The sequence below is a fragment of the Hemibagrus wyckioides genome, linkage group LG02 (assembly GCF_019097595.1).
Source record: "Hemibagrus wyckioides isolate EC202008001 linkage group LG02, SWU_Hwy_1.0, whole genome shotgun sequence".
Taxonomy (NCBI): domain Eukaryota; kingdom Metazoa; phylum Chordata; class Actinopteri; order Siluriformes; family Bagridae; genus Hemibagrus; species Hemibagrus wyckioides.
Genome location: NC_080711.1, coordinates 7,071,428 through 7,338,927, shown reverse-complemented (window position 1 = coordinate 7,338,927; position 267,500 = coordinate 7,071,428). Strand labels below are relative to the sequence as shown.

The 267,500-nt window shown below is 40.4% G+C and overlaps 14 protein-coding genes across 21 annotated transcripts in view; 9 read left to right on the top strand and 5 right to left on the bottom strand.

The window, feature by feature from the left end:
• kcnj12b (potassium inwardly rectifying channel subfamily J member 12b) overlaps positions 1 to 12,167 on the top strand; it is a 12,450-nt gene extending 283 nt beyond the window's left edge. Inside the window, exons 1-2 of the mRNA XM_058404195.1 lie at positions 1 to 102; positions 6,088 to 12,167. The exon at positions 1 to 102 is cut by the window's left edge and continues 283 nt beyond it. Coding sequence (XP_058260178.1) covers positions 6,165 to 7,430 — 1,266 coding nt within the window. The 5' untranslated portion in view covers positions 1 to 102; positions 6,088 to 6,164 and the 3' untranslated portion in view covers positions 7,431 to 12,167. The remainder of the gene's footprint in view (positions 103 to 6,087) is intronic.
• A 6,725-nt stretch (positions 12,168 to 18,892) lies between these two features.
• LOC131370003 (protein outspread) lies at positions 18,893 to 26,997 on the bottom strand (the record flags this gene model as incomplete). Its single annotated transcript, XM_058416992.1, has 15 exons — positions 18,893 to 19,192; positions 19,283 to 19,356; positions 19,439 to 19,544; positions 19,674 to 19,760; positions 20,081 to 20,188; positions 20,476 to 20,635; positions 20,787 to 20,892; positions 21,189 to 21,336; positions 21,587 to 23,998; positions 24,783 to 25,239; positions 25,417 to 25,526; positions 26,450 to 26,539; positions 26,614 to 26,682; positions 26,762 to 26,818; positions 26,908 to 26,997. Coding segments are annotated over 15 exons (4,137 nt in total), but the record flags the coding sequence as incomplete, so codon positions are not given.
• A 3,463-nt stretch (positions 26,998 to 30,460) lies between these two features.
• Positions 30,461 to 34,175, bottom strand: LOC131343578 (myosin phosphatase Rho-interacting protein-like). The gene is made up of 5 exons (XM_058375377.1): positions 33,890 to 34,175; positions 32,873 to 32,950; positions 32,715 to 32,780; positions 31,465 to 31,613; positions 30,461 to 30,642 (listed from the first exon to the last, which is right to left on the bottom strand). The coding sequence occupies exons 1-5, from the start codon at positions 34,010 to 34,012 to the stop codon at positions 30,522 to 30,524; spliced, it is 537 nt and encodes a 178-aa protein (XP_058231360.1). The 5' UTR covers positions 34,013 to 34,175; the 3' UTR covers positions 30,461 to 30,521.
• Positions 34,176 to 42,381: 8,206 nt separating this feature from the next.
• Positions 42,382 to 53,767, bottom strand: eps8l1a (eps8 like 1a). 2 transcript variants are annotated; one of them, XM_058376269.1, is made up of 16 exons: positions 53,396 to 53,767; positions 53,076 to 53,230; positions 50,283 to 50,364; positions 50,108 to 50,148; positions 49,463 to 49,592; positions 49,267 to 49,355; positions 49,066 to 49,140; positions 48,293 to 48,441; positions 45,953 to 46,097; positions 45,803 to 45,849; positions 44,831 to 44,930; positions 44,534 to 44,668; positions 44,145 to 44,277; positions 43,010 to 43,175; positions 42,745 to 42,877; positions 42,382 to 42,635 (listed from the first exon to the last, which is right to left on the bottom strand). In XM_058376269.1, the coding sequence occupies exons 2-16, from the start codon at positions 53,178 to 53,180 to the stop codon at positions 42,549 to 42,551; spliced, it is 1,617 nt and encodes a 538-aa protein (XP_058232252.1). In that variant the 5' UTR covers positions 53,181 to 53,230; positions 53,396 to 53,767; the 3' UTR covers positions 42,382 to 42,548. The 2 variants fall into 2 exon arrangements, with proteins under 2 accessions (XP_058232252.1, XP_058232260.1); XM_058376277.1 differs by lacking the exon at positions 53,076 to 53,230 and having other exon boundaries at positions 42,383 to 42,635; positions 53,396 to 53,765.
• Positions 53,768 to 58,871: 5,104 nt separating this feature from the next.
• Positions 58,872 to 74,388, top strand: slc6a16a (solute carrier family 6 member 16a). Of its 2 annotated transcripts, none has more exons than XM_058404259.1 (12): positions 58,872 to 59,137; positions 65,558 to 65,789; positions 65,874 to 66,031; positions 66,800 to 66,926; positions 67,508 to 67,683; positions 67,988 to 68,098; positions 69,994 to 70,235; positions 70,330 to 70,510; positions 71,272 to 71,473; positions 71,553 to 71,712; positions 72,377 to 72,539; positions 73,114 to 74,388. In XM_058404259.1, the coding sequence occupies exons 2-12, from the start codon at positions 65,558 to 65,560 to the stop codon at positions 73,435 to 73,437; spliced, it is 2,076 nt and encodes a 691-aa protein (XP_058260242.1). In that variant the 5' UTR covers positions 58,872 to 59,137; the 3' UTR covers positions 73,438 to 74,388. The 2 variants fall into 2 exon arrangements, with proteins under 2 accessions (XP_058260242.1, XP_058260243.1); XM_058404260.1 differs by lacking the exon at positions 58,872 to 59,137 and adding an exon at positions 59,202 to 59,508.
• A 1,850-nt stretch (positions 74,389 to 76,238) lies between these two features.
• Positions 76,239 to 99,229, top strand: slc17a7a (solute carrier family 17 member 7a). Its single transcript, XM_058405394.1, has 13 exons — positions 76,239 to 76,391; positions 84,917 to 85,169; positions 89,719 to 89,837; positions 89,917 to 90,031; positions 90,837 to 90,924; positions 91,412 to 91,498; positions 91,741 to 91,883; positions 92,334 to 92,483; positions 92,807 to 92,939; positions 93,986 to 94,096; positions 94,270 to 94,397; positions 94,659 to 94,728; positions 95,697 to 99,229. Exons 1-13 carry the CDS (start codon positions 76,330 to 76,332, stop codon positions 95,984 to 95,986), a joined length of 1,749 nt encoding a protein of 582 aa, XP_058261377.1. The 5' UTR covers positions 76,239 to 76,329; the 3' UTR covers positions 95,987 to 99,229.
• Positions 99,230 to 101,709: 2,480 nt separating this feature from the next.
• zgc:55558 (GTPase KRas) lies at positions 101,710 to 108,108 on the top strand. Its single transcript, XM_058416056.1, has 5 exons — positions 101,710 to 102,045; positions 102,635 to 102,746; positions 104,970 to 105,148; positions 105,488 to 105,647; positions 107,113 to 108,108. Exons 2-5 carry the CDS (start codon positions 102,636 to 102,638, stop codon positions 107,224 to 107,226), a joined length of 564 nt encoding a protein of 187 aa, XP_058272039.1. The 5' UTR covers positions 101,710 to 102,045; position 102,635; the 3' UTR covers positions 107,227 to 108,108.
• Positions 108,109 to 110,301: 2,193 nt separating this feature from the next.
• pold1 (polymerase (DNA directed), delta 1, catalytic subunit) lies at positions 110,302 to 126,504 on the bottom strand. Of its 3 annotated transcripts, none has more exons than XM_058416036.1 (27): positions 126,351 to 126,504; positions 125,059 to 125,247; positions 124,852 to 124,965; positions 124,224 to 124,364; positions 123,982 to 124,107; positions 123,727 to 123,895; positions 123,489 to 123,603; positions 122,489 to 122,618; positions 122,206 to 122,372; positions 121,232 to 121,336; positions 120,989 to 121,129; positions 120,753 to 120,863; positions 120,404 to 120,595; positions 120,211 to 120,299; positions 119,193 to 119,309; positions 118,883 to 118,996; positions 118,522 to 118,669; positions 118,349 to 118,444; positions 118,110 to 118,247; positions 116,977 to 117,152; positions 116,735 to 116,887; positions 115,456 to 115,558; positions 115,221 to 115,353; positions 112,872 to 112,985; positions 112,573 to 112,625; positions 112,340 to 112,437; positions 110,302 to 110,556 (listed from the first exon to the last, which is right to left on the bottom strand). In XM_058416036.1, exons 2-27 carry the CDS (start codon positions 125,243 to 125,245, stop codon positions 110,469 to 110,471), a joined length of 3,318 nt encoding a protein of 1,105 aa, XP_058272019.1. In that variant the 5' UTR covers positions 125,246 to 125,247; positions 126,351 to 126,504; the 3' UTR covers positions 110,302 to 110,468. The 3 variants fall into 3 exon arrangements, with proteins under 3 accessions (XP_058272019.1, XP_058272013.1, XP_058272028.1); XM_058416030.1 differs by having other exon boundaries at positions 126,312 to 126,430; XM_058416045.1 differs by lacking the exon at positions 126,351 to 126,504 and adding an exon at positions 125,974 to 126,102.
• Positions 126,505 to 127,895: 1,391 nt separating this feature from the next.
• gys1 (glycogen synthase 1 (muscle)) lies at positions 127,896 to 146,577 on the top strand. Of its 2 annotated transcripts, none has more exons than XM_058373027.1 (16): positions 127,896 to 128,036; positions 133,129 to 133,247; positions 135,423 to 135,604; positions 136,171 to 136,362; positions 136,468 to 136,653; positions 137,084 to 137,228; positions 137,942 to 138,059; positions 138,604 to 138,724; positions 139,250 to 139,356; positions 140,473 to 140,532; positions 140,607 to 140,799; positions 141,179 to 141,305; positions 142,239 to 142,334; positions 142,493 to 142,656; positions 144,205 to 144,285; positions 145,620 to 146,577. In XM_058373027.1, the coding sequence occupies exons 2-16, from the start codon at positions 133,130 to 133,132 to the stop codon at positions 145,830 to 145,832; spliced, it is 2,103 nt and encodes a 700-aa protein (XP_058229010.1). In that variant the 5' UTR covers positions 127,896 to 128,036; position 133,129; the 3' UTR covers positions 145,833 to 146,577. The 2 variants fall into 2 exon arrangements, with proteins under 2 accessions (XP_058229010.1, XP_058229019.1); XM_058373036.1 differs by having other exon boundaries at positions 127,904 to 128,036; positions 133,126 to 133,247.
• An 889-nt stretch (positions 146,578 to 147,466) lies between these two features.
• On the bottom strand, positions 147,467 to 152,904 carry aspdh (aspartate dehydrogenase domain containing). Its single transcript, XM_058373049.1, has 8 exons — positions 152,796 to 152,904; positions 150,354 to 150,410; positions 149,873 to 150,017; positions 149,691 to 149,775; positions 149,462 to 149,611; positions 148,440 to 148,663; positions 147,967 to 148,106; positions 147,467 to 147,880 (listed from the first exon to the last, which is right to left on the bottom strand). Exons 2-8 carry the CDS (start codon positions 150,406 to 150,408, stop codon positions 147,843 to 147,845), a joined length of 837 nt encoding a protein of 278 aa, XP_058229032.1. The 5' UTR covers positions 150,409 to 150,410; positions 152,796 to 152,904; the 3' UTR covers positions 147,467 to 147,842.
• Positions 152,905 to 154,852: 1,948 nt separating this feature from the next.
• Positions 154,853 to 157,249, top strand: tmem86b (transmembrane protein 86B). The gene is made up of 3 exons (XM_058417858.1): positions 154,853 to 155,019; positions 155,264 to 155,507; positions 156,454 to 157,249. Exons 1-3 carry the CDS (start codon positions 154,969 to 154,971, stop codon positions 156,912 to 156,914), a joined length of 756 nt encoding a protein of 251 aa, XP_058273841.1. The 5' UTR covers positions 154,853 to 154,968; the 3' UTR covers positions 156,915 to 157,249.
• A 29,711-nt stretch (positions 157,250 to 186,960) lies between these two features.
• On the top strand, positions 186,961 to 198,814 carry stk17al (serine/threonine kinase 17a like). The gene is made up of 7 exons (XM_058418800.1): positions 186,961 to 187,369; positions 191,097 to 191,309; positions 194,866 to 195,013; positions 195,846 to 195,972; positions 196,573 to 196,621; positions 196,838 to 197,017; positions 197,961 to 198,814. Exons 1-7 carry the CDS (start codon positions 187,248 to 187,250, stop codon positions 198,259 to 198,261), a joined length of 1,140 nt encoding a protein of 379 aa, XP_058274783.1. The 5' UTR covers positions 186,961 to 187,247; the 3' UTR covers positions 198,262 to 198,814.
• A 28,153-nt stretch (positions 198,815 to 226,967) lies between these two features.
• Positions 226,968 to 251,634, top strand: atp6v0a1a (ATPase H+ transporting V0 subunit a1a). Of its 3 annotated transcripts, none has more exons than XM_058414090.1 (22): positions 226,968 to 227,116; positions 234,045 to 234,199; positions 234,870 to 234,948; positions 235,090 to 235,187; positions 235,719 to 235,847; positions 237,371 to 237,450; positions 237,972 to 238,098; positions 238,218 to 238,300; positions 238,394 to 238,487; positions 242,949 to 243,161; positions 244,404 to 244,554; positions 244,648 to 244,787; positions 245,151 to 245,317; positions 245,929 to 246,019; positions 246,106 to 246,224; positions 246,635 to 246,851; positions 247,036 to 247,143; positions 247,258 to 247,365; positions 248,891 to 248,905; positions 249,610 to 249,727; positions 249,963 to 250,134; positions 250,410 to 251,634. In XM_058414090.1, exons 2-22 carry the CDS (start codon positions 234,083 to 234,085, stop codon positions 250,501 to 250,503), a joined length of 2,520 nt encoding a protein of 839 aa, XP_058270073.1. In that variant the 5' UTR covers positions 226,968 to 227,116; positions 234,045 to 234,082; the 3' UTR covers positions 250,504 to 251,634. The 3 variants fall into 3 exon arrangements, with proteins under 3 accessions (XP_058270073.1, XP_058270062.1, XP_058270081.1); XM_058414079.1 differs by having other exon boundaries at positions 248,888 to 248,905; XM_058414098.1 differs by lacking the exon at positions 248,891 to 248,905.
• A 105-nt stretch (positions 251,635 to 251,739) lies between these two features.
• The window catches only part of cavin1a (caveolae associated protein 1a), a 23,355-nt gene continuing 7,594 nt past the window's right edge, over positions 251,740 to 267,500 (top strand). Inside the window, exon 1 of the mRNA XM_058414109.1 lies at positions 251,740 to 253,292. Coding sequence (XP_058270092.1) covers positions 252,726 to 253,292 — 567 coding nt within the window. The 5' untranslated portion in view covers positions 251,740 to 252,725. The remainder of the gene's footprint in view (positions 253,293 to 267,500) is intronic.

Here is a 267,500-nt window from a genome sequence, read left to right as displayed (position 1 = left end):
TAACCCTTAATGAACCCCAGGGGGGCAGTTAAACCATGCTTTGACTTTGACTTCTGACTGGAGAGTGAGGCAGAAAACGTCATAACCTATACTGAAGAAAAGGTAAGCAAAATATTATTATTATTATTATTATTATTATTATTATTATTATTATTATTATTATCTTCCTTGAGATCTGGCTTACAAACAGAATGAGCAGGATTTTTATTTATTTATTTATTTTTTTGCAACCTGTAGCCATGTACAGTGTGTGTCCTGTTTGCGTGATCACACTGGGCTACAAGTATGATGAGTGAAGAAGATGACATGCTTGGTACACGCTGTATCTGTGTGTGTGTGTGTGCGTCTGCGAGCGCGCGCGCTCATTAACCTGCCAAAAGCCCCAGAGAGTCGTCCCTCTCGTAACTACACACCTGTCCTATTAGCTTCACTATAGTTACTGAATGATGCGTCATCAGTTACGACATGTTTTGGAGATCAACAGATAATATAAATATTAAACCAGGAGTTTAAGGAGATCAAGATCAAGTCCAGCTGGACATATCATGCGGAGTTATCATCTGTCGAAACAAGTCGTGTTTATTCCGTCTCTAATAAAAAAAAAAAAAAAAAACTCTAATGCTGATTATACATTAAAATGTACGAAGTAAGGAATCAAAGCGCAAAAATTCAGTATTAACAATGCACAACAAAAGCAAGTTAATCGAGGATCATACTCTTTTTTTTATCTTTAAATCAGATTAGTTAGAATCAGATCACTCTCTGCAGCTATTCTTCTAAATCGCCCCATGCAGCCTGTGATCCTGTTATAGCGCAGCGCATACGGTGAAAATGTTATTAGTCGTCGCTCATGAAGTTTATTAAACCAGACTAATGGAGCAAGATGTGCTTATCCCCGTGTTCTAGCTTGCGCTTGGCCCCTAATGAGATTTAGTTTTCGCTCGACCAAGCGGAGAGTCATTTCTTTTAGTTACCTGTCCCGATTTACATTTCTATCCATCATTTCCGCGCATATCTCTGAGACGCATGGGGAGCAGCCCAGCTACACGGGAGGAGAATATTAAAATGACAGCTGTCGCTTTGGGTCAGGACTTTTCATCAGACAAATTGACAAAGTGAGATGGGATGTCGGGGATGAACAGGCAGCTCGGCTGGAGCGATTCGTTTCTTCTTCACGTCAGCGTCTAAAAATTGCGCTGACTTCAGACAATTCCATTTGTACCGATTCTCACCGATTAAGCGGCCGCTCGGAATTACAGATAATGGGATTTTCAGATGCATCTCGGAGTTGGGTTCGGATCTGAGTGCCGAGGCTCAGAGTTCGACTCGATTCTCAGAATGGAGTCAGAGTTAAGCCTGCCTCCTCCTCCTCCTCCTCCACCACCTCCTCCTCCTCCTCCTCTTCACTGATCAAATCTCCACCTGACCGGAGATCTCAAATGCTTCGTTTCCAGGAGCCTGATTAGGATGATGGGAAGTCTATGTTTTCTAAGATCTTTAATTAAAACGAGCTCTTTCCCTTTCATGTTTCTAATCATTCCAAGTCCTACTATTAAACCTGAGGGAATTGAAGTACAGGCCCTTAAAAGGGAAGCACCGTTTGAGCTTTATAAGTTCATAAAGCTATATTGAATCTCTTTCCTGCATCTGTCTGTCTGTCTGTAGTGTTTGCACAACACGCAGAGACAATGAACTGAAAGCAACTACCTGTACTGACAAAAAGAACAAAACACATGAAAATACTCTATTTAATATTCCCTCAACATAGCCATCAAGTTTGCTGGGGCTGGATGACATTAATAACGCCGTAGCTTTAATCTAAATTAAGTTGAGAAGCTATGGCACTTGACATGACAGGCTGTGATCTTGTGAATTTATAGAGTAAGAAAGTTAACATCATCCGGTCATCCTCCGTACAGTCTTGCAGCTCGTTACAGCTCTATCTTCGTTCAACTGGCTTTAAGACAGCGGGTATGTTTGCCAGGTTTCAGCAAGATGTCCAGCCCGACTAAAAGACGTGAAACTAGCCCGAAAATATAAAAAGGGAAGATAAATTATTCATTTTTTAATTCTCAGACAGTGTTAGAAACAAGGTCACCCTTGTGGTGCTCACACTCCTCTGCTGTATAGACATTATTCCCGCTCCATAATCCCGATTTCCCTCAGAGAGTATTTTAAGACTTAGCTCAGTTTGGTGTAAAAACCACTGTGACCTCTGTCAACCTTGTCAATCTGCTCCTATTTTCTACTCTTCTCCTGAGCCTCGAACAGCATGATTCCTGTCCCAGTGGGCCTCTCTTAGTACTTGTTTCCCATTATTTCACATTTGTGACTGAAAGGCACCTAATTGAATGAAATATTGACTTAAGCAACGTTTAATCAAGTCACCAGTCGCTGTAGTGTAAAGGTGCTCCTTCTACTGGTTACTGAAAAAGAAACCTGGAGGGAGATTTGGCATTTTTTTGTGTAAAAAAAATATCATGCATATCATGCATGAAGAAGGAGAAGCAGTGGGCGCTCATCTGTCTTCACTCCCATTGGAAGTTGTTGAAACAAGTTGCTCCATGTTTGCATGAACTTTTGCCACCTTTCACTGGACACATCCACATCATGTCCCCAGACATCATGAGCTCTTAGCAACATTTTTAATGTCATTGGTCACTCAAAAGAGTACTGAGCAGTTTCTATAGGCTCATATCAAACGTATCAAAATCTATTGTGTGGTCTGCTTTCATGAATCAGTCAAAGACATTAAGGTCAATGAAGTTTGAAATATGTACATCAACCCATGATGATGATGATGATGATGATGATGAAGAAGAAGAAGCGACAGTTTCCACTTGATCAGAAGTGGCTCAGTTATAGCCTGAACTACAAAACCAACCTCCGAACTCAATTTTCGAAATTTCACAATCCATCAAGAGAAAAGCAAACTTAATTTTCAAAAACTCAAGAAAGACGTCTGACTGAATTTCATTCATTTCGATATAAGTTCAGAGAAATATAGCCAAGTTTTAAACCTCATTTCGTTTCATAAGACTTGTGTGAAGTTATGTCAACAATAAAAAATTTGAGAAACCTGTCAAGATAGGAACCGCAGATGGATACAGGTGCAGACTTTTATTGAGCATGCTGAAAAAAGACTTGAACAGAAACAAACTAGCTAAAGCATACAGACTAGAAGACTAAAGCAAACACCACAACAGTTAAACACGACACATCAACAAAAAACTTTACAATCAGGCCCTGAAACACAGGACTTTATACATGGGTGCTCTTCAGTTGATTGTAATTGGGACCTGTGATGTGTAGAGCTGGCGATGATAATGCGAATTGTGGTCAAGTGCTAATTGCACAGTAGCTATTTACATATACATACCATTTACATACTGTATAAATCAAATACAGTGCCTGTGCTAAAGTCTATTAAAAACATATTAAATATAGAAACGTATAAAACAAATGAATTGACTAAAGACATGGGGTTTCATTTGACATATTTTATCATACTTAATCACATATGTGATCATCATAAATCTAATTATTCACATGGTAAGTCTATGTGACTTTTCTTGGATAAAATGTTGGATGTTTCGTAATTAAAACACACATTTGGTAGGATTTTCTCTCCTGTCTGAAGGAAATTCACAGTTGTCATTAGAATTTATTAGATTGTTTCATTTTTATTCTTTTCTCAGGATAAGGCAACATCTCAATAGATACATAATATAGCTACATAGCCTGAGATTATGTTAGAAAAACACGGGCGTATTCCTGATATACTATGTAGCAGCGGGTGCAGTGCAGTACAGCATGTTTATGCTGAATCCTGGACTGTGGAGAGAGCGAGCTGTTCTTTCAGGCCACACGGAGCATTCAGCCACGCTACCTGGCATCGCTGCAGGAAGCAGTGACCACGCCAGCTTCAGTGCAGTAACAGGTGTTTCTCCCTCCGGCACCAAAAACTCAACTCTGCCTCTCGCTTCTCCTTCTCATTGACCCATATCACATCAAATCTCTCTCTCTCTCTCCCTCTCTCTTCCTCTCTTTCTGTCTCTCTCCCACTCTCTCTGAGTGATTGGCCACCTGGAGGATGACTAAAATACCACTGCATGAAGCCGGCAGTCACCCCTCAAACACTCACACGCACACACAACCTCTACCAGACCGGTTTCCATGGTAACCTCTATATCCCTTCATTTCTTCATCTGATTCTTTTATTCCTGTGCACTGTAAGGATGAAGCAGTATGTATTCTTGTATGTGTGTGTGTGTGTGAGAAAGAGAGAGAGAGAGAAAGAGGGCAAATGATATGGCTCGGTTTTCTCATTATCGCTTTTATCCGATCTAAGGCTCCGCAGATATTCACACTCACTGATATAGCAGCACCTCAAGTGTGTGTGTACCTAAGCCTCTGGCATGAGTACAGTGTCACCCAGACCCTTGGAATTGGATGTGTGTGTGTGTGCGAGTCTGGGGATATGTGTGTATGTCTCTAGCCTCTGTGAGATAGGCGTCTATTATTAGAAAGGCAGATCAGTTGAGTCAGGCAGGGACCAGGCGCCTAAATCCGGACCCCATGGGCAGCTTCCAAAAGAGGACACTCAGAGAAATGACACGGCACCAGGAACAGGCAAATAATGACAATCATTAACAAAAAAATAGTATTAAGGGTTATGATGAAGATCAGAAGATGAGTAGTGTAGTTTAATCCTCACCCCCACAGAAGATGACAGTTGTATGTGCCGCTGCACTGAAGTGAGGTGTGGATTCGAGTTTCGCAGGAAAAGTGTGAAAATTGGCTAATTTTAATTTGTTACATCTGCTGCGGTGCAGACCCGCGCATTTATAGAGGCGCAGGGAAACACTCGGGCTGCACACACAATCCCAGAGTAACACATCATTAACACTTGACTTGAAATCTGCTTTCATCACTTCCATTTTTGTCTCAGTTTAGTTTTATATGAGGTGATGAAAGTAAGCTTGTGTGTGTGTGTGTGTGTGTGAACTTAGTTTTTAAAATAGCAAAACTATTCAAATCAAAGTGATTAGTGTGAATTTATTTCAAGCACGATACTAGACTTTGATCTTTTTATAAAAATCACACTGTAGGATTTCTACCGCACTAAAAATGCTGGGGTTTTAATCATTTAATAAATGAAATGCATTAAAAATTGCGCTGTTTTAATTTTTTTAATTTTTATTTTTTTGTATCATTTTTTATTTATTTATTATTTCTTTCATTTGTTTTTCTTTTTTTAATATTTTTGATGCTATTTTAGTCTGAATTAATATTAAATCAGTTCATATTAATATGTGATGTTTAATAAAAAACTGCCATTAAGCTCTTATGCAGCACGTGAGCTTTTAATCTATACTCACAGTTCTGTCAAAAACTCAGCAATCCTACCATGAACCCATCTGTAGCAGGATATCGACTCTAGTTGAGCATCAAATGCATTTATTATTGTGTTTATATCTGCAAATCTTGGTAAAGATCTAAAATGCATTGTTCAGCACATTTCCAGCATTATAAGGCTTTTCCAGTGTAATGCAGATCAAACATTTACACATATAACATGGTTTTGCCATAAATAAAAAATATATATAAACAAACTAACTGGAAGCACTGAATAATGTTAGTATTGCATTCTGCTAGTAGCTCATTTTACACTCGTAATGTTTGTTAGCTTGTGGTTTACTGCTTAGTTTTGGTGCTCTCATGCCTTTATTATTAAAGCTATTAAAAGATATCAGCATCCAGATGTTAAGTTTCTTATAAAGTGCTTATAGCAAATCTGGAATTAAATCATTGTGTTTCTGATTTATGTCCAGTGCTACGTTTTGTGCAACCTGCTAACATTATCATTAACTCCATTAAGAGACATTTCGGACATTGTAGCCACACAGACAAGCTGAAATTCTAAAATTAGCAAAGTGTTATGAAGTGCTGTTTAGCTTGGATAATTGCAGTAATCACAAATTAAGCATTTTTGGTATACTATGCATACATAAGTTTAGAAATTATCCAAGCTTGTGTAGAAAACGTTTGATTGATTACTGACCTCACCTGGTGCTTTTTCGGCAGGTCCTTGGGATTAGTGGAGAGACAGCAGAGAGGCCTGGTATCCCAACCACTGGTTTGTCTTGACTGGGCCAAGTGGCATGAGTGTGGGAAAGACCCCTCGCTACAACGTCGTGTCATCGTCGGAGGAGGACGTCCATCACCACGGCAACATGCCTGCCCTCGGCAATGGCTTTGGAAATGGTAAGATCCAGACGCGGCGAAAGCCACGCAGCCGCTTCGTTAACAAAACCGGACAGTGTAACGTCAGCTTTACACATATGGAAGAGCAATCACAGCGCTACTTGGCCGACATCTTCACGACCTGCGTGGACATCCGTTGGCGCTGGATGTTTTTTCTCTTCTCTCTCGCTTTCATTCTGTCCTGGCTGGTGTTCGGTTTCATTTTCTGGCTCATTGCTCTCGTACATGGCGACTTTGACAGAACCTCCAGTGAAGAGTTCACACCCTGTATCATGCAGGTCAACAGTTTTGTGGCAGCCTTTCTGTTCTCGGTCGAGACTCAGACCACGATTGGTTACGGCTTCCGCTGCGTGACTGAAGAGTGTCCGCTGGCTGTATTTATGGTTGTTGTACAGTCTATTTTGGGTTGCATCATAGACGCTTTCATGATAGGTGCCATCATGGCCAAAATGGCCCGACCCAAAAAGCGTGCACAGACGTTGCTATTTTCGCACAACGCCGTCATCGCGATGCGTGACGGAAAGCTGTCCTTGATGTGGCGCGTTGGAAACCTGCGAAAAAGTCACATCGTGGAGGCTCACGTCCGAGCACAGCTGATCAAGCCCAGAGTGACGGAAGAGGGCGAGTACATCCCGCTTGACCAGATTGACATCAATGTTGGCTACGACAAAGGAATCGATCGTATCTTCCTTGTCTCTCCTCTGACCATCATCCATGAGATAAACGAGGAGAGCCCACTGTTTGGAATCAGCAAACAGGATCTGATCAGTGAAGACTTTGAGATCGTGGTGATCCTCGAGGGGATGGTTGAAGCCACAGCGATGACCGCTCAGGTGCGCAGCTCTTACCTGTCCAGCGAAATCTTATGGGGGCATCGCTTCGAGCCAGTAGTGTTTGAGGAGAAGAACCACTACAAGGTAGACTTTACGCACTTCCACAAGACTTATGAGGTGCCCTCTACACCATCCTGCAGCGCCAAAGACATTGAGGACAGCAAGTCCTTGCACTCTAGCTCTAATTTCTGTTACGAGAACGAGTTGGCGTTCAGCAGGGAGGAAGACGAGGAGGATGGTATAAGGGGAATTTTGGGGACTGAGATGGAAACCCTATCAGCCAGCCTGAACTCTGACCAGAGATCGCACCATAAAGAGTCTGAGATATGATCTCGGACACGGCTGCCCCCTTTGACGTTCATCTCTAGAGAGTTTTATTTTAACGTAGATCTGGTCCGTCCCTTTAGTTTTGGCTTGAACTGACAGATACAAAGCAAAGCAAGTGCCAATATGAACCACTGACCCCCGCTGACTTAGTGCCATGGTGTAGCCAAGGGCAGGCGTCGGTATGACTGTTGCTGGATGGCCTTCCTGTAGGAAAACTTGAATTAGGATTCCTTGTTTCATGCTGTAGTTTGCAGTGATAGCTTTAATTGATATCGTAATGCAATACCGAGCTATCCTGGGTGCCAAAATCTGGTCAGACACACCTACTGCTAGGTACTTTTGGTACCTTCTCTTAATTTTGTAGAATTTCCCCCCTGAAATAGAACCTTCTTACACCATCATACACTCATCAGCACAACAATTAACATAATCTAGAATCACAATCCCTTTCGTTCGGTAGAACTCAAAGCAATAAAATGAACCCTAATAATAACAATAATAAAAGATTTGTTGTATGTTGTAGCACTCACCAACATTTTGGTTAAACAAAAAGTGATTTGAAATCTTTTTTTTTGTTTCCCCAACATCAACACTAGAAAACATTGAATTGACATTCATTTAAAGAAAATGAGATGGCACCCAGGCTAGCAGATAGCTAGAAATCTTAGTGTCTTATATCTTCAGAAGTGTGTAAATTAACCTGTGTGTGTGTGCGTGTGTGTGTGTGTTTTAAAAATCAGCATTTTTCTAGAAACCGTTTACCCTCCACACACACACGACTCCATCCAGCTCCGAACACACACTCGTTCATGCTCAGGATGCACTCTCTTGCACAGCATGCGAAGCTCAGAAAGGACGAATGTCGGTTGCGTCAAAATCAGGACTGTTTAATTGCACCAAAATTACATGGCAGTGCAAATGATTGAGCAGGATATCTCTCATATTATATATATATCACTTCTGAACACTATATCGGATGCGTTTGAGCTTCGAGCTTTGATTGGAGGCTGCTTGCACAATAACGAAAGGTAACACTATAATGATGACAATTGAAAACAAAAAAAAACCTGAAATTGAAACCAAATAGAAAGAAATATCCATATCATGACTACCAGGCCTTGAAGACAATGAGCAGGACTCATGGTTTAAAGGCTTATTAATGTACAAGGGCACAGTGCAATACGGAGCATTACTCTTCCGCTAAGTGATGATGATGATGATGATGATGCAGTGCTTAAAGATAGCTCTACATCTGGTCAATGAGGAAGTGTCTAACAGTCAGACTGAAGGACTGTGGAATATCAGAAATCTCTATAACATGTTACAAAGTATTCCGATAAGCTTACAAGCATATATTTTTACCCACACATGATCATATTTTACCCTCACCTGTGACTTTAATCCTCTATAACATCTGATCACATGAGAAACAATGGGAAGTGCATTTTTGTTCATAAACTAATAGAAATCCTCTAAAAATTGCACATGTAAAATTGCCCATGTTTTTTTAATAGCGGATGTGCAAATGAATGAACCTTGTGTAGAAAATCACACAAGAATCATTGAAAAACTCACACGAAAAAAAAAAAATCATGTGAATATTTTGAATCACATGTGGAAATAAATCATCCATGTGAACCATTTCTTTAAAATCACATGCAGAAATCAATGAAGAATAATAAAAAAAAAAAATCACATATTTTTCTAAATCACATGTCAAAATAAATGACTAATAGAAATCACACGTGAATTATTTTTTATAATATATATCACGTGGAAATATATAAATCATTAAAAAAAAAACACGTGAAAATAATTGACGAACAAATCACATGTGAATTGTTTTCTTTTTTTAATTAGGTGTAAAAAAATAAATTATTCTTGAAAAAATGTCATGTGAAAGGAAATAATTGATATGAAAAATGAAAATGAAAAATATGAAAGAAAAATCACATACGAAAATACAAGAATAATAATTTTACACGTGGAAATAAATGACTCATGTAACAAATCACATGTGAATTGTTTGGTTTTTTTTAATTGTGTGTGAAAATAAATGAATCTTGCAAAAAAAAAAAATCTCATCTGAAAGGAAATGAATCACTAATGAAAATACAGGAATCATAAAAAAAAAAAAAATCACATGTGGAAATAAATGAATAACAAAAATCACGTGTGAATTGTTTTGGAAAATTATCGTGTGAAAATTAATGAATCATAAAAAAAATAAAAAAAATCCAATGTGAAAAGAAATGAATCATTATTCCTTAGTCTTTTTTTTTAAATGACATTTTAGAAATCACATGTGAAAATAAATCATCGACTAAAAAAAATAAATAAAAAAAATCAACTGAGAATTATTTCTAAAATTACGTGTGAAAATAAACGAATAAAAATCCCATGTGAAAGGAAATGAATCAATGACAAAAAAAAAAAATCACATGGAAATACACGTGTGAATTGTTTTGGAAAATAAATGAATCGTTAACAGAATCACGCGAGTCCTTAAAATCATATAAAATCACTTTTAGAGATCACATAAATAAATCATCGAGCAAAAAAATCACCTGAGAATCATTTGACAATAAATGAATCACAGATAAAGAAAAATTTAAAAAATCCATATGTAAAAAAAGCTTTCACACGTGTGTATTTTTTCACACGTGACTCATGAGTTCATTTTCCGTAAGGCTTATCAGCAACATCCCAGTTTAGGTAATACACAACATCCCCACACACTCTAAACTCCTGCTGCTATTACTGCCGAGCGTGATGATGATCTCCCAGATACCTCGCTCTCTTTTAAAAATTACACAAAGGTCGGGGCGGGGCTGGCGGCACACGGAGACGTGCGAAACAAAGGAGAAATAAATGAGCAGAGAGTTCACCCACTCACCCCATCCATCACTTCTCTCTGTGGGAGAAAACGAGTGTGCCTGATTAAATAAAGAAGGCATTATGTAAGATAATTTTAATAAATTAAACGGCTCGCAGAGACAGATCACAAGCAGGCTCGTTCTCTAAAAGAGAGGGAGAAGAGAGAAAAAGAAGGTAGTGAAGCACCAGGCCTTCCTCGTGTTCATCCGTACAAACCTGGATATCAGTCTGCTATTTATGAAAACTTCTCACAGTCTGGGAAACTGGTTCATGGTAATTCAGAAACTTGCTGGCTGGAGGATGACAAAAATTCATTCCTTACAGTGTCTTCCTTTCATTTTTTTAAACCAATCAATTATAGTACACAATGATCTCTAATATTATGACCCTCTTAGTGATAGATATTCAGATAAAGAGACCAATTTATTCATTCCTTCATCTTCCAGTAAGCACATCTTGTTTTTTTGTCCCTAGTCAGGGTTGTAGTGGAATCCGGAGCTTATCCCAGGAATAGAGCCGAGATAGAACATCGGTTTAGCTTTTCCACCTAGCGCCATGTTTCTGGGAAGTCCGAGAAAGCTGGAGAACTTACTAGAAACTTGCACAGACATGAGAAGTAACCCGAGCTCAGGATCGAGCCAGGAACCTTGGAGCTGGCGGCCAAGCTGTCCGCTGTAAAAATAAATCAAACCGTAAATATGCTTATAGGCAGAAATATAAATTAGATTTATTTATTTAATTAATTAATTAGAAATCCAACTTCCCTGATCCGACTTTCACTGATGAAATGTTGATTTCTCCACAATCGTTATGGACGGTAGCAATGAAAATAAACCTGAGACGAGGATAAATCCTCGTCAAGGTCAGCTCTCGTCCCAATCTGATCTACTCTAGTCAGCAACGTCTTCTTAATCAAACCACAACAGATGAAGGCTGCATATGGTTCTTAGGAGGCTATGTGGATTTGCGCAGAGATCTTGCCGTTCGGGTTTTATTAGTGACTCTCACCCACATGACATATCCTGCCCGTGTTGGGCAACCATCTGCGAAACCATCCTTTAAATAACATAATCAGAATCAGAGACAGACGAATCGGCTGAATGTAAAGCCCATGGCAGTAGCAACATAGTCACAGCGCAAAAGCTGCTACAGAGACAATCAGTCAGACACAAAGCCTGTATCTCTGCAAACATTAACAAAGGTTTAAGAGGGATTTACAGTCACACGGTATAAGGGATTAGACGTCTATGCATATTCATTCTAATATTTATGCTATAGATAAAAATAGCCTTTTAAGCTCTCTGGAGGAGGAGGACGATAAGTAAATATTAATGAATACAGTGTGAGATTTAATCATAATCTATCCGTCTCATACCAAGACTCGTTTAGACTCATATGTACACGTGCCAAATCTAAACGCTCACTTCCTATTTCTATACTCTTCTATTTCTTCTATGTTCTATTAGAAATTCTAATGAAAAACAAAAGCCACAATCGAATATGCAACGTGTAAGGAAAGATTTCGAGTTGCGAGTGGAAGAAGTCTCATTCTGTGTTTCAGATTAGTTTGTAAAACGTAACAGATATATTGTTATTTAGAACCAAAATTGTTCAGAAATCATTTTTCAAAAATGAATCCAAAGCTCGTATGATTCACGGACTATAATGCATGAACAGTAGTTCATCTCTCTTTTTGTTTTGTTTTGTTTTGTTTTTCTTTCTTTTTTTTAATAAAAAATCAGTCATAGATGTCTTCCTTCAGATTTCAAGATCTACATATTTACCTTTGTATTTTAAGAGCCATCTGAAAATACACTGGATGCAAAATGAGGTCTGAAATTAAACAGGATGTGATCAACTTGAGGTGCATTGGTGGGGTTTGGTTTTTTTTTTGTGTGACTGTTAATGTCTGGAAATGTGTGTGTTGTGTGTGTGTTGTGTGTGTGTAACATTGTTACATAAGATGTTTACCCTAAGAGTCTGAGTCCCCTTCCCAACTTTGGTGCTGTTGATTACTCAGCACATATACTCAGCACATACATATATATTTATACACACATACACACACACACACACACATATACACACACACACGTTCAGAGACACTTGAGCTTCACATGGTAGCATTACTTCTATCATGTCCTGCTATGTTCAACCCAAACCAAGCCTTCACAAGACTCCACAAGTTCCCTCTAAATTACAATGAAATATACCATTTCTATTTTTTCACACCAATAAAAAAGCGTGGCGCTGATGTTTAACCTGCGTTTTTTCCTATTGGTCATTTCATTTTGGTTGTTATTACTTATGTATGATGTACCAACTGCTGATACTAAGTACAGGAAGCATAAATACTCACCATCCACACTGCACATTCATTGATTTATCTAGCGTGACAGTACAATACATAAAATCGTACAGATACAAGTCAAGAGCTTCAGTTCACATCAAACATCAAAATGGGGGAAAAAGGCAGATCTCTGTGACCTTGATCATTGCATGCTTCTTGGTATCAGATGAGCTGGTTTTGAGTTATTTCAGAAACTGATCTTGGGATTTTCACACACAAGAGTCTCGAGAATTTACACAGAATGGTGTGAAAAACAGAAAACATCCTGCGAGTCTGAGCTGCAGACTTGTTGATGAAAGATTTTCTATAGTCTATAGTCACTCAAACAGAACAACATTTCAGAATAACTCAATCTATAAACCTATAGGTGGATGAGTTACAACAAAAGAAGACCACATCAGGTTCCACTCCTGTCAGCCAAAAAAAAAAAAAAAAAATCTGAGACACAGACTCAGCTGAAGACTGGAAAAAACCAGGTTATTTGGTGATTAGTCTGTGCTAATGATATCCTCAGATTTTTTGTTTAGATCATATATATATATATATATATATATATATATATATATATATATATATAGCTTTGGGGAAAAATTGACCACTGCCCAATCTCCAGATTTGAACCCTATTGAAAACCTCTGGAATGTCATCAAGAGGAAGATGGATGATCTTCCTATTGATGACATTCCAGGGGTTTTCAATAGGGTTCAAATTTTTTCCAGAGCTATATATATATATGATCTAAACAAAAATTACCCTATATATATATATATATATATATATATATATATATATATATATATATATATAAATATAAAGAGAGAGAGAGAGAGAGAGAGAGATACTACTTATAATAGTGCTGCCAAGAGTCACAGTTAACAACGCACATGTAAATATAGGCCTAAATAAAGTTAAAGTAAAGGAAAAACCACTATCAGAAAAAAAGGACCTTGTCTAGTCTATTATTTCACACAAAAAACTAAAAGCTCTCCTTTAATGCTGCAAGAGAGCGTATGAGCCTCAGAGTCCTCGACAGAGAAATGAGCCTCTGGCTAGACTAAATTGAGGTGAGAGGTACAGCAGCACAACGCAGGTAGAGACCACTTACATAAAAGACTGACATCCAGAAACCCGAAAGCTTAGCTCACTTTATCCGACCGTCTCAGTAGACCTGGAGACAATCACGGAGCTAATCACGGATCTCTGCTTTCGCTCTAACCATGATTGTATTTACTGCTGTTTTTTTTCCCCGGCCAGATGATGTTAGACAGAGTCGTGTTCATTTGTTAACTGTCATTCAGAAAGACACTGGCATCATGAACAGACATAGCTATCACACAACATCAGCCTCGTTATTATCGCAGATCTACCCATAATATACTGAAACTGGCAGTAGCCAGGGTAATAGGACAAAGATGTAAAGTCAAGCCAGGCGAAAAAATAAAAAGGCCTGATGGAGAGATAGCCAGTGAGTGACATGTACAGATATTTAAACTTGTTTCCATGGGAACACAAATGCCCTGAAAGAAGAACTGAAGAGGGTGGACGGTGTAGCATGGGCACACACACACATGCAGTGAGAGAGAGAGAGAGGGAGAGAGAGAGAGAGAGAGAGAGAGAGAGGGGAAGAGACTTTTGGATTGTCATCTCCAAAATTAATCAATGTTGTCTAAACTCCCTGTAATGAAAAGATCAGTGCTTCAAAGCAACATGAATAATTCATCACTAATTACACACACACAAAGCAGCCTTCAGAAATATCATCAAGAAGCACACACACCTGCTGTTCACTCGTTTTCTCTCTCTCTCTCTCTCTCTCTCTCTCTCTCTCACACCTACACAGACCTAAAACGCAACATAAACCGCCATCAGCAAAACTAAAAGTGTACACAAAATGCTACAGATTTAGATCCAGGTCTCATCAGTATAAGCTAGCTGATCTGGGAGTTACAGCGGGAAATAACGCGTCCTCGTTCTTTCATCAATTTCCGAAAAGCGGTACACAACAAAATCCCCTGTGTTAAATCAACACCTACTGTGCTCAGATAAGACCAGCTGGACGCAGATGGAGCAAATTGTTCATTTAGCACTCTAGGTGTTAGGATTTGGCTGTGCACACCTACATAAAGTATCACCGTGTTCTCCAAGATGGGAAACATAGCGACAGATTGGCACGGTCGTCATGCAGATGGAAAGTTGTGTAGGACATCTTAACTTCCAAGCTGCAGTCATAACTTATGTTGTCAGGATCGTTTCGTCGAATGCCTAAAATTATAGTTCATTCATTTCATTTCCTGAAATGGCAGAGAAAGAAACACGTTTGCAAACCTAACCAAGCTAGCCGATTGAACTAGCTAAATTACAAACCTGAACTAGCTGGCTTACCAAACTCAAGGTTATTTTAGGTTTATAGATTTCTTTTAGTTTGATGGTGAATTTTAATGACAGGGCTTGAAAAGTGAAAGGGAGATTAAAAGGAAAAATATCATGGCATGGGAAAAATACTTGAACCCTCTTCGATTCGATTGACACGCGTATTGGCTAAAGCTAAGGTAGAAATGAAATACATTCGTGTCTTCACAGGAGTTTAAAAGGAGGCTCCTGTACTTGCAATTTTGCAATTCAACAAAAATAAAAACCAAGGTGGTATGCACATTATGAAAATGTGCTCTAAATAAAGCAGCAGCAATACAAAAGCAAGCATTTTTAGCTGCAACAATCTGAGTGTAATGTGCTATATTCGCTAACACAGGATTATTCACAGCGACTCTATGACCGTATTCAATGATATTAAGCTTGTGTTTAGGCGATGGGACACTTCGCTTGATAGCCCTGCATGTAGACCATATTGCCAATTTATAAACTCATTGGCTCTGATTCTGCTCACTCCTCATGCTAGCCGTGAAACATTCTGGTCAACAACTCACACTCTCTCCATCAACTCTACACTGATTAGTAGCTTATCAACCATCCATTTCATCCTCTATTTTTTGTATTTATATATTTGTGAGCACGTTTAGTTATTTATAAATGAGAAAAGAATACGTTTATCTGGTTCATTTGGGTTTAAGACTTTATGATTCAATAATTAGCAGAGTCTCGCTCATGTAGTTGTGTGTTAATTATAGATATAGAGCGACATCTACTGGTGGAAAAGTAGAAATGACAGCCTGAGCCAAAAGACAAGAGATCGTATTTATACAGGCGAAATAATGGATTTAGAAATGGAAAGTAAACAACAAATATACAACAAATGTGTCAGCAAAGCATTGCTGAAGATCTAGCTGCTTATACGTTTATTATAGCTACTTACACTTCAATTCTCGTATCTGATTGGTCAGAATGGTTTAAGTTTATATAACAGCAGCTGTAGCAATAGTTGTAATTCAAAACCAGAGGTCTATGTTAATGCGGTTGTTCTAATACCTTATTGTTTCTATATCAGCAATTTCTATAGATAACTGACAGGGACCATATCCATCCAGCCATCCATTTTCTTTACTGTTTTTCCTACATAGAGTCGCAAAGGACCTGGGGACTATCTCGGGGGACATGGGGCACCCTGGACAGGGTGCAAATCCGTCACATGGCATGATCACACACATTCACTTATCCATTTAAAGATGCCATTAAGCCTACAATGCATGTCTTTGGACTGGAGGAGGAAACTGGAGTACACGGACGAAACCCCCAAAGCATGAGGAGAACATGTAAACTCACAAGCAAAGGGCAGAAGTGGAAATCGAACCCCCAAACTAGGAGGTGCAAGGCAAGCAGGCTATATAAAAAAAGGAAATCAATTCAAATTAGACAAGAAGATATAAAATACTTTTGAAAGTAATTAATCTATCAAACAAATCAAGTAAGTATAAAATAAGTATTTTTAGACTCAAAGAATGCATTTGAATGCATAGTTTTTTCTTACTGTTCAGCTTCAGGGCATTATATAATACTGCATAACTACATAAAATGAGGGCAAAAGTAAAGATGATTCTAAGGACCCAAGGGAATAAGCATAAGGGATACAAGGAGACCCTGGGGAATGAAAATGTTCAGGTTCAGTGAGCCAAAATTCCCATTGGAGGCCTAGGATGGATCCATCTGTCATCACTGTGACACATTTGTGATGCCATAAACACCATTTTGATCTACATATTCCCATAATATTTAGTCTTTTTCAAATACTCATATGTTTGAATTAGAGGTCTGATGAGAAAGTGCTTCTGGCTCTGTAAATAAGGAGAAGATGTAGAGAAGGGTCCTCTGCATTACAGGGGTTGTTAAAGAGGATCGTTTGCTAGTTGTTCACATTAATTTTTTTTATTTTATTTACCCTTTATTTATCCAGGAAAGTCCCACGGAGATGCAATATCACTTCTTCCAGGAAGTGGTTGTCAAGATGGCACCAGAAAACAAATTAAAACATATTCAATACATAAAACCAACACAGAAGAAATAGCAAAAAGGGGTAAGACATGTCCAGTTACGTCCATAACACTTTATAGGTGTATCATGACGGTTTTCCACGTCACTATGCACCCATTCATTGGATAGGACCGAGGTTCGAGAGTCACTGGTACAGAAGCTTTTTCCTTTTCTTTCATATTTTTGTAAGACTGTGTTTTTACGTAATCAATAATCACATCTAATGTGTTTACTACTGAGAAGTGCACTTTCAGCTCTACTAAATAAAATATCTAAAGACTGAAGATTCCTCCATGATTTTAAGCTTGGAGATGAAAACTGGATCATGTTCAGCAACTTCTCTAGACATCAATACAGTATAAGCAGATTAAATATCCTTTTCCTAACAGAGAGAAAGAGAATATGGCTTTAAATTCTACTAGAGGCATTACAAGAGATATATTCAGACAGTATTCTAGGAAGTTCCATTAAATATTGAAATGATTATCCTTTATCCCCACAGGGGCAAAAGACAAAGTAGAGAAGATTAATTGTGGGTGCAGTGGCCCTGAGGGAGCAAACAGGGGAAGAGGGATGAGAATTTTACCCAATAAGGTTTTGAAGAAGAAAGGCCATAGGGGGCAACAAAATGTCCCATCACATAAAAATCATGTCTATTGACTAACTCGATTTCCGTTTCAATGCAAACGAAAGATACAATCAGTCTGGGTTTACAGTGACTGAGCAGACAGTAATATCAGTATTCAGTATACGTGTGCTAAAGATGCAGAATCTCGAAACGGGGACGCAGTTTTCGAGACAAGTTGGTATCGCCCAATTACTGCCTTGCAACTTAGTGCCTGATTACTGTCGTTTGACTGGCAGATAATTTTGCATAAATAAGAAAATAAAATAATACTCAGAAGGAGATAGGATAATATGGTGTAATCTAGCTAAACACACCAGATATAACTGTAGCTAGCTGTAAAATCACTGCAATTTAGCCATAACAATATAAACAAATCATAAATAGTCTTGTGTTATGGGGAGCTACATTGTATTTGAATAGGTCTCATTATTACCAATGTCCATTTGCAAGTTTTTACAGAAAAAATATTGTCTTCTAATATAAATAAATGCACCAAAAGTGAGCTAAGGTTTAAAAGCTCATTTTCAATAAAGTAGTTTTTATTAATACAACTGTTAGAAATTACAATAATATATAAAGACTCTCTCAGTCAGATCCTCTTTTATATAGATAGATATAGCGATAGATAGATAGATATAGCGATAGATAGATAGATAGATAGATAGATAGATAGATAGATAGATAGATAGATAGATAGATAGATAGATAGATAGATAGATAGATAGATAGATAGATAGATAGATAGATAGATAGATAGAGACAGAAGACACTGGTCTTTACACTAAACACTAAATGTAACTATAAAGGGATAGAAATGTCACTAGTTAATCCTTTGCTAAAGAGTAAAATGTAAAAAATAAACAAATAAATACAAATAAGCTGTATTTAACCTGATTTATTAGATCAGGTTTCATTAAAAATGAATTTTTAAAAAAGAACAATAAAATAACCAGTGTATATGTACAGAATTGTATGATTATCATGAATTAATGCAGATTTGTTAAACTTGAGATATGATCGGTCAGGAAGTTAAAAACACACACACACACACACACACACACAATCCTTTACAGGATGAGAGAGAACATTATCAAAGACCAACAGCACATCCTTCTGAACAGACAAAGTGTACAAATGACTTGCACTATTTTCAGTTTGATTTTATTAATAAAAATACAGTCAGGTCAAGCAGTGGTTACATTTTAAATGAACTAAAATGGCTAGAAAAATAAATATAGCAAAATGTACGACAACACAGATTAGGGACGGACCAAAGAAAGATCTTAGCATCAGAATATATCGAATAAAAATAAATTAATAAACCCATTACCTTTATGTATAAATATTAAAGATTATTTTAAGCCCATATACGACACACAAAAATAGTGAAAAAGTGCACAGATACAGGGACGCAATCAGATCTTTCTATTTGCTGCCCGATTCGAAAAGCTTCATCCTCTCCTGAAAAGAGAGGGGTTCTCTCATACTCTGAGAAGGGAAACGAAAAAGTGTCGAATCAGCTCGTTCTCCTTTTACAGACGTACTGCATTTTGCTCAAATAATGATCAGAGTTCAAACCTTGGACCGGGTTGGCTGCTTTGGTTTAGTTCGGTTCTTCAGGAAGTCAGGATTACTTCTTGACTTCATCACATCTACAGTGTAAAACACACACAACATTAAGGTTTGCGTGTGCCCCTTCAAGAAAAAACAAACAAAATGACGGTGTTTACTCACCATAACTTTGGCTTCGCTGCCTGCAAGTCTCAGCACTGCGCTTAACAAAGGCAGCTGGACATCTGACCTCTGAAACGCTCAACTCATTAAGCAGCTTCTTACAATGCTGAAAAAGCACATAATAAAAATGTAAACATCTATGGAAAATTCTAGACATTTTATTTGGTGAAAATATGCGCATACAGTGCCTGTTTATTAACATCAGCATGGCTACAGAATTCAGAAGAAATCTTACTCTGTTTGCAGCCTGTAGCTCTTCCTTTAGTGAGCTGATCTCTTGCTTCAGACACTGAATTTCTGACTCCTTCACTCTTAATGCCACCTAAAACATACATGAATCCCATCATTTCCCATCTGCAACCTTGTGTCTAATCTATGAACTCCGATCAGGGGCTAAAATGTTAGTCCAAAACTCAAACCATGTACTAAAAATCACCAAAATCATGACTGCTATTGGCTAAAATATCAGAATATTAACTAAAATCAGATTTTTAATAAACTAGTACAAACACACAGAAAAGACTGAACCCTTAACGTGTGAAGGAAGCGATCATGCCAACAACTAAGCCACTATGCCCCTGGTTCAATTACTATTAGATACAAACAGCAAGTGTGTGTAGTAATTAATGAAATCATTTTTACCTCCAGCTGAATCACATCTTTGCTCCGAGAGGGCTCTGCTTGGTCCACTCCTCCATTCACACAAGACTGGATTAGGGAGAGTTCAGCCACCAAGTGCTTATTCAGCTCCTATGGTACGGAATCATACAGACACACCAAATTTACCCCAATGTAGTAAATAATAAATAAATAAATAAATAAAAAAAATAGCTGTTTTTTCTGATGTTGCTCTAACGAATCAGCAAACCTTTTAATACAACGAAAACTATTACATAACCAGACATATAAATCTACTAAAGTACAGTATATAAATAAGGTTAATATTTCTTTTAAATTTCACATTCCAATTTGCCTTTGACAATATTATCTTATAGCAACACTGAATTTAAATGTTTTCTATTTGATTTGCAATGTACTTGATTGCGTGTGTGGAGTTCCTGGTTTTCTCTCTCTACAGAGCTCAGGGCTTGTCTCTCGGCCTCTATGGCTCGATTCAGGTGTGCATTCTCCAGGCATTTCTGCGAGTACTGCTCAGACAACACTTCCAGCTCCCTGTGTAGCGAATCCAACTCGTCTCTGAACAGCAGAGACACAAAAGATTGTCAGGATTCCCAAATTTGATGACCAAGCATTGTTCCTATTCCTTTGAGCCTTCAGTATATAGATTTTTAAATATCCTTCTTCATCGTTTTCCAGAAAAAGGGAATGTAAATGCAGACACACTTACTTCAGTTGGACACGCAACTTGTTGATGTCTGTGCTGGCTCCATTCTGTTGAGCTTTTTGACTTTTCTCCAGTTCCTCTTTATGGGCTTTATGCATGGCCTCAATGGCTACACATGCACACAATAAATCAATATCAATGATTCAACAATGGAATTATGAACCAGTAAAGCAGGGCTGTTAAGGGCACCATTAGGGGAGAAGTAGTGCCTGACAATGTGGTGTTTACAATGGTAAGTAGCCTCATCGAAGCGCATTAATCAACCCAGCAGCAAACAGTGCTTTCTGGGTAGACAGTCTGACAACTACAAAGGTAGTAATACTGACGAACCTTGTCCTGAACTGAGCCTGTGCTTGATCGTATCTACCCTACTCATCAATAGGTATTATAAAATTGGTCTTGTACCTGCGATTGTGGCATTGGTTTCTTCCTGGAGTACCCTCTCTTTCTCTTCCAGCAGCTGTTCCACCTCTATCTGGTGTTGCCGCTGCATCTCCTCGATCACCCTCTGATGACTCTGCTCCATGCTGCTGAAGCCAAGTTCACAGGTGACCTAACACACAAGCATGGAAAATACACAGAAATACACACAATAATGCAATTCCAAACAAATTCAAAAGAATGTCTTCTGGACTGCAAATCAGTTGATCTACACTGGAATTGGATTGCTTAATGTACCAGTAAACGTCATTATCACTCAATTAGTGAAATTCATCACACTGAAAATTGCTCTGAGCCAAGATGCAGCCCAAATCTAGTCTTCATGTCAGAAAAATGTAGTGAGAACCACCACAGAGGAGTACCTTCAGTGTCTCCAATTCCTGTTCATAGGCCTGTCGCAAGGTTTTTGCATCTCCTCTGTGAAGCTCATCTTTCAAGCATTTAACCTGCAGCTCCAGTTCGCCGATTCTTTCTTTCATAGTGGTCACAGAAAGTATTGCATCTCCGTTATTGGATTCTGTCGGGGTCACAGTCTGTGACTGGTTCTCGGTGTAGTATCCATGGAGACTGGTCATCTCAGCTTCATGCATTTGCTGAAGATCCTGGAGCTTTTTCTCAAACTCTTCCTCTAGTTGCTGCACTTCTTGTCCCTTTATCTGGGCATCAGTCTCTGCTGAGATGCGTGCCAGCTCGGCCACCTCTATGACCACCCGGTCCTCACGCAGCCTTTCCTCATAGCGCTCAGTCTGTTCTTGCAACATGGACTCCAGGTTGTGGCACTGGGATGCAGCCTGCTCCTGCTGGTCTTGCAAGAGACGTACTTTCTGCTGCAGAGCCACATGTAGTTTGCATGTAACATAAGCTAAAATGGCCTGGAACAACACAGTCCGTAGAAGGACTGGAGAAATCTCAGAGAGTGCAACAGTATCTTCATCCAAAGGATGCAGCTGCTTGGAGAGGGCCTGGAGGGAACGGGCCTGTGCCTGCAGCTCTACTACTAGACTGTCTTTGTCTATGTCTCCAGGGGGGCATCCTGCCTTTTCACTTTGCGTCTGTGGCTTACATGGTACCAGTTCAGGCAGGCTGACATCAGACAGCCAGAGTCCTCTTTTAGAAATGGTCTTGCCTTTGGCATCAAGAGGTTTAACCCCAGACCCAAGACAGAATGGGACACTATAGGCCTGTGACCCATGCGCTTCCTCTGTATTGTGTAGGTGGTTTGTGTATGTGAGATATGCTAGTTCTGCTTTCATACACATGCTGTAGATCTCACATTCATCCAGTGAGCACCCTACTTCACCCATCTCTTGATAGTATGAAAACAACTGTGAGTAGTTCCTTGTGACTGGCCCTTCATGCCTCCCATTAAAGGCCCCTCTAAGGGCCTTGGTCTGGGATTGCAACTCTGAAATACCTTCTAGGAGGTGTTTGGTGGGATGCTCTAGTGCAGAAGCCATCCTCTGGATGACCAGTGCTTCTAGGGACAGCATCCTGCTAGTCATCCCTTGAGATAAAATCTTCTCTGGACTTGTACCTTTGTCTTGCAATGCTTCCTGGAGATCAAAGTGAAGCATCTCACTAGTAATCAAGCCAACCTTACCGTTAGTAGCAATCTTTTCCTGTATGATCCCACAATTTTTTCCATTTGGGTTGTTGTCTCTAGTACCTGGTCCATATGACTTATTGGGTACCAGCACACTCCATTGATCATCAATTTTATGAGCATTAACCTCATCACCAAGTCTTTGCTGCTGGTGTTGGAGATGCACAGTGATCTCCTGAAGCCTCTCCTCTGTGTCACACAACTTGCTCTCCAATGCTTGTATCACAGAGATTACTTGATCTGATTCATCCCCTTGTATAACTGGCTGTTTCTCCAAATCATCAAATCCCAAATTCTCAACCTTCTCCCCATTGCTTGGGCCCTCCTGAAGATGCTGGTTGAACACATGTGGCTGAAAAATGCCAGTCATTTCCAGAGTCACACCTGAACAACCCATTTTGAGAAATACTTCTTGCAATTCGTGCTCTTTCCTATTAAGCTTTTCTTGTTGCTGCTCTAACTGGATTCTAAAGCGCTCTTCGCATACCCTCTCGCAGTTTTGCAATTTACCACGCATAAACTCCAACTCCTCACATACTTGCTCGTAGTTATGCTCCAGATCATAGTACAGCGTCTCTTCGTTCTGAAGCCGTGCCTGTAACCTACCCAGTTCGCTGTCTGATTCATCTAGCTGGTTCTGCAGCTCTTGGCACTTTCTCTCCAACTGCTCCACAATGCCCCCTGTTGGCATATTTTGCAGCAATGCTTCTGTTTGCAAAAGCCGCTCCTCCAGTTCCTTTCCACGCTTCTCTGCATGCTCAAGACTATCACCGAGACTCCTCCTCTCTCTTTCCTGACTCTCCTCAAGGAGGCGCAAGTGTCTCTGTAGACGAGCATCTTTCAGAGCCTGTGCCTCTTCTGTAGCCTTCAGAAGTTCTGAAACTTTTTCCAGAGAACTTCGCAATTCCTCCAGTGCATTCTCTCGTTCCTTTAAGGTGGCTTCAGTTTTCTGTAGTTTTGATTCAGTTTCATGTAGGCGGTCTAGGCTGCCACTCAACTCAGCCTGCAGACGGGCCTCAGAGAGTATATACTCCCTTGCCTCTCTCTCACTTCTCTCATACATGGCCTTCAGTTCTGAATGGAATGTTTGAAGCTCAAGGTCCCACTGCCACTCTGTTTGCACTGATATTGAGCAAAATGTGGCTGGTGATGGCATAGTGTAAAGATCAATCTAAAACAGCAAAAAAATTAAGTATTAGCATACAATATAATAGCTATGCATAGAAATATGGGAGATACTTGAAACAATACATCCAATTAGTTTTTTGGTTTGTTCCATGCAAAAACCTAAACTGAACAATTTCCATCTCAGAAAAGGTCCTAGATTCAGGTAGAGCCCCTTCAGAAAGATCCATTAACCAGCAAAAGAACCAAAGAGATACAATAAATGTGTATAAAAATTAAAATAAGGTTCCAGTTAGCATTCTTAAGTTTCCTGGGACACTTAAAGGCTTTGAGGTAGAACCTATTTAGACAGGTAGAGCGATTAATCAGCAAAATAACCTTTAAATATCAGAAAAACTAAAATCTAATCAGCTCATTGTTACTATGAGGTACAGATTTGTAAAATATTACACTGAGGTTTCAGCTAGCATCCTTGAGTGTTCTTATGGTTGTCCCTTTGCTGGGGCACTTTCCTTTGTAAATATTCTACACAGAAACTTTAACAAAATGTGTTTGGAATAGAACCTCTTTAAGAACCCTGAACAATCCTTCAAAACCCCTTGAGGTCTTTTTTTTTTTTTTTTTTTTTTTTACAGTGTTTTGCTAATTCCAGTCTTATTCCTCAGCTCTACATAGACACCTATTCTGTTCAATTATCAGAATTTATTTATATTATTAGTTTACAGCTTATTTATTAAATTTAGAATATCAATTTAGATCTTTTTAGCTAGAAAAAACCCCCCCACATGATTTAATGTTTTTGTCGTCACAGTAACTCAGGATGCAGGTACCTCTTTTCTCTCTTCCATCTGTGCATTAGCTAGGTCATTAGAGACATCCACACCATCAACCTCTGCACTCTTCTGATCGGCCGGCTTACCGGCGATAATACTGGATCTCACCATGAGCGGTGAGGAGCCTCCAGGCTTCGGAAAGTGTGGATCCCGTGCCGTCTCTGTATGTTTCACTGTGATGGAGCTTGTGACAGGTTCTTCAGGAGATGGTGCAGGTGCTGGGGGCACAGAGTCCTCACAGACAAACTCTGATTCTATTCCCGACTGCCTGCTGAGCGTCTCCCTTTTCTTCCTCATGTGATTAAACTCAGCCCAGTCGAAGGTTTTGTAACGCCCCTCTCTGCGTCGTTCACCGACACTACTCCTCTTCTCCTCCTCTGAACACGGAGAGTTTGAAGCAAGGGCAGATTTACATTTAGAAACCATGTCCATTGGCACTTTTTGAGGAAGAGAGCTGAGAAGGAATGAAAAATTCATAACTTTGCGTGCAAATATGAGGAAAGGAAATGGTGCAAAAATAATCAATGTATATCGATGTCAATAAGTGACATCAGTTATGAGTTAATCATGAGAACCAAACATTGTCTTCTTCAATTAACCAACATGGAGGACTTTAATTACTAGTTTTTACCATGTGACATCTGGGGCAACAGATGTCTGAATATTCTTCATAACTGCCTGAATCCAGTTCCGGCGAATCCCAGAAGTCATTGCACAGAGTGTAAAAACTCCATCTTTGGTCTGCAAGAGGTTTATAGACATGATCAAACCTAATACTTTTGTAGCACACTAGCCACTCTGAGTGCAAATATGTGAAATTCAGGGTTGTATTGCACTATTTATAATGCATTGCACTACCCATTTATTTTTAAATAACGATCCCTTCACTGTTGAGCTACTGCACAAAATGTCAGCACAATGAAAGGGAGAGGTCAGCCAGCCTATAAGGAACCATGTAAGGAACAGGCACAGGTAGAGTAAAGTTTTGATGGACTCCGTTAAGAGTCCAGATTTTTTTATTTGTCACCTAGTTATCGAGTGAAATCAAAACTCCACCTTAAGACTGTGTATATAAATAAACTAAGCTGAAAAGACTCCATTAAAAATAAGAATGAATATAAATAATTAAAATAAATAAGTTGATGTGCAATTTCCTTGCATATCAGTAAAACTGCAGCATGCAGAATGTCAGTGGTGCGACAGAGAATTTATGGTCTTTTAAGGGAACAGGGAAGTGGACGTGTCCATAATGAGGAGTCTGAAGGCCAGAGGGAAGAAACTCTTGTCTAATGCTAGCAAGGTTAAGCCAGCTGATAAATTTTAGTTCACGTGAAATTTACTCAAAACAATTTTCACTGACAGGACCATGACAGAACGTGAGGGCACTCAACAAGTGGATCTTTCAAGTACTGGCAAGAGCATTAGTGATAGGCTGATCTGTCAAAAAAGCTCTTTTGGTCCATTTTTGAGAGATAACTACCTAGTGGCTATTAGTTCCAATAGTAATATAGGGTTTGTGGTTCATCCTGCAGAGGGAATTGATGTGATGTAATTTGGTGTGGTTCAGTAATTTGTCTTTTGTGACTGCGATGGTATTACTTCTCGAGACGGTATTACAAAAAAAAGAATGCATTCACACAGAAACGTGTATGATGAATATATACGTGAATCTGAAAGCCGTAGTTCCTCTCCACAGGAAAGTCTGTGATGTTATAACATGTAGACAGGCTGATCTCACCATCCAGATCTGCAGCCTGCAATAAATAAAAGTCAGATCACTAAGCACTAGTGGACCAGTAATATTTTTTTTAATTGAACGCAACCGTACCTCTTCAGCAACAGAATCCCGGTAGAATCTTAAACTCTGGTTAGTAAGAACAAACCAATGCTTCCTCCACTAAAATAAGAGAAAAAATAATAATAAAACACATTTAAACAGACGTTTCTCTCTACCATCTTCATTGCACTCTGTTTACCTTTCCATCTTCTCCTAATCTCATCATCCATCCCTTCTTAAAATTTAACAGGTCAGGCTGAGAAGAAGGAGAGAGAAAAAAAAATCACCACATGGATAAGACTTGCTTGTTGAACTTCAGTGCAGTGTTTTGTTGGCTGTACCCACCGTGTGAGTGTGTTCTGCCAGACTGCGCTCCAGTGATTTGGAGCGACGGCAGTTGGAGGCACAGACACCAGACGCACCATGACCACGAGTGAATGCCTGCAAAAGAAAACAAAAACAAAAACAAAACAAAAAAAACAAGCCTAATTCCAAATGAACATCCTCTGAAGCAACCTGCCCAGCATCTCAGCTCAAGCAAGATGCACGTGAGATACCCGTGTCGTGCTACGGTTCGCTCTCTCGTCTTGATCGCATTCTGCAGCGAAGCAAGTTGATATTGATGAAGGGGAACACAGCTCTCTGGAAGGCATATGTATCCCATTTTCCTGCTCAAACTGATCGATCACCAGCGAGCGCCTGAAAACACATAAAAGGGTTTTCCGTCATGTATAACAAAAGGGACATGCTCAGATTTAGGAGAAAATCCTCTATAAAAAGGTGTCACACACATTAGGGATGTGCCTATTTTCTTCAATCCAAATGACTTGAATTGATTCAAGACTCGGTTTACATGTAGGCGAAATATTTATGTTATTTGGTTGCCTACTGATTGTTGGTTGTTCAGAAGGTATTTTATTTTTCGACAACGCCACAGCTTCCATAATATATTAGTGTGTCTATAGTAACACCTTACTTTGCTACTAAACAAGGTTCAACAAAAGGACTTTTATGGTAAACCTGCCACAAATATATTTACAAAAAGCTTTAGTTGTTGATATGGTGAGATTTCATTTATTTAGCGCATTTAGAAAGCATCTCAAAACAGACAGACAGAACGTCAGTTACATAAAAAGGCTCTTACTAAGGCATCAACTATTGCTTAGAAGTATTTTTAAAAAACCTTTGAGGAATAGCAGCTACTTCTCTTACCTGCGCTGTTTTCCGAACAGACGGTACACCTCCTCTCTTCCTGGGCTGTGTGTTCTGTGCGTTTCCCCTCTTCCACGCCTGAGCAAGTGTGATCCTGACGCATGTACCTGCTGCTGTCCCTTCTCTTCCATTACACTAATTACCTGCCCCACCCTAAAGCCCGATCACACCTTCAAACCCACCGTTAACACGTCCCAGAGACATGAGCCTGGGTAACAGAGGAAGTCGGAAAGTGGAGCCCACCATGTAAAGCAGTGGTATGGGTGAGACATTCACACCTGTAGTCCTGGTCAGGGCCTGTCTGCGAGTCCTCTGCATCGGATCTCGTTTTCTCCAGCGAGGAATAGCCGCTCTCTATGCCTTCATGGCTCTTGGGTGCTGAGAAAGTGAAAAAGGCAAAAAAAAAAAAAAAAAAGGAAATTAGCTCAGGCATTCCAGCCTACGTGCACAATTTCCTGGCAAATCAGCAGGCAGGGCTGGCCGAACATCCTGCAATACGAAGACAAATAGCTGGCAACGACATACTTATAATGAGCATCAGCATCTTTACAACAAGTCATTTGGATTGAACAGATGATGTGCTGTAAATAGATTGAAGAGGTATAATTTGTTTTGTTTTATTTAAAAGCTTTTCAGAAACGTTACAGGACATGGATCAAGTGCTACGGATCATTTGTACTCTACTGCCTTTACTACCATCGGCGCCGCCAAGTCACTCCACATTTGCTCCATGATAGTTCAACTTTGTCATGTTTCTGGACACACCCCCATCTAATCACCAATGATTGCGGTTTCTCATGTTGCTGGAAGTCTTCTGCTGTCATAAAAATTTCACTGTCACTGCGACTCACAAGTGTCTGAAATAAATTAGGCTACTAGATTGATTACAATTTGCGGAATTAAGACCAATTAAATGCATTAGAAAACTCCTGTGGATATATGATTGGGGATGTGGTATTCGTTTTCTCCCCTCTTGTTTTAGGCCATGCCCACTTCAGGTATAAATCCAAAACAAACAAATACAGATACATACCTACATAGTGGCTTTGCATTACATAAATAACATTCCCTAAAAACATAACAAAAAGACAGAAAAGAAACCCACATGGCCATAACATTCCTGTTTCTGCTCTTACCGTTAGTGTTGAAGTGACTGGGCAGCTGACTAAGCGTTGAGCAAAGGTAGGAACTGATGGAGGAGGTACTAGGAGAGCTGGCATGGCTCATTCTGCTGCTCGAGTCGACTCGTCCTTTCTCAGTGAGCTCCTCGGGTTCGTCTCGAAGCCCCGCCCCTGGAGAAGAAGGGCTTGGACAACCCACTTCCACCCCACCCATATTACTGGCACTTGTGTCTTTACTATCACATTGACCGACATTGGTACCTTCAGCACCAATCCTGGTGTTAAGATCTCCAGGATTGAGATTTTCCTTGCTGTAAACACAAACAATGCTGTTTCCATGGCTTCTCTTCTTGGTGGAACTCTATATAGTGAAGAAGAAGGCTATAGTGACCATTACTGCTCTCAGACAACTGGTTTCTTTCAGTTAGTGTGTGTTTCTTTGGGTTATGCTGAGAAAGGAATAAAAAGAGAGCAAGGAAGAGAAGATAAAGGTAAAAGATACAAGTTGATTGTTGCAGTTACACCACAATGCAACATAGTCCTAGGCTTCTCCATACTCCTGGTGAGATCATTAAAATTAATTCCACTAATGTTCCACTAACCAGCACATCACCATACACACACACACATGAGCTACCGAGAATAATTAATTGCACTTCAGCCAGACAAACTGCATCCTTACACACTAACCCTCACACACACACACACAAAATGGACTGTTGTCAGCAGGCAGAGGCAGAAGACTGAGAAAGAGATGTAAATCAAGTGGACAGAGATATGTGCGCAGCAGTTAGAGGCATAATTAAACTGAAGTGAGGTCTTGGAGGTGAATATTTAAAGGGGCAACAAGCAAAAACCACTACAATTAAAAAAAGAAAAGAACATATTTTAATCCTAATATGAACTCACAGCAGCTTTTTTTCCTGCTACTACGAAACTTTCATCCAGATTCAAATCAGGCCATTAATCCATTTTTCATTCTCTTTAAACAATTTTATTATTAAACAAAGTTGGCCAAAAGGATGTTTAAAAAGACATTAAAAAAAAAAAAAAAGTCATTGGACCTTGACTGTTTAAAGATATACTACACACACACACACACACACACACACACACACTTAAACCCCAAAGATTTAAGGGACAAATGAAAATAAAAATCAATAAAGGCAGGTCAAGACTGATTTCCATGGCCCTACAGAACTCAAATCAATCTGTTACAGTCTAGGTCTGCAAATATTGCTTAATTTGACCAAAGGTACATTACTGTACCTACATGTGTGTAATTCTGACTTTAGATTTTAATCTTGTCCTCAAGAATATAATATGATAATGAGGCAGCTGACCAAATGCAGAGGTAAAAAACCACCAGTTTCGACCTCACACAAGTCAAGAGTCAGATTTTGTTGAAATATCAGATTTTGATGTAGATGTTAGAAAAGCTACCTGCTAGTATGAAACAGTCATAAACCTAAATTGTAAACAGCCATCATCTGTCAAAATGCCCCACGCTCCTGGAATGTACTTTTTCTCTCTTTTCAACACATTTTAAAATGCTGGAACTCCACTTGTGAAACCTTTCCAGGAATGATTTTTTTTTTCCTACTATACAGAAATAGCTCTGAAATGTTAACGCATATACTGTGTATACCGGTGAAAAGCACATACCAGTGGGAGAGCTGACTCTCTCCTTCTCTTCTTGTGGTTTGTTTTTGCAGCATTCGAGTGAACGAGCAGGTTTTCTTGCCACCTAGGTGAGAACACGTTTATATTCCAATGCAAAATAATGAAGGCATGTTAATAAGGTCAACCACAAGTAGTTAGTGTTCATCATTATTAGTCATTTCAACACAATTTCCAGTAAACAATGAATTCTTGCAAATTGACAGCTCGAACAGAAACCTTCAGTGACATTCATTAGTGCTCTAGCGCCACAGAGATGTAGACCATGTGCAGGACTTCTGCTTGTGCAACAGGTCTTACATGACAAGTTAAGGAAGGATCCTAGTCTCAAGAATGTTTAGAGAAATTGTGATAAAGTGATAATTTTCAATCATTATCATGCAGAGAAAGCTGCAGCTCTTGAGCTCTTGTAAACAGGAAAACAAAGAATCCAAGAGAAAGGAAGTGAAAGGGTCCTGGTTGTGTAATTGCACTTTTTGACCGTATAATACAAAGTTATAGAAGGGAAATTATTTATAAATCGCCACTATCTAGTGTCACCCAGATAAGGATGGGTTCTCTTTTGCATCAGGTTCCTCTCAAGGTTTCTTCCTCAAATCGTTTCAGGACGTTTTTCCCTTTCTTTCCTAGCTTTTATATCCTGAATGTAAATGTCTGTAAAGCTGCTTTGTTACCATGTCCATGGTTAAAAGCGCTACACAAGTAACACTGAATTTTAAAAAGGGATGATTAAGGAAAACAATAAGAGCAAAAGAACTAGGTCTGTCCTTACTGTAGCAAATCACGCTAAGTATATGCTAAAACCACAGGATAGCTTTAGTTCTCTTTGCACAAGGAAACAAAAGAAAATCCAAATGATAAAAGGTTTTAGGGAAACTGCAGTGTTTACCCAGTGATGTCTGTATTCTCTGCTCTTATATAATAATCTCGGTCACTGAAGCAAAGGCGTAGACTGTTGAAGAAACTGGTCTGGGATGAGGCGTCATGAACAGCACTGCAATGGCTCATGTTCAAACTGCCCTGGGGCACAGTTCCAGGCTAACACACACACACACAGAGAAATAAAGATGAACTTCCATCAACCTAAAAAATGAAAATCACAAGACATTCACAACTCATTGTACTCTGAAGTCAATAGCAAATAGAGTAGCAAGGCGAAGAGACCCTCACTGTCCAGTTTATTAGGAATGTTCATGATGTTATCTAAACAGCAAGACAATGCAATAGATTTATACAGATACAGGTCAAAAGCTTCAGGTAATGCTCACATCAACCATCAGAATGAAGAAATGAGTCTATAAGTCTGATCTCTGCGACTTTAACTGTGGCATAGGTGTTAGTGTCAAGTGGGCTGGTTTGAACATTTCAGAAACGGTTTTCTAATCATTCTGTATAAACTAGAGTTAATAAAGAATGATGCGAAAACCAAAAACATTCTGTGAACAGAGGGTCTGCATTTTGAAACATCTTGTTGAAAGGAGAGAGCAGAGGAGAATGAGCAGACTGGTCTGAGCTGAAAGGAAGTCTATAGTACCTCAAATAATCTTTACAACTGCAGTGAGCAGAAAAACATCTTACAACACACAACGCCATCAAACCTACAACACCAGATCACACCAGGTTCCACTCCATGAACAAAGACTCACCCAAACAGACTAGAAGATTAGAAAAAGACCATTTTTGACTGAAAGGAGTGGAACCTGATGTGGTCTTCCACTGTTGTAGCCCACCTACTTTAGGGTGAATGTTTTGTGCATGCCGAGATGCTTTTCTGCTCATCACGGTTGTAAAGAGTGCCGATTTGACTTACTACAAATTTCCTAACAACTCAAATCAATCTGTTCAGTCTACTCTGATTATGAACAAGGTCTTTCCACCCACAAAACTGTTGCTCACTCAACGTACTTTGTGTAAACTCTAGAGTTGTATGTGAAAATTCCAAGAGATCAGCGAGTTTCTGAAATACTCAAACCAGCCAACAACCTTGCCACACCAAAGTAATAACTTTTTCTTCATTCTAATGTCTGGACATTAACCGAAGCTCTGAAGGACGTTCTTCATTGTGCTGCTTCTACATGACTGGTTGATTAGAGAACTGCATAAACATGCATGAAGTGGAAAGTAAGTGTTCAATAGTACCATTTCATCCAGAGCGTATTGCAGAAGCCCATGTTCATACAGCGTGAAATATCGTCGCTGCCATTTCTGGGGTGCAGAAGGTAAACACACACATCTGGTGAGGTAAACATTGTAAGTAAGTGGAAACATTTACCAAAATGTACCATGAAGTTTCTTACCCTGTTCTTATGGGCAGGATTCAGAAAGTCAATACACTGTGGGGCTAGAAGAAGCCAACCAGCTTTCACAGGTTTAGGCTTCAGGAAAAAAAGAGAGAGAGAAAGACAAGAGATTAGTCATCAGTCAGACCCCCACCCCACATAAAAACCTGATATACTTTATTGGTAAATAAATCAACACAGGACCACTATTTTGGGTGAAGAATACTTCTCTCCACCACATAACCACTCTAATGACAGCGTGTGTGCTCGGTTACAATTTGATCAGGTGCAGCAGGGGCATTTAATCACTTGCATAACACTAGTGGGTCATGTCAGCATCACTGCTGTTCTGAGATGAGAATGAGTCCATCACACAAATATCTGCTCAGTGGTGTTCCCCTTCTAATGATAGAAGTAATAGCAGGGAGTGGGAAAAGTGAGCACAGCAACAGATGGCTGAAGTCCAAGATTTCCAAGTCCAAGATTTAAACATTGGATTCGCATTACATATAACCTGAACAAAAACATTACATATAACCTGAACAAAAACATTACATATAACCTGAACAAACATCTTGTTCACACCTGCACTGCGCATGCACGCAAGGTATTTTTTTCTTTTTTTTGAAGGAAAATAGTCGGATTCGAGCATTTTCCCCATTCACCAGGTTTATTTCAGATCAACACCACCCCTTTCAGCCAGATCGGGATTTTAATTCGGATCGGGCTCAAATAGACTGATGTTTACATGAAGGTTCTTCAATCCGACTACTAACGGATTATTTGGTTACATGTAAACGTACAGATTGCGTTTTATTGCTTACATAATGACCTGAGCACTGGGTATGGTATAAAGTCCATCAGCAATCGAGGCAAAATATATACACACACACACACACACACACACACATACATATATATATATATATATATATATATATATATATATATATATATATATATATATATATATATATATATATATATAAATGAGAGAGAGAGAGAGAGAGAGAGAGAGAGAAACCGTGTTCTTACTGCGTGTAAATCGGATTCACTGAGTGTGTGTGAATCCAAGGTTCTGAAGCAGTTCTGGCATTTCCTCTTGTTGAAGATGTTGGCCTGAAAGCGACGACAGCGGTTTTCTCTCGGGGTAAACATCTTGAGCACCTTCAGTGGGTTTTGTTTGGTTTCTTACCCTCAGCTAATTCCATTCAAACGCTGAAAAATGTCGGTCATTATTAAAATAAATGATATCAAATCACCGCCTGTTTGTGCATGTTAAAAACGCAAGATTTCAGGCACTAACTTGCAAGTGTTCAGGAGGCTGTTAAAACCGACTTGTATCGAAACTCGAGCCAAATCCGTTTTAAAGAAGCCGTAAGGAGCAGGATTAATAATAGCCGCAGGTGAAAACGACGCGTCACGTGACTTGCACCATCTGTTACCTGGGCACGTGCTCCCAGCCCTGGTGCTGCAGTAGCCTCGGTCCTGCATCAGTGCCTGTCTTCCCCTTCCTCTAATGTGTGAGTTAATGGCAGAACTGCTGTGTGTTGCTGAATGTGGTGACTACCACCAGAAGGAGCTGGAAAAAAGGCTCTTTACGAATGATTTCTCTGCAAAGAGACAGGGGTGGAAAGAAAAGCAGTCTCCAGGATTGTGTAGAAAGTTTTTTTTTGTGTCCAAATTGTGTTGTTTTTGAGTCCAGATATATTGTAAGTTTGTTGTGACAATGTGGTTCATTTGGAGGAGCTCGTTTCTTAAAGGGTTAGTTCTTAAAAAGTTCGGAAACTTTCCCTTTTAACTACTAACTGTTAATACTTTATACATGTTACACATACATGTTTTATTTCACCTCCTATATATAACCCTGTGCTGTTTCTCACCTAGACTGGGTTGTAACACCACACATTAGCCCTAGTTGGATTAGATTTGATATTCATATGGGCTAATTCAGATAGGGCCTACATGGAACTCATGGACAAACTTGAAGCTCAAATGATGTCCACAATGGCCCCACCATGGAATGTATGCAAACTGAAAGAATATACATTTATTTCCAAATCAGGTCTTCAATAATGAGTGGGACATTCTCTCTCTCTCTCTCTCTCTCTCTCTCTCTCTCTCTCTCTCTCTCTCTCTTTCTCAATGAGTAGACCATATGACCATTTATTTGTAGTTCAGTTGTGTAGCAGCGTGTTTATTGCTCTCAGATGAATTATTTTTAGCTAACCTACACTGTAAAAAAAAACAATTGTAAAAAAAAAAAAAAAGGAAATATTCCGGCAGCTAATAAAATTTTGTAAAATAACAGGAAAAAAATTAACTTGTAAAATTACAGTAATCTTCCACTATTTGAATACAGTTTTTTTTGCTTTAATTTTACGAGACTTTGTGTATTTTTGTTTGGCTTTTATTTTGTTTAAAGAACAAAATTTCCTCGTGTAAAAACAATGAGGTTAGCTATAAATATGGTCAAACACTGCTATAATACAAATAATGAGCCTTAAAAGTGCTGTAAATAGGTGTTTTTTTTTTCACATTTCATTGTCTGTACCACTTATCTGATCTATTCTAGCCTGTGCATCATCAGGTATCAAGGCAGGATACACCCTGGACAGAGTGCCAACTCATCACGGCACACACACAATAGGCAATTTAGAGACTCCAATCAGCCTAGAAGCATGTCTTTGGACTGTGGGAGTAATCCAGGGAATAACATGCAAACAACACAGAGAGCAGGCATGAGACTCAAACCGAGGATGTTGGAGGTGTGAGACAAACATGCTAACCACTAAACCACTGTAGTTGTTCTATTTCCACCCACTAAGTTAGCCACTGCTATTTTTCAAACAACAATTTCAATTCAATTTGCCTCCACTGCTGGTTATTCAATCCCCATGTTCTCTTCCAAAATATCAAAACTTTTAGAATGGCACCTCTGTAAGTAATGTCTTGTTACCACTTTCCCACGTGCCATGTAGTTATTCCCATCGCCCACGCTTTCCATCGAAAACTCCACCCCCCGAGTGCTGCCGTTATCGTTCAAACCTGAGTATAGGACGGCAGAAAAATTATAGAACCATTATTTTTTATTTGTTAATTGTCACTAATTGTATCTTATTTTAAAATGTATTTCAAGTATACAACTAGAATTTAAAAAATTTACAAGAAACAAAAATTAATTTAAAAAAATGAAAAGTTTATGGTTATTCACAGTTACAAACTTTCCGTGGTATTTTACCTTAGACATGCAAATTCACAGTATATTTTGGTAAAATTAGTAATATTCTGTGTATTTCAAAAATACAGGAAAAAACTGTAAAAAATTTACAGTAAAAACTCTGTAAAAACCTTTAGCAATTTAGTGAATGTCAAAAAAGTGTAGATGCTGAACTCACGTTCCGGGCTGATTATAAGTTTATAAAGCACTATTATAGTAATATTTACTTTTTTAGGTAATTGACAAACTGAGGTCAACAGCAATTTGTCATATTTGCCTGTATTGAATAAATGAACACAGAATATTAAAGGAAAACCATCACAATTCTGGCTTTAACAGCATTAATTAGCCAGTAGGTGGCACAGTGATGTGATGAATTTGACATAGACCCTGTAGTGCAGGATGCAGTAGTGCAGCTGTGTCCAGTCTTTTTGTCCAGTCTTATCTGCAAACGGCAGGAGTGGGTGCAGGTTTTCATTACAATCAATGAGTCACGGCTAATTCCACCTGTTTATTCGGTTGATCTTACCTTTAAACACAAATATAAGGCAATCTATCCAGCAGCTTAAGCTGGAGTGAAAGTAGAACATGCAACAGGACAGTGATCCCAAGCACACTAGCAAATAGACATCCAAATGGCTAAAGAAGAAGTGCTGCAAAGCAAGTCATTTATGTATACAATAACTTATTTGTTGTATATACATTTATATACATTTGTTCTTCCTGTCACTCAGATCCACCAGATGTAAACCATTCATGGCCGAGGATTTCTTCAAAACTGGGCCGACTTTCAGGTTTCAGGTCCAGACACCAATTAATCAGATTGCAGCAAGCTGTGTGTGCAGTGATGAGATATTTTAGATAGTGCTTTGACATTTAGATAGATATTGATATTATTTTACAAAATCTATTAATCTTGTAATGTTTAACAACTTCAGCAGTTCTAAATGATGTTTCTACATTTTCTCACCTTCAGACAGGCCGGGAGAGAAGTACATCTTCTTGTAAACAATGTTGTCCTCATTAAAGAAGGGCAAGCGTCCGCAGACCAGGTTAAACAGCAGAACTCCCAGACTCCACACGGTGGCAGGAAGACACAAATACTCTCCATCACACACCCACTCAGGTGGGGGGAAACTCCAAGTGCCTGGGCAAAAAAGAGAGAAGAAGCACCATTAGCACCGTTGCAAAAAAACAAAAAAAACAAAACATTGCATTCTATTTGATTCTGTCTTGTACCTATTATGCACTTACCTTCATATTCTGTGTAGAGTGTGGGAGTGAGTACATCTCCACAGCCGAAGTCTGGTTTGATCAGAAGGTTCTCCACCTTGATGTCACGATGAAGAACACCAGCATCACAGCAGTGGCGAGTGGCTTTAACCACCTGCCTCATGATTTTTTTGAGCCAGCGCTTCTGACAGTCGGCCGTGAAGTTCGAGGAAGTTAGAGACGTCCATGCAGGGGCTGGGTCGCTCCAAGACCAACATGCATCTCAAACCATTCAATCAACTCCAGCACATTCTCACACCGAAGTGGCTTGGAAACCATTTCCATTAGTGCAACCTCCACAGGAAGGCTCTCTCCAGGTTGAAATACAAACAGATACAGTTAGCCCTGGGTTAGAGTGAATTCTTATAAACTACTGAGACAAAGATAATACGAAGGTTTGAACTGGTAATGATTCAGATAACAATTATGGACGACAGGGAATAAAATCTGAAACTGAAATCTAATTTGAAGGTAAATTGTTTGGGATTATTTTTAGCAGGACTAAGTAAATGGACACATCATTCGGTCCATCAGGTGGTTGTTATTTGGACCATAAGTCATCTTTGTAGAATCTTAGAAGTAGAAGTATATTTACAATGGTGATGAATTTATTGCCAGGACTTTTCCCCACACGCTTAACTGCAACCTGTTCACATATTTAAAAAAACCCATGCACATTCTTATTGTAAAACGTGAACATATACAATTCATAATTGTAAATATAAGGAAACTATTCCATTGGGGAATACGTTTTTAGACTTGTTTAGCCTTATACTCCCATTTTGCTGCAAAGAAGTCTTACTTTGTTTATGTTGACTGAACACAAATGAATTAGACCAATTTTCAGCATTTTCTTAAGATTAAACATACAAATGAATTGCAGCGTTCAGTTCATTGTTCAATTCTGCTGACATAGCATTTTCCTTGCCCCCAAATGATGTTCTCCTGAGGTTCCTCAAACCACTCGTGGCTGAGGATTTCCTCGAACATTGGGCGGGAGGAAGGATGTTGCGCCAGACCCCATAAGATGAGGTCACAGCAACCTGTGTGTAGTGATGAGAGAGACATTTAGGCAGAAATTGTAGATCAATTATTTTTTGATAATCAATTAATATGATTCATTTATTGTGTAACGAAGTCTAAATACACGTCTAAACTTGATAGGTTTGGACTTTCTCACATTCAGACAGGCCCTCAGGGAAGTGAATGTTGCAGGTAATGACGCCGTCCTCGCACTGGAAGGGCAGGTCTCCACACACCATGTTGGACAAAAGAGCTCCCAGACTCCAGATGGTAGTAGGAACACCGAAATACTGTCCCTCACTAAACCACTCAGGTGGGAAGTAAGCTCTAGTTCCTGAGTGAAAAAGAGAGAAGGTAGAGAATGGTTCTCCACTGCATTTGTTTATTCTGTCCAGTGGTGAGCCATCAGGGCCAGCAAGGCCTTCTCTGCTGGCCTAAACAGCAGTGATCTGAATCACTGACTGGCATTTTAATATATTTGATATATTTTTCCATGAATGTGTATTAAATTATTTCCAATAGTCTATTCTCTACATAGCTTTTTTCTTGGCTGTGCTGCTTCCAGTAGTGTATATTTATGATAAGAGTATTTATCCAATCATATTTCAGCCAGTGGCTGACATCATGTGTTGCCAGGGTGAAAGAAATCTGCCTTAAGGCCTTCAGAATCAATAGTGTAGGCACAGAACTTTTATTATTTTTCAGAAAATCTTTACTGCACATGTCTTTATGATAATTTCGTGATAATTCCTTAATATTACACAACATTTGATTAGTGTTTTCGACTGTAAGATAGCCAGGAGATGGTCACATGATGAACAACTCCGCATAGCCCAATGTCACGTGATGTACAAACAACTCAGGACAGGATAAGTTTTTATAATCATGTTATCTTTTCCCGAGTCATATTAAGGAATAGTTCCAAATTATATGGATCAATAAAATACGAAATGATAAGGAATTGTTCACAATGAACGACACATCACCTGTGTCCATAATAAATACATATGAGGTGGAACGAAAACGGGGAAACGAGCCAGACTGTTTGCTTAGTGGATTTTTGCTCAAGAGTAAACCATTATTTATCATAAGAAAAACATGTAGGGTGTACTTTAACATCATTTTTTAAGTCATTTTCCTGAAGGTTTCCTGAGACAAGCCAAATCAGTACAGACAGTCGCAGTCACACAATATATTTCCAGATGCTCATAGATAGTTTTCATACCTCAACGGACGTACCTTCCATTTATCACTAATGAGCGAGCCTGAGGTGATGGTGGTGAGGAAAAACTCCCTGAGATGATATGAGGAAGAAACCTTGAGAGGAACCAGACTCAGAAGGGAACCTCATCCTCATTTGGGTGACACTGGACATTGCTTCATAGTAGAAGAGTCCGGGTGCTGAACTGGCCTGGCAGTAGTGCAGACCTTTCATCATCTGAAAACATTTTATGCATCATGAAATAACAAATACGACAAATAAGACTACAGCTAGAATCCTGTATCAGCCATGAATCCTGTATCAGTTTCTCACATGGGACCTACACGCTCAATATGAACGCTTGACAAAGTGGTCCTGCTGCGTTCAATGATTCGTTTCAAGTTTCTTCACACAATATCATATCATAATATTGTATGTCATTTGAACTTTGTTGGAAATAAGCAGTAATTATTTTATCATTATTATAAGTATAAAGATTTTAAATGTTCAAACAAGAGGAATTTCATCCTTGAGGATACAATTTCTTTCAAGCACAGAGGATCGGCAGCATAACCTCTCTCTTCCGTTTCTCGCCTTCAAATGGTCCAAAATGCAGCTGCCCGTCTACTCGAGGGTAGCCACAAACGAGACCATATCACGCCAATTTTACGCTCCCTGCACTGGCTGCCAGTCCGATATCGAATTGATTACAAAATTCTGTTGTTTGTCTATAAAGCTCTTAACAACTTAGCTCCAAGTTATCTCTCCGATTTACTCACCACTTACAATCCGGCTAGGTCACTTAGATCCCAAGATGGTCATCTTTTGCGAATACCACGGTCTCGCCTGCAACGCAGTACCTGTTCCTAAGCTGTGGAACAGTCTGCCATCACCCATTAGAACTGCTTCCACGTTAGCTGAATTCAAATCTATGTTAAAAATGCATCTCTTTTCTGGTGTTTTTAATTGTTTGTAATGTGTTTGTGTTCTCCTGCTCTTATCTTTATTTGTTTTAATTTTTTTTCCTTATCTTTGTACAGCACTTTAGCAAACTAAGGTTGAATTAAAATGTGCTTTAGAAATTGAATTGAATTGAATAAAGGGAGTCACTATTTTCAATGTGGATTCAGCCAGAAATATGCAGGTAAAATGCATATTTTCAAAACATCTGTATTATCTGTGGTTTCTAGCATTGGGAACTTTGAAAGATGAAATGACCTTTAAAATAATGTGGCCATTAATATAATTTAGTATTTCTTTTTGTTGGGGTTTTGTAACAGCTGTAACAGTAGTAATCACTGGAAATGTCTGTGAGCCTTAAAACTGAGTTTATCCTTATGTTAATAGTAAGGTGTAGTTATGCTTTTACCTCGTATTTACAATTTGTAAGTCGTATTTACAATTTGTTTTATTTTATGCATTCCTGTTGCATTTTCTGGCCATTTTCTGGACACCATTTTCTCACCTGAGGAAAAACTGAAACAGTTTACTCAAGGTTTCTGACATAACCTGTGTCTAAAAGTGGACTAATAACAGTGAGGGAGGGTGAATTTCAGTTCTGAGACCATGTATTAAGAGGCCTACGTACAGAAAAAAGGTTAGAGCCGTAAACTGCAGGAAGGTAGCAGGTCAGGTTCACGGTTCCTGATCCACCACCAGGTGTGATTAAAAGTTTTATGATCCAGTGTAGGGACCTGAAATGACAGGCACAGAAAAAGGTTCCCACAAAAAAGTGTTGGTATATTGTAAAACAAGCAAGTACATAAACAACTGTACAACTACAGAACCTCAGGGTGAGCCAAGGCCACAGGTCTCTACGCTTACTGTAGCAAGTTGTACTGCCTGTATATTATGAGTGACAGATGTCTTGTCCAATCAGTGGTAAGAATTCCACTCGCAAACCATACCTACCTTTTCTAGTTTGTCTGAATTGTCCTTGTGTTTTCGGATTTGTTATTTTGTTTTCGGATTTGTTATTTTATTTTTGGATTTATTTTATTTTCGGATTTGTTATTTTGTTTTCGGATTTGTTATTTTATTTTCGGATTTGTTATTTTGTTTTTGGATTTGTTATTTTATTTTCGGATTTGTTATTTTGTTTTCGGATTTGTTATTTTGTTTTCGGATTTGTTATTTTATTTTCGGATTTGTTATTTTGTTTTCGGATTTGTTATTTTATTTTCGGATTTGTTATTTTGTTTTTGGATTTGTTTTTGGGTTTGTTGTTTTGTTTTCTGATTTGCTATTTTGTTTTGCACTTCTCGGCCACCATAAAAAAAAAAAATCCCTTACACACACACTTCTGGTCAAAATAAATAAATAAATTAATTAATTAATTAATTAAAAAACACTGCCACTATATCCCCCAAAAACTTAGTACATTCACCACAATTTCTCATATAAAGAGCACAACTTCAACCAGCTTTTTAAATCAGTTAAATAAAGCAATAAAGTTATTTTTAGAGAATATGTGTATGTTTATTGGATTTGTCATGGGCAGAAGGTGGCTGTGTCTTATTTAATAAAAGGACAGTTGATGTGAGTAGATTACTGTTAATGAGTGTATACTTCTATTAATATGAACAAACAAGAGAAAGCGACAGTTCTAGCATAAGCTCCTGATGCCTGGCCTAGTGTGTGTGTGTGTGTGTGTGTGTTTGTTTGCTGATTCATAATTCGTTCATGAGCTGCAGATTTTTAACAGCCGGAACAAATCTCCAGCCTATAGACAGAAAGTACTGGATGTGCTCAAGATATTTTATTATTTACACTTTATTGTTTACACAAGATTATTGTTTACCTGTTGTAAAAAACCCCACATGAGAAAGGTTTCGAGGTACACAACAAGACATCTAAAAAGCTTCTCTTCATGCAACCCTTACCCAGTGTTGTGACACAGATATATGCAAATACATCTTGATGTATAAGTAAAATCCAGGCCTCTGTGTGTGTGTGTGTGTGTGTGTGTGTGTATTGAATTAAAATTCTCCCCCCTCTGTGCTGGGATCCACTTTCATCTTTTGTTTTCTCATCACCGCTTCCAGCTCAGTAGCTTTTCTTTCAGTCTGAGAGACAGAAAAGAGCAAATATTATATTCCATGTATTACAGAAAGGACAGATTGATGTGCTTAAAAAGATATTTCTAGCAAATATGTGTTTGTGTAAGCAGACCACCTCCAGCTGGGCTTTTTGCACCATGATCTGGCTGTAAACTCTGGCCCCCTCTAGAGGAGAAACCTTGCAGAGCTCCTCTTTACTCAGAGAGAACAGCTGAGCTCCGTCAAGAACCCCCAAACTGTTCACTGTCCTGAGAGAAAGACAAAGACATTTTTTTAAATGGCTGGTAAATTTACCTTAAGAATAAAGAGAGACACCATATTGCCATATTTGGCTAGCTTTTGTATGAAGTGCATGTGTGTATTTTTAGAGAAAGTCTCACTCATCACTGAAGCCTTTGCCTCTGAGCCAGTCCTGTACCTCAGCCGGAGGCGAGTGGTAGTTGAGAGGTACCGTAGTGTCACTGGCCTTGTTAATAACCAGGGGCCTCACCGATCCCGGTCTCCCATTAGCCAGCCGCTGTGCAAGCTCATTATTCATGAGCATGACTGAGCACAGAAACATATTTGAAGAATGTGACACAGATTATTCAGAGCTTATGAGTCATAACACTAAATAGACTAACTAGACCTGACCAAGAAATGGCTTGAAGGAAAACTACCATTGAACATTTTGTGCAGTCCATCTAAGATATGCTGCCATTTTGAACCTTTATCTCATTTCTACAACCAAGCAGGGTCTTGCTCAAGGGCCCAGGAGAAGCAGATCATCAGTAGCCCAATATCTTAACCACTGTGCATTTAACCCACATCAGGGTCAAGATTGAGTCAAATTCCTAATATTTAAGCAAATTAATTTCCCATTTAAAAATCAGTTCCAGTTTCCAAAAATGGAGCATCAATAAAGTGGACTCTAACACCAGAATTAAATAATGGTTGAAATGCCATCCTGACTATTTTAAAATACTGATTCAAATTAATGTGGAAATGAATTAATAGATTATTTTTATTTATTTATTATTATTTCATTCAGATATAGTTTCATCTAAAATGGTGACCCTTGGTCTTCACTCAACATTCAAACTGCAATATTACATGCCAAATATTACATGTAGACAAAAAACCCTTCCATTTAATCCGGGCTTGGGACCGGCACTCAGAGTTAACCCTTCAGTGGTTGGGTTAGTTCCCTGCCCAGGAATCAAACCCAGGACCACCAGGAGGAGGACAAAAAAGCTAATGTAATTTCATTAAGCTAGGTTTTTTAGCGAAATGTAGTTGTTTAATAATTCACCTAGTACCTTTGCTTATGAAAAATAAACTTGGAGGAAATTAACTACTACATTGTATTGTGGTTGCACTAAAAGGATTGTTTTGTTTTTTTTCGTACAAAAGGTGAGCTTTATTTTAATTCTACTGTGTGAAGAAATCTGTATTGGTATTGAAACATAATTCTAGACTCCAAAACTAAAGGTATTAAACATGCACTACTGGAAAAACTGGAAAGGAAAACATTACCTTTCTCGCCTGGTGGCATGTTGACAGGGTGGGTCTCAGTGTGAACATGGTCTCCCCCTGACGGAGATCCTCCTGAAGGATTGGGTGCCATATATGAAAAGCGTCCAACTCCCATGGGAGACAAAGGAACATTCTGTAAAAACGGAAGTGTTGATTTGAAAATACATAAATAAATGGTTTATTTAGTTAATAAAATAACAGAGGCAAAATATATCCTTCTGGTTAATGGGTTAGAGTCATTTCTGGTCAGCTAGAATCATTATTATGTCACAAGCTGGAGAGATAATAATGGGATAAGCAGACTTTTAGGTTCCCAAACCACAAGGGGGCCATGTAAGAATGCAAGATTTAGTGTGAGTGTATTTCTGAAGACAGTTGTGTAGCCTCACCATTGAAGGCTTGCGCATTACTACACTGTAGTCTTGGTCTGTCTCGTTGACAGGCTCCAGGATATTAGACGGAACAAAGCCGATCTGGTCATAACTGTTCCTACATTTCCACCACCGCTTAGACGAATCCAACACCTAGAAGAAAGCGAAAATTCAGGAGACTTTATATTGCAGTCATTTGGAGATGACTTTGCAGATGATTATGATGAAGTCATCAGCTGCTTTGTTAACATCTTGGCAAACAGATGTTCCTGTCTTTAAGGTCGTCAGTAAGCTGAATAGGGTTAGCGCGTGTACCTGAAGAGTTTCTCCATGCAGCACTGAAAGCTCACTGCTGTTCCGAGCCACAAAGTCATAACTGCAGCGGTACATCTGGTCAGGAAGTGGAATTTCCATACTGTGTAAAAAAAAAATACACAAACATACACGCAATTATCCGCCAGTCCGTGAACAATTATAAGTTTACAGCTCATACAATGGAGCTGTTCGTGACAAAAAAAAAGTCACTATAATTCATGCTAACCTCAACAGACCAAAAAAGAAGTAAACAAGAAGTGAACAACATTTACTTAGTAAGTGTTTACTGATGAGACCATGATTACACATTAAGAAATGATATCTCATATAATAATCCATATACCTAGATAAGCTAATGTCTGCTAACAATTATTAGCAACAGTAAACTAGCTTGTTTATCTGTTTTTTCTTCTTCTTGTGGTTCAGTTAGTTAACAAATAAATACGCTGTTTTATTTTTTAAAACACTGATTTTGTGCTAGTTAATCATGCTAATTTTGTCATTATCACACCCCAGCTCAAACCCAAAGTCTATCTCTGGTGCTTTAGCATAGCATTTTGACTTTAACCAATAAAAGTTAAAAATTTTTTAGGTTCAGAGAAAATGTAGAAAAAGCCTTCTAATAGTATTTAACATGATCAGGTGTTTCCCAAATGATAAATGTCACATACTGTCCACTATTATGAGGAATATTATGTAGTCTACAGTATACTGGTGGAATTTTGTATGTACTTTTTAAGCATCTGTATGTATATATGGAGCTTGACCATCCTACAGGCAGTGGATTTTATTATTGCTATTTATGTAAATTGGGATTTCTGTATAGCTTATCTATTCTCATCTTGTGAGAAATCATTGAAAAAAATGGCTAAAATGGGATCAAACAGATGGGTCAAAAGAATCCAAACAAGTTGAGGGATGTGTTCATTATGCTTCCATAATCGTAACATAACTATCATGATCAGCTTTTACCTCTCATCTGTGAGCTGGGGAGGGGACGAGGGTGGGCTAAATTCTGACTGAAATGACAGGCAGAGAATAATGAAGTCAGAAATTGCTGTAGAAAATGTGTGAAAAGTTTAGGTGTGAGTGTGAATGAGTGTGAGAGTGTGTGTGTGAAACCTGTTGACGTTGCAGCAGGGCTTCTTTTTTGTTCTGTGATTCAACCGGATCTTCAAAAGCCCGACTGTTTCCATCAAAGGCATCAGGCTTCCAACCGTCCAGAAACACTGGAGTATACGGGGATGCTGATTTATCATGCTGGGAGCTGATACACACACACACACAGGCACACATGTTTTTACTTTACGTTAGCTTGAGATCTGTGATTGTTTGCGTTGCATAGCACAGTCAGAGACTCGAGATTTAATGTAGAACAGTCCTAGTTTTAGTCAGGTTCAGAAGGCTTACTGAGGTTCCCTGGGTGTCATGTGTATTATATTTGACAAACTTATCGTTGTTTATTTTGCTTCAGGGATCAGAATCTGTTGCAGAGTCTTACAGAGACACACAAGTGGACATTAGACACTTGTTAAGCAAACTATGCGGTATATACATAGCCATGCAGCAGCCTATTAACTGATTTGTAACAACAAAACATGATTCAGGAAAGTCAGCATGAACTAATCGATGGAACCATTAACAGGGTAATATTAATAGTCTAAAGATAAGCTAATAAAAATCTAGAGCTAAAAACCAAACCATCTATCCATTTTCTATACCTGCTTTATTCCTAATTAGGGTCACGGGGATCTGCTGGAGCCTATCCCAGCACACATCGGGCAAAAGTAGGGGTACACCCTGGACAGGTCACCAGTCCATCGCAGGGCCACACATATAGACAGACAAGCTCACACACTCACACTCACACCTATGGGCAATTAAGAATTCCAAACCATACAAATTTAAAGGAGACACATCGATAGTGTATAGGTTACAGGTTTTGAACTGGCAGAACTTCAAAAATACTCGAAGGACCTTTTATTTGTATTTTCCAGTACAGTGAAATTCTTTTCTTTCCATATCCTAGATTAGGAAGTTGGGGTCAGAGAACAGGGTCAGCCATGTTACAGCACCCTAGAGCAAAGGGGGTTAAGAGCCTTGCTCAAGGGCCTAAAAGTGGCAGCTTAGCAGTGCTGCGGCTCGAACCCCCAACCTTCCAATTAGTGGCCTTAAACATTTAAACTACCACTTCTCATAAATGTTAACTGTAAATACTGTAACAGAAGAGATCACAGTTCAGTGTTTTGAACATAACCAATCTTAGAGCTTCTGAGTATCACAACAGAAATACGTCCGCGGTATCATCGTGAGTCAGCGAGCTTAAATCCTGGTGGTGAAGCAAAATTAGCCATTTTGTCTGAGAGGGAAGGATGGAAAACTTGTCTTTGTAAATACGTTAATGCTTGCTAACAATAATTATCAATGATTACCTAGCCTGTTCATTTGGGTTGTTATTTTCTCGTGGTTCATTTAGTTATCAAATTAATACATTTCATTTTTCCTCCAACGTTCAACAGAACATTGATTTTGTGGTTAATGAGACAGAAAATTATTTATGCTAGTTAGCTAATTTTGCCATTATCACACACCTTCGCTGAAACAAACACAAAAGTCTTTCTCTTGTGCTTTAATGTATCACTTTGGATTTAACCAATAATAACTTTTTTGGAGTTTAGAGAAAATGTGAAGAGCAATCAAACTGCATTCTGGTGTAACTTTTCACACAAGCGAGTTCGAAACCTGGTGGGGAAGGAGCAAAATTGGCCACGCTGTCTAAGAGAGAGTGATGACATACTCAATCACAGCATCTCTAGCCAATTGTAGGAGTCTGTACGCTTGTGTATATGGAAGATGGCAGACCGTGCTCTCAGCCGAGTGTGCTACGCTTCCCCGTGATGCACCATGAGTCAATTCAAGAGATGTGGATGGCTGGCTTAGCTGTTTTTTGTCTTAGCTGTTTACACTCTCTGGCTGGTAGATAGTGTTGGATAAGAAAGAGCTGGCTGATGGGTGGGAATTGGCAGGTGACCAAATTGGGGAGGAAATGGAGAGTGTTTATTCTCAAGGTTCAAGTTCAAAACATCTCATCTGCTCTAAAGTGCCAAACAAAACATTAAGGCTAGTTGATGACAGTCACATCACATGTTTTAGATCAGTCTATAGATGTTTCTTTAATGTTTGCAGTGTCTAAATAAAGTGTTACCCAAAAAAGCCAAGCGTGTCATTACACACACTTAGAAAAACATACAGAAACGTGGTTCTATTTACGCACTCTGATGCCATGTATTTTTGTTGAATGTGTATCTTTAAAAAGTTATATCTGTTATGTGGTTTGAAACAGACTGACAAGAGTGATTTGTGCTGTCCGTTTTAATTATAGTTTTTGTGGCCGTGCTTAAGATTTCTGAAAATGAAGCATGGTTTTTGGGGCTGAAATGAGCCAAAACCTGTAATACTGACTTTGCCTGGGTCCAGTTAGGCCCGAGAGAGCCCCACAATTCTCGTTCCCCCTGCGTGAGATTTTGCTGCAGTAAAGAAATGGCTCCATTGGTCAGTGCAGGACTGGACACGCCGGCTGCCAAGTCAGGACCACCTGTAGTTTTGACCATCTGGCAACACACACACACACAGAGTACTGGATTTGTTCATAAATTCATTCAGTATACATTCATAAGATTATCAGCTTTATACAAAGTCATATTATTCTTTCTGAAGTATATTATTTTACTAACGACTATTCGTTGTTTAACATTTTTCAATGTTTGATTCTTTTTTATTTATAATTCCATTCCTGGTCTATATTTATTCTATTTGATTGTAATTTTATTATTTATAATTCTATTCCTGGCCTATTTTTTATTCTATTTGATTCTATTTTTTGTAAAAAAAAAAAAAAAAAAAAAAAAATTCCTCCTTTATTTTTATTATATTTGATTTTGTTGTTGTTGTTGTAATTCTATTGCTAGTCTATTTTTATTCTATTTACTGTTTTAATCTGTCTAAAACCTTGCTAGTAAGTGTGATTCCCTCACAGTAAGTGTTCCGGGATAGCTATGTATGTTCATTGTGCTGCTGCCGCATGATTGGCTGATTGGATAATTGCAAGAAAAAGGACAGTGGGTGTCTAATTTCATCACAGGAAGGGTTTTCCAGGTCAGTGGAGGGAAGGTAAAGTACATGAACAAAGACATGTTTGCTGAAGATATTTCGGTGTGTATCTCATGTACACTAACCAGAGCCAGAGGAACGAACAGGTGATGCAGAAGTTCCTCTGAGTTTGGATCTGCTATGTCTGTTTTCAAACAATCCTGGAATAGGGAGAAACATAGTGTAGCTGGGCATAAAAACTAAAATAGACATGGATGTAAATAATAATAAGAAGAAGAAGAAGAAGAAGAAGAAGAATTGTCGGTATGTTTCAAGAGCTTAGTTACCAGCAAACTGAATGAGTATTTAATCTTCTGGAAAATGTCCACAAACTCATGTTCAGATAGAGGGATAACTTCTGTCATCATGACATCATCTATAGCACACACACACACACACACCAAAGTCATTATATCAAAATGTTGACTGTCATTTTGACTCATTTGTAAATGACCCAATCCCTTTGTCTCACTCCTCTCTTACAGCCCTGCTTCTTCTTCTTGCTGCTCTTTTTCTTTTTCATTTCCTGCTGCAAAATGAGTTGAGCATCAGCTGCCTGCTGCAGGTGGGCCATAAAGCGCTCCACGTCAGAAATGCAGTGGTTTAACAGCTCCTGAGAGACACACAGTATGCTCTTTACTGTGCAATTTAATACACATCCAACTACCTGGCCATTTCATCAAATGCACCTGGCTCATAAATGCACTTTGTATGTGTACAATTAATGATTGAAAGCCCTACATACACCTCCACCCTGTCCATCAATGGAATCATTCTCAGCAGCTGGGTTGAAAACCAAAAACCAAAGCTAACATTTGTGCTGCGGTGGAACATGGACACTGCAGAAGGCTAGAGGATGATTAATGCACTATGTGCACGGATAAAATGATCCAGGTCCATCGATAAGATATGTGTGTGAAGCCTAAGCCTGGATCCAGCAATGGCCCATTAAAGGTTCCTTTCCACTGATGGATGGGTTAAAGGAGGTTGAAAACCTGTACATAGGAACTAATTGCCTGTAAACAGTAACTGCACACAAGAATTTACAGAACGGTGAAATAAATCCATATGCTAGCTATACTCTCTAGATCTGTACTATATATGCATGGACAACTTGTTCATACACACCACGTCATGTTCTGGATGTCTAACTCGTCCCTTCGGCTTCACTGCAACACAAAAGCACATTTTCTATTCATTTATATTATTCAAAGATGGTTGAAAAAAGAACTAAATATGAACAAGATAATAAAATGTCCCCTATCTTTTTTCCATAGACAGCAATTAAACAGAGCACACACACCTTGTGTGTAAATGGGCTGGCCGTCTGGAGGTAAAGGTCTGAGTAAAGAATGTTTCCTGGGAACAACCGGTGGGGGATTCATCTGTGAGAGGAACAGAGAGATATTATTCATTCAGATCATTCAAACAATTTTATCTGGAGTGAGTATTATACCAGTCATCTGTCTCATCCTGTCACACACAATGTTCCAGAAATAGCAGAAGATGTGATATTTATTAGATTGCAGTAATGATTTGTATGCTTTTGAGCTCTGAGTTTAATGGAGGAGTGGAATGGTGCACGATACAGTGGTGACTCAATGGTTAAGGTTCTGGGTTGTTGATCGGAAGATCGGAATCGGAAGATTAGGGCGCCATATCATGACTGACCCTACGCTCTTACCCTGACCCACAAAGTTGGGATATGCAAAGAAAGAATTTCACTGTGCTATAATAAAATGCTTCTTTTAATGTTACTATATTAAGAGTTTAGTAGTAGTAAAATAATCAGAGTAGTAGTAGTAGTTCATCCCCAGCCCAGGATCTTATTATATCCCTGATCAACTCTCTGATCTCCTCTTCAGGTCACAACCTTGGGGAAACAATAGACAATCACCTACCCTTTTCCTCCCATGTCACACGCTCATGTCGGTTCCTTCTGTAGGTCAGAAATGTTTTGTCCATTTCTATCCACACAGTCTCTTTTCGAGACTGGACTACTGCAACTCTCTACTGGCAGGTCTAACTCTGAATGCAATTTGTCCTCTGCAAATGATCCAAAATGCAGCTGCATGACTTGTTTTCAACCTGCCTAAATTCTCCCACACCACCCCACTGCTGCATTCCTCCACTGGCTCCCGGTAGCTGAACACATCAGATTCAAAACACTGATACTTGCCTACAAAACAAAGAATGGACCAGCTCCCTCTTATCACAAAGCTCTTATTACTTCTCACACTGCATTGCGCTCCCTCAGATCTTCTAACACTGCTCCACTGGTCCCACCATCTCTCAGGGTAAGAGGTAGGCATACATCTAGACTCTTCTGTGTTCTGGCACCGAGGTGGTGGAATGAACTTCTTCTAGATGTCCAAACAGCTGAGTCACTGGCCGTCTTCAAACAACAGATGACCTACCACTTCCTGAAACACCCTTGTTCTAGCTCTTATTTTCCCTGTTTGTTTTTATTGTTGCATGTTGAAAAAAACCTGCCAACAGTTTTTAGGCTAATGGCACTGGTGTTGTATGTTGTATGTTTTTGGACAACCAATACAGTTTTTAGGCTGATGGTAAGTCTGTGACTTATTGACTTGTAAGCACTCTTGTATGTCACTCTGGAAAGAATGTCTGCCAAATGGCAGAAATGTAAATGTAAATCTAAATGTAAATCTAAATGTAAATGTAAATGGTGTAGTAAGAGGAGGAGGTGGAGGAGCTGCAGAAGTAGTTAAAGAAGAAGAAAAAGAAGAAGAAGAAGAAGTAATATTAAGACTAATAGGAGGAGGAGGAGGAGGGGCTGCAGTAGTAGGAATAGCATTAGTTGAAGCAGAAGTAGTAGTAAGAGTAGAAGTAGGAGAAGAAGGATGAGAGGCGGCAGTATTAGAAGAAGAAGTAGTCATATTACGAGAAGGAGCAAAAGGAGGAGGAGGAGGAGGAGGAGGAGGAGATGCTGTAGTAGTAGTAGTAGTAGAGGAAGAAGTAGTATTTAGAGTAGTAGGGGGGAGAAGGAGGAGCTGCAGTAGTAGAAGAAGCAAAAGTAGTAATAGTAGTAGTAATAAGAGGAGGCAGAAGAGTATTAATTAGTAGTAGTAGGAGTACTAGGAGGAAGAGGAGGAGGAGTAGTGCTAGCAGTAGTGGTGTGAGTAGTAGTATGAGGAAGAAGAGGGGGAGGAGGAGTGGTAAGAGTAGTATTGTCACCACATACAAATAATTACTGCAAAAATGAACCTCTACATTGTCCTCTTCCTCCATCCTTCTCCACTATACAGCAGCCAGGACTTTTCAGTGGCTGCTTTTATTTCATGCGTTTGATTGGTGTTCAGAGTCTACAATGTTTTTGGCTAAACATTTCAGAACATGCTGTTATAGCAAAATACTAAACATAAGCATTTTAACAGCATCACACCAACCCCGTGTTGATTATTTTCCTCTAAAAGCATGCTGTGACGCATCACACCAGCCCCCTGTTGATTCTTTTACCATTACATCGTAATATATGCATTATGAATTATATACTCATGCAGTCTTCGTCTATTTGCATTATTGTCTGTGTGGGGCTGCCCACTAAGTCTAACATTTTAGCTATTTAGTTGTTTTATAAATCCTTTGTGAATCAAGGTGCATGTGCTGGATCACAGTCAAAATTAAAACCTGCTTTTCTGTCATTCCCCTGCTGCAGAACATCCTAAGCGATGTTATCTCAGCTTATCTTGCATTTTATTTTTTCCTCAAATAAAGAAACTCGATCTACACAAGACGCGGAACAGAAAATCACAGGACAGAATCGGCTGTATTTAGGCTACGGAACACAAACCGGTTCAGGGTTCGCAGAATTTCACCTGGTGTAAAGTGTCTGGTTTGGATTTACTGAGGAATGTATATTAATTATGGTGTAAACATCAGATGAAAGTCTACGAAAATATAAGGTCAAGGTTATAATGAAAGTTTCTTAGGCTTGTCCATTGGTGTGGTGTGGTATAGAGAACCTTTAAAGACATAAGGTGTAGCAGTAAACGTGTGAGAACGTGGCATTAGACACATTCCACATACGATAAAACAGTTCTAGTTTACACATAATTTGATGTTTAGCACTGACATTTAAAGACTTTTTCTTCATAGAAGTTGTACTTGTAAAAGTTCTTTTCTTAAAACATTGCGAAGCAAACTTAGCTCCATTATCCTCACGGTGGGAACATTCCATTCTGTACCATGCATCCTATACACGTCCATATGCAGTATTTCCAGACATATCTATCAAACATAAGGTAGTACTTTTCGGAAACTGCAAAATCTGGTGGTCATTCATCAACCTGAAATATATTTTACATACTTTTTCCAGTATTTTAAATTACAATTCAGACATACTGCATTATAAACATGTGAATGAAATGAAATGAATATGTTGAAAATCTTTACCTTACGAGCAGATATGTGTCAGTCTCACATCTTCTGTTTACGCCTCATAGAGAAATGCAAAAACAAGAAAAACAAGAACACCTGTCAGGTCTCGACCAACCTTCTCTTCTCTCTCTCTCTCTCTCTCTCTCTCTCTCTCTCTTTCTCTCTCTCTATCTTTCTATCTACCTAAGTCTCTCACCCTTATTTAGACTCTCTGATCAGAATTACAGACACATGACAGGTCATAGTTTCATTCAGAAAATGTCCTCTCTCTCTCTCTCTCTCTCTCTCTCTCTTTCTCTCTCTCCGTCAAATAAATGAAGTACTCAAATTCCAGGAAGCAACTCTATCTGACCATATGCATATACACACACACGCGCGCCTACACCTAAATGCGTCTGTCAAGGACACTCTGTAGCTGTCTCAGGTCAGTCTTTCAGCAAAGCCAGTCTAACCAGCCCTCGCTCTCATTTTCTCTATGAGGTATTAGAAGAATGTTATTACCTCAATGCCTGCAGGTGTACTTAGTACCAAGTGCTTTTCTCAGCCATTCTCATCTCCTATGTGACCAGTTCACTACAGACCGAAACTCTAATAACATCTCCCAGAATTGCCCAACTGTCTTCTCAACAATCAATGAACTCCTTAATCTTTTGGCCTAGTGTTGTAGTGCTGTTTATTTTTAGTAACACCAGCAAAACTCATAGAACAGGTATGCAGATACATGAGTGTGGAATGTTGACACGGTCTTTAACTCCTCTAACCCAGAATTTAACTCATCAGACACGATTAAACAGTGAGGAATGAAAATGTGGAGTTCAGCCTTTGAATTCCTAGAATCTGATTCGTCGCATGCCCTAGACATAATGTGGATTTCTGACAGCCGGTAACATGCATGTGTGCAAAATGCAAAAATGAAATTCCAAAAGAATGCAATAGAACGCCTTTAATTACAAACCTTTTCTTTGAGCATGACCTTACTGACATAGCTATAGGCAGAAATTTTTATTGCAAAGCCTCAATAAACCAAAACTGCAACAGTTATGCATGGCCGTGGTGATATTATTTTGCACAAGCAACACAGGGCAAAAGGACACATTCGGGGTCTTATGAAGGATGCAGAAAGAAAACATTTGCAGCTTTAATACAACATGCATTTCCTTTAAAATCGGGCAGTATCTGGATGTGTGGTGTTTAGGGCTTAATATGAATCTGGAAGATCAGCTCGTCCATACTGACACGTTTTTGGTTTTTGCTCATTGTGTAAAACATTTTTGAAATGCCTACAGATTGTAGGACATTTCAAACCTAATTAAACCTAATTAGAAAATGCCACTTCTCATTGTATTAAATCTGTAGAGCCCAGTGTGTGTGTGTGTGTGTGTGTGTGTAAGGGAAGGAGGCAGAGAAAGAGGAAGACAGAGAGAAGGGGATTCAGGAGACAGGTGATTTTAATGGAGCTTTATATAAAGATTTTCTTTTTCTTTTCATTATTTCACCTGCAAGCTAAACTACAGTACAAGTTGAAGGCAAGTGTGTCGGTTCTGTCAGCTCTGTGTGTGTGTGTGTGTGTGTGTGTGTGTGTGTGTGTGAGAGAGAGAGAGTGAGAGAGAGAGAGAGAGAGAGAGAGAGAACATTTTCTAAAAAGGCCAAAAGACCCGTATAAGTAAGCTGCCGGTAATAAACACACAGGTGAGAATCTTCACGTGTTTCCTGCTAGTGCAACCTGACACACAGCCACGCCCCCACTGCCAAAATTTATTTAGCGCGTTTGTCCAAAGGTCCTTTATTCACTGCCCAGTGTCCAGGATACATTCCAGCGGTTATGGCAGCGCTCTCTCCATCTTGATCTTTAGTTTCCAGGAGTGAAAACTTTAGGATTGTTGACATTTTCTTACCTATTGTGTGCCCCTGTGACGTCAGTGCGGCCCACAACTACTTGATTTTGCACCCACAACTTAACAACACGGTTGCCAAGCACATCAGAAATAAACGTGTTTAACGTCTCTCACTTCTCCTCTCGGAGCACAATGAATGAACAAAACTTTATTTATGTATTTATTTATTTATTTATTTATTTATTTATTTATTTATGCAGGTTCAATAGCGCCCTCGTGCGGTCCACGCGCGGCATCTGCAGCTCTTAGTGACGTCATTCTCTGAGTGGCAGAAGTTTAAAGCGTATCACGTGGTGCAACAGCTGCACGAGAGGCTTTTTCAGCTGCACGTGAACGTGGAGAGTGGGACTACATGCTGGAAGGGAAGCGCATGCTGTGTTACTACATGTGAAAGCGACACTCACACATTCACAAAGCTCCATAAATGGGCATCTTTTACATTATAAACAAAATGACCCCACGTTTTGAGGGAACGCTGCACATTCCGGGTGATGTCCCATACCGTTAAGTTCCCTCTGTAGACCTCTGTAAGCCTTCAGCCAGGGTTGCCAGATCTTTGCAAATGTGACATGTACCCAGAAAAATGTTTTCCCCCTCATACCACAACAATTTATAATTTGTTCATTTGTTTTTTATTTTCTGTATTATGCCATATTTGTAACTATTTAGAGTCAACTTTAATGTCGTTGAATGTCTTCTAGACAAATTAATACCAGTTTTCACTCATGTTATAACAGATATACATGTTCATTCCATCACCAGTATCATTTTATCTCTTATTATTTAATAGTTAATTAGATAAAAGTTAATAAGACAAAAAACCCACACAACTTGTCATGTTACCACAAAAACTTCCTGATGGTTATACTGGAGACTCCTTCCAAAGATAAATGTCTCTTACAGAAAGCTTACAGAAACCATAAAAAAAAAACATTTATCCATGCGTTATTAAATAGGTTTTTATTAACTATTATTATTATCCTTTGATTATGTGAAGCATCCATAATACAAGTGCAGAAATTGATAATGTATTTGAAATATACATATAATCATGTTGTAAATATTAGTAGTGTCAAATTCAAGCCAGTGGAGTCTGAGCCAAGACCGAGAACGACAAGAGCTGATGCTCAGATGTGGTCATATGATGGCAGTAGTATTTTTTCTTATCTGATATGAAATTTCTCATTAAATTTTTTTTTTTCTTAAATTAACTAAAATAATCCATTTACTTTGGTGTCATAATTTTGTATCAATAAGTACATGTACATAACCATAGCCATTTATTCTAACAAAGTGCTGCAGTGTTATACTATTTTATTTCATTACGTTTAGAGGTTAAGGAGAATTTGTGAGGTAAATAAAATGACCCAGAGTTTGTTATATTATACTTTTCCTCTTTTTTTTTAAGGAAATGCAATAGCACATGCACTGTCAGGAAAAAAAGGGTACCACGAAGGTACAGTTTTGTTCCTAGGGGAACAAAAAAATATAATGGTACCTTTAAAGGTACACAATAGGTCCTTAGGGTACAATAATGTTCCCAAAATAAGTTATAAAGATACAACTAGAGGTACAAAATTGTACCCCACCCCAGCTTCTTTCTGAGAGTGTGTGCAGATTTGTACACATTCAATGCACACATTTGCTTTCATTTAAGTGCATATCAGGTACTAAAACTGAAATTTGTTTGGCCTTATACGCCTTTCAAAGACAAAAGCTGTGGATTTCAAGTACCTCTTGAATTTCAGAAGATGATATATGATGAAACATATTCACTGTAAATACACTATATTGCCAAAAGTATTCGCTCACCCATCCAAATAATCAGAATCAGGTGTTCCAATCACTTCCATGGCCACAGGTGTATAAAATCAAGCACCTAGGCATGCAGACTGTTTTTACAAACATTTGTGAAAGAATGGGTCGCTCTCAGGAGCTCAGTGAATTCCAGCGTGGAACTGTGATAGGATGCCACCTGTGCAACAAATCCAGTCGTGAAATTTCCTCGCTCCTAAATATTCCACAGTCAACTGTCAGCTGTATTATAAGAACGTGGAAGTGTTTGGGAACGACAGCAACTCAGCCACGAAGTGGTAGGTCACGTAAACTGACGGAGCGGGGTCAGCGGATGCTGAGGCGCATAGTGCAAAGAGGTCGCCAACTTTCTGCAGAGTCCATCGCTACAGACCTCCAAACTTCATGTGGCCTTCAGATTAGCTCAAGAACAGTGCGCAGAGAGCTTCATGGAATGGGTTTCCATGGCCGAGCAGCTGCATCCAAGCCATACATCACCAAGTGCAATGCAAAGCGTCGGATGCAGTGGTGTAAAGCACGCCGCCACTGGACTCTAGAGCAGTGGAGACGCGTTCTCTGGAGTGACGAATCACGCTTCTCCATCTGGCAATCTGATGGATGAGTCTGGGTTTGGCGGTTGCCAGGAGAACGGTACTTGTCTGACTGCATTGTGCCAAGTGTAAAGTTTGGTGGAGGGGGGATTATGGTGTGGGGTTGTTTTTCAGGAGCTGGGCTTGGCCCCTTAGTTCCAGTGAAAGGAACTCTGAATGCTTCAGCATACCAAGACAGTTTGGACAATTCCATGCTCCCAACTTTGTGGGAACAGTTTGGAGCTGGCCCCTTCCTCTTCCAACATGACTGTACACCAGTGACCAAAGCAAGGTCCATAAAGACATGGATGACAGAGTCTGGTGTGGATGAACTTGACTGGCCTGCACAGAGTCCTGACCTCAACCCCATAGAACACCTTTGGGAATTAGAGCGGAGACTGAGAGCCAGGCCTTCTCGTCCAACATCAGTGTGTGACCTCACAAATGCGCTTCTGGAAGAATGGTCAAAAATTCCCATAAACACACTCCTAAACCTTGTGGACAGCCTTCCCAGAAGAGTTGAAGCTGTTATAGCTGCAAAGGGTGGACCGACATCATATTGAACCCTATGGATTAGGAATGGGATGTCACTTAAGTTCATATGCGAGTCAAGGCAGGTGAGCGAATACTTTTGGCAATATAGTGTATGTGGCTCATATACAGAGACTTAAAAAAGGGCTCGAGACTTTATTCCTGTGTAATAGATAGATAGATAGATAGATAGATAGATAGATAGATAGATAGATAGATAGATAGATAGATAGATAGGTAGATAGATAGATAGATATCGATAAGAGAGAGACAGAGTGATAAAGATAGATAGATAGATAGATAGATAGATAGATAGATAGATAGATAGATAGATAGATAGATAGATAGATAGATAGATAGATAGATAGATAAAAAGAGAGATAGAGACAGATATCGATGAGAGAGACAGAGTGATAAAGACAGATAGATAGATAGATAGATAGATAGATAGATAGATAGATAGATAGATAGATAGATAGATAGATAGATACTTTATTCACAACATGAAATACTACATGTGTATAAATACCTTCTGCATTTAATAGCTTGCATGTTTGCATGCTCAGACGTCGTTAAAGCCTATAAATCGTTGAATGTAGACTAAGACTGGTTAAATTCGTAGACCAGGCAACTCTGTACTGGTGCTTATACCGGAGGCGGGACTGTGGACAGGACACACGCGCACGCGGTCGCGTTATTGGAGCTCCAATGAGCGGCCAGTATGTAAAGCGCACAAGGTCTTGGGTTTCACTACAATGCAGTTATTACTTAGTTTAGATAGAAAACCCGACAGAAACGTGGCGGTGAGGCTTGAACGGTGACTTCTGCGTGTTCAGGCAACACAGAGAGAGAACCTGAGAAAGAAAGCGCGAAGAAAATAAACCAAGTGAGAAGAACACCTCCACTCCCCCCCCCGTCCTAAACACACACAAAGATCTTCTCAAGAGGTAATTCTACAATTTTACACATTTCCATTTCTTCTGTCCATGCACCGGTGTCAGAAGTTTACGTGTAGAGGGTTAGACGTGTACAGCATGTAAGGATACTATGCAGTTAGTGGTATATTTCTGTAAGCTTGAAGTTGAACCCGAGTAGTTTTCCGCTTTTTCCTGTCCAGAGTTGAACACGTTTCCACGTTTCGGTTTGCAGCTCCAGGCGCCAGATGAAGCGTAAACTCCAGTTTATTAAAAAATCCCCAGTATGTTTCCAACATTACCGATCTGCCAACACTGACTAGTTTCCACTATTTATTCATTTAGTTTGAAGAAGAGACTCTTTTAGATCCAGGAAGAGGTTCTTTTTGGTTTGTTCTCCAAGGGTAAGCTTTTATATTACTTCAGAAATGTCTGGTCATAAAGGCAGAATTTTACATTGTTTTTGTCGTTGAATAAGTTCGTGGAGGGAAAATGCTCAATTTTACAGAATTTTTTCAATTCTAAATTGCTCTTTGGTTAGTTCCCTAACCCCAGGGGCAGACTTAGCACTTGGCAAAGAAAGACAGAAGCCTTGGGGCCCCTAATAGCCAAGGGCCCCCTAAAAAAATGTGTAGGGACCCTTGGCTTATTGGAGGCCCATGGCTATTGTCTACCTTTGCCTAGTTCACCCTTGGTATATATATATATATATATATATATATATATATATATATATATATATAATTTTATGCAATTATTAATGTAATTTGCTTTACCAAAATATGCCTCTTACCATTTAGAGGCAGGTTCTTCAGTTCAATCACATTATTATTATTATTATTATTATTATTATTATTTGATTTTGATATTTAAAAAAAATAGTTGACATGTAAATTTATTTTGCAATTTAACAAATTTCATTTATGTGGGATAAAAAGGCACCTTTTCTTCCTAAAACGTTTCCACACACCTCCAAATTGTTTGTTCTATATGGAAAGTTTTTTATAGCCTCTTTGTTGAACCTATACACCAGCAGGGTTCCCATTCAGACCAGGTTCCTCAGGAACTCCTTTTTATATTGTTTTATTGTTTCATAGGAACTTGAGGATAATTGTAGAAGTCTTATTTGTGATTGAAGTCATTCAGAGGTGTCCGTCTTTAAATAAGAATTATTTTATATATGTTTTTCTTTACAGATTACTTAAGTTAAAGGCATTATTCTTGAGAAACGTTACAACCATTACACAAACTTTTGTTAGCATTAATAAGAACAAGGGTCATCAATAACTCCTGTATGCTCTTTCTTTAGGCTATTCTACTATTTCCATGTCTATAAATTGTCCCTATTCATGGTCACTGCAAGAGTTCAGTTTCTTTCTAAGATTATTAGAATATTGTTTGAAAAGTGAATGATTGACGTGTTATCAAATCGCATATGCAGACGGAAAATCTGCAGCATCCCAAAGCCATCAAGCTGCGTTACATTTAATGATTTGCATTGAATGATTCCAGCCTTTTCTTTGTTGACTTTTTAAATATTGCATCCATAAAACACACGTGTCAATAATTTTAAATGGCCTTCTCCAAGGTTTCTGTTACCTGGATGACAAAATATTAATATCACACACCGGAGTGAACATTGATAAAAGCTTGTTGATGAAGTTAGATACTAAGACAGATGGAAATAGTGACGTTAAAGTCCATGGATGAGTTTCATCATCAGTTTTAATAGTTTTGACAAGCATGTATTTTTTTTCTTCGAAACAAGTGTTTCTTATTGAGAATCTAAGAGACGCATTTAGGAATTTTAGGAAAAGATTTTCGGTCGATATTCCACATGAAGCTTGTTGAGAGTATGTAAAGCTTCATCAGGAATGCTGTTTAAAATGTCATACAACTTGTCAAACTGGAAAAAGTAAAGAAAATCCCCTTCAAAAGGTGGTGTGATATTGTCATGATATTGTGTTTAAAGATAAATGTTATTGTTCTTAACAGCACAGAAAACAATGCCACAATTTGATCATTTGACATTTCTGAGATCGTAGATCTAAAAGCATAGCTTACATAAATTCACAAATCAAAATTTGGGAGTCGGCACACACAGGTCTCAAGACTTTTGACAGACAATTCCTTCAGGATTTCGTGATTTTGTGCCGGCAGAAATGAATACAAAATCAAGCGCCACAATTTTCACAGCAGCTTTGCAGCTGTTCAAAATTACAGCAGAGTTTTCGCAGATCTTGGGTTAAGACATGTCATGTGACATCAGTACATGTAAAAACATTTAAAACAAATGACATATGTGTCTTTACTAGTTGTGTTTTAAAAGAATAATGATGTGCAATTTCTCCAAGTTAAGTAGTTTTTCTAAAAAATAAAGCACAATACGGTGACAACAATACTCTGAATACCAAAAATACAATTCTGGACAGACTCTTTAGAAATTAACTGTAAATAATTCTATATACGGAGTCATCTTGTATGCTATTTTTGAAGGTGGCCACAGTAACTATATACGTTTAAGTCTACTATGTATGCTGATGAATAGCTCTTTGTTTTCTGCACTTTAGAACGTCTTTAGAATCAGGATTTCTGAGCTGGCTTAAATCCCAATCATATGTCTAGGTATTAACTATAGTATTGGAGTTCAACCGCTTTAAATTACAATTCCTGTTCGAGGTTGACAGAAGGAATTGGAAAATTCAGTGTCTTGTGAATTCTATAGATGCTTTTCAACTCTGCACGGTTGTAAAGAGTAGTTATTTGAGTAAAATGGTTCCTTTCAAACCGGTTCAAAACAGTCTGGATGTTCTCCTCTGGTTTCTTTTAGATACCATTTTTGTCCTATTTTGATGTTTAAAGTGAATATTAACTGAAGCTCATATGCTGCTGCCACATGATTGGCTGATTAGGTAATTGTTCAGGTTCATAACTCAAACTAGATATTTGTTTAAATGAAATTTATTGTAAGCAGTGAAATGACATTTTCTTTTTAACAAAATATTTTTTCACTTAAATCTGACTGAACACATATCCCATTGTTTCCTGTGAAACGGATTTAGTTATCCTCTATTCTTATTGTCCTCTTTATTTTTAATTGATTGACGTCACGTACAGATTTTGAGGGTTTTTTTGTCTATGCAGACAAGCAACGGATATAATCAATATGTTTAAATGTTAAATGAAGTGTCACTTCCCCTAGATGAGAACAATACCTCGGAGTTCAGACAAACTCCATTTGGCAGTGTGAGTCTTTAGCCCCAGGGCCAATTCCACGTAATAAAACATCTAGCACTGATGATGATTTTAATCTGACCTGACAGCCAAGTTAGAAAAATGAAAAAGTTGTTTTATGGACATCAGCTTCTACGTATAACAAGTGAAAGTTGTTAGAGATTGGTTTTTGTTTGCTTTTATTCAGTATGCAGCTGCTTAGATTAATTTTTTTGATAGAATTAATGGAGTTAATTGTAGCTTCTTGTGGAATGGCGGTACAGCAGTGAGCATTACCACCTCACAGGATCACCACTTTGACCCTGAGCTCAGTAAATGCCTGTATGAAGTTCACTCTGTGACACGGGTTTCCTCTGAGTTTCCCATAAACGTGTCAGCTGATGGACTGTTAATGTGTGTGCACTGTGCTTTACAATGAACTGGTGTCCCATCAAGGGTGTATCCCCATCTCATACCCAGTACTCCTTCCTAAGGTCCACAACAATGTCCAGAAGAAGAAGCTTTTATTTTTGTAACATATATGTCACAGCACGGTGAAATTCTTTCTTCACATATTCCAACTTTAGAGGTTGGGGTCAGCGCATAGGGTCAGTCATGATGCAGTGCCCCTGGAGCAGAGAGGGTTAAGGGCCTTGCTCAGGGGACCAAAAGTGATGTCTTGAATCCTGACCTTTGAACAACCGTTAACAACTTGGACCACCACTGCCCACAATTTAGTTAATTGCAATTTCCAGTAATTTTTTTATTTCCAGTTAAATTGTTCCTTCACAGGGCTATTGAGGTTGGTCGCATCTTACTTCAATGGTAGTCAACATGAATTTATTTTTGTCATTACAACAAAATGATGCTATCCCCTATTGCCTGATGTGACCAGTTCTTGAGGCTACAATTACAGGTCCAATTTACTTACTCCAATATCCTTACTTGCAAAAAAAATAATCTGGAAAAATAATGGATTAAATCATGTTCTTTAGCAAAAGTCACTGAGAAAACACTTTGGGGAAACTAATTTGTAGTCTGGAATGCTTGTTTGTAATTGGATGCACTTTGTGTCAGTCATTTTATTGGCACTACTCACATGAGTCACTGAAAGTCCTGGAGATGGAACTTCACGACATGGACAGATGTCATTCAGACATCTAAAGCAAGGTTGTCCAATCTGATCCCAAAATGGACGGTGTGGGTGTTCATTCCAACCAATCAGAAAGCATGCTTCATAGAAAACCAAGGTTAACTCATTTAACAGGTGGTATCAGGTGTTGGTTCTTTCTTGATTAGATTGGACACCCTGGTCCTTTGACTATAGACTGTTCTTACCTATGCACGTTTAATACTTGGAGAGATGGTGTGAAAGTTGAGGGGGGAAAAAAGGAAAGAGGAAAGATTGCCAGTGAGATTTAGGACATTGCATGCTCGGGTTCCAGAAAAAGAGGTTAGCACTGTCAGGATGGAATGTCAGCTGAGTCATATAAGGAACATTAGACTGAGCGTCATGATGTTCTTTAATAACTACTGCATATGCTCCTGAACAATTTCTGTACACGTTCCTTGCTGACCTTTCTGAACCGGTCAGTTGACAGGAGTAGAGCTGTTTAGGAAATTGTGGGATCAGGACAAGAGGGCGGCAACTGACTTGGTGTTTAGTTACAAGAGACATGACCTTGTCCACTCTTACGGCATTCACGTGAAGGTAAAAAAAAAAATTCCTACCGACATACCTCACACCAGCGTCTCTCTTCTCCCTCCTTTCCTTTATTTCAGTTCTTTCCATTATTAGCTTACCGTCAGTCAGCCAAGTTAGCGTGCCGTAACCCTCACTCAAACCCCCATCCCCCAGCGCCTCGGCGTGACGCGGCGACACACCCCCCACCTCGCTGCCAGGTTTTTTTCCACTCTGACACATTGCAGTGTGTAGGAAATGTCAATCTCTTCAGTCCCATTTGATTCAGTTTGATTTCAACTTTCTGATTCTAAGTGGTTTCTTTATGGATCTGAACTGTTGAAAAGAGCCTTTGTTATGATATTTTAAAGCAAGCTTTTTAGAAATATTACTTTACATTACATTACGCTAAACCTAGGGCTGGATGATATTATATACTCACTAACAAGATGTCACCTTTTAAATATAAAACCTTCATAAATTATGATGTTTATTAAATTAAGACCATGCGTGCTTGTTTTATTTTCTGTTGAACTTTCTTTCTTTCTTTCTTTCTTTCTTTCTTTCTTTCTTTCTTTCTTTCTTTCTTTCTTTCTTTCTTGTTTTTAAACAGTTTAGCCTTCTTTGATGACTCTCCCTATTCAAATGTCCCTAGCATTCTAGCTAGTCTCGGTCCGACAAGCTGCTTTGAGCTAAATAATTTACATAAATGCATGTGTTTGGAGAACGAGCAGCAGAAGATCTACTACAGAAGCCATGCTGTTTTGTGTTTAGAAAACGTAGAGTCACTGAACTAGAACCAGGTATTTAGTTTGGTCTGCTTCCTACTAGTTGACAATCCCTAACGCTTTTAAACCTTTTTTTTGGTCTTTTCAGCGTAAACATGCTATGATTTGCTAACAGGCAGCAGACTGTTGCTGTGTTTCCCCAGTGAACATGTGTCAGCTACACATCAGTGCTGAGCTTCAACTTTTGGTCCAGTTCACAGTGACCCTTTAAATGTTCTAAGGGACTGTGAAAACTAAACACGAATTCTGTGCTGGCCATGACTGTGACCATTGTACACTAAATATATTATTGAATGGTTTTGTATTTTGAGCAGTTCTTGGGATGGAGGTGATGGAGGAAGGCAATGAGGGATTCTGCGTTATTTAAAAAGCAATCAAAGCAATGTTCTCCATATGAACCATCTTTGGGAGGGAAAGCAGAGATCAGAAACATCAGGGACTGAAAGTATGAGCCTTGCCTTACTTAATGCTCCCATATGCAGCATATAAGGGACCTTCAGCAGAGGAGATGTTTGCACAAGGAGGCACCTTGAGGGCATATCAGACCATTTGGGAATTTGAACACACTCTCGTATACAATTTCACACTACATAATCCATAATCAGTGAGTCAAAACGTCATGCTGTTCCTTACAGATAATCTAATATTATCTTTTCCACACCCGTTTAGCCCTCCTTTTCCACACCCTTATATCGGTGACATTTAACTAGACTTACATTTAACATTTGCACTCGAGAGAACTTTAATACTCATGGTGCCACTCTCATTTAGATGGAAAAGCCCCCGTTGCCTAGGGATGAAGATGTTCCTGGGATGGCCGACAATCAATCAGCGATGACTCTGGTGTCAGATGAAGGAGCGGGGCCTGACGAAGAGGTAGGGCAGGGGGAGGATCGTCCTGCATGGGACAGTAAGCTACAGTACGTCCTCGCCCAGGTGGGCTTCAGCGTCGGGCTGGGCAACGTGTGGCGCTTCCCGTATCTCTGTCACCAGAACGGAGGAGGTGCATATGGTTTCAGACCAATCCGTAGTTACTTTAATAACTTGTTCCGAAAAATCTGACTTGCTCTTGGCTCTCTGTTTGCAGGATCGTTCTTGTTGCTGTATGTGATGCTGCTGCTGTTGATTGGAGTTCCTCTGTTTTTCATGGAGCTGGCTGCGGGACAGAATATCCGACAGGGCAGCATCGGTGTCTGGAAACACATCTCACCACGGCTCGCCGGCATCGGATACTCCAGCTGTGTGGTAATACATACGCAGGATACAGGTCTACATGGGCGCACAGATACTACAGAAAGAAAATAGATGAACTGAGCTTTCTGAAATGAAGGAATTGACATTGTTGGTATTTGTGATTTGTCTGAGATTACAAGTTTAAAACATTTTTAGAACACCTTATTGAGGTTTGAAACAAAATATACCAGAACAAAAATGTTCAAAAAAAGTGTTTTGATCATTTTTGTGAGCCGCTACTGCACTGTGCCATAACCTATTAGCCTTACTTATTAAAATATATAATATTTAAAATCACTAACTGTACCTTTAATGTCATAGCAGAAGACATATAGGTTAAATAAGCACATTTCCAATATCAGGTTACAAACTGATTTACAGTTATATCAGTTATATCATGGTTTTGCAATTGTGCAATATTGAAATGTTTTTGAGTATTGATGGTTTTTATTATGGCACATTAGTCCTAGCTAATGAGCTTGCTAAAATGAGGTGTGTGTGTGTGTCTGTGTGTGTGTGTGTGTGTGTGTATGTGTGTGTGTGTGTGTTTGTGTGTCTCATAGGTAACTTGAGAGCAGCATTTCTAAAGTTGCCAGTCATATTTGTTGCTGTGTGTGTGTGTGTGTGTGTGTGTGTGAAAGAGAGAGAGAGAGAAAGTGATAGTGTACTTACTGGTGCATAGTGGATCTCTTTTATAGAAAAAAACACCCAAATAACACTTTCTCATACTATTATGCAATCTCCTGCTGTTCTCTCTCTCTCTCTCTCTCTCTCTCTCAGGTTTGTTTCTTCATGGCTCTGTACTACAACGTGATCATTGCCTGGGCTCTGTTTTACTTGGGAAGTTCTTTCCAGTACCCATTACCATGGCAGCAGTGTCCCATAGAACATGGCACTAACCAGACAGGTACAATTTAGCACAAGCTAAAACTAAACTTCAGTCACACACATACACACACACACACACACACACACACACTTGTTCTTCTTCTATATTTTGTTCCCATGCTGCCTTTACATATTGGTGTTGAAACAGCCATCACTCTGTGCCTGACTGCATGCTATATTACATGACCAGTGATGGCATGCAGACATGCAAACGTTTTTTTAGTCTCTTGAAAATGCTTGGTGTTGAAAGGAGAGCTCTGTCTGTTATATGTTGCACTTATAGCGCATAGCTTGCCTTGTTTCCCATCGCTGGTGTCTTTTTGTTAATAAAGAGGTGACCAAAAAATACAAAAGTCTACTCCCATTTATTCCATTGCATGGCATGGTGGAAAAAGCTGTGTAACCTCAAATCTTGCTGGAACATTCTAGTCGGGTTTGCACACACAAGGAACGTCTAATCTAACATTATAAAAATGCAAAATCAATAAAATAAAACACTGAGTGTGTTTAACCCTTAAGTCAGGTTATATATAACCTCTGGTCAAATAAGCTATTTTGTTAGTGACACACTCTCTCTCTCTCTCTCTCTCTCTCTCTCAGTGAAGGAGTGTGCTCTCAGCTCTCCCACCTCATATTTCTGGTTCCGTAAGGCTCTTGATATCTCCGACTCAATTGATCAATCTGGAGAGTTTAATCCTGTCATAACCGGTTGCCTGCTTGCAGCGTGGGTTATAGTCTGTCTCGCCATGATCAAGGGCATCAAGTCGTCAGCCAAGGTACATACCGTTAACACGGCAACCCAAGCGCAAACACAAACATACTCATTTGTTTGAAGTTGTCACATGTAAATCGTCACACCTGTGCCCTTGGGATATCTAGTGTCAATATTTTTAATGTGCTAGCGTTCTAGTACAGATGTACACACTCACACTGATTAATCACTGGCAGCGAGAGATTACTAAACCCTTAAACCACTGCCCTCAGGTTATACATATTTCCACCTCAACATAGGACCAATGAAATATTTAGATCTAAAAAGTTCCTCGGTATTAATCCCGCTCTCGTCTTTTCCACTTCCAGGTGATGTACTTCTCCTCTATTTTTCCGTATGCGGTGCTATTCTGCTTTCTCATCAGAGGGCTGATGCTGGATGGAGCCATCGAAGGACTCACCTACATGTTCTTTCCGAAAGTGAGTAAAGATTAAACAACCAAGAGACAATTAACACTCTGGTTTAGCCTCGATTATTAATAGTAGGGCTATCAATTTACAGACAACGTAGGATCCCACGCTCCCAGGCAGGGAACCACCCCAGCCATTGAGGGGTTAACTCTCATTGTTGGTCCCAAGCCCAGATAAAATGGGAGGGTTGCGTCAGGAAGGGCATCCGGCGTAAAACTTGTGCCAGAATCAAATATGCAGATCAGGTGATCCATTGTGGTGACGAGGAGCAGCTAACCAACAACAACATCATTGCAGTTGTATACAGCTGTATATTAGAGGTGAAATCAAATGCCATATATGGACTTTCATTAAAGGCTCCTGGTGGCACAGTGGCAGAATCCTGCGCTCTCATTGACGTGGCCCGGGTTTGATTCCTGGGCAGGGAGCTAACCCAGCCACTGAAGAGTTAACTCTCAGTGCCGGTCCCAAGTCTGGATAAAATGGGAGGGTTGCGTCAGGAAGGGCAGCGTAAAACCTGTGCCAAATCGAAGCATGTGGACCGAAAGAACAACAACAACAGGATATGGACTTTCATTAACCATATAATATAAGCTTTAACTAGGGTGTATTTACATCTGAATCAAGGTAAACAGTGTAGGAATTACTGAACTTTTTCTAATGGGGTCCCTCATATTTAAGGGACCAAATGTAACTGGACAATCAGCTGCTCCATGGCCATGTGTGTGTCCTTCACTCATAATTACACCAGTTTCAAGCTCTGAATGTGAAATAAGAAACACTCCATTCTCTTTAATATAGCAGATAGAACGTTTTGAGTCGAATTCAAGTGTGACATTTGTATTTGTAATCTGTTTCTCTTAACTCTCAATATCAAGAGCTGTCACTGCCAGAGATGCAAGCCATCATTAAGGTGAAAAATCCGAGAGAGATGTGTGGCCTAATCAACTGTTTGCTACATTCTTAAAAAAATCTTTCTCGTATTAGTCAGCAAAGTACACTTTTACTTTTAGGCTAATATTATCATCTCCTGGTTTGGCAGTCATGTGTACTTTTCCACTCAGGTATATTTACGTCCAGTCTGACCACTCCTGGCTTGAAATAGCCTAAACGAATACTTTAAGTGCAGCAATTGAGAATAATTAGGTTTTTCCTTGGGTTTGTAAACATGAAAACTTTGCTTGCAGTGTTTATCGACTCCTTTATTCGTATGTTAATGGAGATTTATTGAAAAGCATAATTGTAGGAGAGGACAGGCATGGGATTAAAAACAAGCAGATTTTGAAACATAATAAAAGCGTTTCTGTAAACTGAATCCTGGGTTATCTTGTTTCATGTTTCACACCGCTCGTTCTTTACCCCAGTTTAACAATTAATCCTTGCTGTTCATCATCTGATGTTTGACACTGTATATTTATAAATTCTGGGCTTACCTTCTTTTTTGCATATTTGACGTGTCAACAACATGACTGGATAAATACAGCGTGAACCAATTTTAAATAACGGCTCGTCTCACACTTTTGCATCAGTGAGAGAAAAATTGTCACAACGTAAATACTCCTTGGTTAGTTTTAAGCCTCCTGAGATGCACTAATGCAAGAAAATTAAACATTATTTTTCCCCTCATACGCTGCGACCACTGTTTACGCAAAACTAGCTGCGTTTCTGTGACTGTATAAAGTATGTGAAATGAGGCATGTGTTTAGTTTAGAACCTTTGGAACCACAGTGTAGGGTTAACACAGGGATTAGAACAGAAGGGTTAAGTGCAATGTGAAAAGGAATAACGTTGTATGTTTGTACCATTCGAAGCGTTCTAAGATTCAGGAAATTCTCAGATCCCCAGACTTTGTATTTCTTGTATCATATTTAACCACCACAGCTAATTCTCTGTGTTTGTCTCAGTTAGAGATCTGGGGTGAGGTGCAGGTCTGGCGGCAGGCTGCCACTCAGGTTTTCTTTGCCCTCGGTTTGGGCTACGGATCCGTGATTGCGTACTCCTCCTACAACCCGATCAACAACAACTGCCACCGGGACGCCCTCATGGTTTCCTGTATCAACTTCATGACCTCAGTGCTGGCCTCGCTGGTCGTCTTTGCGGTGCTTGGCTTCCGAGCCAAGAACATTGCCCTGGAGTGTGTCGTGGAGTAAGTGCGCAAGCAGTGTGTATTTATTTATACAGTTGATTACGTCAATCTTGATTCAGCCTAAATTTGTGTCCCGGTTTTCTTATCTTTCCAGGAATGTGAGTAAGTTGTCAGAGATGGCAGCTTCAGGCACAGCTCAGCACTGGTGGCCGTGGTTCAATATGTCCGACCCAAGATCTGTTGAACTGAAGGATTACCAGGAGTGGTTCAAGCATTATGGGAGCGTGCCAGGCTCAAATATCACCGATTGTAACCTGGAGAGAGAAATGAACAAGGTTTGTGTCTGCAGTCAGATTTTTAAGATCCTACAGAACGCTGTTAATGACCGAGTCCTCGCTGACTTCAACTCATCACTCACTTAACATCATCGTGTCCTGTTCTTTACTTAGTGTCGCCTAACACAAAGCTTTCAGGAAGTCCACGTTTCAGCTTTGAACCAAACATAAATCCTGCCATAATTGATCTCTATATGATTTATTATATGTTTTTTAGATAGTTAGTTACTTAGTTATAATATGTCTAGAGTTATGGAGAAACAAGATGTTATATGTTGTGGTTACATTACAGCATGTCCCATATCCCTTTTATATCCCAGCAATAATAGGATTGTTCATTTGTTGAGATAACATTAAATTGTATTTATTATATTCAGCTGTAGATATAGCACTTTCTTTAACGTAATATAATGTTATAGGAAATTGCTCAATATCTTCTGACAAGGCTTAGTGGTTAGCATGTTAGCCTTGTACTTCTAGGGATAGGGGTTTGAGTTCCACCTCCACCATGATTTCATGTTCTCCACCATGCCTCAGGGGTTTCCACTAGGCACTCTTGGTTTCCTCCCCCAGTCCAAAGACATGTTCTAGGCTTACTGGCTTCATCCAGAATGTTCCTGAGATATTCTCTAGGCTGCCTGTGAAGTGGTACAAAAGATGGATAGATGGATTTTCTGACAATTCAACAAAAGCTGTGCTATAATAGCATATAATAGCTGGCTTTCACCTTTGCACTAAACACTAAATTTTGTCTTGCTCAGGGAGTGGAAGGGACTGGTTTGGCATTTATAGCCTTCACCGAGGCCATGGCACTCTTTCCGGCGAGCCCGTTCTGGTCAGCGTTGTTCTTCCTCATGCTCCTGAACCTGGGTCTGTCCACCATGTTCGGCACCATGCAGGGCATCCTCACACCACTCATGGACAACTTTAAACTGCTGGGCCGCCACAGGACACTGCTCACCGGTACACACACACACCATATAGGCATACAAAGATTTCTGTGTTGCACAGACATGATATTGATGACCTTTCTGGATTTCAGTGATCAGCTGTATCCTGGGCTTCCTGATTGGTCTGCTCTTCACTCAGCGCAGCGGGAATTACTTTGTCACCATGTTCGATGATTATTCTGCTACTTTACCACTCATGATCGTTGTCATCTTTGAGACGATCAGCGTGGCTTGGGTCTATGGTGCTGATCGGTGAGACTAGTTCTAAACCGCATGCTTTCAACCTCATTTTAATCCAATATGTCAGTAGCATATGCCTTATTTCAGACAGACATGAACATCAGTATTACCTATGCAGTTATTCTAAACACTTATACTATTCCGGTTTTATTTCGTTTCATTTAACCACATTAAATTTTTCACTTAACCACATTTTATTTAAATAAATTTCATTCATTTAACCAAATTTCATTCATTTATCTAAATTTAATTTAACCAAATTTCATTCATTTAACCAAATTTTATTTAATTTTATTTAACCAAATTTCATTTAATTCAAAACAGATTTAATTTACCGAAATTTCAGTTCATTTTATTTAACCAGATTTCATTTAATTTACATACTTTCCCGTTCATTTTATCCAACCAAATTTTATTTCATTTCATTTAACCAGGTTTAATTTAATTTACAATATTTCAGGTCATTTTATTTAACCAAATTTCATTTATTATACATATCACTTTAAGGAATCTGGATACGTGTGTAAATAATTTACGCATGAAAGGGTTCAGTGAGTTCCATGTGTGTCTGAATTCTTGCCATAGTAATCTCATATACACTCGAGATGCGTATTAATTCTGGCACAGGTCACATGTTTCTTCGTATCGTTCATTACTTTGTTCTGTCTGGTGTCAGGTTTCTGGACGACGTGGAGGTGATGTTGAAATGGCGTCCTCCAGCCATCTATAAGTACATGTGGAAGTATGTGTGTCTGCTGGCTATGGTGGGTCTGCTGGCTGCTAGTCTGCTGCGGATGTTCTTCAAGTGGCCCACTTACACAGCGTGGAACCACAACACGGTAAAAGCACACCGCAAGCTTCATGTAATGACCGTCACTCTACAGAATGACCAGGGCTGAAGAGATCAATAAACAGAAGTGACGATTCATGCCTATGTTTTTCATAACTGAGAACCACTTTTGACAAAATAGATATACAGGTTTATATCTACGAGTTTATAAACTTAACAACTGAGACACAGAGCCCCTCTTTGGTCTTGTTTGTGACTTATATTTGGAAAGATTGTCTACATGAAATTACATTTATAAACACACCTGATATATTTAGATTCTTTAAATCTGATTGGTCAATCCACTTCAGGATATTTAAGATATTTTATAGTCACATACAACATGCAAGCTAGATGAAAAGCACTCTGTAGTCTATAACTACTAAAGTTAGTGGCTTGAAGCATCCTGTAACCTCCCAGAAACTGTCAGTGGGATATTTTGGGATATTCTAACTGAATATTTGGTCTAAATTATCCATTAAGGATTTATGTCTTGTTCAAAATTGGGACTTTGTTTAAATTTTCATCTTAAAATGCTGTGCTTGAATATCAAGTGATTTAGTTTCTCACTTACTTTCTCAAAGGGCTCTGAGAGCAGTCTGGGATACCCGGGTTGGGCCTTGGTGATGCTCGCGTTGCTCATCATCACCGCCTCTTTACCAGTGCCTGCCGTCTACATCCATTCCCTCCTCACCCATAAACAAGAACAATCACAGGCAGAAGGAGGAGCTGAGCATCACAGAGAGCAATACTCCAAATGTAGTACCAACGAACCTGAACTCAACAACCATCACAGTGCTCCGGATGAAGACGGCAGCCGACCCCGAAGTGTCTTCCTGCCCGGGGCTTCAGAGCATTACAGGCTTCTCTCACAACAGGAAGAAGAGGAGGATGACACAGAACTATAATAAAGACAGACAAGGAAAAAACAAAGACAGTTTAAATAGCATAGTGGAGAAGTGACAACGCTGACAGTGTCATTTTAAAGATCAGGCATGCGGAGAAATAGAATATAATCTTAAATCTGGAAGAGGATCAACACAGTCCTTTTTATGCATTTTTATGTTTTTTAGAAACCAAACTGGAGTTGTGTGTCAGGATGGCACCGTCGATACTGAAACACTGAGCTGTGTGTCACAAAAGCAATAATTTATACGCTATATTAGTGACCTCGTTGATTCTGCCGTAAAGACATCAGCACAGATGTCCGAAAAGTACATGACTGCAATAGAAACTGATTCAAAACAAACGCAAACTCCGACACACTTTTTAAGTATTGTTCAAGGAAATAGTGTATAGATGCGGAGTACATTAGTGACCGATATGTTACTGAATTACTAGCGAAAAAAGATATATCTAGTTAAAATTAATCTCTAACCTTTCACAGTCTGTGTCTGTGAGCTAACATGTGATGAACTTGGGCTGGGTTAAATATACTAGTTTGTGTTTATCTACAGATTTATTGTATATAGATGTATTCTTACATAGAAGTATTCTATAAGGACATTGTTTTTCTTTATACAGGGATATTGTTAGTGTTTTTATTTAAAAAAAATAATAACATTGCTATACTTCTCTTTTTCAAAGCACTGGAATGCAAAGATTTGATAGCCGGAAGCTCAAAACCAAGCACCTGATACACTGCTGCAGTGTCTGCGCTGGTAGTTCTACTTTTGACCACAAGATGTCGCTAGCGTTTAGCGTGAATTGTGCTAAAAAGGTTTCAATGAACTCTTTTACAAGACAGTTAGGAGGAAAGCTGAATTCTGCAGGTTTCTTGTGCTCAGAGTTCCTTGGGATATGCTTCAGGTTGTGTTTTTTTTGTTATTTGAAAGTCACACTATCTTGTATATGACAAATAAAATGTACATATAAGTTGTAAAGTCTTAGTCTTATTTTTCCACTTTATTTATCATAAAGTGGTTCAACAAATTTGTGCAAACCTATATGCAAACTTGCAAACTTTACAATAGTTTAAAAAATATCGACCTAATAAACACAAACACCTGAGTGAATTTCCGGGCCTGAAATAATGTAAACATCTAGTCTTGAAATATATTCTCCATGTTTATGTGACATATATAAATACTTGCAAGCTGTAGAAAGTGTTCCAACGGTTGGCGTCCAGATTTTGGTCCCTTTTTTTGCCGTTAGAATAACTTTCACTCTTCTAGCCTTTCCACTAGAAGCCTTTCCACTAGATTTTGAGGCGTGGATTTGGGGATTTGTGTTCATTTAGCCATAATTATTGAGATCAGGTGAGGAGGTCTGGGGTGCAGTTAGCATTCCACTTTATCCCAAAGCTGGTCAGTTGGGGTTGGGGTCAGGGCTCTGTGCAGGACACTCGAGGGCATTGTCATACTGGAACCAGTTCAGGCCCCAGCACACAACAACATCTTATACAAGTCTTCCTGCTCTGTAGCACATGTTTGGTGAAGAACTGTGGGGGAATGTGGGTGTGATGGTCAGGTGCCTACAAACTTTTGGTCATTTAGTGTAAATATAATAGGGATAGGGATAAAATAGTAACTTAACTTTAAGCTTTAAAAAAATTTTCTCTGTTTTTATACTTCGGTAAAGGTGCTTTGAGACAATGTCTTGTTAAAAGCGCTATACAAATAAATTGAATTGAATTAAATATGTATATTAATATTTTATAATGTATGTATATAAACATAGGGATAGTAGTTAAAGAAACATAAGGACTGCTGTCTCAGTGTACTGATGAATGCACTGTAAACAATGTTGGTGGTAACCTGAATTAGATTATACAGATATAATAACATGTAACCAGAATGGGTCACCTGACCCAACAAGCTAAACCTATACAAATAACTCACTATTTCTGTAGTGTATAAAATAAGTTAAAATTAAATAAAGGTAACTTCACCTGTCAAACACACGTTGTTATTTACTCTGGACACTAGAGGGCAGTATAACGCTATCAGATATAGTATAAGTAAAGTAATGTAAAGGCACGACCCTCCAAAGACATACTGAATACCTGCGAGGGAAACCCCCAGTATTTCTATTAATCTATTGCTTGTTCATGTGTAAAATAAATAAATAAATAAATAATAATAATAATAATAATAATAATAATAATAATAATAATAATAATAATAATAACACTATTCAACAGCTAACATTAACTGCATGCAAGATTTTATTTTTAACATGTGTTGAATTAGGATTTTCTTTAGGCAGGCCTGTGAATATACATATACAGAAAAGTTTCACACACAAATGATTCACACGTGGGCTGACATTTAAACACTTATATTTATGTGATTTTAATTTTCATGCATGTCTCTTTTTAATCTCATATGATGTCACGTGCTTATTTTATTTTATTTTAGTACACATTTGCAGTTTAATAGCATACCGTGACGTGTCTTTTATTTATTCATATGTATTTAAATTGAATTATTTACTTGTTATTCATGTCAATTCGAAAGAATTTATACGAAATGAGTCGAATTGTTTCCACAATCAGGCCAGATGTAAACATTTTGATGATGATAATAATAATAATAATAATAATAATAATAATAATAATAATAATAATAATAAATTTTAAATAGTTGAGTTGTATAGGCTATAAGAAGATATAAAAGAGAGACAATTTAAAAGTGAATGTAAAAAGTCACTTCCTGTCAATGAAGCTCAGCCCATTTCAGGACCATGGAGAGAGAGAGAGGGAGAGAGAGAGAGAGAGAGAGAGAGAGAGAGAGACACTTGAGCACGAGTGTTTGTAGGGGAGTGTGCGCGCGCGAGTCGGGACACCGGGAGTCGCGAGCATGGAGATCCACCCGGACCGCTTTAAGGCTGTGGCTGGAAAAACCCTAGGAAAGATACACAGGTTAGTGATGAACTTCCCACATAACGACTTGAACTTAAACACTTGGGACACTTTTCTTCTCCTTTTCACATTCATTAATGCACAGTTAATGCACAGTGTACCGACATGTAAGTTTGTTTCTGAGCCACAACAAAATTCAACACGGTAATGAATTCATTTAACTCTATAGAATTTATTTTAAGAAGTGATCTACTGTATTTCCTGCTCATCAAGAGACACGGACATTCACTTGTACAGTAGACAGTCCAGGCTGTGAGGCTATTAACGGTAACAGTTACAGCAGCCAAGTGAACTGACTGCTCCGTTAATTAGACTAAAACTATTTTAAGTAGTCGGTGCCTTTTTTACTATCTATCTATCTATCTATCTATCTATCTATCTATCTATCTATCTATCTATCTATCTATCTATCTATCTATCTATCTATCTACATTAGGTGAGGTGGAAATTCTTAATCTTAGAAAATTTACAACCCTTCAGAAAACTCCACTATTGATGTTGACTGGAGCTCCTGATCTTGATCTGTCTCTGCATACTATACGGTGTATCCTTTCCTGAAAAGAATCAGAAAATAATTTGTTGTCATTTTGACGTCAACCTGACAAATTATAAATATAGAAAACTTATCCAGGTCCGTTCAGCAGTCTGATCTGTCGTGTTCCCAAATTGGTGCTACCAGTCATCATCGGCATCCTAAATACCCTTTTAACCAGTGTCCATAAATCTATACATCCATTCATGAATCCATCCATCCATCCATCCATCCATCAATCCTTCTGTGAATCCATCTATCCATGCCCCCACCCTTCCATCCTTCCTTCCACCCTCCCATCCATCCCTTCATCCATCCCTTCTTACATCTATCCATCAATCCTTCTGTGAATCCATCTATCCATGCCCCCACCCTTCCATCCTTCCTTCCACCCTCCCATCCATCCCTTCATCCATCCCTTCTTACATCTATCCCTCAATCCTCCTGTGAATCCATCTATCCATGCTTCCACCCATCATGCATCCATCCATCCATCCTTCCATTCATCCATCCCTCGTTCAATCCATCAATCCTTCTGTGAATCCATCTATCCATGCTTCCACCCATCATCCATCCATCCATCCATCCTTCCATTCATCAATACTTCCGTGAATCCATCTATCCATGCTTCCACCCATCCATCCATTCATCCATCCATCCACCCAAACACCCATCCATCCATCCATCCTTCCACCCGCCCTTCCATCCATCCATCTATCCCTGTGTGTGTGTGAGTAAATGTTGGGAAAACGCTTGAGTCGTGATCAATGCTGTTTACAGACAGAGCTGTTGTTGCGTAATCCTTCAGGACTGTCCAGGTGGATACGATTAAGCCCACGCTTGAACTTGTCTCACCCAAGTGTTTGTCTCTCTCTCTCCACATTCTGCTCAGCCTGTTGTAAAAGTTAATGGTGTTAGCACCTATTGTTGATACTTTGATCTGCTCTGAACTTGATGGTAAAGGTGTTGGAGCTGCTACTACAGCCTGGTTTATATAGCACGGTCTTCGCAGTACTAAAGACAGAGTACTGCTGGATTTACTGTTCAAATTTGATATACTGATCAACAATTCAGTACAAAGGAAGAATAACTTAACTTTTATGCCACCTTTAAGGCAAATATTAGCCTGTATAAAAGTGAGAACAAAGAAACAAAGCAGCAACATCTACAGTTGCCTCAGTTATTCGACTGTCATTAGATTTAGGTTAAATACTAATAAACTGAATGAGTGAATTTGCTAATGTTGTATGTGTTTATGTGATGGAATGTGTTGAAAAGTTGCATATTGTAACATATGAAATGCTTTAATTATATTTATTGTGTAAAATAATATGTGTCATGAGGAGAACATACAAACGACACAACATTAAGGTATAGCCTAAATGATTTTTTCAGTTGCCCTGTGGTGAGATTTCTGATAGAAAAGACACATTTAAATCCCATCCAGAAATAGCTCAGCATTAATACGGGCAAGTCCAGCTGTTGGACACGCAAATCCCTCGTCCCAGCCATCACATCACCGTCACTTCCTCTCACTGTAACACACATACTACATGTCCCCCACACACACACACACATCACACTTGCCAACTCTGTAATCCTGCGAGGTCTGGGATTAGACCGTTTTCACTGTAACACACTTTCAGCACTGATTTCTAAACTGATTTTTATTTACTAAATACACACCAGCTTGTGAACTCTCTAAGAGTTTGAGTTTGATATACTTGTGGTCTTTCACATTCATTATTTATGAAGGAAATGAGTAATCACGCTGCCCGTAAGCTTCATCAATATCAGTCTTTCTTAGTCTCAGCTTCCGAGGGAAAATTCCGTCACTGCGTTTGACAAACAGGAGCCTCATTGCTATCTTTTCGCAGGACAAATCGATGTCTGCTCTCTTCCATCAGTGCGGAAGCATTCACTGAGCTTTATCCTGTTGGCTAAATTTGTATTATGTACATCTTTACAGCATAAGCGACAGTGTGATTTGACAGCTAGTTTTTATACAACTTAGAAAATTAATGTGTTTCAGGAGAGGGACACAGTGGCTTAGTCTGTTTGCCTCATACCTCCGGCATTGGGGGGTTGATTCTTATCTCTGCCATGTATGCATGTTTTCCCAAGATTCAGGCTTTTCTTCATCAGTTACTCCAGGTTCCTCTACCAGTCCATAGACATGAGTTGTCTCTGAATTGTCTGGTGTATGTAATTGTGCCCTCAGTTAGGTCCAGGGTGTCCCCTGCCTTGTGCACAGAGTACCCTAGGATAGACTCCAGGTTCCCCATGATCCTGTGCTACAGAAAATAAATGGAATGGTATTTGCTTTTATTTGGTGTCATGTGGACCCTGAATCTGACCCTTTTGGCTTCCCATACACTGTGCCACCTAACCTCAATGCAACAGTACAATAAAGTGAGAGCTGTGTGCTTGGATTTGTAAGAATAGAGTTGTAAGAAAAGGAAGAAACTCCCGATTATTTCACCTTTAACCCTAATTTGAGTAAGCAAATATTATAGAAATTGGTGTGAGTGTGTAAGCAGTGTAGTAGACCAGGCTGTTCTTCTTGTAAAGCTTCTTGTGAAGTCGTGTGTTTACTGTGTGTGATGTTGCTTCCAGTTGTTACCAGTTTTTTTTAGTATTTTTATTTTATTTATAGAGGGCAGATAGGGGAGAAATTGAAACAATTGCTGAAGACCGTTGAATTGGATGGTGCTTTAGCAATATTACATACCAAATCAAAGACCTGCCAGCTTCCCAAACCAAATGTATAAGCTATTAATGAGCAAATACAAATAATTGCATGAAAAATACAACAGAACAAGAAATCTTCTGTTACTATTTCCCCCCCCAAACAAATTTACACATAAGACAAAGTCTGTAACCGCATTTTAAAAGGGGGTGGGGGCTTATATGATTGACACTCTTTCTGACCTTACGATCGTCCTCGTCTTTCGAACCCAAACACGCTTCATGCTTTTCCTCTATCAGTAAACTGTGACCACTGCATTTCGTAGCATTTCTTGTGCAGAAATCCTGCAAAATAGATCGTTTGCTGGCAAGAACTAAAAAATGCACAGCACCGCACAGCGACTTGGCAAGTACACGCTCTGTCGTACAGAGACAATCTGTAGGCGTGATTACGTCAGGGTATCCTGTAGCCGGTGACACAAGAGGAATATGACGTGGGGCGGGGGGGCATGGCATCAGGAGCACATGCCACTAGAGCTGCTCTTTGGGTAAAAAGGCGAGAGAGAGAAAAGTGTGTAAAGCGACACGTGTGCTTCTGCATGTTTACAGGTTTGGAGGTGTGATTACATACTGTGTAACACACTCACACACACACACATGCATACACTTGAGTCCTGCTTTGCTTTATAATCTGACCCATGCTGAGGTGCTGATTGTTATGGCTGTTTCTAGAAATTTCAATGCCACTACACAAAAAAAAAAAATGACAACAAATATAGGAGCATAAACCCTATCTGTATACATCAGTCATATATAACAGGCATCACGTGCAATCAAGACACGTATTCAGACGGCACCGGCGGCGCAACAGGTCACGTCTTCAGGTTCCTGCTTCCATCCATACGCTGCTTCTCCTTCGTCCTGTACAGTAGGATTGCAGATAGACACTGCTGAATTTTTTCACAAATGCCAAATCTCCCTCCAGAATGCTTCGCAAGAAAACTGATTTGTTGGCAAAGGGGGCATGCTACTTGAGCCTCCTGCTGAGAGATGGTGTTGCCATGGCAACCAGTAGTAGAAAACACCTACTGGCGACTTCGTAGCACGGCAACTGGCAACTCGCGGCGATAAAAGAAATCACTGTCTATGTGTAGCTTAAGGATCGTTCTGATTTGGTTTTTACTTTTGGTAAGATTGTTTTTTAATGGTGCCGGGGGTTTATATGTGAGATACAGAAAGTGTGTGTATGGGTGTGTGTCTGTGTGTGTGTTCAGAATAAAGCTCTATTATGAACAGTAGAATAGTCAGCAGCTGATTAATCATTTAAAGGCTCTCCTGCTCCTACTGTTACAGCCTCTCAGCCCCTCCGTCCTGCACACTCTCAGAATCAGCAACCGTAAACCCTTCACACCTGCATCTCTCCACCATCTCTCTCTGTCTCTTTATTTTCTCGCCGAACCTCATCCTTAACAGTTTCACACACACAAAAAAAAAAAACACGCCTACGCACATTGTCTCTCCATTTCTTACATTTGTCTCTCATCTTTTCTCCACCATCTTATTTCACCTTTTGACCACATACTCCTTTAAATGCTTACATCTTTCTTCTTTTTATTATTATTATCGTTAAATTAATTTGTTAATTCATTCATTCATTCATTCATTCATTCATTCATTCCGTCACCTCTTATGGTGGTTTGGTCCGTAACAGCAAAATAATCTATGCTAGAGTTGCAATTACAAAGAGATTCAAGTTGACATATTGAGAACGAATTACGTAAGTTTACTTTTGCTTGTAAATTATTTATTTATGCCCATATGATGGCTTCTTATTTGGAGATTTTGCATGTTAGGTATCATTCTTAACTGATGCCTATGAAGGTCATGTTGTTAGTGTGTGTGTGTGTGTGTGTGTGTGTGTGTGTGTGTGTGTGTCAGGATGGGAGAAATTCTCCCTGGGTAACACAGTCCCACTGAGACACAATCTGTTCACTGGAGGCAGGGGTGGGGGTTTAAAATACATAGAGTTCTGAGCGCACACATGAGAGAGAGAGAGAGAGAGAGAGAGAGAGAGAGAAGGACTGAGGGGGATTTGTGGATTTGCATTGGTTTAATCTTTCACCTTTTTCAATATCGTCACAAATGGCCACAGTGTTCCAATCACAGGTAAAAGGAGGAAGCCTGTAGACTACAATATGATAAAATGGATGGATGGATGGATGAATGAAGGAATGAATTGATAGATGAATGGATGAATGGATTGGTCAGAGAGAGAGAATACAGTGGGATTATGTAATTTCACTGCTCGGGCCTCATCCTCTTACTGAGATTAAGAGAAAACAGGAGAAGAAAATTGTGTGTGTGTGTGTGTGTGTGTGTGTGTGCGCGTCTAATACACCTATCTAATGCTTTCTACGCTCTTAACATTAGACCCATGCATTTAAAGTCTCAGCAAAGTGCTTTGTTATCTAGACGCTGCCAGAAACAGACGCCGCTGCTTAATAAATAAATCATACCTATTATAAATGCATGATTATTTCCTTTAAGTGCTCATAATCTATAAATAACTGATGACGTTAAAATGTCTACATGTCCCTCGCATCAATTGATCACCTTCGCTGTGGAAGTGGGCGGGGCTAAGATGTGGTCAAGGTCTTGTATCCTGAGTCTGACGTCCTTACCATACAAGATTTACCAAAAACCTAAACACAACACACTTAAACATTCTAAAAGATAGAATAAAATAAAATAAAATCTTTAGTATAAGCGTAGATTAACATTTAGATACACAGTCACACAGATTCAAATACCAGTTTCAAATACCCACCCCCCAACACACAAACACACACACACAATATGTTGCTAGTTATTCATGCTAATTGCAGCTAGTGGCCATTCCTATTAGCAGAGCATATGTTCTGTATTCGTTTAACAATCTGTTTTGAGCTAAATTGAGTCTTAATTACACTTTCTTTTCCCACGATTCATTAAAATGATTTCTTTGCTCATTTATTTTAGAGCAAAGAAAGAGGGTTAAGGATTTTTTTTCTAAAAGACCAAAAACATGATCAGGATCTCGGTGTGATCCTTCCAGTCATTTCCGGAAGAGAGGAATTTCAATAATCCTAATCTGAGGGAGGAGTCACGGATTATCTGATGGATAAAGTGGTGGGCTGAAGTGGTGGGCGAGCGAGGTTTTAAGCCTTATATCCCCTCACTTAAACACATGATCAGCAAGGGCGTGCTTTCTTCCTCTTAGTGTTACTTAACAGTTACATTTGGAGATACAGAGAGAGAGAGAGAGAGAGAGAGAGACATTACATCTTTACATTGTGCTTTATCAGGAATGACAGAAATATTTTCACATGCAACTTCTATACACCTAAATGTCTTCATTGGCTGTGTGTGTGTGTGTGTGTGTGTGTAGTAGGGCAGGTTGCACACACAGATGGTCTCTCTTCAGGCCTCTGCTTAACGCCCATGTTCTGATATCCACTGAGACGCCCCCTTTATGTTCTCCTCCTCTCTCTCACCTGCAGGTGTGTTAACGCCTGTCCGATGTGGTGCGGGGTTTAAATACAGCTCTTACTAACACACAGTTATTGAAATAGCCAAAAACTGCTGTGATGTCTGTCAGAAGGAACGCATATATTGATCTAATAGGCATATTTTATATTATAATCTTTCAATTCCTGATATGGATGTTAAAAAATAATAATACTGGTTAGACATACGATGAATTGCAGGTATAATGCAGGTACAAATTGCTTTCATAGACGTTCTTTACATGAACGGTGGCTTAGTTGTTTGTAACTTTTGCCTCACATCTCAAGGGCTGGGGGGTTTGCTTCCCGCCTCTCCCCTTTGTCCACAGAGCTTGCATGTTCTCCCTGTGTTTCAGGGGCTTCCTCAGGGTACTCTGGTTTCCACCCACAGTCCAAAGATATGCACTGTGTACTGATTTTCATCTCAGTTGTCTATAGTGTGTATGTGTGAGTGTGTAATTGTGCCCTGTGATGGGTTGGAACCTCACCCTTGGAGTCATTGTGGAATAGACTCTAGGTTCCTTGTGACCCTGTGTAGGATAAGTGCCACAGAAAATGGATGAATGACTGAATGACTGAATGAATGAATGAATGAATGAATGAATGAATGAATGAATGAAAAACAGAAGCATTTTCACAAGATACGGAGTGTTTGTGTTAGTTTGGAAACGCATTTGTATCCTGTGATAGAAATCCTGATTGTGTAAATTTTATGTATAAGAAGGTTCAATAATAAGAATGATCATTTCTGGGCTTGAGATCATACTTCTGGTTGGAGTTACTGCAACTGATTGGAGATATAAAGCACATTACAGCTCATTTATATTTAATAGCTTATATATAGATATGTACAGAGATATTATTTATGTCAATATTATTGCACACATTAATGATATTTTGTTAATCCCAGTCATTTCATATTAATTATGTGAAAGAAAAAATCAATAATAATGGCACCCTAGTTAGTTAGTTAGTTAGTTAGTTAGTTAGTTAGTTAGTTAGCTAGCTAGTTAGTTGGTTAGATTCTGTCGGTAAATGATAAGTTTTACCACAAGTCATGCATTTAGTTGCTCTCCAAACTTTACCTTTTATAGAGCTTTTTGGGAGTTTCTAAATGTAGATCAGCTTAGCCTTGATTGGCTTTTATCAACATATGCATGTGCACAAAGGAAAACAGAACAAAGATTTTTTTAAAAATCTGTCACGACTCTTTAGTTATGAAACTGTACTTTAAAAAGTTATGTTTAAGGTTCATAAAGCCCAGTGGTGGATCTTGGTTCTTTCTAGTTAGATCGGAACGTTTCTCGACTCATCCGAGCTGCTTCTTCGGTCTGAGGGAAGTTGGCGGGATTCCATGAATTTGTATCCTCCAGGGTCAAGAATCCTCCCCCTCCCTGGATAGCCTTGTTGAGGCTCCCCCATCCACTCTCACATTTGCTGATCGTTACCCCTGATACTTCAATACACTCTCCTCTTACACTCCTTCTCTGGGGTCGTTACATCCTAATCGACTCCCGTACTCCTAACACTTCCTCCCATTCTCACCTTGTCCCCTTAACAAAGCTACCCTATTTTTTATTCTGTAGATACTCCACTTATCTGTGAGCGAACTGACGTGGCCCAACACTAATACCTGCTCACTGGGAAACAATACTTTTATTGCAAGTGTGCAAACATATTAGTCAGAAACATTATGCTCAGTGTGTCAGGATGCTTTGATTAAAAAGGAACCTCTACAGACGTTGTCTTTCTACCTCCAGGATCCTAGAGAAGCGTCAAGAAAATGGCGAGACCATCGAGCTGTCAGCCGAGGGAAGGCCCGAGATGGTGGAGGAGAAGGAGCTGCCCATCGTGGACTGCACCTGCTTCGGGTTGCCACGCCGCTACATCATTGCCATTCTGTCTGGTCTTGGATTTTGCATCTCCTTCGGCATCCGCTGTAATCTCGGCGTGGCCATCGTCAGCATGGTCAATGACCACACCGTGTATTACGGAAAGAAACCGGTCATAATGGTGAGTGCCTTCAGATTCTAAACCAGCATCAAGGGTTACTCCAATGTCCTTAACAATAGCGTCTGGTTTCACTGAATACTTATTAAGCTGTGTGGTGAAATCAGCAACACTTGTTGTGGACAGACTTAGTGTGGGCAGACTTCTGTTTCATCAGAATTCAGTGGATGTTTTTTTTGTTCATCCAGGCTTGTAACACAGCTGACACCATTTTCTAGTTTGTGTAGTTGCTGAATCAGACACAAACGATCAACATAATTGTGTATCATGGGCTAAGAAAGGATTGGAAATACGTGCATACTTAAGGACTTGGATTCTTATATACTTTGTAATGTTATACTAGCATACTAGAAAACTTGCATACCCGCATACTTAGATCTTTGCACTTGCACACATACACTGAATAGTTACATACAAGCATATGTACATACTTATATGCATAAATTCATACGATATATTGCCAAACGTTTTGGGACACTCCTCCAAATCACTGAATTCAGGTGTTGTTTTTCAGGGGTTGGGTTCGGCCCCTTAGTTCCAGTGAAAGGAACTCATAATGCTTCAGCATACCAAGACATTTTGGACAATTTCATGCTCCCAAGGGGATGGCACCTTCCTGTTCCAACATGACTGCACACCAGTGCACAAAGCAAGGTCCATAAAGACATGGATGAGTGAGTTTGGTGTGGAGGAACTTGACTGGCCTGCACAGAGTCCTGACCTCAACCCGATAGAACACCTTTGGGATGAATTAGAGAGGAGACTGTGAGCCATTCCAAAACTGGGACGTCTGCTTTTACATGCACATAAATTTAATATTGAGTTGGCCCACCCTTTGCAGCTATAACAGCTTCAACTCTTCTTGGAAGGCTTTCCACAAGGTTTTAGGTGTTTTATGGGAATTTTTGACCATTCCACTAGACGTGAATTTGTGAGGTCAGACACTAATAATGGATGAGAAGACCTGACTTGCAGTCTCCGCTCTAATTCATCCCCAAGGTGTTCTATCTGGTTGAGGTCAGGACTCCACACCAAACGCTCTCATCCATGTCTTTCTGGACCTTGCTTTGTGCACTGGTGTGCAGTCGTGTTGGAACAGGAAGGGGTTCATCCCCAAACTGTTCACACAAAGTTGGGAGCATGAAATTGTCCAAAATGTCTTGGTATGCTGAAGCATTAAGAGTTCCTTTCACTGGAACTAAGGGTCCGAGCCCAACCCCTGAAAAACAACACCTGAATTCAGTGATTTGGAGGGGTGTCCCAACATGCTACTATACTTGCATACCTACATATTAGAATACTTAAATATGTGCCTATTAAAAGAATAGCATCATACTTTTGTGCTTACTACACTCACTACATACTAGCATACTACTAACACACACTTGCATACTAACATAATTAAACACTTGCATACTAGCATAATTTCATACTTGCAAACTAAAATAATTAAACACTTGTATACTAGCATAATTGTATACTAGCATAATCACACTTACATACTACAATAATTACACGATTGTATGCTTGCATCATTACACATTTACGTACTAGCATTATTACATATTTGCATATTAACATAATTAAATACTTGCTAGCATAAGTATACATTAGCATACTAGCATAATTACACGCTTATATAATTGAATAACTTTATTCAAACCTAAAGCTTTTTACTAAATTTCTTTAATAGAAAATTCTTACATACTTGCATTCTTTCTTATTTGTATACTACTTAAACTTGCATAATTACTTGCTGGCGGTCTAACAAACTTATATAATCACATAATCCATACTTTCATTCTTAAATGCAAGCATACTTACATACCTGCGTACGCAGATACCCAAAGAGATCTACAAATCTATGAAATTCATACTTCACACTTGCATTCTTCAATACATGCCTGCTACCACACTTACCTACCTAAAGACTTGTCATATGCCTATATACTTGCATACTTGCATATTAGCATACTACTTTCATGCTTATGCACTTACATAGAATATTTACATACATACCACATAGTTGTGCAGTTAAATAGCAGTAAGCTAATATACCTACATACTTACATAGTCATATACCAGCTAGGATTTTAACAGACTTATATATTTTCTTGCACACTAGCGTACTTCACCAGGTATACAGCAGCACTGGGTGTGGGTGAAGTGTAGTGTTGCATTATGTTTGTATGCATGGCTGCTTCAGTGAGCGTCTTTGGGAGAGAATGTTTCCAGTCCTGTGGTGCATGGTGAGTGGGAGCCCAGCCATGGACAACACCACTGAGACTCAAACCGAACACACAGAGCACGCTTCTGTTTTCTGCAGTGTTCACAACTCAGGACCGGCAGCGTCTCAGGCACTGGATCAAAGTGATAAACTACATGTACCGCTGTTACTGCTGTAGCTTTTTAAAAGACAATGAGTCCGTAAACAAGGTTTGGGACACAATGCATTACTGCTTGCATATTTAAACCAGTTTGAAGTCCACGTCTCTTAATGTTTATAGGGTTGGGTCTTGGTTTCCCAGCCTAGACTTCTGTCGGGTGGAAAAGACCTCAACCACAAAACATCACTGAAAACATATTAAATAGTGTCCAAAAGCTACTATTTCATCCATCCATCCATTTTCTATACCCACTTTATTCCTAATTAGGGTCACGGGGATCTGCTGGAGCCTATCCCAGCACACATTGGGCGAAAGGCAGGGGTACACCCTGGACAGGTTCTACTATTTCCCTATATTTTCCTTATATAGTAACAGTAAAATATTGACAACAATATCGCTAAGCATGCACTCAATTAATGGAGAAGTTTTGTCTGAAACCTTCTTCACTAAACATCTCATGCACTTTCATGCACTGTTTGAATATTAATTAAAATACACCGATCAGGCATAACATTATGAGCAGTGACAGGTGAAGTGAATAAGACTGATGATCTCCTCATCATGGCACCTGTTAGTGGGTGGGATATATTAGGCAGCGAGTGAACATTTTGTCCTCAAAGTTGATGTGTTAGAAGGAAGGAAAGATGGGCAAGCCTAATGATTTGAGCGAGTCTGCCGTCCATGTGGTTGTTACTTTGACATGTACCACCTACCTCAGCATTGTTGCAGACCATGTACACCCTTTCATGGAAACGGTAGGTGGTTATAATGTTATGCCTGATCGGTGTACAATGACATGTGAGAGCTGTACACGTCATAGGCTAAATGGTTACAAGACCACATGGCCAGAATAAAGAATGGTCACACGGCCATTTTAGGTGACTTTGGAGCTCTGTTTCTGCTACGGAGCTCAATCAAGCTTTTCCCAATGTCAGAGACATATATTATTATATATATTGAGACTAAAATTCAAAATTTTGTAGCTAGTACCGTGATTCGAATCAAATACACCCTTACAGTAGGTACATATAGACGGGTACATATGCTAAAAACCACATAGAAATGTCCTGTAGTTAATGCATCTACAATTTGTTCCTTTTCTTGCATGGGTTTCTGGAACATTCCTCTTGAATCCTGCCTTTGTGTCCTGCCTCTGACCTTGAAACAAGTTTTGGAATGACTTTTTAGTGTATAACGGCTTACAGTGCAGTTATATAATACAACAGCCCACTGCTGGATTGGATTTCAAAGCGATATTACACCATGTGCACTGGGAGAAACTTCTGCAGCTCCTGCATCTCAGTAGACTGCAGTATAAATCTCCATGATGATGATTTCATATGGCTGTGTTTAAAAAACAATAAGCATTTCAGCATGTTATGACCTGGAATAAACATGTGAAATATCAATCGCATGTGAAATCACGTGAAAAAAATTAATGTAAGAAAATATATTTTAAAAAAGTATTTTAAAAAGCATGCTATACTTGGGAAATGGAATTACATGTAGAAATTGACATAATAATATGTGAAAATAAATTATTCAATATCTCTCTCTCTCTGTTCTTCTCTCTGGCTATTTGTCTGCTTCTTTATCTCTCTGCCTCGGTCTCTGTCTGTCTCCGTCTGTCTTTCTCTGTCTGAATCTCTCACTGTCTGTCTGTCTGTCTGTCTGTCTGTCTGTCTGTCTCTCTCTCTCTCTCTCTCTCTCTCTCTGTCTGTATCTTTCACTGTCTGTCTGTCTCTCCATCTCTCTCTCTCTCTTTCTCTGTCTAAATATCTCACTGTCTGTCTGTCTGTCTCTCTCTCCCTCTCTCTCTCTCTCTCTCTCTCTCTCTCTCTCTGTCTGTATCTTTCACTGTCTGTCTGTCTCTCCATCTGTCTCTCTCTCTCTCTGTCTGAATCTCTCACTGTCTGTCTGTCTGTCTCACTCTCTCTCAATCTGTCTGAATCTTTCACTGTCTGTCTGTCTGTCTGTCTGTCTGTCTCTCTCTCTCTCTCTCTCTCTCTTTCTCTTTCTCTCTGACTGAATTTCTCACTATCTGTCTGTGTTTCTATCTCTGTCTCTGTCTCTCTCTCTCTCTCTCTCAATCTCACGCTGCCTGTCTGTCTCTCTGTCTGTCTGGATCTCTCTCACTGTTTCTCTCTGTTTCTGTCTCTCTCTAGGCTGCTCAGTTCACGTGGGACCCGGAGACAGTGGGAATGATCCATGGTTCATTTTTCTGGGGTTACATCGTTACGCAGATCCCAGGAGGCTTCATCTGTCAGAAATTTGCTGCCAACAGGTGATTTTCTGGTGTTTAGAAGCAGCAAATTTTTTAATGTCCATAAGTCTGGACTCGCGCATGTTTGTTATTTCTGCAGAGTGTTTGGCTTTGCAATCGTGGCCACGTCCACTCTGAACATGCTGATCCCGGCTGCTGCGCGGATCCACTATGGATGTGTCATCATGGTCAGGATATGCCAGGGTCTTGTGGAGGTACGCCATCTGGGTTTGTTTCTCAGTGCATTAGAAGAATCCAGCTCAGAAATCTAGACTTCAACACCATTCCCTTCCAAAGCCAAAGACACAAATCATACCTTATTTTTTAGTGTTAGTTTTTATTTCCTTGAATATAATGCTATATATTGACAATTTCCCTAAATCCATGAAATACAACCTAAAATCTAAGTATATTGTGAAGAACATTTTAGTATCAAACACTTTTAAGAGCCAGTTCCTGTTTTTTCTACTGCTTTCTGCTTTTTTGCATATCACATTGCCACATAAGCAGGGAATATAGTGTTATAGAAAAACACTCAGGGCTTGCTATTAAATGAAATTAATCAATAATAGAGTGCCGTGATGCTGCCTGACTTGAAGCAGAGATACTGTTAACACTATGAAGGTGATTATTTCCCTAAAACAGCATGTTCCAAAGTGTTTTTATTTCTCTTATATCACAGCAATTTGCCATCATTTTTTAAAAATTATTTTCATTTTTGAATGCAATTGTCTATTATTTATAATTGTTATATTTTTATATAATTGTTTAAAATGTTTACATGATTTGCAATTTCATTTTTGAATGTAATTGTTTATTATATATAATTGTTAATTTTTCAATATATATATATTTTAAAAGGTTTACATAATATTTATGTAAATAAATACATAAATTAAAAATAAAATAAATAATTTTAAAAATAATTCAATTGAATTGAAGTCATAATTATTGAACAAAAACAGTGAACATGTTTTGTTTCAGGTTGAGTTTAAATTTTTCTATTTGCTCCTCCTACAGGGTGTGTCATATCCTGCATGCCATGGGATTTGGGCTAAATGGGCTCCGCCTCTCGAGAGAAGCCGATTGGCCACGACAGCATTCTGTGGTGAGAGTGGCAGCGTGCAGATGAATTGATTTAACAACCTATAATTTGTGTCTGATGAGTCTGACTTTTTTAATATTACCAGACTTGATTCATATTAAAAATTGGTTTATATTTGGGGGCATGTTTGCTTCACATCCCTAAGGTTGGGGGTTCAATTCCCACCTCTGCCCTCTGTGGAGTTTGGATGTTGCCCTTGTAGTTCAAGGGTTTTCTCCAGGTGCTTTGGTTTCCTCCCCCAGTCCAACATTAGTGGCATCAATAAATTGTGGGTTTGTGTGTATATAGACAAACGTTAGCCTTTATTTATCACATACACATTACGGCACAGTGAAATTCTTTCTTCATGTATCTCATCCTTGGAGGGTTGGGGTCCGATCAACAACCCAGAGCCTTAACCACATGGATGGATGGGCTTGATTGGGTTATATTCTATAAATATTATATGTGCTTATATTCAATAAATAGCTTCATTTTGTGTCTGAATCAGGGTCGTATGCAGGGGCTGTGGTGGCGATGCCCCTGGCTGGTGTGTTAGTGCAGTATACAGGATGGTCGTCTGTTTTTTATGTATATGGTACGTACCAAACACATACACTCGCACATAAATGCAGACCTTTATATACACACACATGTAGCAACATAATATAACACAGTTTACTGATTAGCTAGGACTGGTTTAATCTCGACTAGCTGCTGGTTTCTGTCCAGTTAAAGAGTTATCGTTTGCCTTTAATCAATATTAATATTAACTAGTTTCCTGTTTCCTTTTATTTCTTGCTCTTATCTGTCTCTTCTTTTGTCCCATTTCTTTCACAGGTAGCGTCGGAATACTGTGGTATCTCTTCTGGATCTTAGTGTCCTACGAGAGTCCAGCTGCTCATCCTACAATCAGTCCAGAGGAGAGGAAATACATCGAGGATGCCATTGGAGAGACGGCAGGGTTGGTCAACCCCCTTCAGGTGTGATTCTTGTGCAATGGTGTATCCATGTCGCAACCTTAGTGACTCCAGTGTGTCTACATCTGAATTAAATAAAATATCTCTATGTTATGCAATTTCTCATTTATTTTACAATACAAGTTGCCACAAGGAAAGTATTTTGTGATGTAATTCATGGCATCAATATGTGTTCATACCTCATTATACAATTACCGCTGTTTCTCCTCAGCAGCTTTGTGCTTATTCACTGCATGGATTCGGAGTTACTTACTGGTTCGCTAAACACATAAACCCACTCTAATGTACCTAAAATGGCAGCACCGATGTTTTTTTTGTTTTTTTCCATTTAAAGCCTTGCATCATCTCGTCACCCTCCCAACTTTCCGCTTTCATGGCTCTATATATTCGCTTGTACCCTGCAGTATGTGTATCAGAGCGAGCGAATGACCTCGGCTTTTGTGCTCACTGCAGAAATTCAAAACCCCTTGGCGTCATTTCTTCACCTCCATGCCAGTGTACGCCATCATCGTGGCCAACTTCTGCAGAAGCTGGACCTTCTACCTGCTCCTCATCAGCCAGCCTGCATACTTTGAGGAGGTTTTTGGCTTCGAGATCAGCAAGGTGAAGCGCAAAACTTGTATTCCGCACGCCTACGCCGAACAAAATAGCAAAAGACAACAAAATACCAAATGTGTAGGCAGTGTTAAGCGTGCATTTGTACATAACCGCCTCCTCAACATGTGTGCACATTTTCTCAGATTGTAGCTGAAATGGAGAACTTCTGAGTCATAGGCATGTTTGTGTTTTAAAGCTCGGTTTTCTGTGAGGAGACATTTAGACGTCTTTTTGGACTGGTCGTGCACGGAATTAATGAAATAGATTGTTAAATATATATATATGTTATGTTAAATTTTGCTACTCTTCTGTGTCTCTGTCTATCTCAGGTGGGGTTGGTTTCTGCGCTCCCTCACCTGGTTATGACCATCATAGTGCCGTTGGGGGGCCAGCTGGCTGACTACCTGAGATCACACAACATAATGAGCACCACTAACGTCCGCAAGCTCATGAACTGTGGAGGTGAGAGAGAGAGAGAGAGAGAGAGAGAGAGAGAGAGACAACCAGAGAGAGAGAGTACTACATATTATGTGTGTGTGTGTGTGTGTGTCTGAATTTTTAATCTGGTTTAGCAGCTGGGATTAGAATCACTGAGGCATGATTTCATACAGCAGTGGACAGGTACACCGTGGACATAACCTATATAAAACACTCTCTACTCTCTTACTCTCAGTATTCAGTCATCGCTTGTCATCACAATACAAGTATTACAAATTGAGCAAACTGAGCCCTATTAATAATCTGGAGGTTGACTAAATAATCACTACAATTATAACAGAGTTTGAGCTGACCAAAAATTTACGGCTGTAATCATGAATACCGTCCAGGTCCCTTATTCACAATATACACAATGTACTTCTTTTATGAACACATCTAATACTCGTCAGCTTTACAGTATACAGTCAGGGATGAGTAATGAATGTATTGTGGGGTGTGTTATTGTCACCTCAGCCGCTTGTAATCCCTATACTGCTACGCCAATATCACAGGAAACAAAATTCTTGCACAATGGTGATATGTCGGCTATAGGAACTAATAATACAAACAAACCTGACACTTCCCATGGCACTTATATATTCAGTTTCATTGTGCTGAGATACTCTGATCATGCTTTTAACCGGCTAATTAATTCATGCTTATATCACATACAGTGCCGTTTCAGTGGAGTCTCATTTGTTGATACGCTTACTGTAACTGCAGCTATGACATTTCTAGCTGTCAGAGGTTTAATATATAATGCGCTGATTCTAATACATTAGTGTTTCTATAGTAACAACACATTCCTTGGGAATTTGTACAACAGATGCTCTAGTAAACAGATTTAAGAAAAGTGTCCCTGTGTCAGGATGTGAAATATTCAGTGAGGAGACAGTTAAGGATCCGTCTAGTGTTACCGTACATCTCATTACTACAATGATGATTGTTTTCCCATAACAGCGTGTTTTATTCCATATTTATATAATGTGATGAAGGTGTAGTCCAGCATGTTAATGCAGTGTGTTTTGAAGGATTTGGAATGGAGGCTACGCTGCTGTTGGTGGTAGGATTCTCTCACACTAAAGGAGTGGCTATATCCTTCCTCGTCCTGGCTGTCGGCTTCAGTGGGTTTGCGATCTCAGGTTAGAAAGTGTTATGTAATTATATAAATAGAATATATTAGACATAGCACACAAGCCTAGTGTATGATATACAGGCAAGTCACAGAAGATAACTCAGCTCTACCTCTCTCTTTCTCTCTCTCTCTCTCTTTCTCTCTCTCTCTCTCTTCTCTCCCTATCTATGTATCTGGCAGGCTTTAATGTGAATCATTTGGACATAGCGCCACGTTATGCCAGCATCCTGATGGGTATTTCTAATGGAGTGGGCACGTTATCGGGCATGGTGTGCCCTCTTATAGTGGGAGCCATGACCAAACATAAGGTATATGCTAATAATAACATGCCCCTGTTTTACACACACACACACACACACACACACACACACACACACACCTGAATCCACACTCTGTTGCCAGTTTTTCTGACGCCTTTCTTAGAACATACAGAATATAGTTCTTATATATATGTGTGTGTGTGTGTGTGTGTGTGTGTGTGTGCGTGTTCATAGATGCTGAATCTATATGATCAACATATACAACTGTATAACTATTATATGTGCCTTACTTATGTTCTTTTTACACAGACACGTGAAGAGTGGCAGTATGTCTTCCTCATTGCATCATTAGTGCATTATGGGGGCGTTGTTTTCTATGGTAAGCTTCTTGTTTTGTAATCAATATTAATAGGTTTGTGTATTTTTAATAGAGACAAATCTGAACACTGGTCAAACAGCAGCAACAACAACAACAACAATAATAATAATAATAATAATAATAATAATAATAATAATAATAATTAAAGAATTAGAAAATAGACAACATATTTTAAAAAATATATATTTTATTTTAAAAATAAATATAATATACTTTAAAAAAAGAAAAAGAATGGTCTATTATTATTCCTGTTATTTGAAGATTAAATGATTTGAAGATTAAACTTTATTTGAGTTTAAATGCTCAAAGCCATCCAAAATTTTGCCTAACAAAATTGCCAATGGGATTCTGTGAGCTGGCGTATGCGGAAGAGGGCAGAATGTGCTTTCATCTGAGTGTGTTACGCTGCCTAGTAAAACACACATGAACAGCCATTTGGAAAGTTGCTGTTGGTTCATTCCACGAGTCTCTACAGCCTGAAAGAAAACCGAAAGACAAAAAGGGAATAAAAGAAAATAAAAAAACGACTTGGCATATAAAATATTTTGCATCCTAAACTTTGCTATACTGTCATAAAAGTATCTCTCTAGTAATTGCACATGAAACAGCAAACACTGAGAAGAAGATTGTAATCTGACAATTCATGTAATATTTAGAAATTGTTTAAACTTCTTAGAAAATCGTTCAGCCGCACCTAAAGAACAAAACATACAGCTACATGTAGGAGTGAGGTGAGGATAGACCTGAATGAATGAACTTCATATTCTGACAAGCTTTCAGGAAAGGAAACAACTACCCTTTAGAATAATATCATATACTAGGGAAAGAACAAGAATGTTCCATATTAGGTACAAGGCAAAACATAAATAATAGCTGGAAAATCCAATTCATATTGAATCACAAAGCAGAACTTACTAACTGACTTAAGTTGACCTTATTTCAGAATGACTTTACTCTTCTTTTCTCAGGGATATTTGCATCAGGAGAGAAGCAGCCATGGGCCGACGCTGAGAACACCAGTGAGGAGAAATGCGGCATCCTGGATGAAGACGAGCTGGCCAATGAGACCGAAGAGCTTTACAGAACGGGAGGACAGTACGGCGCCATTAACCAACCAAACACGGCCGGGCCGAACGGGAGTGGAGGTGGAGGTGGTGCTGGATGGGTCTCAGACTGGGACAAAACAGAAGAATATGTACAACCAGTTGGGAGAAATAGCTATCTTTATGGAGGAGAGGGAGAAAGGGAGCTCACATAGTGGGAGTAGTCCACATGTCCCATCCTGGAGAGTAGGAGTCTAGCAAAAGTTTTCCCTGCTCATAGACAATGAATGATGTATAGCTGCATACTCAATACCAAGCCCCATGCTGGACAAAGCTTTTGCTTAGATGGGCATTGACACCAATAGGAATTTGGGGTCTCTCTCTATACAGATTAATGTACCAGTCTTCTCCTTAGTTCTTAATTCTTCATAGTTTTACGTAGAACCTTTACTAGTCCCAAAAAGAGACAAATCAAGAATCAATTTTTTCTTCGTACCCAGACCCGCAGTTCTTTATTCTTTGTTCAAGTAAATTTGAAAACTGGAGAATGGAGGAGAAAGCATGCAAATAATTTACTGCCATTTTGCCTAATGCTAGTTAGCTGGCTAACATTAGATAAGTAACCAGCTGACTAAAGTGTTGGTGAAGTAGCTAACGATAAATGTAGTTGATATTTTCTTAGTGAAACTTGTTTGAATTCAGGACGTGTTTTCCAAATTCACTTTTTCAGTTTGTCTAGTTGGATTTGTGCCCAGGATTTTTGGCTGTGAATTACAGCCATAGCGCATGTTATCCCTAAACACAAATCACAGCCAAGTTAACATTATTTATAGGCTAACATGTTTTTGTGTTACTAAAACCTGAACAAAACCCAGTCGTTTTAAGTGACCAGTTGAAGCAGCTAAACGTTCAAAAACGATAATAATGCTGCGTTTGAGGTGAAGTTACATCTTGTAATTCCCGGTAAAACTTGAAATTTAAGGGTAGCCTTTCAAAAAATACCCGCTGATTTCTTTACTTTTTAATGAGCTTACTGTAGAATTAGCTTTAGACCAGTTAGTATACAGACAATATGTTAATTCTATAACATTAACCGTACTGACCGCTGATTTGAGAAGGTAATCAGCAACATTAAAGTTATCTAACGTTAGCCGGCTAGCTTGTTGCTACTTGATATCGTCCCCTGGCTAAGGTGTTGCTAACACTATTTGGTATTTTCTAGTGTTTCTGCTGTGCTGCAATTTCAGTCCTAAAGGATTTACTATATTAGAACAGTACTGATATTCATCTAGGCATGTAAATGTACGGTTAAAGTAGCTTTTTATGAGTCCTGTGTGCTCTGAAAGAGCAAACACACTTTTGGGAAAGTTGTCTGTTTTTTTCCACCTGGTACGTCAAATATTTTGAGGTGGGAAAAGTGCATTATTACAACTTACAGATGCCACTAATGCAGCATAAGCACTTCTTTGATAATCGTGGAGAACTTTTTTTTAAATCACAGACTCCCTGGATATGCTTCACAGATCTCTGGGGGTCTCTGGGTGACACCTTTAGAACCAAAAGTGGTGAAGATGTCTGTTTCATTCTGATAAAACATCATCCTTCTCAACTAGGATGGTTGAGTTAGTTTGGTTGTTAGTTTGCTTGGCTAATCAAAAGCATTGTCCACCCAATCTTGGTGTCCAAACTCAGGCTCTATTTACATAATAAGTCTGTGGGACTACAGTGTAAACCTGGAACTACTGTATATTCGGTTAAATCAGGTGTCTTTCAGCAGGGAAACTGGAGTTCTGGTGGATTTCAACTCTCCATGGCTGGACTTGAAACCCCATGAGTTAACCTGGTAGAGCAAATTTATCTGAATGTGAAAGATAGAACGAAATACTGAACAACGGTGACATCTTTAGTGAGAAGCAAACTCCGATTGAACATAGTGGATGGGAAGTAAGATGGAAAATGGTTCTTTAAGGGTTTGTATAATTGAGCGTTCCTAGCTTCCAAAATGGGTTCTATTGGGTATCGTCTGTTTTAGGGTTCTTGTGAAGAAATGTAGATTTTTAATGATGTTAATGTGATGATACTGGAAGGTGTGTCAGGCTGTTGTATGTGGATTTGCATTTGAGTGTGTGTGTGTGTGTGTGTGTATCAGTGTGGAATTTGACGGTGCTGTGATCTAACTCCAGTATTTTCAGGCTTTCTGCCAAAATCACTGTAATGCACTTAATATGAGGATAAATACCAGATGTGTACCTTTGGTGTAAGTGTGCATGTGTGAGAATATGTGTGTGTGTGTGTGTGTGTTTCTTTTCTGTGCACAATTCCTTGTGTTTGTCCATGGTCCCATGGTCAGCACGCAGCTCACCCTCTCTGCCTCATGCTCTAAACATAGATTTCCCTATTAAACCTTGAATTCCACAGCAGTACATGATGTCACATTAGTGGTGTGTGTGTGCACGAATGCTTATATGTCCAGAATTATTGACACCCTTCATTAAAAATAATAAATAAATGTTATTTTTTTAAAAATGACACACAGCAATTCAACTTTACTTTACTTTCAAAAGTAAATACCTTTATCTCAGAAAATAGAATTATTAGACATTTTTTTTTGTTTTTAAAAAATTGTTAAATGTATTTTCTAGTCACTTTTATTTATTATTATTTGTACTAATATATATTTAAAATATTAAACATATTTTTAAAAACATTAACCATAAAAAATATTAAACCACCCAAAGGAATATTTTAAATAAATGCAAACAATTTTGCATTAATTAATTAATTAATTTATTTATCTATTTATTTATTTAATTAATCAATTCATTCATTCATTCATTCATTCATTCATTCATTCATTCATTCATTTATTTATTTATTTATTTATTTATTTATCTATCAATTAGTTAATTAATTGATTGTTTGTTTTTTTAAACCTATGCCTATAGATCCAGCATGTTTGAGCTCATAATATCACGTGTTATTCTTAACATGTACATTTTTATGAAGGGTGTCAATAATCATGATATGTGTGCGCGTGTATGTGTGTGTATGTGTGTGTGTGTGTGTGTGTGTGTGTGTAAGAGATAAAAGCACTGAATTGTAATGTGAAGTACAGCAAAGGTTAGAAACCTGCTAGACAACCTTCTAATATCTCATTTCTTATTTCCAGTAACACACAGGTATTCACACACCATGTTGTGAAATCCTGATTTCATGTCTGTTTATCGACCAGCATTTGGCACAAGACAATTTCACACCTTTAGAAAAACACTTTATCCAGGGTTCAGAACAGAAAGCAGAACAGAAATTAAAGCGTCGAGGAAATGATGGAAACAATTTTGTCCTTTAAAATGTGATGTTTCTACTTTTTGGCAATTTTTTTTTTTTGGAGTTCCTCTCTCATTGTTTTCCCACGATGCTGTGATCATGTGTGAAAAATGAATAAACTGTTAGATAATCCTGTTTTTGTTTTCTTTTCTTTTCTGGAAAACAAACATAAATGAAAAGCAGTGAATAAATTCTATATGTGAAAATTCCCTATGTACAATAAAACTGATTAATTCAGCACAGTGTTATTTCTCTTTGTGTATTGGATTTGATGAGCTATAGGCTGTTAATTGACGTAATTACAGTTAAGAATAATATTAATAGTGCTGATAAATGCATCAGTACTCAGTATTTTCCATCGGATGATATTTACACCTCCTGTGTACCTCTTACTTCTATATTTCTGTCTCTTTCTCTCTCTTCCCACTGAGGGCATCTGCTCTGCTCTAATCTTTGCCTAAAATCACCAAGATAATCCCTCTATCCATCTGGCATGGGGATGGGACACAGGAAAGTATTACAGTCACATGAATTGGCCTGTGTTGCTGCTGACATCTTCTGGTAAAAGACTGTAAATATCCAGGCTGCTATAATCGCTGCTATATGAATTTGGCTAATCAGCGGCTGATTCAGTGTTCAGGAGCGACCAGGAATCACAGTTAATGTGTGAGCATTACAGGAAAGCATGAAATACAGGCGATACGCGCACTACTTTGATTAATACTACATCCAGGTTATGTATTATTACAGGCAGTAGTGAGTCATTTTAGTCATTCAGTGATAAAATTGTACTGTGTATATAGTCTGAACGGAAACTTGTTAAAAGGAAACTATGCATTTTGAATATCCAAAAATCCCCCAAAATCCCCCTCACAGTCCCCTTTTTTTTCTTTTCTTTTTTTATTGCACGGAAATGGTTTAAGGCTCTGGGCTACTGAGGTCAGAAGATTAAGGGTTCAAGCCCCAGCATTGCCAAGCTGCTACTGTTGGTCCCCTGACCAATGCTCTTAACCCTCTGCTCCAGGAACACTGTTTGATGACTGACCCTTTCCTCTGACTCCAACTCCATTACAAGCTGGGATATGTGAAAAAAATAATTTTTCCCCATGCTGTAATATTCACTGTATATAACAAGTAAAAGCTTCTTCTATCACGACGTATTCATTTATACATCTTCAGTAACTGCTTTATCCTGATCACTATTTCACACCTAGCATGTGTGAAACCAGAAGAACTCAGAGAAAACCGCACAGACCTGAGAAGAACAGGATGGGCGGCGGTAGCTCAAGTGGTTAAGGCTCTGGGTTGGCTGCACCGCCAAGATTAACAACCCTGACCCTGTGCTATCACCCTAACCCTGCAAGGATAGGATATGCGAAGAAAGAATTTCCCTGTGCGGTAATGTATATGTGACAAAGGCTACTTAAGAACATATGGAACTCTGAAAAGACTGGAACCCGAGCTCAGGATTCAACCTGAAGCTGTGAAGAAGACACTTATAACAAAGGGAAAAAATAATTAGACAGATTGATGTGATGGGACCCAACTCAATGCTGAGGGCAGATAGTCGAAGTTGAAGTTGAATTGCAATCATTTTACAGTATTGGTAAAAAATAAATCCATATTCACAAAGCCAGTGCTCTCAGTTCTTTTGCTTACTGCAAAAACAATATAATAAAATACAATATGATAAAAATATATACACCGATCAGGCATAACATTATGACCAGTGAGAGGTGAATTGAATAAGACTGATGATCATCTCATCACGGCACCTGTTAGTGGGTGGGATATATTAGGCAGCAAGTGAACATTTTGTCCTCAAAGTTGCTGTGTTAGAAGCAGGAAAGATGGGCAAGAGTAAGGATTTGACGAACGGACAGATTGTGATGGCTAGACGACTGGATCAGAGCATCTCCAAAACTGCAGCCCTTGTGGAGGTGTTCCCGGTCTGCAGTGGTCAGTATCTATCAAAAGTATCCTTTAAATCCTGTTACAGCTTGGTGCCAGATACCACAGCACACCTTCAGGGGTCTAGTGGAGTCCATGCCTTGACGGGTCAGGGCTGTTTTGGCAGGTGGTCATAATGTTATGCCTGATTGGTGTAAATATAATATAATATAATATAATATAATATAATATAATATAATATAATATAATATAATATAATATAATATAATATAATATATGATTTCATTATTGTTAAAAAATGAAACAATTCTTACGTCACACAATCTTTTGTTGCTAAGCAACCTACTGTTTAGATTCCATGTCCTAAAACAGATGCTAAAATTCAAATAAATAATTGTCTGTGTTATTAATAATATTTACTGTAAACTGTTTCAGCACGTTAGAATGAAGTGTACTGACTTTCCAGCCCCTTTCCTCTCACGGCCTAGGGCGTAGGGCACAGTCATGATGACTTCAGTAGTCAGGACACTCGCCATGTCTTTTTAACCTAACACTCTATTGGGCTACACTGACGCCAGACCATAAGGAAAGATAAGCCGCTCTTTAATTGGCTACGCTTTGTTTCCTATTACCTTTCGACCAATCGTTGATCAGTTTGTAACCGATACCCGGCTTCTATTGGCTGGTTCTGTTTACAGTCCCGCCCCTCCTCGCCCACAATGAAACAGGGAGAGTCTTGGCCAAGAAGAGCTAAATGTATGAAGATTTATTTAGGACTATTCTCTCGAATCTGAGAAGGAAACCGGAATAAATCACAATCACATCGAAATACGGATCGTTTTTATTCTCGACCCTCGTCACGCACTCTTTTGGAGTGAACAGAACTTGTTATTTTTTTGCGAAGGCGGATAGTTTTACTGTCGTTAAAGCGACCGTAATGCGGCTCAGCGGCTAATCCCTGCTTTTCATTTAAACTAATTGGTTTCAACACGTTTCTTTTCAACAGCGCTGGGTTGAAGATATAAACATTTCCAAGGTAAAACAATTAATATTTATTAATAATATATCCAGGCAGTATGTTTGTACTGTTTGCTAGATGTTATTATTTTTATTTTTTAAAAAAAAGGTTACATTCAGTTGAAGTGTTGAAAAAAGCTAACTGATTAGCCTGATTAGCTAACGGTAGATGAATGTCGGGGTTTTTGGTGACTTTTTTCTTAACTCTTGCATTCCCTATAAGATGTTATAACGGGTCATATTAAATGACTTATTTCCTTTTTTAAAAAAATGTTCTTGTTACTAAACTTTTGCCCCAGCAATCAAATTTCTTTATGAACCCCAAATCACGTCCTACTCCCTGTATAGGCGCCCTCGATAGGGAGTTCATGTACGGTGCCTACGTCATAACCTAGTGCACTATTTGTCGTATAGGAAGCCATTTTGTATGCGTCCAATCCAGATAGACTAATTCAGTGACCTATAAATAAATAAATCACAGGTTAATTTCTAAATACAGAACCTTCTACCTGATAATAAAGTTCAGTTAATGAATACTGAACATGAAATGTGATTTTTAGGGGTTTTTTTTTTGACTTGACTATGAATTGTGTTTATTTTCCCCCCAGGATGACTGAGTACAAGTTGGTGGTGGTAGGAGCAGGAGGCGTTGGGAAAAGTGCACTCACTATCCAGCTCATTCAGAACCACTTTGTGGACGAATATGACCCCACCATTGAGGTACGTCACCTTAATACAAGACGGAACAAAAAAGTAAAATACATCACACCTACTAAGCCAAGTCGAAGCAGAGTGAAACGTGTTCGTGTTTGTAAACTCGCACGGTTCCAGGTGAAGGGTGTCCCAGACTGTGACTTCAAATCAATACAAGAAGCACAAAATACTACCGCAGTCTGCAAGCCTGATGCAACTTTCCTAGACGAATGTTAAATAAGCCTAACCTGCCCACCTGGGCCGGAAAACCTGTCAGTGCTGAGTCATAGCATGCAGCTTTCTGACTCTTACGTTATTGCATCCAAATACCATAACACTGAACGATGTTTGGATAGATATACTTTATTGATGGCATGAGGGGAAATTGTTGTTACATCAGCCTTAGTCCATTTCACGAACATGCATACACACACAAATGTCCATCAGTATTTACCGCACAGTACATATGTGCAGACTGGCAGTAGATCATGAATATGAGAGTCTAGAAAATAGTCTAGTGTTCGTATTATATTAAAGTTTTGGTTATATTCAGGCTTGGTTGGAATGATGTCAACTCGATTTACAAGATCGATTCCTCAATCATTCATATTTAAAAGAAACGATTTGAGATTCAACCTCACTCGTATGGCTTATTCCAATGCAATAACCTGCAGCAAACGCAGCTAAATCGACATGTTTTTCATTTAAAACACATGTACGAATATTAATACAGACGGTTCTCAGTCTGCCTAAGTTGAAAAATGTATGAGTATGGTATGAGTTTTTGAAAAGAGGAAATCTGACATCCTGTGATTGGTTTGATTGACCCATGATCCAAACACCTCCAACTTTGGGGCTCCCAAACTAGGGGTCTGGACCTCGTAGGGGGGAGTCCTTTTTGTTTTTATTCATTTATTTTTTACGAATAAATATTAGGAATGTCTTTCTGACTATGTTTTGAAATGTTAGCGGAAGTCGATTATGTGTACGTGCTATTTTAGTCACTAGCTTAGAAGTTCAGCAATAAAAAAAAAAAAAAAAGGACCGATTTCTCCGTCTAATTTTGTTAGTGAGGCTGGCTCTGTAGAACAAAAAATAATAATAATCTGACACATACTGAGTCTTTTTCTAGTCTGATCCAGTCTGGATGAGTCTGTTCTCATGATTGCTTCAGGTTATGTCATGGCCGCCGTTATAGTTAGTCATGGAGATCTTTTTTTATTTTTCCCCACATCTTGATGTGAACATGAACCTAAGCGGTTGTCTCACTAAGGTTTCGTGGTGCTGCCATGCGATTAGATAACTGCATGAATGCGTTCCTAATAAAGTGGACGTTGAGGTTATTTGTGCTTCTAATTCAAGGACTTATTACACATGACCTAATGTGCCTCTACACATCCTGTGAGCTAAACAGGCTGATCGTGCGGAGCACAAAGTGCTTGTTACGGTCTATTTTGACCGGTGACCATGCAATACAAGCGTCGTCTTTTTATACACACAGACCTGGATTTCCATGACGTATCCTCTCGCCCTTTTAGCTCACAACGCGGTTGCATAATAGCGTGTGCAGGCAAGTAGGGCAGTGGATTTGCATAGTGACATTTTAGATTTGCATGCTTATGCCACATCTGTGCTAATTTTTTTATTTACTTTTTTTGAAGGTGTTGAAATGCAGCAGGCTATTTCAGGACTTTCCTGGGAATTTGTGCCCGTATATTCCGTATAGATTTGTAGAATTATTTAAAAATAACGCCTAATTACCAGAAGGTTGCTTCAGTGGTGTGAGGCAATGAATAAATAGGCGTAATAAATCCTTCATGTCTGACTTCCCAAAAAAGTTCATTACTATACAAACCGATTTCTAAGAAACTACAGGTAGTAAATTCTCTATATGTTGTATATTAGTAGATTATGATTTATATTAAGCATAAAATGTGTGTTGCCAGTTTGATTGTGTGATTATCTACTGACCTTCACTCAAGGGAGGGGGGGTAGTAGTAGAGATAAGCATGCACTTAAGACATGGTGTGGCTTAAGCTGTGGTCAAATGGATATGTCACAAAATGAACTTTTGTCTTTTCAACGGTTTTGAACATTTACCCATGATATTGTTTTTGCTATACCGTAATTGACTCATTCAGCCATGTTGCATTAGAGTAATGGCTCTAACTTGCCAACAGTATGCTCCTGCCGGAGATCGTTTTGATGGTAAACCACTCTCGGACGCTCTGCCCTCTTTTCTCCATACAGGACTCGTACAGGAAGCAAGTGGTGATCGATGGCGAGACGTGTCTCCTGGACATCCTGGACACTGCAGGTCAGGAGGAGTACAGCGCCATGAGGGATCAGTACATGAGGACCGGCGAGGGCTTTCTCTGCGTGTTTGCCATCAATAATATAAAGTCTTTCGAGGATGTGCATCTCTACAGGTATCGTTTTCAGTTTCGCTGCGAAAAAACCTGCCCGGAATTCCCCTTCACGTAAAGGGAAAGCTTCTCATGTGTTTCATCAACATCGAGACTTCTCATCTAGAACCGCTCGATTGTGATGGGTTCTGTAGTGTCCAGTGTTCTAATGAAGCTACACTTGAATTAAACTGGAAATAAAAGCTTCAACTAAGCGACATTTCTAATGTTTCACAATTTCCTGTTTTCTGAGAAGAGTTGATGAGCAAGGACTTTGTTTCTGCAGATTGCATTATTAAACGTTTCACTTTGTGCACTTTGCCTTTATCTGTTGATTTAATAGCTCTTGGTTTCTGTGCGTAGGGAGCAGATAAACCGGGTGAAGGACAGTGACAATGTTCCGATGGTGTTGGTGGGGAACAAATGCGATCTTGGCACCCGCTCAGTGGAGACCCGTCAAGCACAAGATCTGGCCCGGGGCTACGGCATCCCGTTCGTCGAGACGTCCGCCAAAACACGACAGGTGTGTGAACGCCACTAATGCACACGCGGATGAAAAACATGTTAATCTTCAGGTCATGTTAGTAACGGTCGGTTCAGAGATCTTTGAAAGAGGAGAAAGCCAAACCTCTCAAAGAAGTCCTGATGTTTTGAGCACCGAGTAGAGAGGACTGTACAGGCTTTAAATTCAACCAGAACCCAACTTTATGCAGTATGCTATATTTCACGATTGCTTGCAACAGTCAGTTAAACAGCACACGAGTTGGTTATGAAACTTGTCTTTCCTCTTGGAACTCGAACTTCTTTAAAATAGCTGTGCCCATCTGAAAGCTCTATTTAAACACACACAATCAGTATGAATTGTGAAGGAAAAGAGCTGCATTGATTGTTGTTGAGTGTTTACAGTAAGCTACATCCTGTCCATTTCACCTCGGATCAGAGCAGTCATGATGGTTGCAACATGCTGTAAACCTGGCTGGCTGACTGTAGCGGGAACTTTATGCAAATTTTATATTTTCACCGTATCACGTTCAGCCGGTCAGACGAGATTGTGTGCATTTCTTCATGTCTGATACCACTTGCTGCAAGCAAAAAAAGCCATCACCTTTCCTGGTTAAAAAAACCCCCAAAAACTCCTAACAGCATTACTACACAACTTAATGTCCTGTGTGCAGAGCAATAAAATTAAAACACAAAAACGGGCAGGTTACTAGTAATCAGGAATTAGTGGTCTGTCAAATGAGTACAAAAAAGTGCTTCTGACTGAACATGGATGAGTGAGTTTGGTGTGGAGGAACTTGAGTCCTGACCTCAACCTGATAGAACACCTTTTGGGATGAATTAGAGCGGAGACTGTTAGCCTGACCTTCTCATCTAACATCAGTGCCTGACCTCACAAATGTGCTTCTAGATGAATGGTCAAAAATTCCCATAAACACACTCCTAAACCTTGTGGAAAGCCTTCCCAGAAGAGTTAAAGCTGCAAACTCCATATTACATTCATGTGCATGTAAAGGCAGACGTCCCAGTTTTGACCGGGCTCACAGTCTCCGCTCTAATTCATCCCAAAGGTGTTCTATCAGGTTGAGATCAGGACAGGCAAGTTCCTCCACACCAAACTCACTCATCCATGTCTTTATGGACCTTGCTTTGTGCTCTGGTGTGCAGTCATGTTGAAACAGGAAGGGTTAATCACCAGACTGTTCCCACAAAGTTGGGAGCATGAAATTGTCCAAAATGTCTTGGTATGAAGCTGAAGCATTAAGAGTTCCTTTCACTGGAACTAAGGAGCCGAGCCCAACACACCAGACTTCAATGATTTGGAGGGGTGTCCCAAAACTTTTGCCAATCTAGTGTAAATGCGCTCTTTCTAATATGTCGTGGTTTCTGTAGTAACAACAATGACTTATATGGCAGATGAATATTTATATCCAAATAAAAGGTATTTGATGATTTAACAGTGTTCACTCTCACTCTTCCCCCTGCAGGGTGTGGAGGAAGCTTTCTACTCTCTGGTTCGGGAGATCAGGAGATACAAGGAGACGAACCGCAGCAACAAGAAGAGCAAGAAACACCCACAGAGACGTTGCACTCTTTTATAGCAATACTTCTGCCCACTCTTGCACTACATTCCTGAAATAGCACTGCACACATACATACACACACACACACACACCTGCACACTCTGCTGTAGCATCTAAACTCTTCTCCTTCCACTTAGAACCAATCCAGAGCAAGGTCCCAAGCAGGAAGCTCAGAAACAGTGCCATGGCTGCTATATGCTGTTCTTTTATTTTTTTAGTTTGAAGTGGGTGTATATGGCTCGCCAAACGCAGAGCTTCCTACTTAGGGCTTTACGTATTACCAAGCTTCATGTGTCATTGGACTTGTTTGGATAACTTTTATCCCGCCTCATGCTCCAATTATGGCCAATTGGATTATGATTATGGCTTCTTCTTTTTTTTTTTGGACTTTTTGTAGCATTTATGTACTCCAAAATCTTAAACTTTAACACCATAACCCTCAGTACAAATGTTTAATGTTCTCAAAGCAAACTCGTGCACCCGACCTGTAACCACTATGAATTCAGGCTTGAAAGGTTGCTATGCAGTGACCAGTCTCTCTCCCCCCCTCTCTCTCCCCCCTCTCTCTCCCCCTCTCTTCCAACCCTCCACCAGCACCACTATGGGGGTCAAGTTCAAGCTGCTCGCTTTTATTATCTCCACTGAAACCTGTGTTTCTACACCTCTGCCGTCTCTGCCTCGTTCCCGGCTCTTCTATACCGCGAGCAAGGCTAGAGAGATGATTGTATTGTATTCTTTCACTTTCCTTATTAAAGAAGGAAATGATGCAGGATACATAAATTTTTTAAAATCAGGCCCACATCTGGGTCTGAACACCTCGGATACATTCCTGTTGTCATAGCGATGAGACAGCCTTAGGAGTTTAATGGAATTTTTATTAATAAAAAGGATTTTGGCTAAGACAGAGTCCTGTGTTTCTGTCCCACTTGTGTGATTACTGTTCATTATTTTCCTACAACAGCACAGCCCAGACGTGACTTTATTCCCCTTATACCATTGCAGCTAAATTGTTATTAAATGCAGCTTTCGATTCACGGCTTTGTAACGATGAACACCCACTTGCTTGTTCCTCCATTTGTCTCTGGATTGACTGCTGCAAAGCTCTGACACTGGAGACTCCAAATCCCACCAATTACAATTTTAATCACTGTGCTTATTGTTACTATGGAAATAATAACCACTTGGAATAAGCATGCTAATATAAACATGCGAAATGAATTACAGACAAAGCTGTTAGGGACAATTATGAAAAAATCAACACATTCTGAGCAACAAGTGGTTTTCCTTCACTTAAACAGCTGAAAATCAATAATAATCTTTATTTATAGAGCACTTCCTATTTTCAGTTCAGTTTATTTGTTCAATCCTCTGTAATAGTTTTAAGTCCAGTGTGCTGATGTGGTAGCTTAGTAGTTAAAGGTGTTGGACTACTGGTCAGCTCCACCAAGCTGCCACTGCTGCAAGGCCCTTAACCCTCAGTTGTTAGATAAATGTAAGTCATTCTAGATAAGAGCATATACCTAAAATGTGTGGTACACTGTATTGCCAAACGTTTTCAGATATCTGCCTTTACATGCACATGAATGTAATATGGAGTTGGCCTGAGCTTTGCAGATATAACAGCTTCAACTCTTCTGGGAAGGCTTTCCACAAGGTTCAGGAGTGTATTTATGGGAATTTTTGACCATTCCTCTAGAAGTGTATTTGTGAGGTCACACACTGATGTTGGATGAGAAGGTCAGGCTCGCAGTCTCCGCTCTAATTCATCCCAAAGGTGTTCTATCAGGTTGAGGTCAGGACTCTGTGAAGTTCCTCCACACCAAACTCTCTTATCCATGTCTTTATGGACCTTGCTTTGTGCACTGTTGTGTAGTCATGTTGGAACAGGAAGGGGTTCATCCCCAAACTGTTCCCATAAAGTTGGGAGCATGAAATTGTTCAAAATGTCTTGGTATGCTGAAGAATTAGGAGTTCCTTTCACTGGAACTACTATATATATGGATTGCTTGGGCAATGTGATAATGTTCATAGATCTACAATCAATGTTTCTCAGGCTGATAGAAACTGGAGTAACCGCAGGCCTGCGTCGGCTTAGTTCATTACGAAATCTGTCTTAACATGTGATAATCAAACGCATTATAAAGTATACAAGCCAGTCATGTTTTGATATGAAAATGCAGAACTCAGCACTGGTTTGCCCTGACAGTTGGGGCAGGTGTTTTTAGAACTGGAAATACCCCAGCATTTTCTTAGGGGAAAAAACAAACAAAAAAAAAAAAAAGAGAAGGTGTAGATGCTTCTTTGCCAGTTTTGTGTCATTCCTGTACTGTCCCCATTGACAAGATTGTATTTGATTAATTATTTAATACAGAATTGGTGGTTTTCAAAAGAAATGACTTTAAATTCTAAACATGTAACTGGTTTTAACTTTGTGAGTGTATTCCCAGTAGCTGTACATACACCATTCAGGCATAACATTATGACCACCTGCCTAATATTGTGTTGGTCCTCCTTTTGCTGCCAAAACAGCCCTGACCCGTTGAGGCATGGACTCCACTAGATCCCTGAAGGTGTGCTGTGGGATCTGGCACCAAGATGTTAGCAGCAGATCCTTTAAGTCCTGTAAGTTGTGAGGTGGATTCTTAAAGAATACTTTCAGGACTTCAAGGATACTTTTGATAGATACTGACCACTGCAGACCGGGAACACCCCACAAGAGCTGCAGTTTTGGAGATGCTCTGATCCAGTGGTCTAGCCATCACAATTTGGCCCTTGTCAAACTCGCTCAAATCCTTACGCTTGTCCATTTTTCCATTTTCCAACACATCAACTTTGAGGACAAAATGTTCACTTGCTGCCTAATTTATCCCACCCACTAACAGGTGCCATGATGAGGAGATCATCAGCCTTATTCACGGCACCTCTCACTGGTCATAAAGTTATGCCTGATCAGTGTACAGCTACACATTATTCTGGCGCACTGATTTGTGTTTGGCTGAATGCGTTAATTAAAACGGATCTCAGATCTTTTATCGCTGAAGACCATTTAAGATGTCCAAGAGCAAGAGAGTTTGAATAGGAAAAGATCAAAAATGCAGGATTTTACAAAAAAAGAAAGCGATTTTATTTTTCTACTGGATTGTTTGTTTACAAAAAGGTAAATACGACTCTTTACAAATAGAGAGTAACAAAACCAAACCACTCTGACCAGGTCGCGTGAGCGGAATAAAGAGAAAAAGGCAGGAATTCCTGAGATCCTCTCACCAGCCGAACCGTGAGACGAGCTTCTCCTGATCGCCGAGGTCTTTCTGAACCTTTTTCCTCATGTAGAAGATGGGACAGTCTCGACTAGAGAGAGAGAGAGAGAGAGAGAGAGAGAGAGCTCAGTGAGAAATCTAGAGCAGCATGAACATTGTTTCTAAGCATGTAGGTGTGGTCAGAAGGTGTTGATTCATTTCCTCAAGCAGCAGTTTGGATAATAGTAGAAAAGTCAAAAAGTACAAAAAGGCCAAAAAAAAATGCTGATGTGCAAACAACCATTTATAGCATTTACCGTTAGTATTATAACAGGAACTTTAAGTGATAATAGGAACTAACTTGTTCCACAGAAATTCCACAACATGAAAACCTCACTTTGAATAAAACAAAAAAAGAAATACAAGAAAAAAAAAGCAAACGTTGGCCATGGTATTGCAAAAATGAACATGGATGAGTGAGTTTGGTGTGGAGGAACTTGACTGGACTGCACAGAGTCCTGACTGCAACCTTTGGGATGAATTAAAGTGGAGACTGTGAGCCAGACCTTCTTGTCCGACATCAGTGTCTGACCTCACAAATGTGCTTCTAGAGGAATGGTCAAAAATTCCCATAAACACACTCCTAAACCTTGTGGAAAGCCTTCCCAGAAGAGCTGAAGCTGTTATAGCTATAAAGGGTGGGACAACTCCATATTACATTCATGTGCATGTGAAGGCAGACATCCCAGTTTTGACCGGGCTCACAGTCTCCTCTCTAATTCATCCCAAAGGTGTTCTATCAGGTTGAGGTCAGGACTCTGTGAAGTTCCTCCACACCAAACTCTCTCATCCATGTCTTTATGGACCTTGCTTTGTGCACTGGTGTGCAGTCATGTTGGAACAGGAAGGGGTTCATCCCCAAACTGTTCCCACAAAGCTGGGAGCATGAAATTGTCCAAAATGTCTTGGTATGATGAAGCATTAAGAGTTCCTTTCACTGGAACTAAGGGGCCCTGAAAAAGCAACACCTGAATTCAATGATTTGGAGAGGTGTCCCAAAACTTTTGGCTATATAGTGTATATCTATCTGCATCATATCATACAAGATAAAGGAGAAGCTGCACGTGAAGCAGCTCTATGGCCTGGATCACACGTGCTCTACGTTGGTAGTCGCTGCACAGACTTGCTCCATATTTTGCAAAACTTTGCCAGAAGTTTTAATTGAAAATGGATGATCTCTGGTCGTGAACGTAACCTGAGATCAATAAAACACTTCGGTATGGGTTACTAGGTGGTGTTTATTTTTCTTCCTCGAACAGCAGAACCCCAGATTTAGGCAACTTCACATCTTATTGCACAAGTGACCATAAATGACTAATAAACACACCTACATTTTGCTCATCGATGATCTAAGTATGGTCACGTTTCATGACAGACTTGTGATGGAACCGTTACACAAATCCCTCCAACAAAAGAGGAAGTTTCCGGAATGTGAACTGCAGTGTTACTAGCTTCAAAATGTCGCAAGCGTGAATACACTAACTCAACATTTTTAAGCATGACGATGTGAAAGCACGTCACGTTTAGCGACGAGTCTCGAGTACAGACTCTTGTGTAAGGGTTCTACTATAACCATGACGACGGATCTGACCAGAAGTGGATTTAAAGGGGTATTTCAGGTCCACTGGAGCCATGACTTGACCGTGTACGCTCTAGTTAAAGTGTAAAGTGGTAGAAATGGTGAAGGGGATGCATGACTGCACACACATTCCCGTGTGGAGTTCACTTTAAAAATCACGTGCGGAAAATAAACCACGCGCTTGTTTGTAAATGTGTGGACAATAAGGTACTTGCCCACACTAGGTTATAGTATGCGCACACACACACACACCTACCTGGTACACAGCACATCCTCATGCAGGGAGCCTTGGCAGCGCTGACACTGAGTCCACAGACGAGAGAATTTCTCCTCCAGTGATGACAGGTGAGCAATCTGAACACAAAACCCATTCAGAGCCACAATATTAAACATTAAACACATCCAAACATTCAGTGAAAGAATCCTGACTTCTGATAATTCTGCAGTTCTTCATGAGTGATGATGATGATGATGATGATGATTACACACCTCTTTCTGATAGAGCTCAGATTCCTTCTTCTTACAGAAATCACACACAGCAGCTGCAGGAAGAGGAGAAACCATCAGCTTCAGAAGTCTGATTCAGTATACAGCACTTTCTAACATTTAATGGTCATTCATGCCACTCTCAGTCACACACACACACACACAATTACATGCTCTCACACACACACGGATACTCTCGCTATCACACATACACACTGACATGCTGTCAAACTCACACACTTGCACACTATCGTACACACACTGACACAAACTTTCACTCACACACACACACACACACGTACTGTCTGTTTTGAGAACCGCTTTGCAGCCAATGCATGTGCTACGTTTCTGTGCAAAAGCCATGAGGCCACCCACTCTGGAGGTCAGAACGGTCTTACAGCGTGTGTGATCTCCCTCTGAAACACACACACACACACACATTACACAAGGACATGCTTCAGATCTTCAGAACTATCCATGTAGTATTCCACATGTAGACTGAATCGATAGTCATGATTCTGTTTTATTACGTTGTTTAAAATGTGGGACTGTAGATTATTATTTATTGTTAATCTCTGTATACATCTTTTTCTCTTTTTTTTGGGAGATTAGTTAAAAGCTAATCATTTTTTGGCTAATCAAGATTTAATAACCGACAAGGAACCTTCACTCACACTTATCTCATTAAAATAATCCACACTCGCGACATGGTTTAATAATTAAAACAATACACTGACTGGAGACTTCTGATCTGATGTAAATATTCTGGAACATAAATGAGTCACTGAAGAAACTTGAAACTTATTGTTCAGTATAGAGTACTTTCATTACAGACACACACACACAGACAGACAAACACACACAGACATACACAGAGACAGACAAACACACACAGACAAAGACACACACACACAGAGACAGACAAACACACATACACACACAGACAGACAAACACACACACACATACACAGAGACAGACAAAGACACACACACACACACAGAGACAGACAAAGACACACACACACACACAGAGACAGACAAAGACACACACAGACATACACAGAGACAGACAAACACACACAGACATACACAGAGACAGACAAACACACACAGACATACACAGAGACAGACAAACACACACAGACATACACAGAGACAGACAAACACACACAGACATACACAGAGACAGACAAACACACACACAGACATACACAGAGACAGACAAAGACACACACACACACACAGAGACAGACAAAGACACACACAGACATACACAGAGACAGACAAAGACACACACACACACACAGAGACAGACAAAGACACACACAGACATACACAGAGACAGACAAACACACACAGACATACACAGAGACAGACAAACACACACAGACATACACAGAGACAGACAAACACACACAGACATACACAGAGACAGACAAACACACACAGACATACACAGAGACAGACAAACACACACACAGACATACACAGAGACAGACAAACACACACACAGACATACACAGAGAGACATACACAGAGACAGACATACACAGAGACAGACAAACACACACACAGACAAACACACAGACAAACACAGACATACACAGAGACAGACAAACACACAGACAAACACACACAGACATACACAGAGACAGACATACACAGAGACAGACAAACACACAGACAAACACACACAGACATACACAGAGACAGACAAACACACACAGACATACACAGAGACAGACAAACACACACAGACATACACAGAGACAGACAAACACACACAGACATACACAGAGACAGACAAACACACACACAGACATACACAGAGACAGACATACACAGAGACAGACAAACACACACACAGACAAACACACACACAGACAAACACACAGACAAACACAGACATACACAGAGACAGACAAACACACAGACAAACACACACAGACATACACAGAGACAGACATACACAGAGACAGACAAACACACAGACAAACACACAGACATACACAGAGACAGACATACACAGAGACAGACAAACACACACAGACACACACAGAGACAGACAAACACACACAGACACACACAGAGACAGACAAACACACACAGACAAAGACACACACACACACAGACACACACACACAGACATACACAGAGACAGACAAACACACACAGACACACAGAGACAGACAAACACACACAGACATACACAGACACACACACACAGACAGACAAACACACACAGACATACACAGACACACACACACAGACAGACAAACACACACAGACATACACAGAGACAGAAACACACACACATACATACACAGAGACAGACACACACAGACACAGACACACACAGAGACACAGAGACACACACACACACAGAGACAGACCCACACAGAGACAGACACACACAGAGACACAGAGACACACACACACACACACACACAGAGACACACACACAGAGACAGACCCACACAGAGACAGACAAACACAGAGACACAGAGACACACACACACACACACACACACAGAGACAGACCCACACAGAGACAGACCCACACAGAGACAGACCCACACAGAGACAGACCCACACAGAGACAGACCCACACAGAGACAGACCCACACAGAGACAGACCACCACGTACTCACTGAGTAATACACTCTCAGCCTTGGTTTCTCCGAGTATCGGTTCGAAGATGCGCATTAGAGGTTTAGAGAGCTGCTGCTCCAGGTAGTACTCTGTGTCGATAGGGATGTTGTTCTCTAGCACATAAATAGGATCCTAAACACACACATGATTTAAATCAATAGCACTAATGGCAAAAGGTTTTTAACATCACCTGCAGTATATTCTCACACACACACACACACACACTTTACTGACCTCTGACTTCATGTATGCTGCTACTCCTTTAGCTGCCTTGATGATAACATATGGGACTCGATCTCCCAGATTAGGAGCGCTGCCTGCATCTCGCTTTCGCATCCTATACACACACACACACACACACACAGTTAAAGCATATGTTCTAAATCAACACAACTTTAGCTATAAATTACTTCTTTTTTTTTTAAAGGAAGTCTTACATAATATAAAACAGTATAAGAATAAAAGACAAGTAATAAAATACTAATAATAAATAATAATAAATAATAATAATAATAATAATAATAATAATAATAATAATAATAATAATAAAAAATCATAACAAAAAAAACATTCCGGTTTTGCTCTCTCTATTTTCCAGAGATTATTTTTAATATCCAGAAAATAGGGCACAGCTTTTGTTGTTGGCACTTCGGACACTTATTTCTGTACTTCTAAATAATTTTTAGAAATTAAAGTACTAGTTTTGAGACCTGACTTTTGATACCCGTGTGGTCCTACTTACAACCACTCTTTCGAACCACAGTCTCCGGTGTGGGAGGCGGGTGCACTAACAAGGAGGCTAAAGACTGCAGCCACTGGTGTCAGTCGCTCGTGTGGTTGCTCTTCAGATCAGCGGAGTGAGGTTTACCCACACAGCACCTACCGCTGGCCTCCGTTACACTCACCCCACTAGACCTCACTCCCATGTGGGTCACGGCACCAATGTAACATTAACCCCGGGTCCTACTAACAACCGCTCCAACCGGGTCTCAAGCCCGGGGCTCTGGCATGGGAGGCGGGCGCACTAACAAGGAGGCTAAACACTGCAGCCACTAGTGTCAGTCACTAATGCGCCACTAATTAGCACCTACCACTGGCTAATGTTACACTCACCCCTCTCCCATCCGGGTCACGGCACCAATGTACCATCCCCGGGTCCTACTCACAACCGCTCTAACGGGTCTCGAACCCGGGTGCACCAACAAAGAGGCTAAAGACTGCAGCCACTAGCATCAGTCACTAGTGCGCCTCTTGAGATCAGGGGAGTGAGGTTTACCCGCACAGCACCTACCGCTGGCCTCTGTTACGGGTGAAATGTTATCACTAACAGATCTGCATTCTCTAGCATGATCACTACAACTAAACTATTTCATTAACTACCAATAAACATGGAGGACCATAGACATTCATCATTTCACTAATATAGCAGAGTGCCAAAACATTTGCATGCTGACATGAGTTTGTTTAGCCAGTATTAATTACACAGTATTATTCATTTCATATAAACACACACCTCTCTGCCAGTTCCACGTGGGCCTGCTTGCCTGCGTACTCCTGCGCCGTTCTGGTCAACTCCTTGGTGATGACCAGCTGGCTGATGTCAATGCGGTTACACAGAAGGTCCGAGATCACCTCTTTAGCATGAGCTACAGCTCCATCAGGATCTCTATCACACACACACACACTCCTGATTAGTTTAAAGCGAGGAACTCGGGGCACTGTTGAACACACAGCAGTTTACACAGCAGCATGTACCTCTCTATGAGGATTTTTTGAAGGCATGTGTTGATGAGGTTGGCCACTAGGGGGCAGTTGTCTCGCCTCACAGTCTCTATTCCTTTACAGTCCATCTTATCGTGCTGCGTGGAACTGGAGGAGAAGTACAGGCCTGCGTACCTCTTCTTATTGATCAGTAAATATGGATAGTACACCTGGGGGAGAGAGAGAGAGAAAGAAAGAAAGAAAGAAAGAGAGAAAGAAAGAAAGAGAGAAAGAAAGAAAGAAAAAGAAAGAAAGAGAGAAAGAAAGAAAGAAAGAAAGAAAGAAAGAAAGAAAGAAAGAAAGAGAAAGAAAGAGAGAAAGAAAGAGAGAAAGAAAGAGAGAAAGGCCAGTCAAAAAGCAGAGAAAGAGAGCGAGAGCGCGATGGAAGTCAAAAAGCACACACAGAGAGAGATCAAAGTCAAAAAGCACAGAGAGAGAGAGATGCAAGTCAAAAAGCAGAGATAGAGAAAGAGAGAGAAAACGATATAAAAAAAGAGCAGAAATAGGGGTGAGTCAGAAAGGAGAGACAGTGACAGTGAAAGAAAGAGAGAAAGCAGCAGAGGGAGCCAGATCGAGGGAAAAGAAAGACACAGAGGAGAGAGAGAGAGAGAACATGAAAGAGAAAGAGTGAGAGAGACACAGAGAGGGAGGGGGGAAAAAAACATTTCTTTATAACAAAATGTTTAGATAAACATGGCCCTGATGGTTTACTTCCAGATTCCAAGAGATATTCTCTAACAGCGTTAAACACTCGTGAGTGGAATGAGAATTACTTTAATAATAAAAACAGGTAACAGATTCTCCGACTGCAGCATCACACACCATTTCTAGAGAAAGAGGATCTTCTCAGCTGGACATATAAAGTGCTTCAGAGTCTGTAAGAAGTAAAACTAGATAAGAGTTTCAGAATGATTTCTGTCTTTAACTTCACAGCTTCAGCACATCCTCTTTCACTATAAACTGATAGAAAAAGCTGCAACTAATGAGAGAATCCATTTCAGAGGCTGCAGGTGGTGGATAAGGGTTTGGCAACCTTTCACCTCTTTAACCACCCTGCTTGTTTTCCCCCAGAAACCTGATCTACAGTGTCATCTCTCTACAGTCCCGGGTTCTGCCTTCTCATGTACCTTCTCGAACTCCAGTTTGATCGGAGGGACGAAGTGTGAGGACACCCACTCGGCCGCCTCCCTTCCGATGTTCATCGCCTCCTGCACTGTGTTCACTCCCAGTTTCACCATAACGGAGTCTGTGTCTCCATAGATGACCTAAACACACACACACACACACACACACACACACACACACTACTCTTAGTTCACACACACAGCTAGTTTTGCTCTAAGACTAACGTTTCTGGGTGTGTTACCTTAGCATCAGCTGGAAATCCGTTAGCGATAGTGTATTTGGATTCCACAAGCTGCTTGGTCTGTTCAATCATCTGCCTGCCGAAGCCTGTAACACTCTGCACACACAATACGGTAAGTTACAAGCAGTCCAAACTTCTGAGGTTCCTGGTCATGTGGTAAGAGTGAGACGGACCTGTGAGATCTCCAAACAGGGCAGTTTGCCCACCTGGGCACCAGTGAAACCGTACACAGAGTTGGCGCTGATCTTTAAAGCCAGCTGCCTGCCATCCAGCACCTGCTTCCTGAACGGGTCGGTCTCCTTCTTCAGATCGGCCTTCGCCCTGAAACACACAATCCAACCGGTCAACACTTACGCTACTGACTCCATCCGAGTCCTGAGATGACAAGACATATGATGGCATGATTATTAATACGCACCACTGTCCAGCTGCACAATAACCAGGCAGGATGAGCAAAGAGACATCATGGTACAGTAACTCATTTTTATTTGCTTTTTAGCAGAATCATGTAGATGGCTGTGGATTTGTTCTCACCTCTTGCGGGCACTCAGGAGGTTCTCCAGGATCTCAGGCAGGAGCCCCTTCCTCACAGAGCTTTTGACAAACAGATCTCCTGTAGGAGTCTTTATAAAGTCATCTGAAGAGAGACTGAACACACACACACACACAGCTTAATAATACAACACACAAACATTAAAAAAATCATGAAAGAGTCAACTTTAATAAACTGAGCTGATACAAAGTCATTAACAAAGTGACACCAGGTTAAATAATATTCTCTCTCACACACACACACACACACACACACACACACACACACACAAACACAAACAGCATCTCTCACCCTAGTTTCTCTGCTTGGCCTTTCTGCAGCAGTGAAGTGTAACACAGATTATGAGCCATCATAATAGATGGGTACAGTGAAGAAAAATCCAAAGTGGCAATCGGCACACTGTAATACCTGTTCACACACACAGTACATCATAGTACATACATTTGAAATATTGTGGGGGAAAAAAATTAAACATATACATACACACAAAGTTTTGGGACAGCCCTCAAGATCACTGAATTCAGGTGTTTTTCAGGGGTTGATCTTGGCCCCGTAGTTCCAGTGAAAGGAACTCTTAATGCTTCAGCAAACCAAGACATTTTGGACAATTTCATGCTCCCAACTTTGTGGGAACAGTTTGGGGATGACCCCTTCCTGTTCCAACATGACTGCACACCAGTGCACAAAGCAAGGTCCATAAAGACATGGATGAGAGAGTTTGGTGTGGAGGAACTTGACTGTCCTGCACAGAGTCAATCTGATAGGATACCTTCGGGATGAATTAGAGCGGAGACTGTGAGCCAGACCTTCTTGTTTAACATCAGTGTCTGACCTCGCAAATGTGCTTCTAGAGGAATGGTCAAAAAATTCCCATAAACACACTCCTACACCTTGTGGAAAGCCTTCCCAGAAGAGCTGAAGCTGTTATAGCTGTAAAGGGCGGGGTGACTCCATATTACATTCATGTGCATGTATAAGCAGACGTCCCAAAACTTCTGGAAATTGGTTTTCCATTTTTGTCACAGAAACAGTTGGTTATGAAAGAAATAGAAACACTTTGAATCAGTGGCAAGGTATCATGATGCAGAATGTCCTGTACACCACTTACACAACAGCAAACCACCAACAATGACCTTTTTTTGTAATCCATGTATTGTTACGAAATGTCCATGTGCAAGTTTCCTGCTTTCAGCTACACAGATATTCCCATAACCGTGTGAGCAAAGCTACATCAAACCTGAATTTCCAACTAAAATTAAAGTTAGATTTAATACAATAAAAAGAATCAGTCTATAAGCAAGATCCTCACCCCTTCTCCGGCTCAATGACCGTAGCTCCTGTATAATCCTCCCCACCTTCAGTCTTTACCACCGGCATCACCAAGTTCTGCTTCATGGCCTACGAACAGGAACAAACACTGCTGAATGCTGAACAGCTGCCTGAGCCGTCGACTGGGGTATGTGGGTATGTGAGTGTGTGAGTGAGAGTGTACTTTCACGCACATGTCGTAGTAACTGAGACACGACTTTAATCTGCTGTCCTCGAGACAAGAGGTAGGTCAGGGGCACGCCCGTCACTCTGGCCATCTCCATGTAGTTAATCACGCACATTAACTTCTGCAGCAAGCGCAGGGGCAAGTAGGCATCTTTCAGACAGTAGACAGCCAGACGCCGCCTCGTCTGCTCGTTTCCATTCTATATATATATATATATATATATATATATATATATATATATATATATATATATATATATATATATAGAGAGAGAGAGGGGGGGGGGGGGCAGCGTTAATTATGCTTCATACAGATGCTTTTCTGTTCTTGTTTGTTGTGGTCTTCCTTCATCTAACCTGAAGATCTGTGATGATGGAGTGCTGGACATCCTCTTTCTGCTCCTGCAGGAAGTGGAAACTGACGGCGTTGAGTGTGTAAGAGCGCAGCTTATAGTCCCTCAGCAGGACCTGCATCAGAAAGCACGTCAGCTTCCAAAAGTAAAAAATCCTGTGTGTGTGTGTGTTTCTCAGCGAAAATCTGAGACAAGCTCTTGGTGTGTAACAAGTGTACATGTGTGTGTGTGTGTGTTCACCTGAAGAAGGTCAAACTGCACTCTGCCCTCCATGTTGACGGTTTTGTTTTCTCTGCGGCCCATCTGTTTGCTCTGGAAGCTGGAATCTTTAAGGACCGACCTGATGCCTCTCATACGACCCAGATAAGGGAAATAATTCACCTGTAAACAAACCGCACACACACACACACAATGTAGCATGTCCCCTGCAAGCTTCCTGAATGCTTAAGGCTCTCCACCAATACACACAACATGCAATCCCACCTTTAAAGCAGCGGCTCGGTTGAGCAGGTACGGCAGGTCAAAGTTTTGGATGTTGTAGCCGGTGATGATGTCAGGATCCACCGTCCTTACAAACTCTGCCCAACTCTGAACAAACACAAGATTACCAAACCACCAAGGTCAATCAAATCATATTCTGAGCAACCAAACAAGTAAAAAGAAATAATACAGTAATACCTCACACATCTGCAAGGTTACGTTCCAGGACCCATCGCTAACGGCAAGGTTTCACGGATGTTCGGTGGAGTCACCAAAAATGCTAATACCGTACTGTAAATGCTTATTTTTAGAGTTTAAACCCTAAATATGACCCCATTCATCCTCCCAAAACACTTTAATTTCATTTAAAAGTTAGCTTAATACGTTATTAAAAAAGAAATAAATGTTTGACATAAAATAAAGTATAGTATCACCTGTATAAAAACCAAGGAAAAAAAATTTCCACTTTTTCCACACGGAATATACGCTCGTGTTGAACCGAGCACAAGGGGCTGGGAGATGAACCGCGACGTCACGCATACAAAGCATCATAGCTACCAGCCAATCAGCAGCTAGGTAAAACTGTTAATGCTCTGTGATTGGCTACTTCCAACCCTTCCAGCCAATAGCGTGTCATAATGGTTGTACTGTACGTACGTGATTTCTGCGAGGTTCAATTTTTTTTATTTATGTTGATTTTACTTTTATATTTATATTACTTAATTAATAAACTAAACTTCGCTTAGTAATTTCACATTAAAAAGCATGAAAATGTATAAATTACCACGAAATTGGCCGTAAAAACCTTTGCAGGATTTCGCGGGTCTGCGGAAAAATTTGCGGATACAGATTAATTAGGTTCCAAAGAAAATTTTGCGGATCAGTGAAGCCGCGAATCGTTAGACGCGGATCTGCGAGGTATTACTGTATTCATTAATATCATAGAGAAATTATTGTATATATGGTGCATAGTGTACCTGTAGTAGCAGCTTCTCTTGGGTGAAGCAGAGGATCTGAGAGCCCACTATACTAGCACAGCTCTGTAAGGTGAATACAGTGCGGATAAAAGGCTCCTTCTCTCCCTGACGCTGCACCATGGATGCGATCTGAATCACCGGGTCCACCTCCGCCTCAGGGAACACACCTGAACACACACCACGGCATTATTATAATCATCTACTGATACTGAGGGGGGGACAAAAGATCAGTGCCACATGCTGCAGTGTAGAGTTAACGAAGAAACAGTGTCCAGCGTCGAACCTTTTCTTCCTGCACACTCAATGTCGAAGCTGAGGACTCGGAGAGGAGCGATTCTCTGCCAGTCATCTTCCGCTGGGTGACTGATCAGATCTGTCCATCCAACATCCACCTCATACTGACACAGAGACACCTGAGACACAGAGAGAGAAAGGGAAGGAAGCAGAAGGAGACATAAGTGAGTGAAAGAAAGAAAGAAAGAAAGAAAGAAAGAAAGAAAGAAAGAAAGAGACACAGAGGCAGCAAGAGGTGACAAAGAGAAAGACAGAGAGAGAGAGACAGATAGGGAAACGTAGAGAAAGAAAGACAAAGACAGCAACAGAAAAGTAAGCAGAAACAAAGAGACAAAAATAAACAGATGGATACAAAGAAAAATAAAGAGAAATTGGGACAGAGAGAGAAGGAGAGAGACTCAGGCAGAAAGATAAAAAAGGACAGAGCCACAGAATAAGAAATAAACAGACAGATCAGGACACAGAGACAAAAATAGACACAAAGAAAGGGACATAAGGGGACAGATGGGAAATATGGATAGAGAGAGAGAGAGAGGGCAACAGAAAAGTAAGTAGAAACAGATATAAAGAAATATGTGGAAATTTGGACAAAGAGAGAAGAGGAGACAGACTCAGACAGAAACACACAGAAATAAATAAACAGACAGATCACACAGAGACAGATAGAAAGAGAGAGGGAGAGAGGAGAGAGAGACACAAACAGAAAGACAAAAACGGACAGAGAGACACAGAAAGAGAAAGAAACAGACAGATAGAGACCCAGAGACAGACAGAAATAGACAAAGAGAGACAAACAGTACCACATATGGATAAAGACAGATTGATGGGGGAAAGAGACAGAGATAAATCCAAATAGAGTAAGAAACAGGAAAAGACAGAAACAGATGGGAGGGAAATATGAGATAACGGTGCTGGGTTTGATTGAGATAAGTGAAGTGCATGTTGTGATAGTAAAGTGTGTTAACTTCACTAGATGAGGAAGCCATTACCTTGCCCGGGTCCCGGGAGTCTGTCTCTCCTGTGCTCTTCTCCTCTCTCAGCTTGTACTTCCCTTTAGGCAACTCGATCCAGCAGCAGCCCACAACATCACTGTCCACCATGAACCTGACCCCAAACACATATCGTAATATTGACCACACTTTATCACCTGATCATGACATCATACTGCCTAAATAGGTACATTATAATAATAATAATAATAATAATAATAATAATAACCACACTCACCTGATCTCGAAGTCAATGTTGGCCTCGTACGCAGGGTAGCTCTGAATGGAGAAGTGAGCAAATTTAAACCCCTGCTCCAGGAGCCGTTTGGCCGGGGCTATCAGTCGTGGCATCGCCATGGTGATGCGCAGGAAGTCATGCGGTTGCTTGCCATGGTAACCGTACATATCTCCATAATGACAAGACGCTCAGATAAGTAAGTAAGTAAGCATAAACCACACACACATAAAGACTCTGATTAAACATGAGACTCACTCTCTTTGCGGGTGATGTCCACCGCTAGCACGGTGACGGAGATGTTGTCTTTGTTGGAGCGCATGTCCTTCAACACCGCAGAGTTCAGCTCCTTCTGAAACTCCGCCAGGTGAGAATTAGTGAAGCCTGAGAGACAGACGGAAGAAATGATGATGCATAGTGACACATGGAATAGTTCTGCCTTTGCCCGAGGCTCGTCTTAGATTGACGCTGGAGTGAGATGGACCGAGACTGAGACTCACCGGCTGGCGCAGGAACGTAGAAATAGGGAGCGAAACCATGGATATGACAGCACACGCTGTTCCCATTGTCCGTCACTCCAAACATACGGACCACTGGAACCTTCCCCTGGACCTGTCCTGGCATCCCGGCCACTGCAGAGCCTACACACACACACACACACACACACACACCACTACTTCAGTAATTTGCTAATCCCTATTACTACCTCAAATAGTTAGTGAGTGAGAGAGAGAGAGACAGACAGACAGACAGACAGACAGACAGACACAAAGAGACATATAGGGACATAGCAATAGACAGACACACAGAGAGAGAGAGACAGAGACAGACACAAAGAGACATATAGGGACATGGTAATAGAAAGACACAGAGACAGAGAGGCAGACACAAATAATCTGTTAACCCCTTAAATCCCATTCCCTAAAAAATCAAAATAATATCATGAAGCAGACTGATGCAGGATGTGTATTCTGAAGTATTCACAAGTACCCTTGGGCTGCTAATATGTATAAATAAAAAACTACTTCTAGAGAAAGACAACACTCCAGAGCTTCCAGTTATGACGATGTTGATGCTAACTAACTATTACTGCCTGCTCTCCAAACTCCTCCCACTCTTAAAATTTACCCAGATAATAGTCCAGGTCAATCTGCTGAAAGATGAGCGTGTCTTTATCAGGGTGAAGAGGTGCTGCAACGGGACGACGCCAGCGTGGGTTCAGATCCGCTGAAAACAAATCACCTGAGAGGAACAGAGAGGGTCACAAAAATAATCCAGTGGCTCGTCATGATCGGACACTCTCACACACTTTCTACCCTCCGACATGATACTTACCCACTGGGATGACATCATGACCCGCCTGCCCTTCCCCTGATTCCATCTCCATGTCCATTTCGTCGAACAGGGCGAGCTCTTCCTCGAAGTGAGACGGGGTGTCCTCCCACTCCAAGCCCATTTTGCCCTTTTTGGCCTGAGAGGCGCCGCCCACCGATGGTCCTCCATTACGACGCTTAAAATCCATTCCTTAGAAAGTGCAGAGAAAAAAATACAACAAGGGGCCAAATCAGCTGCAGCAAACATTACGAATCATTCATTCATCAGGCATTTTCTTTGGAAGGAATCTCCAATGTCAAAGGTTTTCTTTTTATCTGTAGACATATAAAATCCTTAACAGGAGACTTAAGTTAGTTAGGACTACAGTATATGGCCAAAAGTTTGTGGTCACGTGACCATCATGCCCACATAGGCTGTTTAGAAAGGACTGATACTCTGTTAATGATCATAGATGTTATATAAGATGCTAAACAATCGCATACAGAATACATTTCATGATTTTTTTCGACAGACAGAGATGAAGAAAGTTGAGCACTGAAGTTCAGTCTGCTCTGTGTGGTGATGAGTGAAGCCACAACATCTGGCATTTGTTATGAACATGAATGAAGGCTTTGTAAGCAATGAAGATACGAATGATCACCATAATCTAAATACGTACAGCTTTTTAGTCCATCAGTTTTCAGCAAACAGAACATCAAAATAACTCCATGATCACATAAACGTGCTTTGCCTGTTCATTAAATTTACCCATAATGGTATTAGCCACCTCACTCTTATCATTTATATAAAAGTTTTAAATTAACTTTTTTAGCATCCGTCTATAAAACAATGCAGTTTCTGCTTCAAAGGCAAATTTCGTTAACCGAAAGCACTTCATTGCATTTTAATATTTGCTAAAAATAAATGTCAACTAACCGGTTAGCCTGCTATCTTAGCAAAGCGTGTTCCCTTTCTCCTACCCACATTCTGACAAATCCCGCCTCCCGCACTGAGATTGGCTGTGGCACTGAGACTGAGCAGCTCAACCAATCATAATACCAGACAGTGAATATGACTGCCCAATCATATCGCTGGATCCGAAACGGTTGGAATACGGGTAGGACAAAAAGAACAACATCAAAACACGCTAGCTTATACACCTTGGTAACACCTAATTTGCAGTAGACACACAGGATAAGTAAGTTATATATGAGTCGGTAGCGCATTGTAATAGCGTGAAATGCGTTTCAAAATAATAATGTATAAGCATATACCCCTTTATCCCGCGCGAGCCGCAATGCTCCGGTACCGACCTGACAGAATCTCCCGCCACTTCGGCTCGCCGAGTCTGATAACTTCCACTGAGCTGATTTCCGTTTTCCCGGCAAAATTGCGCAAAACCCAAAGAGCGCGCTGATTGGTCGAAATTCAAGAATCCGCCGTTTTAGCCGCCATGTTGGATAGGTGAGCTTGTCACTACCCAATACGTCCCAGAAACCCGATTTGTCCTGCGCATGTGCGGAAATGCGTCTACAGTTGTTATAATACTACTAATAATATGACGTGTTGTTGGATGCAATTTCGCGCATGCGTGGAACAATTAGCGTTTCCAGTACGGATCGAGTAGTGACAGTGTTATAAAACACTAACGCTAGCTAAAGGGGCAAGGAAGGCACATTTGTAAGGGTTTTTAATTTTGGGGGGAAAACATTTCAAAACTAAAGCTATAAACTGTATGTACAAATATGCTAGCCTAATTAATTTAAAATTAAATTGCTTATGAAGCATTTTTGCAGGACCACGTTTATATATACACTTGATTTTACCAGTGTAAACATTAACAATATTTTATTAATATTAAAAAAATATTAATGTAAATATTTTTTAAATTAATTTTCTTACTACAGATTTATTTTATTGTATTTTATTTATTTATTTATTTATTTATTTATTTGTTTTACTCTTCATCATTATCATCATCATCATCATCAAACATCTTTTTTTCTTCACCAAGACTATGCTGATCCTCACATTACGCAACATTGTACCCCCAAAAATATTCCGTCAGAAATATTTTAAGCGAGCAGCTGACCTACACATGGCCATCACATTGTCTTGGATGCTCTACAGTGGATCAGTTCCAGCTCCAAGGTTATCTGTGTGGTCCACAGAAATGTCTATGACTATGTTACTGAATATTATTTTTTTTGGTTTTGCAATATTCATCAAGCATTAATGTAAAATGTCTTTCTGCACCTCACAGCTCTATTCATTGCTGTAACACACCTGAGTAACATCATCAATGTTTATAAAGTGCTGAATTAGAGATGTTATAGCAGGTCAGGATAACAACAACAACAACAACAACAGCTGTAACAGCCGATGGCATAGTAAAAGTAGAGAGAGTTTAGAGGGAAAGGAAGCTGAATGCTCTCTGGTGGTTATAAAGGAAATAAACATTAAAAATACAGTCACGTTCCTCACCAGCTGCTAACGTCAAGCTGACATGCCACTTAGCCAATCAGATGGACGGAAATAAAAGACTCAGCCAATCATATTTCACACATTGTGGACGTGACTGGGTGGCTGGCTGGGCGGGCCCTGATCGCTGAGCTCTCTGATTGGTGGAGTAAGCAATGGGGCGGAGTTTGTATGTCGTAGTGTCAGAATTGGAAAGGATAATTTAAATGTCAGTGCTCTCTGATGCTATTTATATTTTAACATGCATGGCTGAGTGACACGGTGATGAATTAGAATGGAAGAAAAGGATTTTTACTAAAGCATTATGTGACTTAATTCTGCGACTAAAAGACCGCCCTCTTGTGTAGGCAGCATATTTTGTGTCGTTTGTGACACACCAATTCACACGGTGGCCCCGCCCCCTTCACACGACCCCTCCTACTCGTGTAGCCCGCCTCCCAAGTGACCCAGCCGGTGATTGATTGGCGCAGATGCGTGCGCTGTGTTACTGCGTGAGGACAGGACGCCGTCGCTGCAGGGTAAGCGCTTGACTTTCCGTTGTGTTGTGTTTATTTATCCCGGGGTTTATTTAGCCTATGATAAGGCTCGTGCAGGGAGGCGAGAGTAATATGCACGAGGTTCCGCATGAACCGGAGGTGTGTTAATGTGGTTAGTTCATTCTGCGTGTCAAAGCTACTTCTCTCTCTCTCTCTCTCTCTCTCTCTCTCTCTCTCTCTCTGTGGTTAAGAACATCCAGATCCCAGTTTGCTGCACTCGATGGGAAGCGACACGATTTAACGCCGCAGTCTTATTATCATTCTTTATTTCCGTGTCTGTATATTTGCACGCGCACTCATGCTAACTTATTGCTTATTACCCTGGATTTTTACCCACATGATCTTTTAAACACCGTTTCCCTTCTCGTATAACGGAAACCAGTGTACTTAATCGATTGCCAGCTAAATCAAGCCTACGTCACGTTCAATGTCAATGTCGCGCTGTTCTCTTACTATGACCTATAGAAGTTGCCACGCCCCCTTACGTTCACGACCGACTTAAAAATGCTTCCTGTCTATGCTCACAATGCTGGAAAAAAAGGGACATAAAAATTGAAATAAAAGTCATGATTATAATGTAATTCAAGCTCTCGAGCCGCGCGTTACGTAGAGATGCAATCAAGCTGCGCTCGCGCTACTGTTGTTGCGGTTGCTGTGACGTCACAGCGCCGACTTGGAGGGAGGCACGTACACCAAACCACACTGACAGGCTCGTGTGCGCGCGCGCGCGCCTGTGTGTGTGTGTGTGTGTGTGTGTGTGTGTGTGTGTAAACTTATTCGTGCTCCTTAAAAGGAGCTATTAAACTTCCATTAACAAACCTGACGTACAAGATACCATTCATAAAGTCCAGCCCAGGAGTATAACAGTGACGTGTCTCACATCCTTTTTTTTTACATCTATATGTTTTACTATGAACACAACAATCCATATTATGGGTTTTGAGTTTCCTACAAGCACAGCAAACATAATATCACCCCAGCCGTGATGCTCTTTCCACCCTTTAACGGTGATCTTTGTGCTCCAGTGTGTCACGTCATCTTTCTGTTGGACCTCAGGGATGTCCGGTGCCATCCTGGTGTAAGACATGGCCATCTCAGACACATAAATATGAATCAAATCTCCAAAATTCACTTCAGCGATGTCTAACAGCACGGAATGTCGAGTGTAATGTCACACAGGAATAAGTTTTGCTACGCTAAGGTGTATTTCATTGCCCCAGTGAAGACACTGGTGTGAACTGGTATTGGTCAGACGTGTTTTGACTCACCGATGTTGGATTTGTCGGCTTTAATTAGCTAATGATAATTATATGAGTTCATAATGCTAGCAAACCTCATAAGACGTAGCCGAAGCTTAGTTATGTTAGCTATGACGTGTATCTTGTCAATTTTTTAAAGGATACAGATGAGTATTTTTGCGCCATCGTATTAACCTGGCTTTAAAAGATCTGTATGTGAGTCGTAGCTGTCATTAGTGTGAACATAACTGTTTCATCTAAAGAAAACAAACAGCATCTGCATGCTCGGGCAGTTACCTGACAACTCGTGATCAGAGAGGAATGAAGGCCATGGAAAGTGACTACTATTAATCTGCTATCAATCTTTAAAGAGAGAGAATAATATGCCAAGAGACCTGTGTGTTTTTGTGTGTTTATTACTTCAACAAACTTGTGAGAATGTTAGATTCTCATCTCCATCCATGTGTGTCTCTCAGCATTGAGGTCCCAGAAATATCTAAAGCTAGTCTTCTGACCTTCTAACCCTTATCACGAACAGCTGACACGCTGCCAGAAGACCTCCGGAGCATGTAACCTTTTGTGATGAAGGCTTATGCTGTCGGTTCATGGCTCATTCGATGAACACGGCCCCGTTCACGTCTGAAAAAATTTCCACGTGGCTTTTCTCATCAGTCATTTTTGGCACTCATCTGGAAACGCTCACCTTGTTGAAATAGAATCGCGTACTGTATGCATTCGTTCGTCTAATTGAGTGTGTATGTCGAGTGTATTCTGATCCCGGGATTATAAATGTTATTGCCTTTTGTTTGAAAGGCTTAGGCTAACATTATTTATAGAGTAATTTAGATGATCTGACATGTCCTTGAGTCTTTGTCCTCTGGGTGGAGAATGATGTAACTTCCTGTGAGTCGTGCTACACTAGGCATGGCATCTTCTTCTTCTTCTTCTTCTTCATGAGCGCTTTTAATGCCACAGCTCTCATTAACGTAATGATGGATGGGATGCCTTTAGGTTTGGTTCGAGCGGGCGTCTCGGTTTGGATCGGATCAGACCTCTGTTCACACCGGTGGCACATATGAGTCAGCTGGAAGCATATGAGCAGAAAGAAAATTAAGAAAGAATACTTGTACAGTGAATGTAGAGTGAAGAAGAGAGAGAGAAAGAGAGAGAGGTGCGAGTATGGGGAAGGAGGAATTGAGAAAGTTGTAAATCTTCACGGTTTCGTCATACCATTTCTCACTCTCTTTCACATCATTCGTTGCTCAAACCTTTTCATACTAGCCGGTCTGTGAAGTTGATTAATATCATTTATATGCGTTGAGTGAATGGTGCAATGCAATATGTACGATTTCATCTTCTGACTCGAGGTGAGTGTTGCCTCAGCTTGTTCCATTTCCGCACTTTCTCAGTCTCTGTTCACTCCGCTCCATCGTCCTCTTTCTGTCTATTTGTCACCCCGTGAAAGGTGTGTCTTCTTAAGTAAGTCATCAGACAAATAACACCCAGTAGATTTTAATACCTGATATGTACCTCATAGGCGTTAGGGCTATTATTTCCTTAATCCATTAAATGCTTTTCTGCTCAAAATGTTTGTAAAGACTGGATATTTGAGTTAAGTCTGGTCATTTTCCTCTGACTTCTTATCAACAAGGTGTTTCCACCCGCACAATTGCCCCTCACTGGATCTTTTTTTTTTATTATGTTGGTTTGTTTTGTTTTCCACAACGTAGTACCAGTATCGGTGGCGGGCCGTGCATTTCACACCTAGGCCTTCACCGGTGTCCTTCCTGAATTAATCCACCTCTGTACCATCATTATGACGCCGCGGCAATAGATACTAATCAACCGTTAAATAGCAAAGTAAAAAAGAAATAAGGATACAGTATTTCACACCTCACAAGGAATAGTCCATTTTATTACAGTCCGCCTTGAAAATGCATTTGTAAGGATGTCTGCGACCAAATCGATTTCTTCTCCTCTGTCAGCCATTGTGAGTTAAATATATATTTTATTTAGTTTGTGCGGTTCGCTGCCTCTGACTACTCCAATTATCCAATCAAAGGACAGGAAATTGCTGACGTAATCGTATGCCTGCTAGATGGCCCCAGTGATGCCAACTCTGATTGGTTAATGGAACATTTCATTGCCACTTATTTTAAGCTACGGGCGCCTGCACTATTGATTCCGAAGGCCTTAAGGCAGATTTCTTTCACACATGATGTCAGCCACTGGCGGAAATATGATTGGATAAATACTCTTATCAGAAATATACACTACTGGAAGCAGCGCAACCAAGAGAAAAGCTATGAAATGTAGAGAATAGACATAAATTTAATACACATTCATGGAAAAATATATTAAATATATTAAAATGAGAGAAGACCAGAGAAGGCCTTGCTGGCCCTGACGGCCCACCACTGACCAGTAAATACCTGGGGGGGGGAGGTCAAATCAAAATGTCTGACCAAAATGTAGTCATCTGACCCTGAGTATTACCCGAAACTAGAATGTAATAAATAACCAGTATATTTTAGGGCTACTGCAGCTCTTGAGGGGTGTTCCCGGTCTGCAGTGGTCAGTATAGATAAATCAAAAGATAGATCAAAAGTATCCTTTTTATGTCTTGTAACTTACAGGACTTAAAGGATCTGCTACTAACATCTTGGCACCAGATACCACAGCACACCTTCAAGGATCTAGTGGAGTCCATGCCTCTTTGAGTCAGGGCTGTTTTCGCATCAAACATCGCATCGACCAACACGATATTAGGCAGGTCATAATGTTATGCCTGATCAGTGTATAAGTTTATTATTCATTCTCATCATATCCCTCATTGCGATGCTGGAAACCCAGAAGCCTGTAATATGCAACTGAGTATTTTACGATATCACATGGTTTGTGTTGGTGACCAAGTCAGTGGTTCCATATAACAGTCCCAAAAGGATTCGAATAAATGAACTCAAAATCCAACCAACTCCACAATTAATCAAGACGTGTCATGTGATGTTGCGGCCAAAGCCATCATCCATTCACGTGGGTCACACATGAGTACAGCTACCATAGAGAGTCATTACATATTCATCTTCACTAATAGGAGTCCTTTGCTTGCAATTTTGCCAATTCAGACAGACCTTGATTTATACGCATACAGATATTCTCGCTAATGTTCATACTAGCTTTACTAGGAACTGACACTTACAATTACGTTTAAATGCTCAACATTTTGCAAGTGGTTATGTTTTATTTTGTGCTGGTACTTTGTTAACCCTTTGGACTAGTGAACAGATGAGACTCATGCTTTAACCAATGCTGGGTCTGCATCCAGACAACAGACGACCAATTGCTGAACCCGACCATAGCAGATACCCTGATTTCATTTCAAGTTTAAGACTCTGTTCTCGTTCACACCTGACGCACATCCTAAATTGAAAAGCTCTTTAAACCAGTGTGAACAGGATCAGATACGTCTCGAAGACTCATCCGATCACTTAAACCACACTGGGAGGTGATCAGGCCTGAATATTGGCACATCATATTTGTATTGTGACATTTGAATGTGAAAGCGCCTCTGTACGCCTCTGGACTTTTTCTTTTCTTTCCACTATGCTGTCCTCATGCTGATTATCTCATTATTCTGTAGCTTATTTGTATGCACACAAGCCACATTCCCTCACCCCGGGCCCCATACACTTCAATTCACACCACTCTGTGTAGCAAAATAATCCAAATTCTTTCTTGCTCATTTTCTACTGTATTATTATCATATTTAACATGAGGTTCTAGTCCTGTGAGTGTGTCCAACTTAACCAAGTGACCCTTTTCCTGTATTCCAGCAGCATGCCACTGGCACGCAGTATCTCCGTGACCTCCCTGTCGGGTCTGGAGGAGTGGGACGAGGAGTTCGATTTGGAGGATGCAGTTCTGTTTGAAATCGCATGGGAGGTGGCTAATAAAGGTATGCTTTATTATACACTGATCAGGCATAACATTATGAGCAGTGACAGTTGAAGTGAATAACACTGATTATCTCCTCTTCATGGCACCTGTTAGTGGGTGGGATATATCAGGCAGCAAGTGAACATTTTGTCCTCAAAGTTGATGTGTTAGAAGCAGGAAAAATGGACAAGCGTAAGGATTTGAGAGTTTGACAAGGACCAAATTGTGATGCCTAGACCACTGGATCAGAGCATCTCCAAAACTGACGCTCTTGTGGGGTGTTCCCGGTCTGCGGTATCTATTAAAAAGTATTCTTTAAGTCCTGGGATCTGCTGCTTGTTTCATGGTTCCAGAGACCACAGCACACCTTCAGGGATCTAGTGGAGTCCATGGCTCGACGAGTCAGGGCTGTTTTATCAGGAAACCAACACAATTTTAGGCAGGTGGTCATAAAGTTATGCCTGATTAGTATAGAACACCTGGAGAACAGAAAGAGTGTGTTTATATGGGGATGTGGTAGCTCAGTGGTTAAGGGGTTGAGGGTTAATGGGTTTGATTCCCAGGTCCACCAAGCTGCCACTGCTGGACCCCTGAGCAAGGCCCTTAACCCTCAATTGCACAATTGTGTAAATAAGATAAGTCGCTCTGGACAAACATGTCTGCCAAATGCCGTAAACGTAAATGTTATGTTTCACATGTTACAGCAGTATTTAAAGGTGAACCATGTTTTTCCATCTTTTTCCATTCATATAAACAGTACAGATTGAATCCTCTGGTATCCATGACACTTTACCAGCAGGTCTGTCTCATGATGGCACCTGATGGATCTCGTGATATGTTTTTATTTTATTTTTTTATTTTAAACCCTGAGCTAATCCTGTCCAGCAATCCAGCAGACCCTAAATAAAATAAGCTATTGGGACTCAGCAGATATACATAGTCTCTAGCAGTTATAACCTTTACATGTACTTCAACTGACCTTGATGAATGTTTATGTTATGTTCTATTATAATTACTTCCCTCTCAGAAACCCCACAAGCAGCACCTTTCATACAAATAACAGCGTAGAAGACTCAGGTTCCAGGATTGTATGTCCTTTTATTCGTGTCACAAAACGGTATCCAAGTAACACAAATCCAAAGGATAGGACACACCCCTGCTATAATTAAGAATGCAAGCTGTTACACTGCCCAACTGCAGAGTTACATCAGAAAGCTGGCGGAAAGCTATTCTTTATTCTCAGAGATGAAGCTGATTGGTCAGAAGGGTTTGATTTATTTGGGTGGCAGCTATTCTGCAGATCCCTGAGCGGCATTAGCCAATCGTGGAGGTCAGTGAGCTCAGGGATGTGGAAGAGGGCAGAACTTTCCGGCATGTGGTGGAGGCAGAGGGAGAGATTTATGACGCCTCTTTAGCCCTTTTTTGCCAGTATGTTGATGTTCCTTACTGCTGATGGAGCGAAGATCGACTTTTCATGGTTTTTAATGATTTTAAGCACTTGGGGCATTTCAAAGGGATTGATCTCAGCATTTACTGCTTTTGTTCTTTTCTATGTTGCCCAGAGTAGGCTAGGGAAAGACTTGAAAAGCTATGAATTATTAAAGATAAATTATTAAATTTATTAATTTAATTTATAAATATAAAATCAATTAATTATTAAATACAAATTGTCAATTATTTATTTTATTTTTTAGCTCACCTCCTGTTTGTCATACAGAGATGTTACAAATTTTATATTCAGGATTTCAAAGCCCTTTTTTTTTTTGCTATATTATTTGTAGGATTTATATGAATTATCGCCATAACCAGCAGATGAACCGATTAGCTTTTAAAACCGAGCCAAACCGTGTCCAGGTCACAGCAAGGTCAAATGTTTGAAATAGTCTTTCTTCCTTCCTGGAATCTCCAGCACAGAATGTCACTAGCCAGGCGATATAAACACTCTGATTTCTCACCGGTACGGAATGCCTGGACGTAAAAGTCACGGCTCTGAGTCTGATACGAGTGCTATTAACCTGAATAAACAGCTAAATGACAGCGGTGACGTGATCTCGAACATGACCACTTCCTCGTGTCACGGATTCAGCTGGTATAAACTGAGACTCCGTGGCTTGCTCTTCCTTCATGGGTCAGTCCTGAGAGTCTGTGCCACTTACTGTGAAGTGTGTGTGTGTGTTTGTGTGTCGTTTGGCAGTTGGAGGCATCTACACTGTGATCCAGACGAAGGCACGTTTGACCTGTGAGGAATGGGGGGAAAACTACTTCTTAGTGGGGCCCTATATGGAGTCCAATGTCAGGACCCAGGTTGAATTGATTGAGCCCCCGAACGCAGTACTGAGGAGAACCATCGATAAGATGAACAGCAGTGGCTGCAAGGTACACACACACACACACACACACACACACACAATACATGCTACTCTTTCCCCAACCCGAATCTGAAATCCTAAACCCTCATTCTGAGAAGTGTGTGTGTGTGGCGGTGTGTGTGGGTGTGTGTGTGTGTCCACCTCCCTGGTATGCATGTGTAAAGGTTACAAGCTATATCAATGCCTCGCACCATGACTGCATTCTATTTCAGACCTTTGGCTAAATAAGTGTGTGTGTGTGTGAGAGAGCAGCCTTGTTTTCTCTTCACGAATCTAGGCAGAAGTATAAAAGTTTTACTTCCTTATAAAGGCTTCTTTCGCTCACGTTTAGAGCATTGAATCAACTCCAGGTCTAGAATTTCGTACATGCCTACTGATGATATAATGATAACGGTCAGTTACATGCACTTTTTGTGTGTGTGTGTGTGTGTGTGTGTGTAAAGGTGACTCTAGCCCTATTCATGTAGAATGTCAGCCTTGATTTATTTGATCTACAGTGCCAAAACTTTTGTGTTTGATAAAAAACTGTTGTTTATATACTCCTGAAAATATTGTGTGTGTGTGTGTGTTTAGGTGTATTTTGGTCGTTGGCTGATTGAAGGCTCTCCATATGTGGTCCTCCTGGATGTTGGCTTCACCGCCTGGTCTCTGGACCGCTGGAAAAGTGAATTGTGGGAAAACTGTGGCATCGGCGTGCCGTGGTTCGACCGCGAGGCCAACGACGCTGTCCTGTTCGGCTTCCTCACCGCCTGGCTGCTCGGAGAGGTGTGTGTGTACATGTGTGTCGGTGTTTAGTATGCGAGTATCTCCATCATTAATACATTTCTGTATTATGTGTGTGATCTAATGGTGTGTGTGTGTGTGTTTCAGTATGCAGCGCAGTGTGAAGATCCTCCACACATCCTGGCTCATTTCCATGAGTGGCTGGCTGGACTGGGGCTGGTGTTATGCAGACAGAGGCACTTACCTGTAGCGACTATTTTCACCACACACGCTACGCTGCTCGGACGATACCTGTGTGCTGGAAACGTCGACTTCTACAACAACCTAGCAGAGGTGGGTGTTTGTGGGGGTGTTTGTGGGGGTGTGTGGGTGTGTAAGGATGACTTAAAACAAAAAGAGAAGTTTCTCTCTTTCTGCCTATCTCTTTCTCCATCCCTTTCTTTCTCTCTATCTCTCCCTCTCTCTCTGTTTCTTTCCCTTTCTCTCTTTCTGCCTATCTCTTTCTCCATCCATCCATTCCCCGCCCCTCTCTCTTTTCTCTCCCTCCCTTTGCCTCCATCTCTCTCTTTCCCTCCCTCTCCCTCCACCCCCCCTCCATCTCTCTCTCTCTCCCTCTCCCTCCTTCTCTTTCCCTCTCTCCCCCCATTTTCCTCTCTTTTCCTCCATCTCTTTCTCTCCCCTCTCTCTTGCTCCCTCCCTCTGTCTCTCTATCTCTTCTCTCCGTCCCTACATACCCCCCTCTCTCCTCTCTCTCTCTGTCTAGTTCAACGTTGATAAGGAGGCAGGCGACAGACAGATCTATCACCGTTATTGTATAGAGCGGGCTGCAGCACGCTGCGCTCACGTCTTCACCACTGTGTCTAAGATCACAGCCATCGAGGCCGAACACCTGCTCAAAAGGAAACCAGGTGAACTTCCTCCGACCCAAACATCTGTAAACATCTGTAAATGTGTGTCTAACAAGCTTAGGGTCAGTTACACCGTGCCATGTGCGAGTGTGATGACTGTAAGCATTTTTCATAAAGATATCTGTGCGCTCATGTATAAGCCTCAACACACACACACACACACACCTCCTGCCTCGGATGATTTAGTTTTGCTCTCAGCAGGATCCCAATCCTGAGACACACTTTTAATCTCAACTAGATGCCTTTGTGAAACTTTCTGGCAAGTTTTCTAAAGAAGAATTGTTTAAAAAAATAAGGATAGTGTGGCTCTCACACTCGTATCCCAGCTCAAGTAGATTAAGTGTATTAGATTATAAGATGTCCACAAACTGGGGGATATCTGGTGGGATGCCAAATGTAGTCATTCTCAACCTGCTGGAAAAAAACAAGACCTCTGTGTTTGTCCATTGATTAGCTCTATTAATAAACATTAATGATATGAGTGATGGATGAATCAGTGTTTGTAGATTAAACAAGTCTGTATGCTGATGAATGTAAAGCAAATATCTGTCACGTGTAGGCTGAAGAAACCTTCCTGATTTTCAGAGGAAGATCGTTCAGCTCAGGGGCTTCGATTTTTTTTCCCAGTCGGAAATCAAGCATGGCATCACAAGCTTTTTCCGGACAAGTACTTTCCGGACTTTTCCTCACTGCCGCTCTTCTTTCTGTCTCAGACATCGTGACTCCGAACGGTCTGAATGTGAAAAAGTTCTCAGCCATGCATGAGTTTCAGAACCTCCACGCTCAGAGCAAGGCTCGCATTCAAGAGTTCATCAGAGGACATTTCTACGGGTGAGAGCATCACACATGGACACACGCATACGTATATATATATATATATATATATATATATATATATATATATATATATATATATATATATATATATCAGGCATAACATTATGAGCAGTGACAGGTGAAGTGAATAACACTGATTATCTCCTCATCATTGCACCTGTTAGTGGGTGGGTTAGTGCAGCTCTTGTGGGGTGTTCCCGGTCTGCAGTGGTCAGTATCTATCAAAAGTCGTCCAAGGAAGGAATAGTGGTGAACCGGCGACAGGGTCATGAGCGGTCAAGTCTCATTGATGCACGTGGGGAGCGAAGGCTGGCCCGTGTGATCCGATCCAACAGACGAGCTACTGTTGCTCAAACTGCTGAAGAAGTTAATGCTGGTTCTGATAGAAAGGTGTCAGAATACACAGTGCATGACGGGTCAGGGCTGTTTTGGCAGCAAAAGGGAGACCAACACAATATTAGGCAGGTAATCATAATGTTATGCCTGGTCTGTGTGTGCATGTCCAGTATTGAATTATATTTTTTTCCCCCTCTTGCAGGCATTTAGATTTTAACCTGGATAAGACCGTGTTTCTCTTCATCGCTGGACGCTATGAGTTCTCAAATAAAGGAGCGGACCTTTTCCTCGAGGCACTGGCCAGACTCAACTACTTACTGAGGGTTTGTGAATGAAATGGCTTTTCTCTGATGCTGATTCTGTAATGCATTACATGTGGAATGAAGGGAAAAGGAATTATTTAACATGTATGAAACTGGTGTGTGTGTGTGTGTGTGTGTGTGTGTGCACGCATATGTATGTGTGTATGTATATGCATATGTGTGTATATCTGTGTGTATGTGTATTTGTGTGTGTATGCATTTGCTTGTGTATTTGTACGTGTGTGTGCATATGTATGTGTTTGTAAATGTGTGTGTGTGTGTATATGCGTGTGTGTTTGTACGTGTGTGTGTGTATATGCGTGTGTGTTTGTACGTGTGTGTGTGTATATGTATTTGTATATGTGTGTGTGCATATGCATGTGTGTTTGTACATGTGTGTGTGTGTGTATGTGTGTGAATGCATATGTATATCTCTGTGTGTGTGTGTTTGTATATGTGTGAATGCATATGTATATGTGTGTGTGTGTGTGTGTGTGTGTGTGCGTGTGTGTGTGTGTGCGTGTGCGGACCTGTACGTATCCTCAGGTGAACCACAGTCAGGTGACGGTGATAGCGTTCTTCATCATGCCTGCTCGCACCAACAACTTCAACGTGGAGACTCTGAAGGGTCAAGCCGTACGGAAACAGCTCTGGTAACCATGAGGCACTGTGAGGACTCATAATCTGCTAACAGAAAAAAACCCTGAGTAGCACAATGCTAGGCTTGTGTGCTGAAACTGACCGCACAAACGGTCAATAGCCCTGATAAAATAAGATCACAATAAGGCACTAAAGGATGATTCTGGGTGGGGGTTGGCTTTGGAGGGGAATCATGCTCCTCACTCATGCTGCTTTGACTCATTAAATCCATACATTTCTGTAGCTACAGTTTCCTAGCAGGTGTTTGTGAATCATACAGTAGGATGAAAGAAGGATGGAAAGAAGGAAGTATGGAAGGAAAGAAAAAAAAGAAGAAAGGAAGGCAAGAAGTGAGAAGGAAGGAAGGAAAGAGGGACAGACTGACAGAAGGAAGGAAAGAAAGTAGGATGGAAGGAAAGGAGGAAAGACAGAAAGTAGGATGGAAGGAAAGAAGGACGTAAGGAAGGAAGGAGAGAAAGAAAGAATGAAGGACGGAAGGATGGATGGAATGAAAGGAGTGAAGGAAAGAAGTGAGAAGGAAGGAAGGAAAGAAAGAAGTAAGGATGGAAGGAAGGAAGGAAGGAAGGACAGAGAGAAAGAATGAAGGGAGGAAAGACAAAGTAGGATGGAAGGAAGGATGGAAAGAAGGAAGTATGGAAGGAAAGAAAGAAGTAAATTAAGAAAGAAGGAAGGAAGAAAGAAAGGAAGGAAGAAAGGGACCAACAGAAATAATATAAATATTAAAAAATGTGAAATAAAGCATGAACTAAATCAGTCACCTGACTTCACTAGGAGAGAGAAGACCAAGTGCACCAGAACAGTGATGAAGATCGTGTCAGTTTTTCAGTCATCCACATTTTAACAGATGGCACCTGAGAGGTTGCCAGAAATGTACAAAATCATCTTGACCATCAAAGTTAAACTACAACTACAGTAAAATTCAGGAGATATGACAGTCAGAGACGTGGGAAAGGTCTTTCCAGTACTCTTTCGTGTAATTTTGGGAATCTCGAGAACAAAAAGTCATCATCACAAATAAATTCACACACAGCTGATTCAACAGGACGAACCAATCCTGTTGCCATAGTAACGCCTGGCCTCTGTACTGACCCTTTTTGTTTTTTATTCAGGGACACAGCCCAGACTGTGAAAGAGCGCTTCGGGAAGAAACTCTATGAATCTCTGCTAGTGTGAGTGTCCTTCATTTCAGCTACTTTATTTATTTGTAACTTTTATTAAACAAAAGCCTCTCTGTGCCGGTCAGCGGGCAGCTCCCGGAAGTGTCCAAGATGTTGGATAAGGAGGATTTCACCATGATGAAGAGGGCCATCTTTGCTACCCAGCGCCAGTGTCTTCCTCCAGTCTGCACACACAACATGCTGGAGGACAGCTCAGACCCCATCCTCACCGCCATCCGCCGCATCGGCCTCTTCAACAGCTCTCAGGATCGTGTGAAGGTACACACACGGGTACACATGCACGTTTATCTATACAGTGGAACCTAGAAGGAATTTAATATGGCGATGCAAAAAAAAGGTGAAAATTCATCCCAATGGGAGATTTTTGCATATCCAAGCTTATTATCAAGCTGAGGTCAGAGCGCTGGGTCAAGCCATGGTACAGCGTCTCTGGAGCAGGTGGGGTTAAGGGCCTTGCTCACGGGCCCAATGTTGATAGCTTGGCAATTCGGAGGCTTGAACCTTTTGATCGCTGACTCAGCGCCTTGACCACTGAGCCACCACGTCCCTAGGAGGGCATTCGTATGCCGAGGTTCAACTGTACACACACACACACACACACACAGTCTGGTACTGAGCAGATGTTCCTCTGCATCAGGTCATCTTCCATCCAGAGTTTCTGTCCTCCACTTCCCCACTGCTGCCCATGGACTATGAGGAGTTTGTTAGAGGCTGCCATCTTGGGGTCTTTCCTTCCTACTACGAACCCTGGGGATACACACCAGGTTGGTTGTACACACTTACACACACACGCATCTTAAGTCGCTGCATCACACCTAAAGGGTTGAGGGTTTAATTACCATCTCCATCTCCAACGTTTTCTCCAGTTACAGACATGCAGGCTGATAAATATCACTAAATTGTCCATGGGGTGTGTGTGTGTGTGTGTGTGTGTGTGTGTGTGTGTGTGTGTGTGTGTGTGTGATTGCACTGTGATGGGTATGCCAAGTGCAACAGAAAACGGATGGATGGATGAAAGTCAGCGTCCATTTGTGTCTTTTTTCACTCATATAAATGCCATTGGGGTTTTATTCCCATTATTATTGACTACTTATCGTTATTTTCCTGTTTGACCAGTAACATGAATTTAATGGTTTTAACCTCATTCATCATTCAAAACCAAGCAGTTTATAAATAATGTCAAGTTAAATGTAATGTATTTGTTTGGCTGAAAGTTATGGAATAAAAAGCACTATGGCTGCAATAAATACATGAAATATTCTCATTTACATTTCAGTAATCTTCATGAAATAAGTGGAGATGATCTGTGGATTTTATTTTTACAGTTAAACTAATGCTTCTCTCTCTCTCTCTCTCTCTGTCTTTTTCTTTGTCTTTCTGTCTCTCTTTCTCTCTCTGTCTTTCTTCCTCTCTCTGTCTCTCTCTCTCTGTCTCTCTCTCTCACTCACTGTCTCTCTGTCCTGTCTGATCTCTCTCTCTCTCTCACTGTCTCTCTGTCCTGTCTGATCTCTCTCTCTCTCTCTCTCTCTCTCTCTCTCTCTCTCTCTCTCTCACTGTCTCTCTGTCCTGTCTGATCTCTCTCTCTCTCTCTCTGTCTGTCTTTCTCTCTATATGTCTCTGTCTGATCTTTCTGTGTCTCTCTCTGTCTGTCTGTGTGTCTGTCTCTCTCTCTCTCTCTCTCTCTCTCTCTCTCTCAGCGGAGTGCACCGTGATGGGAATTCCCTCTATCTCCACTAATCTGTCTGGGTTTGGGTGTTTTATGGAGGAACACATAGCTGACCCGACTTCTTACGGTGAGACACAGGACATATATGAAGGATGTCAGGATGGATGTGTTCACATAGTAGTGTGTGATGGTGTGACTTGTTCAGGTGTATGTGGTTAATTCTGGAATACTCCTGTCTGTGTGTGTGTGTCTGTGTGTGTGTGTGTGTGTGACTTTCTCACACAGGGATTTATATTCTGGACCGGCGGTTTCGGAGCGTGGACGATTCTTGTAACCAGCTGACCTCCTTCCTGTTCCAGTTCTGTCAGCAGAGCCGCAGACAGCGCATCATCCAGAGGAACCGCACAGAGCGCCTCAGTGACCTGCTCGACTGGAGATACCTGGGCCGGGTCAGTCTAACACACACATACACAGATAGATGATATCTGCACTGGGTCTGTCTAAAACTCCAACAAACACTCAGACACATACACACAGAGTTTATATCTGTCCTGGGACGGTCTTGCATACAAATAAATAAACACACACATATAGATGATGTCTGCGCCGTGTCGGTCTTGCATACACACACGCACACATGCTCACACACACACACAAACATGCTCCAAGACTGGGTCAGTCTTGCATACAAATAAACACACACACACGATATCTGCGCCAGGTCAGACTTATACACACACTCACACACACACATGATATCTGCACCAGGTCAGACTTACACACACACACGATATCTGCGCCAGGTCAGTCCCATACACACACACACACACACACACACACACACATCATATCTGTACTGGGTTGGTCTTGCATACAATTAAACACGCTCTCAAACACACACACACACAAACATGCTCACAAACACGCTCACAAACATGCTCCAAGACTGGGTCAGTCTTGCATACAAATAAACACACACACACACACACGATATCTGCGCCGGGTCAGACTTATACACACACACACACAGATGATATCTGCGCCGGGTCAGTCCCATACACACACACACACACACACACAGATGATATCTGCGCCGGGTCAGTCCCATACACACACACACACACACACACACAGATGATATCTGCGCCGGGTCAGTCCCATACACACACACACACACATATACAGATGATATCTGCGCCGGGTCAGTCCCATACACACACGCACACAGAAACACAAACACAGATGATATCGATATCTGTGCCGGGTCAGTCCCATACACACACGCACACAGAAACACAAACACAGATGATATCGATATCTGTGCCGGGTCAGTCCCATACACACACATACAAACACACACACACATGATATCTGTGCCAGATCAGTCCCATACACACACACACACACACACACACACAAACACACAGATGATATCTGCGCCGGGTCAGTCCCATACACACACGCACACAGAAACACAAACACAGATGATATCGATATCTGTGCCGGGTCAGTCCCATACACACACATACAAACACACACACACATGATATCTGTGCCAGATCAGTCCCATACACACACACACACACACACACACAAACACACAGATGATATCTGCGCCGGGTCAGTCCCATACACACACACACACACACACAAACACACACACAGATGATATGTGCGCCGGGTCTGTCCCATACACACACACACACACACACACACACAAACAAACACACAGATGATATCTGCGCCGGGTCAGTCCCATACACACACACACACACACACACACACACACAGATGATATCTGCGCCGGGTCAGACACACACACACACACAAAAAATGTCTCAGTGACCTGCTGAACTGGAGATGCCTTGGTCAGTTCAGTGACTCACACAGATAGGTGGACTCGCAGACACCACACATGTACACAGTAAAATTATTCATCTATTCATTTCTATATTTCAAATCCCCGTGACTCACTGACTGCATTTATTCTCTCTCAGTATTACGTATCTGCTCGCCACATGGCTCTGGCCAAAGCCTTCCCCGAGAGTTTCGTGTACGAGCCCCACGACCCAACCTCGGTAAGCGTCCAGAGATATTTTCCAAGATTTTCAAATGACTTTAATTACTAATTTAGGGACGATTAAAGGTGCAGTCTGTAATCGGTTGATCTGTGCAATACAGACATGCAAATCTAAACTTTCTTTAAATTTCAGGCACCTGTTTCTGACCCTAAAATGACTCTTTCATGCTTTTCCTTAATAGAAAATTTAGAAGACTTATGTAGTGTACACAGAGGTGGTCATTTGGGTCAAGGAGAACGCTTTCATTGTGATTTTAAATCTCGCTTTAAAAAAACCACAGACTGCCCCTTTAAATATTTCCTTATAAAGCATTGTTTTTATATACACTGCTCACAAAAATGAAAGGAACACTTTTTAATCAGAGTATAGCATCAGGTCAGTGAAACTCCTGGGATATTGATCTGGTCAGTTAAGTAGTAGAGGGGGTTATTAATCAGTTTCAGCTGCGTTGGTGTTCATGAAATTAACAACAGGTGCACTAGATGGGCAACAATGAGATGACCACCAAAACAGGAATGGTTTTACAGATGGACATTTTTTTCCCTACTTATCTTTTCTGACTGTTTTTCACTAGTTTTGCATTTGGCTCGGGTCAGTGTCACTACTGGTAGCATGAGGATACCTGGACCCTACAGAGGTTGCACAGGCAGTCCAACTCCTCCATGTCAATACGTGCCATTGCTAGAAGGTTTGCTGTGTCTCTCAGGAACATGTAGGAGATTCCAGGAGACAGGCAGTTACTTGAGGAGAGCTGGACAGGACCGTAGAAGGTCCTTAACCCATCAGCAGGACCGGTATCTGCTCCTTTGTGCAAGGAGGAACAGGGTGAGCACTGCCAGAGCCCTACAGAATAACCTCCAGCAGGCCACTGGTGTGAATGTCTCTGTCCAAACAATCAGAAACAGACTTCATGAGGGCCCAACGTCCTCTAGTGGGCCCTGTGCTAACTGCCCAGCACCGTGGAGCACAACTGGTATTTGCCATTGAACACCAGAACTGGCAGGTTGAGTTGCTGCAATGAATTTCCCGCAAAATGGACTAGCCTGCTGCATCATTTTCTCACTTTGACTTTCGGGGTGTCTTTGAATTGATCATTTTCATTTCCGTCAAACGATGTGGAATCCTTTCGTTCCTAACACATTACCCAGTCCATATCAGTGTAGATATCCATCCTGATATTTTTCCCCATTGAGATCTGATGTGTTTTCAAATTGTTCCTTTAACTTTTTTGAGCAGTGTGTATATGTATGTATGTATATATGTATGTATGTATGTATGTATGTATGTATGTTTCTCACACATCACATCACACTTTTGTCCTTTGCTTGTAGACTACGGGCTTCCGTTACCCCCGTCCTGCCTCAGTGCCGCCCTCGCCTGCTCACTCGCTCCATTCGTCCCCTCACCACAGCGAAGCCGAGGATGAGGAAGAGACCTACGACGAAGATCTTGAAGCTGAGAAAGACCGGGTAAACATCCGGCAACCTTTCAATCTACCCAACAAGAATAAAAGCCTGGTGGAGGACCTTCCTGAGAAAAACTAACACTATACACCCATACACACACACACACACACACACACACACGCACTGCTGTCCTGTTCACTGCCTTTGGGGTTGGGAAAGTAAACTGAGGTATTTATTTCAGGAAACAAAAAGGAGTTACTGTATTTTATCTCCCGAAATAGAGAAACTGTAGTCTTGTGCACCTGGGAGGTTCGTTCAGATCTTTTTAGACTACGAGAGGTCACTTAGTGGCCAGTTTGCTGTGTGAGGAACATCAGCCTCTTCTGTTCTTTAGCACTAGACCTCCGAAGAGCCGGTTATGATGAAATACTTGACAGCAGAGGGATTGTAATACAAGGCAAGGCATTTTTTACCACAAACCAGCATAGAAAAAACACACACACAGAATACTAGAACAATCTGCAATATCGCTGGACCCGTCTTTTTTTCCTTTTCTTTTTTTAACGCTGTTGTTGATGTCCAGCCTTGTCCCAGTTTTATGGTAGTCGAGGCACAGCAGAGGCTCTGTTTTTTCAAACAATAGTTTCATACATCAGATCATAGAAACACACAGGAAGTGACGTTGAAGTTGACGTTTTCGTAATAGAGACAGAGACAGAAAATCTGGAACCCAAACTGAATGTGATAGAAGCTTGAATGTAAAAGGCTGTAGCTCATGTACTGTAATGTACACACACACACACACACACACACACACACTGTTTTGAAATTTTGTGTCAGTTGTAGAACAAATTAAAGTATATATCTAATATATAATCTATCATTCCTGCAAACTGTCTTTATTTAATTATTTGGAGTGTGTGTGTGTGTGTGTGTGTGTGTGTTTATATATTGTGGTGAAAGCTCGAATGTGTTCACAAGGATGAGAATATTGAACAGTGTTGATTTGTTGGGATATTAGGGCATTAGGGCTGATCCTCAACAAACTACAGCTTTTATTTAAAAAACAGAAAGAGACAAACAGTTTCATTTTAATTACTGAGGTTAAAGTGTGTGTGTGTGTGAGTGTGAGTGTTTGTGTGTCTCTATTTTCCTGTGTGTGTTTCTTTGTCTTTGTGTGTGTGTGTTTGTCTGTGTGTAACTGTCTGTGTGTTTGTTTGTGTTTTTGTCTGTGTGTGTTTCTGTGTATGTGTGTGCCTGTGTGTTTGTCTGTGTGTCTTGTGTGTGTTTCTGTCTGTGTGTTTTGTGTGTGTGTTTCTGGCTGTGTGTTTTGTGTGTGTGTGTTTCTGGCTGTGTGTTTTGTGTGTGTGTGTTTCTGGCTGTGTGTTTTGTGTGTGTGTTTTGTGTGTGTGTTTCTGGCTGTGTGTGTGTGTGTGTGTGTATCTGTCTGTGTGTTTTGTGTGTGTGTGTTTCTGGCTGTGTGTGTGTGTGTTTCTAGCTGTGTGTGTGTGTGTATCTGTCTGTGTTTCTGGCTGTGTGTTTTGTGTGTGTGTGTTTCTGGCTGTGTGTTTTGTGTGTGTGTGTTTCTGGCTGTGTGTTTTGTGTGTGTGTGTATCTGTCTGTTTCTGTCTGTGTGTTTTGTGTGTGTGTGTTTCTGGCTGTGTGTTTTGTGTGTGTGTTTCTGGCTGTGTGTTTTGTGTGTGTGTGTGTTTCTAGCTGTGTGTGTGTGTGTATCTGTCTGTTTCTGTCTGTGTGTTTTGTGTGTGTGTGTTTCTGGCTGTGTGTTTTGTGTGTGTGTGTTTCTGGCTGTGTGTGTGTGTGTTTCTGTCTGTGTGTTTTGTGTGTGTGTGTGTTTCTGGCAGTATTTCTATCTGTGTGTTTGTGTGTGTTTCTGTCTGTGTGTTTTGTGTGTTTTGTGTGTGTGTGTTTCTGGCAGTATTTCTATCTGTGTGTTTGTGTGTGTTTCTGTCTGTGTGTTTTGTGTGTGTGTGTTTCTGGCAGTATTTCTATCTGTGTGTTTGTGTGTGTTTGTCTGTGTTTTGTGTGTGTGTGTGTGTGTGTGTGTGTATGCATTTGTGTGTCTGTCTGTGTGTGTGTGTGTGTGTGTGTGTGTGCACATGTGTTATCCTGCAGCAGTCCTCTTCCTCTTCAGCACAGATAGACTCTTCCTCCATGCCCTCTGCAAACTGAAAGACATTCTGTTTTATCTTCAGCGCTCTCGCATGCACACACTCTTTATAACACTCACAGACTGATACGTTCATATTCATACTCAGTAAACTGCTCCAGAATGAACTGTAGGTGGCGCTGCCTGTAACTGCTCCCAGCTTGGCCGGGTTACACCTCACCGTTTTCACAGAGAAACCGTCTGACCCGGTCACTTCCACCTCCACAAGGTGATAATCAGCCAGACTAGAGAGAGAGAGAGAGAGAGAGAGAGAGGACCAAGAGAGACAGAGAAGGAGAGAGAGAGGACCAAGAGAGACAGAGAAGGAGAGAGAGAAGAGGACCAAGAGAGACAAAGAAGGGGAGAGAGAGAGAGAAACACAGAGAAGGACAGACAGTGAGCGAGAATAAGTTTAAGCTAAAGGTTTAAAGCAAAGATTCTGGAGAAAATACACTACCGTAACCTGGGTCTGAATGTAGAGAAGTAAACACCCTACATCATTCTGGGTGATTGATTACACCAGGGGTTTAGTACATTAGCCATTTCAATACATTTTTGACCACTGCTGAGTGACTCACTCTGTATCTGACACGATCTCTCCAGTGACCCCACTGAAGCCCAGTGTGGATGCGGCGACGGCTGCGGCCGCCATGGTGTTCACGTTATTGGGGGCGACGGGGCAGAGTTCAGCTACCGATCCGTGAAAAATCACACGCCTCCCTTCTCCTTCCGACCAATCAGAGAGCAGGTTTCCAGCCAGCCGGAAACAGGAGGGATGTTTGGACATGCGGATGGACAGGGCCTGTAGAGGAGTCAGACGAACACCAACACTAATGCTGAGCGTGTTTCTCTCAGGTCTTAAATGCTTGAGTGGGAATTTGGACACTTTAGACTCGGTGCTGTAGTAAACACCTCTATGAGATTAATTCTGATTATTATGAATAAATATACTGAATATTATGAACTATAGAAGAGGTGGGTGGGTGTGAAGGGTGTGTAAATACTTACATTACATACTTAATAACATATGTAAAAGACTATTTCACATACACAGTTACAGTATACACCGATCAGGCATAACATTATGACCACCTGCCTAATATTATGGTGGTCCCCCTTTTTGCTGCCAAAACAGCCCTGAACTCATCAAGGCATGGTCTCCACTAGATCTCTGAAAGTGTGCAGCACATTCTTTATGTCTCTATGGGCCCCATCTCATGCCTTACAGGACTTAAAGGATACTTTTGATAGATACTGACCACTGCAGACCGGGAACACCCCACAAGAGGTGCAGTTTTGGAGATGCTCTGATCCAGTGGTCTAGCCATCACAATTTGCTCCTTGTCAAACTCGCTCAAATCCTTACGCTTGCTCATTTTTCCTGCTTCTAACACATCAACTTTGAGGACAAAATGTTCACTCGCCGCCTGATTTATCCCACCCACTAACAGGCGCCATGATGAGGAGCGTTATTCATGTCACCTCTCACTGGTCATAATGTTATGCCTGAAAACTTCATATAAAAATGAAAACTTGGTCTATTTCTTATTCTTCCTTGCAAATAAACAAAAAGTAAGCAATGACTAAGAAGACACCTCACTTTTAACAACCCACTGTCGTTCAGTCTCTGGATGTCCTGCCCGCCCCATAGTGCACCACTGGGCACGTAGAGCGTGTGTCCATTCTGCTTTGCTGCCAGTCTGAGCTCCTTATTTAGCCGGGAATCTGACAGAGCTGAGGGACTGCCCACCTGTGGAGAAGAACAATTTCTGCTTAACTATACATCTCTCAAATTTAATCATCGATACCAAGAACAAATCAACACGTACCAGGAAGTGTGCATGTGATAAGAATCTTGCTCCGAAATCTTTCACTATCTGTGGATGACAGACTTCTACTATCACGTCAGCATTTCTGGAAATGAGAAATGTCCAGTTCTTAGAAATATGATGCAAGTAAGAGAATATTTATTCATGAATCTTGGAGTGTGTGTGTGTGTGTTTGTGTTTACTTGTGAGTAAATTCTGAGAGCTCGGTCAGTATGAGATGGTCAGGAACCGAGCCACTGAGTTTATCTGCATTTCTGTTCCATACAAAAGCCAAACTGAGTCCAACCTCAGGACCTTCCTTCTGTAGACGATCCACCAGGAACTGACCTGAATAACAAGAACGGTTTAATGAGTTCGTCTTCTTTACGTTGCTCAGAAACACAATGAAGGTTTGATTATTTTTTCCCACAACACTGGCTTTTTCACTCTGGCAGCAGAATGGAAATCGACTCATCGGATATTTTTAATCAGTATAAAAGAAATGACTGATTTTCTAGCCTCAAGTCTGATATAAAAATGAGTCAGGACTTCAGTGTGTTTTTCCCTCTGTTACATCACCTCACACAGAATTTTAGCAGCTGAAGATGAACACCTTCACATTTTAGATGATTATGAACAAGCACTTGGGGCATCACAGAGAGCTTGAGCTTTTGAAAGACTCACCTAAATGTCCATATCCCACGATTCCGACTGTTACTGGTGATGGTCTGTCCGTCATGTCTGCACAGAGGTGAAAATATAATGGCTTAAGGGCATGTAGTGTTAGTGTAGGTTATGTAATTAGGTTTTGCTATTATACCATGGGGCAGCAAGGTGGCTTAGTGGTTAGCACTGTTGCCCGTGCCTGTGTGGGTTTACTCCGGTTTCCTCCCACAGTCCAAAAAACATGTACATTAGGTTGATTGGTAATTCTAAATTGCCCATAGGAGTGTGTGTGGTTGTCTGTCTATATGTGTGGCCCTGTGATGGACTGGTGACCTGTCCACGGTGTACCCCTGCCCTTTTGCCCAATGTGTGCTGGGATAGGCTCCAGCAGATCCCTGTGACCCTAATTAGGATGAACATGGATGTCTACAGGAATATTTTACAGCCAGGAATAGTTTATATAATAGCTGAAAATATGCAGTATTTTCCAGCATTAGGATCCCACACAATCCCTCGCTCTCACCACCATGGCCCGAGGTCAATTCCTGGGCCTGGAACCAACCAAGTCACTAAGGGGTTACCTCTCAATGCCGGTCCTAAGCCTAGCTAGAATTGGGCCAGGAAGCATATCACATGTGCTAGAATCAAAAACATGTGGACGGGATGATCCCAAACACGGAGCTGCTTAGATGATCCAGGAGAAGAGATTGCATTACACTTTACAAGTTATTTTACGTGTTTAAAGAACTGAATAGTTTTGCATCTTCATATCTTTTAGACTGTTTTTTTAAAATAGGTTTTTATTCAGAGTTTAAGGTTTCCCAGTGCTGAGATTTGGACAAATTGTAATGTAAACTTAAACCTTACTGTAATGTAAACCTTAAGTTTAAGCTTTTAGCTGTTATGCTGCCAAAATCTGGAAGCTTTTTACCTCGAACACTTTTAGGTGAAATATAAGTGAGCTTTTTGTTACTGTGTTTTGTCTTGTTGTTTGTTCTCTTCTTCTTCTTCTTCTTCTTCTTCTTCTTATTATTATTATTAATAATATTTACGTTCTTTGTTCATTTTTATTTTTCTTGATTTGTTTGTTTTTTCTTGTTTTTTTCCTTTTTTTAATGTGATGTTTTGATGTCTAAAGCACTTTTGAGCTCCTTTTTATGTATTAAAGGTGTATTATTATTATTATTATTATTATTATTATTGCTACACTGCTACACTTTTATTTTCTTTGTTGATTATTGTTTTTGATTTGTTTATTTTTTTCTTGTTTTTTTCCTTTTTTAAATGTCCTTTTTTTCCTTTAAAAATCAAGTTTTGATGTCTGAGGCAATTTTTTAAACTTTATTTTATATATTAAAGCTGTACATTCTTCTTCTTCTTCTTCTTCTTCTTCTTCTTCTTATTATTATTATTATTATTACACTTTTACTTTCTTTGTTGGTTCTTATTGTTCTTGATTTGTTTTTTTTCTTGTTTTTTCCTTTTTTTTACCGTTTTCACGTTTTGACGTCTAAAGCATTTTTGAGCTCCTTTTTATGTATTAAAGGTGTATTATTATTATTATTATTATTATTATTATTATTATTATTACTGCTACACTTTTATTTTCTTTGTTGATTATTGTTTTTGATTTGTTTATTTTTTTCTTGTTTTTTTCCTTTTTTAAATGTCCTTTTTTTCCTTTAAAAATCAAGTTTTGATGTCTGAGGCGATTTTTTAAACTTTATTTTATATATTAAAGCTGTACATTCTTCTTCTTCTTCTTCTTCTTCTTCTTCTTATTATTATTATTACACTTTTACTTTCTTTGTTGGTTCTTATTGTTCTTGATTTGTTTTTTTTTTCTTGTTTTTTCCTTTTTTTTTTTACCGTTTTCACGTTTTGACGTCTAAAGCATTTTTGAGCTCTTTTTATGTATTAACGGTGCATATTATTATTATTTATTTATTTATTTATTTATTTTATTTTGCTGATTTTTCTTGTGTTTGATTTGTTTTTTTGTTTTTTTCTTGTTTTTGTTCCTTTTTTAATGTCATATTTTTTGAGGTGCATTGTTAGGTATTAAAGGTGTATATTATTATTATTATTATTATTATTATTATTATTATTATTATTAGTAGTAGTAGTAGTAGTAGTAGTAATAGTAGTAGTAGTAGTTGTTTAAATTCAATATCTGAGACTTTATAGAGAGCTTTAAGTCACTTTGTGCTTTACACAAGCACCTTTACCTACCATCAGAGGCATTATATTATAGATGCATGTCATTAAATATGGATAAAACGACAATAAAGTCGACACACAGTGCAATCATTCTAAACAACCAGGCCGTCTCCTCCTCTTTTCATTAACTCCTCCCATATTTCTCATTTCCTGTTATCAGCATCTCTCCAAAGCCTCACTCTCACCTCTACCCAAATAATCTGAACAACTATTTCATAACATTACTTGCCATTTTCTCACCTTTTCTCTACTTGTCTCGCGTTATCCGTTCTCCTTGCAGGCTCTTTCTGTCTCTGAACCCAATGAAGTGTTTAAACCAGGAGGATTATGGGAGGTTGAAGTTCATTGTATCACATAGATGTTAATGATTGACTCGTGCACCAGAGCAAGAGATCCAGTTTCTGTGATTTTTTTCCTGCTTGGGTTCTGCTATTCCCTAAAAATATCGTGCGGGATTGACTGGTGATCTCACGAAAATCCTGGAGCCTGTATATTACAGGATCATAAATCCATTGGGACTCTCTCTCTCTCTCTCTCTCTCTCACACACACACACTGCACTTTGTTTTTTATTAGCTTCCACATCCTCAGTGCAAATCAGCTATAATCTCAGTGTTTAGATACAGGAACTTGTGCAATATCTGACATTTGATATATATATATGTGAATATATTTATGCTTATTAAATATATTTTCTATGTATATCAACAGCCAGAGCTATAAACTCAACATCCACTTTATTAGGAACACCTGATCATTTATGTCGTCATACAATCAACCAATCACGTGGCAGCATTGACGCCAATGCATAACATCATACAGATACAGGTCTTCAGTTAAAGTTCCAAAACAAACATCAGAATGAAGTCTGATTTCTGTGATATAACCATGGTGTGGATGTTGATGCCAAATGAGAAGCTGTTGATCACACAACAGTCTCTAGAGTGTTGTGAAAAACCAAAAAACATCCTGTGGGCAGAGGATCTGTGGACTGAAACACCTTGCTGATGAGAGGGATCTGAGGAGAACTGCTCAGGGCTGCATAGTTAGTCTAAAAATGATCACTGTTTACAACCACGGTGAGCAGAAAAGCATCTCAGCAAACCTCAAATCCTGAGGTGGATGAGCTACAACAGCAGAAGACCACAACAGGTTTCACTCCCTGTCAGCCAGGAACAGAAAGCTGAGGCTATCATGAGCACGGACTGACCTAAACTGGACAGATAAAGATTATTTAAAAAATATATGACCTGATCTTTAACTGCCAAGTCATCAGATAAATATCAGCAAGGAAAATGTCAATCTTTTAACATACATCTATGACACAACACCAAATATCTTTTGACCTTCTCTTTATTTAGCCTTAAATGTTTGCACTCCTCTGTATTGGTACATATAGAACTCTCTCTCTCTCTCTCTCTCAAAAAAGCACACCATGAATTCTTTGAATAAAAATCTTGCTGGAAATTCTAGCCTATTTGACCAGTGGTATTACATGCTGCAATATTTGACTATACATGATATACAGCTGAATCTGACCTCTGTAAATGACTTCATATTTAAACTACAGACTACAAACTTGGACAATTTTTATGATTTGTGTACACAAGACACGTGGATCAAGGTGATGTAGGAGGTTATTATAAGATATATGAGCTTTTAACCTTGGATAGAAAGTGAGGATAATGACGTTTATATGGAGTGTTATGAGATAAAAATTAAAGTTTATCATGCTATACCAAGTGAAAAGCTCTTCATCTTTGATGACTATTTCAGTGGTCTAGAACTTTCCATGCTGACACTGGGGACTCCTTTCAAAAATATTGTCTCCTTACAAAACAGTTTCCCCATATCTTTTTTTCATATTTTTAATCAGTTTATGTTAAGAAACTTCTAGCCAATTAGATTCAAGCGTTCAAGAACAACTCCTACAGATTATTGACCTGTACTCCTACAGATTATTTAACTGACCGCTACGCTGCTCTCATATGGAACAGTGAAACAGCGTAATCCATATCCTGCTTGTACAAGTCAAGTTAGCCACAATATTTTTCACTTTTTCCAAGTACTACAAACTTCCTACTGACAGAAACGACCAGAGTAGTGACCAGAGCATTTTTTGTCCAGCTTCTTTGGTTCTTTTATTTATTCAGTGATCTCACCCATGAAACCTTTGCTCATCCTGATGATGTTTCTGCAGGGTCACAGGTTCTGAATAATGGGGGCAGGCTGTTCAGTGTTTATGGCTGCACAATCTGGCAGATAACGCATCACTCATATTGGTCTAAAGTCCAAACTCAGCTTAGCCAGTTAGACTCACAGAGACACTGCTTTCAGAGGGCACCACAGGACTCTGTGGAATAGATACATCAGTATTCACTTTGTATCTGTGTGTGGGTGAGGCGGAGAAGGAGATGGACATCCTGGAGACGGACGCTTACGATAGGAGGCAGCGCAGGAATACGGTAAACTCATTCACACACGTGTATCTACTCTCATGTGTATATATAAGAAAGAAATCCAGCGCAATGTATGTGTGTGTGTGTGTGTGTGTGTGTGTGAGTTAATTTCTCCTTTTCACACTCACTGCACCCGATTATATTTTTGTCATGTCTATTATTACTATAATATTCCCTGTACTGTACTTTTATTTGAGGGAAAATGTCTCACTATACTGTTCTCATCTCTTCCCCATCTCTTCATCTTCAGTCCTGCGTGTTGTTTCTTTTCCTCCTCCCTTTCTTCGCTTCTGCAGCTCTGTATTTCCACCTGTGGATCCCACTTTCTGCTCCATCCATCCTGGCCGCAGGTGTAAAGGCAGCCCCTGTGCTCTCTTTGACTTTCGTGGTGCTGAAATACAACGGGGGGTGGAGCCTGCTGGGCGTGACCGGAGGGCTGGTGATGTCCGCGGGAGGAGACATCTGTCTCATCTGGCCAAATCTTTTCCTCATGGGTAAATAAAACAAATAACTTGTGGTGTAGTGGTGTATCTCATGCACTGATGATGACTTTATTAGGAAACCTTTAAACCTACCCATTTATTCAATCATGTGCCTGCGGAGCAACAATCATGCAGATAGAGATGCTGACAACGAACATCAGAATGGGGGAAAAGTGTGATCTCAGTGCTGTGATTTTCACACACAGCAATCTATAGATGTTGGATAAAATGACATATTAACTAGGCAGGTCAGAGGAGAACGGGCTACATCTGCAGAAGACCACATTTGGTTTGTTAAAACTGTGCTCACTGTAGACATGTAGTGCTCAGCCTTTAGAAAATGTTTTGGACAGAAACACTAGAACTGGCTCATGGGAAACCTGGAGCCTGTCTTAGTGAACTAGACGGGGAACATCCTGGACAGGGTGCCAATCCATCACAGGGCAAGCCTTTATTATGGCCACACATACATTACTGAGGAATGCTTTTCTTCGTGTATCCCAGCTGAGGAAGTTGGGGTCAGAGCGCAGGGGCAGCTATAATACAGCATCCCTGGAGGAAGGAGGGTTAAGGGCCTTGTTCATTTGCTCAAAGGTGGAGCTTGGTAGTGCTGGTGTTTGAACCCGAATCCTCTGATCAACAACCCAGAGCCTGAAGAAGGAAACCACCAAAGCACAGGCAGAACATGCAATCTCCACAGGGTAGAGGCAGAAATCAAACCCCCATCCATAAATGTGCGAGGCAAACATGTTAACCACAATGTCAGCATGGCAACAGCAGAAATACAATAAGGTGGTTTTGGATGGAACCACTGCCTGTGTTTGACTGATGAAGTTCTATTTAATATGTAAACTTATGGCCCCTAATTCATCACACTTGCTTCATAGACATAAATTGTAAAGATTTGAATGGAAATCTACGTTATGTACCTCCTTAATTTCCTTTCTCTGTCTTTTAGGAATGGTCTGCTTTGCACTGGCCCACCTGTTCTACACTCTTTCCTTCCTTAGTTCACGTTATTCCTCTCACTCCTCTTCTTCCTGTGGCCTCTACTTCTTTTACCTCCTGCTCTGGGGAGCAGGTGGTGGAATTTACTTCTATCTCCTGCCCTTCCTCCAGAAGTCACCGGAGCCTGAAATTTTTGTCCCAGCCGTCGGAGGTTACGTGCTTCTCATTGTTCTAATGACGACTTTTGCGGCACGGACGAGGCAGCCTCTGGTTCTCTTGGGTGCCCTGGTCTTCATGGTGTCTGACTTCACCCTCGCCCTGCAGCAGTTCAAAGTGGTTGAGCATCTGGATTATGGCCGGCATATCGTCATGACAACGTATTACCTAGCCCAGTTGCTGATCGCCATTGGTGACATACAGGCGACGATCGCAGAACAGGCTGAAGAGCTCCACAAGTGGAAGAGGTCATAGGGGCAGCATGGAGACATGTGGAACTTACGCAGACGTCGTACAGACGGACATGATATGAATCATTACTTACAGGAGATTCTGTATTTACAGTATATGTTTACATAAAGTATAGGTTGTAATGTTTAAATACGTTTCACAAGGCTAGCGAGTATAAAGATTTTTTATAGCTACTGACCATCACTTCAGCACCAACTAGGACATGTCCAATCATGTAAGACATAAGAACTGTATTTAAACTATACTATGTTTCTTATAGTATCGAAATGACCAAAAACTTTTCATACAGTAAGTAAGGAGCATTGAATAAATTTGGGAAATCTAGACATCTAAGCATCTCTCCTGATTCCCTGTTTAATATTTTTAAAGTTTTTATTATATATTGCTTTGTCCAATAATGAAAAGGATCCACACGACCAATGTAGTCAGTCCAGTGATACTAATGTGAGTGTGTGTGTGTGTGTTAGACCATTAGTTATATTAGGCACGGCAACAACTGGCTGCCCATTTTATGAAACACTCATACAGTTAGAGACTAAATCTCATTCAATCATCACTCTCTAAAAAGACATCCAGTTTATGATTGCATTATAATGACCTTACGATTATTTCACGAGCTGAATATGCAATCAGTCCTGACGATTGCGACATCCTCACACAGGCCTGGATGATGACATTTGCTGACATTTCTGCTGTTGCCCCGCTCACAACTCATAACCTCCAAACACATTAATCATCTGGTGTCTAAAGCTCTAAAGTTGTTGGCCCTGATGCTGTCAAACATACATTAGCCTTACTACAGCAGACTCTATAGACTCATACAGTTTATTCACTAAACACTCAAACTGTAAATAGAGAGAGAGACACTGACTTTGATTATCTCCAGCATTATCTTTGTGCTATATTATGTGCAGAAGAATATTTCGGTCTGTACAGGACAGTGGTGAGACCGGCCATGCTGTGTGGTTTAGAGACAGTGTCACTGAGGAAGAGACAGGAGTCAGAGCTGGACGTAGCAGAGCTGAAGATGTTGAGGTTCTCTTTGGGAGTGGACAGGATTAGGAACGAGTACATCAGAGGGACAGCTCATGTTGGACGTTTGGGGGACAAAGTTAGAGAGGCCAGATTAAGATGGTTTGGATATGTTCAGGGGAGGGACAGTGAGTATATCGGTAGGAGAATGTTGGACATGGAGCTGCCAGGCAGGAGGCAAAGAGGAAGGCCAAAGAGGAGGTATATGGATGTAATAAATGAGGATATGAAGCTAGTGGGTGTAAGTGTTGAAGATGTAGAAGATAGGGATAGGTGGAGAGAGATGATTCGCTGTGGAGTCCCCTGAAGGGAATTTATTTATTGAAGCCATGTAAGCAATTCATTCCAACATTCACTAGATCAAGCTGATGAACGTAAATCTTGTGAACGTTTTAATTATTAAGATTCTTTGGCACTTGGGTGACATACACACACACACACACACACACCATCCAAAAGCCCAGAGGACACAGTCATAAAATATAACCTGCAGAAACATGTAAGTGGGCCATTAGCTAGCATAGCTGGAATATTTATGCTTCACAGTATTTATGCTTCGCTAGACAGCATATAGGTGATGCTCACGGTTATGTATAGGAAGCATTTTTGTATGGATAGCTAACTAAAATTTAAAAAATAAATAAAATAAAATAAAATAAAAGATAGCCTGACTATGTAGCTAACTAACTACACAGCTAACACACGAATTAACATGAGCCAGCTAGCAAGTATCTTACTCAGTTAGCTACCAGGCTAATATTACCTCAGTAATTTTCTTGCTCACTAGCCTACATTTATTTCTATTCAAGTAAATGTGTTTTGTATTATTTCCACCAAAGTTTAAAGCTAATAGTTCGGTTTTATTATTATTATTTTTTAATATAAATTCAAAATCGATGTCCACCAGATGGCGCTAAAGCTTTACTCTTTAGTAATTTTCCTCTCAGGTTTTACAGTTACATCCAAAAGCACTCATATAATAGTTTCTAAACTAAACTAGCAAGAGATACAGCATTATTTCGGTCATACACATCAAACTTTTGTATGATAATATGTTTATTTTTGTCCTTAAGCTCATCACAATCAGCTCTGATGTAGGGAAGAAATAGAGATAAACATCATCATCAGTTGTGACTCGGTGAAACAAGACTTATTTGCAGACACAAGACTGGAAGAAATGACCATTTTCTGTCATAACATAAAGGACGTAGTGTTTAACAGGAAGAAATACATCAGACAAAATCTAATTGCTCACACATTCTTCATGCATATAGTCAGGTTTTCCAGGGGCACCAATAGGAATTTTAAGCCGAATTACAGGTTGGGCCTCTCGTACCTCATTCTCCTGGAGTATTTCTGTTCCCGAGGGTCCTCTTGTCTATCCAGGATCCCTGTAATCATCTCTCACCTCCACCCCTCCGTCTGAGAGAGATGAAGTGATAGAACTTCTAGACTTTCTGGAACTTTCATTTCCGAAACCCTGAGTATCCATTCCCATCCCATATAGTTTTCTGTAAAAACTCACACAAAAAGCATTTACAGTGTACATAATGATATAATAATATGCGTCCACTTTATTAAGAACACCTGTACACCTGCACAGTCATGCGGTTATCTGATCAGCCGATCACGTGGCAGCAGTGCAGTGCAAATCGTACAAGTCGAAAGCTTCACGTAATCTGGATTTTACATCAAAACCCGGAATGAAGAAAAAAAATGGTGATTGTGTGACTTTGATCATGGCATGGTTGTTGATATCAGATGGGCTTAGTTTTTGAGTATTCCAAAACTCCCGATCTCCTGAGAATTTGACATACAACATTCTTCGAGTTTATGCAGAAAAACAAAAACATCCTGTTCGGAGATGATCTGCAGGCTGAGACACCTCGTCGAGCTGACAGGAAGTCTACAGTAGCTCGAGTAAGCACTCTGTACAGCCGTGGTGAGCAGGAAAGCATCTCAGAATGCTCGAAACATCAAATCTGCAGGTTAAGGAAGGAGCAGGTGTTCCTATTAAAGTGGCCAGTGAGCATATAATAAAGAGTGAAGTATATATGTTGAAATACATTAAAATCGAATCGCATTCATGTAAACAGTTGAAAAAAGAAACGACTTTCCAAAAATCCATTAGCAAACGATTTTCATTTGTTACAAAAGCTCCGACATCTGATAGGTTCTCTCAGGTATCTGATTTTTTTTTTCTGGTTTCAGTTAGATATCTGATACTAGATATCAGATTGGTGTTGTCTCTCTCTGTCTCTCTCTGCTCTTACTCTCTCTCTCACTCTCTTACTCTTTTACTCTCTCTGTCTCTGTCTCTCTCTTACTCTCTCTCTCTTAGTCTCTTACTCGCTCTCTCTGTCTCTCTTACTCTCTCTCTCTCTCTGTCTCTCTCTCTCCTACTCGCTCTCTCTCTCACACTCACTCTCTCTCACTCACTCTCTTACTCTTTTACTTGCTCTTTCTGTCTCTCTCTCTCACACTCACTCTCTCTCACTCACTCTCTTACTCTTTTACTTGCTCTTTCTGTCTCTCTCTCTCACACTCACTCTCTCTCACTCACTCTCTTACTCTTTTACTGTCTCTGTCTCTCTTTCTCTCTCTCTCACACACTCACTCTCTCTCACTCACTCTTCTACTCTTTTACTCGCTCTCTCTGTCTCTCTCTCTCTCTCTCTCTCTCTCTTTCTCTTACTCTCTCTCTCTGTGTCTCTCTCTCTCCTACTCGCTCTCTCTCTCACACTCACTCTCTCTCTCACACTCACTCTCTCTCACTCACTCTTTTACTCTTTTACTTGCTCTCTCTGTCTCTCTCTCTCTCTCTCTTTCTCTTACTCTCTCTCTCTCTGTGTCTCTCTCTCTCACACTCACTCTCTCTCACTCACTCTCTTACTCTTTTACTCGCTCTCTCTGTCTCTCTCTCACTCACTCTCTCTCTCTCTCTCTCTGTGTGTCTCTCTCTCTCTCTCTGTGTCTCTCTCTCTCACACTCACTCTCTCTCACTCACTCTCTTACTCTTTTACTCGCTCTCTCTGTCTCTCTCTCACTCCCTCTCTCTGTCTCTCTCTCACTCCCTCTCTCTGTCTCTCTCTCTCTCTCTCTCTCTCTCTGAACGTGCATATTTTTGACCTCAGCCCACAGTTCTGTACTGCTACAAAAACACCGCACCTGAAAAAAATGCAAACTTCCTTCTTCCTTCAAAAACAGAGACCGGCTAAAGAGGCAGTTTGACTCATTACTCATTCCACAATTAAATAATGGACTCAGTTTACAGGATTCATCTCCAACACCTCCTCCTCATCCATCCATCCTTTTCTCGCAGTATTTTTGGTATTAAATATCATTTATATAAGGGCTTATGTTCTCTCTCTCTCTCTCTCTCTCGCTCTCTCTCTCTCTCTCTCTCTCTCTCTCTCTCTCTCAGTAGAAACACATTCCATGACCATGTTCAGGTTTTGATACCTTTATATAAGGTTCCCGTAACATGGTTTTTAAAGCATTCAGTGTTGCTGGAAATGGAATTTCCGCTCATTTTTTTCGTAGGTTCCTTCTGCTGTTCTCGGATCAGATCAGATTGGCTGCCGTTCCTGCGGCCCTGACGACAGATAAGGGACAATTTTTACTCGGCTATCAACTAAAGCCATCAGCCCTAACAATAGAGCACAGGAAAAATTACCATCATTATGCTGCAGCTGCAGTGTGTGAATAAATTTACGAAACCGCATGGTACATATTTTAGTTTAGGAGGGTCATGTGGTTTGAAAAATAAATAAATAAATAAAGAAAGAAAGAAAGAAAGAAAGAAAGAAAGAATGCAGGTTTGTGCAAAAGGCATGCATGACACCTGCATGGGACAAAATCATTTGGACCAAAATATTTTCCCAAAAACAAGACCTGCGGGTTGCCTAACATTCCTTGCTGGGTTATCCCCATGTGGCTCATAACATATCAAGTGCAGTAAGTTAAAGGAAAAACTCCACCCTGAAACCACTTGCAATATTTGTGATACGCTTAGTGATTATGATGCTAATATTTTGGTTTGCAGTTGTCTGAGTGCTCTAAGGTCACAGGAGGACATTGCTATTGCCAGTACAGGAGAAATGATGTTTATACAAAATTTAGAGGTTCTTAGACGACAGAAATTCTGTCAAAAAGGCTTTGAGAGCAGTGAAGCAGTCCCACTGTGTCTGAGTGTCTGTACTAGTTGTAGGCGAGAGCTGGGAAGACTACAGGACTAAAGCGCCGCCGCATCGCTCTCTTTAGGTATAGATGAAGCAACTTTCAGGAAACCAGAACAACATGTCAATGAAAGATGGTTAAACAAACAACTCATTACAAAGTAAATCTTGGACATTGTTTACATGATCACATGTTAAATGTTATGCATATATACACGGATCAGGCATAACATTATGAACACTGAGAGGTGAAGCGATGATCTCTGATGATATATTAGAGGCAGCAAGTGAACATTTTGTCCTCAAAGTTGATGTGTTAGAAGCAGGAAAAATGGGCAAGCGTAAGGATTTGAGCGAGTTTGACGAAGGGACAAATTGTGATCTGGCTGGATCAGAGCATCACCAAAACTGCAGCTCTTGTGGGGTGTTCCCTGTCTGCAGTGGTCAGTAGCTATCACCAGTATCCTTTAAGTCCTGTAAGTATCCCATGAAATCCCCAGCTCGCAACTTACAGCACTTAAAGGATCTGCTGCTAACATCTTGGTGCCAGATACCACAGCACCCCTTCAGGGATCTAGTGGAGTCCATGCCTCAATGGGTCAGGGCATGGTTTTGGCAGCAAAAGTGGGGACCAACACAATACTAGGCAGGTGGTCATAATGTTATGCCTGATCTGTGTATGCACTGCTGCATCACTCTCTTTAGGTTGAGATGAAGCAATCTCATTGGCACCAATATCAACAGTGGCATTGTGGGTAATGTAGAAAACCAGGACGATATGTAAAATAACAAAAGACAGTTAAACAACAACAACAACAAATCAGGGAGCTCAGAATTTCATTATAAAGTAAATCATAGATCTCATTCATGTTATCCAGTATGATAATTATTGAGATTTTTGCTGAAAAGATGGATCTTTTCTAAAAGATGTTGATTGTACAGAGTTCGCATTATTTGATAAATAGTGTTGTACTGCAGATTAAGGTTCTTATGTATAAGGTTAGGAGTTTAAATCCTCTACCACAGAGCCACTAAGCAACATCTTAAGCCTGTATTCTACCCCAAGCTAAATGGAAATCAAGCTCCACGCAAGCTGTTTGTTTAAGTCTCCATATCAGATTCAATAAGGAAAAAGACTTTGTTACAAAATCATAGAGTTAACATTGTGCCATTACGCGTTGTGAAATGTCACACCGGTGATCGTGTCAGATGAAATGGTAATGCCCAGGCTGTGGTTTTTACCCGAGCAAACGAGTATGCAAATCCAGGTTCAGCCGGTTCACAGCTGCAGCTTCAACAACATGACTAAACTAGAGTGATGATGATGATTATTTTCTGATAATGTTTTATATGACTAAACCTAAGACCTATCTGAGTCATTAGTGCTTGTTATTATTATTATTATTGTTATTATTATTATTATTATTATTATTACAGTAGGCTTGTTATTTAGGACGCTACACCTAGTGAAAGAAATGACACGTCATACCAGATTCCAGAGCGGCCAAAAAACATGGCCGCTGAGAACTACAACACCCAGGCTCTCTCGTGTCCATGTTCACCAGACTACCTGGACTCAATCACCTTCACAATACCCCTTCACACTTTATACTTTGTGAAGTATAATCTCTGTGTCTTTTCTGCCTAGTTATTACCAAGACTTTAGCTTGATGATAGTCTTCCCAATTGGACCGTCCTTGCTCATGATATCTCCTTCGTTCACAGCCTGACCCTTGTTTTTAGACTCTTTTGCATGGACAATAAAGATCATTAAGTACTTGCCCTCAAGTGGTTAAGGCTCTGGGTTGTTCATCAGAAGATTGGGGTTCAAGCCCCAATTGCCAAGCTGCCACTGTTGGGCAATTGATCAAGGCCTTTAACCCTCTCTGTTCCAGGGATGCTGTATCATAGCTGTCCCTAATGTTCTCAGCTGGGCTATGTGAAGAAAAGAGTTGCCCTGTGCTGCAAATAAACCCATTTATTCTGTAAATCTGAAACTCTCTATTATCTCTGGATAATATACAATATGTTTCAGCTCAGTTAACTCAGCAAAGCACTTCAGTGTAACATTTCGCATGAATGCCAGCAGTAGATTCATGAGTTACGTCATATCCTATGTAAAAACCTGGAAACTGGTTACAATAGTCTATTTTCAGTCAAAATCTCTGCTTCTATGGACATACAGTCTACTAACACAAATAACTTAATAATAATATAATCATATAATAATAATAATAATAATAATAATAATAATAATAATAATATAATCTCTCCTATGAATATTAATGACTTAAGGCAGGGCTTATTGTTGGTAAATATACTATATTACACATGAGAAAGGCTGAAAAGAAGGGATTTGGTGTCATTGGAGGATGTAATATATGGGGATGTAAGATGTTTATCAAAATGAAGCACCTGTTCAGAGCTGCATAACCACACCAGCTTTCAGGTCTGTCATTCTCACACACTGAACCCAAACAGGATGTTGCAAATTTAGGTATTGAGGTAAACGTTCGCATGCGATGTTGAGCAGCGCAGACAGAATGTTAAGCAATCCGAGATATTGTGCTACAGAGAGCCCTTTGTTTCCACATCGTAGTGACTACAGAAGAGAAAAAAGCAGGAACAAGAGAAAAGTTTCAATGCTATCGTTAGTAGATTGTGAGTTGGAGTCTCAAAGCCATTAGGCTGGAAGACTATGAGAGGCTCTGGGTGTGTAGGATGTCATAATCTCTCTCTGCTGTCCATCACAATGACATAGTGACACATGGGCAGTGATAACTCAAGTGGTCAAGGCTCTTGGTTGTCGCTCGGAGGATTGAGCCCCAGTGCTACCAAAATGCCACCCTTGGGCCATTGAGCAAGGCCTTTAACCTTCACTGCTTGAGGGACCGTGCACTCTGACCCCAACTTCCAAAGTTTGGATATGTAAAGAAAGAATTTCACTGTGCTGTAATGTATATGTGACAAAGAAAAGCTTCTTCGTCTTCTAGCCAATCAGTGGTGTATGCAGAAGAGGTCAGAGTGCACTTTCCTTCAAGTGTATTCCTCAGAAAACCTGCAATTGTCTAGTGACTTGACTAAATTAGGGGAGATAACCAAAACAGAATAAAATTTAGTTGGAATGCAGAGAGCACACACTTCCTAGGAAGCTACTATGTACCTCCATGAAACCATGAAACTTCATCATAGCATTTCAACAATGTAAGAATTTGCCCAAAAAGCAAATCTGCCCTTATTGTATATTTGCGTAATGGTACAGTGTCAGTTAGAGTTTTATCTTTCATCAGGACAGCACTGCTCAGATTTGCACTCTGGTAAAAATAGGATCTGAAGGGGAATACAAAAAATTCCAACCTGCAAAACACATCAGAAACACCCAAATCCAGCCAAGTGCAACATAAAGTGACCATGCTTACAAAGCAGAGGAATGTATGCGGATGTGTGTGTGTGTGTGTGTGTGTGTGTGAGAACGTGTGCTCGGGGATCCTCCGGTGGTGCATTTTTTCCTGTGTGTGTCAGTGGAGGATAGGTTTGGGTTTCTCTGTTTTCTGGGAAAGTCATCAAGGCTGGAACGCAGAAGATTGACATGATTAAGACATTTTGTCCACAGGTAGCAGCTGGAAGTGTAAGTACGTCTATACAGAAAAGAAGAAGCCTTTATTACGATCACATGTACCTTACCACACAAAAGAATTCTTTTCTTCACATATCCCAGCTGGTGAAGTTGAGGTCAGAGTGTAGGTGTAGCTCTGATACATCACCGCTGAGGAAGAGAGGGTTAAGGGCTTTGCCCAACAGTGCTAGGGCAGGAACCCTGACCTTCCGCTCAACAACCCAGAGCCGTAACCACCGATGCCCTGACATAAATGCCCACTTCTATAACTAAATATAACGTTAGACATTTCTGATATCTGTATTTTGTGAAAATAATTAGGCTTCCTGTAAAGCGGGATAGAGATTTTATAAGGGTAGACCTGCTTTTCTGCATTTCTGACTAGACCCGGCTTTGAAACAGTGAACAAAACTTATACAAACAAAAATATTACACATATAGACATAACACGTCTGAGTGAACTCACAACAAACACAAGTGTAGACAAATCACTTTTATTTATTAGCTAGCCCACTGAACAAGTGACAGCTCCAGTAAGCTTTCACAAGAAAACTAAACAGCGATAGCTAAGATAATGTAACAACATATTCGCCGGCATGTTAGCTAGCTGAGCGAAACGAACAGGTTTAAGATCAGCACATCTTGTTTAGGCCCTTGTCAAGATGTCAGCAAGTCACCACGCGTGTAAGAGATAGTAATCATGTCTGGCTGGTGTCTTTATTTTCTCGTGACCATGATGTGTGTAAAGATTTTACGACAGCTGTTGCTATTGCTAGTGTTTTTATACCGATTCTAAATGATCGTCTTTTGTTTGTGTACGCTAATTATCCTGCCTGTTGAAAACTCGTCTTCAGTCATGACTCAAGCAAGCATGAAATTTACATCACCAGGTGAAATAAGGGCACTGGTGACTCAGTGGTAGGTTTTTTGACCAACCATGCGGAAGGCCCGGGTTCGATTCCAAAACCCCAGCCACTACATGCAGTGCCGGTTCCAAGCCTGGATAAAAATGGGATGGTTGCGTCAGGTTGGGCATCCGGCGTAAAACCTGTGCCAAGTCGTTTTGCAGACCAGTTGGTCCGCTGTGGTGACCACTGACACACGTAGGGAGAAGCCGAAAGATCAACAACACCACTGGGTTTTGCTTTGCGAAAGTCAATACGGTGTATAATTTTCCCTCGTCCCAGACGTCCTAATTAGTACTAAATTGTTCAAACTTAAAAAAATGTGAATATGAATTCGTTGTTTAAATCATGAACATGTTCTAAAAGGATACACACATTTAAATAGAAGGAACCCAGTTGTTCTTGTTGTTGTTTTTATTTATTTATTTTTTACAATGCTCTGCTTTGCCAAAAAGTTGCACAGACGGCTAAAGGTGTGAATCCAGACTGGCAACAAAAACACAAAAAAGTCTTGAGGGCGGGAGGTTTTCACTTTCGTGTGGGCATGAGCAAGTTCTCCAATTTAAAGACCTCAGAAACTGCCCTGTCCGAGTTTACGGCGGTTTAATTTAGGCTACTATTTTGTTTATATTTCAGGAAAGAGAATCGGTTCCATTTAAAAATATCATGGGCATGCATGATATTTATATTGACCCAGTGAGCTGGATTAAAAACAGTACTAAACAAACCTCTCCAGAAAGTACGGGCTTTGTTTAAGCCACTATTCTCTGACCATGCTGATCGTTAATTATCATATTTGCTGTTTTAAGCCACACCCACTTTTAATTTGAATACGACTACAATTACAAATATTTAGAGTATGAAACAGTGATACAGATACAGATTGTATTACCGTAGAGAAGTGTAGCGAAATGCATTGTAGAAATAAATATCTTGTTCCTTAAAGGTAAGACCAACCCTAAAACTAACGAGCCTACTACACACAGGCAAAATTCTGGCTTCCATAACATCCCACTTTTACTCTGAAAATGACCCCTTCACTTGGATGAATATTTTACACCAGTACCGTGAAGCAGTGTGTAAATAAACCTTGAACGTGTCGTCTTACACCCACTGAAAATGATAATAACACACTGGTGAAACATTATTGGAAGCCTGGGCGAGCTTCTTTTAAACATGTCTGCTGGTTTAAAGGTCAGCTTTGCCCTTTAATTCACTTCACTGAGCAGATTTCAGAAGGCAGATCAGCATCTCCGAGCGCATTCTTTCTTTCTACTGTGGTCATAGGACAACATACGAGCCAGGCCAGAATAGAAGAACTCAACATCCAAAGCAAACAGCCACAGAGAGAGGCTTGCTATTTGTTCTTGGTTGTGCTTAGAAGTTCTGACCACGGCCTTAGGGAAAGTGTACGCTAGCGACTGAGGTTATAGGCCGTCTGTTCGGATCGCCGTCTGACCTCCGGGTCAGAAAAATGTCAGAAATGTAATTCATACTCTGCTTAAGTGTACGAAGGAGAGTACTTCTGTTCCCTCGAGGAGCACGGTCTACGTCAGTCATTAGCAGTAAGATCTTGACCTTTGGCCTTGATCATTTGTGGACTTGGCTAGCTCTAATCTAAAATGCTTGGTTCCTCTTCTCGGGGAAGAAGTGAAGCTTGGGAAGTAAGCTGTGGGAAAATGTTCCCATCTCCAGTGGCCAAGAGGAATGCTTGATATTGACCCTTGAGCTCAGAAGGAGGAATGAGGAACAAGGAACATCCTTTTCCTGCTTTCATACCATAAGATTTTCAGGTCAGAGCTGCTGTTGCTCTATGGATGTGAATTATGAGGAACACCACATACCTGGGATCACAGGATTCACAAAAATGAAATGACATATTCATCTAAAATCTCTTTGATAGACTGCTGCTGAGCATAGGCCTTTGTTTCTTGCCAGTAAATTAAAATGCCGATCCTGTTTGAACGAGTTTGAGATGAGTGACAACTTAAAAGACTGCAACCAGGATATAAAGCTCTTGTAATGTTTGATATGTTTTAAAGGAATACTCAAGCACGTGTCTATATATAAGTATTTACCGCAGAGAGGGGTTTTTTTGTACTGGGCTTCCTAGTGTCTCTAGAGAAGAGCATCCACTCTAATCTCATGGGATCACGTTTGAATCCCGATGATACCACAACCGTCTTATCCCCTCCAAAAGTATTGGAACAGCAAGGTTATTCAATGAAGACTTAAGATGAAATGATAGATCAGACATGATGATAGATCAGAATTCCAGCATCCCTTCCACTCGAATGTCATGGGATCACGTTTGAATCCCGATGATACCATAACCATCGTGTCCCCTCCAAAAGTATTGGAACAGCAAGGTTACACAATGAAGACTTGAGATGAAATGATAGATCAGAATTTTAGCATTCCTTTCCTGATATTTATATCTAGATGTGTAAAAACAACTTGACATCTTTGCTGGCAGACCACCCGATTTCTAGGTAAGTGGAAGTATTGAAACAAAATAAGCTAAAGCGTGTCTCAACTGATCCACTTCATTACAAGGAAAAGATTTGTTCGGACAAAATATTCTGTTATTGTAAAGGATCATTTCCTGGTTTCATACCAGTTAATATTTGTTTGTATTTCCTTTGCTTGTAGTAACTGCAAATGGCCTGTGAGCCACAGACATCACTGAACTGCTTCATTCGTCTGTTGTGATACTTTGTTGGGCTTTTGAGTAAGGCCCTTACCCCTGTCTGCTCCGGGGAGCTGTATTTTGACTGACCCTGTCCACTGACCTCAACTTCCTAACGATCTGGGATATGTGAAAGAAAAGAATCTCACTATGGTGTAATGAATACGCGACAAAATAAACACTGCTTTTTCATCTGTTTTTCTTTCAGTTGTTTGTTTTGTGGGGTTCAGTCTTCTCTTCAGGAGGTGAAATCAATGCTTAATCTGGTTAAGGGCTGATGACTGACTTGGCAGGCTAAAACCGTTCCCCTGATGAAGTTGTCTTGGCACTGTGTTTTGGGTTATTGTCTCACTGTGTGAGGAAATTCCTCCCAATTCGATTGGATGTATTTCTCTGTAAATTGGTAGACAGAATTTTAGACAGAGTGAGCTTTCCCCTAGAAACAGCCATGAAAGTCTAGGCCTTGGCACTACACTAGTACCACCACCATGTATTACAGTTTTGCATGTTTTGGATCATGAGCCGATCATCTGTTGACCTTTTTGGTGTCAGTTCCTTTGATTTCTGCTCTCAAAATCTTTACTGAACAGCGGTTTGTTATACATTCACCTCTTGTCCTTGATGACTGTTCTTTTTGACAACGTTTTCATCATCAGCTGCACTTGGTTTCACCTATTTGATATCTGGATGCTTGTGCAACAATAGCTTCTTTCTTTTACGTTATATTCCAAATCATTGTATCGACTATTCCCGATTCTTTTGCAATGGCTTGCATTAACTTTCCTTCATATCTCCGCTTCAAAATGGCTCGGTATTTCTCTCATAGACAGCTCTCTGGCCTTTGGAGTTATTAACTGTATGAGCAATCGATGGAACAGGACACACCTGGGCAACAAGAAACACCTGTCTGTCACATGTTCCAATATTTTTGATCAGTGGAAAATGGGTGGGTTAAAACCGCAAATGGGTGCCATTTTTAAGTTGTTTAACATGTCTAGCTGTAATTAGTAGGAAATTAAAACCGAAAACCTGATCTATCGTCTCATTTTCGTCACATGATCTCCAACCAAACATTTCCAGCGTAGAGCAAAGATAGAAAAAAACAGACTTGGCCTCTGAGAAGACGTGACAGTAAGGATTTCATGCCTTTTAATATTATTGAGTCACAAAGTGGAAACATTCCCTCATGAAGCTCAACAACTGACCCTTAGACTTGTGAAAACCTTCTCTGCCTTCTCCATGATCCATTAAAACAGGGAATTTGGTTCAAACATGCTTGCCTTAAACCTTAATCTTCATTTCTGAGATGAGAGGAGTGACTGAATCTCCTTCGACCTGATAACTACAGAGCTAACAAATACAAAGCTTTGTCCAATTTACACCAGAAACAGAAAATTACTGCCCTGTCATTCCCAAGGTGTAATGTGTTGTTGTTCAGATGAAAGGGAAAAGTGGAATGTTTTGATGTCATAGAGACGGTTGGATGAGAGAGTAAGAGAAATGAGTGTGTGTATGTGAGAGAGAGAGAGAGAGAGAGAGAGAGAGAGAGAGAGGGAGGGAGGGAGGGAGGAGAAGTATGTGGGTGGCTGCCACACCTGCATCTCAGGTATGGAAGGGGGACTCCAGAGGTTTGATGACACATCAAATGTTAAGGATTCTGTTTCGAAGGAGTGGCAACAATCATTATGGCAAATCAGTCTGGTATTTAATCACTCTCTCTCTCTCTCTCCAACCAACACACAAACACACTCTTTTTTCTCACACAAAGTCATTTGCATCAAGATAGTGTACTTCCTTTACCCTCTCTAAAGTGTACTCTTGTAGACCAACTAAGTTCACACTGCCTCTACCTGCTGATGTCAGAGGCCCCTTCCTGTTTCTGTCTTCTGGTGTGCGGATGTTTTTCACACAGCTATAACAATCTACACGACTCCAAATGTGAACTTTGAAGCCTTTATGAGCTTCTTCAGAAACAATAATGCTCTCTAGACAAGACTTGAGGTCATGGCGTGGCACCACACACACACACACACACACATTTATTAATAAATGAGATGTCATGCTTTTATAGTTGCAGTTTAATTTTGTCATAACAGCTCAGCTTGTTCCCATAGTAGAGGAAAGCACAAAGCTCTTATATTGACAGTTACAACATGCTGATACTAGAGATTTCTTGCGCATATATTAAATAATATCCCTATAGTAAACTAATTGACTTTTTAAAACTTTACTATGAAAATATTGCCTCTAGGAGGCGAGCTAAAAATAGAAATACTGAAATGAAAAACTGCAAATTCTTAAAGCCATGAGTCATGAACCACCACTTAGGACTTTCAATGCCGAACCTGAACACAGCAAAACAGGCACAAATTCTATTTTTGGCGTTACCTTAATCTCTTAATCTGTAAATGTCATATCTACCTGTAAATGAACTGTCACTATAGAAGACATCATATATTTTATAATGAATTACGGCCAGGTGAAAATTCATCAGTACCTACTGACCAATCAGATTCAAGAATAAATGAAATATAATATTAAACCTGATCATGACCATTAAAACTTGCATTGTATTTTTCAGTCAAGTATTGTCAAGTATTTCATGAAGGCAAATAAACAAAACAAACAAAAAACCACCTCTCATGCAAAGAGAAATATGCCACAGCATTCCATAAATGCCTTGGCCCTTAATTGCCTTTTATGTCCCTTTTGGGAAGCAGTGTGTGTGTGTGTGTGTGTGTGTGTGTATTGCTTTGGCGGTGCCGGCATAACTTTACCTCACCTGTGGAGTTCTACTGAACTCATTCCTCTCTGCCCAAACATTACAGTCTGAGAAGATTATTTGTCACATGGGTGTTTTTTTGCATTTCTGACATGCATGGCATAAGCCATATAAGCTCTCTGCTACCAAAATAGGAAATGTCACCTGGCTTCATTCTTAGCATTTTGCACATTACCACTGCGGAATCGTTCCCATAAACACCCTTTGAGTGTCTTATGAAATGTCCTGGAAATGTTTATTTTTAATGGTATGTGAATCTGCATTGGATTTGTGTCACATGGAGCACGGTGTTCATGTGCTAGGTTAAAAGGGACGGCGTGTTTTTTTTTTTACATTTTTGCTTAACAAACCCATCAAAACAACTCAATCTGTCATCGTCAGACGTACAGCTAGCAAAAAAAATGCCGATTAACCTAGCAAAACAGTGAGAAAAGCTGCCCATCAGGTCAAGCCAAGTCAAGTAAAGAAGCTTTTATTGTCATTTTTAGCTGATGAAGTACACAGTGAAATGATACAACGTTCCTCCAGGACCCTGGTGCTACATAAAGACGTTATAAATAACTATTTTCTGCTTGGTTTTGTGCTTTGGATGGCCAAAATCTGTGCCATGATTTCATTTATATTGAGTAGAGCCTCAGCCTTAGCTGAAAAGAAGCAGCTCAATATTAAGATGCTCCCACCACCATGCTTCACCCTGTATGGAATAGTATAGTTTTCTTTGTCTTTTTATTCCAAACATCTTTTATCTTTTTATAATTACGCCCAAAATGCTCTACATCAGCCTCCTCAGACTTTTTGCCACACGGATTAGAAGTGGATCAATGCAACTATTCTTCCCTAAAGCCCCGAATATATAGAATATGAAAGATTTTTGTCACAAACAGGGAGTAACTAGTGCCTGAAGAATATTCAACATTACGAATTCCAGCATACTCTTATCTACTGGTGATGGAAGCTAGTTTACTAGCAGTTAGCCTGATTCTTAGCTAACTGAAATCCGAGCTAAGAATTAGCCTATTCGTAGATAACTAAATAGCTATAAATAGCAAGGCGACATGGGAGGACAACATTTCTTACATTTCCTTTCAACATTTTTAAAGAACAACATTTCTTAATTTATAGTAATTTATTATTTCACTTTTATCACGATAAAAGTTTTTAGACAGTGAACATACGTGTATGAAAAAGTACACGTACGACGCCACTGAAAAAAACCCCATAATGCTCATATTCTTCTGCAGCGAACCCCCTCCAGCTGTGCCTTCACTCTGCCGTGAACTACACGAGGAAAGCAAGATTGCATCTGAAATAGAATTTGAAACAAGGCCCAATGTCCCATTTTGAGTCTTAAACCTCACTGCTGGAACTGCTGAAGCAGGCAACATACAGAATAGGATACACCAAAAACTGCGATAACTGCTTGAATTAGCGATCAGTTACCCAAAAGAAATCCCCACATAATTCAAATGTATTTTTTAAAAAAAAAAAAAAGAAAATCTGTATTAAAATGGATACAGACAGCTCAGACGGCAAAAGTCTTTTGGCAGGGAACCCAAAACCTCATGAAAATCTAAACCCACTATGTGCTACCTCAGAGGCTTACAATCGCCCCTAAATAACAGTGGAAAAAAAAATCGCTAGTGGAAAAACTGAGAGGCCAGTCAGATCAGCGTGACCTCGCAAGATCTACACGGTGATGCTACGCTAAATATGGTAAAATACAGTATGTTGCACATACAGGATTCAACTGCTTCGTCTACAAGCTCCAATATAAACAGCTACTTTGTGTTTGAAAGCTCAAGCTACAAGCTAGACACAGCCTTTTCCTGAAGTAGCTGCTTACACTATGAGCTAGTAAGAAAATTCTAGTTACACTAAAGCTCCTTTGCCTTTCAAAGCTCATGCTACAAGCTATAGCTTCACGTTTCATGAAGACAGCTAGCTAAACTATAAGATACCAGGAAAGTGTAGCTAACAACACTAGAGATAATATGTCAAACTGAGCAAAAATATAGTGTTGGGGAAGCTATTACAAGCTAGCTATACTATAAAGTAGATAAACTATAACCTACTAAGCAACAACACTGAAGCTACTTCATCAAAAATGATTTTCAGCTCATTTTATTGTTTACTTCACGTTTCTGTATAACTAGCTAGTTGTGTCTACTTGGTTAAAGAATAGCAAGCTAGTTTCTGGTTAGCTATTTACTAACACCTTCTATTCGGAACAATAAACTACTATAGTCTTGGAAAAGGGAAAGTTACATTATTTTGAATTCATCTTCAACGCTAATTGTTAAGCAAGTAGCATTATTACTTGTAGCTAGCTTTACCACAACACTGTTTAGCACGGTTGCCTTGTACATCTCATTTATCAGTTTAGCCGCTTGTATTGTCAGCTAGCTATTAGCGCTGAGTTAGGTTGTATCGTCAGAGATATTATCATGCTAGCAAACATTTTACAGATCAGCAATAAAGCTGTTGTTAGCTAGCCTCAGCTAATGTGTGTTTCTTGGCTCCTTGGTGCAAAAAAAGCCCTATATTCTTACACTTTCATACTTTGTGTAGATTTATTTTATACGTAATGATTATTTTTACTACCTCTGATCATAAAAACATGGATTTAGCATGGATGCCCAGACTGAAGCTCACAGTAGCTTTGTGTTTACACACACAGAGAAAAACGGAACATTCCAGAGGATGAACAATATCATATCTTTTAAGCTCATCACTTCCTGTGTGCTCTAAAAATAATAAAGGAATGTATTAGAAAAATCCCAATGTTAGTCCTTTTGGCAGAGAGGACGTACGTGCTGGTTAAATATCAGCCTCCATCTGCTTGTCCTCAGTAAAAGCACATAGCGAACACTCTGCACCATCTTCATGTTGAGGATGAACGTGCTTCACAGCACACGTCCCCTGAAAACGGGACAAATTCCTCAGTAAAGAGCTCCGGGTTTCCGACCTCTCCTCCTCTTACAGCGCTGGACCACTAATCTGTCTTTTTGAGAGTAATTGCATAATAATTCACGTCGCCTCTGCAATTTATCATGTTAAGGGAGTAATTTGACCTAGAGTGACCCAATAACACGGATAATGGTTAGGGAATGCCAAGTGGGCAACCGGTCAGATTTAATCATGTATAATAATAGTAATAATAATAATAATAATAGTAAGTATTATTATTATTATTATATTATTTTTTAATATAATTTAATAATAAATAAAAAATAATACATTTTATTTATCAATAGCAAACTGGTCAGGATTTTTAAGCTGATCTCAGAAGGACACAGATAAAGAAATCTGACGGAGGAAAGAGAATAAAGTATGAGATTACGGTATGATTTATCGAGACATGATCCAAAATTTCACGTACTTGTCATGGACAACCTTATTGCAAGTATTTTTATTTACCTTAAATGACTTTTTTTCATGACACTGTTCAGTTTCCCTGGTTCCTGGTTTGAGCCTGATCCTCAGGTTTGAGGATTTCCATGTTCATGGATTTCCCAGGTATCTTCTTGGCTCTCTGGTATGCTCCCATCTCCTAAAACCAGTAAAAGCCAGTCAGTGAACTGGCTACTCTACATTACCCCAGGTGTGTATGGCTCTCTGTAACGGAATGTATTCATTCCTCGAACCCAGTCTTCACAGGATAGGCTTCGGATTCACCGTGATCCTGATTAAGATCAATCTCTGGTGTTCAGGAAGAACTGGTATGGGTTTCACTTCAACCAAGTAGCAGCTACACCTGATACTGTTTGCTCATGTCCTCCTGAGAAGTTCGTATTTATGATATGGGAAGTCGTAATTACGACATTAGGTGCCAATTTGATGGAGGACCAAGATAGAGGTGTACCTTCTCTTAATAAACTACAATAAATACAGCGAGATAAAGGAAGAACCGAGAATGCACGTCAGGTCTGTTTTGCTTTTCAATGTTTTCAATCAATTTATGACTCCACTGTAAACTTTATCGTTGTATCGTAATCAAACCATTTCTCTCTTATAGGTGCTTAAATGTTAACCAATATTCTTGTGTTTCAAGAACTTTTAATAACTGAAAATAGCTTCTCAGATGAATAAACATTCAATTTCAGCTAATTTACGGTGATTTTCTTGAATCTAAAGTTTCCCACCCGTAGTTACGACTTTGTGGTGGCGTTTATGTGCTCGTAAATACAATCTTACTGACATGACTGGAATGCACCAGTAGACTACTGAAAGCCTTGTGTTGAAAGCTGATATTTAAATCTGATTGGCTCTAGTAGTTTATGATGCAATAATACTTTTGTGGATATGAACTCTGGTTAGTGACATCTTCACCTCCAGTTTCTTAAGAACATCGCGGCACAGGAACAAAGGAATGATTTTCATTTTTTAATCAGGCTATCATCGTCTTAAAAGATATAATTATGCACATTTTATGATATTTAATATGACCTTAAGTATTACTTCTCTGGTTTAAGTGATGCCTTCTGTTATGTGTCTCTGGCGCCAAGAAAGCTGCTTCTCCTTTTTCTCTCTGTCTGTGCCTCATTGACAATGTGTTTGCATGTGTGTGCGTGTGTGTGTTCCTACGCACATGGAAATGTGTGTCTTTTGCTCTACCTCACCATCAAATTCTAACATATGACTGAAAAAAATGTCTATGAAAAAGATATTGTCTGATATATTGTCTATTGTCTGAGACCAGGTTCCGTCTCTGTCTCATGGTGCATGCGATACGACTTTAAGGCACGAGGCTGATCTGGGATCTGGAGCTGTTTCCACGCAGATGCTCTTCAGGTCAGAGGGTATTGGCGTCAGTGGTAGGGATTCCTTAAGAGCTTTTGTCAGGGGTGACATTCTTCTTCATGACGCCGCGTCTCTGTGTCAACAGCAGGATAAAGAAGGTCACCGAAGACGCTCGCGCAGCCGAGAAGACTGGCATGATGTACTAGGAGTTCTGGATATCGGTGCGCAAATAAAGCTAATGGACTGAACCCACACACACACTTGTAAAAAAAACAAAAAACAAAATTACTTTGCCCCTGTCATGCGTCAGGACTGATTATGAACATTTTCCCTCACATTTTCTCCATCATTCCTTCTCTGAATCCTTTCAGAAAGCTGAGAAAATATGAACGTGTGTGTGTGTGTGTGTGTGTCTGTGTGTGTGGTATTGTGTGGATGGGAAATTCAGAGAGCAATTCTTTTTCTGGGAAGTAAAATAGAAACAGCTGAGTGTCCACACACACACACACACACACACACACACACAGTGTGCTGAGGCTGCAGGAAAGTGTGCTGTAAAGATGTGTAACTGTAATGATGGGTGTGAGTCAAGGAAAAAACATTCTCCGATTTTTATCAGGTAACAGTAAAAATCTCAACGGGACAGTATGAAGGATATTTGAAAAGCTTTTTTGAAAGAAAGAAAGAGATTAATGTGAGACAAGGCATCATTAATTCGCAGGCTGATGAGACATATACACATAGGCTGAGTGTTTTTAACGACTGCATTCATTTGGTCCGCTCTCACGGGATCTGTTTTTCTATGGGACGAAATAATAGAAATATTTGGATGCTATTAACAGCTAACTAGCTGTGGTGTGGTTGCATGCTGGATAAAAACCAACAGAGAGTTTAATGTGGGAGAAAAAGCATCTCGTGTAACCCTCCAAATGAAATCCTGAATAAAAAAAGGAAAGGTATGATATAATGTAGGTGAGAGGGGGATTTGGCAGTAGAAAGGATACTCAAGAGCACCCTGAGCTGACACAGGAAATCCTGGAAATTCCTGACAGAGACACGGAAATCCGTCCGCTGCTCCAAGGAGGGATTGTTTCTCTCTCTCTCTCTCTCGCTTCCAATTCCAGACATCGTCGCCGATCTCATTTGAGCACCGAACCAAAGCACCAAAAGGGGAATGATGTCAGCCAGTATTCATCTAAAAAAATAAAAAATATTTGTGGTATCATTCATAGCCAAACAGTGATACATATCCAAACACTGCTTTCTCATGAAATGGGTCAGTGAACACGTAAGTCCTATGGATTTAATTGCAAAGCCTGTGGTTTCTCCAAGACTTCAGAAAGTTGAATTTCTTTAGCATTTCGTCGCACATTTTCCGACGCAGCTAGCTATTTTATTATTATTATTATTTTTTTCTTTTGGAAATCCATCTCCAAACCACCGGCCTCTCCCCATTTAAATGATGGAGTTCCCAGGCAGCCTCTCTCTCTCTCTCTCTCTCTCTCTCTCTCTGACTGCTGATCTTCCTGACGCTGAGGTCTAAAGCCCAAAAATTACACTTAATTTTTAATATTATGGGACAAGGGGAATTTGTGTTGTTTTTTTTTTTCTTTGTGCTGAGTTCACATGACTACACACACACACACACACACACACACTGTTTTACTGCTACGAGAACCATCCACTGAAATAATAACAAATGCAGCTAATTATGTGAGAACTAAAATAAAGCAGTTTTCCTTCAGGGCAGCAGCCAAAAGTACCAACACACACACACACACACACACACTGATAATGAATGTGCTGAAATGAATTCACAAAGGTTCCTCTTTGTCACACTTATGCAATCATCACAATTATGAGCTCCAACACACACCTGGAGACCAAAGGACAGGGACCATGACCTCCTGCCTAGATGTCGCCGTGGCAACCGAATAAACCAAACCCGTGGCCAGATGCAGATGTTATTATGTTGACCGATTGATTATCTAGGTAGAAGTTAATGCTGCAGTGCTGTGTTGGAACAGCTTCCTTGCACAGAAGAACACACACACACACACACATACACACACACACACACACTCAGAGCCGGTTGCGTGTGTAAGTGCTTGGCTGCTTTTGCAAATGAACTCAGGATGTAGGATGTGGGCAGTGCCGCTACCTGCAAACTCTTTCATCTTCTTTTTCGTTTTTTTTCTTCTCTTTCTCCTCAACCGCTTCTTCTGCTGTTCTGTCTCACCCTCCCATCCGCTGGAGAAACGCAAACTGCTGAGACCTCAGAAGAAACTAAACACCTTGTATCAGCAAAACTGTCTGAGATCTGATAAATCACTTTCAGCAAACGAGTGTGATTTCATGCATTTGCGTCATCAAGACCCACTTTTTTTTTAATCAGTAGCGTATTATTAATGCTCTCTTATCACACATTATATGTTACGTCTATACATCCTGATTGCATTACATCTACATTAACGATCGAGAAAATATTGCTGTACAGTACAGGAATACAGAGTACAGGATGTTCTAACTATGTGTATGTGCTGAGGTTTAGTGCAAAAATTTACACACTCCTACAGACTTGTCTTTATTATCAGAAAATGTTGGGATTTTATGGTGTGCTGTGAAGCGCAAGTGGATTCATTTCCAATACCCTCGTTTACAACAGTGTTTTATTCCACTTATACCAATAACAAATGGCCTTTTTCATATATTTATTTTCCATTTTTCATTTATTAAAAGCCTGGAGTGAATTTATTAGGATTACTGGTACACTGGAGTTTCATTTTGCTGGCTTAAAATAGACTTATGGGACATCAGTATGAACAAATGAGGGATTTTCGGGCTGTGATTCTGATATAAAATGAGTCAAGATGTGTGTTTTTTCCCCTCGGTTGGATGCACAGAATTTTAGTGGTTGAAGATAAACACCTTCACATTTTTGATGATTGTGAACAAACACTTGGGGCATCACAGAGAGCAGAAATGGGTTCGATATCATGGTTTAAATAGAACTTTTCTATGAATAGGTTTTTCCACCTAGAAGGCTAGATAAGAACAGAAATACTTATGAAATCCTTAAAGCTCTGAGTGTCTACTTTCATATGAGCTTCATATTAACCACCACTGTGGAGTGAGACATGATAAAGACATTTAATGCCGAATATAAACACAACAAAACACATTTTTTGGTGTCTGGAAAAAGCCATATTTGCTTTGTTATTTTATAGAAGTTTGTATTGTATATCAGTTGTGAAGTTTGTATATCACCTTATGCTGTAATATTCTCTAATGGCCACTATTTTCTCCTGAACACAGCTTCTTTTCTATCCTCTAAACACCTCTTTAGTTGTTTCCAAGCCCTGTATTTCGTAACATATCAGTTCTGATTGTTTTTTCTTCTTCTTCTTCTTGGTGTCCATTCCTGTTAAAACAGTTTCGGTTTGATTTCGCCATATGTTTTGTATCATTGTCCGGATCGGATACACCCGTTGGTCCTACTACTTTCATTTTTACTTCTTGCGATTGTTTTTTTTTTTGTGTTAGAACAAAACTAAATAGAAGTAGGCTATGAGTACATTTTTAAGAAGAAGAAGAATTTATTATCACCACATGTACATTAACGATCGACAGTGGACAGTGGAATTCTTTTTTTCATGTATCCCAGCTAAGGATGTTGGGGTCATATATGATACAGCGATCCTGGAGCAGGTAGGATTAAGGGCCTTGCTTAAGGGCCCAACATTGGCAGCGCTGGTGATCTTGAACGCTGATCTTCTGATCAATAACCCAGAGCCTTAACCACTTTATGGTTAAATTTCCTGTGTAATTGAGCTATATTCCAGGAGTGTATCTGAGTGTACTATCTTTTGGCTGCTCCCTACGTGTGTGAGGGGTCGCCACAGCGGACCAACTGGTCCGCACATCAACTTGGCCCAGGTTTTACGGCGGATGCCCTTCCTGCTGAGAATCGAACCCAGGCCTTCCGCATGATAGGCGAGAAACCTACCACTGAGCCCCAGGATTGTATCTGAGTAATTAGTAATTTACAAAAATTTACACTGATCAGCCATAACATTATGACTACTGAGAGGTGACGTGAATAAGACTGATGATCTCCTCATCATGGCACCTGTTAGTGGGTGGGATATATTAGGCAGCGAGTGAACATTTTGTCCTCATAGTTGATGTGTTAGAAGCAGGAAAAATGGCCAAACGTAAGGATCTGAGTGAGTTTGACAAGGGCCAAATTGTGATGGCTAGACAACTGGATCAGAGCATCTCCAAAACTGCAGCTCTTGTGGGGTGTTCCCGGTCTGCAGTGGTCATTATCTATTAAAAATGTCCAAGGAAGGAGCAGTGGTGAACCAGTGACAGGGTCATGGGCGGCCAAAGCTCACTGATGCACGTGGGGAGCAAATGAAGGCCCGTGTGATCTGATCCAACAGATTTGCTGAAGAAGTTAATGCTGGTTCTGATAGAAAGGTGTTGGAATAGACAGTGCATGAAGAGTCAGGGCTGTTTTGTCAGCAAAACGGGGACCAACACCGATATTAGGCAGGTGGTCATATTGTTATGCCTGATCGGTGTACAATTTGCATAATTAACATGTACAAAGACTCAAAAGTACAGACTCGACAAAGACCAGTGACGATCAGCTCATATCTATCAAAAGTGGTCCAAGGAAGGAACAGTGGTGATCCGGCGACAGGGTCATGGGCGGCCAAGGCTCATTGATGTACCTGGGGAGTGAAAGCTGGCCCGTGTGATCCGATCCAACAGACGAGCTACTGTTGCTCAAACTGCTGAAGAAGTTAATGCTGGTTCTGATAGAAAGGTGTCAGAATACACAGTGCATGATGGGTCAGGGCTGTTTTGGCAGCAAAAGGGAGGATCGACACAATATTAGGCAGGTGGTTATAATGTTATGCCTGGTCAATGTATGCTAACAGTGGAAAAGAAAAACAAGTTTATAATAAGATTACTCTTAAGATTACCTCACAGTTTCCAATATCAACCTTAAAAGGGGATAAAGGGTGTGGTGTGTATTAAATAAACGCACATGGCTAGGTGATGATGTGAACTGAAGGATATGTTTGCTTTGACTCCCTTCTGTTTTCACCTCTGTGTAATTACTGAAGGCTCTGGGGTCAATTTCACATCGTTGTGCTTGCTGTGTGTGTGTGTGTGTGTGAGGTGTGTCTTAAACAACTTTTTTTTGTGGTTTCTTCGAATTGGAGATCCTGGCTGGAAAAAAACACAAGCAGCTGCATATTATCAGTAATAACAAACATGCCGTTTTTCAGGAACACTGGAAACTACGGCATTTCCCCGTTTTATTTCTAGCCTGAACTTTTTACCTGGCTAAAGAAGGTCACTTTCTAAATATATACCACCTCAGATTTTAAAACAAACTTTTCTACAACTGTGACCGGTCCAAGAACCCTCATCACACCCGAGTCTTTTTCGCCGCGTCGTATCGTCGAAGGCGACTTAATTCGATTAGCCCTGATTAATCTGCTACGAAGCGTCACTCGATCCTGCGTCTCGTACTAATGACTTCATTCTGTTCTCGTATTCTGCTTCGAGTTTCTCCGGGCCTTTTGTTTTGCCTGCTAAAAGGATTAAGAACAACATGTGAGAAGGGAATGTTTGGGAATAACTAACATGCCTTTTAACAATGCAGAGACGCCGAGCCTCGGTCCCATGATGCTCTCTCACGCACGGGAGCTGTTTCGGAGCTTGCGCAGTTCAGCGAGTGAAATTCTCTGTCTGACCTTTAACCTTGACACAAACACAGACAAACACAGACAAACACATAGTCTTCAGAGTTCAGAGGCTGCAGTAGAACATGCTCTTTCAGCAACAAAAGAGAGAAGTCTTAGATCCTTTTTTATTTGAATAGTTCTTTTTCTCTGATTTGTAGACACACACACACACAAACACACACACACACACACAAATACTCAGAGGCACACACACACACAAACACACACACACACAAATACTCAGAGGCACACACACAAACAAATACTTGGACACACACACAAATACTCAGAGGCACACACACACAAATACTTGGACACATACACACACACACACACACAAATACTTGGACACATACACACACACACACACACAAATACTTGGACACATACACACACACACACATACTCAGAGGCACACACACACACTCAGTGGCAAAGTGGTAAGGCCATCAAAAAGGTGTGAAATGAGTGCAGCGTTACCTCAGTCCTCCACCAAGACATCAAAACTCTAGATCTTTAGATGACAGCGCAAAAGTTTTTGTGAATACAGCTGACACACAATGCATGATGGAAAAGCCCTGATCATTTACAGTATGTGTCATTCAGGAACCGGCATAGCGGTTAGATACGTAGTGTATTGACCTATTTATGGTATCATATAGATTTCATTTCAGACTTCTTTCTATTCCCAGGTAGTATACTCATGTTTAGTTGAAGTATCATCACACAGCCCAGTATTACATAATATGTTTCAGATACATGGCATAGTGTCATATACACAGCAAGTCTATTCCAGACGACCTGGGGCACAAAGCGAGGGACACCCCGGACGGGGTGGCAACCAATCACAGGGCACAGTAATCCCATCACAGGGCAGGACATTAGGCACGAAGGAGAATGATTGGGAATCTGTGCTGTTTGGGAATCCCATCACAGGGCACAATCCCATCACAGGGCACAATCCCATCACAGGGCACAATCCCATCACAGGGCACACTCATTCACATAATATGGATTTAATTTCATTGAGACATGCCAATTAGCCTACAAAGCATGTTTTTTTTTTACTGGGGAAGGAAACCAGAGTACTCAGAGGAAACCCCTGTAGCATGGGAAGAACATGCAATCGAGAATTATGAACTGTGGAGATGTTTTAACCACTTAGATATTTGTGTGAGTGGAAAATTGTGAATTTTATGTTGCGCACATTTTGTTTACAATCATTTTGGCCATCTCATGAAAAATCTTGCTCACAGTTTTCATGTACTGTAACACACCGATCAGGCATAACATTATGACCACTGCCAGGTGACGTGAATAAGACTGATGATCTCCTCATCATGGCACATGTTAGTGGGTGGGATATATTAGGTGGCAAGTCAACATTTTGTCCTCAAAGTTGATGTGTTAGAAGCAGGAAAAATGGACAAGCGTAAGGATCTGAGCGAGTTTGACGAAGGGCCAAATTGTGATGGCTAGACAACTGGATCAGAGCATCTCCAAAACTGCAGCTCTTGTGGGGTGTTCCCGGTCTGCGGTGGTCAGTATCTATCAAAAGTGGTCCAAGGAAGGAACAGTGGTGAACCGGTGACAGGGTCATGTGGGGAGTGAAGGCTGGACCATGTGATCCGATCCAGACGAGCTACTGTTGCTCAAATTGCTGAAGAAGTTAATGCTAGTTCTGATAGAAAGGTGTCAGAATACACAGTGCATGAAGGGCCAGGGCTGTTTTGGCAGTAAAACGGGGACCAACACCAATATCATAATGTTATGCCTGATCGTTGTACGATTTGCATAATTAACATGTAAATAGACTCAAAAGTACAGACTCGACAAAGACCAGTGACGATCAGCTCGACCTGTTCGTAATAATAACATAACACAAGACATAATAACAGCATGCACGCAGCCTAGACATTATACACTCAAAGTTATGAAGCAGACACATAATGATCCCTTGCTTTAATTCATCCCTTGGAGCACCGTATAATGTGTAGGTACACTTCCTCTTTTGCATAACCACCTGTGTTCGTGAGAGGGTACACAACTACAGAAGGATTCGGGGGTCACATGATCTTTGACTTGACCTGAAATCTGAAGTTAGGGAAGGTTATTTCACAAGCTGCCCAAAACAGACACACTGACACGGTAATGCCAGCACTTTCCCCCGGCATCACATGCTTTTGAGTTTAATTAGGACCATCTGGAGAACAAGTTTGAGAAACACACACACACCACATACACACGCACACACACCACATGCAAAGTGATCAGAAATAGAAAAGGGCATTTTCAGTTCTGTTCTATTCTATGTTTACTTTGCCTTTACAATTTCCCAGCCTTTAACTTATTGTTTGCGTAAGAATAATTAAAGTACTTACTTGTCAAAAACATGCCTGTGGTCATCACTTCCAGTCACGATGGGGTCCTAACACACTTTTAAACCTTTTCTAATTTGGTCTTAATTAAATAAGGAACAGAAATCGCCAACTTGAGCAAAACTCCCATCCTTGACTAAGCCATAACTCCTATAAATAACATTAGCTGTTGTGTTGTGATTATATTTTGAAGGTGTTAACACTGAAATCACCTTTCACACACGCTCTGATATTTCTGAAAGTATCAATTTAGTGGTTTTAGTCTGGTGGCTTTGTCGTTTAGGTGCTCTCTCGTTCTCTCCGTCTCGTTTGCAGAGGAAGGTCATGACCCTCTCTGACTACCGCTCCAGTTATGTGTCTGTCAGTTAGCTACCATCAACACACACACAAACACACACACACATTCCTGGGCAGCTGATGATGAGGTGAAAGATTTCTCATGCTGGACAGTAGTTGGCGTTCTCTCCAATTGCCTACTGAGTCTCTAATTCCCCTCGTCTTTTACACACACTTATATTATTTACACATAGGAGGTGTTTACAAGCTTAACCTTATTGTATCACCTCCTCTAGTCATCGCTATGCTAATCATCATGCTATGTTTACGTTCAGTCCCTAAAACGTCCTGTTCCAGCTGAACAGATAGAAAGGGAAGAGGGATATTTTTAGGTTAATGTTAACGTTTGGGTTTAGTTCGGCACAGACTCTGTCCTAGAATGAGTATTACAATACGTCTCAGGTGGTACAGCTCTATTTCAGACACAGGTTACGGAATGAAAAACCCTGCAATTAGAAACGAATTACGTAATGTGTGTGTGTGTGTGTGTGTGTGTGTGAACTCAGTGGCTACCCTATTATATGCACCTACCAAGTACCTATAATCACTGCCTCTTTTTATCATGGTGTGCTTTGTATATAATTACTGATTGTAGCTCATCTGTTGCTATGTTTATCTTCCTCATCCATCAGTGGAAGGGGGCCACAAATGACCAGATATTATTTGGCAGGTGGATGGTTTTCGGCAAAAGTGACGCTGACACGGTAGCAGTGTGCTTGTGATGCTAGGACGGTGCCACAGTGGTGTAACTTAAACACACACCATGTCGGTTCGGCTTGTACACTTAGATACCGTGCTTCCAAACACAGTCTGTGTTAATCATTCTCTATCCTGGACCCCTTGATGGTTGGTTATTTTTGGATTGGTCGACTGTTTCTCCATGCAGGTAGTGACTAAAGTGTTTAAAGATCGCAGAAGCTGATCCACTTGGATCAACAACATATATACTGACATGTCTGACAAGGTGAAAACATGTGTATGAGAAAATAAATCCTAGCCTTATGAAAGCAGCAAGAGGAGCACAAAAATGAACATGTCACATGACCGCCCCTGGGATCAATGAATCCTAGCAATCCTAGGGATCTGGGAATTTCTAATACTGTTACAGAGGTGGAAAGCATAAAAGATCAATATCAAAGTTGTTAAGAATATAAATAATATCTGAAATTTACTAATAATTTTAAAATAATATATTATATTTTATATAGTATTATAATAATAAATTATATTTTATTATATGTATATTTATAATTATAATATATAATTATATATTATAATAAAAATGGGTGACAATTTCAGCAATAGGTAGATATAAATAATAAATAAATAAAATAAATAAATAAACAAATAAATAGAAAGAGAGAGATAAAGATAGATAGATAGATAGATAGATAGATAGATAGATAGATAGATAGATAGATAGATAGATAGGTCAAATATTATTGTAGATGAAAAATAAAAGAAAATAATTCATGTACATTTACTTATTACAGAAATATTTATATTATGCACTGCACTGTAGTCCTTCTTCAGTTCCTGACTGAAATGTTTAGCCTAGCCCCGCCCCTCGTCCTTTTTGTGGGGCGGAGTTGAGGAACATCTATCTTATTGTCCAGAGCGTGTGTGCGCTCGTGCTCAGACCTGACGGCACGTTCACGCGCGGAGGACGCTACTGGAGTATCTAATACCAGTCTGCAGAGGCTTTAAAACTAAAAAACTACTCGCTAAAATAAATAGTGAAACCAGGATTTGTTCTCAGTTCAGGCGTTTTTTTTGCTCTTGTTGAATAATTGACCGCAGCTGCGCAGGCGGAATCTTCAGGCAGGTCAGCCCTGCTGTAGCGCGTTCACCTTGATGGACTGAAGTGTTCGCGTGATTAAAACCGTGTTTAGTCCGTGCACTTCTCAACGCCACAATGTTGGACTCCTCCAGCAAGAACAACAATAATAATAGCGCAATGATGACCAAAATCCACACAAGAATCCGCACAGAGCCTTTTAATAACAACTACGACCTCGTCAGCAAAGTACTCGGCAGGTAAACCCGCACCTTTCACCTTTACAGGGTTTGGGCACGCGCTCAGTCCGGGTTTTTTGTTTTTTTTGCATGTTCATTGGTGGTCATTAACTTCACACAGCTGGACTAACCATAATTTTACTCCTTTTATTTCTCCTTGACTCATGAACTGCTTTTTATTTAGTTACATTTCACTTGCTCCCTCTTTCAAGGCTTCATATAGATATAATGCATCTCAGGCTAAGGTAAATAGGGTTTTAGTACAATTAAGTTAAAGAAATATTTATAAGCAATGGCTATTTAAAGTCGTTTTTTTTATCTGAAACCTATTACATCACCCAAAGACAAGGTTTAGTTGCCCTGAAGCTATGAGTCTGATGCATTAGATAACAATTAATGAAAGTATGTCCCAGAATAGAGAGACACAAGAGTCTAAAAGTCCAGTGTGTCATCCTGGTGAAAAGGATGGGGGGGTAATGGTACTAATGTGAATTTTGGACAAAATATTGATTTTTTTTTTATTGTGAGGCTTTCTAATTAGTGCTTTGTTTTGCTATCTGTGGCTCAGCATTTGGTTTCTTAAGCTGGAAAAAAGATTTATGTCCAGTCTTGTGGACACAATTCCCCGAGGCTCAGAAGAAGCAAAAAAAAGACCTAGTTCCGAGAGACCTGGATGTCAGTTAACGTATCCAAGATCCCGCATTCGCTGTGGTTTTTAGATAAGACAAAATGTTAGGTGAAATTCCAGCACTGGGTGTTAACATGGAGCATTTAATCAGTCCGTAATATTGAAAACTTCAGCAGGGCATTTTCTCAGATGGATATCTGCCGGCAGACGGGGTTTCAATTTATGGCGATAAAATCTGTTTGCTTTCACAGATTCTTGGAATGCTCTTTTTCACTGAATGAAAACATTCATGACCCCACATGCATGTGTCACGGGGCGCATAGTTCTTTATGTAATGCATGCTATCTGATCTGCAGTTGAAAGAGAAATCCAGATCTGAGGCAAGATCCAGCTCTATGAGAACAGGCAGTCAAAATATCGTGCCTTCCTGCACCCAAACACCACCTGCTGCATGCATATAACACACATGCGTGCACACACACACACTTGAGCCATGAGACTTCAGTCTAAGAAGATACCTGTGTGTAGATGCTTTACCTTTACTTGTCATGTTTACACATTCTGTCTCATCATTCATTTCATGTCTGCTGTCGAACCTCAGCTGTCGGTTCATTTGGAAATCGCTTTGAATAAATGGAAATGAACACATGTTTTCTTCGTCGGTTGGACAAAGGAATGTCTCTCTCTCCTCTCTCTCTCTCTCTTTAATTATTTTAATTTGTTCAGGTCATCACATATCACTGCTTCAGAAGTAGACAGACCAAAAAAGAGACAGATTTCTGTGCCAGAAAGTGCTTCTCCCTTCATTTTCCCTGATATAAGTCTTTGCGAGTGTCCCACTTCTGAGCGCTGTATAGGACACTGGCCTGATTTCATCTCTCTTTCTCTCTCTCTCTTTTTTTTTTTTTTTTTTTGGTCGAGTGTCATTTTAGGAACTTCCCCTGAGGGTCCTAGAAGGAGTTGATCTTGCCCTTGTTCTTGCGTTACTGTGTGCTGATCAGGTACAGCAGCAAGTGCAGGTTTTTAGAAGTTTTGTGGAGACTAGTAAGAGGACATTTTTATGGGATAAGTCTGCATTTGTAGGATATTTTATTTGTCCAAAACAATCTGCATGAGTTGTGTACTCAGAGACATGGTCTACCATTGCCATGGCTATTGGACTGTCCCTTGCTGTATCCAATGCCCATTGCTGTATCTATTACTGTATCCATTACCCATTGCTGTATCCTTTGCTGTGGCCACTGGACCGACGTTTCTATATGCATTGGCATTACCATACCATGGCCATTAGACTGTCTATTGCCGTGACTCCACTGCTTTAGGCACTGGAGTGTCCATTACCAAGCCGTGACCTCTGGGCTGTCCATTACTGTAGCCGTTAAAATGCTACAGTACTGTAAAAATACTGTAGCATTTTAAGGTGGCAAGTTGTTTAGGACAACAACTGCAGAGAGACATCCATGGTTGTATTTCTATTTTATTTCTATACTCGCAGACTTGCACATTACAGTGAGGGTGGGAGAGAAAAGAGGACAAGTGTCTGTGTTGGTTTAGTACAGGATTTATAACCACTACTGCATCTGGGTTGTGTAACCACATAGCGTGTTTCCTGTCTACACAGTGTGTGAAAAACATCCTTTTAAACTTTCTGATTGCAGATCAGTGAGGCTGAGGGGCGAACAGGGACACTTCATTCATATTCCTGATTTTAGAATGGTTTTAAAAACCGAAACAAAAAAAGACGCTGCATATGGAGAACAGTCGAATACCAGATGCTGAAGGAGCCGTAATTACAGCCTGCAGCGCTTTACACAGTGGTTATGGTCTTAGTGAATTATGATGATCAGCATTGTGCCCTCTAACTTTTTTTTTTTTTTTTTGGGTCACTCCAGAGCATTCTTCTTTTGTGTTGAACATGAGTAGATACACCGAGAGATGGGGGCACCATTTATCAGTAGGGTATATACTGGGTGGTCTGTTATGTCCCCTACCACCCACATACACCTCCCGTGCTTCATACAGACCATAGTGTGTCTTATTGTGAGGCTTCCTAAAGAAGAAGCAGTGAAGGCGGAGTTACAAGCAAATTGTTCCTCTGGTTGCTGGACAAAGGATTGTACAAACTGGTGGCCCGGGCATTGTGTGTGTTTCAAGGGGGGGGTATGTGTTGACTCTTTAAAGTAATCGCTGAAGTGTGGGTTAGACATCTGATGTAGGGAAAGACCCCTGTGTGGAGGAGGAGGAGGAGATCCTTATGCCCTGACTGTTGTTGTTGTCCTCAGATTGTCAGGCTGTCAGAAGAAGCAGCACAGATAGCAAGAAAGAAATGAGTCAAGTGGTTGAAACGGTAACTCGGTTCTAATCAAGCGCTATCGAGGTCGTTAAAGCCTCTGAGGATTTTTTTTGACCCGTAACAAGGAAGTGCCTGGTCAGATTGTGGTATCGGAGGCGTGTGGATTTTCTTCATCTCAGTAATCATGAAAGCTGCATAAGCGGCAGCCGTGAGTCATTGTGGGCAGCAGGCGAGTCGCTTGCCGCCTCGTGTGGGGACACGGCATCAGCTGACGATGCTCTGATGGGAAGCTTTCCCAAACGTCTAAAATGTCACTCTAGCTTTTATAGGCCAGTATGTGGGTTCACTGCAGACAGAAGCTCCTGCAAAGCGACAGTTTTTTTAAGATTAAATTGCTAATTGCACAAGTAGCGAATGCAACAAACAGGGAGGTATTTGAAATATATCGATTTCCATAAGGGTTTATTTAGAAATGAGTGACATTTTGTTTGTGTTTAAGATTTCTACAGTCCTTACTCATAAACAAAATGTTCCAGGTGCAGTGCTGCACAGTGTAAGAGTACAACATTCGCGCATAATTACTGAATATGCAAATTGACAATGTTGCCTATCCTACATAGCTGTATCTTTTCCCAAGAAAACCGGTTATTATACGGCCTGAATTTGCATATTAGATATTCTGACTCGGATGCTTCCTCTATTTATTTAGTTTAATTTAGTTTCTCCTTGATTTTAGTCAGTAATCTTTCATAAAACAAAAGATGTTTTAACACATTTTAGACCACTAATCATTCTCTCTCTCTCTCTCTCTCTCTCTCTCTCTCCAGAGGGAAGTTTGCCGTGGTGAAGAAGTGTGTGGAGAAGGCCACACAGAACGAGTACGCTGCCAAGTTCCTCCGCAAACGGAGGAAGGGTGAGGATTGCAGAAATGACATCCTGAATGAGATCGCCGTGCTCGAAGCAGCCAAAGCCAACCCTTACGTGGTCGGACTGCATGAGGTGTACGAGACCAGCCACGAGATCATCCTGGTGCTCGAATAGTAAGTTTAACACACACACACACACACACTTCGACTAACATGATGCACAGCGTACGACAAATGTCCCGGTATGTAGCTCTTTTGGACGCTAAAATATATTTTTTTTTCTCAACACTAAACGTATCGTCTCCCATTTTCACTGTCGAGACACACCTTGCTATAGATGCTACATAAAAATAATCCGGGCATCATGTCATGTTTGGCATATCTGACATGTCTTGCATATATTACATTTATTGTGTGAGTGAGTGTGAGAAAACCCTGGAGCTGTTTCTGCTGGTTTCCGATGAGGCGAGTCCGACGTTCCATCTTAATAACCATCAAAAATTGGAGAAACGCTAACCTTAAAGTCACCCCACATGAGAATGTAGTGGTGTTGCATGTATTTATTTTCTCAAGTTTGTCCAGGTACCAGATTCAGACACACACACACACACACACACACACACACACAGAATTGGGTTATGACTAAGATATAGACAGAGTGCCAGTAAGACAGAAAGACACAGTGAAACTGTCAGGTCATGACAGCACTGTCGTCTACTCTGTCTCTCTCTCTCTCTCTCTCTCCCCCTCCCCCCCTGTCTGTCTCTCGCTCTCTCCCCTCCAGTCATGCTCCATTTCTACCTGCTGCCTCATGGCCCATGAAATCACCAGATCATCTTTAAAGATGGAGATGATCTTGTATCTTGTCACATGTGCACGTGCAGGGAGGTCTTGCAGAATACGCTCAGACCGAATCTCAGACTGCGAGCTGCGTCAGTACCCAGAGTCGATAACAATCTATAATGAGACTCCAATTAACCCTGAGAAACATTTCCCAAACCACTTCGCTTTCTTTTTTTCTTTCTTTTTAATCAGGGTTTTTTCTTCTTTCAATTTTCCCTTCTTGTCAAAGCAGGCACACTTTCACAGAGTCTGCACTACTTCTTTCTCTCTTCCCCTGAATGTTGCTTTAACACTGCGGATGCTGGTGGCGAGTGTCAGAACTTATGAGAAACGGTAGATTGCATCTGCGTCTGATTCAGTAGCCCACTTCCTGTGCACGGTTTATCGACTTCTGCTGAAGATCAGCTGTGCGTCAATTAACAAGCCTGACGTAGACGAGTGTGAACACACACACATGCGCGTACATGTAGGCACTACAGTGTGTGTCATTGCCTTATTAGGAATTTCTTCTGGCTAATCATTCATTTTGGTTTGGTGGTTTATCCGCTTATCATGATAACCGCTCTTGCAGTCACTCATCATCGTCTTCGTGTGTGTGTGTGTGTGTGTGTGTGTGTGTGTGTGTGTGTGTGTGTCCATTGTTCTGAGTTCGCTTTGAGTAAGTTTTGAGTTCATACAGAGTGAGAACACAATGATGCTTCAGTTTAAATCATAGCTGTCTGTTTGAGGCTAAACGCATCATTCCTCTGCTTTAACACTTTTTACACATTTCATCGGCCTCCTTTCTGCAAGCAGAGACACAAAATGTCGTGAGCATAAAGGAAAGCGTAGGAGATGCAGAGAAATGATTTGTTCCATTTCCTGTGGCTTTTCTTGCTAGGCTTTAACCGACTTCTAAAAACAGAGCAGCATGCATACACACACAGCCACAACCACATCCTCAGTACAGAGCACAATCCTAAGCGATGGTGTCTCTATCGCATGCTTCTCAAAGCTAAAACTGCGAAGTTTTACAAGAAAGGCAGCCAGAATGCCATCAGTTCACCGGCTGACTGGTTTTGTTTTGACTCAGCCTCCATCATCTTCTCGTGTCTGTTTTCTTCCTCGCTTCACTGAAACAAATGCAGACTTGGGAGGATGTGCACAGAAGAAATATCCTCTCATGATGCGAGTGGTGGCCTGGTAATGAATATGACATTACTAGATGAAACTGCTCACCGTGAGACATCTAAAGAAATGCACAGGATGTCGTGCTTTCAGGTCTTCATGTGAGGTAAAGGATGGTAAAAGATGGAGCGCCTCTGAATAACGGCAGCTGGATAGAGACTCTAGTAACGTCTAAGAATATTAGACAAGGATCGCTGTAATAAATATAACTAATATAAAAGCACTGTTTATCCTTTTGCTCTGTTGTCATAGAATCTGCAGGTCAAACAGCGTCAGTCCAGAAATCCACCTTCCAAAGTCATATTTTTAGGTTCTGGTTTCCGCTGCATCGAACAGCAAGTGCAGCATCTAGTTCAGCACCGAGTGCGTGCGGGACCGAGACTATATCTAATTAACTGCGAGCCGATGGCCAGGCCGATAAGCCATGCTCGGGTCCCCAGTTATTTACACAGCTGGCTTTCGGTGTTGTGTAACAAATGAAGTGTACAATGTACACACGTGAAATCTTTAAAAAAAGAAAAAATCCCACACACTTTGCTGAGCTGTAATCATTATGCAAGCCTGATGCTCGTCAAGCGTTTTTTAATTATTATTAAATATCCATTTTCTCCCTAATTTGGACTCGCCGTGTGTTATCCTATAACACCTACCAGCCAGGGAGGGTGAAGGAAAACATGTGCTTTCTCCTTTGAGGCACATTCTGCTCATGCTGCATCAAGGGACAGTGTAACAGTGTCTTCTACATACACTGATGCTTGTTGTTGGCGACTGATACTGTGATTGACAGGAGAGGGGAAAATACCAAGCCAACACTTCAGCTTTTGTTCCCTTGGCGCCTGATTACAGGGTGAAAGTTTTTCTGTTCTGCTTCTCAGGAACGAGTTTTTGCGAAATGAGTAATACCTTGATCTGGTAGTTCTTGCGCTCTCTCTCTCTCTCTCTCGCTGCCTTTTAACAATTATTATATGACTGATGTCATGTCAGGACACAGAGAATCTGATTCAAGTGACAGCTCTGTCAATACTAAATCCTCAACAGTTCTACCGTTTTACATATCACTTTGTCGGAGATTGAGTTGTATGTCGGTTAAATCTCAGCCTGTAGGAGTAGGAACCTCAAACCGTGGGAGGGTTTGAAACTTCACTCGGCCGTCAGCGTGGGCCAAAGAGCACTCACATTAACGTCTATAAATCCGCCGTAATTCTGGCCTGTTTGGAGCTGAGAGTTAGCGATTTATGGGTGTGATATCTGGAGCCCTTGGCATCAGGCCTGGCTTTGTGTCTGGTTCCTGTATAATTTCCCTGCCAAAGTGATCCAGGGACGTTATGCAGTCTGAAAAGCGTGTGAGTCCAGGGTGTGGGCGTCTGTGCTGCCGCAGCATTACAATGTTCTTCACACTCCGTCCTGTCGGTTTTGAATGGCAGGTCTGAAAGAATTTGCAAGTCAATTTGTAATAAAAGTGATTCAGTGTGGAATTGAGTGAACAGTGAGTCAAGAGGATGTTCGACATGGCTCTTTCTTAACTGTTTCTCAACTGGAATTTCTGCAGTAGGAATTTCTCAATCCAATGCGCGAGACATTTGTCTGCGCAGTAAGGCATTGAAGATATTCGTTTACACAATAGGTTTTGGTACTGAATTGATTTGATTTCCAATTGAATTGCTTTTTAAATAAAGAGTTGCACTAAGTAACAGTTTCTTTCTGTGTCCCTGTCTCGCAGTGCTGCCGGAGGAGAGATCTTCAATCAGTGCGTGGCCGAGGACGAAGACGAAGCGTTTACCGAAGACGACGTCATCCGGCTGGTTCGGCAGATTCTAACAGGAGTAGCTTTCCTTCATCGCAACAACGTCGTTCACTTAGACCTGAAGGTGAGCAATCTGTGTGTGTGTGCACATGTAAACGTCTACATAAACACTCTGACCCACATTCAGTCTTCATTCCATGTGTACGTTAAGTATCCAGTTACATAACACACAGAAGCTGAAATGTCAGACCGGAGCAGCTGCAATTAGAGCTCAGGGTCTCGTAAACTTTTTACCGTTCGCTTCCACGAAGTCGTTACAGCAGCGCGTTCCAGCCAAACCCACAGACAGGTCGTAGTCCGTGACACGGTTTTCCCGGGCAGGTCCGGTGAAGAGAAGCCCGGCGATAAACCTGTGCTAATCACAGCTGTGTGTATAGCAGGTACTGATTTAAAAAGGTGCACAGGATTCGTCTGATCAGATCTCCGAGAGGCTCCAGAGAGAGTGTAAAGAAAGGGTTGCGTACCGAAAGATTTATTGAGATGGTAAAAAAAAAACCTTCCAGAGGAAAAAGTTGCACTTCATCCTTAAGTCATGCATCAGCTGTATTTAGTCGGAGCAGCCAAAACCGCAGGTCACTGGTAAATAGACGAGAGAAAGTGCACGTTAAAGTAGACCAGAAAGCAAGGCTGATATTTTACTAGATGGTGCAGAGGTTGGAAAAATCCCCTTCATGAAGCCCTTTTGTTTTTCTCCCCCCCTCAGGAAGTGTTTTAATTTGACATACCAGTCCATCATATTTGCTGTTGAAACGGTTCCTTTCTCCAAATCGTTCCGTGCAGGCGCAGGAATTTAACTTGCTCGTCTTGGAAAATCTATCTGAAATGCGCACAAGCGTGTGAGGATCAGTTCAGACCTCAACACTAACGCCTCATGTCTGTGTTTTTGTCTGTTCCAGCCTCAGAACATCCTGCTCACCAGCGCTCAGCCACTCGGGGACATCAGGATCGTAGATTTCGGTCTGTCCCGTCAGGTGGACAACAAGTCCGAAGTGCGTGAGATCTTGGGAACTCCAGAGTACGTAGGTGAGTCACATCTGCAGCGTCGAATGAAGGTCAGGAGGAAGTACAGATCAAAACTGGAGTTTTGGATTGAAGTATAAAACCACACTGATCTACTTAAAAGCGTGCGCGTGGGATAGGTTGGAAATTTGCGGCTCAGTTCTCCTTGAGAAAAAGGCATCTTCAAAGCGGTACGAGATGATTGGTGGTGGTGATAAAGAATCCCTAATTTTTTGGTGCAGCTTGCAGACTAGCTGTGACCTAGTGTTTTAGTTCTAATAGCTCTCACTGGATTTGAAAATGATTTAAGAGAGGGATTTACTATCTGTTACAGCCTCGTGACTCTTCTGAAGGTTCGGGAAATAAAACCTTTCTCATTCTTCCAGAGATACACGAGGCTGTAACTTGAGATCTCAATGCATTCAAAGCAGTCATGCTACTGAGCAATAACACAAATTCCCACGTCAGGGTTCACCATAGCTGACGTTTCATTCAGTAAATTTATTCCCCACTGGAAAGCCTTTGACTTGACACTGCTAGCCTCAACTCCGTTAACGTTTTATATTTCACTGCTGATAATAGTACAACATGAATAAAAGATGGATTTCTCTCTTTCACCCCCAGCTCCTGAGATTCTGAGCTACGAGCCAGTGTCCACGGCTACGGACATGTGGTGAGTAAGACATTGTGTGTTTATTGTTTTATAAGGTCAATTTGATAACTCGACTAGCGTGACAAGGCATTCCTATAAATATTACTTTATCGCTATCGTTGCTTATCACTAGAACAGTTTGTGTAACGAGTTTCCCACAGCTGCCAGGATACGTGACTGTGTAAAATGTTCAGCACCGATATGACCGAGTGTAACGCTACTCTTTCTGCCGTGTAGGAGCATTGGCGTGTTGACGTACGTGATGTTGACGGGCGAGTCCCCTTTCCTGGGTGACGAAAAGAAGGAGACGTACCTGAACGTCTCCAAAGGCATCGTGGACTACTCGGAAGAAGTCTTCGAAGGCATCTCGCACCTCGCCGTAGACTTCCTCAAATCGCTGCTCAAACTAGACCCCAGGTACGTCTGGATGGAAGAGCCAGTGTGCGTTTAATGGCTGCTGCTCATTTTCAAACACGCCGAAGGAGACAGTCTCCATCCTCAAGCTATAAATATAGGCAATATATTTAAATGTAACAGCCAGCAAGTGTAGAGGAGGTGTCGCATTCCCACGTTCGTCTGGTGCCCCGTCTGACACTCGGCAGCGGCCATCTTGGCTCCGTCTCAGCGACTAATGGCAGCCCAGATCTGTCACCATATTGGCTCCATGAGAAATGATGGCAGCCTTTGCTTCTGCACTCACTAAAACTTTACAGCCACAGATCATCAGCGATATGAGAGGAAAATTGAGAGGCTAAATAAAAGCTATGTGGAAAAATTCCTCTGTGAGCGAGTAATCCCAAAGCGAGGGAAAAACCTGGGGAGAGGGGAAAAGGATACCAGTATTAGGTTGTTGTCTAACAGCTGGAAAAAGCCTTAGGAAAAATGGACCATTTTAATAATAATAATAATAATAATATTTTATAATAATAGGCTATTTATATAGCAAAAATCTGCATAATCAGAAATAAATTCTGAAAATAAATTTAAAAAAAGTTTAAAATAAAAAAAATAAATTAAATGGTAATAATTTGGTAAATCAGGGAATTGTAGCTCTGAAAAATAGATTTAAATAAAAAAATGTGTGTATATATATATATATATATATATATATATATATATATATATATATATATATATATATATATATATATATATATATATATATATATATATATATATATGATACCATAAACGTAGAATTGAAGAGCTAGAAGAAGTAAAAAAAAAAAAAGCTTGTTTTTAATTCTCCACCCGAGTCAACATGTATTAACAGAAGCTGGGATTTCACCTCACAGTTTACTTAATCTTGCTGTTAAGCTCTTTCTAATGATTTCACTATTTTTGTTTTCCCCTTATCTAGAACTCGAGTCACAGCCGAAGAGTGCCTGAGTCACCTCTGGTTAAACACAGACTCCAACAGCCGCAATCTTATCACCATCACCGCCACAACCACCCCCACCTCCACCTCCACAGGCGACGAGCAGGAAACCAGCCAATCAGAATCTGAGCCCGAGAGCCCCGATTCGTCTCCCGAGCTTTCCGACATCCCGTTGTATACCACGTTCCCCGTACAAGGGGACCTGAAAACGGGCAGAGACACTTTCACTTTTACGGAGTCATTTCCGACTCGCCCGGAAATGCAGCAGGAGCTGATCTGTTGAGAGTGACAGCCATAGCGTCCAATCAGAAGGGAGCTCAGTTTGTCGACCATGATGAAACTTTGGTGTGAACTGTGAGCTGGTCCGCTCGGGTGTGTTCGGCCCAGGTCATGTGTCCATTGGTGTGTGTGTGTGATTTCAGGTATGCACTTGTGATTAGTAAGAAGTGCTATTTAATAATCTTCCAGAAGCCTATGATAACTGCAAATTAATACATTATTTTTAATAATAAATAAATAAAAAGTAGGTTTCTCACCACACACACACCAGTGTAAATAGAAGCTTCTGTGGTTACTGAGTGTCGGTTAGTCTGCTGGTCGGAATTGAATCCTTACCCAGAGAGCTGAACTCTCAACACCAAGGAACCCTCATGAGCTCGAAGACACCGGATGGACGTTCGACGCTCTATCTGCTCTTGGACGGGTATGGAGGCGCGAGCCCAGAGACCGTCCTGACCATCGGATCGTCGATCAGATCTTCCTCTTAGGACGCTTCAAACTTGGGAATAGTAGCTTCTCTTTTTCTTTAGCACTTTTGGAAAAAAAAAAAAAACAAACTGAAATGGCAAATGTGCCAAAGACTTTGATTCAGATAAGCACAGTTTAGTTTCACATTAATGTCCACACACATATGTGTCCACACCATCACTGTAACCTCTGTGTAGATCACCGTCTCCACCACCTGCCACAAACGCCCACTTTTTTTTTCCGTTCCATAGATTTAAGAACGTTTTGCTGCGGTTGCACAAGTTTTATGTATAGATCTTTTTATTTTCCTCTATTCTTTCTGTCTGTGTAAATTTTATATGCTCTTTAAGGACATTTTCACAAGATGCGGTTACATCGTCTTAACCTGTAAAATGTCTGTATCTCTGGGTGGGGAAGCGTCTTGGTTCGATTTGGGTTAAGCGACTCGACGCTCATTGGTTGATTCTGAAAACGTCTGGGGTTATGTGGGAGACGAATCCATTTTGTTTGTTTTAAGAGAGAATATTGTATAAAGTATTTTTCTATTTTTCATTGTACTTGAAGATATTGAATATGTAAGAAAAATATAAAGATTGTCTTAATTTAGAATTTTACGTTTCCTATATGCTTGTGGCAAGTTTGCACTCGTGTCCCCTGGACCATCTCTTGATGAGTTCGATGTTATTGGCATTGCTGGCAAAGTATTGAAGAATAATAAATGTGCATTTTTGTATTAAAATTGTTTCTGTCTGGTTTGTAACAGTGTTGTAGAACCAATCAGATTGCTATGTTTGGTTCAATACGGATGTGGTTTAGGCCACGCCCACTTCCAATTTGACTCTATATATTTTGATGCACTATAGTAAGGCAGTTTTACAGAAATAAAGACATCGGATAGCAAGATTTTAAACCATTACCTTCTATAGTGGAAGGATGACGTAGGAAATGCACTGAATATACACTAAATGGCCAAAAGTATATGGACACCAGCTGGTCACATTCATGTGTCCCTTGTTGAACATCTCATTCCAGATTTAATCCCTTTACTGTTATAATGAAAAGAAGCCTTTATTATCACCACAGTGGAATTTGTTGAGGGTCAGAGCACAGGGGCAGCTATGATACAGCACCCCTGAAACAGAGATAGGGTTAAGGCCCCAGCTCAATCGTCCAACAGTGGCAGCTTGGCAGTGAAGGGGCTTGAACCCTGACCTTCCAATCAACAACATTTTGAGCCCCAGAATAAGATCCACTCTAGATTGAGTTGGATTGTGAATATGGGGATTTGGGATCATTCAGCATTACTGAGATCAGGCTGGATGTTGGGTCAGGAGGTCTGGGGTTCAGTCGGTGTTCTAGTTCATCCCAAAGGTGTTCAGTGGGGTTGAGTCAGAATCAGGGCTCCAACCTTCACACATCATAGAGCTCTGTGCTTTGTGCACAGGTGCACTGTCATGCTGGACCAGGATCTGAGACTCTTAGTTCCTTTTAGTGAAGGGAAATTTTAACCCTACAGCACAACAAAGACATTCTTTACAATGGTGTGTGTGGTATCTGTTGATGACCAGTGTGATGGCCGGGTGTCCACATACTTTTGGGTGTAGAGTGTTTATAGTTTTTTTTTTTTTTTTTTTTTTTGAGAAGTACTGCATATCCCTAGAGTATCCCAAATGAGTCTTTTATCTTGTTAACAAATAACTGATTAATCTGGAAAGCTATCTGCAGCCTGATTAGCCAAAGAGAACCAGAACAGCAACAGGAAATTCCAGCCTGTAAGAACACAAATAGTTACAGCGCTGACATGATCTGCCCTCGTCTGTTTATTCGCTCTCTCTCATGGAGGCTTCACGCACTCTTAAATACCAAGTCAAACAATAGTGAAACCTTCAATCAATTCCTGCTTTAATGCTCGTTTCCTGCAAACCTCGGCTCTTCTCCAACACCCGAAAACACACGAGGGTCTCAGGAGTTTCCGTTTCCCTGAAGAAAAGAAGGAACGTCCTGCTGTTTTGCAGCCTGGAATGTGAAAGATGTGATGCTCTCTCTCTCTCTCTCTGTCTCTCTCTCATTCTCTCTCTCTCTCTCTCTCTCTCTCTCTTCCACATTCACGCTCTATTTAAATGTCCATGTTTTTTAAGAACTCAAAATAACACTGGACATGGTTGAAGACTAGAACATACTTTTCTTTCTTTCTTTCTTTCTTTCTTTGTGTGTGGATATTTCTGATTTGCGCAGTCACGGAAAATTTGTGATTAATTATACACGCTCCTAGACCTTGCATTTAAGAGTCTGGGAAAAAAATCAAGTAGAAATCCAGTGGGTTTTCGTTCAAAGTGCTTCTAATTAAGCATCTTAAAAAAGCTGGAACCTTTCACTAAAGTGTTGATTTGATGTAAATTAAGTGGTTTTTAACTTCAGGACAAAATACTCTGGAAAAAGCACGGATATTTATTTGATACAGGGAATAAAAGCTCAAATTATTATTATTGCTATGGGGATAAAATTCAAAAAAGCTCTCAGCTCTCTCAGCTAGCTAGCTAGCTAGCAAGCCTACTTGATTAGCCTAAAAACCAACTCCGGACACATTTCACAGGTTAATGCTGGTTATCTTACCATGTCTGTCTAGACCATTCGTGATTGTTTTGCCAAATCTTTACAGAAAAAGTGTATAGAAACATCCCCGAAAGACTTAATCCATATAACTAGCATGTAATCTTTAGTGGAGTCCAAGAAAAAGGACAACCTTCATCCATGATATTTTCGCCCTCGCGTTCATCTCTACCTAAAGCGAGTGATGCGGCGGCATCTTCTTTGTACACATTACTCAAGCCGATCAGCTTCGAATGTCATGCTAATACTGTCACTGATTCCATCGATATCTAGCTGCATTGCATTGATGAGGCTTTAAGTTCAACATCTCCACTAGTGTTGTGCATTAAATTACTCATTACTCTGATGAACATCCCAGGCTCTTGCTTTTTTGTTTTTAGACGAAAATTGTTAAAGACGTCACACGTTCACACGTTTAACGTGTTTCTGGGAGGAGTTTTTTCTTTTCTTTATGATTTTATTCCAAAACGAAAGGCAGTTTCATCCAACTGGGATTTGTTTTTTTCTTTAATCGGAGCGATGGCACCCGCTCAAACCCAGCTCTGACCTGCCGAATTTCCGTTACACATACTTTCCTTGTTATCCTTCAACGTCCAGAACGGTTTTTGTTTTGTTTTTTTTTCACCCGAAACTGACACAAATTTAATGATTTATGCTCGGTACGTGTTAACCTTATACAAGCGCACAGGACACGCATGTGTTTTCGGCAACCCTCTGCTGTTTGATCTGTCTTTCCAAAAGCCTTTCTCAAGCCCCAGTGTTTTTATGTGGTCTGAAAATGGGAGCCCAGTGGAACCACATGGTGTTTAAAAGTACACTATAGGTGTTATTTTGCAGCGGTGATATAAGAACCCCCCCCCCTCCCCCATCCTTAGAGCCACAATAATATGGAACCTTCCAAGAAAAAAGGAATTTGGGATTCAAAACATCCTGAAATAGAGAGGAATCCCGGGAGGTCGGTAAGATCGGGAGAACATTGCGCAAGCGAAAGACAACAACATGAAAGTGGAGTGTGGAATTACGCTAAATGAACGTGTTCGAGAATGTGTCTCCACAGAATAAGGAACTAAAATTAGAAGCATGCTTTTTCAATCAGTATAAACAAATAAAATGACTTTATAGCCGTGAGTCTGATATAAAATGAGTCAGGACTCATATGTCGGCTTTTAGTGTGAGATTAAAAAAGAGTTGTTGTTTTTTTTTTATCTCTGTTGGATAATTGTATACAGAATTTTAGTAGTTGAAGATAAACACCTTCAAATTTTAGCATTTAGGGCATCTCAGAGAGCAGGAATGGGTTTGATATCATGATTTCCTTTGAAGATAGTTCCTTGGAACTTTTCTATGAAGAAATTGCCCCTTATACTTATAAAAACAACAAATTCTTAAAGCTCTGAGTGTCTACTTTCATATGAGCTTCATATTAAACACCACTGTGAAGGGTGGCATAATAAAGACATTCAATCCTGAACACAGACACAACAAATTGGATCTGGGAAAAAGAAATTTGATTTCAGGTAAACAGATAACCATCAAAAGAAGACTTATGGAAGGCATTTTGTTCATGAAGTATGGATATATAAGCTTTATATAGCCAAAAGTATATGGACCGTCACTACCTCATCCGAAACCATAGCCATTAACATGGACATGAGCCTCCATTCTTCTGGGAAGGCTTTCCATTAGATTCTGGAGCATTGCTGTTGGGATTTGTGCTCATTCACCTACCAGAGCATCAGCGAGATCAGGTCTAGTATGTGGTCAAACCTTCAGTTCATCGCAAAGGTGTTCAACTGGGTTGAGGTCAGGAGTTTCAGTGCAGGACACTTCATTCTTTAACCTTCGATCTTGTCTTTATGGAGCTTGCTTCATCCACAGCAGCAGTGTCATGATGAAGCATGTATGGGTTCATTAGTTCCAGGGTTTAGGGTAATTTTAAAGCAACTTCCAAACCCATAGCCATTAACATGGACTTCCACCACTCTTTTTAGGCTTTCCACTGGATTCTGAAGCATGGCTGTTGGGATTTGTGCTCATTCACCCACCAGAGCATCAGTGAGATCAAGCCTAGTATGTGGTCAGAGCTCCAGTTCATCTCAAAGGTATTCAACTTGGTTGAGGTTAGGGTTCTGTGCAGGACACTTCATTCTTCCAAGACATTCTAGACAATTGTTTGCTTCTAATAGTTTGCTGAAAAATATGTTGGGTGTGCTGATCAAGCGTCCACATGCTTTTGCCCATATAGTATATATATATATTTTTTTATAAAGAAATCCAAATTAGGGACTAGAAACATAGATAAACAAAGAAAGAATGTTTAAGGGTTGGACAAAGACCCGAAATTAGAGTGTGAAGCTAGTTAGCTGGTGTCTAGTCTTTAAGTGTTTGTCCACAACGACCAGCAAATGCCGAGCAGCACCTTGTTACCACGTTGGAGGCCATATTCAAGGCGTTTGAGGAGAAATAATATCAAAACTTGAAATAATTTCTTTCGAAAGCTTGTTATTCCAAAAAAGCTCCAAACTACACAGTGTTCTTAATGTAGAGCTCACATGTCAGTGTAAATGATGGTGTTTCGGAACCTGAGCTTTATAAGTGTGTATAACATACAATTTTTTCCAAACCACATTTGGGTTACAACGAATCCCTGGAGCAGAAGTTATTCATAAACTTGTTCCCGATATCCTTCAAAGCATAACTGATAAAGAGGGTTCCATGGAAAGCATGGGCATGCAATAATATTCTCCCGAAGATCAAACGGACCTCGGATAATATCAATTCGGTCAAAGTGTCCAAAATTTGAACTAGGATTGACTGTAAACAGACAAAACCTACAGTACACCACATCACTCGGCGGTCATCCCTAAGTCGCATGATCCCGGTCTCTCTTGTGTTGTGTTCCCCCCCCCCACCTCCCACCTTAATGAGCCGATAATAAGGAGCAGGGCCGTGAAGGAATGTCCTGCTTACGCAACACGTCAGATCGACTTCAGAGAAAAGTGACAGAATGACTAAAAGGTCAAGACAGGAAGCAGTGAGAAAAGTGGGAGTCAAGCTGAGAGACAGATGGAGAGGAAGTAAAGTAAAGAGGAGAAAAGAAAAAGCATGAGAGGGTGGAATGAAAACCAGAACAAAAGAACGAGAGAGAGAGGGAGAACAAGAAGAGACGGAACATCTAAGCAAGCCATGGCTAATCGCATGCCGCCGGAGTTGGAAACATATGAAATATTCATGGTATGGTGCGGTTGTTTACAACATAACATTTTCCAAAGAGGACGGCTTTATATGATAAGTAATACTAAGGAATGAAACATGACAGGGCATGCCGGTGTGGAAAAACAATCAACATTGGAGTGGACTGATAATACAGCTCGAAGTGATCAGAGTTACTGTTGTACCATGAGTGCTGAGAATTATGCATTTAGCAACACATGAAACTTTTTATCTGTTTATAGCTACAATTATGTAGCTTTGTGGTGGAACGCTCCATGATGGATGAGTCCTAGTCCACTAGGATACCCAGGTCAGTGTTTCTCATTTTGATGTTTATCGTTGCACTGATTACTCAGGAATGCTGATTAGTTGGATCAGTTGGTCAGATTAGGGAAAATAACAAAATCTGCAGAGCAGTTGTTCACCAGGACCAGGGTTGAGAACAAGCGCTTTGGGCGAATAGAACCATAATATGAACCTCCTTGTTTCTGAGAACTACAGAAGCTTTTCATGAGAAGGATCCCATCTGTCCATCCATCCATTTTCTGTACCACTTATCCTACACAGGGTTGTGGGGAACCAGGAACTGATACTTATCCCAAGGAACTTGGGGGACACGGCTGGGGACACCCTGGACAAGACATGTCTTTAGACTTGGGGAGTAAACCATTGTACATGAAGGAAATCATGTAGTACAAGAGGAACATGCTAACTCCAAGATCCCATCCATCCATCCATCCATTTTCTGTACCGCTTCTCATACACAGGGTTGTGGGGCACCTGGAACCTATTTCAAGGGACTTGGGGGACATGGCAGGGGACACCCTGGACAGCACATGTCTTTGGACTGGGGGAGGAAACTGTTGTACCTGGAAAAAACCCTTGTAGTACAAGAGGAACATGCTAACTCCAGGATGCCATCCATCCATCCATCCATTTTCTGTACCACTTATCCTACACTGGTTTGGGGGGAACCAGGAACTGATCCCAAGGGACTTGGGGGACATGGCAGGGGACAGTCTGGACAACACATGTCTTTGGAGTAGGCAAGGAAATCAATGTACCTGGAGAACATGCTAATTCCAGGCACACAGGGCTCCAGGAAACAGGACTCAAACCCCCAACACTGATATGAGATATGAGGCAAACATGTTAAGCACTAATCCACTATGCCCCCAGGCTTATTTTCAATCCTCACAAACATTAAGCAATAAAGTTTTTATGTGACTATTTTAAAACATTATTACCGAGCATGTGGCCTTAAAACAATCAAAACAATACCATTAATTCATTTTTGGTAACTCTTTCATCCTAGTCAGCATAAAATGTGCTGTCCGACAATATGAGCTTTAGATTTCATCAGTTTTATAAGTTTCCTGAACTGCAGACATCCAGAGAGCCATTCTACGGCATTTAGAAAAAAAACAGTGGCTATTGGGTATCTTTGAAATGGTCAAGTATTACAGGGTTAGCTACATTTTTTACAACACATCACATTTAGATCGAAAATGATGTCCTTAAGAAAGTAGGTATTTCAGAGGAGGACATTCCAAGTACTGTTATGTCTAAATGACATCAGAGAAAACTTCAAGGCATCTGAGGAAGTTTGGAATGTACAAAAATGCGAAGGGATTTGGACAGAGGACTTTCCCATGTATGGTAGCTCAAGAGCACACAAAAGGGAACAACTTTTACACATTACAGACTGGGAGACTGGTATGGAAAGAAAACCAGCTCCTCACAGACTTCTCACATCCTGGAGGAGACTAATGAGTCTGAAATGCTGCACATCCCGTCTATTAAACAACACCTCTCCGTGACTTATGAGTCAGCTAATGTTGACCGGCTGATACAAATCTACCAGGGGACATCAGCGTAAAGTCCCCAAACTATCTCATGCGGCTTGTTGCGATTCAGAAGGGCAAGATTGTTCTATGTGTTATGTTTTGGCATATTTTACAGTGTCGGGATCATACATAAATTACATTATAGTGCGGACTTTTTATTTGTTCTGTAATGTGCTTTATGTGTTATTTATTGTATTATATTGTTTGTGCAACATCATATTGTGTCAACATGACCTATCAGTGTGAACATCTTACTTTACAGACATCTTACTTTGCATTGTGAACATCTTACTTTACAGTGTGGACATTATTTTCCTTGTAAATTGGACATCTTACTTTACAGTGTGAACATCTTACTTTGTGGACATCTTATTTTACAGCATGGACATTTCATTTTACAGTGTGGACATTTTACTTTACAGTGTGTACATATTACATTATATTGTGGACGTCTTAACATTTTACTTTACAGTGTGGACATCTTACTTTACAGTGTGGATGTCTTAACATTTTACTTTACAGTGTGGACATCTTACTTTACAGTGTGGACATCTCACTTTACAGTGTGGACATCTTATTTTACAGTGTGGTCGTCTTAACATTTTACTTTACAGTGTGGACATCTTACTTTACAGTGTGGACATCTTATTTTACAGTGTGGACGTCTTAACATTTTACTTTACAGTGTGGACATCTTACTTTACAGTGTGGACATCTTATTTTACAATGTGAACATCTTACTTTACAGAGTGGACATTTTACTTAACAGTATAGACATCTTACTTTACAGTGTGGACATCTTACTTTACAGTGTGGACATCTTATTTTACAGTGTGGACATCTTAACATTTTATTTTACAGTGTGGACATCTTACTTTACAGTGTGGACATCTTATTTTACAATGTGAACATCTTACTTTACAGAGTGGACATTTTACTTAACAGTATAGACATATTACTTTGTGGACATCTTACTTTACAGTGTGGACATCTTACTTTACAGTGTGGACATCTTATTTTACAGTGTGGACGTCTTAACATTTTACTTTACAGTGTGGACATCTTATTTTACAATGTGAACATCTTACTTTACAGAGTGGACATTTTACTTAACAGTATAGACATATTACTTTGTGGACATTTTACTTAACAGTGTGGACATCTTACTTTACAGTGTGGACATCTTATTTTACAGTGTGGACATCTTAACATTTTACTTTACAGTGTGGACATTTTACTTTACAGTGTGGACATCTTATTTTACAATGTGAACATCTTACTTTACAGAGTGGACATTTTACTTAACAGTATAGACATATTACTTTGTGGACATCTTACTTTACAGTGTGGACATCTTACTTTACAGTGTGGACATCTTACTTTACAGTGTGGACGTCTTAACATTTTACTTTACAGTGTGGACATCTTACTTTACAGTGTGGACATCTTATTTTACAATGTGAACATCTTACTTTACAGAGTGGACATTTTACTTAACAGTATAGACATATTACTTTGTGGACATTTTACTTTACAGTGTGGACATCTTACTTTACAGTGTGGACATCTTACTTTACAGTGTGGACATCTTATTTTACAGTGTGGACATCTTAACATTTTACTTTACAGTGTGGACATCTTACTTTACAGAGTGGACATTTTACTTAACAGTATAGACATATTACTTTGTGGACATCTTGCTTAACAGTGTGGACATCTTACTTTACAATGTGAACATCTTACTTTACAGTGTGGACATCTTATTTTACAATGTGAACATCTTACTTTACAGAGTGGACATTTTACTTAACAGTATAGACATATTACTTTGTGGACATTTTACTTTACAGTGTGGACATCTTACTTTACAGTGTGGACATCTTATTTTACAGTGTGGACATCTTAACATTTTACTTTACAGTGTGGACATCTTACTTTACAGAGTGGACATTTTACTTAACAGTATAGACATATTACTTTGTGGACATCTTACTTAACAGTGTGGACATCTTACTTTACAATGTGAACATCTTACTTTACAGTGTAAACATTTTACTTTACAATGTGAACATTTTACTTTACAGTGTGGACATTTTACTTTATAGTGTGGACATCTTGCATTATAGTGTTGACATTTGACTTTATACTGTGAACATATTACTTTGTGGACAGTTTACAGTGTGGACATCTTTCTTTGCAATTTGGACATTTTACTTTACAGTGTGGTCATTGTCATGTCTCTCTGTTTGTTTGTTTTGAATGTAAATGATAGGTAACTCTATAACTTTTTGCACTTCTGTACCAGATCTCTCAGCCAAGTTCTTAAGAAGGCAAACACTAGAGAGAAGAGCAGAGAAGTGCACCAAAACAGGTCAATGAGTCTGTCAGGCCATAATGTGTTCCTCATGTGGCTGAAGTACATTCTTTACCCCTCCAAAACATACACATTTCCTTGCTGTGTGTGTATGAGAGAGAGAGAGCGAACGAGAGAGAGAGAGAGAGAGAGAGAGAGAGAGAGAGAGAGAGAGCGAACGAGAGAGAGAGAGCGAACGAGAGAGAGAGAGCGAACGAGAGAGAGAGAGAGAGAGAGAGAGCTTTCCTTGGGGCACGACTGCATTTTTCGGAATAATACACAAATGCTTTTGGTTGCACATAGCTATTTTCTTCTGTGGCGAGAAACAAAGGTTTAAGTGGGTAAAATAAACACAAAGAGAGAGAGAGAGAGAGAGAGAGAGACAGAGAGAGAAACAAAGAAACGGCTGAAAAAACCTTTTCTTACAAATGTGCTTTTTCTGGTTTTAAATTATAGCTGTTATTTTTATAAATGAATATTGAGAAGTTGACAGAGCACTGGAATCTGTGCAGCAGTTCATTCCGTCAATGTGTGTGTGTCTGTGTGTGTGTGTGTGTCTCTGTGTGTGTGTGTGTGTGAGAGAGAGAGAGAGAGAGAGAGAGAGAGAGAGAGTGCAATTTTATGTCTGCTCGTGCCCCAGTGCCACTATCATGGTGGGGTAGAGTTACTAATAACCATAAAATCACTCAGTTCTTTTTCCAGTTAACAATTTGTCAGCATTTAGGAATGAAGCATCACCTCATCTTTTTTTTTCCCCCATCTTTCCTCTCTGACAACTTTCTTTGTCTTTCACCCGTCTCTAAAGATATCTGACCTATCAGACCTGACCTTATTTTATATATTTAACTACCATAAATACGTTAGAATCGGCTAAACTATTAACAGATGTAGAACACTGAAAGAGCGTGAGAGATAATGACTTCTAAAATCGTCTTCAACGGGAAAAGTGTACAGCCTCGTTGAAACTGCTAATCGGACATCAGACGCATAGCTCTTCATAATCCTGTTAGGTTTAAGGTTACACCTTAGGGATTCTCAACAGTTTTCTACAATCACATGATTCACAACGATTCCCCGGATTACACCTACCAATCCCGTGCCTAGCCTGGTGCTGAGTGACTGGTATGGTATGGTACGGTTATCAGTCGAGACACGTTCAACTTCACACATTAGGGATCGGCGTGTTTAGACATCCTCAGGACTGTCAGGTCTGCACATGCAACGATGTCAATGGGATCATCAGACAGACAGACACACAAGTGAAATAATTAGGACCGGTGATTGTGTACAGGACACAAACATCCCAAACAATGGCTCATCTCTATCATCTCTCCCTGTCACTACTGCAACTGCCCCACAGTGCCACACTGAATCAGATCTATTACCTAGTCTAAAGCGCACTTTGTCACAAAGCAGCTTCACGGAAATCTGGGTGTAGATCCTTAACGAGCAAGCTAGAGGCAACCCGGTGGGCAAAACATGCGGAAGAACCCTTGAGAGAAAGCAGATTTCTTCTGGGTGAAACCGGATAGTGAGAATATAAATCATCACAGGATACAGTGTCATGCAAGGAAGTTGAATATAACCATAATGTGATCCAGAGTCATGGAATGTGAGCAGGACGAAACTCTAGAAAACAAGTCGTATTGTTGGAACAGGATTCTGAACAGGTTCATATCGAGTTATGCATCGACTTTAAAACGCAATTCTATATATTTCTTTGAGACTCCACAACATGTGATAACAGATCTTTCTAGCTATGGTGATAATAGAAACACAGAATAAGTCAAAGATTCACTTAAATTCAGTTTTATTTGTATAGCACTTTTTACAATGACTCAAAGCAGCTTTACGGAAATATATATATATATATATAAAATCAGAATTAAAATGAAGTTAAAAATTCCATTTAAAGTATGCAATAAAACTTGTGTTTTTGAGATGTTAAAATGTACCATATACATTATTAGGGCTCTGAGTGGAAAATTGCAGCCGCAAACAGAAAGTGTAAAAGAAAGTTGATGTCTTGTCTTTACCTTTAATCGTATCTTTGTTTTGTTCCTTATCATGAATACAAGGCAAAGCCTCCAGTAAACTATCGCTCAGTGAGCATGTGGGCTCTACAATGAAGATTGCGACGATAATGCAGGATGTAGATATGTTATGTTGCACAACCGAAAGGAGGTAAACATCTAGAAGCTTCTATATACCGGTTTTGAGGTGATGGACTGAACATTAGGTGTTTATAGACTAGCACCAAAACATGGCAGAAAAAATACCCTATCAAATACATTAGCTTTAAAATCTTTAAAAAATAGTCTTTGTTTAGAAAGTCTCTGAATTCAATGTGCTAGCTCCTCACTAGGAGTTTCAACCAATCTTGTGCTCAAACCCTGCGCTAATCATGCTAGCATGAGGATGTTTCTCTGTAAAATATAACATGGAACACAATGCTACAGCAGCCCGTTCGCTTAACTCTGATTCTCAGAAAGCAGAGAACTGTTGCCTAGGTTCCATCAGGAAATCTAGAAGAAAAATTGAAAACACTGCACATTAAAGTATCAAGACCATCACCCGTGTTTTTCTTTCTTTCCACGGAACAAACTAGTTATCATTTCAATCAGTCATTCTTCTCAGGGTGTGTGTGTGTGTGTGTGTGGGTGGGTGAAAAATATTTTCTCTGCTTTCTAAAATAGCTTGCGTCATTCACCATATTCCTGTCACTGTTATATTCTATTATTGAAAAATGGCGCTAGCTCGAGTGAGGTCGCAGGCGCAGACTAAACTTCTTCTTCACTGGTACTAAATCACTAGCTGGGTCGGATCAGTGGAATTCCAAGCCTCTCAGTCAGGAATGTGTGTTAGGAAACAATACATATTCTCAGGCCTTCTCTTTCTCTTTCTCTCTCTCTCTCTCTCTCTCGCTCTCTCTCTCTCAGTCATAAGAAGGTTAAACATAACAGTCAAGCTGAATGACTTTTAGTACAGCTGGAATGCGATAAACCAGACAAAAAAATTGGAAATGGTTTAGTGAAGGGTTTATTTCCAGTGAACGCAAGAAACCTGTGTGAGGAAAATCTTAAATATCAGTGTACTGTATATATCGGCAAAAAAATGTAAACAATTCCCAAATTTGATTGGACAATAGGTGATTGTTTGTCTATTCCAGGAAGTTGCAAGTCAAATCACGCTTATTATTAATCTGGACAAGTTCGAATATGTTATCGTTTGCTGATGATCAACATAATCTAATACGACTGCTACACAGAGACGGCTAATTGTTCATTTTTGCTCTTAAATGTAATTCTCCTCATATGTAAAAGCTTTTTCTTTCAGTTTTGGTTGTGATTTGGATCAGAATGTGGCTAACCATGAGCTTCTCGCTGGCCTACAACTATAATGTGCTGATCAATTCCTTTACTGATCTACATGTAACCGCTGCTAGCTAGCTAGATGGATTACAGCACAGTGAAATTCTTTCTTTACATATCCCAGCTTCGGAGGTTGAGGTTAGAGAGCAGCCCTGATATAGCTGGAGAGGAGAAGGTTAAGGGCCTTGCTCAGGGGCCCAACAGTGGCAGCTTGATGGTGCTGGGGCTTGAACACCAATCTTCTGATCAACAATCCAGAGCCTTAACCACTTTAGCTACCACTGACCCTATATAGATAGATAGATAGATAGATAGATAGATAGATAGATAGATAGATAGATAGAAGCCATTATTATTGTCACATATTACAGAAGAGTGAAATTCTTTCTTCACATATCCCAACTTTGGAGGTTGATGTTAGAGCACATCCCTGATATAGCTGGAGAGGAGAAGGTTAAGGGCCAAGTTTGAATATGTTATTGTTTTCTGATGATCAACATAATCTGATCTGACCGCTACACAGACACGGTTAATTGTTCATTTCGTAAATTGTGACGTTTATAGAATATTTATGTAAAGGTGTCAGCACTTTTCCTCCATGGGAAAATGATGAAATTTTTGTTAGCGTTTATTTTATGCCTCCTTAGCTAAAACCTCAAAATCTGTTAACTATAAATGGATAAAAATCAGCAAGTTTATTTAATAATTAAATTAAAGCTTGTAGTATTTGGCAAGCTGCTACGGGTAGAAGAGAAATAAAACACTTCAAGACTTGCTGAAAATAAATAATTGACTATGGGGTGATAACAGGACCTTTAAGAGTAATAGCAGCTAACAAGCATTTTGTTCCTTATTTATTTATGACGGTCTTTGGCTTTATTTCCACCACCAAACCCTTTCATAATCTATAGATATAGATCTTAGTGTAATTATTTGACCTTGCTTCATCATCAGATCAGATCTGGAGACTGAGAGACTCATGATAAATCTATTTCGAAACTATTTCTCAACTTCGATTATGTTTGTTGTCTTGCATTCACATCATTTTTGGAAGCCATATTGAATTTTTTTTTTTAAATCGTCTATAAAAATTCAAAAGTGATGAAGAATGCAGCTCCTGGGTTGCGTTTATATATAGTTTCCAAAAATATGTAAGAGGTGTTTGATATGATCTTATGGTTTACTGGAATGTCCACAGCCCAGCACACGAACAGTTCAGCTTAGTGCAGAGGGGTGTGTTTGTATCTTAAGTAATTATCGTTATAACCTCAGTTCTAGGAAACCCAGAGATTCCTGTGATTATATTCTTGAACAGAACAGGTTTTGTTTTAGTTTCAGTATGTTAATTGGAATCGGATATGGCTAATTAAAGCGCATGCCAATATTATAGCTTGTCCAGTCGACTCAAACCGGCTAGGAGTAAAGGCGACAGACGTCATACAGTCAGAAGACGGAAGTACAGATAAAATTTTTTTATTTTTTTTATCTTTATCTCTTGGGAATGTTATGAGATATTTGAGATAGTGTATCAATCATTTCAAATATGCCATCTGATTTGTTTTTTTCTTTCTGCAAGTAAGCAGCTGGACTACTTTTATAAATAGCGTAAAAAGATTGCAGAGTTTCTTCCTGATGTGACGAAATATTGGATGATTCATTGGAATGTACATGAACAAAGGCATGTGAAAGGCTTGGATTTGTACGGTGCAGTGCGCTATGGGATCACAATAATCTCATTTCTTGGAAAGTCAGTGACTCTTTGCTCTTAAATGTGTAAAAGCTTTTTCTTTCAGTTTTGGTTGTAATTTGACTCATATGGCTAATTATGAGGCAAACAACTACAATGAGCTGGTCAGTTCTTTCACTGATCTACATGTAACCACTGCTCAGATAGATAGATGGATGGATGGATGGATGGATGGATGGATGGATGGATGGATGGATGGATAGATAGATAGATAGATAGATAGATAGATAGATAGATAGATAGATAGATAGATAGATAGATAGATAGATAGATAGATAGATAGATAGATAGATAGATAGATAGATAGATAGATAGATAGATCAATGGATGGATGGATGAATGATCCTGCAGCAGTGGTATAATTCATAAAATCACACAGATGCAGGTCAAGCATGGTCTGGTCTTTTTCAGATTCACTTCAGCCTCAGATTCCTGTTCTTGGCTGATAGAATGTGATCTTCCACTGTTGTAGCCCATCCACCTAAAGATTTTATGCTTTTCTGCTCACCACAGTCATAAAGAATGATTATATAACAGACCACGAGTTGCCTTTTCTATCTTCTCAATCCTGGCCTCTCCTTCCTCTTCTCCTTCTCCTTCTCCTCTGACCTTTCTCATGAACTGCCCCAGAACTGCTGCTCACAAGATGTTTTTTTTTTTTTTTGTATTTCGCTCCACTCAACATTGTAAACTCCAGAAATTTTTTGTGTGTGAAGAGCCTAGAAGCATCTGATTACAGCCATGGCACCATGGAAGTCACTTGAATTTTTTCATCATTATGATGTTCGATGTGACCATGAACTGAAGCTCTTGACCTTCTGTAGCTGAGATGTGATTGGCTGAGACATCTTCCCTGGATATGTTCGGCATTGTTACATTCAAAAGTCACACGCTGTGACGCAATTTTCTCCAACGCTCTCAGGGATGCTGTGACACAATCCCGCTCAATGGTGATATCTGTGGTGGTGACACTGATAACATTAATGATAGAAGAAGGGCTTTATTTCTTACTTATATTATATCATATTACAATGAAATTCTTTTCTTTGCATATCCCAGCTTGTTAGGGGGGTGGGGTCAGCCATGATTCAACATCCCTGGAGTAGAAAGGGTTAAAGGTCTTGCTCCATAACCCAACAGTGTCAGCTTTTACTGCTGGGGCTTGAGCCCTTGGCTTTCTGATGAGTAACCCAGAGCCTTAACCACTGAGCCGATCACTATCCAGCTCAGTGGAGACAATCTGGATCCTTTTGTAGTGCAGAAACTGATAAAATGTTCATTTTAGGGCTCAAGCCTGGACCTGGAGAAGCACCTTTGTTTTGACTAATACAACCTTTCCTAAGTTGAAGTAGGTGAGTTAGAATGAAATTTTCATAAGTAGTCCAGGACCAGGGCCATGAACCCTAGATCTCGATGGTTAACACTAATATTATTCCCTGTTTCTGCGTAACCATTTCCTCATTTGGCACACACTCTCGTCCACGGCAATTTACAAATCATCGGAATGCAATCGGTCTCTATCGTCGATGAGGAAAAGATGAGAAGTGTTAACAGCCTTGCGCAAGGCTTTCTGACAGTTCTGAACTCCTAACCTTCCAGTTACTAGCACGGATCCCCTAACCGCTGCCCGCTAAACCAAAATAAATTTTTCTAAGTGTCTCTGAGGGCCCATGTGGTTGTAATGTGTACGGCTGCATGATGTGTTCTGTTCCTACCACTGTGAGTCACCAGATTAGCATGAGTGCATAACCGACTGATCAGCTATCAATTCTATCACATGCTAGTCACTGTGGACGGGATTGTATGTGCTGGTCGGTTTCTCCGAGCTCTGGTAGGATTGTCGACGACTTCATCAGGGTCATGTGCTGTAAAAGGAACAAAACACATATGACTTTCTACAGTATATATACAGTATGTCTCCTCACATCAAGATTTTTGTTTTTGTTTATTTTAACGGTGGAATTTATGTAGCACATCTGCTATACGAGTACGCTAACATAAACCGTCTAACCAATCACAACCATCTATTCAACAGCAGCATACATTCCTTTAATCCTTCGTTCAATCTTAATTGTGGCTTTTGTGTTTACATGTGTGTGTGTGTGTGTGTGTGTGTGGAGTGTTGAATGTCTTACCGCGAGATTAGGTCAAATTTCTTGGAAACTGACTGGGAAAAAAATGTCCAGGTGCAAACTCAGGTAGGTTCACATCAAGAACATGAGCACATTAACACCTCTGCTCCCACACACACCCACATACACACATAACCGCAATCATCTCTTGTGGCATGCACACACCGACATTCCAACAAGCTTCGACGGGATTTTTCAAGAATCCGGAGTGCTGTAAATCAGCCAAATGCGTCTTGTGACAGTTTAGAATTTAGTCCCTTTAGCAAACATTATTTACTGCTGTAGTTAACGATAATGATCCACTTCAGCATTGATAATAATAATAATAATTACTGTATAATATGCAACAAATATGTTAACCTTAAAGTTAAGTCATTACCAGTTGTGTTCTTTTATATCAGATTTATAAGTGAAGTTTAATGCCGGATGATGATATTTACTCCAAGTTCCTGAGTTGTATCAGTTAAATGGCATCCAAGCATCTTATTATTATTATTATTATTATTATTATTATTATTTTACAGCGTTTAAATAATATTCTGCAGACTGATTCCTAATAGTCCCCCAATTATTTTTTTTGCTGATTATAGTGTATACCTGATAAGCTGATCCATCCATCCACCCATTCTCTATACCCACTTTATTCCTAATTAGGGTCACAGGGATTTGCTGGAGCCTATCCCAGTGCACATTGGGCAAAAGGCAGGGGTACACCCTGGACAGGTCACCAGTCCATCACAGGGCCACACATATAGACAGACAACCACACACAGGCAATTTAGAATTACCAATCAACCTGATGTACATGTTTTTGGACTGTGGGAAGAAACCGGAGTAAACGGGGAGAACATGCTAACTCCACACAGAAAGGCCCCTGCCTGTTCAAACCCGAGATTCAAACCCAGGACCTTCTAGCTGTGAGGTAACCACTAAGCCACCCTCTGATAAGCTGATAAACCATCTAATGCCACTGACACGCCAAAGTTTTACATACAACTCTGTGTGTATTGGCACTTATTAATATTAAGAGTTTAACAATGTTAGTATGCTACCTATATATATCCAGCCATCCTCTACACCACCCTTATCCAGAGCGACTTACATTTTATCTCTTTTTCTTTTATACAAGTGAGCAGTTGCAGAGCAGGAGAGCGGGGGCCCAGGATGGACCTGAGATTTGAACTCACAACTTTACAGTCGGTAGCTCAATGCCTCAACCATTATACTTCTATCCTTCTTATCTATCTGGGTCATGGGCAACTTGGAGCCTATTTCAGGAGTCTCAGGACACGTTCACTCAAGCACATTCACTCAGTTGCTGTTTTCACACACTACATTTGGAAAAATGCCACCTACTTCTGTTATTACATAAGTGTATATGTTTACCAGAACCCTCTTTGTTTATAATTCTCTTATTTTTGCACATCGTATTGTATAATATACAGAATATACAGCGCTATTTTGTCTATCTGTCCTGTAGTGTTTTGTTTTGTTTTGTTTTGTCTTGCACTGTTTTGCACACTTTATATGGCTAGGACAACTTACTTTTAGTCCTTATCTCTGTGTCATTTTATGTAGCACCATGGTCCTGGAGAAACGATGTTTCACTGTGTGCTGCGTCAGCTATATATGGCTGAAATGACAATACAAGCTTGACCCAGGACACACATCCACACACACCACAGACAATTTTAGAGATACCAGTCAGCCTATGGACCGGAGGGGGGAGGAAACCAGATTACTCAGAGGAAAACTGAGGCATGGGGAGAACATGGCGGAGACAAGAATCAAACCCTGGAGGTGTGAGGCAAAGGTGCCATCCATCAAGCCACCGTATCCCCATATATATTTTAAAAAAGCAATACAAACTGGCTAGATCCTAATGTTGCTTTCTGAAAGCATATCACCCAATCTATTTTTCATGAGAGAAAACAGCTGCGGATAACACAGGACGATTTTTAACATGATTACACCGCAATTCATAATTCATTTACATGACAGCCCTTATGGAAAAACAAACACAATGAGGGAAAGAGTGCAGACTCAAGTCGATGTATTTAACCCCCCCAATTCTCACCACTTCAATTGTTTCAATTCATTTGTGTCGCCACCCACATTCCCTGCTCGTGTTTCTCTTTCTCTTTACATGAGCCTGTTAATCGAGATCATTGTTTGCCAGCATATTTGTAAAGAATGAAGTCACACCAGTGGGGTGAGGCTGGAAAAACCAAATGAAGGTACACAGCCGTTATGCACAATTGTTATGAGACGTCTAGCACTTGACTAGCTGGAATGTACCTAAAGCACGTGTACCTGCAGGGGTCTGTGTGTGAACTGCTGTGTGTGTGTGTGTGTGTGAGAGAGAGAGAGATATGACAAAATGAGCCTTGTCAGAAATGTTAGCAAGGTTTCCCAAAGTGCACTTTATGTAACATTAAGATTTGATTTCCACTTGCTGATTAATATCAGTCCTCATGGGCAGCTTCTCATGAAGAAATGTCCCTGAATAACTCTTTCGGTTGGACGCCATTCAAATCCACAACACCACAAGAGGTCTTGGTCTCAGATTCAGGACTAATCCAAATTTAGAGGTGAATTACAGTGAGTTGCAAGGTTTGTAGTTACCAGTGTAGCCTTGTTCAGAGAATTCAACATCATTCAGAAAGATATTTTTAAGCAGAACTGGACAAGAGCTCCTAATTATACCATGTAATAAAAGATATAAATGTAAAACAACAACATGATAAATACATAACGAAAAGAAAAACCCTCAACATTAACAAGAATAGGTTGATATCAGTGATGGAAAAATCAAGGTCAAGGGTTTTTTGTTGAAATGTAATATAGTATATGCAATTCTAATATCAGTCAATTGTTCATTTTTAGTAAGCAGTTTGTCCTGGTCAGGTTTAAGACTATTCCAGGAACATTATTGGTGAGGTAGGAGTATACGTTGGCCAGCAGGGCAACATTCAGTCCTTCATATACCTGCTGGGCAAGTCACCTACCTCTATGCTTTCTGGAAGTTGAAGAACACCAGCAAACCCAGGATTAACCCACATTGGTCACAGGAAGAATGTACAGTGGGGATCTATCCACTGTACACTGTAAACAGTACCAGTCCGTCCGTCCGTCCATCCATCCATCCATCCATCCATCTGGAGTCAGTGGTAGCTCAAGTGGTTAAGGTTCTGGTTTGTTGATTTTAAGATCAGGGTTCAAGCCCCAGCACCCCCAAGCTCCATTGTTGGACCCTTGAGCAAGGCCTTTAACCCTTTCTACTCCAGGGGTGCTGTATCATGACTAACCCTGTGCTCTGACTCCAGCTTCCAAAGTTGGGATATGTGGAAAATATTTTTCCCTGAGCTGTAATATAAATGACAATAAAAAAGACTTCTTCTACACTGAAACTCTGCATCTCCTAGAAATACACACACTTGCTGTACCAAAATTGTAATATAGTTTTTTAAGTACATTATTCATTTTACATTACCCCATTAAACCATTTCTCAATATTTCTCATACCAAACATTCTGCAACTCCCTGTTTGTTTATATAAGGGATGACTTAGCAACCAATGCAGTAGTCAAGCTACAACAGACACCCTAGCAACCACTAGGGTTTTTACAAATAAAGGCATGGCTAACCACTGATATGTTTATAGGACAGTAGCAATGTCGGAAACAGAAGATCAGTGGCTTTTGATTACATTTACATTTACAGCACTTGGCAGACACCCTTATCCAGTGCGACTTAAAATTTTTCCCATTTTATACAACTGGGCAATTGAGGGTTAAGGGCCTTGCTCAGGGGCCCAGCAGTGGCAGCTTGGTGGACCTGGGATTCAAACTCACAACCTTTCCATCAGGAGCCCTTAACCACTAACCTGCAACATTAGAAGGTTGTGAGTTTAAATCCCACGACCACCAAGCTGCCACTGCTGGACCCTTGAGCAAGACCCCTTTATCCTCAACTGCGCAATAAATAAAATAAGTGCTATGGATAAAAATGTCCGCCAAATGCTGCAATTGTGTACAAAATGCTTTCTTTGTAAGAGCCACTGTTTCAATTCTTGTAAGAATTTCTGTTAGCTGTCTCATTATGAAAGCATTCAGCAAGGCCAGTCCCGGCTGATTCACTTCATTACCATTCCACGTTGATGAAATGAATTTCCCATAATTCAGCGTCGATTTCACAATAATCGCGAACCGCCTGAAGACTCAGCTGTATCGAAAACACTTGAGATACCGAAACACCCTTGCGTGAGAGTGCGTACGCTTCATTAGGTGTGTCATTCTGTGCCGTGTTGTCACCTGTTTATGGAATTAATGGCACTACACTGGGTACATTTCTGCTCCGTGTTATTCTTTGAGCTGTTTAGTTATTACCATTATTCATCCATCTGGCTGATTGCCATTAGTGCAGAAGTGCTCATTAGTCTTAACACCAACCTTTGTATTTACTAGCAATCCGGTTCTTACTGCTGTCCTGCACTTGAGTCTGATCAATACAGTGAAATCTTTCAGTACCTCTGTCATTGAATAAACAAATCTGCTGCAAGAATGAACATAATGTTAAAGAGAGAGAGATGATTTATTACAGGAGCACATTAATGTGGTCCACTGTGTCCATAATACTGAAGAAAAAAACCTGTATTTAGATGAGCATCTCTTCCTGATCGGGCCTAAGAGCAGTGGTGTTGTAATGTAATGAAGTAAAATGGCTTCGTTCCAGTACTTAAGTATTTTTGGAAAGTTTTTGTACTTTACTTGAGTTTTTATATTTCTGTCAACTTTTACTTTTACGTCACTACTTTCTTGAAACAAATTCTATACTTTTACTCCGATACATTTTCTGTTCGGCATTTTCGTTACTTACTACAAAAAAAAAAAACCTGTGTCCAAATTTGCGGTAAAGGAAGTTTGTGGTTAGTGATGACTTTGTCCACACCTAGCTGGGGATTTTTAAAAACGGAGATTTTTCAACTTTCTAAATTCTGTCCACACGACCTACGTGTTAAAAATATCTTTGTCCACATGAAAATGCAAAACGCCCTGCTAAGTGCTGTCAGGAGCATGCCTAGCCAATCAGAAGCCTAGACAAAATTTTATTACCGGTTCCGGTAGTTTAACAACAATGGCGCGTTGCGTGAAAGCGATGCCTTAGACATGCGAAAATTTCATTGTAGAATGTAGAAGTCCGACCGGGAGCTCTTCCAAAACCACCACGACTGTGTGCGTTGTCAGAGTTTTGTATGCAGCAGCAGTGAGCTCCGTATTACATTCCAACACCTCTGTTCATGAACGTAACGTGTGAGTAACTGTGCGTGTATGTGCACGCATGGAAAAAGTCCAGCAAACAACGTTAACACAGTCAGTAGTTTACGCAAGTCCGCTTTTGCACAAAATATCTTCATAAACAAAGCTGACATCAAATCAAGGAGACCGGCACACAGACAATGATGTCAATTCATCAAAATCTCCGTTTCCCCCTGTCCACACAACACCACTGAAAACTGAGAGTTTTGGAAAATCTTCAGTTTGGAAGGAGTTTTCCAAAAGCTCCGTTTTCAATGACCTCAAACTGCATTAGCATGTGGACGAAAGATCAAAACACAGAGAAAAATCTCCCTTCTTAAAAATACCCGGCTACGTGAGGACATGGCCTGAGTTACAAGCGCACATGTATGGAAACACTGATACTGTACACTTCATTACAATACAGTTCTAAAGGCCTCCTCTTTCTTTCATGCAAGTCTTATTTTTTTTGGTGGTGCACTTATTGAGAAGTTTAAGAAAGAAAGCACTACAGAATAAAATTCATAATTCTCAGTCTTGCTTTTTTATTAATTTACTTCTACTTTTACTTTCCATACTTGAAAATACTACTTCTGATACTTAAGTACAGTTTATTTCAGATACTTTTACTCAAGTATGGCTTTTGGGTACTTTATACAACAGTTGGCTGTATGATTTTCTAGTGAAGTCTGGGTCTTGGTTCTTCTATGTGTGTTGAGTATATTCTACCACAAGGCTGTGCAAATGAGCTGCATGCTTGAAGAAGAGAGACTCGCTCTGCCACAAAGTGGTACATTTGCGCCACAGTGTGGTAAAATCGTCACAGCACACGTAAAATTCCTTCATCAGGAAGAAATTGGTGTTAAGTATATAATGAACTTAGAAATGACCCTGACCTATATGTTACTCAGGAGCTCTCGGTTGCACAACTTGGCCATAAACAGCTGTCGAAAGGACATTATTTACATTTAGATTATTTATCGTCCGGTTTCACCCAAATGAGGATGAGGTTCCCTTTTGAGCCTGGTTCCTCTCGCTTTCTTCCTCATATCATCTCAGGGAGTTTTTCCTCACCGCCGTTGCCTCAGGCTTGCTTATTAGGGATAGATATGAATTTAAACTTTGTAATTTTTATTCTATATTTCTGTATTTATATGATGCTTTGAGGCAATGCTCATCAGAATCAGAAACAGGGTAAATATTTACGATAATATTTCAAAAAATGGCAAAAAAGATAAGTGATAAGAGTACTGCTCATGTGATATAAGTAGGTCTAATTATTTTTTGGAATTTATTTTCATCCTAAAAGCTTAAAATTCAACCACATTCATACAATTCGTCAGTCTGATGTTCAGAAATTGTTCTCCGCTTATCCGATTTGTCATGTCAAAATATATTTAGATTCTTTGGAGGCACAGTAAAGTCTTTAGCAATTTTGCAATATTATGACATCATAATTAAGCCTGCATTCAGTGCGTGAGCAGCAAACATGTGGACATAGTGCTCTATCTGGTGAGACGTGATGATGAAACCACCATCAACGCGATACAGGCGACAACAGTAGGAATGCAAGAGCCTGGTCTAAACATCTCACCGTCTGTAACGTTAGCTAAAAAACATTTGAGCCTGGGTGCGGTTGAGCTGTCTTTTCAAATCTTCAGTGCTGGACAGTGAATTCCATCGTGACTGGATGCTCACACTGTGAAAAACATTCAGGGTTGTATAGCACTACTAGCCGATCCTACTCGGGTGTCTGCCATATTAAACATGTTTGCCACAGCCAGCGAGTCTGTCAGCCAGAATGTCCTGGATGCAGTCGTACACATAGCATCCTCTCACTCTTCAGCCAAGAAATGAAGAGGAAGAGCGGTCATAGGTTTAGACGAAGGGCTCTGCTGAAGGACATGAAGTTCAAATCTATCTCTGTCGAGCTATACCCGAGCTCCCAATGTTCTGAGTTCCCAGTGTGACCACTTCTTCCGTCCGGACCTGCCTGACCCATCCAGACGCTCTACTCCCTGGTTGGAGTCTCATGGCTTGGTGGGGCTCACTGTTGCTGCGGATTTGAACTAACAGCCTTTCTATCAGTAGTCCAACATGTTAGCCCCTCAGCCACCATTTCCCTAGCATTTGTAATGTATAAAAATATACTTACCACAGTTAACAGGAAGAGTCTTTCACCTCTGTCACGCGTTGAAATGTTGCTAGTGGCGTATATCAAACAAGAGTATCAGAAGAAGAACAAGAACAAGAAAGGGAAACATGGCTGTATATTCTTCATCGATCATCACTAGAGGTCTTGGTATGGGTGTGCACATGCAAAGGAAGGAAGACACCCAGATGATTCTCACTGCCCCTGGTGGTTATATGGGGTGTAATCAAGCTGTGGCATCACTCTCTATTTCTGCACAATGACCTATTACCCAGTGTCCTTCAGGATGCCAACAGATGGCTGTGTCACTAAGCACATGCCTCACCCACGCATCTGCTCAGATTACATGTTGGACAACACCATGGTTACAATCTACTGTAATCATATACAGTCTGGAATACCGAGTGCATGAGTTATGGTAAGACGAAGGCCTGGGTGATTGATCCATGGAGCTGTTTTTAAAATACACCACTGCCTTTTTGTTTGGACTTGATGTATCTAATCAACTTCATTAATGTGGCATTTTCAGCACAGTTTAAAAGGAAAAGTCTTGGGATTCAAGCCCCAACACTGCCAGGCTATTGAGCAAGACCAAACTGGTGTTCAAGAGTGAATTAGAATAACGCTGAAATGATTTATATAGTCATTGAACCCTTCTTTGATCCCTGACCATGTAGCTTTCAGCATATTCTGTAATTAGCACTATGCTTTTGCTAGCTCGATGTGGTTAGATACAAGACAATATTTGTTAGCATTGTTGCGAGATATGCACTATATTGCCAAAAGTTTTGGGACGTCTGCTTTTACATGCACATGAATGTAATATGGAGTTTTCCTGCCCTTTACAGCTATAACAGCTTCAAATCTTCTTGGAAGGTTTTCCATAAGGTTCAGGAGTGTGTTTATGGGAATTTTTGACCATTCCTCTAGAAGCGCATTTGTAAGGTCAGGCTGGACGAGAAGGTTTGGCTCGGAGTCTCCGCACTAATTCATCCCAAAGGTGTTCTATCAGGTTGAGGTCAGGACTCTGTGCAGGCCAGTCAAGTTCCTCCACACCAAACTCACTCATCCATGTCTTTATGGACCTTGCTTTGTGCTCTGGTGCACAGTCATGTTGGAACAAGGAAGGGGTCATCCCCAAACTGTTCCCATAAAGTTGGGAGCATGAAATTGTCCAAAATGTCTTGGTACGTTGAAGCATTAAGGGTTTCTTTTGCTGGAACTAAGGGGCCGAGCACAGACCCTGAAAAACAACACCTGAATTCAATGATTAGGAGGGGTGTCCCAAAACTTTTGGCTATATAGTGTAGGCAACATAGCTAGCTAACTAACTTACAAACACTAAGCTACAACGGCCTCTTACAGCTAAAGAATTTCAAGGCTGGAAGTTTGGCACTGGATTCTCAAAAATGAGAGAGGAAATGGATATCCATGTAGAATAAAAATGTGAACTATTGAACGTTAAACACACTCCTGTCATCTCACTCTGCTTTTGACCTGCTTCTTATTAAACACACAGTGATAGATTCTTCATCCTGTCACCTTCTGGCCTTCGCACCCGGGTAACAAGTTGAGATGTAAGCTCTTCAGTCTAGTTAAAGCTGCAGCTCTGTTTCTTCTTCACTTTCATATTTATGTACATTATGGATTATCAAATTTATTGAAACGTGTATAATGTTGGTTCTCATTTCTCCCCTTTCTTAAATTAAAAGATCCCACATTTATTTATTTGTTTGTTTCTTTATTTATTTTTCTTTCTTTCTTTCTTTCTTTCTTTCTTTCTTTCCATTATTTTTTTCCTTACTCAGTCTTAAAAGTCTTTCTTGAGTAATACATAAAAATAAACTTTTCATGTATACAATTTTCTTAACAAATAATAATAATAAAAAATAATTTCTTATAGGTAATCACTTTTTCAATTATTTGTTAAAAAATACTATTTGTTTAAAGTGGCTTTAATAGTACAGAGAAATTAAAATCTATATCACTAAATATATATAGCTTTTTAATAAATTAGTAAATGAATAATGTTTACAAATATTATGTATTTATTAATTTATTACAATGAATATTAACCAATATTTGTTTAGAAAATTCTACATTAAAACCTAATTATTTAGACTTTTGATCATAAATGAACACATAAAATACATGCAACAAATTAAGCTTATTAATGACTAGAAAGTTGAGTAAAAACAGTATTTAATATTAACTGATTACGTCATTAAGAATATCTTAGAATGTACTGTTGAACATGAACATGTTGAAATGTTTCTGCTCATGTGATATTTATTTAGTCTCAGTGGTGTCCTGTTAGAATTAAATACTACTAAATACCTCAAAAATTAATAAAGACAGTGGTATCTGGAGGAAAGTATCCACATGTTATAGGTTCTGTGGCACTGACCTGGAAAATGTAGTCTGATGTGGGGAAGCAATGAGGCCAACCACACCCAGACGCTAACCACTGAGAGTGCAGCGGTAAAGAGAGTGGGGAGGTGAGGTCGAGAAAAAAACAAGAAATGAAAAAAATTATCAACCAATAGAGAAAAGGTGTTTGTTAGGGCTATGCAACATGACGATACACACATACATACACACACACACACACACAGATACACATATACAAATATATACCTATCATGGATCGTAGAAATATTTTTAAGTATCATGACATGATATTTTAGTCTAAAACCACATCTAGGTTTAATTCCAGATTCTAATTGGTCCAGAGATGTTGATAAATTTTCGCAATAGTTCTTAAGAGTAATACAAATACGAATCACATCCTAATAACAATAATATCTAACTGGACTTCTATAGTGGACACCGAATTGTTCAAAACCACTTTAAAGTGCACACTCGAGACCAGCTAGAAACAGCAAGACTGACTAGGATGAACCTGTCAATCAGACCATTTAGAATCAGTCTGAGCAGCTAGATCCAGCCTAAACATCTAGAAGCAGCTTGACCAGCCTGTGAAGGTCAATCTGATAAGCAGGAACCAGCCTAACCAGCCTAAATCTGAAAGTGCCAATCTGACCAGCTAGAATATGTATGTAGAATATGTATGTAGAATATGACCAGGTAGAACCATCAGCCTTGGGCATCCTGATCACTTGAAGCTTGTGACCATCCAATACCAGCTAACTGTCCCAAGATGTTGTGCTTTTCAGCAGCGGCATCTGGTTTCTTGGTGACTGATAGCATGACAAGCTGTGTCTCTTTGTCTTATGAACGTGAAAAGAGAGAGAGAGATAACCCCGCTCTGTATCTATATAGCTTGTCTGTATGGTCAGTGTCATTTCACTGTGATGCTCTTTCACGCTGCACCTGTGTGACCCCTGAGTAAACCTTCTCTATAACGTTTAATAGCAAGGGAGTGAATCATCTACAGCTTTCACAGGTATTCACCATGCCACACAATCCTAACCAGGCTTTCTTAACACGCCCAAGAGCCAGATATTTAAGGTGCAGGTAAACCAGTGTATCAGGATCGGACCTGACAGCCGAAGCGCTGCATGAATGGCGGTGCTCACCTTGGTCACGTGACCTGCGTTGGCCTGCCCGTGACGTCACCGGTGTTGTCCGTGTAGCTGATCAGCTGATCACACTGAGGAGACGGGGCGCTGAGAGAAGACGCTTTAATTCATATTATATCACTACACTGTGAGTAAGAAACTTAAAATACTTGTTTTTGTATGTCTGTTGTTGACCTGATTTAATGTTTAAGCTTAAAAAAAGTAAACAAAAAATGGCGCTGGCAGCAGGAGCAACAACAGCAGCAGCAGCAGCAACCTGCCCGGGATGAGGTGTTAGCATTAGCTACAAGCATCAAACTTAGTGATGTGTGTCGCCTGAGTAGACTTATCTAGAGTTTTAATTCACCTTAAAGTGCGTGTTATTCAATTTAAATATTGAATAGAAACACTTTCGACGTTAAACAAGACGGATACTTCACTTTACACCAACCTGTTGCGCTGACAGCCGACACAAGCTAATTGAATTTGTTAGCTTGTTAGCCGGCTAATTAAACTACCTAGCTGGCTAAAGTGCGTGCAGAATGTATTTTTCTGTATTCCCCCAAACGTTTTATTAATACATTATAATTCTCTGTGTGAGTGAGACAGCTGATGGTTTTCCCTCGATAGAGTGATACAGAGAGAGAGGAAGAAGCGCACTGAATTATGCAACAAGCCTCCAGTTTTTTCCAGGAGATCATCAGAAACCATCTAATAAAAAATGCATTAGTTGGACATCGCTGTAGATTGGACTAGCTTTCAGTAGATCACGTGGCTCTCATTCATCTGTAATGTTAATCCTTTTAGTCCATTCTTTACACTGGGCACTGAGCTGGATTCCAGATTTTGTTTAAAGAAACACAGGAACGTGGCTCAGGATCATGGGTTCTCTATCCTAGGTCCACCAAGCTGTCAGTGCTGGGCCCCTGAGCAACACTAAATTGCTCAGTTAAATGTAAGTTGCTCAGGATAAGGGATGTGATGATGTCAAGCGACACGTCTTGGCCCAGATCTGCAGGATATCTGCTGAAGTTTCCTCCGAATATCAGAGTCTGTGTGGGATTTGTTTGCGTTAATTTCTGTGATCGCAAAATGGTGCAAACCTGGAGGGACACTCGTTCAGTTCAGCTGATCAGAAATGATCAGTATCAAGAAATATAAAGTCATCTTTATTTATTTAAAAGATAGCGAGTTTGGAAATCACCCCAAACCTCCCTCTCTTTCTTAATGGATTTTTTTCCCTAGACCCTCATTAAGGGGTTCTCCTAATGCATTTGCCTATGAAAATATGGAGCCCTTTTTTCCCCAGCTGGCTAAAAGAGGATAGATTTTTCACCCTCTTTAGATTAATATGACTTTCTCGGATTGGCTGAGAGCTGATATCGTCTTTAGTCTGGTGGTTTATATATCTATTATATTTTATATATTACAGATACACTTGAATGTGAGTTCACAGGGATTTCTTTTTATTTTATTAAATTTATTTTAGTTTATTTTACTTTTTTTATTATTATTTTTTCCCCTTTTTCTTTTTTTATTTTATAAAAATGTATCTATGTATCTTATTATTATATTATATACTATATTATTTCTTACTAATGTTGTGTTGGCAACAATTTTTTATTTTTATTTTTTAAAAACCCTTCCCCAAAAAAAGCGAGTGTCACCAAGGTGTTCTACATCATCTCTGCTAAATCTAAGCAATGAAATGAAACACGAAAAGAGAAATGAAAGGAGAATCAAAACCACATACATAAGACAGGACAAAAAGGGAAAACCTGATTGGATAAGATCATAAAGACCGTTAGATGCCTGGGAAATGGCCCGGTCACCTCTGAACTTCTTTTGCGTCCATGGAGCAGTTAAAAGTAGCTGATTAGAAAAAGCGCTAGAGATAAAGGTATTTTGATTTCTGCCCCTGTAACTACAGTCCCCCAGGCTCTGCTTTACAGAACCCCCTAACTCTAGATCATTTTTCAGGATCAGGATTATTGACGTTACCCGTCAGTGCTCATAATGTTATGCCTGATCGGTGTAGCTGTCATGTTCAATAAGAAATATTCACAAATCCCAAAACCCATCAGCTTTCATTATGGTGTTCTTTTTAAATCTGAAAGTTGGTCTGTTACATAATATGTTGCTTTCTTTTTTGACATGTAAGCATTTCTCTGTAATGTGTGTAAATAATGTGGGAGTTTAGTGGTTAAGATTGTGAGTTGGAATCCCAGGACCACCAAGCTGCCACTGCTGGGCCCCTGAGCAAGGCCCTTAACCCTATATTGCTTAGTTGTATAGATATCAGATAAAAAATTGAGGTGCTGGATAAGGACATCTGCCAAATGCTGTAAATGTAAAACTTGCAGGGTATTTAGCATACAATATGAAATTTATATATCAGCATGGTGTCCAGCCATAATCTGCGAGCCCAGCTTCGTCCTCTTATTATTAGTGAACGCTGAAAATGTCGTCATCGTCCAGAACATTGTTCTGATTGTGTCTGAATAGTAGCCGTCCCTCTCGCAGCCGTGCGTCCTGTCACATGCTAAAAGATTAGTGGCAGAACACTTTGACTGAGTTGGAGTCATTGTAAAGTAGCAGAGTATACTATACTGTTTGTAGGGGTTTTTTTTCTCCAGTGTCAGCACTTTGTAACAGTCAGAGATGAAGCTTGACCTATAACTGACTACTTTTCCGGTCTCTTAGTAAGAAGCCATTCTCATAGTCATTCTTTTGTCTTGAAGAGAAAGTAAAGGAAATCTTTTTAGAGCTGCTATAAGTCACATGTGCCATAAAGGGAAGTTGTTTCTCTGATGTTCCTTATTATGAAATGTTACTATAAATGGATAAAACATACCAACAAACAACAGATAGAAAATATCAGCTTGGTTGCAGTGAGGTACGAGGAATAAAACATTTCTACATTTACATTTCTGGCATTTGGCAGACGCTCTTATCCAAGAGTGCTTCGAAGTCTCTGTCAATGAATACATTAACACTGGTTCAGTAGGTCACGGATTTAGCCCAAAAACTGTTTGGAGTTTTTTTTTTTTTTTTTTTTTACAACAATACATAAAACAAACAGAGAAAAATAAGAGGTAGTGTAAGTGTTTCAGGAAGTGGTAGGTCATCTGTCGTTTAAACATGGTCAGTGACTCAGCTGTTCGGACATCTAGTAGAAGTTCATTCCACCACCTCGGTGCCAGAACAGAGAAGAGTCTAGATGTATGCCTACCTCTTACCCTGATCAGTGGAGCAGTGTTAGAAGATCAGAGGGTGTGGGATGCCGTACAAGGAGTAATAAGAGCTTTGTGGTAAGAGGGAGCTGGTCCATTCTTGGCTTTGTTTTGTAGCCAAGTGTCAGTGTTTTGAATCTGATGTGTTCAGCTACCGGGAGCCAGTGGAGGAGTGCAGCAGTGGGGTGATGTGGGAGAACTTGGGCAGGTTAAAAACAAGTTGCCCAGCTACATTTGTAGAGGATGAATTGTGTTCGAGGGTAGATCTGGCAATAGAAAGCTGCAGTAGTCTAGTCTCGAGACTGAACAAGCACCTGAGCAGCCTGTGTGGATAAAAATGGCCGAATCCTTCTGATGTTGTACAGAAGAAAGCGACACGAGCGTGTGACATTAGCAGCAAAGGACAATTGATTGTCTATGGTTACCCTAAGGTTGCGAGCAGTGGCTGAAGGGGAGATCAGGGAGCTGTTCAGAGATATAGTAAAGTCCTGGACTGGGGATGAATCACCGCGGATGAATCACCTGGGATGACCAGCTGTTCAATTTTGCTGGGATTCAGTTTCAGCTGATGAGCCGTCTTCCAAGATTAAACGTTCGCCAGACATGCCGAGATCCGAGCAGAAGGTGTGGTATCTGAGGGAGGGAAGGGGAGGATAAGTTGGGTGTCATCAGCATAGCAATGGTAAGAGAACCCATGTGAGGATATAAATTTACCAAGAGAGTGATCCTTGGCCAGACTGGTTGGGATCTTGGAGGTTATTCTGTGAGAGCTAGTCTTACCATAATTTTAATCTTACCATTCATCCATCATTGATTCATTTCCTTTAACAGGTATACACTACCAGTCAAAAGTTTGGACACACCTTCGAATCCCATGGTCTTTCCTGATGTTTATTTCTTTCTACATTGTAAAACAATGCTGGAGGCGGCCGAAATACACAATAATGTCCTTTGAACAGTTGATATTGAGATACACTATATTGCCAAAAGTATTCGCTCACCTGCCTTGACTCGCATATGAACTTAAGTGACATCCCATTCCTAATCCATAGGGTTCAATATGACGTCGGTCCACCCTTTGCAGCTATAACAGCTTCAGCTCTTCTGGGAAGGCTGTCCACAAGGTTTAGGAGTGTGTTTATGGGAATTTTTGACCATTCTTCCAGAAGCGCATTTGTGAGGTCACACACTGATGTTGGACGAGAAGGCCTGGCTCTCAGTCTCCGCTCTAATTCATCCCAAAGGTGTTCTATCGGGTTGAGGTCAGGACTCTGTGCAGGCCAGTCAAGTTCATCCACACCAGACTCTGTCATCCATGTCTTTATGGACCTTGCTTTGTGCACTGGTGTACAGTCATGTTGGAAGAGGAAGGGGCCAGCTCCAAACTGTTCCCACAAAGTTGGGAGCATGGAATTGTCCAAAATGTCTTGGTATGCTGAAGCATTCAGAGTTCCTTTCACTGGAACTAAGGGGCCAAGCCCAGCTCCTGAAAAACAACCCCACACCATAATCCCCCCTCCACCAAACTTTACACTTGGCACAATGCAGTCAGACAAGTACCGTTCTCCTGGCAACCGCCAAACCCAGACTCGTCCATCAGATTGCCAGATGGAGAAGCGTGATTCGTCACTCCATAGAACGCGTCTCCACTGCTCTAGAGTCCAGTGGCGGCGTGCTTTACACCACTGCATCCGACGCTTTGCATTGCACTTGGTGATGTATGGCTTGGATGCAGCTGCTCGGCCATGGAAACCCATTCCATGAAGCTCTCTGCGCACTGTTCTTGAGCTAATCTGAAGGCCACATGAAGTTTGGAGGTCTGTAGCGATGGACTCTGCAGAAAGTTGGCGACCTCTTCGCACTATGCGCCTCAGCATCCGCTGACCCCGCTCCGTCAGTTTACGTGACCTACCACTTCGTGGCTGAGTTGCTGTCGTTCCCAAACACTTCCACGTTCTTATAATACAGCTGACAGTTGACTGTGGAATATTTAGGAGCGAGGAAATTTCACGACTGGATTTGTTGCACAGGTGGCATCCTATCACAGTTCCACGCTGGAGCTCCTGAGAGCGACCCATTCTTTCACAAATGTTTGTAAAAACAGTCTGCATGCCTAGGTGCTTGATTTTATACACCTGTGGCCATGGAAGTGATTGGAACACCTGATTCTGATTATTTGGATGGGTGAGCGAATACTTTTGGCAATATAGTGTATGTCTGCTACTGATGCTCTGTAAAGCCTTCATAACGGCTCTAATCTGAGGTGCTGTTAATTGGTGATTTCTGAGGCTGGTAACTCTAAATGAACTTCTCCTCTGCAGCAGAGGTCAGTTTTGGTCTTGCTTTACTGGGATGGTCTTCATGTGAGGCAGGTTTCATCATGGTGCTTGATGGGTTTTGCAAATGCACTTGACAATACTGTTCTTGCAAGAACTATTCCAGAACACCTGACCTTCGTGTCTTAAAATAACAACGGACTGTTCTTTGTTGTCATGACTGGTAGTGTATGTACATGTGCTCCTTGGCACACTCGTATGAAATCCCGTCCATTACAAAAACATCACTTTCTGCTTTGCTGTCTCATAAATCTGCATTGTATTGTACATAATATGTACAGCAGAACCTGAATATAATTTGTTCTGGAGGCGAGTTCTTGAGGTAAAGATTTGTATTGTGAAACAAATTTTCCCATAAGAAATAATGTAAATGCAGATAATCCGTTCCAGCCACCCAGAAATATTCCCAATATGAAGCGTATGTAAACTGTACGGCTGCTTACAAAGAACTGACCCAAGCCAAGCGTTCCATGTCAAGGTTCCTCACAGGAGGTCGTGCCACCAAGCTTGGGCTAAAAATAGAACGGACCACCCACGCCACCAATCTGTCAACAAAATAACACCCGAAAAATCATGAACGCATGGCGAAGACAACGTTGGTATCATGGGTTGACTTTTGAAACAGCTTTGGCTCGCTTGGCTTGGCTTTCCACTGACTCCCACTTAGCTCCCGGACGTACGCGCGACTTAGCCAGCACACGGTTCGGTCCGTTCGTATGCCAAAAATGCTTTGTATGCCAATGCAAATTTCTTGCAAAATTTCAATTCTTAAGGCAAAAATGGTGAGTGAGTGCATTCATACACCGAGGATCCACTGTATATCATCACATTTTCATCACGTTTAAGCCATTAACTAATGTCTTTACTCTAACAGGTCACATGACCTGCTGTGCACGATGCTGGGAGTGCATATCTGCATCGAGACAATTCACAAGCTCAAATGTCGCGGCACAGGATTTGCTTCTTGTCATGCTCTCGTGAGTCTGAGAGACTTGTGCTGCTCACAGATAACAAAGCCGTCAGGTTCTTATTCTCGGAGGAGGAGTTCTTTTTTTTTTACTCAGCTCGGCGTTTTGTCTGAGATGAGCTTTCACCATTAACAGAGGTGGCAATAATGGAAATGCACTATACCAGACAGCTTGTGTGTGTGTGTGCGTGTTTTATGTACACAATGAGTATTTAGAGCCTAGTAGGTATAAATGGTGTTTGTGCAGAAGCTGAAAGTGGGTGGAAGTGTTAGCGTGTTGTTTTTCAGTTTGTTCTGCGGCGTCAGGCCCTCGCTTGCTTGCACGCTCACTCGCTCCCTCCCTCCCTCCCTCCCTCCCTTCCTTCCCTTCTGTGAAACCACACAGTTCAGTGTCGATAATGCGCTCTTCACTCTGTCCACTTGTACACAGTTTAGATCTCTGCGTATTTAGGTGCAGTACTTTTCCACCATTCTCTGTATCTCCATTCATCTTCACTTTATGAATTTAACTTTATTATTATTTAACTTTTTCTTCATCAGGTGTTCTCTGGTGGTGGTGTTTACGCTAACCTAACATCATGGGGGAGCTGTTCCGCAGCGAGGAGATGACTCTGGCCCAGCTCTTTCTGCAGTCCGAGTCTGCCTACTGCTGTGTCAGCGAGCTCGGGGAGATTGGCATGGTGCAATTCAGAGACGTGAGTACACACATCAAAACACACACTCGCACTGATAGCTCCGTCTGCACGGGATATGCACAGGAAATGGTACCCTTCTAGGCGACGTTGTTGCAAATGCAGCTTTTACATTCAAAAGTCTCTGAGGACACAGTTTGGGATACAAGCGATCTGTTCATATGAGACCTTTAATGAGAACAGGAAACCATGGTTTATATGTAAATAAACGGCAAGAAGTGTGTGTCATCAATCCAACATCACAGTGCTGAAAATGCAAGTGAAGTGAAGTGTGTCAGCAGTGCAGGAGTCAAAGATTCAGGTAAAAAATGGTTTAAAGAATAAAAGACAGCAGTAGAGACAAGATAGTTCTTGTTATCACTTATGTTATAGCAACTGTACTTCACCAGACTCTTTTCTTTTTTTTCTTCTCCCTTCTCTCTCTCTCTCTCTCTCTCTCTCTCTGAAAGTGACTTGTCATGTTACTGAGAAACGTAAAAGCACAAAGAAAAAATAATCACTTCAATTTCAATCTCCAGAGATTGCAAGAAGACAGAACAGAATGTTATGTAATATTCCTGAGAATTTTCTGTCCAGAGTCGTACGGTTTAAGCCTTTACAAATGGTTGTCACTGGGATAATTTAGCTAACCTTTAGTTGTGTGTGTGTGTGTGTGTGTGTGTGTAAATTATAGCTGAATCCTGATGTGAACATCTTCCAGAGGAAGTTCGTAAATGAGGTGCGTCGTTGTGAAGAGATGGACCGCAAGCTGAGTAAGTCACAGCCGTACGTCATATGAGCCTAGAATAATATACCGTGGAAAAGAGCAGTTTACTTTCAGTTCCCTTTCTCTCTCTGTGTGTGCATCTCTCTCTCCCATCATTCATCCTCACTCCCTCCTTTTTTTCCCCCAGGGTTTGTTGAGAAGGAGATAAAGAAGGCCGATATACCCATCGTGGACACAGGAGAGAACCCAGAGGTTCCTTTTCCTCGAGACATGATTGACTTGGAGGTATTGAATGGTTTAAAACGCTGTTCAAGCATCATGTGGGTCAGAGGATGAAATGCAGAACACACTGTGTGAAGTGTACTGCTGACCTTTCTAAGTAAATATCACATAACCTCAGCAAATGCCTCAACATGCTCAGAGGAGAACACTCCACTCATGTGACTCAACATCGCAGCACACATGAAGGTTTAGCTGAAATATTGCAGAAAAAACGTCAGATTCCAACACTTCTACCTTAATTCATATTCGTTTCTTATTGATAAAATAACCCTAACCCCCAGTAAGCTTCATTCTGACAACAGCAGAAGCAGGAAATGGAGATATCTGATGTCCTTGATGATTTCTCTGGAGCCGTACTCTCACTGTTATTAATGTTAGCAGAGTCATTAACAACTAAAATGTTCAAAATGTGCTCCACTGTTTACCCAATTCCTAAGTCTTGCATTAAATCCATTAATCCCGGTGTCAAAAGAAGTCTACAGTCAAAGCTAGAAGCAAAGTCCGTGTTTAAGATGTGCAACCATTTTCCTACAGGCCACGTTTGAGAAGCTGGAGATCGAGCTGAAAGAGATCAACACTAACCAGGAAGCCCTGAAGAAGAACTTTCTGGAACTGACCGAGCTCAAACACATCCTCAGACGCACGCAGCAGTTCTTTGATGAGGTATTCCAAGCTTTAAAAAAATTTTATTCAATGGCCATATTATTTTAAAGAGCATGTGATGATATAAAGTAAACATCTCCATGCCTTTGTAGTGCAATAATAATTTAACCAGGTCATGTGTTGAAATGCTTCATCGCATACCATGTGTAATTATTGATAGGGTGAAGTTTTTGTTTTCGGAAGGTAAGGAAGGAAATTAGTTTTACTCCACTGGAAAATCTTCAAGACGCTGGTGTCTCGGTGTCTTGTCATATTATCTACGTCAAGAGAGAGGTCCTGGTGAAGAAATCGCTATATAACGCAGATGATAACAGAGACTGTGGATGTTCCATAATATTAAATACAGTAATCTCCTGTTTATCACGAGGGTCACGTTCCAAAACCACCCACGATAAACGGACACCACCCCCAAATGCCACACTCTTTAAACACGCACAGAAAACATTTGCAAGCATATAGCGTTTTGAATAAATTCGTAGAAATATCACATTTATAGTGGGTACTGTATGTAGGTATGTTCCTTGAAGAAGCCTTAGAAGGTGCACAGCATTTGGGCGACATAATAGGGCTTGCAGAAAAACCGTATAAATACAGGCGGACACAGAAACAGTGACGCGTGATAAACTGGGATGCTGGAGAATTCTGTTTCCCTCTCCCAGCAGCCAGTCACAAGCGTGATTAAATGAATGAGGCATTCCGATTGGCCAGACTCGGGCGCTTTCCTCAACAATGCTACGCTCTGCAGTATTTGATATATTATTAAGATTTTATTTTATTTTAATTATTTTGTCATTACTAATTATATTTTTGTCAATACATTACTTTATTTCAACATAAAAACAATTAAAAAGGTTTGCGGATACCGCAATATATCCGCGAAAACGTTCCAAATAAAATACCTGAACCGTGATCTAGAGGGGGATTACTGTATAACTTTAATGATATTATTCTTTCATCAATAAAGTTGTAATTGTTGGCCAATCGCAGTGGCATGAAAGGAATAACACATTCAGTGGAAAATAATTAGCTTAGAGCATGATAACAGTAACTCCTCTTCATTGCAGGCCACTAGATTATTGTCCTCTAGCAGCACGCCCTAAAGTGTTTTATTCCTTACTTTATACTATATAAATAGCTTGCATCATGACTGACACAAAAACATTACATGACAATTGATTATCCAGCCAAAAAGCACCTTGGGATATGCTTCGTTTCCTTGATCTTGGTCCTGAAATCACGTATCCCATCCTCGCGGGTGAACTTTGATGTTATTGTCTTGCACAGGATGCCTCTGTCAGCTAAATGTCTCTTATATCGTAATCATTTACAGCAACAAAGCTTACAACACGGCGTTCGGATATCTTACAGGGAAAAGTAACGTATACAGTATGAATGAAGGGGCTGATAAATATTTTCATGAAATGTTTATATGTGGAAACACAGAGTATGAACCTGTCTGCATTTGAGACTGAAGTGTCTGAGTATTGGTCTGTGTAACGGTCCATCTCTGTGTCTGGTTGTAGATGGAGGACCCTGCTCTACTAGAGGAATCGTCCATTCTGCTGGACCCGACTGAGGTTATCCGAGCTCCTCTCAGGCTTGGGTGAGTTATCCAGCTCTCTGAACTGTTCTACCTTCATATGGCTTGTTTTATTGATCCTTACGCCTTCTTTTCTTCTTACGTATGTGTTTGACCTCATCAATGTGCAATAATAGTTTACAAGTGTAAAAATAGCTTATGAGCTCTGTAAAGTTAACCGGTGTGAAAATGGTGGTGTTAAAGTGGCAGCACTTTTTCAGCATGTGTTACAGCATGTATAGTCTGATCAAAAGTGTCTGAACATGAGTTAGTAGCAGAAAATCTAAAGATTTAGTAGACAGAAGCTAAGTAAAAGTTCAGTATTTCTCCCTAAAAATCTCTCTTACTTTCTTGTAAATGCTTTGTTCACATCAAAGCTCTGATCTGACTCTGTAATAAAGCCACAATATCATTCCCAAATATCATTTTATAGTTATAGATTAATCTAAATGAGTGTATGCAGTAACTATGAACTTTTTACATCTTTAATAAATGCCATTTAGAGCCCCAGTCCTTCCTTTATTCTAGTTCTGTAATTATTCCAGCTTTGTAGCAGGCGTGATTGGTCGAGAGAGGATTCCCACCTTTGAGAGGATGTTGTGGAGAGTTTGTCGAGGCAACGTGTTCCTGCGCCAAGCAGACATCGAGGACACCCTGGAGGACCCGACTACAGTCAGTGCCATACCAGTGAACAAATATAGACCAGTTTATTAACACTTTGTCTGGAGCCAGGTTGGCATCCGGGCAATGACATGGAACTGACACTGCCTCTGTGTGCTGTGGTGTTACAGGGTGACCAGGTGCACAAATCGGTCTTCATCATCTTCTTCCAGGGAGATCAGCTGAAGAATAGAGTGAAGAAGATCTGTGAAGGGTAACGGCTCCGTTTGTCCCTTTGCTGAATAATATATGGTTGTCAGTTTGCCTGGTGAGTAACTGATAAGTGTGTGTGTGTTCTAATCTACAGGTTTCGGGCTACGCTGTACCCCTGCCCTGAGACGCCACAAGAGAGAAAGGAAATGGCTGCAGGAGTCAACACTCGTATTGATGATCTCCAAATGGTGAGAGAGATACACATACACACTCGCTGACCAACAGACAAACACAAAAAAAAAAGCTTTTGCGTATCTCTACCATTGACTTATTACAGCATGTCTTTGAACATTAGAACATAATAATAAACACTATATAAGCATTCAAGTTTATAAAATAAATCTGTGCTGAAGTGGTCCCTGGATTGAAACCAAAAACTAATTGGAGTCACATCACAGAGAGCCAGGTCACACAGCTCATATACTCTGATGATGTCATTTAAGTGGGAGGAAAGGAAGAGGACATCTGTATCAGTATCTCTCTCTTTTTTTTGTGCGTGTTGTGTGTGTGCACATATGCAACCTCTATCCTTGTTTGCTGTCTCTTTGTGTGGGAGCTGAGTGTTGATGCACACAGCTGCCTGCCCTTTTTATGTCAACTCACACTGGCCTTCCTGTATGAAAGATACATGGACTTAGACTGATTGGGACATTCATATCAGCCTGCAATTAAAAAGTTTACACAGTGTCTAGACTAACAAGCTACACACGCCGGACCGGTTACGGAGACAAAATGCAGAAATGAAAGCGAACAAATCAATACAGATCAATCAGACATGTCAGAGCTCATCTGACCGGCGAGCTGAGGTGGGTCGATACAATGATCCGGTCTCTGTGATCTCTATATTTAGCCTGACTTAATTTTGTGAGTGTAGTCAGGGGTCTAGTATGTTAATGAAACCAGATTAGATGTGTAGCACACACATGCACATGCTACAATAAACATAACCAAGTGGGACAGCTGCAGTTTAGACTCCATCTTTGCTCAGGCATTAAGTCACTTCGGCGTATCGGCTAAGAACAGCTCTTTCTCTTCATATAGCTAGGAGAATTCTGCAAAAGGAGTTAGCACACTGCAACCTGGAATCTTGTTCATTAGCTAATGGCTATTTATGTCAAATATTGTATCTCAGCTTACTGTGTTATTTTATATCATTTCAGAGCACAAGTTTGTCTTAAATATTATAGCGTGTGGATAACAGTGTTAGCTATCTGACAAGCGCTCCAGTTTGTTATTATAACTGCTGGAGTATTTCATACCGGGAGATTACTATAACCCTGGAACAGGAAAGTGGGCCTACCAAGGCTATGGCCAAAAGAAACATCAACAACACAAATGCTTTTGTTCGCCTTAACACCTCCTGCACAGCCTGAAATGGGAACAGTTGCGTTGAGGAAACAGGCTCATAGTCTTTGCTTGACCTGTATTAGGAAATCGAAGGCTTAATGTCACTGGGTGTGTGCTGTCTGCTGGTGCCGCCGCCCACACACATAGTGACCATAGTTACAGACACACACTTCCACTGTCCTGCATACACACATTCAGAGGGTGTCGCTGTCACACCTGCTCAAATTCATATACGCTGACAGAGAGACACTTGCCAGGCAGTGTCTTGGCTCTGAACCATCAGCGAGACAGATAGCGTCCCCTTGCCAACGGTCCCTTATGTTTCCCTGCTCATCCTTTCACACACTCAACAACTCGCTCACACCCACACACACAACACGTGTGTATGACTAAGTGCTCTGGACCTTCAGTGGATTTCTGGCATCAAATTTTTGAGTTATGAAACAGTTCTAATAAAACATTAAATAAACTTTGCAGTAGAATTTATTTTGTGAAAAGGGATAATAAATAAAAGTCTGGTGAATGGGAAAATAATCAACACCTAGGTGGTGTAATGCAGGATGATGCAATGTGGAGTTACTGACGCCACCCTGAAGATGATTATTTTCCTGTAACTGCACGTCACAAAATGATCCGCACATACCAGATTGGCCAATGATTAGAACTTTTTTTAAGTAAACGATAATACATACACTATTGCCAAACGTTTTGGGACGTCTGCTTTTACATGCACATGAATGTAATATGGAGTTGGCCCGCCCTTTGCAGCTATAACAGCTTCAACTCTTCTGGAAAGGTTTAGGAGTGTGTTTAGGGAATTTTTGACCATTCATCTAGAAGCACATTTGTGAGGCCAGGCACTGATGCTGGACGAGAAGGTCTGGCTCACAGTTTCCGCTCTAATTCATCCCAAAGGTGTTCTATCAGGTTGAGGTCAGGACTCTGTGCAGGCCAGTCAAGTTCCTCCACACCAAACTCTCTCATCCATGTCTTTATGGACCTTGCTTTGTGCACTGGTGTGCAGTCATGTTGGAACAGGAAGGGGTTCATCCCCAAACTGTTCCCACAAAGTTGGGAGCATGAAATTGTCCAAAATGTCTTGGTCCTTTCACTGGAACTACGGGGCCAAACCCAACACCTGAAAAACAACCCCTTAATTCAATGATTTGGAGGGCTGTCCCAAAACTTTTGGCAATAGAGTGTAGTTAGTTGTATTTGTTTATGGTTACATTCAGTACGATGGAGGCATAACATAGTAAAGAACTTAGTTCTAGTTATCAGTTCTGTAAGAGTCACTATAAATAGTCATTCCCTCATCAGCCGCTTTCTCTGAAATTTCATAAGAACAAAAATATATTATTGAAAAACCACAAAGTCCTCCATCCTGAAGGCTTTCCAGTGGCAGAAAAGATAAAGAAGCCTGTTATAAAGCACTGACACTGCTATAAATATTTTATAAACATTTTATTAGAAAATGTCACCACATGGAAAATTACATTTACATGAACACAGCTGAACAAAAGGCGGATAAATGCCAGTCAGCTAACTATAGCTGAGCGCACACGTGTCGAGTGCCGAGTGACTCACACCAGGCTATTAACAGGATTGTGTATTTCTGATATGGATCATGGATTTGGGAGTGACCCGAAATGAACCAAGAGCAGGAATAAAAAAATCTTTCCTCTCCCTGTTTGTGTGATTGCTCATGTCTCAGTGATTAGCAGGAGACCACTGGAGGCATGTACATGGCTTAGTGTCCTGGGTGTGTGTCTAGCATGACACAGGGCAGACCTGGGAATTAAGAGCTGCCTGGTATGTGCTGATCTGCTGTCACAATCTCTCTCTAACTCTCTCTCTAACCTTCTCACTCTCATATACATCACTTTCTCTGTCAGCCAAGGCCTATAGGGAGAATCTGTTTCCCCAAAATAGACTCTGCATATGCTATGCTGTTTATTCACACTCAGCCCAGGTCCATAAGTGATCTCTGATGAGAAAACCAGCGAGGCGCGTATGGCCGTACATGGCCCCTGAGCCGCTGTAGACAGCTGTGCCTTGTTACAGAAGATCATGGGAAAGGCGGGTAGCGTATCAGCTGTCTAAATATTAGTTATCTCAAATTAGAGGTGCATTCTTTTTGTCATTATGCTGATAATTGAGCTTGTATTATGGTAGGCGGCAGGACATGTCCTGAACTGTTTTTTCACCAGAGACCAGTTTCACAAACACGCCTATGTCTCTTCTTAAGCTATGACAGACAATTGCAACGGGCCAGACGTAAGGTTAACGTCTAGAAAGTTTTTTTTGCCAGCCACTTTCAAGATCAGCTAGTTTCTAGCACTGCAGTCAGTTTTTATTTACTATGAGTAGGCTTCTGCATCCTTTCCAAGCACTAATAGGATTCTTGAAAAGGAGGAAGGGGATTGATTGGATGCCTAACTGTTCTTTTTGTCCTTATGTCATGCTATAGTTACCACTGCTAACCGGTAACAATGTAGTTAAACATGTAACATGCATGTTAACCGTTACTGTTGTATAAAGAAAGGCGGCCAATCAGAATCGAACCCAGTAAGTGTCTTTCAGGTCTTCAGAACTGTGTTTGGAAATATCAACAGTGTTCTTTCAAAAGATCATGTTTCGTAATGGTGGTGCTCGTCCAAAATCTTCCATAGGTGTTCAAAATGCCTCAGAGCGTGGCTTGATTTTAACTGAATCATCATCAGGAATCATCTGCATTTATACGGTTTTCCGCTCATTTATTTAAGTTAAGGGCCAAATTGTGATGGCTAGGTGACTGGATCAGAGCATCTCCAAAACTGCAGTTCTTGTGGGGTGTTCCCGGTCTGCAGTGGTCAGTATCTATCAAAAGTGGTCCAAGGAAGGAACAGTGGTGAACCGACGACAGGGTCGTGGGCGGCCAAGGTTCATTGATGCATGTGGGGAGTGAAGGCTGGCCCGTGTGATCCGATCCAACAGACGAGCTACTGTTGCTGAAATTGCTGAAGAAGTTAATAATGGTTCTGATAGAAAGGTGACAGAATACACAGTGCATGACGGGTCAGGGCTGTTTTGGTAGCAAAAGGGGGGACCAACACACTATTAGGCAGGTGGTCATAATGTTATGCCTGATCTGTGTATGTACGTGTATAGGTATTATAAGAATGTGCACAGCTATGGTTTAAGACAATTTACTCTAAACAGTCCCATATCACTGCATATTATTGTTGTTGACTGCTAATCTGGCATTTCTGTCTCATTTGACAGTCCTGCATGAGATTACTCACTTGCTTCTATTTTTCTAGGTGCTGAATCAGACGGAGGATCACAGACAGCGCGTCCTGCAAGCCGCTGCTAAGACGCTGCGTGTGTGGTTTATTAAAGTGAGGAAGATGAAGGCCATCTACCACACGCTAAACCTCTGCAACATCGATGTCACCCAGAAGTGTCTGATTGCTGAAATCTGGTGTCCCTTGTCTGACCTGGACTCCATTCAGCTCGCTCTGCGGAGAGGCACGGTGAGATACACACACACACACACACACACACACACACACACACACACACACACACAGGACTCTTTTGTTGCAGCTCACATATCTTGTGTTTGTGAATGTAAAGCTAATTATGCAGACACATTAGAGATCTTTAAGAAATATAATTCCTTTAAATGTGATTTCCCATGTACAGAATTGATTAACTCAGTCTTTACTAGAATACCATTTATATTTGTCTTAAAATGATATTTGTGTGCGGGAATGCATGAACACACATGTTTAGCACATTATCACATTGGATGACTCACTTCCCAGCACACTCGCACATTCTGCACCACACACACACACACACACACACACAGTGGGCTAGATGTTAGAAAGGAATGCCCACATGCCCACCGGGTGACTCATGAGTGGACCGAGATCAAACTATATTTCCCATTTCCCAGTGGACAGCACGCCTGTAACACAATCGCTGTGTGTGTGTGTGTGTGTGTGTGTGTGTGTGTGTGTTACGATATTAAACAAATGATTCGGCACAACTGGTGCACAGTTTGTTGTACATATCTAGTCAGGAAAGGGGAATTCAAATGGACAACTGTAAGAGTAAAATGAGGCCGTCGCAGTTGGGTAAGCTTGGTAGAGTGAATATGTTGAGGTTAAAGAGTACTGCTTTTCATTTCTGAATGATCTTTAATTCTACTTCATCCTTCAAAAAATACTCCGAATAAAAAAGTAGAAGAGAAACTAATCTCAGCCAGTTTCATTTCCCTTTAATTTATTTACCTTTTCAAATTATTCACTGTTGCTTTCAGTCCCAGTGTTTATTATATTTTTGTATAATGAAGCTAATGTTAAAATTAGGCCTATGGTTTGAATGGCATAGTTTAGGTCTATTTAGGTCTGGAGCCAGGCTTATGGTTGTAGATATTAAAATAGGAATAGGATGTGTGTTTGGTTATGCTCGCACTGTGTGTGTGTATATTAAAGTGCCTGTGTGTGCCTGGATTGAGATTCTCACACTTTACTGTCAGCAAGGGAAAACTCCAAGCCCTGGAATTCCCACCCCCACACACAGATTACCGGATTACACACTAGACTCTTGTGCGTCGTCTCGGTTCTCTCATGCTTACACACCACTCAGATCAAAAACCCCAGATGGCTTATTTACGTCTAATCAGTACACAATCACCCACGGTTTGTTTCGACCATGGCTTTAAGTCCACTATTTGCTCACTTGTCTCGCTCTTTTTCCTTCCTCAGGAGAAAAGTGGTTCCACCGTTCCCTCCATCCTGAACAGGATGCAGACCAAACAGACCCCACCCACCTATAACAAGACCAACAAGTTCACCTCCGGGTTTCAGAACATCGTGGATGCGTACGGCATCGGCAGCTACCGTGAAATAAACCCAGGTATCCCACCTCACCTCCTTTCAGCGGTTCATACTAATTCACGTCGTTGCCATTTTAGCTCATGTTAGATGATTTGTTCTGGTTCATGTTCAGCTCCCTACACTATCATCACCTTCCCCTTCCTGTTTGCCGTCATGTTTGGGGATCTGGGCCATGGCTTGCTGATGACCTGCGCCGCTCTTTATCTGGTCCTGCGAGAGAGTCGGCTCAGTGCCCAGAAAAATGACAATGAGGTATCACACACACACACACACACACACGCATGCACAATTGTCCAACCATATATTTCAGCCTTCCATCCAATGTTCCTCTGATTAGGAAGGACATCGTTATTTCTGTATTAAACTATACAAGACATCGAACAGCAGAAAGATGCACAGTATGAAATGCACACAGTGGTGCTTTATGCAGAAGTGGTTATAAGAAAATGCTGAAACTTTAGTATCAAGGAACCAAACCGATTATGTAAGCAGTAAAAGTTCTCATTAATTAACCTCAGGTTGTTTTTTTTAAAAAAAAAAAAACAACCTTGTTGTGTTTTCGTGTTTAGTAAAGCCATGATTAACCGGCAGTTTCTCTCTCTCTCTTCCTGCCAGATGTTCAGCATGGTGTTTGCAGGGCGCTACATCATACTACTGATGGGGCTTTTCTCCGTCTACACCGGGATCATCTATAACGATTGCTTTTCCAAGTCGCTCAACGTCTTCGGCTCCAGCTGGAGCGTCCGGCCCATGTTCACGACGGACGGCAAAGGCAACTGGACGTGAGTCTTTCACTCAGACAGAAATAACTTGGTGCAGTTCGGATTTCAGTCAAAGAGCATGTAAACCAAATTCTTGATCCTGATTGGTCAGATAAAATGGCTCATAGTACTTCACTCCCTCTAATACATTATCGTTTCTATAGTAACAAAGAAAATCATATATTTTTTGATGTGGGGAGGACATTTGCTATGTTAAATTTCTCTGTATGGGAAAATGTTCAGTACTAAAGCACCTTAGGGCGGTGCTAGGTCTCTGGGTCTTTGACCGGAATATCTGGGTTCAAGCCTCAAAACCGCCAAGCTGCCACCGTTGGGTCCTTGAGCAAGGCTCTAAACCTGACCTGCTCTGTGGGCGCTGCTCATGGCTGACCCTGTGACCCAGTTTCGTTTCGTTCTTATTACTTTGAAGAGATTGAAATGTAACTAGTATTAAAAAGTATGATGAAACTTCTAACTGATGTGGTATAAGAGGAATAGAACACTTTGTGCTGCATTATTTTCCTATAACAGTTATCTACACACTATCAGTGAATCTATCAGTGTCATTAGTGCAGGATGATCATGTAAACAGGGAGTGGTTGGGTTAATCAGTGACCGTTCTCACTGGGCAGGTTTGACATTCTGAAGGAGAACACGTTGCTGCAGTTGGACCCGGCCGTTCCAGGAGTGTTCAGGGGACCCTACCCCATCGGCATCGACCCGGTATAAATCATCTCTACCAGCTGTTTCTTTCTCCTAGACTGGAGGTCTGTTTTGTTTGAACTTTTTCTTTATCTCATCCTTCACAGATCTGGAACTTGGCCAGCAACAAGCTGACCTTCTTGAACTCCTATAAGATGAAGATGTCTATAATCTTAGGAGTTACTCAGATGCTCTTTGGGGTCATGCTCAGCCTCTTCAATCACATGTAGGTTCTCCTTTGCCATGATCTAGATGAAAATCGATCACATTTTTTGCTCTTTTACCCCAAATCATCCGTAACTCATCACACTCCTGTCTTAAACAGTGCTGAGTTGCTCAGATGTTTATATGTTGAATATAAAAATGCACAAAACGATGAGCGTAAAAATAATGACAGCTTGAAGTGGGTTTCACTTTCTTTCAGGAAACATAGTTTAGTATTAAAGCTTCATGCTCTGGAAGGAGTCTGCTAGCTGTAAGCGTTCCTGGTTGGTTAGTGACGTTAGCCTCGTCTCTCCTGTGTATAACTAAGGAAGCGGTCTCAGACACCAGACACGTCCTGGCTGATTGACTGCATTTGGGATAACAGAAATGATATCAGATGAGAGTTAATTATGATTGAACCTGAACTTGCAGCTACTTTAAGAAGCCTCTGAACATCTGGCTGGGCTTCATCCCTGAGATCATCTTCATGAGCAGCCTGTTCGGTTACCTGGTGCTGCTCATCTTCTACAAGTGGACCGCATACGACGCTTCAACCTCCAAGGAAGCTCCCAGCCTCCTCATCGCCTTCATCAACATGTTCCTCTTCAACTATAACGACCCTACTATCAAACCGCTATACAGAGGACAGGTAACACACACACACACATTTTCATTCTGTACTGCCTCAACATCAATGTCTCTTATCTGCATCAGCATCTCCAACAGAAAGATGTAGCCTGGACATGGACATTTTCTCTCTGTCTCTTCCTTTCTTTTGTCTCTTTTTCACTCTTATCTCATTTCCTCTGTTTTTCCGCCTCATTTTTCTCTAGGTGGTGATCCAGTGCCTGTTGGTGGTCATCGCTCTATTATGCGTGCCCTGTATGCTTATAGTAAAGACGGTGGTTCTGCGCAGACAGTACCTCTGGAGGAAGCACCTCGTAAGGCCTTAACTCAGAAGAATATAATTAAATATATATCATGCATTATCTGCAAATATTTACTCACACACAGATACCTCTGTAACCTGCAGTGTCCTCTGTCTCTGTCCTCAGGGCACTCAGAACTTTGGGGGGATCCGGGTGGGCAACGGCCCTACAGACGACGAAGCCGAGATCATCCAGCATGATCAGCTTTCCCAGAACTTAGACGAAGAGCCAGAGGTGAGCCATGTGATTACACAGACACATGCACTCCTGTTTCCTTTCATATCTTTCGTTCTCTGTTGCTCATTTCTTTCTCGTCTCTGTCGTTTTCTGTCTCAATCTGTCTCATAATTTTTCTGTAACCCTCTCTCTTTTTTCTCTTTCTGTGTCTACCTGTATCTCTCTCTCTCTCTCTCTGTCTTGTTGTTTTTCTCTTCTTGTCCCTTACTCTGTTTTAGTCCCAGTTTCATTATTTATTCTTCTACATGTCTTCCACTCTCTTTCTCTCACTCTGTCTGTCTGTCTGTCTGTCTCTCTCTCTCTCTGTTTTTCTCTTCTTGTTCCTTACTCTGTCTTTTTCATTATTTATTCTTCTGCATGTCTTTCACTCTTTCTCTCACTCTGTCTGTCTCTTTCTCTCCCTCTCTCTCTGTTTTTCTCTTCTTGTTCCTTACTCTTTTATAGTCTTTGTTTCATTATTTATTCTTCTGCATGTCTTTCACTCTCTTTCTCTCACTGTCTGTCTGCCTCTCTCTCTCTCTCTCTCTCTCTCTCTCTGTTTTTCTCTTCTTGTCCCTGACTTGCTTTTAGTCTCTGTTTTATTATTTATTCTTTTGCATATCTTCCACTCTTTGTCTGCCTGCCTGTCTCTCTCTCTCTCTCTCTCTCTCTCTGTCTGTCTCTCTATTTCTCATGTTTTTCTCTTTCAGTCTTTGTTTCACTGTTATATTAAATGCATAAAAACATACAAGTGAAACATATCATATGCAAACCTTGATGTACAGGTGTGTGCGTGTGAGTGTGTGCGTGTGAGTGTGTGCGTGTGAGTGTGTGCGTGTGAGTGTGTGCGTGTGAGTGTGTGTGTGAGTGTGTTTTAATCAGATTATGAGAATGTCTCATTGGTAATAAGACTCGGTGCCATTTGTTACATTGCAGCAGTATTCAGTGTCGATGCTTAGAGACCTGTCTTCATTACACTTTATTTATAGTTTTCTACTTTGTTAAGCAACTACATGTTTACTAAGCAGCGAATCAGAGCTCTGCCTTTTCCGGCGTGTGACGTCAGAAATAAACGAATCATTTCCAGTAAAGGTTGCCGATCGGAATGGCCAGTTAATCCCGTGGGCGATGCCGCTGTAGTCAGCAGTGGCTAGGCTGGTGTGCATTCCTGTCACTGAGAGCCAGGGTCTGTCCTGCATACCAGCCCCACTCTAAAGTGGGTTAGCCCGCTAGCCCCTGCGTCTCCAGGCAACCAGGCTCGCAAACAAAACAGCCTCTCAGCCAGCAAGGTTACACAAGCAGATATTTTAAATGTGAATTACAACACTTTTAAAAACATTCGTGTTGAAATGAATTTTCTTTCTTCTGAATTTTCCTTGCCAGCAGTTTACTCTCATCCTTGTGTTTTTAACCTACCAGAAACGTTCTGTAGCCTCAGTACCGATCTCCTCGTCTCTCTCCTTATTGCTATCCGAGCACTTGTTATAAACCTCGTTCTAATCCTGTGTGTGTGTGTTATGTGTGTCCGATTTCCTTCAAGCAGTCAGAAGAGGAAGTGGTAAGAGCAGAATTTTGCGTACACCATCACCTTTTCTCAAACCCGTCCCTTTATGTGTGGTTGTGGGGGTGTGTGTGTGTGTGTGTGTTTCAGTCTTGGGTAGTGCTTCTCCACTGGGCTTTTAGAACTGAAGTAGATATTAAATCTTTGTAGAACCCTTTGAGGTCTTGATTATTTATTTTTTTATTTTTATTTTTTTCCTCCCCCTGGGTTAAAATGAAACCAATCAAGTGAGCCGTTACCCTGGTGATTGACCGTGTCCCGTTTAATGATGTGCCAAATGATTTAGCACCAATCAGAATACTGCTGTACATGTCACCCCTGATCTACTGATTTAATAAAGCTGCTCTGATCAGATCTGTTTAACTGTCTGCCTTTCTTTCTCCCTTCCTCCCTTCCCTCTTCTTTTCCTCACTTCCCTTGCTTCCTTCCTTTTTTTCCTTTCCTTTCTCCCTTTCACCTACACTTGTTCCCTACCCTTTTCCTTCCTTCCTTCCTCTCTCCCATCCTTCCTTCCTTCCGCCCTTCCTCCCTCTCTCCCATCCTTCCTTCCTTCCTTCCACCCTTCCTCCCTCTCTCCCATTGTTCCTTCCTTCCTTCCTTCCTTCCTCCCTCCCTCCCTCCCTCCATCCCACCTTTTCCTCCCTCCCTTCCTCCCTCCCTCCCTCCCTCCTTCCTCCATCCTTCCTACTTTCTCTATCTAGTTTAATTTAGCAGATGTAGCAGTGCATCAGGCCATTCACACTATAGAGTACTGCTTAGGCTGCATCTCAAACACAGCCTCCTACTTACGCCTGTGGGCCCTGAGCCTAGCCCACGCACGTGAGTACCCCACTCACACACACGTACACCACCCCACTCAAACACACATATACCACCCCACTCACACACACATACACACTCTCTTCTATTTAGTAGATTTATAGATGTTGCTCTCTGGAAGTTCCTGTAACATTCACTCTTGTGTTATACACTGATTATCATTTTTGTATCTTTTTGTAAACATAATACCTTGACATTTATATGCACACACATTCTTTTGCTTTTTATTTTGTAGAGCTGTCGGAGGTCTTGTGGTCCATGGTGATGCGCGTCGGGCTCTTCTCCAGAAATTTCGCCGGCTTCTTCGGCCTATTTTTCATTTTCGCTATCTTCGCCACACTAACGGTGTGCATCTTACTGATAATGGAGGGTCTGTCTGCCTTCCTGCACGCACTCAGATTGCACTGGTAAGTCCACACACACACACACACACACACACACACACACACACACACAGGGATAGAATTAGTTATTTGTTTTTAAGGGTATTTGTACTCTATCTATAAATTTATCTACATTATTGTAAGTGAGGGGTCTATGAGACTCTCTATCTCCCCCTGTTAGTGAAGCCAAGATTGAGTTTGCTCTCTCTCTCTCTCTCTCTCTCTCTCTCTCTCTCGCTATCTTTTTCTTTCTCTCTCTCTCTCTCTCTCTCTCTCTCTCTCTCTCTCCCTCTATCTAGGGTGGAGTTTCAGACTAAGTTCTACACAGGTCAGGGCTTCAAATTCATGCCTTTTACCTTCGACGGCATCCTGGAGGGAAAGTTTGAAGACTGAACAACCTCTGCCTTCTTCTCAGCAATCCTCCTCCATCACCTCGCTCCCCCAAATCTACCGCTTTAAAGCGCCAGTCAGAGTAGCAGGCAGTAATGAGAAGTAGAGATGTGATGTGAGCTCCATCATTTACACACACACACACACATAAATATATATATATCAGGTGATAAAGAATCACAGGCGCCGCGTTATCATGTATCACTTTACTTCTGCTGTCATATTTAAATTCCGTAATTTATGATTGATTTCTACGATGCGCCTCATCTTCATAAATAAGCTAACGCAAAGAAGAATCGAAGGAATATTTAAAGCAGTCATGTGACATGGTTGCGGTTGTCTCGTATATGCAGTACACCATGCTGACTTACTGTGTTCGTCTGATACCGTGTTTCTCTCAAGTCACTGTTGTGTTTATTGTGTGCTTCCTCATCTGATCTCGTAACTAGTCCCACCTCTTCCTCTTCCTATTCCTTTTTTTGTCTTTCGTTCAAAGGGACTCCGCAAAGCCCTTCGAATTTAATTCATGTATATTTACCTCTGTTTACATTCTATTATTTAAATATATCTATCTATATATATATATATATCTATATATATATATCTATAAATATATATATATATATATATATATATATAGATAGATAGATAGATAGATAGATAGATAGATATATTTAAATATATGTGATTAATATATTATAATATTTTTGTGATTTTTTTTTTTCTTTTTTCCCATGCAGTACATATCAGAACTTGGTAATCCACTCGTATATCATAAAGGCGGAGCTTTTCGTGATTGGTCGAATATCAGGAAATGTCACACTACACCTGTTTTAGTTGATAACTAATGGATATACACAGTCTCTGTTTCACCGCTCATCTTTAGTCTTGGTGTTTGTTTGTCATTGCAGTTTAGGGGCTCTCGCAGTAAGGAAGAGAAATCACTTTTAATAAGTTAACGACTTAAATCAGATGTGTCACTGTGTCTCATTTTGGTGTGTTTTTGTTTGTTTGTTTTGGACAAACCAAGTGTCGGGGCTCTCGGGGGCGGAGCTGAAAAGCAGTAGCAAATTTTACGACGGACAAAGATTAGGATGTTTTGTGTATGTGACAATAAAAGGCGAGGCTGGGAAATTCTGGTCTGATTTTTTATTTTTCTGTGCTGGATTAAAAAAAAAACAAAAAAAACAAAGACATTGTAGGTTTAAGAAATCTGCCAACTAAGGAATAAAACACAATGGGTTTTACTGTAATAGTTTCCAAACTGATTATTTTCCTATAAAAGCACATAAACTAATCAATGTACTTTTTATCCGTTTAGAGTTACTGGTAAATTTTTATCTAAAGCTTATGAGTTTGCTCAAAGTTAATCACGTGCTTTATAACAGCCACCTTTCCCTCACTTTATACAAAATGACAAGACAAAACAATTCTCCGACACTGGAAATCGCAATACACATGGTCCATGTGAATTTGCTGTTGCTATAGAAACCGTGAAGTATGAATAGAATTGCTTTAATATAGAGCTATAGAACTATATATGTGTTTATAACATTTCTGTCAGAGTTGCTGTCATTGGTCTTTCTGACCAATCAGATTGGAGAATTTTAACAGCGAAATTCTATGTTATAAACTCGACTTTGAGAATCTGACAGTGTGACGACATGTTCGTTTGCCAGCAGTCATTACAAAAGCTATGTCAGAACTGTGTGCTAAGTTTATGAGTATGTGTATTTTTCCAGGCTCCGGAAGAACAGGGTCTAGCCGGAGATGGTCAGAGTGGGTGTGGCCTTACACTAAGCGTCAGTATTAGGAGGAGGGGCATATTAGAGAAGGGGAGCGCTTGACAGGAGGGCTCCACAACAAGCTGTGGCATTTGAGCTCGGTGCTGAAACGGTCTGCACCCGCTGGCTGGCCAACGTCGCGGTCACAGATTGGAGAGAGAGAGAGGGGGAGGAAATGAGCGAGGGATATTCTGAAAGGTAGAACATTCTATATTGATGTGTAGAAGAAAGACAGGCTTTGTTGGGGCAAAGGCAGGAGGAGTTTAAAGAAAAGTACAAGTGCAAGGATTCACTCTGCTTCTTAGGTGTCTGCTGTCATTGGGCTTTTTTTAGGGCTTTATTTTTACCACCAGGATTACGTCCCTACAGTTTTGGCCCAGAGGCTTGCATCTGCTAGTACACTAGTGTGTAGGTTTTTTGTAGAGTTTTTTATTGTTGGACATGGCCATGGCTGAGAGGAACCTCAAACTGGATCGCGTGGCTCTTAATGAAAGCTCTGATGACGACGAGGTGGTTTTGGTCACAGCAGCGACCAAACCTTCATTAACTACTCCAGCCTCCAACCGCAAACATGTAGACGACGATGACGACTCGGATGAAGACGAAGACGAGAAATCATCCGAAGAAGTGGATCTGAAGCTGGGATTGGAAAACAGTGACTCCCAGAGATCAGAGGCTCAAGCTACGGGCATGATGGTCCTGGCTCTCTTGGACAAGATCATCGGCGTTGTGGATCAGATCCAGTTGACGCAGAACGGCCTGGAGTCCCGGCAGGAGAGCATGGAGAAGAATATGACCAGCATCCAGAGCGAGCTGCACAAGCTAGCCAAGAGCCAGGGCGGCACAGCCGGCACGGTCACCAAGCTCCTGGAGAAAGTGCGCAAGGTGAACGTCAACGTGAAGAGCGTACGGTCCGAACTGGAGAGGCAGGCGGGTCAGATTAAGAAGCTGGAGAACAACGAGCAGGAGCTGCTGAAGAGGAAGAATTTCAAAGTGCTCATCTTCCAGGTAAGCGATGAAAGGACGGACGCTGATGAGATTGACGTGATGCGTTTAGGGTTAATTATTTGGGGTGGCATCTGGAGTATAACCTTTAGAAGCTGATGCGCATCCCTTTAAGCTGGAACTTTTGTGAAACAGATTCAGAAGTAAACTGCGAAGTTGAATGTTTGGTAATTAGGACATGACGCAATATATGAGTGTGTGATATTTCCAAACTCCCTTTAAAGCACACCGGGATTCCTGTGCAGGGTTTGGCCTTGCATTCCACATTGGCCATCAGAAATTCTCAGGTCTCTGCCAAAACACAGAACGACCGTTTGAACTGGCTCATGGATATACGCCTGCTCCACAAATATAACCAACTTTTATTCACATTAAGTAGCGAAGAGAAGAAATAGTGTGGATTCCACACGTACACGCTCGTTTCTCTCAGCTCAGTACCATGCACTTGTAATTGTGGACAACTTCTCGGCTGCACTAGATAAACGTTCGAAAGAAAGACTCCGTACATGATTACACCATTAACACAGACCCTCGAACTCATCACTATAGTGCAAATATTCCGCTCTTCTGATTTTCTTTAGCAGATTATGAAACATAAAATCTCGCCATTGGTTCTGGAAGGTTCTTTGGGAACCAGTATATCTGTACCAACTTTGTAGGGTTCAGATTTCATCGGCGCCAGAAAGCCTTTCAAGTAAAGCCTTCATTTTTATTTCAACAGTTTTATCTGTAAACAAGCTGCAAATCCCGTAGCATAGGGCGTTAACAAAAGGGGAGGAAAAAACATTTAAAAAACAATAATTCACCGTCGGCTAAGAGTGGATTTTGCTCATTATCGTCATCAATATTTTTAAAAAGGTTTTCTTTTTCTAGAACATTCTCTAATGATTTCTTTAAGAATAATGCATAAACATTTAACTTATTTTTATTTTATTTTATTTTATTTTATTTTATATAACCACAGCAAGCTTTTCTACGGATTAAGAAAGAATTCTTCATAAAATGCCATGCATTTGAATATGACTTATTACTCATTATTACTAATTATTATTACTCGTATAAAATATATATGAAGAATGATCAGAACCCTTGTATTTGCTGTGTAAAAAAAAGTTTCCTTCTGGAACCGTTTTGCCGTTAAGAAAATAATTCTTGGCACATGTGCTAGTTGAAAATGAATTGCCCCCACAAAGCTAAATAAATATATTAATAATAAGCGGCATTTTATACAAATTAGCTTATTATGTACTGTATTTCTACACAGACTTGTGTCAATGGAGTTTTAAATAATTTAGTAAATGACTTCATCAAGACTCCTGGCCCAGACGTCCTTAAAACTCAAATTTCACTCTGTATGGCTTGGCGATGTGACAGTGTGATATTGATATCTGTATATAAGCCATATATCAATATCATCGCTATGGCTTATATTGCATCGCATATATATTTATATTACGATATATATTTTATCCCAGTATATTTCTTATTATCGTGATATTAATATTTAATCATATCAAAATTTAAATAAAATAATATTTATATTTTATTTTATATAGTCCGATTTTTCTGAAAATAGAGATTTTTTTTAAATAATATAAATATTATTTGAATAATATTAACTATTTAATAATAAAATCAAAAATAATATTTAAATAATATTTATATCATTTAAAAAGGCTAGTCACCTGCTTTCAGTCTGAGGTTTATAAAAAATAAAGATGATTAAAAATATAGAGGCATTCTTGAAAAAAATCTAAATATTATTTGAGTAATATTAATACTTAATAATATCAAAAATTAAAATAAAATATTATTTAAATAATATATTATTTATTATATATTATTATTATATATTATATATTATAATATATATATATATATATATATTCATATATTTTTTTTTTTTAAATGCTAGTCACCTGCTTTCAGTCTGATTATAAAAATCTAAACGTTATTTGAATAATATTTTGAAATATATTAGATTTTTAACATGATTCCATATTTAATAATATTGTAAATATTATTTAGAAATTATTTAATATGTAAATGTTAGAATTCTGTACCAAAATTTCCTTATAATATAAATAATCATCATAATCATATGAATGCTTTTAATAATGTAATTTTTTGGTATTTGTGTAATCAAAGAACTTATTTATGAAAACCCAGAGTGTAAAGAAATTATTTTTTCATTTCTTTCTACTGCTGTTCGTGTGACACTTCATATACATATATAACTATTTAAGTGCACAACAAAGTCGTCTAGCCCTTCCACACTTATCCATAGTGGTACATTCTCTTTCTCTCTCTCTCTCTCACGCAATCACAGTCATTCACTATCTTGTTTGCTCCAGCTTTAGCATGCAACAGTGCGAGCGCTGTTTTTGGCAGATACTTGGCTCGGGCCGGACGGTGTAGGATGAAGACGCTTCTATTTTATCCGCCATATATCGTGTTGTAAAGTCATAATCCTGCAGCCTTAGAATTTAGATTTGCTGATTATAGCACACGAGTGAAACCTTAGCACATCATATGTTATATATGAGACATGTTTTCAGGGAGTTTGGAACTTCCTAAAATATTTCTTTTCCCTGGATACGCATTGACTAGCATTTTATTGTTGAAGAAAATAACCTTATTAGACTCTCTCACACACACACACACACACACACACACACACTCTCACACACACACACACAGGGTCCTTGTTTGGAATTCCCAGTCTGTGTAACCCATAGACTTAAGAGTGAAGAAAAAATCACATTCTGGAGGTCTTTCAGCAAATTTGGATCTCTTTTTCTGCTCCAGAACTCATTATTTTTCGAGTCGAGTCTCCAGATCAAATGCTTTTAGGAGATAAATGTATTTATATTTCATGTATAAACTGATTTGTTTATTGTTATGATCAGTAGTCAGCATTTTTAGCCATTTTTCATTTGTTTAGTTTTATACAGAAAAAATCCACAGTGTCTTTTTTTAGTCTTAATTACTCTTTCTTCAAATACACTATATTGCCAAAAGTTTTGGGACACCCCTCCAAATCATAGATTTCGGGCATTTTGGCACAGATCAAGACATTTTGGACAATTTCATGCTCCCAACTTTGTAGGGAACAGTTTGGGGATGAACCCCTTCCTGTTCCAACATGACTGCACACCAGAGCACAAAGCAAGGTCCATAAAGACATGGATGAGTGAGTTTGGTGTGGAGGAACTTCACAGAGTCCTGACCTCAACCTGATAGAACACCTTTGGGATGAATTAGAGCGGAGACTGCAAACCTCACAAATGCACTTCTAGAGGAATGGTCAAAAACACACTCCAGAAGAGTTGAAGCTGTTCTAGCTGCAAAGGGAGGGCCAACTCCATATTACATTCATGTGCATGTGAAGGCAGACGTCCCAAAACTTTTGGCAATATAGTGTATATGTGAACTAGTTTATAACTAAATTATAAGAGGAATAAAACATCAAAATCATGTTTCCCCCTTTAACTGTACACCTTGTCGTATTTTATTGACCTCTCAACCCAAACCAAAAAGTTTATACATCCAGATGTCACTAATCTTCATGAAATAAACTCAACACGTGTTTTTCCAGCACATTCTTTTCTATCATGAACGCCCCAACTTTGAGACTTCAGCACTTCGGGTTAGGGGGATAATGGTCTCTTCAGACAGACGTCGGTTCCTTTACAGTCTCGTGAATTAATGCGTTGTCGCATGTTTCTCTGACGTGCGCTAGTACTAAGTGTCATATGAGCGTGTTGGATTGCAGGTGTTTGGAAAGCAAAGTGAAATCGGGTTGAATAAAGTAGTGGGGACCGAGAGTGTCACTCTCACAGAAACGCCCCTCCCTTCACTTTTCTCCACTCATGGACAGACTAAATATAGCTCAGAATGCGGTAATGTCTGCACTGCTGGTTAATGCTACTAGTGCCAGAGAGAGTGAAAGAGAGTAGTCCCAGTAAGGCTAAGACGAACTATGAACAGAGATTTGAACATATTTGTACTGAAATAGGCATTTTCTTCCTTATAAAGCTGGAAAAAGAAATTTGGTTGCTATGTTCAGGTTCCAAATACACAGGCGTGAGTCTTGTGGGAGGTTTTTATTTTGGAAGAACCGGCGTGGTTCTGTTGCGTAGTGGTTGTTTACTCAGGGCTCCGTTTGAGTCACATTACCAACCGTTTCCTGTGAGGACGAATTGCCTGGTAGAGTGGAAAAAGTGCTGAGAGCGAAAGCGTAATCGTCCCTCATGCATGACTAGCTACATAGTTCACTAATGTATGAATCTCGTGCAAAATATCCTGTCATTATAATAATAGCTCATTAGCTGAATTTGACTTCATTACATTAGTTACTGGAAGAGATAGACCAGTCTAATCTGCTGTTGGCAAAGAAGACTGGTTCAATTTAGCCAGACAACGTTAACAAATTCACTCTACAAGGTTTTTGTGCATGCTTTCTAGCCAGACAAAAGCAGACATCTCATTTTATACAGCCGGTAAAATAAGTATTGAACACGTCTCCATTTTTCTCAGTAAATATATTTCTAAAGGTGCTGTTTGACATGAAATGTTCACCAGATGTTGGGAACAACCCCTGCAATTCACACATGTAAAGGAATCAAGCCATGGATGTCCATAAATTAAGTTATGTGTAATAATGTGAACAGATACAGGGATTGAACACAGGAAGAAAAGGAGGTGTAAAACAGCATGGAAAGCCAAGAGACCCGCTAAAAATCGATCGTTACTTAGAAAGCGATGGATGGATCACGTTTAAACTGTCCTGTAAATATAACCAGTGTTTACCTTTAGCTTAGCCAGGTATGTTCGCTACTGGAAAAGATGCTAGTCTAACCTGCTATTAGCAAAGAAAACAAGCAGAATATAAAGTGTTTAATATAGTCGGACTGTGTTAGGAAATTAGCTCTCTCTCTCTCTCTCTCTCTCTCTTTTTAACTACATAGAGCTTGTGTTGGTTTGCTCCAGCATATTGAAACATTTTCCTGAAGTAAAGGCAAGGGCTCTGATCCTCAAGTTCATCAATGTAGCCTTGATGATTATCTATATTCAAAACATTTAACATTACACTACATTTTGCAGCGTGTGAATGTCACGGCAGATGATCTCCATCTCCACTGAGGAACTTTTGAGACACCTTTGTGATTTGTATCAAGCACTTTGCAGATCCTCGAGTTGTGGACGATGTGCAGGAAGATCCAGGTGCCAGATGTCAGAGGATGTCAGTACAGCTGCCCTTGCGTGTGTGTGTGTTTGTGCGCTCTTCCTTTCAGAGCTCTGCGCAGGAATGTCCACTGAGGCTACGCATTACACTATCGGCATTTAACTCGTATCCAGTTTCAGACACCGGGTTCGCGTAAATTATCGGTGTAAAATCGGCTGCTGGGTGACAGGGTGCGTCCGAGACGGTCAGAGAGAGAGAGAGAGAGAGAGAGAAAGTTGCAATGTCTCCGCCATGAGGAAGCGAACGAGCAGCAACGTTTCAGACGACGTTTATCTGGCTGAAATTGGAGCTGTTGACCTTTACATTGTAATACCTCAAGGGTCCAGTGGGTGGGGGGGGGGGGTGGGATGGGGTTGAATCACACACATGGGTGGCAGTGAGGGACGAAATCTCCTTTCAGATTATGACAGTAAAAATGTCCAGTGATGCACAAAGCAGTGTGAGACAACTCTGCTGTACAAAAATTCTGGTAAAACTTTTGCCTTGTTTTCCACAAAAAGCTCTCGCAGCAACTCCGGCTTCCACGAGTTGTTCGAACTGGCTTCGAAGAGTCCAATAACGTTCTACTTTTATATCAGTATCTGTCTGAATCTGAAATCGTTCTCTGCACCCAATAAAAAGGATTACAGGTAGTTTGGAATGTCTTTTACACCCTTTATAGTGGACTATATATCAAACAGGGAGGCATTACTTTGATAGGGTTTAGTTTGTGTTCAGCTGCTGTCGGGCATCATCTGTTGCTAGGCAACCGGTGCGACTATTAATAATAGGATTATTTACTATTTTAAGATTTCCTAACTTATGGTGTAAGATAAGATGTTACTCCTAAATTCTATAAAAGTATACGATTTCCTGCTGGAATTTATCGAAATCCAGCCCCTAGGTGGCGCTTATATTTTACGACCCAATAACGCACACTATATTGCCAAAAGTTTTAGGACTTCTGCCTTTACATGCACATGAATGTAATATGGAGTTTATCCGCCCTTTACAGATATAACAGCTTCAACTCTTCTGGGAAGGCTTTCCACAAGGTTTAGGAGTGTGTTTATGGGAATTTTTGACCATTCCTCTAGGTCAGGCTCATAGTCTCCACTCTAATTCTCTCATCAGGTTGAGGTCAGGACTCTGTGCAGGACAGTCAAGTTCCTCCACATTAATCTCATCCATGTCTTTATGGACCTTGCTTTGTGCACTGGTGTGCAGTCAGGTTGGAACAGGAAGGGGTTCATCACCAAACTGTTCCCATAAAGTTGAGAGCATGAAATTGTCCAAAATTTCTTAGTATGCTGAAGCATTAAGAGTTCCTTTCACTGGAACTATGGGGTCAAGCCCAACCCCTGAATTCACAGATTTGGAGGGGTGTCCCAAAACTTTTGGCAATATAGCGTACATAAAATTATATTTCCATTTTTTGAAAAGAAAGATTTTAGTCACACCAAAGCTACAGGATGTATGTGGTTTTAGCACACTATTGTATATACAGACGTTTTTTGCTCACATTATTAGGAACACCTTCATGCATTTATCCTATTAGCCAATCATGTGGCAGCAGCACGACACATACAGTCAAGAACATTTACTGCATCCTTTTCCAGACTGACTATTTTATACAACTGGGCAAATTGAGGGTCAAGGGTCCAGCATGGGCATCTTGGTAGTACTGGGATTAAAATTCACAACCTTCTGATTAGTAGAGCAACATCTTAACCACTGAGAAACACATCAGACCTCAAAAAACTGATCTCGGCAATGTTGGGTTGTTTCAGAAACTGATGATCTCTTGGGATTTTTTGACACAACGGTGCAAAAGAACAGCGCGAGCAGCAGTTATGTTAATGTGAGAGGTCACAGGATCCTGGTTCAAACTCACAGGAAGTCAAATACAACCTGTATCAGAATGCACAACGATGTTGAATCTTGATGTGGATGAGCTAACACAGCAGAAGTCCACATCACGCCTGTTAGCCAAGAAGAGGAATCTGAGGCTATCATCTGTATCTGATGATTTTATGCCTTGCTCCTCTTGCCAAAGAAGTTAAAACCTGAATAAGGTGAAATTTTACTGTTCGTGTGTCATGTCAGTTCTGTGAGCGAGGCGAACAAAACAACAATGATTTCCTGCATGGGTTGCAGAGTGTCAGATTTACACAGATATGTGTGTATGTGGGTGTGAAGTTTGTGTAAGAGTCTGTCAGCCTGCAGGATGTTATGATAGTGAGGTGGTTTGCTGGAGATTGTAAGAGATTTACGTGTGTCGTTTCGACCGTATGTCGCAGCCGATCTTCTTTCGGGGTCCTGGAATAGCTGCATTCTTTCAGATCGCTTGCCTGCTCTGACACGGATGCTTTATAATTAAACCTGGATCATCAGGAGCCACACTCGATACTATAAACACAGAACAAGACACGTTTAGGGCTAAATTTAACCTTACAAATGATAAACAGGATTAGGGGCTGGTCAGAGATTTGGCTCTCCTGGCTGTGCATTTTATTTTATTTCTATTTTAGAGCTAGAAAGAAAGCTAGAAGGAGCTAGAAGTTAACATGAAGTGTTTCTGAAGGTGGCTAATACTAATATTACTACCATGTAACCACTACCACCTACTACTAACTACATAACTACTACTAACTATTACTAATTTTTTACTTTCTCTTAGACACCATACAGGAGAACTTCAGAGAAACTAGAGACTTCAGAGTCACTGAGTGGGTCCTAAATGCTGTAGTACTGACCATATACACTGATCAGGCATAACATTATGACCACTGACAGGTGCCGTGAATAACGCTGAGTATCTCCTCATCATGGCACCTGTTAGTGGGTGGGATATATTAGGCAGCAAGTGAACAATTTGTCCTCAAAGTTGATGTGTTAGAAGCAGGAAAAATGGACAAGAGTAAGGATTTGAGTGAGTCTGACGGAGGACCAAGTTGTGATGGCTAGACCACTGGATCAGAGCATCTCCTTCAAGTCCTATAAATTCCGAGGTGGGGCCCAACTTATAGGACTTAAAGGATCTGCTGCTAACATCTTGGTGCCAGATCCCACAGCACACCTTCAGGGGTCTAGTGGAGGCCATACCTCGAAGGGTCAGGGCTGTTTTGGCAGCAAAAGGAGGACCAACACAATATTAGGCAGCTAATTCTATAGCTACAAAATCTTTTGTCACATCTTGGTTATAATTTACTTCAGCATGTGCTTAGAAATCAAACCGGCCATGGTCATGAGTAATTCCCAGGTCTTCATTCATCACTTTTTTATTCTCATTAATCCTTTACATTTATTCCTCCTTTCATTAGTGTCCCATTCACTGGAGCCAGTCTCTCTCTCTCTCTCTCTGCTTTACTTCATTAGCACCAGCCTCCGTCCGTGTTGCTAATACTGTCACCCAATCCGATGGGATGATGTGACGGTTGTTGGAACGGTCACAGTGAATGAGCCGATGCACTGTAACACTGGCGTAGGAGCAGGCTGCCATGTCCGGCGTCCAATTTCTCATTCACACAGGAACAAAACGCACTCAGGATTAATTTAATTCATCTGATGCAGAGCCTTGAAATTGACGATCAACTGATTAAACAGAAGTGTGCTCAATTCGACTATACCCATACCGGCTCTTTTTGCAGGATTAGATCAGACACCCATGTTGTTGTTGATCTTTTGGCTGCTCCCTACGTGCATGAGGGGTCGCCACAGCAGACCAACAGGTCCGCACAACAACTTGGCACAGGTTTTACGCCGGATGCCCTTCCTGACGCGACCCTCCCATTTTATCCGGGCTTGGGACCGGCACTGCATCCAGTGGCTGGGGTGGGGGCACTGGCTGGGACTTGAACCCAGACCTTCCACATGGTAGGCAAGAAACCTACCACTGAGCCACCAGCGCCTAGAGCAGACACCCATGATCTAATGGATTTTGAATCGAAGGCTGTTTTGGAAGCTGTGTGAAGGAAGGATGAGTTGAGCCTTGTTAAAAAGCAGATAATATCAAAAACAAGAGGTGTTAGACAGGATGAAGCCGGGGACCACGGTATCTGATTGAAGATAAAAATAAATATGACTTGAGCGTCTGAGTGTCTGTATGTGTGAGGAAGAGAACACAAACAACTAAGGTTGGAATCTGTTTACAAGTTAAAAGCTTTTAGATCTTTTAGATAGTAAGTGAGAAAAGTAAGAAAATCCCCCACCCCCACCACCAAGCCAAGAGGCCGCTTGTACAGTCTAAGGACAGAACGTCAGGAGCTCATGTTCCTTTCTGTCCACATGCCTGACCTCTGTAACCTGTCAGGTCATGACAGCTTACGTCAAATGCTCATTTTTGCCACGTTTGCGCTGTCATAACACCCGACAAATACAAGTGCTTACACTGCGTACAAGCTGACGTGTCATTTCTCAAGGCTTGTTAGAATATTTGTGGGTTCGAGTCCATCAGCTCTTCAGTGGCCACTGGGAAGGCTAGTGATATGACTCAGATTCAACAGCATCAGTTCTTGGTGATGAGATTCTGATTGACGTTCATGATGCGAGTCTCTCATTCTCCCTCATTCCTACACTATATTGCCAAAAGTTTTGGGACATCTGCTTTTACATATGGAGTTGGCCGACCCTTTGCAGTTATAACAGCTTCCACTCTTCTGAAAAGGTTTAGGAGTGTGTTTATGGGAATCCTCTAGAAGCACATTTGTGAGGTCAGGCGCTGATGTTGGACGAGAAGGTCTGGCTCACAGTCTCCGCTCTAATTCATCCCAAAGGTGTTCTATCGGGTTGAGGTGCAGGCCAGTCAAGTTCCTCCACACCAAACTCACTCATCCATGTCTTTATGGACCTTGCTTTGTGCACTGGTGTGCAGTCATGTTGGAACAGGAATAGGTCATCCCCAAACTGTTCCCACAAAGTTGGGGGCATGAAATTGGTAGCCTAGTGGTTGCCATTGCTGGACCCTGAGCAAATCTGAGTGACCTATTGTATAAAAATTAGATAATTATAAGTCACTCTGGATAAGGGCGTCTGCCAAATGCCTTAAATGTATAATGTAGTTTTCTGCTAGTGTACCCCATCCACCTCACAGTTTGGCATCCCAACAATCCTTCAAAGGACAGAAAGACACTGGGAATTTATGCTCGTGTCCCACATGTGCTTGTATGTGAACTGCATGTGCGCTTAATCTTAGCAGCAGGGACACAAGGTAATGCACTCTGGGACATGCCTGTCCCAACAATAGATTGCTGTCCTCATATAACCGCTCGGCCTTCAGGGAACTCTGTGCACCCCGCAACCTATGGAAATAAACTCACCTCACTCATAATGCATCATCATCAAAACAAATAAATCTGCACGTTATCGTCTGTTCCGTCTATGATACAGCAGCTGGTCAGTCATGTCCACCTTTAATGAAGATAAACGGGTGAAAAGCCTATGTTGCTTTGCCATTATGAAACCGTCTGCAGTGGTAGTGTTCAAATGGCAGCCAGCTCCAATTACAATACCAGAGGCTTAATATAGCACCCAGAGAGCGCTGCAACCAGGGACTGACTTGGCACAAGAGTTCATGTTGCCGTGTTGAATAGATCTTTTCTGAAGTTCTGCACATGCAAAAATGAGCTGTGTAACTCTGACTTTATCAAAACCCTGTGATTATGTGCAGTGCAATATGTATATATCTAACATGCTCACTGACCACTTTATTAGGAAGACCTGTATTCCTTCCTGATTTTTATATAATTCTCCAGTCATGTAGCAACAGCAGAATGCAGGAAATCATGAAGGTCATCAGTTGTTACTCACATCAAATGCGTCAGTGAGGAATGGGGTATTTCAGAGGTGACCTGACCTGAGGGTGGAAAAATCACTGAGAGACTGGTTCAAATGAGCACTCTCTACGGCCGGGGTGTGCAGAAAAGCATCACATAACATGCTGAAACTCGAGGTGATTGGGCTACAAAAGCAGATCATCATTTCTAGGTTCTAGAAATGGAAAAAATGTCATTATGATCAATCATAAACTAGAGAGTTGTTTAGTTGGAAATATTTAACAATTTTACATTCAAAATGCATACACCGATCAGGCACAACATTATGACCACCTGTCTAGAATGCACCTGTCAGAACAGCCCTGACCTGCCGAGGCATGGACTCCACTAGATCCCTGAAGGTGTGCTGTGGTATCTGGTACCAAGATGTTAGCAGCAGATCCTTTAAGTCGTTAAAGGACTACTTTTGATAGATACTGACCGCTGCAGACCGGGAACACCCCACAAGAGCTGCAGTTTTGGAGATGCTCTGATCCAGTCGCAATATGGCCCTTCGTCAAACTCGCTCAAATCCTTACACTTGTCCATTTTTCCTGCTTCTAACACATCAGCTTTCTGCCTAATATAATCCCACCCACTAACAGGTGCCATGTTGAGGAGATCATCAGTGTTATTCACTTCACCTGTCACTGCTCATAATGTTCGGTGTATATGAGTTACGATCGATCGTTTCATTTATTTAAAACAAATTTATAAGGTTTACTGACCACACAAGTGTATGAAATGTATAAAGCACTTCACCTTTAAAGCTTATTTAGTGTAAAGGAAAAAATTGTGTAAATGTAACAATGCCTGCTGCTTGATTTGTCGGATTAAAGGTTTAACGTGACTGAAGTAGCTGCTGTTCTAGAAGAGGTTGGTGTTGTGGAGCGGAGCTGGATGCCACAGAGCAGCTGCCCACTCACTCATCCTCAGTATTCCTTTCATCTTTCCCTCTTAGGAGAGAAGCCCAGTCATTCTCTCTCTCTCTCTCTCTCTCTCTCTCTCTCTCTCTCTCTTCTTTATTGCTTTCTCTCACACGCACTCGCACATCAATCCCGAAGCTGTAATGAATCGATTTGCCTGTTGCTGTACCCTATATACAGTTATGTCCAGCGTATGCGTGTGTATTTCTATTTGCTGAAGGTCGCCATGGCAGCCAGTCACATTGCAGCTGTCAATCTGTCATCGCCTAGCTGATTGCTGTTAGCGTGTCTTTCCCACTCTCACGCAGTGAGGTCTTTCTTTCCTTTAATAGCCGTCTATGCATTTGTTTCGTTTTAATATGCCATCAGATAATCATGGGCTGTCTTTCAGGGGATCACTTTTAAATATGCCGCAATTAAAATGCTTTGTCGAGAGCAGATAACGTTCTGCATCATAGGAAGACTTACCACAGGGTGAATCCGATCGGTCGGATGGTTATCGGTTGTACTGTGCAACTGAGGGAATGAGCAGCTTGTTTTTGGGTAGTGTTTGTCCATTTCCCTGGTGCAGAAATTTAACTCAGTGGTTAAAGTGTTGGATTCTTGATCGGAAGGTTGTGAGTTCAAATCTCAGGGCCACGAAGTTTCCTGTTAATCCTCAAGCTCAGCTCAGTTGTCTAAAATGATAAATAAATGTAAGCCACTCATTTATGGGTGTCTGCCAAATGCCATTAAAATGTAATTAATAAATAAATAAATAAATAAATTCTTGAGCTTCAGAACTGATGCCATGACCCAGGAACCCCTGACACCACCATCGATTCAATGAGTCTGAAATTAGTAAATATAGCATGACACTAAGATCCCAACATACATTTATTTATTCATTCATTCATTCATTCATTCATTCATTCATTCATTTTTCAAAAATTGCACAAAAACCCCCCACAAAAATCATGTACACTGCAAATACACTGTAAATAAAGTCTAACATAAAAATAAAAATTAAAAAAGAATAAAATCAATCCTAACCAAAAACATACATGTACATATTCTCCAAATTCTCCAATTTCATTTCAAAACCCTCATTTATTTATGAATTATATTTCTTAAAGGCAGGTCGTACCCTGAGCAGATAATTACACATAGTGTGTATTTAATAAATCAATAAAAAAAAGATGAAAATTCACATTTATAAACTTTTCCTCAGCTTCCCAGCTGCATATACATACATCACACAGATTAGATTAGATTAGATTAGATTAGATTCAACTTCACAGTCATTGTCCAAAGTACATGTACAAAGCCGATGAAATGCAGTTGGGATCTAAGCAGCAGTACATAGAGGTATATTTATAATAAATTATGATGTATACAGAGGAGTGGGTGATTTATGTACAGTAGGTGTTATAAATAGTGAAACTGAACCCAATGTTTGTCATTTTCTGACAGGTCTCATATTCCTCATTCTCATTATTTTCACTGTAGTTGCTAAAGAGTTATCAATAACCAGTAGTTATTGAATCAGTTGTAACTGATTAATAAACCAGAGGTTGCATAATTTGTTGTCTTAAAGGAGCTGTAATTGTTCCGTCTTTGCTGTTTGTGAGGTGAATAGCAACGTCCTCCTAACAAACATCTCCAGCCCTCAGGAAAATGTGCAAGCTTGTGTAGGTAAAGTATAGTGGAGCTAATTCCTGGGCCAGACAATGATCAACTGAGGCGTGTGACAAAGAATCATTGCATTGCATGATTTCCTGCAAATCATCTTTCTGTGATATTTTTGAAATGATAATTCCTCTGTTACCCATCATCCCCTGCATGTCACATGACCTGGTCTTATGTATTTGCCCTAATCAGCACCTCTGCAATCCTATAGATCCTTATTCCTATGATCCTCATGCTTTAGCTTCAGCTGATGTCGTGTTTTGTTTGTTCACTTTTGTTCACCCTTCAGAATATAATTCTGCATTTGCACCCGTTTTCTTCTACAACTCCGGGACAGAAACACTGTAGATTTATTACCATGCTGTCTTTAATGGTGTAAATGCAGTTAGTGCCTCTGTTTTATGTCTTAAAAGCAACTCAATTTGCAAATCTTTGCTCTCATTGCTCATTAGGTACATTGTAATCACAGGCCATGTCACCCAGATGGCTTTATATATTATAATAAATGCTATAAATAACAATCATAAAATTTCTCAATTATAATGTTTGATTCCATGTAAAAGGAATAATTTCCCAT

Bases quoted from the DNA above. Each gene is read 5' to 3' on its own strand.
- LOC131343578 (XM_058375377.1), bottom strand. From the start codon at position 34,012: ATGTTTACCCCGAGAGAAAACCGCTGTCGTCGCTTTCAGGCCAACATC. The intron at 32,781-32,872 runs GTAAGAAACTTC...TCTGCACCCCAG, and splicing joins ATCCTGCCCATAAGAACAGG to AAATGGCAGCGACGATATTT. The intron at 30,643-31,464 runs GTAAACACTGCA...GTTCTCACCTAG, and splicing joins GAGAATACAGACATCACTGG to GTGGCAAGAAAACCTGCTCG.
- eps8l1a (XM_058376269.1), bottom strand. From the start codon at position 53,180: ATGGAATGTTCCCACCGTGAGGATAATGGAGCTAAGTTTGCTTCGCAA. The intron at 50,365-53,075 runs GTCAGTGCTAAA...TTCCTCTCACAG, and splicing joins TGAAGAAAAAGTCTTTAAAT to ATGAATCCCCCACCGGTTGT. The intron at 49,141-49,266 runs GTAACTAAGCTC...TCCCTATTCCAG, and splicing joins AATACTCATTCAGTTTGCTG to GATTGTTTGAAAACAGACAT.
- slc6a16a (XM_058404259.1), top strand. From the start codon at position 65,558: ATGGAAAAGCCCCCGTTGCCTAGGGATGAAGATGTTCCTGGGATGGCC. The intron at 66,927-67,507 runs GTACAATTTAGC...TCTCTCTCTCAG, and splicing joins ACATGGCACTAACCAGACAG to TGAAGGAGTGTGCTCTCAGC. The intron at 68,099-69,993 runs GTGAGTAAAGAT...TGTTTGTCTCAG, and splicing joins CCTACATGTTCTTTCCGAAA to TTAGAGATCTGGGGTGAGGT.
- slc17a7a (XM_058405394.1), top strand. From the start codon at position 76,330: ATGGAGATCCACCCGGACCGCTTTAAGGCTGTGGCTGGAAAAACCCTA. The intron at 91,499-91,740 runs GTACGTACCAAA...TTTCTTTCACAG, and splicing joins GTCTGTTTTTTATGTATATG to GTAGCGTCGGAATACTGTGG. The intron at 92,940-93,985 runs GTGAGAGAGAGA...TGTGTTTTGAAG, and splicing joins CAAGCTCATGAACTGTGGAG to GATTTGGAATGGAGGCTACG.
- zgc:55558 (XM_058416056.1), top strand. From the start codon at position 102,636: ATGACTGAGTACAAGTTGGTGGTGGTAGGAGCAGGAGGCGTTGGGAAA. The intron at 105,149-105,487 runs GTATCGTTTTCA...TTCTGTGCGTAG, and splicing joins GAGGATGTGCATCTCTACAG to GGAGCAGATAAACCGGGTGA. The intron at 105,648-107,112 runs GTGTGTGAACGC...TTCCCCCTGCAG, and splicing joins CGTCCGCCAAAACACGACAG to GGTGTGGAGGAAGCTTTCTA.
- pold1 (XM_058416036.1), bottom strand. From the start codon at position 125,245: ATGGATTTTAAGCGTCGTAATGGAGGACCATCGGTGGGCGGCGCCTCT. The intron at 120,864-120,988 runs GTGAACACACAC...TTTCTGATGCAG, and splicing joins TGCAGTTTGACCTTCTTCAG to GTCCTGCTGAGGGACTATAA. The intron at 110,557-112,339 runs GTAGGTGTGTGT...CTCTCTCTCTAG, and splicing joins GAGGATGTGCTGTGTACCAG to TCGAGACTGTCCCATCTTCT.
- gys1 (XM_058373027.1), top strand. From the start codon at position 133,130: ATGCCACTGGCACGCAGTATCTCCGTGACCTCCCTGTCGGGTCTGGAG. The intron at 136,654-137,083 runs GTGGGTGTTTGT...CTCTCTGTCTAG, and splicing joins TCTACAACAACCTAGCAGAG to TTCAACGTTGATAAGGAGGC. The intron at 140,533-140,606 runs GTGAGTGTCCTT...TGTGCCGGTCAG, and splicing joins CTCTATGAATCTCTGCTAGT to CGGGCAGCTCCCGGAAGTGT.
- aspdh (XM_058373049.1), bottom strand. From the start codon at position 150,408: ATGACGGACAGACCATCACCAGTAACAGTCGGAATCGTGGGATATGGA. The intron at 149,612-149,690 runs GTACGTGTTGAT...TCTTCTCCACAG, and splicing joins TATCACATGCACACTTCCTG to GTGGGCAGTCCCTCAGCTCT. The intron at 148,664-149,461 runs GTGAGGTGTCTT...ACTCCTCTACAG, and splicing joins ACGACAGTGGGTTGTTAAAA to GCCCTGTCCATCCGCATGTC.
- tmem86b (XM_058417858.1), top strand. From the start codon at position 154,969: ATGGACATCCTGGAGACGGACGCTTACGATAGGAGGCAGCGCAGGAAT. The intron at 155,020-155,263 runs GTAAACTCATTC...CTTCATCTTCAG, and splicing joins GGAGGCAGCGCAGGAATACG to TCCTGCGTGTTGTTTCTTTT. The intron at 155,508-156,453 runs GTAAATAAAACA...TCTGTCTTTTAG, and splicing joins GCCAAATCTTTTCCTCATGG to GAATGGTCTGCTTTGCACTG.
- stk17al (XM_058418800.1), top strand. From the start codon at position 187,248: ATGTTGGACTCCTCCAGCAAGAACAACAATAATAATAGCGCAATGATG. The intron at 191,310-194,865 runs GTAAGTTTAACA...CCTGTCTCGCAG, and splicing joins ATCATCCTGGTGCTCGAATA to TGCTGCCGGAGGAGAGATCT. The intron at 197,018-197,960 runs GTACGTCTGGAT...CCCCTTATCTAG, and splicing joins CTGCTCAAACTAGACCCCAG to AACTCGAGTCACAGCCGAAG.
- atp6v0a1a (XM_058414079.1), top strand. From the start codon at position 234,083: ATGGGGGAGCTGTTCCGCAGCGAGGAGATGACTCTGGCCCAGCTCTTT. The intron at 234,200-234,869 runs GTGAGTACACAC...TGTAAATTATAG, and splicing joins GCATGGTGCAATTCAGAGAC to CTGAATCCTGATGTGAACAT. The intron at 238,301-238,393 runs GTAACGGCTCCG...TCTAATCTACAG, and splicing joins GTGAAGAAGATCTGTGAAGG to GTTTCGGGCTACGCTGTACC.